The sequence below is a fragment of the Mobula hypostoma genome, chromosome 18 (assembly GCF_963921235.1).
Source record: "Mobula hypostoma chromosome 18, sMobHyp1.1, whole genome shotgun sequence".
NCBI classification, from domain to species: Eukaryota; Metazoa; Chordata; class Chondrichthyes; order Myliobatiformes; family Myliobatidae; genus Mobula; species Mobula hypostoma.
The window spans coordinates 8,579,454-8,867,811 of record NC_086114.1 but is presented as its reverse complement, the minus strand read 5'-3'; the positions used below and the strand labels follow the sequence as shown (position 1 = coordinate 8,867,811).

At 41.5% G+C, this 288,358-nt stretch overlaps 2 protein-coding genes across 5 annotated transcripts; one reads left to right on the top strand and one right to left on the bottom strand.

Moving 5' to 3' along the window:
* Window positions 1–64,854: 64,854 nt before the first annotated feature.
* Window positions 64,855–261,577, bottom strand: parga (poly (ADP-ribose) glycohydrolase a). 3 transcript variants are annotated; one of them, XM_063070415.1, is made up of 18 exons: window positions 261,098–261,577; window positions 256,830–256,896; window positions 248,859–249,899; window positions 234,911–235,085; window positions 234,180–234,299; window positions 224,622–224,705; window positions 223,158–223,232; window positions 163,847–163,939; window positions 145,239–145,396; window positions 125,050–125,129; window positions 119,111–119,171; window positions 114,386–114,461; window positions 107,761–107,908; window positions 94,416–94,494; window positions 92,576–92,684; window positions 68,338–68,443; window positions 65,946–66,074; window positions 64,855–65,668 (listed from the first exon to the last, which is right to left on the bottom strand). In XM_063070415.1, the coding sequence occupies exons 2-18, from the start codon at window positions 256,841–256,843 to the stop codon at window positions 65,526–65,528; spliced, it is 2,691 nt and encodes an 896-aa protein (XP_062926485.1). In that variant the 5' UTR covers window positions 256,844–256,896; window positions 261,098–261,577; the 3' UTR covers window positions 64,855–65,525. The 3 variants fall into 3 exon arrangements, with proteins under 3 accessions (XP_062926485.1, XP_062926482.1, XP_062926484.1); XM_063070412.1 differs by lacking the exon at window positions 261,098–261,577 and adding an exon at window positions 260,645–261,082; XM_063070414.1 differs by lacking the exon at window positions 261,098–261,577 and adding an exon at window positions 260,645–261,081 and having other exon boundaries at window positions 234,911–235,070.
* Window positions 261,578–264,583: 3,006 nt separating this feature from the next.
* Window positions 264,584–273,926, top strand: rps24 (ribosomal protein S24). 2 transcript variants are annotated; one of them, XM_063070410.1, is made up of 7 exons: window positions 264,584–264,654; window positions 267,651–267,716; window positions 268,205–268,414; window positions 268,497–268,607; window positions 271,070–271,089; window positions 273,615–273,648; window positions 273,855–273,926. In XM_063070410.1, exons 1-5 carry the CDS (start codon window positions 264,652–264,654, stop codon window positions 271,073–271,075), a joined length of 396 nt encoding a protein of 131 aa, XP_062926480.1. In that variant the 5' UTR covers window positions 264,584–264,651; the 3' UTR covers window positions 271,076–271,089; window positions 273,615–273,648; window positions 273,855–273,926. The 2 variants fall into 2 exon arrangements, with proteins under 2 accessions (XP_062926480.1, XP_062926481.1); XM_063070411.1 differs by lacking the exon at window positions 271,070–271,089.
* The last annotated feature ends 14,432 nt before the right edge of the window (window positions 273,927–288,358 follow it).

Below are 288,358 nucleotides of genomic sequence, written 5' to 3'. Positions count from 1 at the left end.
TCCACAACTTTCCTATAATGAGGCCACCAGAACTGAACACAATACTTAATATTTCATAGAAGGACTTGGGCCCTTAGCTTCCACTCTCCATCGTCCTCGGAAGTCGATGGTGCGGTTGGAGTTCATCTACGTTCCTGTAATCCATTCCAAGCACTGTACAGGGGATCAGTGGATACAGCTTCACCAGAACCCTGCTGGCTGGTGATACCCATTTCCTCCTCTCACAACAGAGACTTTAAGAAGTAATTTATAGTCGCCATTTCTCATATTTTACACAGGTGGCCATTCAGCCCTTCAAGTTGATACCAACTTGTGGAACAATCTCAGTACTCTCTCTCTCCCCCAGTTATTTCCCTGTAGCCTATTCACTGTCACTTGTTCATTGACACTGATTCAATTACCCCTACTTTCCACCTCCATCAGAGGTAATCTACTGGAGCCAATTAACAGCTAGTACTGCCTTGGGATGTGGGAGGAAACCAGAATATCTGGGGGAAACCCCTGTGGTTGCCGGGAGAACTTCACACCGACAGCATACAAGGTTCCTGAAATACTAACTCCTGCGCCACATAATCCCGCCGGAGTTGAGGCTTCTCAGCTGGCAAGAGGCCTCCGAACCCAACCTCATTGGGAGTTCCAAGTCCGGACTTTGGCAACTTGTCAATTTTTTTGCAAATTCTCAAATTGCTGGTGGAGCTCCAGCAGTCCATGCAAAAATGCCGCCCCGAGGCTAGCACAAACCTCTGAATCTGTCCTGTAGGGACTTTGTCATTTCTCTCCGACTTCTGGCAGAGTCTCGGATCAGCAGGGGGAGCATGTAACAATGGTGAGGTTACTGCCGCTCCTCTGAGAAGCTGACAGAAGCTTTAAGATTTGCTCCCTCGCTCTGTTTAATATTGAAGTCCCTTCAGAACCTTTCCAGCTGCTACTCTGTTGTAGCCTTTCACACTGACATCAACAGAAATCACTTTAACTAACAAAAACTTCAACTTTTCATCAACTAGAAAATAGCTCTGAAATGTTATACTTTATTTCAATATTTTATTTTGGGATACAGCATGGTAACAGGCCGTTCTGGCCCAGCAAGCCCAGACCACACAATTACACCCATGCCTTCGGAATATGGGAGGAAACCAGAGCACCCAGGGAAAACCTACATGGTCACAGGGAAAATGTACAAACTGCTTACAGACCGGGTCGGGAATGAACCCGTGTCACTGGTGCTATAATATCTCATCCAAGGATCATGCTGGAGAGGGTTGCGTGTTTCTGAGGTCCCAAGAATAGTGTCATCTGTGTCCAGTTCTGGTCGCCTCACTATAGGAAGGATGTGGAAGCATTGGAAAGGGTACAGAGGAGATTTACCAGGATGCTGCCTGGTTTAGAGAGTATGCATTATGATCAGAGATTAAGGGAACTAGGGCTTTACTCTTTGGAGAGAAGGAGGATGAGAGGAGACATGATAGAGGTGTACAGATAATAAGAGGAATAGATAGAGTGGACAGCCAGCGCCTCTTCCCCAGGGCACCACTGCTCAATACAAGAGGACATGGCTTTAAGGTAAGGGGTGGGAAGTTCAAGGTGGATATTAGAGGAAGGTTTTTTACTCAGAGAATGGTTGGTGCGTGGAATGCACTGCCTGAGTCAGTGGTGGAGGCAGATACACTAGTGAAGTTTAAGAGACTACTAGACAGGTATATGGAGGAATCTAAGGTGGGGGGTTATATGGGAGGCAGGGTTTGAGGGTTGGCACAACATTGTGGGCCGAAGGGCCTGTACTGTGCTGTACTATTCTATATGTTCTATGTTCTATCTGGAGCTTAACTATCCGGTGCTTAGTTCCTGGTCAGGTTACCCATCCAGGGGGAGGTTCCAGACAGAGTCCTGAACAGTGGAGCTGGTGGAAGATGATTGCACATCACAATGGAAGCGAAGGCGGAGGAAGCTTGCAGCAATGAAGGGTCCGCAGTCTGCCGTGTGGTAGTCCATGCATCAGCCTCCCCATGTTAAACAAAGTCATGCACAGGCGTTCTCCACTCAGGAAATATACCCTAACATCTCAGATAATATGAATCTCTGATTGGCCTCTGCAGCCACCCAGGGACCCACCAACAGACACCACTTTAGGAGAACATCATACTCGACTCGAGCGATTGCACTACTATTAACGTTACACTAACCACTATGCTGTAGCACATCTTTGGGGAATATTTTCAATTTCGCAAGGAACTGGTGGAAGTCTGAGCCAATACCCACTTTTATTGATCATTACAGTAGCTAATTCAATTTACTTTGAACCTTTCCAAACATTGTAGCATTGAACTTGGGTTGCTGGCACTGAATTAGCATTATACTGAACACTACGCTGCCATGCCATCTAATCTAAATTTCATGAGGTTTAATTGAGCTTTCAATGCCACGGTAAAGTTGAAATGTCTGAACAACACACACACAAAATTCTGGAGGAGATCAGCAAGTCAGAAAGCGTCTTTGGAGATGAATAAAAATTGGAAGTTTTGGACTAAATTTGTTTTCTACACCTTATTTTGTATCTTTCCATATTGAACCATTCATGTTTGACTGCATAATTGAAGAAAAGTTTCAGTTAAATGGTGAAAGTGATTTTCCTTTGCTGCTCAAACCTGACAACATTTTATCTCAAATCTTTCTATAGAGCTTTCTCTCTCTCCCTTGGTTATGCATATTGCAACTCAAATAAACCCCTGAATGAAAATTCCTCATGCAATATTTATAACTGGTATGAGTAATCAGGAACTACGATGTCCAGCCCTCTCCCCTGTACTCTATCCACAGTGTCTCCTTACAGGAATGATTCTCCTTCTCCATCCTGCTGCTGATGGTCTTAAACAGCTTGAATGAGACCCTTAGCACTTTCATCTCTCCTCACCACAGCTGCTACCTTCACCTCCGAGGATTCGAACAGTGACTTGTCTTTGATGAGGTAACATCATTAGGAGAAGTTAGAAACCATGTCATCTAACCTGATTAATTTGACTTGAGTTTCTCTGATGTGTATTTGTGTTCAAGGAATGCGTGCACGTGTGAGTCTGTGAGAGAGACGGTATGCATTTGTGTGTGTGTGTGTGTGTGTGTGTGTGTGTGTGTGTGTGCATACAGTATATGAGACAGGGTGTGTGTTTGTGTTTATTTTTGTTTCTGTATGTGTTTGCCACTCGTGTGTGTGTGTGTGTGTGAGAGAGAAAGAGAGTGTGTGTCTGTGCTTTTGCATGCGTTTGCCATGTTGTGTGTGTGTGTGGGGGGGGTGTATGTGGGTGGTTTTGTTTCTGTGTCTACTTGCTACTGTTTGTGTTTGTTGTTGTGCGTGTGTGTGTGTATATCTCCTGTGTGAAATTCAATCACGCAGATTATTCAGCGCTGTAATATTCTCATTACACGAATGAACAAGTACACAGAAACTAATCTCCTAACTCGTTGTGCTTCCCTTCCTCCACCATCAATGCTGCCCTCAACTGTATCTCTTCCATTCTGCGCACGCCTGCCCTCACCCCATCGTCCTACCACCCCACCAGATATAGGGTTCCTCTTGTCCTCACTTACCATCCACCATCCTCTGCATCCAGCACATAATTCTCCAAAACTTCCGGCACCTCCAACTGCATCCCACCACCAAGCACACCTTTCCCTCCCTCTCCCTCCCCAACTTTCTGCTTTCCGCAGGGATTGCTTCCTACACGACTCCCTTGTCCATTCATCCCTCCCCACTGATCTCCCTTCTGGCACATCCTTGCAAGTGGTACGTGCTACACCTGCCCCTACACCTCCTCCCTCACTACCATTCAGGCCCTAACCAGTCCTTCCAGGTGAAGCAACACTTCACCTGTGAGTCTGTTGAAGTCATATGCTGTGTCCGGTGTTCCTGGTGTGGCCTCCTGTATATCAGTGGGACCCGACGTAGATTAGGAGACCGCTTCACTGAACGCCTACGCTCTGTCTGCCAGAAAAGGCGGGATCTTCCAGTGGCCACCCATTTTAATTCCACTTCCCATTCCTATCCCAACTCCATCACATCAATCCATGGCCTCCTCTACTGTCACAATGAGGCCACCCTCAGGTTGGAGGAGCAACACCTTATATTCCATTTGGGTAGCCTCCAACTGGATGGTATGAACATTGACTTCTCAAACTTCCGGAAATGTCCCCTTCCCTTCACCATTCCCCATTCCTATTTCCCTCACTCACCCTATATCCTTACCTGCCCATCAACTCCCTCTGGTTCCCCCCCCCCCCAAAACCTTTCTTTCTTCCATGGCATTCTGCCCTCTCCTAACAGATTCCCCCTTCTCAGCCCTGTATCTCTTTCCCCAATCAACTTCCCAGCTCTTCACTTCACTCCTCCCCACCCTCTTCATTTCACCTGTCACCTTGTGTTTTTTCCTCCTCTCTCCCCACCTTCTTCCTCTGACTCCTCCTCTTTTTTCCCCAGTCCTGATGAAGAGTCTCGGCCTGAAACGTCGACTGTACTCTTTTCCACAGATGCTGCCTGGCCTGCTGAGTACCTCCAGCATTTTGTGTGTGTTGTGTAAATAACCGTCTTTTCTTCCATGCAGTATTTTGGCTGGAAATGTGTTGAACTTTGGGACTCTGTCAATACTGCTGATGTCAGTCTTGGGGATGGACGGTGTGCTCAGGGGTGAATAATCCCTCTATCTGCTGTGCTGGACAGCCTTCCTCTGACAGAATTTGAGCACAGGAACAAACAAAGGGACAATGCAGCATCCTGCACGACCTCAACAACACGTCCATGATGACTCATTCTGTTGTGTCTCCAGAAGGTGCCTTTTCTGCAACAGTGTAAAAATGAAATTCAAAATGGAATTGGAACTAAGTTGAGTCATAGACTCTTGGAAGAGCAAGAAAGTGCATTTCCATTATTACATTGTAGAAACACAAGCACTGCACATTGCTCTCCCTGCCACTCACCAGTCTAAAACCAAGAGCTTTACCTGGTAGCAGTATGATCACTTGAGTTGAGTTTGATGTTTTCCTACGTGGTTATCTATTGGTAGGTCCTCAGGTGGCTGACCTGGGATCCACATATTCTGGTGTAGTGTGGGCAAGGGTAATTGGTGACTGTGGTCAGAGGTTGGGTCTTTTGATTGACCAGTCTCTCCTTTCACAGCTGCCACTTGTTCCTTGTGGAGAAGCAGAAGATGTTCTTATGTGGCACAGCTCCCTCTTGAACAGATTTCCTCCGGGTTTATCTATTGAGTGTAATGTCTCCCAGTTTTTAGATGTAATGTTGAATGTCTTCAGGCTGATTTTGTTGTTATCTTTGAAGCATTTCCTTTGTCCACCAGGGGCTCACTGACCCTCCTTCAACTAGGAGCAAAGGATCTGTTTGGGGAGACGTGAGTTAGGCATCCTGGTTGATAACACTTATTCATTGGAGATGGTGTTGCTTTATCATGGTGGAGATGATGTTCATGTACACTGGTGTTAGTACATCTGTTCTTCCAGTTGATCATCATAATATTTTGGAGGATCTCAGGTAGTATTGTTCCAAGGCTTTCAGGTGCCTACTGTAGTGGTCTTTTAAAACTGTGAAAGCACCTTCACCAGAAAAACTGATCTGATTCAAGGAGCTGTTGAAGCTCAGGGGCAATTAGAAATGGGCATTAAATCTGAACTTCCCAACAATGTCTTGTTCCTGGAAATTAATGAAAAGTTACAATGGACTTTGTGTTTGTTCTAATTGCTTTTCTCCTGTATAATTTTGTATTGTTTGTGTTTAATATATGATTTTTTTGCAAATCTGTCTCCAATGCGATGTGCTTGCGAAAATGTTGCCAGAAAGTTTTTCATTGAGCCTGTCTGTATGACTTTGACTTTAGACACCAGAGTACCCAGATGAAACCCACACAGTCACAGGGAGAGCTTGCAACCTCCACATGGACATCACTGGAGATGAGGTTTGAACAAGGTCTCTGGAAAGGTGCTACTGTGCCACACCCTAATCACAAGAATTAATCTGGCATCTTGAGATGTTACAATTTCTTGGTCTTAGAATGGTCAATGGTACCTTGGAATGATCTCTCAATTTCTGTGTAAGCTCAGAGTTCCCTTTCTGTCACATCCTCAACCCAGCCCTCCCAACCTCACTCTCATCTAAGAAACAGTTTGCTATTGTAGCCCCCTGGTAAGCCTCAGGCTCGCTCAGCTCACTTTTGTCTAGGGGGAGCAGCCTTCAGCCCCACCAAACTGGGTAATCAAGTTTGTGTGGATGCTGTGTGATGTACCCCACCCCGCCAAATAACAGACAATACACCATATACGATTAACTGATTACATTTTATAGATCTTACTGGAACTATGTAATTAATAGAGATAAGATATAAAAGGAAAGTAAAAGGCGCCAAACTTATCAAAGTTCAACCACTTCGTGCACAACAGTTGGAGCTCAATTAACGGAGTCTTCTTTCCACCATTCGATCCCCTCCGACCTCCTCGACCCGCCGCCTAGGACCAACCACTGTGGTCGACCAGATGCTCCACACGAGTCTGTCTTCATCTTCTCTCCTCGCCGAAGACCCTGGGCCTCGGACTCCTGCTCGGGGTCCATTCCGTCACCCAGCTTACAGCATCGTGTCTCCTCACTCTGTCCCCATCCACCTTCTCCCCCAACACCCGCGAGAAACAATAGCTTACAGACACACAAGAAAGAATAACATCTATCCCAATTGGTTTGTTCCTCCTCTTATCAATAATATAACCCAAACAAGCAGAGAGAGAGAGAACTCCTTACGTTGCAGTTATTATTACAGAAAAGCCATATTTATTATAACATAACAAAGAAGCTATTTTGTCAGCCTTCGCAGTGACATAAAAGAAGAAACCCCTTACACTATAGAAATGGGAAGGATTAGTATTGTGGCGAGAATTTGGTCCGTAATGACAGACGAGGAAGCTTGTTAAACTCAACAACAGTTTTATTGTGATAAATACAAAACGGAGAGAGAACAGCTCAGTCTCGTACAGACGGGGGTGGTGGCCATCACACACCCCGGTTACAGTTAGGGGTGACCCACAAATACACAAGCGAATAACTGTATAACCCAAGCTAAAATGGAACAATAGATGAACTGGAACTTCCCACCATAATTCCACAAAAGCTTTTTAACACAAGAACCATAAACAGTGCTAGTCATTAGAAATGCAGGGATGGGCTGTTGGCCACGGCCCCCACCCCCGAGTGTCACACTGCCACCGCAATGTGGAGACGGAGAGAGCTGAACCAGGTCGAAACCGTGATACCGTCCAGGGCATCATCATTTTCCAGGCAACCAGAAGGTGTTACAAGAGCATAGGAAGCGAACCCAAGTGCAGGACACAGGTATGGAGATTGAGTTCAGATGCTTATACGGGCGTAAACGCCCAACAGCAAATGGGAGGATTCTTGACACAGAGCCTTGACTCAGAGAAACGGAGTCTCATAGGTAAACCTTGAAACAGGAGCTAGACTTAGAACAAATGGTTCTAAGCAGTCATGGAACATAGTTATCTCACAGGAAAAAAGACCAACGAACTGGCGACTAGTGGTTATAACGCCGGGGTTCTTATACTGCAGTTCTTGATGGCAACCAGGTGTGCTGTCATCAAAGCAAATTAGCAGTAAATGGGAAATTAACAATCGGAATCAAGGCATAATTACAGGAGATTAGGAGCAAAATGGGGGATTAATGATCAGGACCATGACAGAAGGAGTTCTTTTAGGTCACGGCATTGAGCCAGCCGTAGTCTACGCAGAACCGCCATGACCCTTCTTCCTTCCTGATCAACACTGCTTGGGCTGCCCATGGGCTGTCAGAGTACCTGATGATGCCAGTTGCTACCATCTCTTTGATCCGCTGCTTTGTGAGGGCCAGGCGACGGGGCCGCAAGCGGATGGGCTGGGCGTTCGCTGCGTTAATGTAGCTTTCGACCTGACTCGTGCATCTGCTCTCCTTGTCCCTGGCTGCGAAGATGTTGAGGTGCTGGTCCAGGAGATCTTTCAGCCTCCGTCGCTGCTCCTAATCCAACCCATCACTGCTCCACTCCCACAGCCCTCGCTCTGCCTGGATGGTCTCGTTGGAGGACACCGTTGTAGTGCTGCTAATGTTGTCGCGCTGCCCTGATGCGGTATAAGAGGGGCACGATGTGCTGTGCTAGGGTAACCGGTGGTGGATATCGTTGCGCCCGCCTGGTCTGCTTCCTGGAGCTGCCCTGCCGGAGAGCCACAGTTTCGCCGCCGAGGTAGTGTGTGGTCCCACCACATCCACACCCCCCCCCCCCACAACACCTCTAGCTGGACAGCAGGTCCAGCCCAATGATACAGGATTCCCAGATGTCCGCTGTACTTTTCCCCACTGCGATACACAGCCACCTCTTCCCTCTCATCGCCACACAGTCACCAGTGACCATAGCCAGCCGGACCACTGCTCTTGTCCACCCAGGCGGGGATGGCTGGTCCTTGTTGGAGAGGACACCCAGATGGATGATGGTGATGGTTGACCCCCTGTCCACCAACGTAGGGTACGCATTGCCCTCCACCATGCAGTGCACATATACCTGTAAGCCTTGTTCTTTGCCCAAGTGGACCATCCGGGGAGGCTGCAATGGAGCGATTCTGCTGGAGGTCTCAGGTGACGCTGGGAAACCTTGGGGTCTAAAATTGATTCTGCCCTCTCCGCCTCTTCCAGTGCCTCCGGCAGCGATGATGGTGATTTCAGGTGAACATTTCAGGTGAACAAGGTACTCCGGCATCAACACTTTACAAAGGCGTGGAGGGCAAAAGCTCTTCCTGGGCTACAAGAGAAAACTGGGGGTGGCTATGCCAAGCACAGTAGCAGAGATCTGCTGCAATCGCCGCCAAGTTTGCTCCCATACAGCGCCGTCTGCTGCCCAGTTCTTCCCTCATTGCTTCATCCACCGGCCTCTGCTCAAAACGCTGCTCCAGCGTCGCTACGAGGGCTCTGTAGTCGCGCTGCTCTGCCGGCGTTAAGTCGAGAAGGGTGTGCAGGGCTTCCCCCCCAGTGTCAGGGCAAGGTGTACCGTCGTCTCGGTGGGCTCCGTCCGTTATGCCATACGGCAAGTTTGACTTGCACCAGGTATGGCTCCAGGCGGGTGGTTCTGTTGTATCTGGGGAGCTTCAGGGTGGACCTTGAGGTGCAAATCGTCGCGGCCCGTTGGTCTTCCTCTTGTTCCGGAATCTGCCATAGTGCCCATCCTCCCATAGCTGCGGTGTCTTGCGTTACCCGGTTCAAGTCCCGAGGAAGGTGACTGATATGCTCCGTTTTGTTCCCTGGGTTGGGGAGCCTGGGTACACTTGCTCCGCCGGGGTTCCCTGGGAAGGCACGATTCTCGGTTCCCAGGTTTTCCTCCAGGTTCTGCCTTCATGAGCCCCGGGCCGGGAGTGCGGGTGTGGGGGAGGCATACTGCTCAATACCTCGACTTATTCCTCATGTCTTAAGGCACGCTTTCGGACATCGTAGTCCTAGCTCTTCAATCTCGTCAATTTCGGATCCCACGCCTGACACCAATATGGCGAGTGTTTGGTCCATAATGACATACGAGGAAGCTCGTTAAACTCAACATCAATTTTAATGCGATAAGCACAAAAACAGGCTGGACACCATAACTCAATGTCGTACAGACAGGGCTGGTGACCATCACACACCCCAGTTATAGTCATGGTGACCCACAAATACATAAATGAATAACTGCATAACCCAAGCTAAAATGGAACAATAAATGAACTGGAACTTCCCACCATAATTTCACAAAACCATTTTAATACCAGAACCTAAACAATGCTGGTCATTCGAAATGCTGGAATGGGCTGTCGACCACAATCCCACCCCCCACTCCCCCTGGAGCATCACAGTATTTTGGAACCCATCTCATCAACAATTTTAAGTTCAAGTTTAATTGTCATTCAACCATGCGTGAAAATCCATGAATAAACAAAAAGGAACAACGTCCCTGCACAGCCAAGGTGCATTACACGGTACCAACAATCATGCACAACACAAGCCATATATAGACATATATAAGATAACAAACACATATAAAATAGTCGTTAAAAAAAAGAAATAGTCCAAGACCCTGAGTCTATGAATGTTGCAGCAGTCTGCAAACACAAATCTGGCTTGTCTTCTGCTGAGCCAACACTGGGGGCAGCACCGACCCCAACTTGGATAACGCACAGTGCCACCTCTGGTGGAGTGCACTGACTCTGATGCCTCTCCCGGGGGGCTGTTGACAGGCGACACTGTGGCTTAAGGCCTAGTCCTCACAACAGCAAAGGCTATGCAGCTCCCCCGCCATTAACCCCTGCCGTCTGCCAATAAATCAGTGAATCGGACTTGCAGCGTTCCCTAATAACAATGTCCAACAGGAGCATGCAATTACAAGAAACATGACGAAGATGATCACTTGCTCTTAGACTGTACACCGCCTTCACGCACCAACTCCTCTGACGACTCTCTGGTACAGGCACAGCCGGTCCACACCACGTCCAGCTTCTTCAGTTTCTCCACCAACAAGCAACTCACTGATGGGCTAGACTTGCAGTAACTTAAGTTCTTAAGGTCCAGGCAGGGTCTTGCAAACGTAAAAAAAGAGCATTTGTAAAAGGACAATAACACATTTGGTTGACCCTGTTGAGGCTGTGGCAACCGAACGCACTGCCATCTTATGAGAAGTATAATATCTGGCTGTTAGCTAAAATATTAAATTATTCTATTTTTCACGTTGTCAATTGAACAATTGGACTGCAGTTATAAATAAAAACATAATTATTCTATTAGATATAAAATATTAACAAGCTACTTCCTTAAAGAGTATTTCTAAAAATCCATATCCGCCAAACTAGTTAATTGGGGCCTCAGGTAAATGCCTCTTACAAATGAGTAAAGCAGTATATGTTCAATAAATATTATTTTGTGGTTTTGAACTAACCAATCCTGTTAACATATAAAAAAGGCAGAGTTGCTGATGGCTGCAATGGAGACCAGTACAATCAATGTGCCTGTTATGTTCAAGCAATGTTTGATTGCTATGGAATGGGAGTAGTGGTCTATTTAATGCCTGCGACACACTCTTGCACCTGAAGTCAATTTGGTTAAAGTCAGGTAGGTTTCTTTAAAAGGCAAATGAACAACATGATCAGAGTTAACATGGAGAGGACAGTACGGGCAGGGAATGAATGCTAAAGATCACCGAGTTAGTGTGCCATTGAATAGTACCATCATCATTATGTGCCATTTGACAATCATAGTCTTCCTTCTGTCTTTAATCTGGATCTTATTTTTTTCTCTATCCATGACCATGTGATTGTTCTTTGGCAAATTTTTCGACTGAAGTGGTTGAATAGCATGTTCCAATTGGATAGCAGCTGCATCACGGGCACCAGCCTCCATAGTATCCAGGACATCTTCAGGGAGTGATGCCTCAAAAAGGCAGCGTCCATCATTAAGGATCCCTATTACAAAGGACAAGCCCTCTTTTCATTGTTACCATCAGGAAGGAAATTCAGAAGCCTGAAGGCACGCACTCTTAACCAGAAAACCACTATTTGTGCAGATTAGTGATAATATCTCCTCCTCGCTGACGACCGGCACAGGCGCACCTCAGGGGTGTGTGCTTAGCCCACTGCTCTACACCCTGTATACCCATGTCTGTGTGGCTAGGTATTGCTTAAGCACCATCTATAAATTTGCTGATGGTATAACCATATGAAGATGAGAGGGAGTGCGGGAGCGAGATATACCGGCTCATGGGGTGGTGTCGCATCAATAACCTTGTATTCAATGCCAGTAAAATGAAAGAGCTGATTGTGGAATTCAGAAAAGGCAAGATGAGGGAACAAAAACCAACTCCCATAGGAGAATCAGAAGTGGAGAGAGTGAGCAATTTCAAGTTCCTGATTGTCAAGATCTCTGAGGATTTAACCTGGTCCCAACACACGATGCAGCTATAAAGAAGGCAAGACAGCAGCTATATCTCATTAGGAGTTTGAAGAGGTTTTGTTTGTCACCCAAAATACTTGAAAACTTATATAGATGTACCATGGAAAGCAATTTGCCAGGTTGCGTCACTGTCTGGTATAAGTGGGGGGGGGAGTGGGGGCCACTGCACAGAACTGAAAGAGGCTACAGGAAGTTGTAAAATTAGTCAGCTCCATCCTGAGTTCTAGCCTCCATAGTATCAGAATCAGGTTTACTATTACCGGCATGTGATGTGAAATTTGTCAACTTAGCAGCAGCAGTTCAATGCAATACATAATCTAGCAGAGAGAAAAAAACATTAATAATAATAAATCAAATTTTAAAAATAATAATAATAAACAAGTAAATCAATTATGTATATTGAATAGATTTCTAAAAAGTGCAAAAACAGAAATACTGTATACTGTATTAAAAACAGTGAGGTAGTGTCCAAAGATTCAATGTCCATTTAGGAATCGAATGGCAGAGTGGAAGAAGCTGTTCCTGAATCACTGAGTGTGTGCCTTCAGGCTTCTGTACCTCCTACCTGAAGGTAACAGTGAGAAAAGAGCATGTCCAAGTGCTGGAGGTTCTTAATAATGGACGCTGCCTTTCTGAGACACCGCTTCCTAAAGATGTCCTGGGTACTTTGTAGGCTAGTACCCAAGATGGCGCTGACTAGATTTACAACCTTCTGCAGCTTCTTTCGGTCCTGTGCAGTAGCCCCTCCATACCAGACAGTGATGCAGCCTGTCAGAATGCTCTCCACAGTGCAACTATAGAAGTTTTTGAGTGTATTTGTTGACATGCCAAATCTCTTCAAACTCCTAATAAAGTATAGCCGCTGTCTTGCCTTCTTTATAACTACATTGATATGTTGGGACCAGGTAAGATCCTCAGAGATCTTGACAGCCAGGAACTTGAAGCTGCTCACTCTCTCCACTTCTGATCCCTCTATGAGGATTGGTATGTGTTCCTTCATCTTACCCTTCCTGAAGTCCACAATCAGCTCTTTCGTCTTACTGACGTTGAGTGCCAGGTTGTTGCTGTGGCACCACTCCACTAATTGGCATATCTCACTCCTGTACGCCCTCTCGTCACCACCTGAGATTCTACCAACAATGGCTGTATCATCAGCAAATTTATAGATGGTATTTGAGCTACGCCTAGCCACTCAGACATGTGTATATAGAGAGTAGAGCAGTGGGCTAAGAACATACCCCTGAGGTGTTCCCGTGTTGATTGTCAGCAAAGAGGATATGTTATCACCAATCTGCACAGATAGTGGTCTTCTGGTTAGGAAGTTGAGGATCCAATTGCGGAGGGAGGTACAGAGGCCCAGGTTCTGCAACTTCTCAAACAAGATTGTGGGAATGATGGCATTAAATGCTGAGCTATAGTCGATGAACAGCATCCTGATGTAGGTGTTTGTATTGTCCAGGTGGTCTAAAGCTGTGTGGAAAATCTTTGAGATTGCACCTGTCATTGACCTATTGTGACGATAGGCAAATTGCAATGGGTCCAGTTCCTTGCTGAGGCAGGAATTCAGTCTAGTCATGTCCAACCTCTCAAAGCATTTCATCACTGTCGATGTGAGTGCTACCGGGCGATAGTCATTAAGGCAGCCCACATTATTCTTCTTAGGCACTGGTATAATAGTTGCTTTTTTTGAAGCAAGTGGGAACTTCCGCCCGTAGCAGCAAGAGGTTGAAAATGTCCTTGAATACTCCCGCTAGTTGGTTGGCACAGGTTTTCAGAGCTTTACCAGGTACTCCATCAGGACCTTCTGCCATGTGAGGGTTCACTCTCTTTAAAGACAGACTTAACATTGGCCTCTGAGATGGAGATCACAGAGTCATCATATGCAGCAGGGATCTTCACAGTTGTAGTTGTGTTCTCCCTTTCAAAGCAAGCATAGAAGGCATTGAGTTCGTCTGGTAGTGAAGATTGCTGTCATTCATGCTATTGGGTTTCGCTTTGTAGGAAGTAATGGCTTGCATACCCTGCCAGAGTTGCCGTGCATCCGATGTCGCCTCCAGCCTCATTCAAAATTGTCTCTTCGCCTGTGAAGTAGCCCTCTGAAAATCATACCTGGTTTTCTGGTACAGGCCTGGGTTGCCAGACTTGAATGCCACAGATCTAGCCTTCAGCAGAGTTGATATCCAAAACATCTTCAAGGAATGGTGCTTCAGAAGAGCCACGTCCATCATTAAGGACCCCCATCACCCAGGTCATACCTTGTTCTCATTGTTATCATCAGGGAGGTGGTACAGGAGCCTGAAGGCACTCACTCAATGATTCAGGAACAGCTTCTCCCCCTCTGCCATCCGATTTCCGAATGGACATTGAACCCATGAACACTACTTCACTTTTTTAAATGTATATTATTTCTGTTTTTTGCACTTTTTAATCCATTCAATATACATATACTGCAATTTATTTACTTATTTTTTCTTAAAAATACTATCATGTATTGCATTGAACTGCTGCTGCTAAGTTAACAAACCTCACAACACATGCTGGTGATTCTGATTCAGTGATTCAGGAACAGCTTCTTCCCCTCTGCCATCCGATTTCTGATTGGACATTGAGCCCATGAACACCACCTCACTACTTTTTTATTTCTATTTTGGCACTACTTATTCAATTGAACTATTTTATATATATACAGTACTTACTGTAATTCACAGTTTTGGTTTCTGTTATTATGTATTGCATTGTATTGCTGTTGCAAAGTTAACAAATTTCATGACACACGCCAGTGATATTAAACCTGATTCTGATACTGATTTCTAAAAGTGAAATGCAAAAATTTATTCATGGAATGGAGTCACCCATGGAATAAAACAGGATATTCTAAAATCTCTGAAATAACCACTCATTTAGTGGCACCGTTGTGTCAATAACTGAGTTGGAAGGAGACTAAGATATGGGAGAGGAGGTGTGTTAATCAAAAGCAACACTTAGAAAATGCTGGAGGAACTCAACAGGTCAGGCAGCCTCTCTGGAAATGAACAGTCGATGTTTTGGACCAAGACTGAGAAGGAAGGGGAAAGACGCCAGAATAAAAAGGTGGGGGAAGGAGAAGGTGGCTAGCTGGAAGGTGACAGGTGAAGCCAGGTAGTTGGGAAAGTTCAAGGGTTGGAAAAGAAAGAATCTGATAGGAGAGGAGAGTAGACAATAAGAGAAAGGGAAGGAGGACAGAACCCAGGGGAAGTAATAGACAAAAGGGAAGTAAAACGTCAGTGTGGAAAATAGGGTGGGGGATATATTAATCAGTCTACTTGATACCAATGTTTGTTCTCTCAGCAAACAGTACAGTTAATTTAAGTGTATTGTATCTGTGAACCTCAGTAAACACAACTCAAAAATAAAGCAAAGTCACGGAGTCATAGAGTGTACAGCACATAACAGGCCGTTCAGCCCAACTGATTCATGAGGTCACCTCTCATTCTCCTGCCTGATCATTGATGACCCTGATAAAGTGACAACTCACTGCATACAACACCGATGGGAATCATCAAATATTCCCGTTCAGGCCTACCACAGCTGAAATCCTTAGGTCAGCCCTGGGTACTTCAGTAAACAACATCATTTTAAGACATTTTTAAAAATCTATCGATACTCAAAATCAATGGATTCTGGATTGCAGACTCAGGTTGTGAGTGCAGTTCCCCTTTACAAAAATGGAGGCTGCGACGACACACTGGCCTACAGGGTACAATTGAAACACAGAGGCTTTAGATCTTCACTCCTGACTGTCCTGCTGGTGAATATACGGTCTCTAGAAAATAAAACTGAAGACCTCAGAGCAAGATGGCTGTACCAGATGGACATCAGGGACTGCTGTGAACTTTGCTTCAGGGAAACATGGCTCACACCAGCAATTTTGGATGCAGCGCTGGAGTCCGATGGCTTCACCATTTTCCACAAAGACAGGGTAGCTCTTTTAGAGGTACAGGAGGTGAAGTATGCTTTATGATTAACTCATCAAGGTGCACAGGTGCGGTGGTTCTGTCTTAGTAGTCCTGCTCAGTAAACCTGGAACATCTAGCAGTCAAGTGACACCCTTTTTATCTGCCAAGGGAGTCTTCCACCATTGTCCTGGTAGTGGTGTACATTCTACCTCAGGTCAACGTCAGGGAGGCACTGGAAGAGTCGAGCACAGCGATCAGCAAACACAAACCAAGGCACCCTGATACCCTCCTGATCATTGCAGGAGATTTTTACCAGGCCAGCTTGACGAAGTCCCTGAACAACTACGATCAACACATCGTGTATAGAACCAGAAGAACCAACACACTTCACCACTGTTTTACCACCATCAAGAACACTTACCGAGCCATCCCATGTCCACACTTTAGAAAGTCCTATCACCTGGCTGTACTTCGACTGCAGGCATATAGACAGAGACTAAAAACCCTGTAGGCCGGTGTTCCATCACTGCCACCAAAGAACCAGTGGTGAGGACCAAGAAGCTATGGTCAAAAGAGGTGGTGGAGCACTTACAGCAGTGGTCCCCAACCTCTGGGCCGTGGACCGATACATTGCCGCAAAGAATGCAGTGGTACAGCGGTAGTCAGAACGCATCCAGCACATCTTTAAGAAAAAAGCCGAAATAAATAAGCTAATTAATTAGGTGCTGCCTGGGATGTGCTGGGTGCGTTCCGGCTACCACTGCACCACTGCATTCTTCACGGCTATGTATCAGTCCGCGGCCCGGAGGTTGGGGACCACTGACTTACAGGACTGCTTTGAGTCAATGGATTGGACCATATTCAGGGATTCACCATTGAATCTGAATATTCCACAGTTGTCAGATGTGGATGAGCCAGGAGATTCATAGTCTAGATCTATGGTATTCAAGACTGGTGATCCAGAACCATACAAGAAGTGCAGGTATGACCTATGGAAGGCTATTTAATGAGCAAAGAAATTAATTCCAGTTGAGGCTAGAGATGAAATTGGATGCACGTCAGCTCTAGCAGGGTTTGCAGGCCATCATTTCCCACAAAGTGAAACCTAACATCATGAAAGTCTGTAATGCTTCACTCCCAGATGAACGCAACACCTTTTATGATTGTTTTCAAAGGGAAGATGAAGCTACATCTGTGCAAATCCCTGCAGCATCTGGTGACCATGTGATCTATGTCTCAGAGGCGGACATCAAGAAATCTTTCAAGAGTGTGAAGCCTCGCGAAGTGATAGGCCCGGATGATGTACCTCGTAGAGCTCTGAACACTAGTGGGTGTGTTTAAAGACATTTTCAATCTGTAATTGCTACAGTCAGAGGCTTCCACCTGCTTCATAAGGATGACAATCATACACTGCCCAGGAAGAACAGAGTGAGCTACCTCAACAGCTGGTGCCCATTGGCACTCACATCTACTGTGAGGTTGGTCATGCCTAGAATCAGCTCCTGCCTCAGCAAGGACCTGGACCCACTGCAATTTGCCTGATGCCACAATAGATCTACAGTGGATGTGGTCTCATTGTCTCTCCACTCCACAATACCTACCTCAGGCTGCTATTTATTGATTACAGCTCAGCGTGCAATACCATCATACATTCAGTTCTAATCAATGAACTCCAAAACCTGGGCCTTTGAACCTCTATCTGCTACTGGATCCATGACTTCCTCACAGTCTGTGTGGATTGGAAATAACATCTCCTCCTTGCTGACAGTCAACACGGATGCACCTCAAGTATGTGTGCTTAGCTCACTGCTCTACTCTCTCTACACCACAAATGTGTGGCTAGGCACAGCACAAACGCCATCTATAAATTTGCTGATGAACAACTATTGTTGGCAGAATTTCGGATGGTGTTGAGGAGGCACACAGGAGCGAGATACATCAGCTGGTTGAGTGTGTCACAACTCTAATCATGCACTCAACATCAATAAGACCAAGGATTGTGGATTTCAGGAGGGGGAAGTCGAGGAAAGACACACCAGTCCTCGTCGAGGGATCAGCAGAGAAAAGGGTGAGAAGTTTCAAGTTCCTGGTGTCAACATCTCTGAAGATCTATCTTGGGCCCAACATACTGACGCAATTACAAAGAAGGCACAACTGTGGCTATATTTCATTAGGAGTTTGAGGAGACAGTATGACACCAAAGACACAAATTTCTACAGATTCGGAGAGCATCCTAACTGGATGCATCACCGTCTGGCATGGAGGGGCCTCTGCACAGGATCAAAAAAAGCTGCAGGAAGTTGTGAACTCTGACAGCTCCATCAGGAGCACTAGTCTCCCTGGCGTCCACAACACTTTCAAAAGGCGATGCCTCAGAAGGGTGGCATCCATGATCAAAGACCCTCATCACCTAGGACATACACTCTTCTCATTGCTACCATCAGGAAGGTGGTACAAGAGCCTGAAGAAGATACACACTCAACATTTCAGGAACAGCTTCCTCCTTTCCATCATCAGATTACTGAATGGACAATGAATCCATGAACACTACCTCACTATTCATCCTCTCTTTTTGCATTAATTTAATAGAAATTTTAAATATACTTCTCATGTAATTTATAGCTTTTTTATGATTATGTATTGCATTATACTGCAAAACAACAAATTTTGTGACATACTGTATGCCAGTGATATTAATGCCTGATTCTGATTCATTCCAGGGAATAAAGGTGCAATGTGGCCCAACTCTCCCTCTAACTCACGATTTCGCGTCCAGGCAGCATTCTCATAAATCCCTTCTGCACCCTCTCCAGCTTGATAATGCCTTTCCTAATATAGTTGACCAGAAACTTTGCACGATATTCCAAGTATAGCCTCACCAATGACTTATATAACTGCCTTGATGAAAGTAAATATTTCACCAGAAAAATGCAGTTTAGTGGATGATTGCTGCATGATGAAACTTATAAGAACAAAAATATGCTGGAAGATCTCACTGAGTCAAGCTGCAGCTGTGAATAGAGAAACAGAGTTAATGTTTCAAATTGAAGACCCTTTGTCAAAATGGGAGGGGGGGAATTATTATTCTAAAATTTATAAAACTGATACAATCTATTTTAACATAAAAATTCATCCCCAGAGTGAAGAGCTAATATTGGCAAGTGCATGAACTTCATTTCCAAAATCCATTTCATCAGCTTCAGTGGAAATGAATTTCAGAGTACAATCGAAAATGCGATCATACAGTGTCATTTACTGGTAGTGGTCAGGCATAGATTTCCAGATTACAGAGAGAAGCTAGAGTGGCTGGCAAAATGGTGCGAGCACAACAACTTCAGTCTTAACGTGAATAAGAATAAAGAGATGATTGTGGAATTTAGGATCGTGCAGGCTGGCCGCTCCTCACTGCATATACACAGCTTCTCCTAGGAGAGAGCTTGGAACATCAAGTTTCTGGGAGTAACTGTTATTGCGTGAATTACTGGTAGATACAAAGCAGCTTCTTTATTCGACAAAACAAGGTACAGCAGGCAACGTAGGGAGATGCTTTCAGTTGATATGTCTCACTGGCCCAACATGGAGCTCGATATTTTATGTGCCAAACATCAAAGGACAACTCCATATTTACAATATATGGACAATGCTTTCTTTGAAACTACATACAACCTTCACACCACCTGATTCATGTTCACACCACAGACATCCAAATGTATTTTAATCAGCATTTTCTGGACTGGGATTCACAGCTTTTAGGAACCCATTGTTCAGAGCTGCGCCCCAAATAAAATGCACAATACATTTTCAGATGTGAAGACTGGGAGCCAAAGTCAATTGTTAAATGTATATGTTTTAAACCCAAAAATCACTCGAGGAGTGCACATAATGGATGATCTCATGTGGTTCCTCAACACCACCTCTTTAGACAAGGAAGCCCAGCAACATCTCCATTTCCTAAGGAGATTGATGCAAATAGTGACCCCTCCACATTCCAACCTATTTTTGCAGGAGCACCATCAAGAATTGTCTGACCAGTTGCATCACTGTCTGGTATGGGAGTCACAATGCAGCTGACTAGGAGACCCTACAAAGGATTGTGGGGAGCACTGAGGGGATCGTTGGGATATCTCTTCCACCCATCCAAGATAATTACCAGGAGTACTGTGTATGTAGAGCCCTTAGCATTGTAGATGATCCCTCCCATCCGTCCAACAATCTCTTTGACCCCTACCATCAGTAGCCTTCAGATAAGGATTTTACGATGGGAAACAGCTTCTTCCCCCAGGCTGTGAGACTACTGAACTCCCTGTGACCACCAGGGTTTCACCACCCATGTAGTACCAGTAGTGTTATTCTGTTTACGTTTTAACTTGTGATGTAAATACACCTTATTATTCATTAATTTACTTGTTTATTCATATGTTGTATGTGAGTTATACATACTGAGTTGTGCACTTGGTCAGGAGAAACTTTGTTTTGTTTGGTGGTGTACATGTATACCGATGAAATGTCAATAAACTTGAATTTGAACTTGATTTCAGGCAATGTTGTTTTGGAGAGGGGAAACGGAACTTATCACCTCCTTTCTGGCTGTGATTATATGTATCAGTCCTGGATGTTCCAATGAACATTGAACTGGACCACCTCTCTAGCAGAAACTGAATCAACATCTATTTCAAGCCAAAAAGGACCAAAAATATCCCAAGAAGGAAGAAGACCTCTACAGGAGAAAAAAGAAAACGCAACAGAATCATTCAAGTGAAGCAAAGATCGAAACTTCAAATAATTAACTCCACTAATTATATTGTAAAAGAAGCCACTGCAGCCTAGAGGATAACTTTCCCCTGCACATCTTGCCTTTGAAACTGGTAATGCAAAAGCTTTAACCTTACTACTTGACATTGTAATTTTCCAATTTTTCTAAGTAATTGGAGAAGTAAAAACCATTTTCAAGTTAGTAATGAAGGATCATCATTCCATCATTGTGATTGGGGCGTTGGAATGAATTGTGTTCCTGCAATTGAGTGCTGGCTTGTCTCTGATGAAGACAAGTAATTTCTGCTGTCAACACTTGATTGCCACAAGTCAAAAGAGCTACAATTAGGATTGGACCTGGTCTAATCAATATTGGATTGAATCTCAAAGTTAAAAATCCCTCAGGCTCAGTTAATCAAGCATACAAGTACTCATGATTCAGATACTGTTCCCTCCCCCTCCCCTTTTCTTCTATTCCCCATTCTGGCCCCTTACCTATTCTCACTTATCTATCACCACCCCTGGATCACCTCCTCTCTCCTCTCTCACTTTCTCCTAAGGTCCACTCTGCTCTCCTATCAGACACCTTCCTCTTCAGCTCTTTATCTTTCCTGCCCGCCTGGTTTCACCTATCACCTTCAAGCTGTCCTTCTTACCTGCCCCCCACCATTTTATTCTGTCATCTTCCCCCTTACTTCTCCATCCTGATGAAGCATCTCAGCCTGAAACCTCGACTGTTTATTAATTTCTATAGATGTTGCCTGACCTGCTGAGTTCCTCCAGCATTTTGTGTGTGTTGCTCTGGATTTCCAGCATCTGCAGAATCTCTCATGTTTATGAATAATGGCCTGTTAGATTGGGGTGTAGAATTGTTATCTTCTTGTAGCTTAACTTGTTCGCATTTTTATAAAATACAATATCACCTACATTCTGTCCATCTAATTGTTCAGTGTGTTTTCCATTGGATATAGTTGCCTCTGTAATTTTCTGGAAACTTCTTGTTTTCAAAGGCGGGTGTCATATTATTTGACATGACTACTTTATTGGTTAATTGTTATCAAAGGAATTACTGTTATCAGCAACACGAGAAATTCTGCAGGTGCTGGAAATCTGGACAGTTCTGATGAAGAGTCTTGGCCTGAAACGTCGACTACTTACTCTTTTCCATAGATGCTGCCTGGCCTGCTGAGTTCCTCCAGCATTTGTATGTATTGCTACTGATGTCGTCAGTCTGGTATGAGAAGACCACACTACTTCTGATTTTGCTCTATTCTTTGTCTCATGGCATGCTTCTTCCTCTTCTTTGCTCTTGCAGCACTTAATAAAATGATTGTAAGCAACGCGTTTTCTGCCTCATTTTCGACTTCCAAATAACCTTTGGATCACAAAAGCATCAGGATCCAACAATAGTTTCTGACTGGGGGTGTTCATGGATTCTTTCAATCCGGTTAAAACATCTCTGAAGTTACCAGGATGGAGTCTAACAACGGAACAGTTTACTGTAAAATGCTGGAACAGTCACATGCAAAAGTCTTTACATTTCAAAACAATTTCACTGCTTCTAAATCCTTTTCTAAACTTTTTGTCTTATTGTTTATTCTGGAGACTTCAGCAACCTTTCCTGCACTCTCCATCCTTTTTATTTTATCCATACATTTACAAGGAGTTGAATCCACCTCCCTACTCTTTAGATTTTGAGTCCTATCTGCAGCCCAAGTTACGCAATTCACCAGGACCCTGGTCCCAGCAAGGTTCGAGTGGTGCCTGCCTGATGATCTGCACAAGTCCATGTATGCACGGGTGCAATGAAAAACTTATTTGCAACAGCATCACCATCACCTAGCATTAGGTACATAACGTTAGCAAGAAAATCATAAATTACACATAAAGCATACTAGAAAGAACACAATTAGAACAAAAAAAATTGCAAAATCCATTGTGGAGCAAAGTGGTCATAATGTTGCTGTACTGAAGCAGTCATTTGGTGGAGCTGACTGGCTGAAGGAAAGTAGCTGTTCTTGAACCTGGTGGTGTAGGACTTCAGGCTTCAGTACCCCTTGCCTGATGGTAGGTGTGGGAAGATGGCATGGTGGAGATCTTTGATGATAGATGTTGCTGTCTTGAGGCAGTACCTCATGTAGATGTAAAGTGTTAATGAATGAGAAACGTTTGATAGCTCTGGGCCTGTACTCACTGGATTTTAGAAGAATGGAGGAGGATCTCATTGAACCCTATCGAACATTGGAAGCCCTATATAGAGTGAACGTGGAGAGGATGTTTCCTGTAGTGGAGTACGGTTGCAGGATAGAATAAGGCCTTTAGAACAGAAATAAAGAGGAATTTCTTTTGCCAAAGGGCAGTGAATTTGTGGAATTCAGACAGCTGTAAAAACCAAATTATTGGTTGTATTTAAAGTGGAGGTTGATAGACTTTTGAATAGTGAGGATGTCAAAGGTTATGTGAGAAGAATGGGATTGAGAGGGATAATAAATCAGCAATGGTGGAGCAGACTCGATGGGCCGAGTGGCCTAACTTTGCCACCGTATCTTATGGTCTTAAATACATATTTTTGTTGGTGGGGAGAGATTGCCTGTGATCTATTGACTGATGTAACCTCCTGCCGTTGAACAGTTTTACCCATAGTCAGGGAAGCTCTGACTGTGCTCCCTCTCTGCTAAAAATCAATGGATGAAAATTCCAGGCAGCGTGCTCATTTCTTTCTGACATGGGTAATTGTGAGCTTTTGAAAAATTATCCTCATTTTCAACCTTTTGTGCATTGTTAAGTCTCCACAAGAAATGTCATTTCTCTGTGGAGAAGTATTTACGCCGTTAAACTGGGGGATAATTAATTTCTTTTATAAATAATTAAAATACCCAACCAAAATAAAATTCAATCAGACTTCTCAAGATGGAGCTTATTTCACTGAAATAGAACACGGGCAGGGAACCAGCACGGGGCTCTCAATGTTCAGAGCTTTTTAACAGATGAAGTTGCAATAATTTTTGGCAACAGTTTGCAGGAATATACTGATGATTGTAAGGAGGAGACATCTGCCCAATTTTGATGATGCAAAATCAAATGCAGAGCAGTTACTGAGATCAGTGGGCTGGAAGAAGAGACATATTTTGGTGCAGAACAAACAGCTTAGATAAAGGAGGATTGCCTAAGATTCATTTGCACTCAGCAGTGCTAAATGTGCCATAACAAAAATCACTTCAGCACGGTGTAGTCTGCCTCTGAAATAGAGAGAAGAACTTCGAATGGGAGCAGGGTCAGTCTTTCAGGAAAGGGGAAGCTGACTTCTTTGCAAAATCGGGTCTTTGCATCTGGATGATTAACTGGCAAGAATACACTGCCCCCTTCACATGAAGCTGTGCTTTCTGTTATAAGACCATAAGACACAAGAGTCGATGAAGGCTATTTGGCCCATTAAGACCATAAGACCATAAGACAAAGGAGCAGAAGTCGGCCATTCGGCCCATCGAGTCTACTCCACCATTTTATCATGAGCTGATCCATTCTCCCATTTAATCCCACTCCCCCGCCTTCTCACCATAACCTTTGATGCCCTGGCTACTCAGATACCTATCAATCTCTGCCTTAAATACACCCAATGACTTGGCCTCCACTGCTGCCCGTGGCAACAAATTCCATAGATTCACCACCCTCTGACTAAAAAAATTTCTTCGCATTTCTGTTCAGAATGGGCGCTCTTCAATCCTTAAGTCATGCCCTCTTGAACTAGATTCCCCTATCATGGGAAGCAACTTTGCCACATCCTCTCTGTCCATGCCTTTCAACATTTGAAATGTTCCTATGAGGTCTCCCCTCATTCTTCTAAACTCCAAGGAATACAGTCCAAGAGCGGACAAACGTTCCTCACATGTTAACCCTCTCATTCCCGGAATCATTCTAGTGAATCTTCTCTGTACCCTCTCCAACGTCAGCACATCCTTTCTTAAATAAGGAGACCAAAACTGCCCACAGTATTCCAAGTGAGGTCTCACCAGTGCCTTATAGAGCCTCAACATCACATCTCTGCTCCTATACTCTATTCCTCTAGAAATGAATGCCAACATTGCATTTGCCTTCTTCACCACCGACTCAACCTGGAGGTTAACCTTAAGGGTATCCTGTACGAGGACTCCCAAGTCCTGTTGCATCTCAGAACTTTGAATTCTTTCCCCATTTAAATAACAGTCTGCCCGTTTATTTCTTCTGCCAAAGTGCATAACCATACACTTTCCAACATTGTATTTCATTCGCCACTTCTTTGCCCATTTTTCCAATCTATCCAAGTCTCTCTGCAGACTCTCCGTTTCCCCAGCACTACCGGCCCCTCCATCTATCTTCGTATCGTCAGCAAACTTAGCCACAAAGCCATCTATTCCATAATCCAAATCATTGATGTACAACGTAAAAAGAAGCGGCCCGATGAAGCACTGCCTCTTAAGGGTTCCTTCACCTCAATCTCCCTAATCATCTCTGGTTCATTACACAATACCCAATCCAGTACAGCCGATCCCCTAGTGGGCTCAACAACAAGCTGTTCTAAAAAGCCATCTCGCAGACATTCTACAAATTCTCTCTCTTGAGATCCAGTGCCGACCTGATTTTCCCAATCCACTTGCATGTTAAAATCCCCCACAATTATCATAATACTGCCCTTCTGACAAGCCTTTTCTATTTCCTGTTGTAATTTGTAGTCCACATCACTGCAGCTGTTTGGAGGCCTGTATGTAACTGCCATCAGGGTCCTTTTACCCCTGCGATTTCTCAGCTCAACCCATAAAGATTCTGCACCTTCCGATCCTATGTCACCTCTTTCTAATGATTTATTATCATTTCTTACCAGTAAAGCCACGCCACCCCCTCTGCCTACCTTCCTATCCTTCCGATACATCGTGTATCCTTGGACGTTCAGCTCCCAGAGTCATGCATCCTTTAGCCAGGTCTCAGTGATGGCCACAATATTATACCTGCCAATCTGTAGCTGTACGACAAGATCATCCACCTTATTCCTTATGCTGCGTGCATTTAAGTATAACACCTTAAATCCAGTATTTGGTACTTTTCGCTTTGATTTCATTGCAACTTTATTGCACTTTATTGCCCCATCATGCTTTATTGCATGATGCGGCTACAGATCTGCCCCATCACCTGCCTATCTTTCCTGACATCTTTACTGCTCACTATCTTAGATTTATTTCTGTTTTCCCCTTCCTCCACTCTATCATTCCGATTCCCATCCCCCTGCCAAATTAGTTTAAACCCTCCCTAACAGCTCTATTAAACCTTCCCGCCAGGATATTGGTCCGCTTCAAGTTCAGGTGTAACCTGTCCTTTTTGAACAGGTCATACTTCCCCCAGAAGAGATCCCAATTATCCAAGAATCTGAAGCCCGCCCCCTGCACCAGTCTCTCAGCCACACATTCATCTGCCTAATCTGACTATTCTTGCCCTCGCTAGCACGTGGCACGGGTAGCAATCCCGAGATTACTACCCTGGAGGTCCTGCTTCTCAGCTTCCTTCCTAACTCCCAGAAATCTCTCTTCAGGACCTCCTCCTTTGTCCTGTCTATGTCATTGGTACCAACATGTACCAAGACAACTGGCTGCTCATCCTCCCCCTTTCAGAATATTCTGGACCCGATCCGAGACATCCTATACCCTGGCACCTGGGAGGCAACACACCATGCGGGTATCTCTAGCAGGCTCACAGAATCTCCTGTCTGTTCCCCTGACTATGGAATCCCCTATGACTACCGCATTCCTCTTCTCCCTCTTATTCCTGCACAACAGCCCCAGGCTCAGTGCCAGAGACCCGGTCACCGTGGGCGTCCCCTGTCAGGTCATCCCCCTCAACAGCATCCAGAACAAGATATTTGTTGCTGAGGGGGACGGCCACAGGGGTGCTCTCCACTATCCGGGCATTTTCCTTCCCTCTCCTGACAGTCACCCAGTTTTCTGACGCCTGTAGCCCCCGTTTATGGTGACTCTTCTTCTACCTCCATCTACAGGTAGGCCTCAGCCAAGTCCACTTTGCCGAACTGTTTCCCAGTGGAAAGGTTTGCAAAGGTATCCTCTATCCTAGGCAGAGTATCTTAATCTACTTTTAGTACTAGGTTCATGGTAACCTTAAAATCACCACAGATCCTTACAGACCCATTTTTCTTGGCTTCTGGGACCACTGGCATTGCCCATGGACTCCATTCAAACTTGGAAAGAATTCCTTCAGCGTCCATGCAATCTAAATCACTGGCTACCTTATCACAGATGGTATAAGATAACAGACAGGCTTTGTAAAGCTTGAGTGTGGCATTTTCATTTAACACTATTTTACCCTGGATATACTTGAGTTTTCCAGTGCCACCCATGAACACTGCTGTGGCATTATACAGTGCCTTTCTTAGTTCACTTTCAGTTGACTCTACGGCAGGGGATGAGGCATGCAAATGATTCAGAATCAGAATCAGGTTTATTATCACCAGCATGTGACATGAAATTTGTTAACTTAGCAGCAGCATTTCAATGCAATACATAATCTAGCAGAGAAAGAGAAAAATAATAATAATAGGTAACCAAGTAAATCAATTACGTATATTAAATAGATTTTAAAAATATATGCAAAAACAGAAGTACTGTGTATTAAAAAAAAGGTGAAGTAGTCCCCAAAGATTGAATATCCATTTAGGAATCGGATGGCAGAGGGGAAGAAGCTGTTCCTGAATCGCTGAGTGTGTGCCTTCAGGCTTCTGTACCTCCTACCTGATGGTAACAGTGAGAAAAGGACATGCCCTGGGTGCTGGAGGTCCTTAATAATGGACGCTGCCTTTCTGAGACACCGCTCCCTGAAGATATCCTGGATACTTTGTAGGCTAGTACCCAAGATGGAGCTGATTAGATTTACAACCTTCTGCAGCTTCTTTCAGTCCTATGCAGTAGCCCCTCCATACCAGACAGTGATGCAGCCTGTCAGAATGCTCTCCATGGTACAACTATAGAAGGTTTTGAGTGTATTTGTTGACATGCCAAATCTCTTCAAACTCCTAATAAAGTATAGCCGCTGTCTTGTCTTCTTTACAACTACGTCGATATGTTGGGACCAGGTAAGATCCTCAGAGATCTTGACACCCAGGAACTTGAAGCTGCTCACTCTCTCCACTTCTGGTCCCTCTATGAGGATTGGTATGTGTTCCTTTGTCTTACCCTTCCTGAAGTCCACAGTCAGCTCTTTCGTCTTACTGACATTGAGTGCCAGGTTGTTGCTGTGGCACCACTCCACTAGTTGGCATATCTCACTCCTGTACACCCTCTCGTCACCACCTGAGATTCTACCAACAATGTGTGTATTGTCAGCAAATTTATAGGTGGTATTTGAGCTATACCTATCTACACAGACTTCTGTATATAGAGAGTAGAGAAGACACCCCTGAGGTGCGCCAGTGTTGATTGTCAGCGAGGAGGATATGTTATCACCAATCCACATAGATTGTGGTCTTATAGTTAGGAAGTCGAGGACCCAATTGCAGAGGGAGGTTCAGAGGCCCAGGTTCTGCAACTTCTCAATCAGGATTGTGGGAATGATGGCATTAAATGCTGAGCTATAGTCAATGAACAGCATCCTGACGTAGGTGCTTGTGTTGTCCAGGTGGTCTAAAGCCCTGTGGAGAACCTTTGAGATTGCATCTGCCGTTGACCTAATCATTATCAGATTTTTCATCAACAGCATGCAGATTAGTGCTCTTTTTGAAACTGCAGTTTGCCTTTTTATCTTTATCTCTTCCCTGTGCAATCCATTTATTTACGTCTCTCTGACATGCTCTTTGCTTGTGTCTTACTTTGTTACATTTTATACAAGTTTCACCCTTAAACCTCCTTTGGCCTTGTGTATGTGAGCCCCTGCCACAACGATAACACGGTCTGTTTGGCCAGGCAGGTTTCTGTTTAGACATTATAATTTTGTCCATGCTCACCTTCTTTCCTGTCTGCAACTCAATTGTGCCTCTGGCTGCTACCTCCATTGATACAGTGAGTTCAACTGCTCTTTTAAATGTCAGTTGTGCTTCAGATAGGAGCCTATTCTGATTGATTTCTTGTAAGATTCCATAAACCAAGCAAATTCTACATGAAACACCGCCATAAGAAAGCAGTATCCGTCTTCAGAAATCCCCACCACCCAGGTTATGTTCTCTTCTCACTGCTGCCATCAGGTAGGATGTCCAAGAGCCTCAGGACTCACATCACCAGGTTCAAGAACAGTTACTATCCTTCAATTATCAGGGGATAACTACAGTCATGTGCCCCATTACTGAAATGTTTCTACAACCAATAATCTTACTTTAAGGACTCTATTGCATTATCTCAAGTTCTTGTTATTTATTGCTATTTATTTGAATTTGCATTTGCACAGTTGTTGTCTTCTGCACTCTGGTTGCCGTTTCATTAATCCCGTTACAGTTACTATTCTATAGATTTGTTGAGTGTGCCCAAAGGAAAATGAATCTCAGGGTTGTATATGATAACATTTACTTTGAATTTCTCAGTGCGTCATTAGGCCCATCACAGAACTAACATTGCTAGGACAATTTCTTCAATTTGGTCACGTATGCTGAAACAGAGTCCCCTTCCTTTTGATTCCACTTATGATACTAAGAGTGTTATGCAGTCAACAATAGTTTTGGATCTAAGTGTTCCTGTAGTATGTTCACAATGTTAGCAATGCTCATATCAGCTGCTTTGCTTGGAGCAGTTAAATGCCGAAGCAAACTGTATTCTTTTCCACCAATTGTACTCAGTAACACTGGAACTCGATCTTCACTGGCTATTTCATTTGCTTGAAAATTTGCTCAATTTATTTAGTATATAACAGCCAGTTATCTGTTGTGCAGTTCAGCACATCTATCTTTATGATGTAGCCAGCCATTTCTGTTTTTTTAAAGTTATTATTATTATTACCCGGTACATACTGCGTATGAACCCATGAATTTCATCAATTTTCGGCCTTTTTTTTAAACTCGACCGTCTGCTCCGTTCCAAAGAAACATGTGCTGCACTTCAACAGGCAAGTCCTCGTCTCGGGTTTGCTTTAAAACTTCCGTGTCACCTCTGTTATATTTTGCAATTCTGAAAACTAATTGAAAGGAAAACATGGGAGCTGGGATACATTGAAGCATAGAAACCCGACGCACAATACAGGCCCTTCAGCCCACAAAGCTGTGCTGAACATGTCCTTACCTTAGAAATTGCCTAGGGTTACCCTTCGCCCTCTATTTTTCTAAGCTCCATGTACCTATCCAGGAGTCTCTTAAAAGACACTATCATTTCCACCTCCATCATCGCCACCGGCAACCCATTCCACGCACTTACCACTCTCTGCATAAAAAACTTACCTCTGACGTCTCGTCTGTACCTACTTCCAAGCACCTTAAAACTGTGCCCTCTCATGCTAGCCATTTCAGCCCTGGGAAAAAGCCTCTGACTATCCACATGATCAATGCCTCTCATCATCTTATACACCTCTATCAGGTCACTTCTCATCCTCCATCGCTCCAAGGAGAAAAGTCTGATTTCACTCAACCTATTCTCATAAGGCATGCCTCCTAATCCAGGCAACATCCTTGTAAATCTCCTCTGCACCCTTTCTATGGTTTCCACATCCTTCCTGTAGTGAGGCAACCAGAACTGAGCACAGTACTCCAAGTGGGGTCTGACCAGGGTCCTATATAGCTGCAACATTACCTCTCGTCTCCTAAACTCAGCCCCACGATTGATGAAGGCCAATGCACCGTATGCCTTCTTAACCACAGAATCAACCTGCGCAACAGCTTTGAGTGTCCTATGGACTCAGACCCCAAGATCCCCCTGATCCTCCTCACTGCCAAGAATCTTACCATTAATACTATATTCTGCGATCATATTTGACCTACCAAAATGAACCACCTCATACTTATCTGGGTTGAACTCCACCTGCCACTTCTCAACCCAGTTTTGCATCCTATCAATGTCCCGCTGTAACCTCTGACAGTCCTCCACACGATCCACACCACCCCCAACCTTTGTGTCATCAGCAAATTTACTAACCCATCCCTCCACTTCCTCATCCAGGTCATTTATAAAAATCACGAAGAGTAGGGGTCCCAGAACAGATCCCTGAGGCACACCACTGGTCACCAGCCTCCATGCAGAATATCACCCATCTACAAACACTCTTTGCCTTCTGTGGGCAAGCCAATTCTGGATCCACTTGGATCCCATGCCTCCTTACTTTCTCAATTAGCCTTGCATGGGGTACCTTATCAAATGCCTTGCTAAAATCCATATACACTCCATCTACTGCGCTACCTCTATCAATGTGTTTAATCATATCCTCAAAAAATTCAATCAGGCTCGTAAGGCAAGACCTGCTTTTTACAGCCATGCTTACTATTCCTAATCACATTATGCCTCTCCAAATATTCATAAATTCTGCCTCTCAGGATCTTTTCTATCAAATTACCAACCACTGAAGTAAGACTCACTGGTCTATAATTTCCTGGGCTATCTCTACTCCCTTTCTTGAATAAGGGAACAACATCCACAACCCTCCAATCATCCAGAACCTCTCCTGTCCCCATTGATGATGCAAAGATCATCGTCAGAGGCTCAGCAATCTCCTCCCTCACCTCCCACAGTAGCCTGGGGTACATCTCGTCCGGTCCCGGTGACTTATCCAACTTGATGCTTTCCAAAAGCTCCAGCACATCCTCTTTCTTAATATCTATAAGTTTTTCAGTCCACTGTAAGTCATCCCTACAATTGCCAAGATCCTTTTCCGTAGTGAATACTGAAGCAAAGTACTCATTAAGTACCTCTGCTATCTCCTTTGGTTCCATACACACTTTTCCACTGTCACACTTGATTGGTCCTATTCTCTCATGTCTTATCCTCATGCTCTTCACATTCTTGTAGAATGCCTTGGGGTTCTACGTGTGTACTTAGTTTCTTTTCTTTAGGAAGAGGCCTATAACATGGTGGTATTATGATGTATGCAATTCACGCACTTTTACATATAACCCCTAATGAATTATGTAAACAACAAAGAATGCTTAATCAAACAGTACATTTACAATATTACTTAAATATTAATTACACTACAGGAGCTCATTTGATTTTCATTTTAGCATGTTGCTGATAGCTAGGCAATGTAGGAAATATCAGACAAGTCGTGGGGTGGCCAAGAGAGAAGATGGAAAGCAGAGCCAGATGATGAGTTCACATGGAACTACAACATCCAGCTACATCAAAGACAAAGATTAGTTTTATCTGTTGCATGTACAATGAAACATACAGTGAAATGCGTCACATCAGATCAGGAGGAATTGTGTTGGGGGTGGGGGGGGGGGAGCCCACAAGTGTTGCCACACTTCCAGTGCCAACATATAACCATATAACTATGTATAACCATATAACAATTACAGCACGGAAACAGGCCATCTCAGCCCTTCTAGTCCATGCTGAACGCTTACTCTCACCTAGTCCCACCGACCTGCACTCAGCCCATAACCCTCCATTCCTTTCCTGTCCATATAGCTATCCAATTTTACTTTAATTGACAATATAGAACCCGCCTCCACCACTTCTGCTGGAAGCTCGTTCCACACAGCTACCACTCTCTGAGTAAAGAAGTTCCCCCTCATGTTACCTCTAAACTTTTGTCCCCTAATTCTCAACTCATGTCTTCTTGTTTGAATCTCCCCGACTCTCAATGGAAAAAGCCTATCCACGTCAACTCTATCTATCCCCCTCATAATTTTAAATACCTCTATCAAGTCCCCCCTCAACCTTCTATGCTCCAAAGAATAAAGACCCAACTTGTTCAACCTTTCTCTGTAACTTAGGTACTGAAATCCAGGTAACATTCTAGTAAATCTTCTCTGTACTCCTCTATTTTGTTGACATCTTTCCTATAATTCAGTGACCAGAACTGTACACAATACTCCAAATTTGGCCTTACCAACGCCTTGTACAATTTCATCTCAACTCCTATACTCAATGCTCTGATTTATAAAGGCCAGCATAGCAAAAGCTTTCTTCACTACCCTATTCACATGAGATTCCACCTTCAGGGAACTATGCACCATTATTCCTAGATCCCTCTGTTCTACTGCATTCTTCAATGCCCTACCATTTACCATGTATGTCCTATTTTGATTAGTCCTACCAAAATGTAGCACCTCACACTCTACAGCATTAAACTGCATCTGCCATCTTTCAGCCCAGTCTTCTAACTGGCCTAAATCTCTCTGCAAGCTTTGAAAACCTACTTCATTATCCACAACACCACCTATCTTAGTATCATCTGCATACTTACTAATCCAATTTATCACCCCATCATCCTGATCATTAATGTATATGACAAACAACATTGGACCCAGTACAGATCCCTGAGGCACACCACTAGTCACCGGCCTCCAACCTGACAAACAGTTATCCACCACTACTCTCTGGCGTCTCCTATCCAGCCACTGCTGAATCCATTTTACTCCTTCAATATTAATACCTAACGATTGAACCTTCCTAACTAACCTTCCGTGCGGAACATTGTCAAAGGCCTTACTGAAGTCCATATAGACAACATCCAGCACTTTACCCTCGTCAACTTTCCTAGTAACCTCTTCAAAAAATTCAATAAGATTTGACAAACATGACCTTCCACGCACAAATCCATGTTGATCCAGATGATTATATATACCATCTCTAAGAATACTTTCCATCAATTTACCCACCACTGACGTCAAACTCACAGGCTGCTAATTGCTAGGTTTACTCTTAGAACACTTTTTAAACAATGGAACAACATGAGCAATACGCCAATCCTCCGGCACCATCCCCATTTCTGATGGCATTTGAAATATTCCTGTCAGAGCCCCTGCTATTTCTACACTAACTTCCCTCAAGGTGCTAGGGAATATGCTGTCAGGACCCGGACACTTATCTACTTTTATATTCCTTAAAAGCGCCAGTACTTCCTCTTCTTAAATCATCATAGTTTCCATAACTTCCCTACTTGTTTCCCTTACCTTACTTTATTCAATATCATTCTCCTTAGTGAATATCAAAGAAAAGAAATTGTTCAAAATCTCCCCCATCTCATTTGGTTCCACACATAGCTGTCCACTCTGATTCTCTAAGGGACCAATTTTATCCCTCACTATCCTTTTGCTATTAATATAACTGTAGAACTCTTAGGATTTATTTTCATCTTACTTGCCAAAGCAACCTCGTATCTTCTTTTAGCTTTTCTAATTTCTTTCTTAAGATTCTTTTTACATTCTTTATATTCCTCAAGCACCTCATTTACTCTATGCTGCCTATATTTATTGTAGATATCTCTCTTTTTCCGAACCAAGTTTCCAATATCCCTTGAAAACTATGGCTCTCTCAAACTTTTAACCTTTCCCTTCAACTTAACAGGAACATAAAGATTCTGTATCCTCAAAATTTCATCTTTAAATGACCTCCATTTCTCTATTACATCCTTCCCATAAAACAATTTGTCCCAATCCACTCCTCCTAAATCCTTTTGCATCTCCTCAAAGTTAGCCTTTCTCCAATCAAAAATCTCAACCCTGGGTCCAGACCTATCCTTCTCCATAATTATATTGAAACTAATGGCATTGTTATCACTGGACCCGAAGTGCTCCCCAACACATACCTTCATCACCTGACCTATCTCATTCCCTAACAGGAGATCCAACACTGCCCCTTCTCTAGTTGGTACCTCTATGTATTGCTGCAAAAAACTATCCTGCACACATTTTACAAACTCCAAACCATCCAGCCCTTTTACAGTATGGGCTTCCCAGTCTATGTGTGGAAAATTAAAATCTCCCACAATCACAACCTTGTGCTTACTACAAATATCTGCTATCTCCTTACAAATTTGCTCCTCCACTTCTTGCTCCCCATTAGGTGGTCTATAATACACCCCTATAAGTGTTACTACACCTTTCCCATTCCTCAATTCCACCCTAATAGCCTCCCCAGATGAGCCCTCTAATCTATCCTGCCAGAGCACCGCTGTAATATTTTCTCTGACAAGCAATGCAACACCTCCCCCTCTTGTCCCTCCGATTCTATCACACCTGAAGCAATGAAATCCAGGAATATTTAGTTGCCAATCACGCCCCTCCTGCAACCATGTTTCACTAATAGCTACAACATCATACTCCCAGGTATCAATCCATGCTCTAAACTCATCCACCTTTCTTATACTGCTCCTCGCATTAAAATAAATCCATTTAAGAAATTTGCCACCTCTTACTCTCTGTTTATCACTAACGGTGCAAACAACTTTACTATTTTCTTTCTCTTCCTTCTCCCCTACACCTGTTCCTACACTCTGGTTCCATGGCATGGCGTGCCCACAACTCAGTCACCTGAACTGTATGACTTTGGAGTGTGGGAAGAAACTGGAGTACCCAAAGGAAACCCACACATTCACAGGGTGAACGTATAAGCTCCTTACAGACAGTAGTGGGATTTGACCATAAGACCATGAGACATAGGAACAGAATTAGTCCATTCAGCCCATCAAGTCTGCCCCATCATTCCATATGACTGATTTATTGTCTCTCTCAGCCCCGTTCTCTCTCCTTCTCTCCGTGACCTTTGACACTCTGACAAATCAAGAACCTATCAACCTCTGCTTTACATATACCCAATGACTCGGCCTCCGCAGGTGTCTGCGACAATGAATTCCACAGATTCACCACCCTCTGGCTAAAGAAATTCCTCCTCATTTTGGTTCTAGAGCGACATCATTCCATACTGAGGCAGTGCCCTCTGGTCCTAAACTCCCCCTCGATAGGAAACATTCTCTACACATCCACCCTTAAGGGCAAATGCCAGGAGTTTTGCTAACATTACAGCAAAAACAATGACAATAAAGGAGAAACAAGGTTGCTAGAGGGCACTAGCTTCACCCCAGTGTTACTGTGTATTACCCTTGTGTTCACACAATGACCCAGAATTGTGTGGGGGTTGAGACAATTTTAATTGAAAATGACTTTTTCTTTGTTAAATTCTTATTTTTGACAAAGACGAAGTAAGAGCTTCTCATATTTGGCATCTTATTAATACTATTCATCTTAAATGCCCTGAAGCAAACATGAATGCAGTGATTTATGGAATTGGACATTTTACAATATAATTACTTTGCAATGTTAGATGTGAAAGTTAGCCCAGTGTTTCTTAATGTTTTTCTGCTTATTGTTTGTATGAAGCCCCTGGTAGGATACAATGTATTACCATGCCCCCAATTTCATCTCGAACACTCGTTTTGAGTGGGGAAATTGTCTGGACATAAACGGTACAAATTAATTTCGTTAAGGGATGCCGATAATGTAATCAGATTCCGACCATGCAATTAATTCCCTGATGGTTCATTTTGATGTTTTGCATCTTTTAATAGTAGGGACTTGGTAATCCATTACAGCCAGCTAAGCGTACACAGCAAGGGGAATAAGTTCTTATTTTTTTCAAAAAATAAAATGTACTTATAAAAAATACCTACATGAAATACAAAATAGTGCTTGACTTTCTTAGAGTAGTCAAGATAGTATTGTTGAATTAGAGTGTAGAATTACACACACAAAATTCTGGCAGATGAAAGATCTCAGCTGTTTATTCCTCTCCATAGATACCACCGGACCTGTTGGGTTCCTCCAGCATTTTGTGTGCTTTTCTCTGAATTTCCAGCATTTGCACAATCCATTGTGTTTAGGGTGAAGAATTTTTTTTTGTAGTTTAATTTTCCTATCCGTGCTTGTATTTTTATATAATCACCTATATATGTGATTGTTTAGTGAATTTTCCAGCAATTATGGCTTCTGTATTTTTCTAGCAGGTTCTTAGTTTTCTGTAACAGGTGCCACACCACTGGTTATTTTATAGATTAATAGTTATCACTGGAATTTTGTTTATCTCTCATGAGTGCAAGAAAAATATAACTGTGTTTTCCTTTGTTATTCCATTTCTTCCTTTGCCCGTCTTTTGTTCTTGCTACATTTAAAAAAAAACAACATAAGCGATGAGTTTTATGCCTCATTCTTGACTTTTGAAGAACCTTTGGATCACCAAGGTATCAGGATCTGACAGTACATTCTATGTACAAAGGACCAATGCCACTTGTTTGGCTTCTATGTACAGTGCACCCTTGAAATGTTTGCGAGACTTTGGCACGGGACGCAATCCCTCAGGGCCCAATGGTGGCAGGAATCTAGACTGCAGTCTTTCCCCACAACTTCTTCCATTGTCTGCACTTTTCCATGCATTCTTTAGCATGTCCTCCTGCAGCCTGGAATGTACAAATCAATGGCATTGATTTGCACACCATAGCATTGTACTGGTAGGCCAACATGTTTCGATCATAATGAAGCCTTCATCAAGCTGATGATCTTCCAGCAGCACCTGATGTCTGTGGATATGTTTCCCATAGGGCACAGAGTCCTCCGTTACGCTGCTACTCAGGATAAACCACAACACGGACCACTGCATCTTCTTCCAGATCTTCTTTGTGAAAGCACAGTCTACAGAATAATGGGTGAGCGTCTTGTCCTCATAGGAGCCTGAAGATCCACACTCTATGTTTTAGCAACAGTTTCTTCCCCTCTGCTATTAGATTTCTGAACAATCCATGAACCCATGAACAATATCTTGCTATTCCTCTTCTTAATTATCTAGCTACAGTACCTATAAAAAGTACTCACCTCCCTTGGAAATGTTCATGTTTAATTGTTTTACAACATTGAATCACAATGGATTTAAATGTGACTTTTTTGACACTGATCAACAGAAAAAGATTCTTTCGTGTCAAACTGAAAACAAATGTTTACAAATTGGTCTAAATTTACTACAATAAATTAAACACAAAATAATTGGTGCATGATTACTCACTCCCATAAAAGTCAGTATTTATTAGATGCACCTATGGCAGCAATTACAGCCTTGAGTCTGTGTGGATAGGTCTCTACCAGCTTTACACATCTGAACATAAGAACATAAGAAATACAAGCAGGCATAGGCCATCTGGCCCATCGAGCCTGCTCTGCTATTCAATAAGATCATGGCTGATCTGGCGATGGACTCATCTCCACCTACCTGCCTTTTCCCCATAACCCCAAATTCCCCTACTATGCAAAAATCTATCCAACCTTGTGGTCTTAAATATATTTACTGAGGTAGCCTCCACTACTTCATTGGGCAGAGAATTCCACAGATTCACCACTCTCTGGGAAAAGTAGTTCCTCATCTCTGTCCAAAATCTACTCCCCCCGAATCTTGAGGCTATGTCCCCTAGTTCTAGTCTCAACTACTAGTGGAAACAACTTTCCTGCCTCTATCTTATCTATTCCTTTCATAATTTTATATGTGTCAATAAGCTCTCTTCTCATTCTTCTGAATTCCAGTGGGCACAGTCCCAATCTCTCTTCATAGTCTAACCCCACATCTCTGGAATCAACCTGGTGAACTACCTCCAAAGGCAGTATATCCTTCCTCAAGTAAGAGGGCCAGAACTGCACGCAGTACTCCAGGTGTGGCCTCACCCGTACCCTGTACAGTTGCAGCATGACCTCCCTGCTCTTAAACTCAATCTCTCTAGCGATGCCTTCTTGATAGACTGCTGCACTTGCAAACCTACCTTTTGTGATTCATGCACAAGCACTGTCCCTCTGCAAAGCAGCATGCTGCTGTTTTTTAATCATTTAAATAATAATCTGTTCTTCCATTTTTCCTTCCAAAGTGGATGACCTCACATTTACCAACATTGTACTCCATCTGCCAGACCCTCTTAACCTATCTATATCTCTCTGCAGACTCTGTATCCTTTGCACAATTTACTTTTGCACTCAATTTAGTATCATCAACAAACTTAGATACACTACACTCGGTCCCCTCTTCCAGATTGTTAATGTATATTGTGCACAGTCGGGAGCCTAGCACCGACCCCTGTGGCACACTGCTCACCTCTGATTGCCGACCAGAGAAACATCCATGTATCCTAACTCCCTGCTTTCATTTTTAATTGGTTAACCAATTTTCGATCCATGCTAATACATCACCCCCAACTCTAAACATCCTTATCTTATAGATAAGTCTTTAATGTGGCACCTTATCAAACACCTTCAGGAAATCCAAGTAAATAACATCCATTTGTTTCCTTCTATCCATTGCGCTTGTTATATCCTCAAAGAACTCCAGTAGGTTTGTCAAACAGGACCTCTCTTTGCTGAATCCATGCTTTTTCCAACTATAAATGTTAAACTAACTGGCCTATAGTTACCTGCCTTTTGCCTACATCATTTTTTGAACAGTGGCATTATATTTGCTGTCTTCCAATCCACCGGGACCTGCCCAGAGTCCAGAGAATTTTGGTAAATTATCACCAAAGCCTTTAATATAACTTCGGCCATTTCTTCCAGTACCCTGTGATACATTCCATCAGGACCAGCGGACATCCATCTTCAGGCCCACAAGTTTGCTTAGCACTATTTCTTTAATGATAGCTATCGTATTGAGGTCCTCACCTTCCATTGCATCCTAACATCTTTCTTTGGCATGTTAGATTTTTCTTCCACCGTGAAGACTGACACAAAATAGTCATTCAAGGTCACGGCCATTTCCTCATTACCCAGTATCAATTTCCCCTTCTCGTCCTCCAAGGGACCTACGTTCACTTTAGCCACTCTTTTCTGCTTTATGTTATTATTATTAAAACTTTTACTATCTGTTTTTGTATTTTGTGCTAGTTTATTTTCATAATCTAGCCTCCGTTTCTTTACTGCTCGCTTTGTGGTTCTTATTGCTTTTTAAAGTTTTTCCAGTCTTCCAGTTTCCCACTATTCTTGGCAACTTTTGTATGCACGAGCTTTTAGTTTGATGCCTTCTTTTATTTCCTTAGTTATCCACTGCATGTTTCCCCATTCTTCTTTACAAAACTGCTCAAGCTCAGTCAAATTACATGGGGATCGTGAGTGAACAGCCCTTTTCAAGTCCAGCCACAAATTCTCAATTGGACTGAGGTTTGGACACTGACTTGGCCATCACAGCACATTAACTTTGTTTTTAACCCATTCCTGTGCAGCTTTGGCTTTATGCTTGGAGTCATTATCTTGCTGGAAAACAAATCTCCCAAGACACAATTCTCTTGCAGTCAGCACTAGGATTTCCCTGTACTTTGCAGCATTCATTTTGCCCTCTACCTTCACAAGCCTTCCAGGGCCTGCTGCAGTGAATCATGCCCACAGCATGATGCAGCTATCACCATGATTCACGGTAGGAATGGTCTGTTTTTGATGATGTGTGGTATTTGGCTTACGTCAAAAATATCATTTAGTCCGATGGCCAAAAAGCTCAATTTTGGTTTCATCAGACCATAGAACCTTCTTCCAGCTGACTTCAGAGTCTCCCACGTGCCTTCTGGCAAAGTCTAGCCAAGATTTCATGTGAGTTTTTTTTTCCAAATGGTGGCTTTTGCTTTGTCACTCTCCCATAAAGTTGGAAATGATGGAGCACCCAGGCAGGAGTTGTTGTATGTGCAGCCCCTCCCATCTCAGCCACTGACGCTTGTAACTCCTCCAGAGTTGACATAGATCTCTTGGTGACCTCCCTCACTAGTCATCGTCTTACAGGGTCGTTCAGTTTTTGAGGATGGCCTGCTTTAGGCAGATTTACAGCTGTGCCATGTTCATTCCATTTATTGTGATTGACTTAACTGTACTCCAAGGGATATTTAGTGACTTGGAAATGTTCTTGTATCCATCTCCTGACTTGTGATTTTCAATAACCTTTATGTGGAGTTGCTTGGAGTGTTCTTTTGTCTTCGTGGTGTAGTTTTTGCCAGTTTACTGACGCATCAGCAGTTGGGCCTTCCGGATACTGGTGTATTTTTACTACAGTCAATTGAAACACCTGGACTGCACACAGGTGATCTCCACTTAACTAATTATGTGACTTCCAAAACCAATTGGCTGCACCAGTGATGACTTGATGTGCCATATTAAAGGGGATAAGTACTTATGCAATCAATTGTTTTGTGTTTTATATTTGTAATTACGTTTGTAGAGATTTGTACAGATCACTTTGTAGAGATTTGTTTTCACTTTGTCACAAAAGAATCTCTTTTTTCTGTTAATCAGTGTCAAAAAAAGCCACATTAACTCCACTGTGATTCAATGTTGTAAAACAAAAAAAATCAAACTTCTAAAGGTGGTGAATACTTTATATAGGCAGTGCCTCTTTTTTTTTATTGTATCTTATAGTGATGTTTTACCTTGTGGTGTCCTGCAGCCACAAAATTACAAATTTTATGACAATTTTCTGATTCTTCTGTCATCAGATTTTTGAAAGGTTCCTGTACCCCTGAACATTACCTCACCTTTGTGCTCTTTTTGAACTACTTATTTATATTTTAAATATTTCTTTTTGAAGGTTAGTAATATTTTTATGTCTTGCAATGTACTGCTGCCACAAGACAACAAACTTTATGACAGGAAAACTCAATTCTGATTCTTGATGCCTGTGCGCATTGGGAATGAAGCTCAGACAGTGCAATGAGAGGGCATCCATCATCGCCAACCAAGCAAGGCTTTGGTCCTTGTTCTAGTTAAGACAAGAGGACTAGAATATAAAAGCAAGGATGTCAGGCTGAGGCCTCACATGGAGTATTGTGAGCAGTTTTGGGCCACTTATTTAAGAAAGGATTTGCTGACGTTGGAGAGGGTTCAGAGGAGGTTCATGAAGATTATTCTAGAAATGAAAGGGTTAATGTATGAGCAGTGATTGATGACTCTGGGTCTGTATTCACTGGAGTTTAGAAGAATGGTTGGGGGTGGTGTGGAATCTGAATGAAACCTACTGAATATTGAAAGGCCTCGACAGAGTGGATATGAAGAGGATGTTTTTTTTTGTAGGAGAGTCTAAGACCAGACACAGCTTCAGAATAGAAGGGCACCCTTTTAGAACAGAGATGAGGCGAAATTTCTTTATCCAGAGAGTGGCGAATCAGTGGAATTTGTTTCCACAGGCAGCTGAGGAGGCCAAGTCACTGGGTGCTTTTAAGGTGGAGGTTGATACTTTCTCGATTAGTCAGGGTGTGAAAGGTTTTGGGGAGAAGGCAGGAGATTGGGGCTGAGAGGGAAATGGATCAGCCATGATGAAATGGAGGTGCAGACTCGATGGGCCAAATGGCCTAATTCTGCTCCAACGTATTATGGTCTGACAAATATTTATGACAATCTGCTCAGGAAGCCATGGCACAGGATGCTTCACGCCACGCAGGGACTCAGCCTGAAATTCCAGCTTAAGCCTCCTGCCTCCATAGATGCTGTTTGACCCGCTGAGTTCTCCCAGAACGCTGCATTTTGTTCAGACAGTAAGTTGTTGCTTTAGGGAATTTTATAATGGAACACAACAGTCTAAGAAATAGTGTACTGTATTACTTGCCAGCAGTGACTGCAAGAGAACGGGCCCAATTAAAGCAGTTAATATTCAGTGCCCTGCTGAACTAACAGTTGTAATGATGGAGAAACTGGCCGCCTCCTCCCTTGTCACACTGTGGAACTGACATCCACTTTGGCAGTTCTGAATATGTGCAGTTTTAAACCAAAGCCTTTATCTTGTTGACAACTGTGGATTGTTCTGTTTTTACAGCCTCCTCCACTACATTCAAAGAAAATTAAAACTGGTAAATGGGTTTCTTACTGACACATGTAGAAAATAACAAATTTCATGACATAGGTCAGTGATAATAAACCTGATTCTGATTTACTGAGGTACAGTGAAAACTTTGTTTTTATGCCTTCAAAATAGATGATTTCAAAACATTGAAATGTTGACATTGTGCAAGGTGAAACAATAACAGAATACAGAATAAAGTGTTACAGTTACAGAGAAGGTTCAGTGCAGGCAGACAATGAGCTGCAAGGCCATAATAAAGCAGATTATAAGATTAAGAGTCAATTTTATTGTACTACGGAACTCTTTCACAGTCTAATAGTAGTGATAGCAGCCCAAATTTCAAAAAAGTTCCGTTTAAATTTATTACCAAGGTATGTATATGTCACCATAGTTGTTCTTGTGGCCTAATGGTTTGTGTTTCAAAGTTTCAAAGTACATTTATTATCAAAGAATGTATAAATTGTACAACCTTGAGATTTGTTTGCTTACAGGCAGTCGCAAAGCAAGGAAACCAAAAGAACCCAATTAAAAAATATAAGAGCAACCCCCCATGCCGACAGAGAAAGAGAAAAAAAACACCCACAAAACAAATCAATAACCAATTGAAGCAAACAATAACAACAGCATTCCGAACCAAACTGATCCAAATTCCCGGAGTAGTTCCAAAGCTTCAGTATTCAGTTCATCAAATTAGTGGAGCAGATCACCGCAAAGCTTGCAGACACAAAGCACACCCTTAGCGTCCTGGAGAGAGGAGCCCCCAGACCATCTGGGTTGGTGTTTAAATTGTCCAAACCTTCCACTAGGACCTGGCCCCGTGAGTCGCTCCGGACCTGGATTTCACTGCCAAAGGAGCAGTTCTCAACATCTCCAAACTGGCTCGGCACCCAGGCGATCCAGCCTCGCTCAATTCTTCTGACCAATGGGAGGGAGAAAGGGGGGAAGAAGGGACAATGTCCAGGGTGGGAGAGGCTTTACTGAGGGAGCGGGAGGCGTAGATTTTGGGTTTTCTGAAGCTTCAGGATGCATTCTATCTTTATAAACATTTATGTTTGACATACAAATTTTCAGAAAACTCATTGGTGAAATAACATTGGAGCATACTGTGTGCACAATAAAACGTGCACTTTACCATCCTGAACCATGATGCATCTGCCCTGTTAACAGACAACGGTGACAATGCCCTGGTTTGCTTTGATCGATATATGGGCCTTGGATTGTGCTTAAAGAGTAAGATTAATGTAGGGAAACCCCTCAGGGACAATGACCGTGGCATGCTACATTACTTGCACGGGGGCTTGCACCTGGTGTACAAATAGAGTGTGGCCTGCCACATCAAACCATTTAGCACATTCTTCCAGGTATCAAAGAATTTCTAGGTCAAAGTATTTATACATTAATTGCTGTCAAGCATTCTAAGCATTGAGCATATTTACCTGGAGCAGTGATGCAGGAAAGCAGCATCTATCATCAAGAATTCCTACCCATGCTGCCATGAGGAAGAAGGGACAGGAGCCTCAAACCTCACACTCCAGGTTCAGAACGGTTATTATCCCTGAACCATCAGGCTCTTGAACCAGCGTGGATAACTTCACTCACCCCAACCCTGAACTGATTTCACAACCTATGGACTCACTTTTAAGGATCCTACAACTCGTGTTCTGCATATTTATTGCTTATTTATTTATTCTTTTCTTTTCTTTTTGCACTTGCATAGTTTGTTATCTTTTGCACAGTGGCTGTTTGTCGTTCTCTGTCGTGCGAGGTCTTTCTTTGATTCTATTGTGTTTCTTTCTATTTACTGTGAATGCTCAAAAGAAAATAAATTCCAGGGTTGTATATGGTGACATATCTGTGCTTTGGTAATAGATTTACATTTAACTTTTGAACTTTGAAGAATATTACATTTGCTTGAGATTTCTATCAGCTTTTTAATTGCCTACTGAACTGTAATTCGTACTATAGAAAACTTCTAACCCTGTTATCAGTCCAGAGCTGGGATCTGGGTGAGAAACCAAAAGGTCCTGAACTTGTGATTCAACAACATTCTGTACAGGAAAGCCTTTGGACAAGTGTGATGCATGGTGTGTAGGCGGGTGCTGTTGTACACCTGAAGAGAAGTTGAAGTACCGTTACTACAGCTCGATGGAGACATGAGGGACGGCTGACGCTGGAATCAGAAGCAGAAAAACAAGTTCCTAGAGCTCAGCAGGTCAAGCAACATCTGTGGGGGGAGAGGATTTGTCAATCAGGCAGGGCGGAGATAGATGGCATGAAGAGAGGTGGTAGATGTACGGAGGGGTGAAGGGTGATAGGCAGAGATCTGCTCCAATTACAATGTCCCTTCTGTTCTCTCCATCCATCCTGCTAACAGCTGTTACTGACTCTGCCTGAACCCCCTGCTGCCCTGGGAAAACAGGCCGCATAATCAAAGACTCCTTCCAACCCAGTCATTCTCCCTTCTCCTGTCAGGCAGGAGATCCAGGGGGTCAGTGTGGACATGGTGGAGGATTACAAATACCTGGGGATACGAATTGACAATAAACTGGACTGGTCAAAGAACACTGAGGCTGTTTACAAGAAGGGTCAGAGCCGTCTCTATTTCCTGAGGAGACTGAGATCCTTTAACATCTGTCAGACGATGCTGAGGATGTTCTATGAGTCGGTGGTGGCTAGTGCGATCATGTTTGCTGTTGTGAGCTGGGGCAGCAGGCTGAGGGTTGCAGACACCAACAGAATCAACAAACTCGTTCGTAAGGTCAGTGATGTTGTGGGGATGGAACTGGACTCTCTGACGGTTGTGTCTGAAAAGAGGATGCTGTCCAAGTTGCATGCCATCTTGGACAATGTCTCCCATCCACTACATAATGTACTGGTTGGGCACAGGAGTACATTCAGCCAGAGACTCATTCCATCGAGATGCAACACAGAGCGTCATAGGAAGTCATTCCTGCCTGTGGCCATCAAACTTTACAACTCCTTCCTTGGAGGGTCAGACACCCTGAGCCAATAGGCTGGTCCTGGACTTATTTCCTGGCATAATTTACATATTACTATTTAATTATTTATGGTATTATATTGCTTTATTTATACTCTATTCTTGGTTTGTGCAACCGTAACAAAAACCAATTTCCCTCGGGATCAATAAAGTATGACTATGACTATGACTATACAAAAACCTCTGAAGGTGTACCACCACACCTACTGCTATCAGACTCTTAACAGACCTCCCACACTCGGAAGATAACTCTTGATTTCTCAAGCTGCCGTGCCTTGGCCCTTTCAGTTTATTCTTCTACCTGCACTGGATTTTCTCTGTAACTGTAAAGATAAAATTTTGCTCTATTTGTCACATGTACATCGAAACACACAGTGAAATGTGCCGTTTCGTGTCAATGACCAACACAGTCCAAGGAAGTGCTGGGCAGCCTGCAAGTGTCACCACGCTTCCGGCGCCAAATAACATGCCCCATGCCACGACTCACTAACCTTAACCCTTACGCCTTTGGAGTGAGAGGTGAAACCAGAGCACTTGGAGGAAACCCACATAGTCATGAGAAGAATGGACACAATCCTTACAGACAGCAGCGGGAATTGAACCCCAATCGGTGATTGCTGGCGCTGTAGAACGATGCGCTAAGCGCTATGCTACTGTGCCGCCTATATTTACTCACTGAGATAGACCACGGAACAGGCCCTACCTGCCCTTCTAGCCACGCCACACCGCTCAGCAACCCCCCGATTTAATCCCACGCGGTCACGGGGAGATCGTACAAAATATTCTGCATTCTGTGTTTCCCTCCTTGCCTGTACTTGTTTATGAAATGATCTGTCTAGGGATGACACGCAAGCAAAAGCTTTTCACTGCGCCTAGGTGCATGTGACAATCTTAAACCAACCTTCCATTTCTCTACATGGCAGCTTTCAAGGTCTGAGGGAAGATCTTAGCCTGAAACACCGGCTGTCTTTCTCCGCACGGATTCTGCTCGACCTGCTGAGTATTCCAACATCTGATTTGGTTTTAAATTTCCAGCATCTTTTTTTTCGCTCCAGTTACTAAAGTTTATTCTTCCACATGTAGAGAGAAATCAATACCTTGCTTCTAAATGGGGAGTAAATTCAGAAACAAGAGAAAATCTGCAGATTGCGGAAGTCCAAAGCAACACACACAAAATGCTGGAGGAACTCAGCAGGTCAGGCAGCATCTTTGGTTTTGTCCCGAGATCCTTCTTCAGGACTGGGAGGGAAGGGGTAGGGGGAAGGTGCCTGATTCAAAAGGTGGGGCGAGGGGAAGGAGGCTAGCTGGAAGGTGATGGGTGAAGCCAGGTGGGTGGGAAAGGTCAAGGGCTGGAGAAGAAAGGAGATAGGAGAGGAGAGTGGACAATAGGAAAAGGGGAAGGAGGAGGGGACAGCGGGAAGTCATAAGCAGGTAAGAAGAAGTACAAGGTCAGAGTGGGGAATGTGGGGGGTGAAATTTCAGAATTCAGAGATGCAAAGGGACTTGGGAGTCCTTAAACAACAGGAATTCTGCAGATGCTAGGAATTCTGCAGATGCTGGAAATTCAAGCAACACACATCAAAGTTGCTGGTGAACGCAGCAGGCCAAGCAGCATCTATAGGAAGAGGTGCAGTCGACGTTTCAGGCCGAGACCCTTCGTCAGGACTAACTGAAGGAAGAGTGAGTAAGGGATTTGAAAGCTGGAGGGGGAGGGGGAGATGCAAAATGATAGGAGAAGACAGGAGGGGGAGGGATAGAGCCGAGAGCTGGACAGGTGATTGGCAAAAGGGGATACGAGAGGATCATGGGACAGGAGGTCCGGGAAGAAAGACGGGGGGAGGGGGGTGACCCAGAGGATGGGCAAGAGGTATATTCAGAGGGACAGAGGGAGAAAAAGGAGAGTGAGAGAAAGAATGTGTGCATAAAAATGAGTAACAGATGGGGTACGAGGGGGAGGTGGGGCCTAGCGGAAGTTAGAGAAGTCAATGTTCATGCCATCAGGTTGGAGGCTACCCAGACGGAATATAAGGTGTTGTTCCTCCAACCTGAGTGTGGCTTCATCTTTACAGTAGAGGAGGCCGTGGATAGACATGTCAGAATGGGAATGGGATGTGGAATTAAAATGTGTGGCCACTGGGAGATCCTGCTTTCTCTGGCAGACAGAGCGTAGATGTTCAGCAAAGCGGTCTCCCAGTCTGCGTTGGGTCTCACCAATATATAAAAGGCCACATCGGGAGCACTGGACGCAGTATATCACCCCAGTCGACTCACAGGTGAAGTGATGCCTCACCTGGAAGGACTGTTTGGGGCCCTGAATGGTGGTAAGGGAGGAAGTGTAAGGGCATGTGTAGCACTTGTTCCGCTTACACGGATAAGTGCCAGGAGGGAGATCAGTGGGGAGGGATGGGGGGGACGAATGGACAAGGGAGTTGTGTAGGGAGCGATCCCTGCGGAATGCAGAGGGGGGGGAGGGAAAGATGTGCTTAGTGGTGGGATCCCGTTGGAGGTGGCGGAAGTTACGGAGAATAATATGTTGGACCCGGAGGCTGGTGGGGTGGCAGGTGAGGACCAGGGGAACCCTATTCCTAGTGGGGTGGTGGGAGGATGGAGTGAGAGCAGATGTACGTGAAATGGGGGAGATGCGTTTAAGAGCAGAGTTGATAGTGGAGGAAGGGAAGCCCCTTTCTTTAAAAAATGAAGACATCTCCCTCGTCCTAGAATGAAAAGCCTCATCCTGAGAGCAGATGCGGCGGAGACGGAGGAATTGCGAGAAGGGGATGGCGTTTTTGCAAGAGACAGGGTGAGAAGAGGAATAGTCCAGATAGCTGTGAGAGTCAGTAGGCTTATAGTAGACATCAGTGGATAAGTTGTCTCCAGAGACAGAGACAGAAAGATCTAGAAAGGGGAGGGAGGTGTCGGAAATGGACCAGGTAAACTTGAGGGCAGGGTGAAAGTTGGAGGCAAAGTTAATAAAGTCAACGAGTTCTGCATGCGTGAAGGAAGCAGCGCCAATGCAGTCGTCGATGTAGCGAAGGAAAAGTGGGGGACAGATCCAGAATAGGCACGGAACATAGATTGTTCCACAAACCCAACAAAAAGGCAGGCATAGCTAGGACCCATACGGGTGCCCATAGCTACACCTTTAGTTTGGAGGAAATGGGAGGAGCAAAAGGAGAAATTATTAAGAGTAAGGACTAATTCCGCTAGACGGAGCAGAGTGGTGGTAGAGGGGAACTGATTAGGTCTGGAATCCAAAAAGAAGCGTAGAGCTTTGAGACCTTCCTGATGGGGGATGGAAGTATATAAGGACTGGACATCCATGGTGAAAATAAAGCGGTGGGGGCCAGGGAACTTAAAATCATCGAAAAGTTTAAGAGCGTGAGAAGTGTCACGAACATAGGTCGGAAGGGATTGAACAAGGGGTGATAAAACTGTGTCGAGGTATGCAGAAACGAGTTCGGTGGGGCAGGAGCAAGCTGAGACAATAGGTCGGCCAGGACAGGCAGGTTTGTGGATCTTGGGTAGGAGGTAGAAACGGGAAGTGCGGGGTGTGGGAACTATAAGGTTGGTAGCAGTGGATGGGAGATCCCCTGAGCGGATAAAGTCGTTGATAGTGTGGGAGACAATGGCCTGGTGCTCCTTAGTGGGGTCACGATCGAGGGGTAGATAGGAGGAGGTATCCGCGAGTTGTCGCTGTGCCTCGGCAAGGTAGAGGTCAGTACGCCAGACTACAGCAGCACCCCCTTTATCAGCGGGTTTAATAATAATGTTAGGATTAGTGCGGAGGGAGTGGAGAGCAGAGCGTTCCGAAGGAGTGAGGTTGGAATGAGGACAAGGTGCGGTGAAGTCGAGACGGTTGATGTCCCGTCGGCAGTTGGCAATAAAGAGATCCAGAGCAGGCAGAAGACCAGAGTGGGGTGTTCATGAAGAAGAGGAGGGTTGAAGACGGGAGAAGGGGTCATCGGTGGGGGTGGAAGAGTCCTTGCCGAAGAAGTAGGCTCGGAGACGGAGACGGCGGAAGAAAAGTTCCGCAGGATTCCCTAAAGATCTCTTACGGATTGGTAAGAAAGGCAAATGCAATATTAGCTCTCATTTCAAGAGGACTAGAATATAAGAGCAAGGATGCATTGCTGTGGCTTTATGAAGCGTTGGTCAGACTGCTCTTGAAGAATTGTGAGCAGTTTTGGGCCCCTTATCTAACAAAGTATGTGCTGGTATTGGAGAGGGAGCAGGGGACATTTACAGAATGAAAGGTTGTAGCGATTGTAGTGGATCTGCGGAATTCATTGCCAGAGGTGGCTGTGGAGGCCAAATTATTGAGTATATTTAAAGCAGAGTTTGATAGTTCTTGATTAGTAAGGGCATCAAATGTTACGGGGATAAGGCAGCAGAATCTTCCCACAATCTATGGATCACTTTTAAGGACCATTATCTCACGTTATCGCTATTTATCGTTTATTTAATTATTATTATTATTATTTTCTATTTGCACAGTTTGTTGTCTTTTGCACATTGGTTGTTTGTTCATCTTGTGTGTGTTTTTCTTTGATTTTATTTATGTTTCTTTGTATTTACTCTGAATACCCTCCCTCGGAATGGAAAGAAAGTGGGCAGACACCAGAATAAAAAGGTGGGGAGAGGGGAAAGAGGCTAGTTGTAAGGTGATAGGTGAAGCCTAGTGGGTGGGAAAAGTCGTGGCTATCCCTCGAGGCCGAGGATGATGGTCTTCGTTCTGAAGAGGTGGCCCACAGAGTGAAGACGCCTGTGCGTGTATTTGTTTAACGTGTACTTGATGTTGCACTCCAAGAAGCACACGATACTTCACAAATCAACCAACTGTTTCCAATGGCATGGAAACCACGACGTTTGGAGATGATGAATTTGTTACGGCCTTCATCCGCCTTCACAGCACACAAGTTTGAAGTAACTTTGTCCGCCTGTTCCACCGTTGAGGTCTTGGTTGGATTGTTCTTTGTCAGGGACCTCACCCTCGACCTTACCGCCATGGGTGATCCTACCAGGAGCATAGCTCCAGATGGCATTGCTCTCGAGATCGCAGGACCACACAAGCTTCTCCACCACGACAAGGTGACAAGGTGGGAAAAGTAAAGCGTTGGAGAAGAAGAAACCTGATAGGAGAGGAGAGTGGACCACAGGAGAAAGGAAAGGAGGAGGGGATCCAGGGGGAAGTGGTAAAGCAGGTGAGAAGAGGTAAATGGCCGGAGTGGGGAATAGAAGAGGGGAGGTGGTGGTGGGACTTGTCTTATGGTCTTAGTGCCGTGAACAGGAGGCACCTGAAATGATCAGGATAAACCTAGCAGCTATCTCATATGTGTTTTAAGAGCCTGTCCATTGCAAAAATTTCATGTGCATACTTATGTTAACAAACCGGGCTAAGTGATAAGGATCTGATATTCTCCCTACGGTGATGTACACAGCTGATCAGGGTTTGCTTTCTATTTGATACAGAATCAGAATCAGATTTCATTTCACTTGAATAACTAGGAGTCTCTTAAAAGACCCTATCGTTTCCACCTCCACCGCAGCCGCCGGCAGCTCATTCCACGCACTCACCACTCTCTGCGTAAAAAACTTACTTAGAAACATAGAAAACATACAGCACAATACAGGCCCTTCGGCCCACAAAGCTGTGCCGAACATGTCCCTACCGTAGAACCACCTAGGCTTTACCCATAGCCCTCTATTTTTCGAAGCTCCAAGTAGCCATCCAGGAGTCTCTTAAAAGACCCTATCGTTTCTACCTCCACCACCGTTGCCAGCAGCCCATTCCACGCACTCACCACTCTCTGCGTAAAAAACTTACCCCCGACATCTCCTCTGTACCTACTTCCAAGCACCTTAAAAGTATGCCATCTTGTGCTAGCCAGTTCAGCCCTGGGGAAAAGCCTCTGACTATTCACATGATCAATGCCTCTCATCATCTTATACACCTCTATCAGGTCATCTCTCATCCTCCGTCGCTCCAAGGAGAAAAGGCCGAGTTCACTCAATCTATTCTCATAAGGCATGCTCCCCAATCCAGGCAACTTCCTTGTAAATCTCCTCTGCACCCTTTCTACAGTGTCCACGTCCTTCCTGTAGTGAGGCGACCAGAATTGAGCACAGTACTCCAGGTGGGGTCTGACCAGAGTCCTATATAGCTGCAACATTACCTCTCGGCTCCCAAACTTAATCCCACTATTGATGCAGGCCAATGCACCGTATGCCTTCTTAACCACAGAGTCAACCTGCGTAACAGCTTTGAGTGTCCTATGGACTGGGACCCCAAGGTCCCCCGATCCTCCTCACTGCCAAGAATCTTACCATATTCTGCCATCATATTTGACCTACCAAAATGAACCACCTCACACTTATCTGGGTTGAACTCCATCTGCCACTTCTCAGCCCAGTTTTGCATTCTATCAATGTCCCGTTGTAACCTCTGACAGCCCTCCACACTATCCACATCACCCCCAACCTTTGTGTCATCAGCAAATTTACTAATCCATCCCTCCAATTCCTCATCGAGGTCATTTATAAAAATCACAAAGAGTAGGGGTCCCAGAACAGATCCCTGAGGCACACCACTGGTCACCGGCCTCCATGCAGAATATGACCCATCTACAACCACTCTCTGCCTTCTGTAGGCAAGCCAGTTCTGGATCCACAAAGCAATGTCCCCCTGGATCCCATGCCTTCTTACTTTCTCAATAAGCCTTGCATGGGGTACCTTATCAGATGCCTTGCTGAAATCCATATACACTACATCTACTGCTCTACCTTCATCAACGTGTTTAGTCACATCCTCAAAAAATTCAATCAGACTCGTAAGGCACAACCTGACTTTGACAAAGCCATGCTGACTATTCCTAATCATATTATGCCTCTCCAAATGTTCATAAATCCTGCCTCTCAGGATGTTTTCCATCAACTTACTAACTACTAAAGTAAGACTCACTGACCTATAATATCCTGGGCTACCCCTACTCCCTTTCTTGAATAGAGGCATTGATCGGGTGGACAGCCAGAGGCTTTTTCCCAGGACTGAAATGGCTAACACGGGGTATGGGGGGGAAAGTATAGATTTAAGGTGCTTGGTAGTAGGTACAGAGGGGATGGCAGGGGTACGTTTTTCACACAGACACTGGTGCACTGCTGACGACTCTGGTGAAGGCGGGTGCAATAGGGTCTTTTACGAGACTCTCGGATCGGTACATGTACCTTAGGAAAATAGAGGGCTATGCGGTAGGGTAATTCCAGGCAGTTTCTAGAGGAAGTTACATGGTCGGCGCAACATCGTGGGCCGAAGGACCTTTAATGTGCTGTAGATTTCTATATTCGATGTAATCGCTAAGTGTGTGCCTTCAGGCTTCTGTACCCCCTTCCCGATGGTCACAATGAGAAGAAGGCATGTCTTGGGCGATGGGGGTCCTTAACGATGGACGCCTCCTTTCTGAGACACTGCTCCTTGAAGATGTCCTGGATACTACGGGGGCTCGTGCCCATAATGGAGCAAACTAATTTTGCAACTTTCTGCAGCTTACTTCGATCCTGTGCAGTAGCCGCCGCCCATAACCAGACGGTGTATGCAGAATGCTCTCCACGGTACACCTGTAGAAATTTGCCAGTACTTTAGGTGACAAACCGAATTTCCTCAAACTCGGGATGAAATGTAACCGCGGTCTTGCCTTCTTTAAAGCTGCATCAATATGTTGGGGCCATGTTTGGTCTTCAGGGACACTGACACCCAGGAACTTGAAACAAAAAGTCACAGGGAATTTTCACTGAGAGATAGCAGGAAAAGTGTGTAATGACAAGTCAGATGAAGAAATAAAACCACTGGGTGACGCCGTCCTTTTATTTCAATGACTTTGGTCTCTGTGTGTGCCGGGGATACGTTGCTCATTAGACTGTCTGTATAATTTACAAGATTGGATATGCATCGGTAACTGCGAGCCTTTGCAATGGGAGTGGGAATTTGTCAAGAATTTGCTATTTCTTGCTAGCCCTCGGGCTAACCAGCATCGCTCACACACGTGAATTGAGCCTATTAAAAATTTAAGTAATTTAAGTCTCCACATTAGTAAATATTGATGTAATTATAGTTTGATAAGAATCTATTCAGAAATGGAAAGGGGGAAATAATCACTTCATTTTAATATATTGATGGCATCCCGGGGAAGTTTAGCTCGGAGATACAAGCAGTGCAAATTTGCACTTGCTGGAGGAACATATTAATAAACAGAAATCGTTGCATGTCAGTGTGAAAAGTACTTTACAACTGATGTATTGATCCAGATTTCAGATGGAAGAACCATCACAATGGGATTTATTAGGACCTGCTGTAATAACAAGAAGGGTTGGAATTATCTTGGCTTTCCGAAAAGGGTAATCCTTTTCCCTCTGATGCTCCGTGCGAAAAATCGGCAAAATATTTCGTTCCTCTAAGGGAAGCTATGAACAATCGGAATTTGCGAGGATATTGCGAGGACTCGGGAGACTCCGTTATAGAGGTTCAGCAGGCGAGGACTTCATCCACTGGAGCGTAGGCGAGTGAGGGCTTACCGGCGACACGATAGTGTAGCAATTAGTGTAACGCTTTGCAGCGCCAGCAAACAGGTTGAATTCCCGCCGCCGTCTGTAAAGAGTTGATACGGTCTCCTCATGACTACATGGGTTTCCTCCGGGTTCTCCGGTTTCCTCGCATATTACTAACACTGATGGGTTAGGGTTAGTAAATTGTGGACATGCTGCGTTGGCACTGGACTGTTGCTCGTTGATGATAAGGACGCATTTCACTGTACGCTTGCGTGTACATGTGACAATTAAAGCTAATCTGTTTAGCAGTGTAGAAAATCATGAGGGACGTACAGTGCTGTGCAAAAGTCTTAGGCACATATACGTATTCTAATGATGCCCAAGACTTTTGTACAGTACTCTATGTATAAACATTATTGTGTAAAAAGAGAGCAACAATATTGAGGTAGTGTTCATGGGTTCATTGACTGTTCAGAACTTTAATGTTGAGTGTGCGTCTTCAGGCTCCTGCAGCTCCTCCCTGACGGTAGTTATGAAACGAGGGCATGTCCTGGGTGGTGGGGTCGGTAATGATGGGTGCCACATTTTTGAGGCATCACCTTTTTGAAGAAGTTGTCGAAGATGAGGAGGCTAGTGCCCATGATGGAGACGCTGAATTTACATCCTTCTGCAGAGCGTTCTGATCCCGTTCAGTAGGCCCTCCATATCAGAAGGCGATGCAACTAGTTAGAATGCTCTCCACGGTACATCCGATCTGAAGACTTTTGCTCAAGTCCTTGGCGATAGACAATCTCTCCAGTCTTAATGAAATACAGCCATTGGCATGTCTTCTTCATAAATTCATCAATATGTTGGGGCCAGGATGAACCTTCAGATACGTTGACACCCCGTAACTTGAAACTGCCCACCCTTTCCACCGCTGACCCCTCGATAAGGACTGGTGTGTGTTCCCTCGACTTTTCTGAAGCTTTATCAATGAACTGATCACCATTCTGCTCCCTGCCCCTTGTCTGATGACAAGCCCTCTGTCAATTGTTCTGATTACTGACCCTGTCTAGTTGGAGGTTCGGCGTCGAAAGCTGCTTCCAATCCTGCCTTGAATTCCAGACAGACTTCTCAGTCTCGCGTGCCGATTGAACTGCACACAATGGAAGGAATGTAGGAGTAACATTGACTTCTCAAACTTCCGCTAATGCCCCACCTCCCCCTCGTACCCCATCCGTTATTTATTTATATACACACATTCTATTTCTCTCTCTCCTTTTTCTCCCTCTGTCCCTCTGAATATACCCCTTGCCCATCCTCTGGGTCCCCCCTCCCCCCGCTTTTCCTTCTCCCTGGGCTCCTGTCCCATGATCCTCTCATATCCCTTTTGCCAATCACCTGTCCAGCTCTTGGCTCCATCCCTCCCCCTCCTGTCTTCTCCTATCATTTTGGATCTCCCCCTCCCCCTCCCACTTTCAAATCCCTTACTCACTCTTCCTTCAGTTAGTCCTGATGAAGGGTCTCGGCCTGAAAAGTCGACTGTATCTCTTCCTAGAGATGCTGCCTGGCCTGCTGCGTTCACCAGCAACTTTGATGTGTGTTGCTTGAATTTCCAGCATCTGCAGAATTCCTCGCGTTTGCGTAAAATACTTTAAGGTAGTTTAAATGCAGCACAAAATACAGCACTAATCAAAGGTACAATAAGTGAATAGAAAGCTCGCTGATTAAGTTGCCAGTTGCCTTATTCCTGAAGATATGGTTTTGCTCGCCCTCTGCGAGCAATTTGTCACATGTCATTAGCGGATCCCATTACATTTCACCTGCAGCCAAATGTCGCTCATCATGGACATGTCAAGAGTTCAAGTAATATCCCAACAGAAAATCGGCTGCTCAATTAACTAGAAATCGCCAGTGAGCTAAAGTGATGAAGCAATCTGAAATATCCCCCTGTCATCTGGCGTTCGCTCTTATTCCCTAATGGTTCCTGCCTTCTTTCATTCCAGTACTACACATTTTACTGATTTACTACCTTGTACATCCTCAGCATCAGATTTGCTACATGTCATTCTGCCTGACGCAGCGGTGATTCTAGTTCAATACATGAAGGCAATTCCCCCAGCCCCAGAGATCAATATCTCTGACCAGCTTTCTGTCCGTGTCTGCCAGGACATATTGAGCTAAATCTTTAATTAATTGCACACGGTGAACTATTTGTCTGAGGAAGAATCGAGTGACGTATGAGAGGGGTAATTTTGGCGGGACATAAAAATTCCCTGCCAAATGTTGTCATTTACATCCATTCCTGGATTTTTTAATGGTTCATTGCAAAATTATCGTGGAATACAGGGGGATCTTGATCAGTTGGTGAAGTGGGCAAATAAGTTTCAATACAGGTAAGTGTTAGTGATGCATTGTAGAAAGTCAAACCAGTTTACACTTTCTGTATACTATGAATGGCAAGGCGCTGGGGATTGAAATGGAAAAATGTGATAGAAGATCAAACTGATAACATTAACATCGATTTCTCAAACACCTGGTAATTATCCTCCCCCCCCCACCTCGCCATTCCCCATTCTTGTTTCCCTCTCACGCCTGCCCATCACCTCCCTCTGGTGCTCCTCCCCCTTCTCCTTCTTCCATGGTCTTCCGTCCTCTTCTTTCAGATTCCCCCTTTTCCAGCCCTTTTTCTCTTTCACCAATCAACTTCCAAGCACTTCACTTTAGTCCATCCCCCTCTCCCCATTCCACCTATCATCTACCACCTTGTACTTCTTCCCGCCCCCCCACCTTCTTATTCTGACCTCTCCCCTTCCTTTCCAGTCCTGATGAAGGTTCTCACCTTGGAACGTCGACTGTTAACTCTTTTCCTTAGATGCTGCCTGGCCTGGTGAGTTTCTCCAGCATTGTGTGTGTGTTGCTTTGGATTTCCAGCATCTGCAGATTTTCTTGTGTTTTTTAACGATTGGCTTTATTTGTCACACGTACAGTCAAATGTGTCATGTGTGTCAATGGCCAACACAGTCCAAGGATGCGTTGGGACCAGCCCGCTCGTGCCCAGCGCAAACATAGCATGCCCACAACTTACGAAACAAGTCATTGGCACGTGGGAGGGAATCCCAGCGGTGACGGAGAGAATATACACACACACTCAGCCCTGTAAGCCATTATGCTAACCACTACGCTACCGTACTGCCCTGAACAGAGGGAGCTAGGAAAATGCGTGTGGAGTTCGTTGAAAGCAGCCTCCCAGCTGGACAGAATGGTGAAAAGGGCGTTTAAGCATGCTGGGTTCAGCATGCGGGCAATAAGCATGGGATAAACACGAGAAAGTCTGCAACTGCAGCAAGTCCAAAGGAGCACACACAAAATGATGGAGGAACTCAGCAGCACAAGCTGCATCTATGGAAATGAATAGTCAGTCACTATGTTCAGGGCTGTGACCCTTCTTTCAGGACTCAGAGCACAGGAGTTGGGGCATTATGTATATAAGTCACTGGTGGGGCCTCACTTGGAATATGCGTACAGATTTGGTCACCCAGTTATAGGAAAGACGTGGTTAATCTAGAAGGAGTGCAGTGAATGTTTCTAAGGAACGTGCTGGGACCAGAGGACCAGGAGAGGACAAGGGAGAGGTTGGCCAGGCTGGGGCTTCAATGCAGAACGATGGGCAAACTTATAGAAATGTTAGTTATGAGAGGCTGAGATAAGGTGAGTAGTAACAGGGTAAGGGCATAGATTAAAGATTGATTTCAAAGGGGCCTGAGGGGCAACTTTTTTCACCCATTAGTTGGTGAGCATATGGAACAAACTGCCAATGGACGTGGTGAGGCAGGTACAATAGTTTTGTTTAAGAAGCACCTGGATAGGTACTTCTATAGGTACTTACAGGTATGTACTTACAGATAGGTACTTACAGGGATATGAGCCAAATGCAGGAAGTTGGAACTAGCTGGTAGGGTGCTGTAGTTAGCATAAGCTAGACGGGCTGAAGGGCCTGTAACTGTGTTGTGGTGTTCAATGAACCTATTTATGTTGAGGGCATCATTACAACTGTTCGCATCCCCTCGTTTCATGAACAAACTCATGTCCCAGAAACTATTTAAGTTGCTTTCATATAGCTTCAACAACATTGGGTACATTGTACTTATATTAAAAAATGTAATGTTGAAGATGAAATGCAGGGAAATTATTCAAAGCATATTTCTGGAAAGAAAATATTAGAAAAGTTATTTTATAATTGTATTTTAAAATATATTTAAGATATTTTGCATGTATATTTTGTCTTTTACAATATATGATTAATATATTTTCATGTATTTTAATATATTACAGTAATATAGACATTGCATTGGCCTTCATCAATCATGGGATTGTTTAAGAGCTGAGAGGTAATGTTGCAGCTATATAGGACCCTGGTCAGACCCCACTTGGAGTACTGTGTTCAATTCTGGTCGCCTCACTATACGAAGGACGTAGAAACCATAGAAAGGGTGCGGAGGAAATTTACAAGGATGTTGACGGGATTGAGGAGCATACCTTATCAGAATAGGTTGAGTGAATTTGACCTTTTCTCCTTGGAGCGACAGAGGATGAGAGGTGACCTGATAGAGGTGTACAAGATGATGAGAGGCATTGATCATGTGGATAGTCAGAGGCTTTTCCCCAGGGCTGAAATGGCTAGCACAAGAGGGCATAGTTGTAAGGTGCTTGGAAGTAGGTACAGAGGAGATGTCAGAGGTAATTTTTTTTTACGCAGGGAGTGGTGAGTGTGTGGAATGGGCTGCCGGCAGCGGTGGTGGAGGTGGAAATAATTTAGATTATGAAGACACGCAGTCCTCTTTTATTGTCATTTAGTAATGCATGCATTAAGAAAGTATACAATATTTCCCTCCGGTGTGATATCACAAAATACTGGACAGACCAAGACTGAAAAAACTGACAAAACCACATAATTATAACATATAGTTACAACACTGCAACAGTATCATAACTTGATGAAGAAGTCCATGAGCACAGTAAAAACAGACTCCTGGATGGGTACATGGAGCTTAGAAAAATAGAGGGCTATGGGTAAAGCCTAGTTAGTTCTAAGGTAGGGACATGTTCGGCACAGCTTTGTGGGCTGAAGGGCCTGTATTGTGCTGATGTTTTCTATGTCTCTATAATATTTTCTCATATAAAATTATTTTCTAATATTATTAGAAGCATATATCAGGAAAAAAAAATAATGTTCCCTGAAACGTAGATAATTTATTTCCTCCCCTCAGATGCTGCTCGACCTGCTGAGTTCCTCCTTGATGTTCTGTTTCTTAAGCATCTTTTCATTGGTATGCCTCAGACTATTTGCAATTAGTTTTGAAGTGTACCAAATCCCTACTAAGAGGCCTTACATGTTCAGTGGCTACTTTATTAGATACCTCCTGTACCTAATAAAGTGGTCACCGTATGTTCAACACCTCCTGCTTCTGTGGTCCATCCACTTCAAGGTACAGTCCAGGCTTCAAATGCAAGTGTTGTGCATTTAGAGATGCTCTTCTGCACATCACTGTTGTTTCACATGGTTACTTGAGTTACTGTCACCTTCCTGTCAGCTTGAACAGTCTGGCCATTCTCCTCTGACCTCTCTCATTAACACCCACCCACTGGATTTTTTTTGTTTTTTGTTTTTCATACCATTCTCTGTAAACTCTAGTGATTGTTGTGCCTGAAAATCCCAGATCAACAGTTTCTGAGGTACACAAACCATCTTGTCCGGTACCAACAATCATTCCATGGTCAAAGTCACTTACATCACATTCCTTCCCCATTCTGATGTTTGGTCTGAACAACAACTGAACTTCTTGACTGTCAGCATGTTTTAATGCATTGAATTGCTGCCACATGATTGTCTGATTAGATCTTTTCATTAATGAACTGGTGTATAGGTGTACCTAATAAACTGGCCACTGAGTTTTAATTTTGTGATAAGTACTACTAGGAATCTGACAGAGTTTCTCTTTATCAATGACACTGGGCAACAAAGATTTTACCTCCTGTATACTTTAGGGTGTATCTTATGGAATTTGGGCTGCTGATCATGAAAATCACCATAAAATTTCCCTTTCACGCACCGTTGTTGTGAAATTGCCTAGATTTGTTATTTCAATTCATAATTAAAATGTTGCCCACACTATAAGTTGAAATGTTTTCAGTCTTGTGCCGGTATGTCTGGTTATGCTTAGGCAGGGTGAATGCTGCATGGCAGGATGGGTTTTAGAAAAGGCTCTAAAGCATCGCACATGCACCATTCCATGCATTGCGTTTACATGTATATCAGGTAGCTGTGCTAAAGAACCTCATTACATTTTTAAAAATCCCCACTCTGTAAGCAGTTGGTTCCAAGTCAGAAACACGTGGCCCATAAGCCAATTGTACACCCCAAAAAAAAAAAATTTTGTCTCCTCTTCACATAAAACCAGGGCTTATGAAAAATTTTTTGAAAGCAATGAACCAGGAAGGTGAAGGACTTCGATATTTGAGACAGAAGTTTCCCCGAATAACAGATGCCAAGATTAAGAAAGGCATTTTGTTGGCCCACAAATCAAACAGATCATCAATGACAGACAATTTGAGGAACTAGTGGGACCGGAGAAAATCACACGGAAGACATTCAAGGATGTTGTTTAACATTTTCTTGTCAACTGCAGAGTACCAAACTATGTTCAGCAGATTGACAACATGCTTCAAGCATACAAACATGTCACTAAAGATTTGTTTTGTGCATTCCCATTTAGATTTCTTCCCTGCAGATCTTAGCACGGTCGGTGACGAACATGGTAAAAGGTTTCATCGGGACATTGCGGTCATGGAGAAACACTATCAAGGAACTGGAATCCATCAACACTGGTGATTGTTGTTGGACACTTGAGACAGAAGCCTCAGACTATAGAAAATCATCAGTAAAACATTTTTAGCTTAGTTAAGTACCATTATGCAATTAAAGGCATTATATTCAATAAAAGTTAATTTCTTCTTTCTCCATTGAGGAACAAGTAGTGAAACAGACTACTTGCACGTGATACAAGTAGTCTAAAATTATATTTGTGTTCAAGCAGTCTATCATAAACAAAAAAAATTCTGAGGAAGCAACACTTCCGAAAAAATTTGTTGTCCAGTGTAATACAACATTTAACCTGTGCACTACTCCTATGGTTGTGGCTAATGTTTTGTGGGTCCAACTGCTTTGCCGAGTTCACTGTTAAATATCACAATCACAACCAGAGCCTCTGTCAGTGCAGCACCCCCTCAATAGTGTACAAAACTAACAACAGATAATCTATTCGTTTTCCTGTGAACAGGTCTCAAACCCATTTTGCCAGACAGTACCCTACTTAATAACCTGATCAAAACTTAGAGCTCCACCAGCGTGTCAAATAATTTGGTTTTCCTTCAATACACTAGTGTAGAGCCAGGCTTTGGGCTGTGGCCAAGAAATAAAATCTCTGGTATTTTATCATGCACCAGTTAGTCAATTAGATTTTGATGCCTTTTTTGAAATGTACCTCTCGTATGCACGGGTCAAAAATCAGTATCTACATTACCATATAGTTTCCATGTCTTCAAGAAACTGTCAGGCTGTCTCATCGTTCAAGACTTCCTTTATTCCTTCACTGTGCAAAAACTGATAATTTCCTGGACAGAGTTTGTCCACAGCAAATAAACAGGCACTTAAACCAGTACTGGTGCTGAAATGTAGAATTTAACAAAATATATATATATATTTCAAATAAAAGTACTTCATTATATATTAAAAATATTTATGAAACTGTCCAGGCTCTGATGGTTATCAGGTATCAGTCACCAAACTTCAGTGGCTCTTGTCATTCATGAAAGCCCTTACACAAGAGTCTGTTGGAGATCATAACCTCAATTCTTTGGCCAATGTCCACACTACCAAAGTTAGTGCATTTCATATTGTCTGTGAAGAATTTTGAGGCAATTTTGAAATACAAGCCATTCAATAAACACTCGTCCATAACGTGAGGTGTTATTTTTCAGTTTATTCTTGTGAATACTTGTCACTATTTATTTAATAGGCTACCAATAGACATTGGCCAATGTCTACACTACCAAAGTTAGGGCACTTCACATAGTCTGCGAAGAGCTAAGACAATTTTGAAAGATAAGCCATTCAAAAAACACTCATCTGTAACATCGGCTGCTATTTTTAGTTCATTTGTGTGAATATCCGTCACTATTTACTTATTAAGTCAACCACAAAATTCTGCTTTATTGTGTTAAACTCTATGTGTAGTGCTTGTTACTAATTCCCTGTCTGTCTAGACCGTGTATACTTTGTCTGACAATTACTAGAACATGCATACAGCATAGGGATAGATTTATAAGACTTGCCTCTTTAGCTTACTGCAAAATTCTTTGTGCCTAAATATATATTAAAAACACTGTATTTAAATATTTAGCAGCAATATACAATTCAATTACAAATTTAACACGAGGGCTTTAGCACCATTTACCTCGGCAAGTTGAGCAAGGAAGGCTTCAGAACAATTCATATTCTACGAGGATTTTTTCCAGCATACCTATAACAGCTTGGGACTTTATATCTGCTCTGTCTAAGAAAACGTACAACTTCTTCAGAGAAACTTGCTTCTGATATTCCAGGTTTAATATCTGATGCATCATGTACAGCATTGAGGGCGTTTCAAAAGGCGATGCCCAAAAAGGCAGCATGTATCATTAAGGACCCCATCACACAGGACATGCCTCTTCTCATTGCTACCATCAGGGAGGAGGTTCAGGAGCCTGAAGACACACACTCAATGTCTCAGAAACAGCGTCTTCTCCTGGCTATCAGATTTCTGAATGGACAATGAACCCACAAAAAGATACATTTTTTGCACTATTTATTTCTTTTAAATAACTTATTGTAATTTAGTTTTATGTATTGCTGCTGCAAAACAACAAATCTTATGACATATGCCAGTGATATTAAATCTGATTCCGATTCTAATGAATTAACAAATTATCCCTATAATAATTTAGTTGTATTTTTTTAATAAAAGAAGTGGTATTTAAATTAATTTGCACAGATCAGTCCTAGAGAATGTTGGCATCATGAATTGGAAATAGAAGACTGATTAAGACACAGGATGTGGTCCATAAATGTGATGTGTGTCCAATTAATGCAGATCACGGATTAGATCTTTACATGACAAGGCATTCACAGATAGAGATGAAAGATGACACAGAGAAAAGGGATCATTACAATGCATTGGAGAACCTTACAAAAAACTGTCCAAGTGATTACTGATTTGGAAATATTGATTCTTACTATGTTTTGTTTCAGGGAAAGTAATTTTCAAAGCTTGTGACTTAAGTAACAAAGAATTGTTTTGATAAAACATGAATTATGAAAAGGGGTGTTATTTGCCAGGCAATTTAGCAGATTTGCTATCGTAGGTGGGCTTCTCAAAAGGTCACCGCAAGGAAAGAGCTGCCCTACTGTGCTTTCGTTATTGACCTCATACTGCCACACTCTGAACATAATTTATGGGATACACCTTTGATGTCAGCTAACTTTAAAGAGTTATATTTACTTCGCTCTGTGGGCAGATTTAAATGCACCCATACAAACTCAGCTTTAAAGTGCACTTAAAGAACAGGAGAGAACAAAAATCAAAGCAATTACAGGAGAAACTATTTTCTGATCTGCAGATGTTTTTAGATTATCTTGGCAACCAAAACATCTATCATATTGTAGAATAAAAGATTATTTGATCATAGAGCTACAACTAAGGAATTTTATATGAGAAATGTAGTTGGGGCTGTCTCAATCAGAGGATCTCATGAAAATAGAAAATTAGAATATTTACTGATTAATTTTGCTCAGTTATATTTTGATGTGTATTTACAAGCCCAGCACGCTATCAGAATCAGAATCAAGACTTCTTCCCCCTTTCTTTCCTGATGAAGGGTCTTGGTCCAAAATGTCGACTGTTTATTCCCATCCCTAGATGCTGCCTGACCTGCTGAACTCCTTCAGCACATTGTGTGTTTGCTTTAGATTTCCAGCATCTGCAGTACCTCTTGTGTCAAGTTTATGATCACTGACATATGTTGTGAAATATTTTGTGGTACAGGACAAGACAAAAAAAATTACACTGACCATTCTTTAAAAATATCACAAAGTCTTTTCTCAACCTGACTTAATTTCATTTGGCCCATTAGTTTGTATCAAGTATCTTTCCTGAAAACTTAACCAGCCGCATCTTCAGTCGCTTTCACAAATGCACGCAAACACATTCAGAAGTTATCTTCTTATCTATATTGAGAAAGATTAGACCAGGGGCTCCCATCTTTTTTTATGCCATGAACCCCTACCATCAACCAAGGGGTCTGTGGACCACAGATTGGGAACCCCTAGATTAGCTTTGTCACATGCACATCAGAACATAGCGAAATGTGTCACCTCCATCAACATCCAACACACAGTCAAAGGCTTTGCTGGGGCTAGCCTGCAAGTGCTGACATACATCCGGTGCCAACATACTGTTGCACGTCCACAACTTATTAACCCGTACATCTTAATGTGTGAGAAAGGGACTGACGGGATTGCAGGGAGAATGTACAAACTCCTTACAGACAGTGGCGGAAATTGAACCCTAGTCACTGACACTGGTTCAGAAACATCACCTTTCTTTTTCTTTTTTTGGGGGTCCAATGTCTAAAGATAGTTCTTACCCTGAAGCTCTAATTGGGATAATTTTCTGGTTGAGCTTATTCTGAAATTCAATCTAGCAGCATCATTAGTGCCATATTTCCCAAGGCTGATCAATTATTTGCAATAATGAGCAGGTTTATAGGTATACCTAATAAAGTGGCCGCTGAGCATATATGACCAATCCCAACACACAGTGACATAAAGAACCTTGTACTCAACAGAAGATTTTTATTCAGACAACTAAAAAAAATACCTTTTTACACATTGGCCTTTATGGCTGCCACTGATGAGTTAGACAGCAACAACATTCTAGAATATTTTCAGCATTGTGTTCCACAGTCTAAAAGAATACACAATTGGTATTTGAAATCTTAGGTATTTTTAAAATAAAATGAAGACGACCATTTTATTGTTTTGTTTCATGGTGCAAGCCTATGTGCCTGTTCCTTCAATTTACATCTGACATTCTCTGCGGCCAAGATTAACAAAAGCATGCTGGGATTTCAACTCTGACTTAAAGCAGAGATTTTTCCCCAAAGAAAAAAGATAATTTGTTTATTCCTTTAGAGTAATTACATTAATATTAATTTATTCAGTTGCTATTTTTTATAATAATTGCGTAATATGTAGTATATAGAATAAGTATATATTGCGCTGGTTAGCCCATGAGCTAACAGATTCAAACTGTTCTCTCCCTGAAGTTCCACTGTGGCTTTGACTGCTATCACTGACAAGCGCTCATACCAAAAATACTTCAGAAAATATTCACGTCAGAATACAGACCATGTTTTGCAAGACTTTTTTTAATATAAGAATGGGCCTCTAATATCAGGATCATGTGGCAGGATAATTGCGATGATGAGTTTAAAGACGGCATTTAAATTGTTGTCATTCATCATCCTCGTCCGTTGATTCCAAGTACAAAACTACTGAATCATAAATGAAGTTATAGAGTTTAATGTTTGGTCTTGAAAAAGAACAGGGCCTGCACACTTCACTCCAGTATCGTTCCAGAAGTTTGTATATTTGACCTGGAAAAAATAAAGAAAGTTAATAGTTAGATCAGAATTTCAAAGCTAAAGCAATTTTATCAGAATTTATTCTGCAAATTCCCTGTACAATGATGAGGAAACCAAGAGAGAGTTGCTCTGATTTAACACATATTGCACTTTTAACATGAGTCTTCAGAATTGAAACTTTTTGGATGCCAAGAAACTTTTATAATGAAACAGAAAAATTTTGCTGCAGTTACATGTCTGGGCTGTAAAGGCTGACAGTTAAACTATGTTACAAATGAGTTTGGCTTACCGACAGTCTGCTCTTTTTCAATTAGGAACTTGTGCATGTCGTGTATCTCGGTCATTAGTTCTCGGTCCCCGAAGGTGAAGTACACTACATCTCGCCCTGCTTCTGCTGCTGCCATCATCTGCAACAATGCTGCAACAAATTCATTCCACTTTAGTTATCTTCCTTTTGGACTGCAGTTGTAAAACAAGGGACCCATTCCCGATGAAGGATCTGCCCCCAAGCCATAACTTCATTCTTGCTTTCAAATGCTAACTTTTTATGTACCAGATGGTATTTTAAAGCATGAACATAAAATATTCTGCAGATGCTGGAAATCCAAATCTACACACACACACACACACACACAAAATGGTCAGGTGGCTTCTACTGAGAGGAATAATCAGTCGACATGTCGAGCCAAGACCCTTTATCAGGCCTGGAAAGGAAGGGGAGAAAGGAACTCAGCAGGTCAGGCAGTATCTATGGAGGAGAAAAAACAATTGACGTTTTGGGCTGAGTCCCTCAAAGAAGATTGTAAAGGAAGAAGGAAGAAGCCAGCTTGTGTAAAGGAGAACAAAATGGTTGTTACTGCAGATCTGATGCAGCATTAAAAACAAACAATAAGCATAAAGAATACGATACAAAAAAACAAAACCCACAATAACTACAAAAGCAGTTCTGTAAAATATATGTACAATTAAACCTATATACACTGATTGTATGTACATAAGGTGATGCCATGTGATATGCATGCTGCAGTACCTCAGTGCGCTGACGTGATGAAATAATCAGAATGAACAGCATCCAAAACTGTTTTTCGACTGCACTTCAGTACGTGATAATTATAAACTGATTTAAACCTATCTTCTGTCTGGCTTACAGTACGCCACAAAAGTCTTAGGCATATATCTAGGATGCCTAAGACTTTTTGTACAGTACTGCAGTAATTTTACATATTGCGCTGTACTGCTGCTGCCAAAAAAAAAATTCCATAACATATGTGAGTGATGATAAACCAGATTCTGATACAGGTCCCTACCGTGGACTGAGAGTAGGAAGGGGGCAGAGAGAGAGGAATTACATTTGGTAAAAGGGGGAGGGAGAGGGAAGGAGCGGGAGGCATCAGAGAGATATTCTGTAATAGTCAATAAACCAATTGCTTGAAATCAAATGACCTTGTCTCAGGGCTGGGTGCATCTGCACCTGCACCAACCCCTGCCCCGGCACACCTTCTCTGCCAAATGTCCCACACCGCTCCTGTAACACTCTACCCTTGCCATTCCCAACATCCTTTACTCCTGCCAGATTTACAAGTTCATTCTCCACGCCACATCGATAAACACAGTACTGTGCAAATGTCTTAGCCACCCTAGCTATATAGAAATGCCCAAGAATTCTGCACAGTACTGTATAATGTAATCCTTCAGTGCTTGCACTAAATGCACACTCAACGCTCTGGCTCTTTTCTAAAACTCAGCAGACGAGCAGCTAACACATGAGAACTGTTTGACTACAACATCACTATTGCTTAAATCAGCAATGAAAAACAACCCTCTTGGATACACTCATTATCAAGCATAGCTTAGTACTGTAATGAGACCCGTGGGACCAGAGATGAACTCTAAAATATCATCACTACTGTCAGACTGCACATATAATGAACACCATTTTTCTATGCTAGCAACTTGAGATATTCAGATGTTTGCTCGAAGTGGAGGTGATTTTTGCTTGACCTTCTCTACAGAAGTTGCCAAAGCTAAGTCTCTCACAAAGTAATTCACTGTTGTTATCAATATTAAGTCAATGAACCAAAGACAATATCCCTCCGCATGAATTTTCTTTAAAATCAAAACGAACTATATTAATCTGTAATTTCAATGGAACTATCATTTCCTTGCACAAGTCATTGTTGTAATATTTGTTCTCATGAAGAAGAATTGGGAATGTATTTGTAAAATGGGCAGTGTCCATATATACTTCGTGGCTACATTATTAGCTACCTCCTGTACCTAATTAAGTGGCCACTGAGTGTATGTTTGTGGTCTTCTGCTGCTGTAGCCCATCCATGCCAAGGTTTAACAAGTTTGTGTTTAGAGATGCTCTTCTGTTCCTCACTGTTGTAACACATTGTTATTTGAGTTACTGTCATCGTCCTGTCAGCTTGAACACTCTTGGCCATTGTCCTCTGACCTCTCTCATTAACCACACACTTTCACCCAAGAAACTGCTGCTCACTGGATGCTTTTTGTTTGACATACCATTCTTTGTAAAATCTAGAGACTGTTTTGCATGAAAATCCCTGGAGACATTTTTGAAGAACAATGTAAACTTCCACATAAAGGACTAGGATGTATCTCCAAAATATCAGTTTCATGGCAATCCATTTTAATAAAAATTACACTTGCTTACTTACATTTTAACCTGGCATCTCCTCCAAAAGCTCCACAACCCCAGTTCCCTGTGGCTACAGCTGAAAGATTTCGGGGATCAACTCCTGGCCGAAAAAACCCACAAAAAGCCTGGAAAATAGTAAAGAGCAAAGGCAATATTTAATCTACAGAATTGGCAAAAGAAGTACATCTGGTTTCTAACAGATTGATCGTTTATTAGTACGATCTCAAAGGTTACAGGGAGAAGGCAGGAGAATGAGGTTGAAAGGGGTAATATGTCAGCCATGATTGAATGGTGGAGAACCTCGACCGGTCGGATCACATATTCTGCTTCTATGTCTTAAGCTCTTATGCTGTTCGATTTGTAATGTAAATTTTTCATTACAGATGTTAACAACCACCAGTATTTCTGCAGTGCAACCAAAAGATGATTACATTGCTCTGAGTTTAGTCAGCTGATTGCAAATTTTTGTATTTGGTAGACTTGGCTCCTGAATGGCTATTTATTCCAGACCCATTCTTCCCTTGTTGTACTCTCAGAAAAAGACAGCAACTTTCTCGTTCCACTTACTGAACCCCTGTGGGGAGTATTTGGGATGATAGAAATCACAAGAGCAAGCATTTACACAGCAGCACAGCTGCATTTACAAGACTTGAATGCACACTGGCTTTATGGGCAGATTTTAACAGTCTCAAAGGGTTTCAGCTCTGCAGAAATCTCACTTTGGAAATATGCTTTACTTACTTAGAGTTTTAAATCCTTTTCTTGCTGTTTCATAAGTGTCAACAAAGTTATTCCACAGCAAGGTGACTAAAATATTGGCAAATTCATACCATGGGAGAAATTGTATCTAGCTTTTTTATGGAAGGGTGCTAAGATATGATTCTCAGGGCAGCTGCCTTCTTTACAAACTACCCAGATTATATTCACCATATATGGATTGAAAAACACGCCCTCTCCTTAGTTTTGCACAGGACACTATATAACGGTGACGAAAGGGTAACTGAATTCACAGATCGACACAGAAGCAGCTCATTCAATGTCAAATGGCACATTTATTCAAAAAAAAAATCAAACTAATCAAGCACTGGACAATCAATACATTCGTACTAAGAAACTTATTGATTTTTTTTGTAATGGCTATGTGGTCTTCTCTATATTTTGTCCTCAGTGTCATCATTAAACATCTACGGCCTTATACAACATAGAACAGTACAGCACAGCAGCAGCTCCTCTAAATCACAATGTTGTGCTGAATTAATTAAACTAGTAATTAAATGCCTAACTGAACTAGTCCCTACTGCCTACACAATCCTCTGAATATTGATCTGCCTTTCTTAAATGCCCCTTTCATATCTGCCTCCGCCACCACCCCTGGCAGCACGTTCCAGGCACCCCCCCCCCCCACTCCGTGTGTAAAAACTTGCCCCATGCACCTCCTTTGAACTTAGCCCCCTCTTGAAATTAAATGCGTACCCTGAAGTATTAGACACTTTGACCCTGGGAGAAAGATAAGGGCTATCTGCTCTATCTGTGCCTCCCATAATCTTAAATTGCTATCAGAATATTTCCACCTTGTTAGAGCCTCCTTCTTTAAAAATATAAATTTAATTAAAAATATGAGAAAATCTGCAAATGCTGGAAATTCAAAGCAACACACACATAAGATGCTGGAGGAACTCAGCAGGTCAGGCAGCATCTATGGAAATTAATAGACAGTCAACATTTCAACCTGAGACACATCTTCAGGGTTGTAGGGGGAGGGAGTGGGGGTAGGAGGCTAGCTGGGAGGTGATAGGTGAAGCCAGATGATTGGAAAAGGTAAATGGCTGGAGAAGAAAGAATTGAATAGGAGAGGAGAGTGGACCATAGGAGAAAGGGAAGGAGGTGGGGACCCGGGGGAAGGGATAGGCTGGTGACAAGAGGTAAAAGGACAGAGTTGGAATTTGTTTACCACAAGGAAAAATTGATATTCATGCCATCAGGTAGGAGGGTGCCAAGATGGAACATAAGGTGTTGTTCCTCCCCCTGGGGGCGGGGGGGGGGCTCATCTTGGCACAAGAAGAGGCCATGGACCAACACATTGGAACGGCAACTTTTTCCTTCTACTCTGGAGTTATTTTGGTAGCAGTATACCTCAGGCAAATGTCAATCAGGCTTCAGATGATCTGAGCAATGGGATCAACACGCACAAAACAGCACATCCTAATGCCTTCTCCATCATTTTGGGAGATTTTAACCAGGTCAGTCTGAAAAAACATCACTAAGCAATTACCATCAACAGATCACTTGCAATACCAGAGGAAACAACACCCCCTCACTTTGGGAAGTCTGATCATATGGCTGTACCTCTACTCCCTGAGTATAGGCAGAGACTGAAGACTGCAGCACCAGTAGTGAGGACTAAGAAGGTATGGACAAGGGAAGCACAGGAGCACCTACAGGACTGCTTTGAATTGGTGGACTGGCTCTATTCAGGGATTCATCTTTGAACCTGGATGAGTATCCTGCAGTTCTTACCGACTTCATTAAAACCTATGTGAATAAGTGTGCCTACAAAGACTTACTGTACATTCCCAAACCAAAAGCCATGGATGAACCAGGAGGTATGTCATCTACTGAAGGCTAGATCTGTGGTATTCAAGTCTGGTGACCCAGGCTTGTACCAGAAAACCAGGTATGATTTGTGAAAAGCTATTTCAAGGGCGAAAAGACAATTTTGAACAAGGCTGGAGACAACATCGGATGCACAATAACTCTGGCAAGATTTGCAGAGCATAAATGACAGCAATGTTTCACTACCAGATGAACGCAATGCCTTCTATGTCGGCCTTGAAAGGGAGAACACAACTACAGCTGTGAAGATCCCTGCTGCACCTGATGACTCTGTGATCTCTATCTCAGAGGCTGATGCTAGACTGTCTTTAAAGAGAGTGAACCCTCGCAAGGCGGAAGGTCCCGATGAAGTTTATGGTAAGGCTCTGAAAACTTGTGCCAACCAATTGCCGGGAGTATTCAAGGACATTTTCAACCTCTCACTGCTACGGGTGGAAGTTCCCACTTACTTCAAAAAAGCAACTATTACACCAGTGCCTAATATGAGCTGCCTTCATGACTTTAGCCTGGTAGCACTCACATCTACAGTGATGAAATGCTTTGAGAGGTTGGTCATGACTAAAATGAACTTCTGCCTCAGCTAGGACCTGGACCCATTGTAATTTGCCTATCACCACAATAGGTCAACGGCAGATGCAATCTCAATGGCTCGCAGACCACCTGGATAACACAAACACCTATGTCAGGATGCTGTTCAGCGACTATAGATCAGCATTTAATACCATTGTTCGCACAATCCTGATGGAGAAGTTGCAGAACCTGGGCCTCTGTACCTCCCTCTGCAATTGGATTTTTGAGTTCCTAACTGGAAGATCACAATCTGTGTGGATTGGTGATAACATATCCTCCTTGCTGACGATCAACACTGGCGCACCTCAGGGGTGTGTGCTTAGCCCACTGCTCTACTCTCTTTACACCCATGACTGTGTGGATAGGCATAGCTGAAATACCATCTATACATTTGCTGATGATACAACCATTGTTGGTAGAATCTCAGGTAGCGATGAGAGGGCGTACCGGAGTGAGATATGCCAACTGGTGGAGTAGTGTTGCAGCAACAACCTGGCACTCAACCTCAGTAAGACAAAAGTGCTGATTGTGGACTTCCAGAAGGGTAAGACAAAGGAACACATACCAATCCTTGCAGAAGGATTAGAAGTGGAGAGATTGAGCAGTTTCAAGTTCCTGGGTGTCAAGACCTCTGAGGTTCTAACCTGGTCCCAAAATATCAATGTAGTTATAAAGAAGGCAAGAGAGTGGCTATACTTTATTCGGAGTTTGAAGAGATTTGGTATGTCAACAAATACACTTAAAAACTTCTATAGATGTACCGTGGAGAGCATTCTGACAGGCTGCATCACTGTCTGGTGGGAGGGGGGGAGGGGCTACTACACAGGACTGAAAGAAGCTTCAGAGCATTGTAAATTTCGTCCGCTCCATCTTGGGTACTAGCTTATAAAGTACCCAGGACATCTTCAGGGAACGGTGTCTCAAAAGGTAGCATCCATTATTAAGGACCTCCAGCACACAGGGCATGCCCTTTTCTTGCTTTTGCCATCGGGTAGGAGGTACAGAAGCCTGAAGGCACACACTCAGAGATTCAGGAACAGCTTCTTCCCCTCTGCCATCTGATTCCTAAATGGACATTGAACCCTTGGACACTACCTCACTTTTTTAATATATAGTATTTCTGTTTTTTTGCACAATTTTTCAATCTATTCAATACACGTGTACTGTAATTGATTTAGTTATTTATTATTATTTAGTTTTTTTTCTTCTATATAATGTATTGCATAGTACTGCTGCTGCTAAGTTAACAAATTTCATGTCACATGATGAGGATAATAAACCTGATTCTGAATTAAAATGTTTGGCCACCGGAAAGTCCCGCTTGTGCTGGATGGTATGGAGGTGCTTGATTGTAGGTTTAATTTTCCTTCAACCTCACTGCTTAGACAGTATCACTGACATTTCACAAGAAAATGGACTGAAATAATTTTGCCATATCCCACTTATATTAAAATTAAATTTATAAATTGCCTTTCACGTGGGAAAGAAAATGCAAAATGCAATCTCCTCATTAATGATGGCCAGTTTCTGCAGAATCTGATTTATTATCACCAGCATATGTTGTGAAATTTGTTGTTATATCAAGGTTTGTGAACTGCAGAGATCTGTGTTGGTGAAACTAATTGAAGAATAAATACAGTATTTACAAGGAACTGTTCAGGTCTAATGCTACCTTTAATAACCCTCTTTTGGAGGGTCCCGAGGCAGCTCACAAGAATGATAGGAATGATGTACAAGGAGGGTTTGATGGCTCAGGGCATTTTTTTTTGTTTGTAGAACCTTTCTACTGGCTACTCCATTTGTCTATTTACTATTAGTTTATTGTCACATGTTCCAAGTTACTATGAAAAGCTTGTCTTGCATACTGTAAAACAGATCACATCATGACCAGTGAATTGAGCTAGAACAAGGTAAAACAGTAACATTGCAGAATAAAGTACGAAAGCTACTGAAAAAGTGCAGTGCAGGTACATGATAAAGTGCAAGATCATAATGAGATAGATTGTGAGGCCAAGAATCTATCCAGCTTCCAAAAAGATGGTAGCAAGTATGATCACAGCAGCCCCTCCAGTTCAGCAAATGATTCAAATTTTTGTCTTAAACTTATTTCCTGTGATTGTAAGACCCTGTTGAACATTGGCAATACAAAATACTGCAAGTTGGGTTGATCGGTTAATTGGTGAGACTGATGGCGGGGTTGCAAGACTTCGGTTGTTGCATGGACCAGGTCCACGTGCCAAGGCATCACCTGTTACAGCCTCCCCAGGGGAGGAGGTGCCAGAAGTGGCAAGGGGAAGAACAGAGATGCAAGAGGGTGCTGGGTTGGGGGGCAGACTCTCCCTATGGAGCTCTCTCCAGTATTCGCTCCCTGGAAGATAAGCTGATTTGCCTTTGTCTGCGGCTGATCCGGCATGGGATGAGGAACTGCTGCACGCTTGTTCTTACCGAAATATGGCTCCAGGACAAGATCCTGTGCACCATTGATCTTCAGGTCATGTCATGCCCCTCAGGGACGTGTGCTAATATAATTTTGTGACTGTACGTGCTATCAGAACTATACGTGCTGTGTGTAACCTTACGTACTGTGTTTTGCACCGTGGCCCCAGAAGAACAATGCTTCATTTCGCCGTGTACATGTGTACAGTTGAATTACAAACTTGAACTTGAACAAGAGGTCTATTCAAGAGTCTGATAATAGTTGGATCCAAACCGACAAACACAAAATGCTGGAGGAACTCAGCAGGCCAGGCAGCGTCTATGGAAAAGAGGAAACAGTCAACGTTTTGGGCCGAGACCCTTCCAGCATTTTGTGTGTGTTGCTTTGGATTTCCAGGATCTTCAGACTTCCTTGTGTTTGTGGATATGGACTGTCTTTGAGCCTGGTATGTGCTTTCAAGCTTTTGTATCCTCTGCCCAATGGGAGAAGGGAAAAGAGAGAATGTCTGGGGTGGATGGGGCCTTTGATTATATTGGCTGCTTACTGAGGCAGCAAGAAGTGCTGACAGAGTCCATAGAGGGGAGGCTAGTTTTTGTGATGTGCTGAGCTGTGTCCACAAATGTCTGCAGTTTCTTTTTGTCACATGTAGGACAATTGCCACACCAAGCTGATATGCATCCAACGGAATACTTCCTACAGTGCTGTGCAGCACCATTGAAAGCATTATTTGATAGCTGTGCAGTCCTTTATGGCATCTTGAAGCTCTCTAATATGTTGCATGTTTTTCTGAATTTTGTACGTTTTTTTTACCGAATTCGTAGAGGTAGAGAAGAACTTCAATGGGCATAGTTAGGGAATCCAATCAGTAGTGAGAAGAAAATGGTAGATCTCATGATGAGAAAAAGACCCTACCAGATCACCCAGCTTAGAACATTTACAATTTCCAAAGATGAGTTGAATACAAGTTCAATGTAAGTTTATCAATGTAAGTTTTACTGCATTGTATAAAAACAGACAAAAATTTATAATCTAAAACTGGATAATCTCTTTATTTACAAAGAGAAAGTATTGATGACAAGATCTACAGCAAAACAGACTCCATAAGTAGTAAGTTATTGCTTAATACCCCAAGAAATTACAACTGAACATGATGTCAGTAACTCACATGCTCTTAATTTTTAGTGCTGAAAAGTTCTTCAAATGTCTATAGAAGAACTAATTCTTTCATTTAGCAATGCACTCTCTACTGGTGGGATTTAGTCTGCTGAACCAGTGATATACATTTTGCTCATCTTATATAATTTAAATATCATGCGCTAACCACAGGTTGTTAAAACCGCACACAATCCAAGCCAATGAGAAAAACATCGGCAATAATAGATCATCTTCCAGTGGGAGCATCTTTTCATTGAGTAATGTAAGTATAATGCAATCTATTTTATGACCAAACTTATCTCTCACAGGAATTAGTTTGATATTTGTTTCCCTGCAACTGTACAATGTTATAATAGATTAGCATCAGTATGTGCTCCAGTCTGACTCAATTACTAAAGAGATATGTGTAAGTTAATAGCCATCTGAACACAGACAGAGCTTTGTGTGCTAATGCGATACTTCACAGAGTAATCAGATCCAGGTAAGCTCTTTGAAAGCATGTTGTTTTCTAAGCCTACACAAAATTAGGGTTTTGTGCAAAATTAAAAGCACAATGTTAAATACATAAAACTAACATTAACTCTAATTTTAACATTGGCAAAAGATTATAGAAATGAAAATATAAAACATTATGGCACAGCACAGGCCCTTCAGCCCATGATGTTATGCTGACCTTTTAACCTTCTCGCAGATCAATGTAACATTTCCCTCCCTTATAGCCCCCCATTTTGCTTTCATCCATGAGCGTATCTAAGGGTCTCTTAAATGTTGCTAATGTATCTGCCTCTACCACCACCCTTGGCAGCGCATTCCATGCACCTACCATTCTCTGTATAAAACATCGATATCACCTTATAACTTCCTCTAATCACCTTAAAATAATTCCCTCTCATATTAGCCATTTCTGCCCTGCTCCAAAGAGGAAAAAAAAATTTTTAAGAAATATTGTTAAAATAGAACAAGGAGAGGTGGAGAGAGGAAGGAGGAGAATACAAGCGAGGGGCTAGCAGGAGAGACAGACAGATATTTCGCAGCAAACAAAAAGACTATTGAGGCATTTTAATGTAAGAAATTATTAGAGACAGGTTTTAGTTTATTTATTAGGAGATACAGTGTAGAGCAGACCTCTCCAGCCCAACAAACCCCACAACCAGCAACCCACCTAATCACGGAACAATTTACAGTGACCAATTAATGCACTAACCGGCATGATGTTGAACCGTGGGAGGAAACCCACATGCTCATGGGAAGGACATACAGATTTCTTACAGACAGCGTTGGAATTGAACACTCATCTCTGTCACTCCAAGCTGTAATAGCAATGTGCTAAACCTTTAAGTTACCATAGTACCTAAGGTTGTTAAGTTCAAGTTATCAGTTACTTCTCAGCCGCTTCTCCTCCTCAGAAAGAAAGGTACTGAAACCAGATTTCAGGAAAGGCTGAAGAGAACTCCAAAGCTGTTTATAAGAAAAACCAAGAACTGCTAATGTGGAAAATCAGAAAATTCTGGAAACATCTCAGGAGAGAGAAATATAGTTAACATGTTAAGTTGATGATCATTGATTAAAATGATGATGCCTGTCCTACTGAGTACTCCAAGCATTTTCTGTTTTCATTTTGGTAACAATGAATATAAATTATTAAACTAATCAATATCCAGGAAATCTTTCTAATGTTGCAGACATTTTTAACCTCTCCCTGTGGCTCCCATCTGTTTTAAGACAACCACAAACATCCCAGTATGCAAGAAAAACAAGATAATGTGCCTTAATGACTACCACCCCCTCACCCCCAGTGGCTCTGACATCCACCATCATGAAGTGGTTTGAGAGGCTGGTTATGACACATATTAACTCCAGTTTTCCAGAGAACCTCACCCCAAAGCAATTTGCCTACAACTGAATCATATCTCCTGTGACTTACACTCATCTCTGGAGCATCTGGGCAGCAAACGTAACTACATCAGACTATCGTTTATTGACTAGTGCTATCATCCCAAGCAAACTCATCACCAAACTCCGGACCTTGGGAGTAAATACTTCCCTCTGCAACTGGATCCTCGATTTTTTCTGCTAAGAGACCACGATCAGCAGGGATAGGCAGCAACACCTCCACCAGGATTGTTCTAAACACTGGTGCTCCAACAAGGTTGTATTCACGGCCTCCTTCTCCCTGTACCCACACGACTGCATGGCCAGACTCTGCTCTAACTCCATCTACAAGCTGGCAGATGATACCACTGTAGTGGGCCGTATCATAAATAACAATCAGTCAAGAGTACAGCAAAGAGATAAAGAGCTTTATGACATGGTGTCATGACAACAAACTTTTCCTCGATGTCAACAAAAGAACTGGTCACTTACTTCGGGGTGGGGTGGAGGGGGTGGAGAAAGATAGTTTTATTATTAAATGGGTAGTCCATTAATGGCCACATCTCCGATGAAATGAAATTGCATTGTGTAAATAAGATTTGATTCCAACTCACTTGTTCAAAAGTCTCCAAAGGAAAACTTACTGTGACTGAAAATACCTGTAAACATAAAACATCAAGAATGCAAAAAAGGGATTTGGAAGAAACTGATGTTTTCGGTGACTAGGCCAAGACTAATGTGATTCAATATGAAAAGAAAAATAAATAGAACATTGAACAGTACAGCACAAACAAACCCTTCAGCCTATGATGTTGTGCCAACTGATATAAACTTACCCATGATCAATCTAACCTTGCCCTTCTACACAGCCCATAACACTCCATTTTCCTTTACATCCATGTGCCTATCTACACTCAGTGCCACTTTAAGTACCTCCTGTATCTAAAAAAATGGCCACTGAGTGTACATTTGTGGTCTTCTGCTGCTGTAGCCCATCCACATCAAGGTTCAATGTGTTGGGCATTCAAGGATGCTCTTCTGCACACCACTGTTGTAATGTGTGGTTATCCGAGTTACTATTGCCTTCCTGTCAGCTTGAACCAAGTCTGGCCAATTCTCCTCTGAAGTCTCTCATTAATGAGGCATTTTCAGGCACAGAACTGCTACTCACTGGATGTTTTTTGTTTTTCGCACCATTATCTATAAACTCGAGAGACTGTTGTGTGTGAAAATACCAGGAGATCAGCAGTTTCTGAGATACTCAAACTACTCTAACTGGCATCAATAGTTATTCCACATTCAAAGTCACTTATATCACATTTCTTCCACATTCTGATGTTTGGTCTGAACAATAACTGAACCTCTTGACAATGTCTGCATGCTTTAATGTAATGAGTTACTACCACACGCTTGGCTGATTAGATATTTGCATTAACGAGCAGATGTACAGATGTATCTAATAAATTGGCCACTGAGTGTGATAGTTTTTTTTAAATGCTCCTACTATATCAGCCTCTATCACCACCCAGGTACTTTGTTACAGACACTAATCACTCTCTGTGTGAAAAATCTACCTCTGACATCTCCCCTAAACTTTCCTCCAGTCACTTTAAATGTATTTGAAGGTATCTGGAGATGTAGAGAAAGTATTCAATTTTTACAACCACCTTACTACAATTCTTGGAAGTAATCTGGGATTTCACATCAAACATTGTATTGTATTTGGGTAAACTACACTACGGTGTCCATTTTGAACTAACCAGGTTTTCACTATGGCAAGACTTCTGTACCGTATATCGAGGGGTGACTGACTCACCAGACTCCCCAGCATTCAGCACATTTTCAAGGAGTGACGTCTCAAAAAGGTGACATCCATCATTAAGGACCCCCATCAGCAAGAACATGCTACAATCAGGGATGAGGTAAAGGAACCCGAGGGTGCACACATACACATATCTATATACACACACACACATATATATATATAAAATATGTATTAGCCTCTGATAACCGTCCAGCTCATGGCCTTCACGTGTGGCCTAGCTACTAAGCCTGGTGGATCTATTTCTATTGACAGGAGAAGGGGTCAAGGCGAGTTACTGGCACCTTAAGACCAGTCACTTGGGGCAGATGGGGCTTGTTAGTCATGATTGGCAGCTCATCTAGGAGAAGGAAAACTCTGATCTCAAACCTCCACTGCCATGCGGTCATACCCACTCATGGGGCAGGCTTTGGAAGTAAACCTTGAAGGAACAATCCGGAGCTGGAGTCCCTAAGGCAGTCCTACATTGAGTTCAATGCTGACTGGCAACTTCTGCGACACTGCTGGTACCAAACTGTATCGGTCTCTGCCATTCCTTTGGGTTCGTCAGATGTGTAGAGAGGGGAAGCTTGTTACATGGGCAACAGCTTGCTCTTCATATCGTACTGCCCAGGCTTGCGTATCTAGACAGCTAGGATGCAATATCCATGGTTAACTCTGAGTGTGGGTGTGTGCACACATTCACACACACATACATATACACATGCATACACATTCATACACACAGATGTGCACCCACACACACATATACACATACGTGCAAAGACACACATACACTTGCACCCCATATACATTCACACACACATATACATACATATGCACACATTCACACATCCATATACTGTACATACACACATACATACATCTATATACATACACACACCCATATACATTCACACACACACATCCACACATCACTATAATTCAGTTTTTATTATGTATCGCAACATACTGCTACTACATAACAACAAATATTAAACCTGATTCTTATTCTGAAGGCCATCATGGTCAAAGAATGATATGGGGGCTTTAATATGCACCTGATATGCTTTATTGAGGAAACAGGTTGCAGTTTTAATCCACAGGAAAGAAATTATTAGGTGATTGTCTTCCCAAAACATTTCCATGTGAGGTTACTTTGAAGCACACAAATTAAAAACAAAGGGCGACACGGTATACAAGGAACCCATCTCGCGGCAACCATATTCAACTAATTTATGTAGCAGTTATCAGACTAAATTTACAAAAAGAGAGATGACTGACAGTTCTTTGATCATTTCAACACAGGAACAGTTTGCTGGTGAGACAGTTGCGGGTATTTTCACAACATTCCCCTGCTAATTCAAATTAAGATATTAACTGATGCGTTAAATTGGGTAAAGTATTTCAGACAATACACATTTCATAATGATGTAAGACAAAGCATCACGTGATGATGAGCCAAAATCAGAAGAAATTTAGCACTGTTGATTTAGAGGTCTAAATGATTTGCATACAAGGGAAATAACAACTTACTGACAAACACACAGTGAGAAATTAAAAGCATTACTTTGAAACTACCAGACTCAGCACTGGTCTTTCTGACCAGTAGAGTTAGTGTTGAAATGAATTAATGGCTGCATATCAACCCAACAGAGACTGCTGAGCTCCAATGTTCTGAAAAATTGTCATGATTTACTGAACCCAGGTTTACATTAATGGAATGCAAAATCTACAGGCTCAGCACCTCACTAACCTGATGAAATATTGACAAATAATTTATAAAAACCCTGAACAAATCTTAGTTACATGTACCATTCATTTATTCACAAGTGAGACAGTAATTCATAAACCTATCTTGATACAGATGAAAGTACTCATTATATAACTGAATAATCTGTCAACAAAAAAATGCGATGGGGTGCTAATTTAGTTTTCCAATTAAAGTGCCACTAAGTTTTACTCCAATCATTTATTACGTGTTTGGACCTCAGGCATTTTCACCAAAAAGGGGTATGATATTTCTCTTTGTTACTTGGACCACCGCCAAATCTTTAGAAGCTCAGAATGAAATTAAGCATTTTTATTTTATAGCTCCCACATACCTGTATCTTCAATATTTCACTGTCTACACAGATGAAAGAGATTCAGCAATTTGTACCGTCAGGCACTTCTCATTCAGATAAACATCTACAATATGATCTCAATAAATTCAACAGGAGCACACTGTGGTATTATCTTTCTGATATGTCAAACAAATTGAGCATACTAGCAACATCTAAGCTATTACTAATGGTTAGCATTGCTGATTTTATCGTTCCAAATAGTTCCTATCAAGGTACATATACAATAGACAACCTTGAGATTCATTTTCTTGCAGACACCCACTGAAAAACAAAGAAATAAAATAGAATCCATGGAAATCCACACACAAAGGCAGGCAAACAAGCTAGTATTTTGTGTATATTAAAGACAGGCAAACGTCACTTCCACTTCCCAGACATCTACACTCACCCCATCTTCTCGATATCTTAACAGGAATAGAGTTCTTGTCCTCACCTAACACCCCATGAACCTTCACATCCAACACATCAATCTCCATAACTTCCCCCATCTTCAATGGGACCCTGCTATCACACACTTCTTTAACAACCCCGCTCCTGCCCACTCTCCGCTTTCTATAGGGATCCATGAAGTTTTCTTCTTCATTATCAACAATATGGCCAATTTTTGCATTATATGTAATCTTCGTCCTCCAAGAGGACCGCAACCTTGCTGTGGTTTGAAGGCTTGTGTGCCTCAATGATCTGGAGAGCTAGGTTGGCTGGCGTCAGGATAGCTCAGGATCACACATGCCAAACAGGTCAAAGAGCAGAGGCCTGTCTAAGAGTGGTCCACCAGTCCTCCAGGTTTGGGGGTTCAGCTCAGGGGCTAACAACCCTGACTGGTGAAACAGAATTGTTATGGAAACAGCAATGAAGAATCCTTTCACATCTAAGTGTAATGATATTCCTGAGTCTCCACCCGGAACTTGCACGACTGGCAGTTGTGAAAACCAAGAGGAAGCTACCAGCACAATGAAGGAAGTCCTGAACACCATCAGAGTGGAGGATCTTCACTGCTGCCCTAAGTGTCAGCGGTGTAAGGGCCAGCAGAGTGAAGAGCAATCTTCTTAACGTACCCCTACATTTAACCATTAACAGGGATCACGAAAAAAGAAAGAGCTTTGTGGAACCTCACGAGTGACAACTTCTGTGTCACAAAACTCCCACCAGCATGGTTTGCTGCCACTGTGCCAATTTTGGATGAAATTTGTTACCAATTCCATGTTTTTTTCCTTTTCTAACCAGCCTTTCACACGCAACCTTGATAAAAGCCTTACTAAAGTCTGTAGAACCCACTTCAAAAATGCACCCTCTTCACTATCTCCAAGAATTCAATCAACTTAATCAGACATGATTTTCCTATATCAATTCCATGCTGACTGTTCCTGATCAAATCAGTCTCTTTGCAAATGAAGGTTAATTCTGGAATCTATTTGGAGTCAATCTGCCCACCACTGAAATTAAATCAAATAGCCTGCATTATTTTTATAAACAGGAAGACATAAAAAAAATTGTTCATTGCTAATTGTCATCTAATATTCTGGCAGCATTCCTACAAACAGAGAGGAATGAAAATTGAAGTCAAAGCCTCTGCAATTTCTGCCTTTGTTTCTTTCAACCATTTGGAACACATCGTACTTGGTAACTCATCTATTTCCAAAAACTGAAATTCTCCATACTAAATTCTTCTTAAACTATGTTTCTCCCATGCCATATTTCACACTCATCCACCTGAATTACATTGGCATTCTCTCATTCTTGTCAAAAGATAATCTCAAAATATTCACCAAGAACCAGATCCACATCCTCCATCTTCTCAAAGGTCATCTTTAAGTCCTTAATATCAGAATCAGATTTATTATCACTGATATATGTCATGAACTTTGTTGATTTGCAGCAGCGGTACTGTGAAATACATATTTTTAATATATAAAAAATAAATAATGCAAAAATAGAATTTAAAACGTCAGGCAGTGCTCATGAGTTCATTGTCCGTTCAGAAATCTGATGACAGAGGGGAAGAAGCTGTTCCTAAAATGTTAAGTTTGTGTCTTCAGGCTCCTGTACCTCCTCCCTGATGTCAGTAATGAGAAGAGGGCATGGCCTGGATGGTGGGGGTCTTTAAGGATGGATGCTGTCTTTTTGAGGCATTGCCTTGTAAAGATGTCCTCAGTGGTGGGGAGGTCTAGTGCCCATGATAGAGCTGCCTGAGTTTACAATCCTCTGCAGATTTTTCCAATTCTGTGTAGTGGCTCCTCCATACTAGGCGGTGGTGCAATGAGTTAGAATGCTCTCCACAGTACATCTATAGAAACTTGCTACAGTCTTTGGTGACCTATCAAATCTCCTCAAACTCCTAATGAAATATAGATGCTGCATGCCTTCTTTGCAATTGCATCAGTATGTTGGGCCCAGGATGGATCTTCAGAGATGCTGATACCCACGAACTTAAAACTGCTCACACTTACCACCCTTACCAAGGTTGATGCACTCCTTAATAAGCCCTACTCTTTCCAGTCATTTTCTTATTCTTTATGCACTAGGGAAATAGCTTTGGATTTTTTTGCTACAGGTTCTGCAGTTATCATCCTGCAAAAAAAAATTCATAATTTGATTCTTTAGAGCATTGTATTGATTGACTGGAAGTACATGGGGGAAGATATGGTTCCAATTAAGAATAACAGCTTGTTACAGTAACAGCGGGAAGGGTAGGGAACAATTAAAATTCCAAAGGAACATTGGAGAATTTTGTTTAAAGAACAGTATGTTGGCAAGGGAAATAATTTACTATTCCAGGGAGCTCAAAACCTAATTTTCACTCCTGGGACTTTTTAATGTGTATCTATTGTTTTCATCAGAAATATTGCAGCACAAAGTCAAGAGATCTGCAGAACTAGAAATAAGCCAGGTAATGTATCCCAATAACAATTAATTTGCACCATGATGATTGCTTCAAGGATGACTCTTTTATGTTTTAAACCTGCTACCTTTTAAATATAACAGTGAGTTGAATATCTGTGGAATTCATTGCCATGGTCGTTGTGGAGACCAAGTGATTAGATATATTTAGAGCGGAGTTTGATAGGTTCTTGTTTAGTGAGGACATCAAGGTTATGGGAAGAAGGCAGGAGAATGGGGTCGAGCAGGATAATAAATCAACCATGATGGAATGGCAGAGCGGACTTGCTGGGCCAATGACCTAAATCTACTCCTATGTCTTATGGTCTTATAAAAGACAGTAGATCAATACAAACAAAATGGAACGAAGGACATGGAATGGAAAACAAAACCCGAGTGTTTGGTGTGGTACAACACTCCTCCATTAAATCCATGTAACTAGTAACTAATGATCTTGAAAAAGTTCTGGAAATCTAAATATAAAAATAATTCTACTATGAAATGTATGCATCACTTGCTACACTTATGGAAATCTGGTATTCAAGTAGCAACTTATACAATAGTATTCGTAAACTTAATCTTAGCTGTCATGAAAGCAGTCAGCAAGGTTATTATGAAATCTGTATGATCAGCCATCGTTAACAATCTTCAATTAAATGATAGTGATTGAATATCTTCAGTATCATTAAGGCTTCATTAAAAAAAAACTATTTACTTTCCATCCATTTTAAGTGCAAAACAAAAGTAATTTTTTATCCTCCTGCTGAGTAAAGACAAGAACACCACAGTACCACAGCGGATAGCACGACGCTATTACAGCTTGGACCTTGGAGCTCGGGAGTTCAATTCCAGCTGCTGCCTGTCAGGAGTTGTACATTCTCCCCGTGAACTGAGTGGATTTCCTCCAAGTGTCCCGCTTTCCTCCCACAGTCCTGAGACATACTGGTTAGTAGGTTAATTGGTCAATGTAAATTGTCCTATGATTAGTCTAGTGTTAAACAGGTGTGTTGCTGGGTGGTGCGGCCTGTTGGGCCAGAAGGGCCTGTTCTGTGCTGTACCTCTAAGTTAAAAAATTAATAATAAAAATTTTGGAAGATTGGTGTTCACAGGAATGCTGTTCTGAACACACAATTGGGAAAAGTGTACTACAGAGGTGAAATGAGAGCTACAGTTTTGTAGAATTGTTACTTTTCAGGTAAAGACCTGCCAACCAGAAACATTGCAGCAAAAAACATGTCAACACCCCCCTCTCTGGGAAAGAGTAGCTCCTTTTGGAACAGTGCTCACACAGTATATTTTCTACCTGTAGAGTTACAGCTAGTTAGATATGCAATTATATTTTTATCCTTGCATGTTCTTCTCTTACTTATTATGACTGTCAATCCACACTTCAGAGGAGCAAAACTCCCAAGGAATTTGAGAACCTTTGCAATTCACTAAGTTGTTTGAGAGGACAACAGAAAATCTGGCTGAATGGAGCCCGTATTTCATTAGCAATTGCTATGTATGGAAGGACTGGGTTATTTTAATTAAACATTTGGCAACAATTAGAAATGATATTTCCAATCAAATGCATCATATTGCATGGTATAGCTATGGGTAAGAAGAAATGGAACATTTTAAAGGAAGAAATTTAAGATAATTAAGAAAAATGTTATACTTTAATCCTACTTCAGAAGGTAATGTTACTGCATACAGGCTGTCATAAAAACTGAGAACAGGAGCTACAAATTAGAACTAATTATGAGATCTAGAACTAGTTTATTTTGCATTTCTTGCATTTTAACAGTAACTGCACTTCAAAGTAATGCATTCATTGTGATGCTTTGTAATTCATTGCAGTAGAGTAGCATAGTGGTTAACGTAACACTACAGCATCAGGTGTAAGTTTGGGATTCAATTGCTGTTGCTGTTTGTAAGCAGTTTGTACCTTCTCCCCGTGACCACGCGGGTTTTATCCCACATTCCAAAGACAAATGGGTTAGGGTTAGTAAGTTCTAAGCATGCTATATTGGCACCAGAAGCATGGCAACTCTTGCAAGCCCCCCACAGCACATCCTCAGACCACATTGATGAAGGGTCGCGGCCTGAAATGTCGACTGCACCTCTTCCTACAGATGCTACCCGGCCTGCTGCGTTCACCAGCAACTTTGATGTGTGTTGCTTGAATTTCCAGCATCTGCAGAATTCCTGTTGTTTGCGTTTAAATTCACTACTGCGAAGCCTCTTCCGGTGATGCCTACACCGAAGAAGTTTAGATCCTCTCTTCGACAGTCCTGACGAAGGGTCTCGGCCTGAAACGTCGACTGCACCTCTTCCTACAGATGCTGCCTGGCCTGCTGCGTTCACCAGCAACTTTGATGTGTGTTGCTCAGACCACACTGGTCATTGACACAAACAACACCGTACTTTTTGATGTACATGTGACAAATAAAGACAATCTTTACTATGAAGGACTTAAAACACCATTGCTTTGCCAGCTATCAATACACCGGGTGATCATTTATTTCCCTCCCCCTTCTTTTTGGAAACTCCTGATTAGTCCAGGACAGTTTTGGATCTTTACTTCTCGTACCTACAGCACAACAATTTTAGATATACACACTAGAAACATTCCCCATCTTTAAATCATTAGAATTGTTTTGCAGGAAAGGCTCAGATTGAATGGATGTGGAGAGGATGTTTTCCCTAGTGGGGGAGTCTGGGACCAGAGGACACAGTCTCAGAATAGAAGAGCCTCCCTTGAGGTGGAATTTCTTTAGACAGAGGGTGTGAACTTGTGGAATTTTTGCCACAGATATCTGTGGAAGTCAAGTCACTGGGTACATTTAAACTGGAGGTTGATAGGTTCTTGACTAGTAAGGACCTAAAAGGTTATGGGGAGATGGCAGGAGAATGGGATTGAGAGGGATAGTAAATGGTGGAGCAGACTCGATGGGCCAAATGGCCTAATCTGCTTCTAAGTCTTATGACCTTTTGATCATAAACTTCGTAGTGCTGCATTGATCATAAACTTCATAGTGCTGCATTTGGAGAAATATAGTAGGATGCTCTTCTCTGTGTCTTCTAACAATTCATGATAAAGAAACAAAGCACTCAACAGCAGAATGAGGTGAAACCTCATGTGGATATCACACATTATATATTCTGGGTAAATTTAACTAGAGTTGTACAAGTTAACATTACAGTAAAGCTCATTTGACATCTCCCTGACATTATTGTGACATCTGTAATATATTTATGAGAATGTAGCTTCAAATTTCCATTTTGATGGAAGAGGAAATTGAATTGAAGAGTGTACCTGATGTATTTTTTTCCAATCATTTCTGAATCAAGTGAAGCAGGCAGGCTAGTCCAGATTGTGCATCATAGAAAACAGAAAATGAAGCAACACTGCCTTCATAATTGCTAAAATATAACCTCTTTTTCCAGTGATGAGCAGAACATGCCGTTAAATACACATCTTCGTTTCTCTTGGCATGTAAGCAAATTACATGGAGAAATTGGAATAAGGAGGGCATGAAGCATTTGACTGTCCGATTGGGCAGATTATTGGAATGATGTAATTCTCCTATCTTAAAATCCCCAACATACGCAGGCATGGAGTAATGATGATACTCTTACTGGAAAGCTATTCCCAGACAAAAAAAAACTTTACTGGTGGTATCAAGTCCCCTCTTATTTAGTTTGCTACTTTATTTTTTGCTACTAGATCTCATTGCTTAATTGTAAGTTTACAGCTGTTGTTGATTACTTATTATTGCATTGTTAAGCAAGTAACCTTCATTATCAGGTCAGCTATTAAATAATTGTTTATATATTTATTCATTCAGTAGTCAAAGAAATTTTAATCAATATTTGAATTTATCTTTTGTGAGAACACCAAGTACTGGCCTTTTAATCAGCTCCATGTGTATTGTAACGCATTGGTGAACAATAAAAATCCAACTTTAACCTCCAATTACACCAGGGGACTGGAGTTTACCGATCTGCCCAGCTTAAGGAAACTGGGAAACTCCTGAGCGAGTGCAGAATCGGTAGAAAAGTCAATTTATTCTCTTAAGTGTCTGAAGCTAGAACTTGCCATTCTAATTCTTGCTTGCCACTTTATGTATGTAAAATTAGTCTCTGTATACAAGCTGGAGGAACTCAGAAGGTCAGGTAGCATCTATAGATAGGAACAAACTGTCAACGTTTCGGCCTGAAACATCGTCTGTTTATCCTTTTCCACAGATGCTGCCTGACCTTCTGAGTTCCTCTGGCATTTTGTACCAGTTACTCTGGATTTCCAACATCTACAGAATCTCTTGTGTTTATGTATATATGACCACAATCAATAGTTAATTGTATGTTGTGTTGTATTGTTTTATGCACACTGTATTTTTATACTGCATTGGATCAATTTGTTCCTCTTTTCACTTGTGTACCGTAGAATGACAATAAAATGACCTTTAATCTTGTATATAGCCAAGGCAGAGTGTCTGTATTTAAAGTAAAATAAGAAACTCAACAATTTTCTCTGTTTCCCTAAATTATTTTCCCCTTAAGTTGTCAAAAACTGCACCCTAAACACAACTGTAATGATAAAAGCCACAGTCATACAGGGGTACAAAGACTGAGGTTGATTGCTGTGACTTTGGTAGTTCCAATGAAAGGTGAATTGGAAAGCTTTGAACAAGACACTGTGCAAGTATAGATGAATGGCTCTACCTTTGCCAAGACCTGAGAAAGAATGTGACCTCAGTGATTAGAAAGGTTGGCCGTGTGGAGGATATGTTCAAATACACCCTGTTTCAATATTATTCAAAGTTAAGTCCACTTTAGAGATTTGATACTGATGCCTCCAGGGATACTTAAAATTACTGTATTGTCAGGAGTGTTCATGTCACCTTTCTTGGTTGAACTATTTAAAGAATCACTTGGGGGGGAGGTGGTTTACTAAAATTTATTCAGCTAAGATTATCAGACTGGCCGATCATTTGGTATTGGGACGTTGAGTTTGTTTTTGACCTTACATTATAGGAGAAGTTCTGCCCCAAAAAAGCAACTTCTTAGAGATCACAGACAATATTACACTAAAAGAGTCTCCCATTCCCAGACAATATTACACTAAAGGAGGGTCTCCCATTCCCATTTTTTTTTTATCTTACCAGGAGATTGAAGAGTGTTTTGAAAGAGTTAATACACAGCCAGAGGATGGAATGGGGTCAGAAGATAAGTAGTATAGGGTATTCTCCATGTAATTTAAAAGTTAAACATTTCCTTTTCATTTTAATAGAGAATGCAGGATCATCAAGCATGAATTTTCACACTACTCATTGTCCCACACTTCTAACAGACTGGTCCAAAGTAATAGTTACCTACAATAGGAGCTGTGGCACAGGTCTATCTCTGCTCTTCCAAAGTATATATTTTTTTAGGTCACCAAAGCCCAGTTGTCCGGTGTCGTGGGCGAACTGTGATCAGTTTAAGTGGCTCTACAGCAGTATGGCTACAAACCCTGAAAATTATTAATCTATACAAACAAAACTCCACCCATCCTTATGAGCAGCCAATATGAATTCATTCTTCTCTCCTGAAATATCCTGATTTTCAGAATTTTGTTGTGCGAACAATGACATGGAAAATAGAATGTAAAAGAGTACAGTGTAGGCACAAGCACACGGGCCCACCGTGATGTGCTGACCACCTAGATCAGGGGTCCCCAACCTGGAACCCCTGATCTAGATAATTTATAATCATTTTACTATCTCTGAACCGCTCCCACAACCAATATACTCATTTTCAAGGACTCATTTCATATTCCTGATATTTATTACACACTTATTATTATATTCTCTCTTTCATATTTGCACAGTTCGTTGTCCTTTGCACATTGGGTGTTTTTCCATCCTGTTGGGTGCAGTCTTTCATTGATTGTATTGTGTTTCTTGTATTTACTGTGTATGTACGCAAGAACATGAATCTGAGGGTTGTACAGTATATGGTGACATATATGTACTTTGATAATAAATTTACTTTGAACTTAATTTTATGTCTTTGCACTGTACTACTGCCCCAAAACAACAAATTTCACGTCATCTCAGTTACATAAATCTGATTCTTTATTTGTTTCACCAGCTCCCCAGTATTCAGCTAAACCGAGCTCACGCCATTCTACATGGAGTTGCTGCTGCTACTGGACAATCAAAATGCCACAAACATTTCAAGTGACAATTTACTTTCCTTACCCAATTTATACTCTATCACTATTTCCACTGTTGCTTCATTTTTCAGTGAGTGAGAGATTTAAAAGCCAAGTACCACTGAATTGAGAAATGCTCGATTGATTGGTATCAAATCTCCCTGATGTATGAGGGGCTCTAGTATCTCTCAGATGACTTATTCCAGTTTGATAGATTACAACCTAATAAACCTGCTTTGTAATATCAACAAATATGTGCTAGCCATTGGAAAACTTCTAACATATTGTTGATCCTGATGCTTAAAGCTGAAATTTGTTTCTACTTTACTGTATTGATCCTGAACCCAACTAGTTGAAGCAATCACCAAGAAGGCAAACCAGCAGCTATATTTTATGAGGACTTTGAAGAGATTTGGTATGTCACCAAAGACTAACAAATATCTATAGATGTGAGACAGAGAACATTCTGGCTGGTTGCAACACCGCAGTATGGATCCAATGCACTCAAGAAGGCAGCTTCTTCCATTAAGGATCCCCTAAAGGTCATACCCTTTCCTCATTATTACCAACAGGAGTCTGAAGACCCACGCTCAACATTTCCCCTCTGTCATCAGATTTCTGAATGGTCTGTGAACATAACTTTGCTTTTTCTCTTTTGCACTATTTAGTTTTTTTGTAACACAAGTAATTTTTGTCCACACTGTAATACTGCCACAAAACTGCTATGCTACTGTGGTGTGAGCGCTACAGCAGTGTAGCGGTTAGCGTGACGCTATTACAGCTGGGGACATTCCAAATCTGGAGTTCAATTCCAGTGCTAAACTGTAAGGGGTCTCCGTACGTCCTCCTGTGGAACTCCTGGGTTTTCCCGGCTGCTCCAGTTTCCTCCCACAGCCCAAAGACGCACCAGGTAGATTAATTAGTCATTATAAATTGTCCTGGGATTAGGTTATGGTTAATTAAGGTTATGGGATTGCTGGAGCGGTGTGGCTCGAAGGGCGGGAAGGGCCTACTTGGCGCTGCATTGCTAAGTAAGTAAAAGCAAATTTCAGGACACATCAGTGACAATAAATCTGAGTCTGATTCCAAAAAAGAAACATCTATATCGATGAAAGTATAAAAAAAATTCATAACCTTGAGTCAAATTGAACTCCTCTATATTATGTTTAGTGCCATCAAGTTGTTTCTAACAAGAATCAAGCTCAAGCTCAATATTTTGTAAAAACTATTTTATATACAAGCAACACACATCAAAGTTGCTGGTGAACGCAACAGGCCAGGCAACATCTCTAGGAAGAGGTACAGTCGACGTTTCGGGCCAAGACGAAGGGTCTCGGCCCAAAATGTCGACTGTACTTCTTCCTAGAGATGCTGCCTGGCCTGCTGCGTTCACCAGCAACTTTTATGTGTGTTGCCTGAAATTCCAGCATCTGCAGATTTCCTCCTGTTTGCGTATTTTATATACAAAGGGGTTTCCCACACTTGCGATGGGAACGCACACTCAAAGGTCACTTTATTAGCTACCTCCTATACTTAATGAAGTGACCACTAAGTGTACGTTTGTGGTCTTCAGCTGCTGTAGCCCATCCACTTCAAGGTTCGACATGTGTTTCGAGATGCTCTTCTGCACACCATTGTAACATCTAGTTATTTGAGTTACCGTCACCTTCCTGCCAGCTTGAACAGGTCTGGCCATTCTCCTCTGACTTCTCTCATTAACCACAGAATTGTTGCTCATTGGATTTTTTTTTTGTTTTTCGTACCATTCTCTATAAACTCTAGAGAGGGGTTTCCAACCTGGAGTCCACGGATCCCTTGCTTAATGGTATTGGTCCATGCATAAAAAAAGGTTGGGATTTCCTGCTATAGAGCCTGACGTGCACGAATATCCCAGGAGATCAGCATTTAGATCAGATACTCAAATCAGCCTGTCTTGGACCAGCATTCACTCCATGGTCAAAGTCACCGAAATCACATTACTTCCCCATTCTGATGTTTGGTCTGAACAACATCTGAACCTCTTGACCATGTCTGCATGTTTTTGTGCATTAAGTTGCTATCTGATTGGCTAATTAGATGCCTGCATTAATGAGGTGTACATGTATACCTAATAATGTGGCCACTGACTGTATATTTGCAAGATTAAAACACTCACGCGGTGACATACCTTTTTAATGCTAATCATATTCTGGTACCAAAAGTTCCCTTAGCCAGGAAGTTACACACACATTTACCATCCATCTCAGTTTTTCTGCATTCTTACATATAGTTGAATTCAGTGCCAATTTAAGCATTTATTCTTCTAACCGACATTGCAACGGTTTTTACGTAAAGGAAGTCCTGATGTAATTGATTTTACTGCTTTGACATTTTTTCTTATAAAAGCTTTGAATTAATTCTGAACAATACAAAGCTTCAGATTGAAGCAATAGTTAAACATAATTGCCGATATAATAAGAATTCATTTACAAAACTGAATTTTGATTTATTCTTTAAAAATGTTCTAATTTTAATTTCCCACATTAGGATGGATTATTCAAAAGTACGAAGGAGATACGAGATAAAAGAGGATTTAATTATCAAAGGAAAATAGACAGAAAATAATGAGATTTAAACACTCACCTTATTAATTTCTCTCTTTATATTATCAGGGGAAAATTGTTCTTGATAATATCTGAAAGGCAACGCATCTATGGCTACAATCTCTGTATGGTGCCTCTGCCAAGCATCCCTGAAGCAAATCAAGCAAAAAATAATTTTTAAAAGAACAATCTGAGTTTGTCTAAAAAACCTGAACTGGCCACTCATATGCACCTATATCTTGAATAAATATTGAGACCATTCCCCATAAAGCTATCAAAGTCAGTCGCTAAGAGCAAGGTAGGGAATAAGAAAGTCTTCTTTTCAATAAAGGTAAATTGAAAGAGTACATGGCTATTTATAAATTATACTCTCCTTACGTAATATAGAAATGAAACCAAATATAGTATATAAATCTGGACAATTTCAGTCTTTTAGAAGACGCATTTTTTCTCTACTCAAACCTTAAATACAACAACGAAACATTGCATGAATTCAGGAAATGACAACTCATTACAAAGGTTCTGAAAGATTTTTATTTCAATAATCAAAGCATATATAACAAACTAAGATGTTGTTTCAACATGGTGAAATAATTTTACAAATGAACCTGCATTTTTAACTCTGATGTAGATTAGATCATGCCTCTTGCTTAATCATGACACTAACAATTCAATTTTCTTTAATTTATGAAGGGTCCTGGTGAAGGATCTCAGCCCAGAACATCAGCTCCTTTTCCTCTCCATAGAGGCTGCCTGACCTGCTGAGCTCCCCCAGCATTTTGTGTGTGTTACTCTGGATTTCCAGCATCTGTAAAATCTTGTTTTTTTTTTTCTCTAATTTAGCTTGTGTAAAGCATCAAGGAATATTTCTCCATAGGGTCTCTTCACCATTTGGAGTGAACTTTGTGTGATTTAAATGAATCTTCCAGCCTGGGTCTCAAGGGAATGGAGTTTGTTTCATCTTCTCCACTTGGACCATGTCTCCCTTGCATTTGCCAAGGGAAAGAAGCCAAAGGTAATCTGGCTGGATGTTCAGTACTGAGACCTGAGCACAACAGAATGTAGTCTGGCACTTTACTTTCTTCAAGGAGGGAAGGCTATTGTCCAAGGGCAGCCACTTGCTGATAAAATTACACTTTGACCTGTTCCTGCATTCCTAACAACTAGGGCTTCTGAGTGTTTGAGCAAAGTGCAGAAGGCCTGAAAATGTATGTCAGATGACTGCAGATACACACCTGGAGACTGATCTCCGAGACCTGACAAAGTTACGGGTCTGAGAATAGCATTCCTCCCTGTTCCATTATTACTCGTCAATATATAGACCAGGTCTAATACATTCACTGCTCTGGTTGCAAAGTTGACATGCTGGTAGAACTTTGGCAGGACTGTTTTTAAGTTGGCATAATTGAAGTCACCAACAACAATGAAACCACCATCAGGGTGAGTGACTTCAAGGCTGCAGATTGAGCCGTACAGCTCCTGCAGCTCCTCCCCAGCACGAGCACAGGGGGGATCAGTTTGTTGTCTTTTGCCGATTGGCTGTTTGTTCATCCTGTCAGGTGCGGTCTTCATTGATTCTGTTATGTTTCTGGAACTTATTTGTGAATGCCTGCAAGAAAATGAATCTTAGGGTTGTATATGGTGACATTTATGCAGTTTGATAATAAATTTACTTTGAACATCTGAACTTTGAAATTCATCTCAGGGCCAATGGTCTGAAACTCCAGCTTCTAATTGAGTAGCTGCGATGTTACCTGGAAATGTACCCATTTAATACATCTCATTCCTCTATTATCTTGCACTCTAAAGAAAGCAAGATTCTGTTTTTGAAAAAGAGACATAATTTCTTCATTGCAAGCTAAATATTCTTCAAATAATACCTGGGAGTCGTATCATTGCAGCTCCTGACCCATCTGTATGTATCTGCATAGCCTTCATAGATGCTGTACTGCTCTGTGCCTAAAAAAATGGAAAGATTGGCTGTAACAAATTATAATTCTTTTAAAATCCAAGAAGATCAGCGATTTAATTTTGAAATATCAGAAATTTAAAGTCAGAGCAGAGTAGAATTATTCCATCACTTGTTGAAATAAGTCAACCTAGATACTGGAAATTCCTTTAAATAGAAAATCAAAATAAATGTATAAATACAAGGATAAAGGAATGAGAGCACATTGCCTTTATTGCCATGCAGCTAGAATTGGACGCTGCTAGAAAAAGTTTACGAAACAAAGATTTTCTTTGTTGTACAGTATTTTCATTCTACCCTTCAATTAATAAAAAATGACATTTTTCCTTCTAAATATTCATAGTATACATATTACAGAAACAAAACATTTAAAGTGCTGCATAGTTTTAAGGCTGCTTAAAAATTTCCTGTTCAGAGCAATGGTTGGTCCGCATAGCTATTAAAAAAATTAGAGGGAATGTTGGCTGCATTTTAAAATTAATGAACCACCTTAATGCTAGTTCAATTGATTAATAGTTTTTGCTTTTAACTGGTGAATGTTGATTATGATGCAAGATCGTCTAGAGACCATGGTTGCTAGAGCACAAGTGAAGACGAAGCAAATCGGCCATGATCACTGGGTGGAACAGACTCAATAGGTTGAATGATCTAATTCTGCTTCTACGTCTCATAGTCAAATCCAAGTAGGGTGGCTGGACGTTACTTACATCACTCACTTTCAGCAACTGATTCCCTCAAACATAAACGAAGAAGTGTCTCCCTTATTATAACCACCCCTTTTGCAAATCTGCAGATCAGTCCACTTTAACTAATTAACTAACTCAAATGTTACAAATAGGTACAAGTCTTGGATACATTGAACACTAGCTCGCTGTTCCTCTTTTGCACTTTTTTTTGTTAATTTATAGTACTCTAATTTTGTATGGTTGTCAAAAGCAATTTTCATGTGATATGTCAGAGATAATAAACCTAATTCTGATTAATACAGCAATATTGATAGAAGGATAGTAACAGTATTGATATTGATCATATCAACTGAAGCAAAATGGAAGAGACAAATACAAAATCATTTTAAGCTTTTGATCAGCACAAAATCCTAAACTGCACCAACTATCATTTTAGTTTTCTTTGATGCCACTTCCACTCAGTCAAATAACACAAATTTCTTCGCTTGATGCCATTTTATTAATGCCCATCTACAGTGACAATGCAGAATGAATAATGCCCTTGTCAATCAAGCTTGTTATCCTTATTGTGGTGAGAAAGATGGATTTATGTACAAAATTTATAACAACTGTCTTCCATTCACTATAATTTTATTTTTCAACAGAAGAATTATGATGTTGTTCACTGTATGCTGCATCTCATCTGGCCCTTCCCATACAGCTCAATAAATAATGTTAAATAATGGCCGGGATTTTCCAGGAAATAGTACAGGACAAGGACTGTATGAAACACCCTGGCTCCATGGTACAGGAGTTCCAATTAAACACTAGGACCAAGGAATCTGTATCATCAAAGTGATCTCATTAAACTGTCTAGGAACGAAAAGGCTGAGGAAATTTCATTGTTAACAAAATGGGAGTAAAAAGCTGATATTAATCTTTAAAATAAACATTTTTTATAAAAAAACATATAAAAGTTAGAAACATTGAATTTAATTTGAAATATCATTCAAAATTTTTTTTAAATTGTCTTGTATTTCAAACCACATAATTTACAAGATCTCCTGTAGACTTTATGATGGGAGACAGCTATATTGTGACTAAAAACCCTCTGAAGTCATCACCTCCAGAAACCACTAATTGTGGGTAAATGTTTACAATTAAGGGTCAATTGCAAGGATCAACTTTATTTTGTCATATTATTTTGTTTATTTTGTTACATTGTTAGGAATTTGCTGTGACGTGTTGGTGCGACATAGAACAATTACAAAGAATTATATAAAATTCTTTACAGGTTAAAGTATGGATAAGGAATAAATACCTGCAGGTATTACAATGTAAACAGCATTTTTTAAATGGTTTAAAGATACACTGCTGTCTAATTCAATTTTGCCCTGAATTCTCAGAAGTCCAGTCACCAGGATGAATCACCCTGACTGTGAATCCTTTATTAAATCACAAGAGATGCCAGCTATTCTCCACTTTATCTTTGAACTGACCTCAAATAAATGAATGCCATCAAAAATAGGTCTTTGCTGGAAAAACATTCAAAATCATGAAAAAAAATCATCGATGATTAGTATTAACAAGTGAAATTGATGTAATTTAATCCTGAGATTCTGATATTAACCACGAAATGTGGAGGTGTTATTGGTAGTCATCATCTAGTTTGAAGCTTGAGATTAGATTACAGTTTTGTAACCCTGTTAGTTTTGAGTTGCTCAAAACAATGTAAAACAATACAACTCCAAATGTAAACACCATCTGTCTGTAAAATGAAAGAGCTGCCGCTTTCTCTTAGAGCAGTTGATATCAAATTGTAATTTTCCCTCAGGATGTTCTCTAGTGATCCAACTATAAAATTTTCTTCAGTTTGAGCACTAAGGAAAAAAATAAAAACATAATTGGCAACCTCAATCATTCTGTGATAGTCTGCTTTTAAGTGAATGATAATAAGCAAATCAAATTAAAATGAAGCTCCATGCTGCAATCACAAAGTAGTCAAATTACTGACAACTACTGTACAATCTTCAACACTGCATCTGATTCCTGACCATCAAGATGAAATAGCAAGAGGCTTATGACAGTCAAAAAACACAGTATATTCAAAAGTCTGTGTGTTTAAAGCCATAATTATTTAGCCAAGCTTTTATGATTTAAGACTATTGAAAATAGACTACTGTTAGAAAATGCTTACTACAGCTCCCTCTACTGTTGAGTCAAAGTACTGCTGCCAACTACATGCAACTTTCCGAACAACGTGCATAAAATGCTGGAGAAACTCAGCTGGTCAGGCAGCATCTATTGGGGGGGGGATAAACAGTCGACATTTCATCATAGATGCTGCCTGACTTGGAGTTCCTCCAGCATTTTAGACCAGAATTAGACCATTTGGCCCATTGAGTCTGCTCTGCCATTCCATCATGGCTGATTTACATCCACTCTATCTAGGCCTTTAAATATTCAATAGGTTTCAATGAGACCCCCTTCCCAGTTTTTTAAATATCCAACAGGTTTCAATAAGATCTTGTGTGTGTTGCTCAAGATTTCCAGCATCTCCCGAATATCTTGTGTCCAAGATTGGCAAAGGGAACACTGAACTGTTTTTGTCACCTTTGCCAGTCATTAGTCAGATGTTGTGGTTAAGAAAGCCCTTAGTAACACAGTACACTGCTGCCAACAGGCTTGCCGTTTAGACAAAGCACCTCAGCACTGAAAAAGCCATCTCATTTGTGAAGGGGCAATTCCCAACCAAACCGGAATCACTGAAGGATGATCGACAGCTATGACAGGATCTGATTGTTATCACCTGCTTCGAAGTAAAACCAAGCAGTATACCGCATGAGGCAACAAGGATTCGCTCTCAGATGAACCCAATGCTTTTTATGTCTGACAAAACATGGAGGCACCTTCATGAGCTCTCACAGCCCCTGACGACTGTGTGATTTCAGTCTCTGAGACCGATGCGAGAGCAGCCTTCAGGAGAGTGAACTCATGGAAAGCATGTGGCCCAGACGGGGTAGCTGGCTGAGTACTGACCACTTGCACTGATCAATTGGCTGGAGTGTTCACTGATATCTTTAATCTCTCCTTTCAGCAGTCTGAGGTACTCAGCTGCTTCAAGCAGGCTTCAATTATACCGGTGCCCAAGAAGAACGTGGTAACCTGCCTTAATGACTATCGCCTAGTAGCACTTACATCCACAGTGATGGGGAATTTTGAGAGGCTGGTGTTGAACCGAATCCTGCCTGAGGAGTGACTTGGACCTGCTCCAATTTGCCTACTATCACAATAGATTGACAGCAGATGCCATTTTATTGCCTCTTCGCTCAACCCTGGTATATCAGGACAGTGAAGGTGCATCCATCAGGATGCTTTTCCTTGACCACAGCTTGACATTCAATACGATCATCTCAGAAAACTCAGAATCAGATTTATTATCACTGGCATGTGACGTGAAATTTGTTAACTTAGTAGCAGCAGTTCAATGCAATACCTAACATAGAAGTAAAAACAAATAAATCAATTACAGTATACATACATTGAATAGATTAAAAATAGTGCAAAAAACAGAAATAATAAATATTTAAAAAGTGAGGTAGTGTCCAAGGGTTCAATGTCCATTTAGGAATCGGATGGCAGAGGGGAAGAAGCTGTTCCTGAATCGCTGGGTGTGTGCCTTCAGGCTTCTGTACCTCCTACCTGATGGTAACAGTGAGAAAAGGGCATGCCCTGGGTGCTGGAGGTCCTTAATAATGGACGCTGCCTTTCTGAGACACCGCTCTCTAAAGATGTCCTGGGTACTTTGTAGGCTAGTGCCCAAGATGGAGCCGAATAAATATACAACCCTCTGCAATTTCTTTTGGTCCTGTACAGTAGCCCCTCCATACCAGACAGTGATGCAGCCTGTCAGAATGCTCTCCACAGTACATCTATAGAAGTTTTTGAGTGTAATTGTTGACAGATCAAATCTCTTCAAAATCCTAATGAGGTTAGCCACTGTCTTGCTTTCTTTATAACTGCATCGATATGTTGAGACCAGGTTAGATCTGCAGAGATCTTGACACCCAGGAACTTGAAACTGTTCACTTTTGATCCCTATACGAGGATTGGTATGTGTTCCTTTGTCTTACCTTTCCAGAAGTCCATAATTAGCTCTTTCGTCTTACTGACGTTGAGTGCCAGGTTGTTGCTGCGACACCACTCCACCAGTTGGCATATCCTGCTCCTGTACGCCCTCTCGTCACCTCCTGAGATTCTACCAACAATGGTTGTATCATCAGCAAATTTATAGATGGTATTTGAGCTATGCCTATCCACACAGTCATGAGTATAGAGAGAGTAGAGCAGTGGGCTAAGCACACACCCCTGAGGTGTACCAGTGTTGACAGTCAGCGAGGAGATGTTATCATCAATCCACACAGATTGTGGTCTTCCGGTTAGGAAGTCGAGGATCAAATTGCAGAGGGAGGAACAGAGGCCCAGGTTCTGTAACTTCTCAAACAGGACTGTGGGAATGATGGTATTAAATGCTGAGCTATAGTCGATGAACAGCATCCTGACATAGGTGTTTGTGTTGTCCAGGTGGTCTAAAGCCTTGTGAAGAGCCATTGAGATTGCGTCTGCCGTTGACTTGTTGTGACGATAGACAAATTGCAGTGGGTCCAGGTCCTTGCTGAGGCAGGAGTTCAGTCTAGTGATGACCAACCTCTCAAAGTATTTCATCACTGTAGATGTGAGTGCTACCGGTTGATAGTCATTAAGGCAGCTCACATTATTCTTCTTAGGCATAATTGTTGCCCTTTTGAGGCAAGTGGGAACTTCCGCCCGTAGCAGTGAGAGGTTGAAAATGTCCTTGAATACTCCCGCCAGTTGGTTGGCACAGGTTTACCGAGCCTTACCAAGTATTCCATTGGGACCTTCTGCCTTGCGAGGGTTCACTTTCTTTAAAGGCAGCCTAACATCGGCCTCTGAGACAGAAAGCACAGGGTCATCAGGTGCAGCAGGGATCTTCACAGCTGTAGTTATATTCTCCCTTTCAAAGCGTGTATAGAAGGAATTAAGCTCATCCGGTAGTGAAGCATCGCTGACATTCGTGCTATTGGGTTTCGCTTTGGAGGAAGTAATGTCTTGCAACCCCTGTCAGAGTTGTCGTACATCCATTGTTGTCTCCAACCTCATTTGGAAGTGTCTCTTCACCCTTGAAGCAGCCTTCCACAAATCATACCTGGTTTTCTGGCACAGGCCTGAGTCGCCAGACTTGAATGCCACAGATCTAACTTTCAGCAGAGGACGTACCTCCTGGTTCATCCACGGCTTTTGGTTTGGGAATGTACAGTAAGTCTTTGTAGGTACATACTCATCCACACAGGTTTTAATGAAGTCGGTAACAACTGCAGCATACTCATTCAGGTTCAAAGATGAAGCCTAGTCCACTTATTCAAAGCAGTCCTGTAGATGCTCCTGTGCTTCTCTTGTCCAAACCTTCTTGGTGCTCACCACTGGTGCTGCAGTCTTCAATCTCTGCCTATACTCAGGGAGTAGAAGTACAGCCAGGTGATCAGACTTTCCAAAGTGAGGGGTGGGATAGCACAACAGACATTCTTGATAGTGGTGTAACAGTAGTCCAGGGTGTCAGTAAGCTTCAAGACCTTGGCCTCAATACCTCATTGTGCAACTGAAACAACAGGAATTCTGCAGATGCTGGAAATTCAAGCAACACACATCAAAGTTGCTGGTGAACGCAGCAGGCCAGGCAGCATCTGTAGGAAGCGGTGCAGTCGACGTTTCAGGCCGAGACCCTTCGTCAGGACTTTGTCAAGGGTCTCGGCCCGAAATGTCAACTGCACCTCTTCCTACAGATGCTACCTGGCCTGCTATGTGCAACTGAAGCCTAGATTTCCTCACTGGCAGACTCCAGTCAGTTTGGATTGGCAACAACATCTCCACCACAATCACCATCTGCACAGGTAGATGACAAGACTGTGTGCTTAGTTCCCTGTTCGACTCACTTTATGCTTATAACTGTGAGGATAAGCACAGCTCCAATACCACATTTAAGCTCCTGTCAAAGGTAGTGATGAATCAGCATATAGCAGGGAGACTGAAAATCTGGCTGAGTGGTGCTACAACAACCACCTCTCACTTAACATCAGCAAAACCAAGAAAAGTGATTGTTGACTACAGGAATAGGAAACTAGAGGTCAATGAGCCAGTCCTCATCAGGGGATCAGAGGTGGAGAAGGTCAGCAACCTTAAATTCCTTAGCGTTATCATTTCAGAGGATCTGTCCAGGGTCGAGCATGTAACTGCCATTACAAAGAAAGCATGGTAGTGCCTCTACTCTCTGAGAAGTTTGCAAAGATTTGACATATCATCTAAAACTGAGAAACTTCTATAGATGCACAGTGGAGAATATATTGACTGGATGCCTCACGGCCTGGTATGAAAACACCAATATCCTTGAATGGAAAAGCTTACAAACAGCAGTGGGTACAGCTCAGCCCATCTCAGGTAAAGCCCTCCCTACCATTAAACAAATCTCCAAGGAGCACTTTTTCAGAAGAGCAGCATCTACCTTCAAGGACCCCAATGATCCAGACCACGCTCTCTTCTTGCTGCTGCCATCAGGAAGGAGGTAGACGAGCCTTACGAACCAAACCACCGGTTTCAGGAACTACCCCTCCACCATCAGGCTTTTGAACCAGAGGTGATAACTTCATTCAACCCAACACTGAACTGTTCCCACAAACTATGGACTCACTTTCAAGGACTCTTCATCTCATCTTCTTGATATTTATTACTTATTTATTTATTATTATTTTGTTTGTCTTTTGTTTTGAATTTGCATGCTGTTTGTTACTGTCTTGTCTATGGTTTTTCATCGATTCTACTGTTTCTTTGTAATTATTTTCAACGTGCACAAGACAATGAATCTCAGAATCAGTATATGGTGACATAGTTTGATAATAAATTTAATTTGGATTTTGTATGCTGCCATTCTGAGACTGGCATCTTTATCCCCACTTTACTCCAGAGAACTCTTAAAGTCAAACAGACAAATCTAGCTAGGGAAGCTTTACAGTCTAAGTTCTCCCTGCTGTCTATAAGGAGTTTGCATGCTCCCCAGTGACCACATGGGATCCTGGTTGCTCCAGTTTCCTCCCACAACCCAAAAGACATAGGCGTTAGGATCAGTAAGCTGTAGGCATACTACACTGGCATTGGAAGCCTGGCGACACTTGCAGGCTGAGCTCTGGAAGGTGTTGGGTGTTGATGCAAATAACCCATTTCAGTGTATGTGGCAAATAAAGCTCATCACATTTTAAAAGCTGCACACTGCTTAGGACAGTAATGTTATGGCAATATCCCAAATGCTCTTCAGGCTTTAGTTCTACCAAGCTGCATCTGACTCCCTGCACTTAATTATGTGCAATATATCTATGGATGGGTCTTCAGACAAAGAGTTTTCCAAATTAGATAAATAGAAATTCTGCATCCAGCATGATGCGGAAACTTAGTGAAGCAATTGATTTTCATTAACTTCAATTTTGGCTAACCAAAACAAAATAAACTTTATCAGTTGCATACATTATGTGACAAGCCATTCTTAGAAATTTATATCTTTGTTAAAAAAAAAAGTATATTAAAACCAGGAAGTAAGGTAATAAAATTGTTCTGTGAATAGGATTAAGTTTAATGCACTGAGCAATGATTTTCTCTTTAGTGACCCACTATCTTTTTTATTAAACCATTTAATGCAGATATATTACTTGTTTTCCATACCTAATATTCAAAATGACAGACAATCAGGGCAATGCCTGTTAGCTGACAGAACAAAAATAAAATGCATTTTAATCATGACAGAAAGAAACTGTTATCAACCTCATGTTTATTGACTGCTGTGGGCAGTGAACTTCAAACACCAGCAGCTCTTTACTGCTCAAGATTCTGACAAACTGACAAGCTAGAAAGGAATGTCTCTGTTAAGTGAATGGTAACAAAAGCAAGGAAAAAATGTGACCTTTTTGTCTACTCTCCAGGACAATCTTGAAATTAAAAAGCAATGAAATTTAAAAAGAACTTTGCAATAAATCAGCAAAACAATTTGTATTTTACTTCTGGTAAAACATTATTAAATACACAAATTAAAAATACTTAACATTTTCACACAATAAAATTTGCAGTAATTTAGGCCTAAAGTCAGATTTATGAAATTCTTTCCACGAAACCTCCTATTAACCAAGAGCAGTTGTATTAAAGACTGTTGCTATTTGTATTCAAATAAAATGTTGCTATTCATTAAAATCCAAGAATAATCTGGAGAGGTAGGAGGAAATATAATTCCTTTTGCAATACCAAAGAAATTATTCCCATCTCTTTCAAGCACAGTTTTAGCATAACTGTGTGCTTTTGAAATGTTAAGCTCCTTAACAGGTAGCACTTGATTACACCTATTAAGCCTTTGCCAAGATTTACCAGTTAAATATAATGGAAATATCAAGCAGACGTGACATTAAAGGGACTTGGTTAAAGTCAGATAGAGAAATAAAAATGCTGGACTTTGAATAAGAAGTGTGATGAAATATTCCTCTCTATTACGTGCCCACAAGTGTATTTGTTGATAAGTGTATAACTCTAAGTGGCCCTTAACTGTAAATCCCTGAAAATGTTAAGTCACATCACAAAAAGTGAGTCATCACAAACCATGGTCATTTGGCTTAAAACACAAACTGCTTGAAGGATGCTCAAGGTAATTTCAATATCGCTTCCAACTAGACTTTCAAGCAGAGTTTTACTCTCAGCCAGAAAGCCACATCCAAATTGTGCTCTTCTGTATACCTATTTTGCCAGAGCATTTAGATCTAAATTTTAAACTCATGAATGCATAAATTGTAAAAACAAACAGAAGGGATAAATTCAATCTATATAATCTCTTTATAAAAAGGAAAATTAAAACTTCAATCTATCCAACAATCATTCATTCCAGATAGGAACAGCACATTTACATACAAGGATTCTGAAGGGTCTCAGACCAAAACACTGGTTCTTTATTTCTCTCCAAAGATGCTGCCTGGCCTGCTGAGTTACTCCAGCACTTTTGTGTGTTGCATTTGTCATCCAGCTGTGAGTTTTTAAAAAAAATTTAATAACTACCTGTGTTAATGCTGGAGGAACACTGGAGGAACTCAGCAGCATCTATGGAAAAGAGTAAACGGTTGACATTTCAGGCTGAGACCGTTCTTCAGGACTGAGAAGGAAAGGGGAAGATGCCAGAATAAAGAAGTGGAAGGAGGGGAAGGAGGTTAGTTGGAAGGTGATGGGTGAAGCCAGTTGGGTGACAAAAGTCATGGGCTGGAGAAGAAAGAGGAGAGTGGACTTTAGGAGAAAGGGAAGGAAGAGGGGACCCAGGGGCAAGTAATAGGCAGGCGAGAAGAAGTGAAAGGTCAGAGTAGGGAACAGAGGAAAGGGGAGGGGGATTTGTTCACTGGAAGGAGAAATAGATATTCATGCCATCAGGTTGGAGGGTACCCAGATGGAATACAAGGTGTTGCTTCTCCATCCTGAGGGTGGCCTCATCTTGGCACAAGAAGTAGTCATGGATCGACCCGTCAGAAGGGGATTAGGAATTTAAATTTTGGCCACCGGGAAGTCATTGCAAGTTTTGGCAAGGGTAAGTTAAAATTAAAAACACAAAAGACTATAAAGTCGTAGAAAAATGTTGCGCCAAAATTATGTTCTTACAATTACAGCTGATTTGAGCTAAAGTACTTGCAGGAATTGTTTTTGTCTCATAAAAGAGGCAAACTGATGACTACATGCCTTTTGAGGGAATAGATCAATGAAGGAGAGTAAAATGAGGAAAAAAATGCATTTACTCTAGTGTTTCTTTAATATTTGTTTTGGTGATATCTGCTTTATGTCTCCATGTACATCTCTAGTGAGAATTGACAGTGGAAGGTTCCACTTCCCCAGTTGCATTTCACCTGCAGAAAGCAATGTACTTGCTGTCAATGTGATAATTTTAAGTAGAGCACAAGTACAAAATAGAAACATCTAAAAATGTTTTGTGTATCAACATTTTTGAATTAAAACTACATTTCTTCATGAAAAAAAAATCTCGGATATGCCTGGAAGATAATTTTCAACCTCCAAGTATGAAGGCCTAATGGCAGATCACACAAGGCAGCATAAAGTACTGAATTAAACAACGGTCCAAACTAAGTGAATATAATAATTTACTTTGGATCTGGCTGTAAAATTTTAGTTTTTAATTTTGTGTGGACATTGAAAGGTTCATAGGGGATGATGCAATAAAGGTGAATGCATTTAATAACACGTTGACATTCCAAATCCTGCAAATAGTAACTGTTTTGACTGCATTTCTCATACATTTCAACTTCCAACAATTACTTAGACTGCAAATAACATTATAAAATCAATTTAATTTTGAATGACATCCTGGATATGCCTTCTTCTTGTTAGTATCACTGGGAGGTGGAACCAGAGTTGGGCAACCCACACTCAATGACTCAGAAACAGATTCTTCCCCTCAGCCAGCAAATTTCTGAACAGTCCATGAACACTGCCTCATTATAACTACTTTTTTGCACTACTTATTTTTGTAATTTATAGTAATTTTATGTGTTTGGACTGTGCTGCTGCTGCAAAACAACAAATTTCACATCATACAAGTCAGTGATAATTTAACAGAATCTAATCAAGAAGTTTAATCAGTGGAGACAGAAGAGACGGTGGATGCTAGAAATCTGGTGTAATCAGTGGGATACCAATGATTGCTGGAAAATTTAACAAAACAAAGTTGGAGAAATACAAAGGTCATAACTGTTGCTTTTGTACATCCTCCTCACAAAGAGGGTTTTGTTGAATAATGAAGAAACAGTCGGGCAGGGTCAAATCATCCTGAAAATAAACCATAAGCTCCTCTCTGTACCCACCTTGCAACTGAAAGATGAGTGGCTGTATTTATTTGTTATTCTGATTATTTATTTATTGAAAGATACCATGTGGGCAGGCTCTTCCATCCCAACAACCCAACATTTTAATACTAGCTTAATAAATGGGCAATTTCCAAGGAAACAATCTACCAACTGTTATGTCTTTGGACTGTGGGAGGAAAGTGGAGCACCCGGAGGAAACCCATATGGTTCCTGAGGAGGACATACAAACTCCTTACAGACGGCGCCAGAATTGAACTCGAAACTCTGACGTCTCAAGCTGTAATAGTATTGCACTAACCTCTATGCTACCATGGCACCGTGTAGTTACAATTATTCATGAGGATCTGTGCACACCTGTTTGCACAGATAAAATGTCTGCTGCCTCCATGGAATGAACCTTACAAATCTGTTTTAATAACCAAACATGCACATGTACAGACACACCCGCATCACACGCTGTGAAAATAATTTTCAAGGTTTGACACCTCCTCAATAACAACGCAGCACAATTTGGGATTATTTTATAAAATGCATGAAATAATGACACTTCCCAATTTTATGACAAGTATTGTCACATGCGGCCATTTTCTGCCTATTATTTCATTTGTCTAAGTGTAAGTTGGCAGGTTGTCAGATGATAAAAGGCAAATAAGAAGTTACATATACTGCATAGCTGAATTTACGCAAGTTAGTGGTAAGCCTACTGTGTAACATTAACAACCTCTATTAGAAACATTCTTCCACAATGTAGAAATGCAAATGTTGAAAGGAAAAACTGTGGAAAGGATATTTCCTATGATGGGGGGGGGCGCGGCAGGAGGGGGTCTAGAACCAGAGGGCCCAGCCTCAGAATATAAGGACGTCCTTTTACAACAGAGACGAGGAAGAATTTCTTTAGCCAGAGGGTGGTGTTTCTGTGGAATTCATTGCCAAAGCTGTGGAGGCCAAGTTATTGGGTATATTTAAAGTAGAGGTTTCCTGATTGATCCCATCAATCAGCCATGATGGAATGGTAGGCAGACTCAATGGTTGAATGGCCTAATTCTGCTCCCATGATTAAACAATGAGGAAATTATTTCTGGCGAAGCAATTTACAGAATTACTTCATTAACTATATGAGGAAGGAGTCAAAAAGATATTGGAAGCTTTAAACTACACCAGAGCATTTCCAAAACCATCAACTAAACTAGATTTGTAGTGGAATTAATATTCAGAAATTTATCAGGTTCCAGCAGTATTAATTATACCTAAAAATTTCATTAGCTTTAAATAATACCTCTTTACATTTAGGTCGGCTGGTGGCGCAGTGAGATCAGCGCTGAGCTCGAGAACGGAGATTCCCAAGTTCGATCCAGTGACAGACCGCCCCCATGCGTGCTCTCCAATCGCGCCAGGTTGATGTCGAGCTCGCAACTCGGCCTCGTAAAATAATACTGCGAAATGTCTGTGGGAGGAGTAGCGCCCCACACAGCCTTACGAACTGCGCCTTGTAAGGCATGAAAATGACCAACGCTGGCCTCTCAGGTCTGAGCTGACGTCATCATGACCATCATTTTTACAGGATGTAACAAAATAATGAATTAACATTGATCATATGCTTTATCAACAATGCCTAACACAGAAAACATACCAGTAATGATGAGACATTCATTGTAGTCCAAGGCTTCTGTAAACAGTCGTGAAACAATGAGCTCGGGGTTGATCAAAAACCTTATTTCTTCCTGCACGAGGCCACCACGTGTGACGCCACCTCCAACAAATTTATTTGCAAAATCCACCTGAAAATAACAATAGATATCGTGTTTAATCTTCTGATTTTAGGGTTTGAAAACAATTACTACAACTTGAATGAGTATTTTTGGGGGCATCACCAGCTACCTACCTATAGTCATTGCAACCACTTCTTAAAGCAGGTGCCTGCTATCTACAAATCATATTGCACCATGGCACACAGGTGTGTTGTCTGGCTGAGGAATATCAGTTAGGGTTAGGATGAGATAGTATTGGCAGGTAAACTGGTACAAATGAGAATATGTGCTCGGATTGGGCATGGACATGAGAGTCAAGGATCACTGCACTGCAGGGTACTGAGGAGAAATAATTCAATTCCACTTCCTTGCTATTAAGTTTGATGTCATGATCTGCCCCCAAATGGACAAGTATTTATAATCCTTTATTTCAATTTATATTTTCAACTTCTCTTGCTTTATTATCTAACTAATGTCCAGTTATCAAGGAAGATGAAGCATTTTGTTCTCTGATCGCTTGCTTTAGTTATACAAGAACATGTGAAAATAGGGTCAGGAGCACGCCACTCAAATCCTCAACATATCCTGCCATTTAATGTGACTTTGGCCAATTTTTCTCAGGTTGCAACTTTTCTTCCATGCCAGTTTCCTATAGTCCATCATTTCCTCCTGAAATCTCAACAACCTAGCATTTACCATCCTTCAAGGTAGAGAATTACTGAGATTCTACTCAGCAGATGATGAGAGCATCTCAGTTTTAAGTTCTCTTATCTTCAAATGGAAACAGCTGAACAACTACGTCATTATATCTGCTCAGGGTCTTTTACCTCAATAAGATTATTTTTCAATCTTTCAAACTCCAATGAATATAGACCTTGTAAATGGAATAGGCACTTTGTAAGGAAGTTCTCTCATTAATGAATCACCTTAACTTTGCCCGAACTTCACTACTTCAGTACAGTCCATTTGATGAACCTTGCAACTAACCAATGTGAACAGAAGCAACGCATCACCCGACTGACTAATTGTCATGAGTCAACACAAGTCAGCCAAAACTGAGAGTTAATCAGTTTCCCAACATACTCTGCAGTGAGGCTAATTTATATTAATTTGCAACTTGCCCTATCTGCTGAATCTCTGTCTTACCAGGCACCTTTGCTCTGTAATGCAGCTAACTCTAATGGATACTTAAAAGTGATTTATTAAAGACCTACCAACGAGCCATTTCTACATGTAATATTAAGTCCAGAGGTGTTTCTCATCTGTTATGATAAAAAGCGCCATCATTAGGCCACACTTTCCTGAATACATTCTTCTAGCTAACACAACAACAACATTCACTAAACTCAAGGGCATAGTTATATAGTTTCTTCCCCTTTGTTTCCAGTCTTGATGAGGGATCTCAGCCTGAAATGTCGACTGCTTATTCCCCTACATAGATGATGCCTGACCTGGTGAGTTCCTCCAACATCTTGTGTGCATAGCTCTACAGATAGTCTTTGGGTTACCTAAGTGTTCCATTCTTGGGAACCATCCTTAACTGATTTCCCTACAAGTTAGAAACTCAAGCCACATATTAAGCCAATGGAATAAATACTGTCTCCAGTCATTAAGAGTATCATGAGACAATTTATTATTACTGTCTTGAAAAATGCTTTAAAATAGGTGAATTTCCATCGTCAGATTTATGTAAACTAGGTCATTTATAACACTGGACAACAAAGATTTTGCTTCCTAAATACTTTTGGGTGTGCCTTATAGATCTTGGGCTGCTGATTATGAAAATCACCATGAAATTTCCCTATCACGCTCCATTTTCTTTTGAAATTGCCTATATTTGTTATTTCAATTCAGAATACCTGATGCCAAGGTTAAGGAAGGCATTTTTGTTGGTCCACAAATAAAACAGGTCATCAATGATAGGCAATTCAAAGAACTTCTAGTGGGACCGGAGAAAATCGTATGGAAGGCATTCAAGGATGTTGTTGAAAAACTTCTTGGCAAATACAGAGCACCAAACTACAAATGTGTGTAGCTGGAATGCAACATGATTCAAGCATTCAAAACCATGAAGTGCAACATGTCATTAAAGATTCATTTTCTGCACTCCCATTTAGACTTTTTCCCTGCAAATCTTGATGCTGTTAGTGACGAGCACAGTGAAAGGTCTCACCAATACATTACGGTCATGGAGAAATGGCATCAGGGCAACTGGAATCCATCAATGCTGACTTAAGCAAGAAGCCTCAAATACAAAGTACAAACGAAAATTATCAACAAAAGATTTTTAGCTTGGTTGAACTATTGCAAAGTGACAGCACTGTTCTGCAATTAAACGCATTATATTTGATAAAAGTTAATTTCCTATTTCTCCAAATTCCTAAGCGATGCAAGTAGTCTGAAATTATATTTGTGTTTAGCTTCAACTGGTCTATCATGAACAAAAATAATTCTGAGGAAACAACATTTCTGAAAAAAAATTGTTGTTCAGTGTAATAGGAGACCTTGTGTTGATCTTTCTGCTCAAATGCAGATAGAAAGAAATTATAATCATAATGGAAACAGGTTTCAAACAAATACAGTACATTTATATTTTATATTGAAGGATTTCACACAAACTATCTGACATGAGCAGCAATATAAACTAAGCTGTCCAGTAATTTAAATGACTAATCAAAGGTTTCATTGACATTTACTGTATACTAATCAGAGCGGGCACTATTCTCAATATTGTACCTGAGTGTATTGATACAGAAATTAAGAAGGAGCGAAAATATCCATTTAACACAACTGAATTTAGCAACTTGTAGTGAAGGAAAGACTTCATGCACTTTGTGGCCACTGTTTCTGGTCTGACGTAGTTGAAGATCAAAGAGAAGATCAGTCTTCTGGTACTTAACACCAAATCAATAAAGCTTCCAGTTTAAGGCTGCAAGGGTTAATTGGCAAAATCACACTTCTGGGTTTCAGATTAAATCTGCACTTCAGTAGATCAGTTCTAATTCTGTGATGCTGAAAGCCACAGGATCCTTTAAAAGCTCTTTGTAAATTCAAGGCAAAACGAGGGAGAAAACTGATATGAGGCTGTGATCTCATCAGCACTTTGCTTTGGTCTCTGACTCACCAGATGACAGCTGCCATAGCAGTTCTCTTCAGGCATGCTAAAGTGAAGTGAAAAAATGATAGAAACTGCCATAGGGACAAAATTTTAAGTAGACTTTTTCCAATGACCAGCGGCATCTTCACTTTTGTTTTGTAACTCGTCCCAATTTGCAGCAAACAGAATGCACATAAAAAGGTATTTCATTATTCTGATTCTAATAGTTTCCCTCGGCAACTTCAGAAGCACCATTTATTCCTCAGCTCTAATCATGACATTAAATCAGACAAGCTAAAAAGTTGTACAAAACATTTGATTCTTACTAACCTACTTTCTATCTACTTCTTTAAATAATGTTTTATGCAAATAGGCAATCTGGAATGATAACAACAATGCATTAATTTCTTGTGAGCAGATTTGGGCCGCTTATCTAAAAGATGTAATGGAATTGGACAGTGCCCAAAGGAGGTTCATGAAAAGGATTCCAGGAATGAAAGGGTTAACACATGAGGAACATTTGACAGCTTTGGCCTGTATTCGCTGAAGTTTAGAAGAATAAGAGGGAATCTCAGTGAAACCTATCAAATATTGAAAGACCTAGACAGAGTGAACATGGAGAGGATGTTTCCTCTACTGGGTAAGCCTAGGACTGGAGGACACAGCCTCAGAGCAGAAAAGGGGTTCCCAACCTGGGGTCCACAGATCCCTTGATTAATGGTAAGGGCCCATGGCATAGAAAAAATTGGGAACTTCCGGAATAGAGGGACACCCATTTAGAACAGAGATGAGAAAGAATTTCTTCAGCCAGAGGGTGGTGAATCTGTGGAATTCATTGCCATGGAGAGCAGTGGAGGCCAAGTCATTGGCCTATTTAAAGCATTGGTTGAAAGGTTCTGTCTGATTATTCAGGGCATCAAAGGTTATGGGGAGAAAGACAGAAGAATAGGATTGAGAGGGATGATGTCATGATGGAATAGGCTCAATGGGCTGAATGGCTTAACTCTCCTCCCACGTCTTATGGACTTAACTTTTAAGAACTGAATTAAAGCTCTTCCTTTTTAATGCTACATAAGACAACTGGATATTGAACTACCTTGACTGCTTTTTTTAAAATAAGTTAATTCCCATGGTATACTGTGATTAAACATTCCCCACAGTAGTAGTTTATGGTTAAGCAGCCACTATTCTCTTAACTATATTTGGTTCAATTCCCTTGTGTTACATGTCTGTGTATTATCCAATTAGGCACATCTGATTGTTCAGTGAGAACCCAATACAATATATCCAGCTGTTTCCTATATCCAATCCATCTTTTCCCTCATCAGGAGTGAAAATAAGGCTTGAGATTTCAGCCACCTGGTGATGGAATGGCTGACACATGTCGACATGTCTTTAAGATTTGCCTCAGCGGATAGTGATCTCTGCAGAATAGCACAAACAGAACACTCATCACAGTTGTCGGTAGATCTATATACTAACCACAAGCAAAAATACATCACTCAAGCTGCACTAATAAGTCAACAGCATGATTGGCAAAAAGGACTTGAAAGCAGCACCTACATTTATAGATCCACTGCCTTTTCATAGGCAGAAATGGGTTACAAAAAAGACTTGGGAATCTGAGCTCAATTTAGATTTTAATTGCCCTCTACATGATACTTTAGATTAAGATCCACCAGTGGCACAACTTAGATTCAGATTTATTTAACATATGTGCAACAAAACATGCATTTACAACCAACATACCCAAAGATGTGTTGGGGACAGCCCACAAGTGTCGCCACACAATTTGGCGCCAACATAGTATGCCCACAATATTCGGCAAAACAACACAAGTAGCAACAACATCAGCTACACAGTAAAGCCCCTTTCCTACTGCTCCAGGCCTCCAGTTCTTGGTCCCAGACTCTCAGACATCGAGCCTCCAACCTCCAGTCCCTGGACTGGAGTCACATCCGGTCTCACCAACTTTGGTATTCAAGGTCTATAGAGTTCCATCTATATCTGCAGAGCTGCTGAATGTCTGAGAAATAACTGCATATGGATCACTGGAACTCAACAAGAGATACAATTGTATTGAAGTATGCTGCATCAATGCAGAACACACGAGAATACCAAATACCTCTACGATAGTGTTGGCACTACTTTTACAGCTCAGCGCATACTGGAGTTCAGAGTTCAATTCTGACACTGTCTGTAAGGAGTTTTCCGGTCTCCCTGTGAGCTGCATGGGTTTCCTCCGGGTACTCGGGTTTCCTCCCACAGTTCAAAGACACACCAGTTAGTAAGTTAATTGATCATTGTGAATTGCTCATTAGCCTGTCGGCTAATATTAAATAGGTGGGTTGCTGGGTGGTAAGGTTTGCTGGGCTGGAAGGGCATGTTCCACACTATATTTCTAAATAAGCAAGCAAATAAATAAATAAATATATTTACCAGGTGGAATATTAAGCTAGATCAGGGGCTGAGACCCTTCATCAGGACTGGAGAAAAGGGATGAGAAGTCAAAATAAGAAGATGAGGGGCTGGGAGGAAGAAATACAAGGTAGTAGGTGATAGGCGAAAGTAGGGGGAGGGGTGAAGCAAAGAGCTGGGGAGTTCAGTGGTGAAAGAGATAAAGGGCTGTACAAAGGGAAATCTGACAGGGGAGGACAGATGACCATGGAAGAAAGGGAAGGGACAGCAGCACCAGAGGAAGGTGATGGATAGGTAAGGAGAGAGATGAGAGGGGGAAATGGGAAAGAGGACTGGTGAAGGAGAGGTGAGGGGAGCCATTACCAGATGTTCGAGAAATCGATGTTTATGCCATCAGATTTGAGGCTACCCAGACGGAATACAAGGTGTTGCTCCTCCAACCTGAGTGTGGCCTCGTCGCAGCAGTAGAGGCAGCCATGGACTGACATGTCGGAATGGGAATGGGAAGTAGAATTAAAATGGGTGGCCAGTGGCAAAGTGGTCTCCCAATCTACCTTGGGTCTCACTGAAATACAGGAGGCCACACGGGGAGCACTGGATACAGAAAATGACCCCAACAGACTGAAGGGGTGAAGTGTCACCTTGCCAGGTAGGACTGTTTGGGGCCGAACAGTAGTGAGGGAGGAGGTGTAGGGGTATGTGTAGCACTTGTTCCACTTGCAAGGATAAGTGCCAGGAGGGACATCAGTGCAAGGGGACAAAAAGAAAAGGGATTTGCATAGGGAATGATCCCAGCGGAAAGCAGAAAGGGGGGAGGGGGGAGATGTGCTTGGTTGTGGGATCCCATTGGAGATGGCAGAAGTTATGGAGAATTATGTGCTATATTTCCTTTTACATATAGACCACTATTGCTTGTAAGAAGATGGTCAAACATCAATGCGTTCTTGATGATCAGTAATTTTCATGGCTTTCTTTAATTATTGTACTTTTACCTGTAACATCCCACGTCCATTGTCTTCAATTGTCCCTTCACACGTGATATGGAGCCGGGTCAACTTCTTTGTAGACCTGACAAAAATAAAAAGACATGATTCATTTAATCAGCTTGCATGATTGCTTAAATTTAAGGAAATAGATATTTGGCTATTCTTGATATTTAAGCATTTTGACAGTAATATTCGACTAATCGTATTGTCTGCACTCTGCCTTAACCTGCCATTCATCCCTGTCTGTTTTTTTTATTGATAGTGACGGCACAATTATTTATTTATTTAGCGCTACAGCGCGGTGAAGGCCCTGCAAGCAATGCCAGCCCAGCAACACCATAACCCCAATTAACTTTAACCTAATCAAGGGCCAATTTATAATGACCAACTAACCTACCCAGAATGTGTTCCGACCGTGGGAGAAAGCTGGTGGACCTGTAGAAAGTCTACACATTTCATGGAGAGCACACACAGACAGTCCTTACAGAATGGCACTGGAATTGAACGCGAAATATCCCGAGTTGTAGCAGTGTCATGCTAACTGAAATGCTACTGTGGTAAAAATAAATGAGCTTACTGTTGAATTCCAAGTCAGTTTCTTTGCTTATGTGTCAATATAATGATTTTTTTAATCTCAAGTATTATCTTTAAACGCCCTTCCACAGGTTAGACCGAAATAACCTCTTTCAAACATTACACAAAGGATATTAAAAGAAATTTTCAAATGACTAATTTAAAAAATTGGAGCAAACAGCTAATTATAGATTAGATTATGAGGACACTCAGTCCTCGTTTATTGTCATTGAGAAATGCATGCATGCATTAAGAAATGATGCAATGTTCCTCCAGAGTGATATCACAAAAAAAACAAGACAAACCAAAGACTAACACTGACAATACCACATAATTATAACATATAGTTACAGCAGTGCAACGCAATACCATAATTTGATAAAGAGCAGACCATGGGAACAGTAAAAAAAAGTCTCAAAGTTCCGATCGACTCCCGATAGTCCCGGATAGCAGGCGGCAGAAGGAGAAACTCTCTCTGCCATAAACCTCCAGGCACCGACAACTGTCGATGCATTGGAAGCACCCGACCACAGCTGACTCTGAGTCCGTCCGAAAACTTCGAGCCTCCAACCAGCCCTTCGACACCGAGCACCATCTCTGCTGAGCGCTTCAACCCCATCCCGGCTGCCGAGCAACAAGCAAAGCCGAGGATTTGGGGCCTTCCCCTCTGGAGATTCTGGATCACACAGTAACAGCAGCAGCGAGAAAGGCATTTCAGAAGTTTCTCCAGATGTTCCTCCGTTCTCTCACGTCTGTCTCCATCAAATCAGGATTGTGCATGGCACCCTACTTGACAGATTACAGATATCATTCACCGGAGCGGCCGCGCAAGCTGTGTCGCGCCACCATCTTCTCCTCCTCCACATACTCCATATAATCAGAGTAAACAGTAGCTTGGTTCTGAAACTCAGCAAAGCATTAAAATAATTTGCACAAATGAAAGCATAATGGTATTGCTGTTAATCTCATCATCTTTCCTGGGAACAAAATATGGAAAAATATCCAATTATATCCTTCCAAATCTCCATGTCCAAGTACTTAGATGGTCAGGTTGTATGCATTTGTGAATTGAAATAAAGCAATGGAATGATATATATGAAATTAAATATGGAGCAACATTTTTCTTTAAAGAAAAATTTAAGCTAGTTATATACTAAGTGAATTGAGAGTTCTGAGATCCTGAATCCATGTACATTACTCAGCAGGGTGTCATGTATTGACATCACACATAAAAATGCATTCAGTGCAATTCATTAAAGAATGAACTTTCAAGACCGAGCTATTGACCACCACCACCAAAAATAAATTTGCAGAGTTCAAATTAAAGGCAACGGCTGAATAATGCAAGGGAAGTACAAGCAATCATGAGAACCATACTATCTGCAGTGGAGAAGTGTGAACAAAATAGCCAACATTAGCTCGTCTCAGTAAATATTTTTATCTTAAAAAACAATAATTTATTTGGAAATGCTAATTTCTGCAAAAGGTTAATTACAATTAACATCCCAAAGTTAAAAAAAGCATCATAATCCACTTTTTGTAGTTCCTTTGCCCATGTTGTAAGTGAAATGTTCCCTCTTTTAAACTGGCACCTTTGCATTGTAACAAAGAATTAGGCCTCTGTCAAACTCTTAATATGTTGAACTAGGAAGGGTCTCAAACTGGGAAATTGAGATGAGTCCAATGAGATTATTCCACAATGTTTCAGGTCTTTATCAAGTTTTATACAAGAAAGCGGGTGATAGTCAGTTTATTCATTCAGAGGTACAGTGCAGAACAGTTCCTTCCAGCCCGCCAAGCCACACCACCCAAGCTCAAGGTATTTAATACTGAGATTGAAAAGATTTGTGAACTCACAGGGGGATTATTCAATATGTAAATCAGGCAAAAAATAAATAGGATAGAATATTAGCTATAATCTTTAATTTGTAGAACATGTTTGAGCAGCTACAAAGTTTCCCTTTTATAGAGGCAGAAAGCTTTAAGCGATTAACAGAAGTTGGTCCATGACTATCTTAGACCTGCTTAGATCCTCTCTTATACTAATCTAATAAGCATTAGATCTATTCACTTTTTTTTTCCAAAGCATGAACATGGTCAGACCAAAGACTTGCAAAACTGAAACCCCTAACTTAACATTAGGAATAGGATTACCACGATACATACTTTTACATAATTAAAATTTAGGTAGATTTAGTTGGGGGGGGGGGGAGACAACTTTTTAATGGAACTATGCCATACCATTGACCAAAGACAAATGAATTAAAGCACAGTCAGTGGCTACTTTATTAGGTACAGCTGCTGGTTTATGCAAATATCTAATCAGCCAATCATGTGCCAGCAACTTGATGCATAAAAGCACGCAGACATGGTCAACAGATTCTGTTGTTGTTCAGACCAAACACCAGAATGGGGAAGAAATGTGCTCTAAGTGACTTTAACTGTGGAATAATTGTTGGTGCCAGATGGGGTGGTTTGAGTACCTCAGACACCGCTGATCTCCTGGGATTTTTACGCATAACATTCCGTAGAGTTTTTAGAGAATGGTGTGAAAAATAACATTTAGTGATCAGCAATTCACTTGTTAAAGAAAGTGGTCAGAGGAGAATGGCCAGACTGGTTCAAGCTGACAGGAAGGTGACAGTAACTTAAGTAACCACGTGTTACAACAACGGAGTGCAGAAAAGCTACTCTGAGTGAACAACACATTGAACCTTGAAGTGGGTGAGCTACAGCAGTAGAAGAACACGAACACAGAGGCAAGTGCATCTACTGATCTCAGCGCTCTGATCTTAAAATACACAATTCTATTAACAAACTGCCCTGTAGTTAAAAATCAAAATGGACTCTGCATTAGCTATACTTTAAGGAATAGAATTTAAACACACATTCACAATAGAACTTCCATGCTAAATGTACAATAGCAATTTTACCTTGCCTGCTACTTAGCAATTCTATTCTTCACATATTCCTGTGAGACCTTTTAACTGATGTAAATGGTTGTGTTTCATAACTCATGCTTGCAACAGAACCCTGAAGGAATTTGTCTCTCTTGCACTTTAGTGAATTAAATGCACTGTCTAATAATGCTGGGGAACTGGGATATTGAGGCTCCACGCATCTTAAGTCACATTGCTCTCAAGTAAACTGCAGAACTACCTCCTTTAGGCCATCCATTTGTCAAGCACTAACAAAAACATAGTAATACAAATCATCAAGACTAAACAAATTCTTGCAACATTCTGATTTATGAGATTGGTTTTTAAGATCTCTACTTCAATGCCAAGGCACAGTAGGTGCTAGTCCAATAATCACATTTTTCTCATATGTTTTATTTTAGATTTATTAATCACATGTACATTGAAAGACACAGTGAAATGTGTCGTTTGCAATAACAGCCAACACAATCTGAAGATGTGCTGAGGGCTGCCCGCAGGTCTCGCTGCACATTCCAGCACCAACATAGCTCGGCAGTACAGCACAAAGCCAACATACAAGTTTAAGAAACTACTGTAGTATTTTATTCATGTCTAATCTATGCCACCATTATAATCTATTCAACAATACACATCCTGAGATTTAGAAAATGACCAGGGCAGTGTGGCGTGGCATCCAGCTTGGAGTCAGTGCTGTCCCCCACCCCCATCTTCGGTCAGCAGAAGATGAGCTGTTGTGGACATCTGCCGATTTCGGCGATGTTGTATGGCTTGAGTTTGATTGAGCGGCTGTATCTTTCTATCTTATATGTGCAATGTGTACTTTGTCTTGTGTGTGACTATTGGTATCGTATTTTGCACCTTGACCCGGAAGTGACGCTGTTTGGCTCTATTCATGTATGATTGGATAACAATTAAACTTGAATTGAATTGAATCGATTTGAAGTGTGGCTTTGTTGAATGCAAGCTGTGTCAAATTCACGTGAAAACAATGCTATATTACTGTCTTCCAAGATAAAGACTTGTAAGATTATCAATAATAAAAATTCTCCAAACTGACACTAACTCTGTCTGTAGGTTTCGTCTAAGTGGCACAAACACAAGAACTTTCTTCAACGGCGATAAAGCCAGTCACAGCCTTGCTAAATGTAATATTAAATAATGATCACTGAATCAAAGCTTTCTGGATAAAAATGCTAATATTGGCAAGAAGTTTTGTTACCGTTCCCATTCTGGAAAGTTCTGTAGACACTGTCTCTGAAAAGTTACCAGACCTGTAGGTTCTAAGAGAAAAAAAAATAATTAAAATGACAACTCAAAAATAATACATGAAAACAAGTATTCTAATAATTACATTACTTGAGTATGCACATTTTATACTTCTAACATTTATTCCACAGAAAAACTATATAATTGTTGGTCAAATTCCCTTTCATAAAGGTACTGGCCCAACGTGTGATTGAAATTTGAAACAATTCTGTAATTTTGGTTGCTTAACAAGCTGGCTATTCTCCTTTCTTCTATCTCAAGGAGGAGATATCGGAGCTTGATAGCACCCTCACTGCTATCGGACATATGAACCAATCATCTCTTTCAAGTCCTTCCCAGTATGCTGCCATGCTCTTGAACCCTTCAACTGGTAAATTGGTTTTATTATGTAATGATGTACAGTAGAAAACTTTGTTTTGTAGGCCATCCAATTTAATTCCTGGGTGTTACTATTTCAGAGGATCTGTCCTGGACCCAGCACATAAGTGCAATTGCGAAGAAACCACAACAGCACCTTTACTTCCTTAGGGGTCTGCAGAGATTCAACATAACATCTAAAACTTTGACAAACTTCTATAGATGCGCAGTGAAGAGTGTATTGACTGGCTGTATCACAGCCTGGTATGGAAACACTAGTGCCTTTGAATGGAAAATCCTACAATATGTAGAGGTTTCAGCCGAGTACATCATGGGTAAAGCCCTCCCAACCATTCTACATGAAATGCTGTCATAGAAAAGCAACATCCATCAGAGATCCCCACCACCCACTCATGCTCTTTTCTCGCTGCTGCCATCAGGTAGAAGATACAAGAGCCTCAGGACTCACACCACCAGGCTCAAGAACAACTACTATCCCTCAACCATCAGGGTCTTGAACAAAAGGAGATAACTACACTCACTTGCCCACCCACTGAGATGTCCTCACAATCAACCTCTCACTTTAAGGACTTCTTAATCTCATTATCTCATGTTCTCATTATTTATTGCAAATGCAAATATAAATAAATAGCATAGTTTGTTGTCTTCTACGCTCTACTTGATCTTTCATTGATCCGGTTATAGTTACTATTCTATAGATTTGCTGAGTACGCCTGCAGGAAAATTAATCTCAAGGCTGTATATGGTGATATATTTGTACTTTGATAATAAACTTACTGTTAACTTTGAACAACAGTACACAAGGGAAAAGCAATAACAGAATAAAGTTTTAAAGAGAAAGTGCAGTATTGGCAGACAATAAGGTGCAAGGCCATGATGAAGTGGATTGAAAGATCAAGAATCCATCTTATCGCACAAGAGATCCATTCAATAGACTTGATTAGATTATGAGGACACACAGTCCTCGTTTATTGTCATTTAGAAATGCATGCATTAAAAAAATGATACAACGTTCCTCCAGAATGATATCACAAGAAAACACAGGACAAACCAAGACTAAAACTGACAAAACCACATAATTATAACATATAGTTACAACAGTGCAAAGCAATACCATAATTTGATAAAGAGCAGACCATGGGCACGGTAAAAAAAAAGTCTCAAAGTCCCGATAGACTCATCATCTCACGCAGGCGGCAGAAGGGAGGAAGTCTCCCCGCCATGAACCTCCAAGCGTCACCAACTTGCTGATGCAGCACCATTGGAAGCACCTGACCGCAGTGGACTGAGTCCATCCGAAAACTTTGAGCCTCTGAACAGCCCCTCTCGACACAGCCTCTCCCAACACCATCCTCTGCCGAGTGCTTCAACCCCACCCCGGCTGCCGAGCAACAAGCAAAGCTGAGGACTTGGGGCCTTCTCCTCCGGAGATTCTGGACCACACAGTAGCAGCAGCAGCGAAGCAGGCATTTCAGAAGTTTCACCAGATGTTCCTCCTTGCTCTCACATCCGTCTCCATCAAATCGAGATTGTGCACGGCACCCTACTTGACAAATAACAGACATCACCACTGGAGTGGCGGCTGCGAGCTGCGTCGTGCCGCCATCTTCTCCTCCCAAATGACGGCAAGATCCTTACATTATTGCAGTTAGCATTTGTTTTTACACTACTTCACCTTTGCACTATTCTGTTTCTTTAACATTTATCATATTTATTGTTGAATTTATTGTATACTGTTTTATTCCGAAAGCTTCATGCAAGCAAGGAATCTTATTGCATCAGTGGTATGAAATTAAAAAATCCAAATTTTATAATGTGGTAATTTCCTTAGATAATTCAAAATTACCTTAGGAAATTACAGCCTACTTCATAATGTAATAGCAATAGATTGGAAGATCTACTCTCAGTAAGATCCTGTAATCACCATGGTCACGCACACACAAAATGCTGGAAGAGCTCAGCAGGTCAGACAGCATCTATGGAGAGGAATAAAGAGTCGACATTTCAGACGGAGAACCTTCATCAGGATAGTCTCGGTCTGAAATTTCAAGTCTATTCCTCTCTGCAGATGCCTCATGACCAGCTGAGTTCCTCCAGCATTTTGTGTATGTTACTCTGGATTTCCAGCAGCTGCAGAATCTCTTGTGTTTGTAATCACTGCAGTAAGCATTTCAGCATTTACCTGCCCTCTGATTGTTTCCCACTATCATGCTTATGTCCTTTTCTCAACCCATTAGTTTAAAAGGTCTTGCTAATACTCGACACCAGCCCATCACCTAAATTTGACTTAACAGATCTTATTACAGGCATTTGTCTTCCACCTCATTCTTCCCCACCTCCCACCCCCCCCCCCGACCCCAGCTCTGCATTAGAACACAGAACAATACAGCAGAGGAACAAGCTCTTTAGGTTGAACCAGATTTAACTAAGGCCACGTCCACACTAGACCAGGTAAATCCGTAACCGAAGCTTTTTCTCTTCGTTTTGACCCTCCGTCCACACTGAAACGGCATTTTCCTCCCTTGAAAACAGAGCTTTTACACCCTCCAGAGTGTGTAAATTTGAGAACGCCGATTGTGCAGAGCAGTGTGGACGGGATAATCGGAGATTTCTAAAAACGCTGTCATGACGTGCCGGAACAGATGGCGGCAGCGCTGCATTTCATTGTTTTCTTGAACACAACCTAACAATTTCAGAACAGACGGCAACGAGACTAAAGCCAGAAGAGTTAGAAATGTACTCACCAAATATTTTGACCCATAACTTACTGAATAAATAAGTATACTCACTCTGCCGTGTTCTCTGCCCTTGCTTGTATGAAGGTGGTTTACCTATTTATGCAAGTACTTCTCTGACAATAGATGTGTAACAGCCTAATGTAACATTGTATGGAAATACAAGATACCACTGATGCAGACATGTTTTATACATTTAACAAGGTGCTTCATTAATGCAACAGAGTCAGTCAGTGTTTCAATGTTCGTCATCAGCCGGGTCATACTGTCCGTGAACTCCCTGTCGGTTGCCTCCATATGCTCCAGTATTTGTTTTTTCAGTTTTAAGTCCTCCAGCGCGAGAGCCAACAGCTGTCCCTCGTTTGGCAATTTCCTTTTAAGTTTTTCTAGTCTGTAACCGCACAAACGCGCACTTTTACAGCGAGATTTGACACCAAACATGTCGGTGTTTTCTGTAGATGTGTCCTGTGCATGCCCAGTAGGAGGAGATTCGCCCAAATACCCATTTTAATGTGGACGGAGGTATTTTCAAAAATGCTTGGTGTGGACGCCTATCGTTTTTACGCAAAACTGGCGTTTTCAAAATTATCCAGTCTAGTGTGGACGTAGCCTAAATTTCTTCAGCCTGCACATGTACCTCCACTCCCTGCAAATTCATTGATCAATCTAAAGGCTGCTTAAATGCCACTATCATATCAGCTCCCCACACCTTCAGTGTTCAATAAACTTCTTTCAGGTTTCCCTTCAACTGCTCCAGAAATAACAACCCAAATTTGTCCAACTCTCCTTACAGCTCATAATCCTCTACTCCAGCGTGCTGGTACTATAAACACCTTGCTTTGAAAGCTGCAAACCTTCTACTACCCCCTTCTCCCCATCAAATTTGATGGAGGAAAGTTAGAGGGGGGCTATGCTAGAGGTAGGTTTTTTTTTAAAAAAAACACAAAGAATGGTCAGTGCCTGGAATGTGCTGCAGGGTTGGTGGTAGAAGCAGTAACATTAAGGACATTTCCAAGACTCTTAGATAGGTACATGGATGAAAGAAAAATGGGGGGCTATTTGTGAGGGAATGGTTATATTGACTTAAGAGTCAGTTAATGGGTCAGCACAACACTGTGGGCCAACAAGCCTGTACTATGCTGTAATGGTCTAAGTTCTGAATTATCTTTTGACTGCTAATTTCTCCCCAGAAATTTCATAAAACTTAATTGATAGAACTCACACCTACCTCACAAGTCCACATAACTACACTCAGATAGGTAACGCGTCTTAAGGAAAAGAATTCAGAATCCCTTCTAACTTCCTTCCTGGAGTGTCACACCAGTCAGCCATTCTTGTCTGGCACGTAGTGTCAGGATTGGTCTCCTTTCGGATTAACCGGGTCACGATATGAACGTTCCTGACTCGACCCTTTTTTTTTTAAAAATGAGGCCGAGTGGCTAGCTCGACACTTAACCCGGCACAGATGGAAAGTTTACTCGGGGGGGCTCGACTTGGATTCGAACTCAGGAGCCTTCGCTCCAAAGTCCGGCGCAGATGCCACTGCGCCACCAGCCGGCAACTGATCAAGAGATTTGAATACTCATCCCAACGTTTTGATCAATTTTAATCAAAATTCATTTTATAATTGGAAAATTAATAGTGAAATTACAATTTTTTAAAAATCTGACACATTTTGAAAGGATAGTTTCTTGCATAATTTTGGACTTCTTTTACAATACCAATCCTCAGAGGGATCAGAAGTGGAGAGAGTGAGCAATTTCAAGTTCCTGGGTGTCAAAATCTCTGAGGATCTAACCTGGTCTGAATATATTGATGCAGCTATATTTCACTAGGAGTTTGAGGAGATTTAGTTTGTCACCTAAAACACTCAAAAACTTCTACAGATCTACCATGGAGAGCATCTGGCAGGCTGATTCACTGTATGATATGGGGGGGGGCAGTGGGGGGTCTACTGCACAGGATTGAAAGAAGCTACAGGAAGTTCTAAAATTAGTCAGCTCCATCTTGGGTATTAGCCTCCATAACATCCAAGTCAAATTCAAGGAGCGGTGCCTCTGAACGGCGGCGTCCATTATTAAGGACACCCAGCACATGGCCTCTTCTCATTGTTACCATCAGGAAGGAGGTACTGAAGACTGAAGGCACACAATGAACAATTCAGAAACAGCTTCTTCCTCTCTGGCATCTGATTCCTAAATGGACATTGAACCCATGAACACTAGCTCTCTTTTCTTCACTTTTATATCATTTCTGTTTATGCACTGTTTTTAATTCAACTATTTAATAAATATATATTTACTGTAATTGACTTTATTTTCTCTATATTAATATGTATTGCATTGTACTGCTGCTGCTAAATCAACAAATTTCACGACACATACCAGTGTTATTAAAACAAATTCTGATTCAATACCTTCTCTCTGTTTGCTCTTACATGCTTCCAATATTGTTCTTCTCCAACCTGGTGGCCAGAAGCGTGATACAAGAGGAATAAGGTGTGTTTTCGGATTAGCGCTCACTATGGTGAAGATATTGATTTCTGTTTGCAACCTTAATGTAAAGGCTACGTCTAGAATTTCAAGCATGTAGACTCAAACGTATGAAACCATTTCATTACTGTAAGGCCCTAGAATTTGCTGTGCTTAAATGTTATTACCATACCATCATCGTATGATTTCAGATGGCTTGTCTATCAATGATTATATGCTTTGATCTTATTTTATTTGCATAAAATAATTACAAATGTTATTGGTTATTCGTAGTAACGTGAACTTACTTTTCTCTGTGACTTTTCTGAAATAGCAGAATAAGGTTTTAAGCTTTTCGACCTTCTTGAGTGAAGATCCTTCAAACAATCTGAGAAAATAATTAAGGAGATCTTTAATTAAAAAGTAAGTAGCTTACAGAATGAAAATAAATAAAGTAAAAAGACCCAACAACATTAATATACTAGATTCCAGTTAATTGGAACATACTGGGACCAGCACCTTTTGGCTCAACTAAATGGCTGCCCCAATTAGCCAAGGTTTCATGAAAATAGTTTAAAAGGTATAAAAAGACAAACTGCTGTTTAACTGCGTAACAAATTATGTATTTAAGTGAAATACACAAAAAATTTAAAACACTACCAATACAACTACAGTACTATAAACTTATGTATTAGTTCCTAATAGTTATCGACAGAGGAATTCATCCAGTGTATGCTGCCATGTTCTTTTGATTGTCTGTAAGTGAACAAGCTCAGTGCAAACACCTAGTGCATAAAGTTGACTGCCTTCATACAATGCTTTTGACGATTACATCTTCAAAATCTTCATTTTCATTGTAACTTTCAAGATGAATTGTCGATACCTTCAGATTCTTTGTAGTCCCAAACAAGTTGAAGTAGTGAAATCATTTCATTTTCATTCCCAGCCGTTTCTGGCATCTCCAGGTCTGAATGATTGAAACTGCAGTGAGCAAAGCAGTTTCGAGTTGTCTTGATGCTAATTTCTGGTTAACTATCAGTGACAAAAATCACTGCTTTTTGAACATAAACACACACAGATGACACTATTTAAAAAACTGATTTCTCTAAAGAGCATGGTGTAGTCAACAGCCACACAAGAATATGCAACTGACACTAGTTAGAAACTGTCCCACAATAGTATCCTGTCCCAAGTAAGTGGCATAGAACCCCAAATAAACTAAGGATCTCCTAACAATTTTCTTGATTAGTTTTTGTTCTTAAAGAGCTATCTGAAAGAAACAGTTGTCCCAATTAACCGAAAGCTTGGAATAGCTCAGTTCATATTGCCACCATCCAGCTGGTTAGATAAATGACATTTGCTGCAGCAACCTTGAATATTATAATGAAATGAAACAAGTGAACTGGAACTGTATCAAAAAACTGCACATCAATTATTTTATTTTGAAAAGTGTTTGAAACAAGAAAATTCTGAACGAATTTTGCACTTTCATACTTGTTTAAATTTTGTATTAACGCCTCACATAGTATTCAAAATAACCAAATGCATCATCCAAAACCCCTTGAATATCTTCTAAGGCAGAACCGAAGGAAATGCTAATCTAGCATATGACAAGCGATTCCTCCATCATTCGACTGCACAGCTTATTTAGTTGCTTTCTGCATCATGTCATTGTTCCTGGATATAAATATCACTCTCAGGACCTTTCAAATTACAAGGCTGGGAATTAAATTGCTAAATCTAGGCTGATGCAGTAAAAGCCCTTCAGGCTAGAGATATAATTTCCAAAAGCTGATTCCAATATACAACAGATTTCACTGCCAAACTAAAGTGACATGATGTTTTTCATCAGGAGAGTGAACTGCTGCATGCCTTATGGACAAACCATTTTCTCTGATAGAACATGGTCTTCAGGACATCTAGGCTTCCTGGTTAACCCTATTCCTATTACTGGTAGGTAACAGAGACAAAACTGTTAAAAACTGCTAACTGAATTTTACATCTTCCTTCTGAGTATTTAGTATGCATTATATTTTAAAAAGAATAAAATTATTTCCAATTTGCTTACCCACAAATATTTAAAATATCTTTGCTTCTCTCAAAACCCATATACTTCATTGTTCTTTCCATTAAATGTACTGTTGTCTTACAGAAGCCATTTTCTAAGAGTAGTTCAAGTAAATTTCACATTGCAGTTATTAATGGAGTTATATATTTATATTTAAAAATCTACTTGAAATATTTTAATGATGCTAATTTGTCAGATCTAACTTTCAATTTTACTATTCATCTATAATTCATGAGTAGGTTTCACAGATTGCACTTTGTAGCTCTTTTTCAATTGATCAATATTTTATAGTTTTAAGTTCCTCGATATATAACTATTAAAATTCCACTTTGGGGATGCAGCCTGTTGCCCACATCTATTTTTCTTCGCAGTAGCAAACATTTGGGAATGCAATTATACTGCCATTTCTCTGTCAACACAAAACAGTTTACATTTGAGTAAAGCAGGACACAAAAGTTAATCCAACTCCAAAATGCATTTCAAAAATTCCTGAGAGAATATTTCAATCATATTTCAATCTTTGTGAGATCTGACACTGTGAAACTGCAGCTGGGAGATTATTGTATTCACTTACACACAGGTCCTTCCATTTTGAGAGTGTACTTGCTTTCTGTGGTCTCTAGACTGAAATTCCTATGCAGCACAGAAGGTCTAGTTACAGTGCCGTATCTCTAAATAAAAATAAAATCCATTTTATAAAAACCTCTGATGGAAAACTGTGCTTTGTTTTTTGTCTTCCTCTCCTCTGCTTCTGAAGTTGCAGAATCTGAATGAAGTATTATTTGCAATGCAATGCATCTCCACGCCTCTTCCTTTGTTAATCTTGTACGTGTGCTCATTGGGTGCCCACCATGGGCAAACAATTATCATTTGCCCGAGAACACAGTGACTGATCCTGATAAGAAGTACTACCCCTGCAGAACCAAGATCACATCACAAAAAGACAAATTCAATGATTTGAAACATGATTCTTAAATATGATATTTTTCCTAGTTAAAGCAAAATCTCTGATGCATTTTCTTTCTTCTGAAAGTCTAGGAGATAACATTAAAACTAATTATGCATTGATACAAATAAAAGTAGCAAGGGACATTTTATTAAAACAAGCTCTTAATGCGATGTTATCAAAATAATACAGCAGGTTTTTATTGATTATTAAAAGAAAAGACTAGTTAGTATTAGTGGTCCAGCAGGTTGCTGTTCTACAACATATTTTGTAAGGCTTGGTTCTGACACTATTAACATAGTTTAGGATCTCAGCATGAGAAATCAGACAACGCTGAACTCTAGTTCTTGTTCATATTAAATGTTTTTGAAAACATATTACAACATCCTCCACCCTGACCAAGCAGAGTCCAAACACCTCTGTGAATGTTGCTCAGGTACCTGTGCTGCACAGCTTGTGTGGGCAGTCAAATTCACCAAGTCCTACCCACACCTCTTCAACATTCTGCCACATGCCTATAGATGCAGTACTCAAGCTGGGTTTCGGTACTTTTAGCCAGCTGCTAACTAAGTTTGCATGAACCATATTACATTGACAATGGTGTCTATTTAGTACATAAAAAATTACCCATTTAACAAAAAAAATCTTCATTTGAACATTCCGATGTAACCATTATCTGTTTGTGGTCATGCTCCTGTCTTCACTCCCACTGCAGGAAGTAGGAGACTAGTAGGACATAAGGAACTGCAATTTCACACCACTTACAATGAAGAATCTGTCTATTTGGCACACACATCATTAAAATTAAATAAATACTCAAAAAGATTTGTTTTTAAGACCATAAGACACAGGAGCAGAATTAGGCCATTTGGCCCACCGCGTCTGCTCTGCCATTCCATCATGGCTGATTTATTATCCATCTCAGCCCATTCTCTTCTCTCTGTAACCTTTGACACCCTTACTAATCAAGAACCTACCAACCTCTACTTTAAATATACTCAATGACTTGACCTCCACATTCGTATGTGGTAACAAAATGTGTAATTGTCATGTTCCAACTTCATGAAACATTAGTAAGACTGCATCTGAAGTACTGTGTGTAGTTCTGGTCAAGAGACTGTAGAATGGATGTGATTGCATCAGGGCGTATACAAGGAAATCTCATCAGGATGTTGCTCAGTCTGGGGTATTTCAGTTATGAAGGAACACTGGAGCCAATGATCTGACAGTAATATGAAAGGGATCAGAGTAGATGGTTCTTTTATCAGATGGGCGTGACTAAGGCAATACAGCATACAGTATCAATAAAAAGCATTTACCCTCTTGCAAGTTTTCATGTTTTACTGTTTTACAACATTGAATCACAGTGGATTTAACTTGTTTTTTTTGACACTGATCAACAGAAAAAGATGTGTGTCAAAGTAAAAACAGATCTCTATGAAGTGATCTAAATTAATTACAAATAGAAAACACAAAATAATTAATTGCATAGGTATTCACCCTCCCTTTAATAAAACTCACCAAATTATCACTGGTGCAGTCAAATGGTTTTAGAAGTCACATAATTAGTTAAATGGAGATCACCTGTGTGCAGTCAAGGTGTTCCAATTGATTGCAGTAAAAACCTATTGTCTCTGGAAGATCCAATGGCTGGGAGTCTGCATCCTGGCAAAAACTACATCATGAAGACAAAAGAACACTCCAAGCAACTCCGCAAAAAGGTTATTGAAAAGCACAAGTCAGGAGATGGATACAAGAACATTTCCAAGTCACCGAATATCCCTTGGTGTACAGTTAAGTCAATCATCAAGAAATGGAAGGAATATGACACAGCAGTATATCTGCCTAGAGCAGGCCATCTTCAAAAACTGTGGAAAAAGGGGACGAGTGAAGGAGGCCACCAAGAGATCTGTGACAACTATGGAGGAGTTACAAACTTCAGTGGCTGAAATGGGATAGACTGCAAATACAGCATCTGTTGCCCAGGTGCTTCACCAGTCGAAGCTTTATAGGAGAGTGGCAAAGAGAAAGACACCGTTGAAAAAAACTCACAAGAAATCTCAGCTACAACATGTCAGAAGGCACGTGGGAGTCTCTGAAGTCAGCTAGAAGATGATTCTATGGTCTGATAAACCAAAATTGAGCTTATTAGCTATCAGTCTAAATGCTATGTTTGGCATAAGCCAAACACCACACACCATCAGAAACCCACCATCCCTACTGTGAAGCATGATAGTGGCTGCATCATGTTGTGGTGCTGTTTCACTGCACAGGCCCTGGAAGGCTTGTGAAAGTAGAGGGAAAGATGAATGCAGCAAAATACAGGGAAATTCTGGAGGAAAACATGATGCAGTCTGCAAGAGGACTGTAACTTGAGAGATTTGTTTTCCTGCAAGATACTGAACCCAAGCATAAAGCCAAAGCTTCCAGGAATTACATAAAAACAACAAAGTTAATGTCAAAGAGTGGCCAGGTCAGAGTCCAGACCTCAATCCAATTGAGAATTTGTGGCTGGACTTGGAAAGGGCTGTTCACTCACAATTCCCATGCAATCTGACAGAGCTTGAGCAGCTTTGTAAAGAAGAATGAGGAAAAATTGCGGTATTCAGATATGCAAAGCTGATAGAGACCTATCCACACAGACTCAAGGCCGTAATTGCTGCCAATTGTGCATCTACTAAATACTGACTTGAAGGGGGTGAATACTTATGCAATCAATTCTTTTGTGTTTTACATCTGTAATTAATTTATATCTCTGTGACACAAAAGAGTCTTTCTCTGTTGATCAGTATCAAAAAAGCCAAATTAAATCCACTGTGATTCAATGTGGTAAAACAATAAAACATGAAAACTTCCGAGGGGAATGAAAACTTTTCATACGCACTGTACATTTAGAGTGGATTTGAGAGGAAATGCAGGGTGGCTAGAGTCGAGAATGCGTTGCCTGAGGAGCAGCATCTGCACAAGTACTTGAATCACTGAAGGCACAGAAGGCTATGGTGCCTAAACTGGTAAATGGGATTAGTGTAGAGGGGTAAAATAGGCAGCAGAGACATGGGAGGGCTGAAGACTGGTTTCTATGTGGTACAACTACAACTCTAGGAGAACTAACGTTTCACATTAACAACTTCTCAACACCTCTGCTTCTACCTCCCTGACTTACTTTAATTTAGTGACAAAGCATGAAGTAGGCCCATCCTGCCCTTTGAGCCATACTGCCCCAGAAACCTCTGACAAATCTGTTTAACCCTGACCACATCACGGGCAATTTACAACAATTAATTAATCTACCTGTTGTGTCTTTGGACTATACAGGAAATCGGAGGACCTGGACCGCATATTCCGTGGGGAGGACACATAAAGACTCCTTACAGAACGGTGACAGAGCTGAACTTCAAAATTCTCTGTGTTGTAATAGCTTCGTGATAACTGCTCTGCTACCATGGCGCCCAGCATTTCCAGCACTTGCTGGTTTCATTTCAAATTGCTAGAACCTGGCTAGAATATTTACTACAAAGACAAAAATTTGCTTAGTAAGTAATTAGGGTAACTGTTTAAATGTGAAAGCACTTAAACAATTACAAGGTTCATAAATCAAACATGTTATGCCTGACACATTCAAATCTGAGGGTTTCTTTTAAGAAATGCAGTTATTTTTGGAGACGCTAATGTCTTTCTGGCACTGCTTTGCATCAGAGTACTATACATCTAATTCCATTACCTCAAGAAACACACCATGAAGGCCACCACAGCTTGTCTCTGACCTTTTCACTGTCAGTGTGGAACAGCTGAATCAATGCTAATCAAATATATTCCTTTACTTGGATAATCAGAGTCTGAACTATCCTGATGCAGACAGGACAATGGCATAAAATATACAGCACTGTCAGTCATGACTATGAAAAGCAGAAGGTGACGAGAAAGAAACAATAAAATCATTACAATATTATCATGCAACAATATTTAAAAGATGACATTTGAATCTTTTAGTTATTACTTTTAGTTTAGAGCTTCATGCTTTAGTAAATGTAAGAAATAGACTAGGGTTTTTGTTCAAAATCATGAACTATATCAGATTATTTACTTAGAGATACAGCTTGAAGCAGGACCTTCTGGCCCAAAGAGCCACGCCGCCCAGCAACCCACACATGTACTCTCGCCTAATCCCAGGACAATTTACAATGACCAATTAATCTGCTAACCGATATAGCTTTGGACTGCTGGAAAAGACTAAGGGGACCTGAGGCCACTTTTCACGCACAAGAGGGTGGTGGTTACATGGAACAGATTGCCAGAGGAGGTGGTAGAGGTGAATACAATTACAACTTGGATAGGTAGATGGATAGGAGTGGTTTAGAGGAACATGTCCCAATTATAGGGAAATGAAACCAGTTCAGTTCATCACCTTGGTCGGCACGGATGAGTTGGGCTGAAAGTCCTAATTCTGTGCTGTATAACTCTCTGACTCCAACTCAGAATAGTCAGCCTAACACTACCTGTATTTAAACTCATAGGATATATACTGTATCCAGTCAGAAATGGATAGCATGAAACTTTTATTCAGTTAGCGAGGTATAGCACGGTAACAGGTCCTTTTAGCCCAATGAGCCCACTCCACCTAATTACATCCATGTGACCAACCAACCTGTATGTCTTTGGAATGTAGGAAGAAACTGGAGCACCCGGAGAAAACCCACTCAGTCAGAGGGAGAGAGTACAAACTCCTTACAGGCAGCTGTGCGAATTGAACCAGAGTCACTGGCACTGTAGAGTGCTATGCTAACCATTATGCTACCGTGCCACCCCAAGGAAATATCATTTTATAAAATAAAAATCAAGTTAACTTTATTATCTTGAAAAAAAATCTTTTAAAATATCCAGGAGAATTTACATAAAGTCAGGGAGTATTTTTAACTTCCTTCGGTTTTCAAGACTCCTCAGATGTTACAATAAAATTACCTTGTTCAGCACAAGTGCTGGCATGTCTTCATGGTACAATGTATTGATGTTAATTTTTTTCTGCATGCTCCCACTTAAAATTCATTCCTCTAAAGGGGAGGCCTGAATTTGTGTATAATTACACACGAGCACTTTCTTGGGCCATTAAATATAAACCACCTAGCAAAAAAAAAGTGTCTTGGTAGGCTCTGATGACAGCTACAGAATAATTGCACCCTTACAAGAAAGGTTTGTTCTCTGGCTGGAGCACATTTATGTATAAACGCGCAGGGAGCAGCTGCCTAATGAAAGCCAGGAAGCCAAGACGTCACAGTTTGGGGTCCTTCAGTAAGAATTATTTTAAAACATTACTCAGTTATATTATAACTACATTAGATTAATTGAATTGGTTAATTTACTCTTAAGAATCACCAGATGATTCTCATTACTGCCATAATTTATGTTGTTGACTGTAATGCGTCTTTTATAATCATTTTGTAATAGTATATTGAAAATCATTCTAAATACAACATGTTTAATTACCTTTCCTTCAGGCAAACATAAACGGAAATGTCTTATGAATGGAATACTCATACCCATCAGTGTCTCATTCATAACAGAAATGTCTCTTGTCTTTTCTTCAATACTACAAGTAAACTGCAAACCAAACTCACCTTGAACTATTTTTCATTTAGGTATTAATCGCATCACTAGTTTAATATATTAGAAATTTAAGCAACGAATGTTCTATGTGGTAAGGTGTGCTGGCTTTGTTGATGAACGTGTTCCAAAGTTCAAAGTAAATTTATTATCAAAGTACATATGTCACCATATACTATACTGAGAATCGTTTTGTTGCTTTCACAGTAGAACAAAGAAACAGAATAGAATATATGAAGAACTACAAAGACTGACAAGCAACCAATGTGAAAAAGAAACATGTGCAAATATAAAAGAAACAAATAAAAAAATACTGAGAACATGAGGTGTAAAGTCAAAAGGTCATAAAATATAGGAGCAGAATTAGGCCATTTTGCCCATTGAGTTCTCGCCACCATTTCATCATGGCTGATCCATTTTCCCTCTTAGCCTCAATCTTCTGCTGCTCTTCTGTTATCCACGCTGGCTCTAATAAAAACACTACTTACAGTTAGACTGCACCAAACAAAACAACAAACTATTCCACTGGACAATTTGCCAGTCCTTTTGCTCACTTCGCCTGCTGTATATGGTAACTGAAAATGAAATGATACTCTAGGAGGACCTCTTTCATGCAACTGCGAGATGCTGCAACTTCGCGAATGTCATCTTATTAAAAGTAGCCAGGCAGCCAAAAGTTTGTTGTTTTAGTTATCTTTACAGCTACAGTTTTAAACTGTAACAGATGATAGACCCAGTGAGATCTCATTAATGATATGCAGATATGAATTGTTCCACACCGAGGGTCAAGTAGAACTGATGGATATGGCCTCCTGCTGAAAATCCTTCTCCAGCTCCATTTTTTTTAATGAACTAGTTCTTTCAGTGTGTGGCTTTTATTTATTCTACTAGTCATACACCATTTCATGGGAATGCCCCTATTTGGAAACAGCTGGTTTATGTGCAAACATTTTAGACAGTGAAAAGTACTTCAATTCCCTAAGCAGCACTCTTGAGGACTTGTCAAATGACTAATGATAACACCAACAGTAAAGTGACAGCAACTAAATTAAAGTTAACACCATGAAACACAACCACAAGAATAAGAATACAAGAAACTAAATCTCTCGAGCCAATCAGCCTACTGTGTCTGTTCTGCCATTCAGTAAGGGTTCTTACCTGAGTGCTTAGCCTGTGTACTTAACCCATATCCCTCAATTGTCCTATTAACTAAAAATCTATGATTTTCTACTTAAATGTGCTCAGTTAAGTTACCACAGCTCTTTTAGGAACAGAATTTCCATAGAAATTACTTATTTCAGTTCTGAAACACCAATCCTTACTTGTGATAGTGATTCCTAGTCCCAGATATCTGAGCAAAAGAAAATATTCTGTAATTCACTGTCAGGTCCTTTTAAGATTACTATTTCATACCTCAGGTGGAACTTTGACAAAGGTCTTATGAAAGCTCAATTATATTACAAATATTGGTCTCCATTACCTATTCCACTAGTTAATGCCCCAGAAAACACTCAGATTTGTCAAATTGTTAAAGATTTCTCTTTCCTAAATCCCAAGCCCAATTCTATTTTCTTGAAAAACGATTTCCCTGCCACTGATGTCAGGCTAACAGCTACACAGTCCCATTACCTCTCTCCCTCATTGTTTAAGTAGCCAATTTATATTTGCAACCATCCAATCTGTGGGAATCATTAAAAAGTCTATGGTATTTCCCAAAATTCTTATCAGTGCATTCACCATCTCTTTAATCCATTCCTGAAAATCTTAGTCATTAACTCCAGGGTATTGATCACTTGTCAGTCCAATTAATTATTCCAGTGGTAATTATTCATTAATACTACTTTCTTTGAGCTCATCATTCACATTAAAACTGTGTTTTGCTACAATTTCCAGGTAGTTTCCTGTGATTTCTACGAAACAAAGTATTTAATTTCTTGGCTATTTCATAACTTCCCAATATAACTTCTCCCATCTGAGCTATCCCCATTAAGGTTTACTAATGTTTTTCTTTTCACATATCTGCAGAAATTTAAAAAAAATTGTTGCCAGAATACTTTCACATTTTTCTTTTCCTTCACCAATGATTTCTTGATCCTCTGCTGAACTCTGAAATGTCCCCATTGCCAGAATCAGAATCAGTGTTACGTCAGTATCACTGACATACAATATGTATTGAAATTCGTTGTTTTGTTGCAGCAGTAAAGTACTATAAATTACAATAAGGAATATATATATATATAAATAAATAAATTAGATTAAATAAATAGTGCGAAAGTGTGCAAAAATAGTGAGGTAGTGGTCATGAGTTGGTTTATTGTTCATTCAGAAATCTGATGGTGGAGGGGAAGAACCTGTTCCTAAAATGTTGAGTGTGTGTCTCTAGGCTCCTGTATCTTCTCCGTTATGGTAGCAATGAGGAGAGGGCATGTCCTGGGTGATGGAGATCCTTAATGATGGATGCTGCATTTTGTAGGCATCACCTCTTGAAGATGACCTTGATGGCAGGGAAGCTGACCAGGTTTGCAAACATCTGCAGCCTTTTCCAATCCTGTACAATGGCCTCTCCATACAAGACAGTGATGCAACCAGTACAAATACTCTCAAAATACTCTGTAGAAATTTGCTGGAGTCTTTGATGACATCCCAAATCTGCTCAAACTCTGAATGAAACAGTCAACGATTGTGTGTCTTGATAACATTATAAGCCTTTTCTTTTGGTCTAATCTTATTTTTAACTTCTCTTAATGACCATAGCCTGATCATTTTGCATTAAAAAGAGATACATACAACTAAGTTTCAATTCTTTAAATATTATCAATAGCTCATTACTGTCATACCTGTTAATGAAACTGCCCACTCTACCACAGCCAATGCACACCTCATGGCTTCTTCATCTGCTTTATTCAGATTTGTGACCCTAATTTGCTATTGAACTAATTAACTTTCAATTTCTACGTAAAATTCTATCAAATCATGTTCAGAGTTCCCTAAAGGTTTCTTAATTACCAGAACACCAATTAATTCTTTCTCATTGTGCAACACCAGATCCAAAATAGCCTGTTCCCTTGTCGATTCTGCAGCATATTGTTCTATAAAATCTATTATACTTTGTGATCAATATTACAATTAACACAAATTTTATTTCTGACATTAACAAGTATTTAAATAATGGTGATGCTAGCTGCTAAACAATGGACTGTCATCTACATGAGCTCGAAGGAGGACATAAGCAGGAGCACAGAACTTTGAAAGGACATCATGTTCTAATTCACCTATCAGCAGACAGCAACAACATAAATTGTGTGTGTAACAAGAACTTTAATGAGATGCAGTTTGGTATATGGTGTCAGGGTGGTGTGCACATGGCCCAAAAATGCAGCTGTAGTCCCTTTGTCCCTGAAAAACAATCCCCCAAAAGAAAACTAGTGCCAGTAAATCTAATTTCTCATTTATGTTTCCAGAATACTATTTTCACTCTTTTAGTATGATAGTCATAGTCATACTTTATTGATCCCAGGGAGAAATTGGTTTTCGTTACAGTTGCACCATAAATAATAAATAGTAATAGAACCATAAATAGTTAAATAGTAATATGTAAATTATGCCAGTAAATTATGAAATAAGTCCAGGACCAGCCTATCGGCACAGGGTGTCTAACCCTCCAAGGGAGGAGTTGTAAAGTTTGATGGCCACAGGCAGGAATGACTTCCTATGACGCTCTGTGCTACATCTTGGAGGAATGAGTCTCTGGCTGAATGTACTCCTGTGCCCACCCAGTACATTATGTAGTGGATGGGAGACATTGACCAAGATGGCATGCAACTTAGACAGCATCCTCTTTTCAGACACCGCCGTGAGAGAGTCCAGTTCCATCCCCACAACATCACTGGCCTTTTGAATAAGTTTGTTGATTCTGTTGGTGTCTACCACCCTCAGCCTGCTGCCCCAGCACACAACAGCAAACATGATAGCACTAGCCACCACAGACTCGTAGGACATCCTCAGCATTGTCCGGCAGATGTTATGATAAGAATTAAGTTGCATTTGTATATCATAATGCATCTACTAGGATAATCTCATAGCACAACTCATTGAGTATATTGACCATTAGTTGTGTTGGAAACTGTTTTTATTTAAATAATACTTTTTATATGCATTCTCCACACTAATTGCCAGAAAGCGGTATAGCAGCTAAACTAACAGTTTATCACCGTTCAAGCAACACACATCAAAGTTGCTGGTGAACGCTGCACAAGTCTGTTCCATCTGTCGCAATTGTGTGCCAGAGCCTGGGTCACCGCAAATGTTTTTCCTGTCCATTCTTTAATGTTGTCCATCCATCTTTTCCTCTGTCTGCCTCTCCTTCTTCTCCCCTCCACAGTTCCTTGTAGAACGGTCTTTGCAAGGCCACTGGATCTTGTTACATGGCCGTACCATCTCAGCTTTCTTTTCTTCACCATTGTGAGAAGGTCTTCATGGGGGCCAATATGGTGCTAGATGGTCTTGGGGACCTGTTCGTTTGTGATGTGGACCAAGTATGAGATGCCCAAGATGTTGCGATAGCATCTCATTTCCAGTGCCTGTATTTGTATGTATTCTGTAGCTGTACTGTGAGGGTCCATGTCTCATATGCATACAGGAAGATGGAGAATACCAATGCACGCAGGAGTCTGATCTTGTACTTCATGGTGATGTTGCTGTCCCTCCATATTGTCTTGAGTTTGGATAGTGCAGTCATTGTCTGTGCAGTTCTTGCCAGGACTTCTGGTCTTGATCCTTCATCACTGATGATTGCCCCCAGGTATTTAAACTGCTGCACTGTCTCAAGTTTCTGACCATGGACTGACATGTCTATTGTGATGGCACCGTTGGCATTTGCCATGAGCTTGGTTTTCTCGGCACTTACTTCCATTCCAAGTGCCTATCAACTCACTCAAAATATCAAAGTATACTCAGGATTTTTGAAGTTAACATGTAGGGCACCAGAAAGCGGATAGGTAGATTACATATTATTTGCAGAAGTGTATTTCACTGCATATTTGGAATAGTAGTGTGGCATTAATTTAGTTACTGTTCCTGCTATTATGCAATATTCATCATTTTAGTCATTTATTTTCCATTAGCAGTGAAGCTGGGGGAGATAGTTCCAAGCTTGACCTCGCATACTTCCTCTCAATCAGGGGTTCCAACCTGGGGTCCACAAAGCCCTCAGTTAATGGGAAGGGACTACAGCATAAAAAAAAGGTTGGGAGCCCCTGCTCATATGGGTTCAAATTATTTAATCCCTGGATGAAAGGATTTAAATAATAGATGAAACTCTACAGAGTTTCCCTACATTTAGAGAGTACACTGAAAACATGTTTTATGTGAAAGAACAATGGATCTTTTGGCTCAAAAATAATTTAAACATCCCTCTTCTCATTACAACCATACGGGAGCCTGAAGACACACACATACTTAACACTTTCTCCCATGATCCACTATCTTGTCCCATCAGATTTCTTCCTCCTCAGCCTTTTACTTCTTCCACCTATCACCTCCCAACTTATTACTTCATCCTCTCCTCCACCCACCCACCTTCCTCCTTACCTGGTCTCACCTATCACTTGTCAGCTTGTGTTCTATCCCCTCCCCCCCACCTTTTTATTCTCGGGATAAAGAGTCTTGGCCCAGAATAGCTTCTTCTCTTCGGACATCAGATTTGGTCCAAGAACACCACCTCACTATTTTATTCTCTTTTTGCACTATTGCAAGAAGAGAATAAAGAATTGCAAATGAACATGGTAAAAAATGTATTCCAGTAGATACCAGTTAATTGGACAACTGGACCTTGAACATTCTGACTAACAGACTCCAATCAGTTAAGTTAGACAACCTCTCCTCCTCCCCTCTCACCCTGAACACCAGCGTGCCTCAAGACTGTGTGCTGAGCCCTCTTCTGTACTCCCTTTTCACCTATGACTGCGTTCCTGTACATGGTTCTAACTCCATAATCAAGTTTGCAGATGACACCACGGTGGTTGGCTTGATCAGAGGGGACGACGAGATGGCCTACAAGGACGAGGTCCAGCACCTGGCCACGTGATGTGCTGACAACAACCTGGCCCTTAACACCCAGAAGACCAAGAAGATCATTGTGGACTTCAGGCATGCTAGGAGCCAGACTCATGTCCCCATTTACATCAACGGAGCTGTAGTGGAGCGTGTATCACGCTTCAAATTCCTTGGTGTCCACATTTCCGAGGATCTCACCTGGTCCCTGAACTCCTCCATCCTGATCAAAAAGGCGCAACAGTGCCTTTATTTCCTGCAGAGCATCAAGAAAGCTCACCTCTGTCCCAGGATACTGATGGACTTTTACCACTGTACCATTGAACATACTCACCAACTGCATCTCAGTGTAGTATGGCAAATGTCCCATATCGGACCGCAAAGCACTCCAGCATGTGGTGAAAACTGCCCAGTGGATTATCGGCACCCAATTGTCCACCATTGAGAACATCTACCATAAGTGCTGCCTGGGCAGGGCAAAAAGCACTATCAAGGATGCATCTCACCCTAACCATGGTTTTTTTTACTTTCCTCCCATCCGGTAGGTGCTACAGGAGCCTCTGCCCCCACACCAGCAGGCTCAGGAAGAGCTTCTTCCCTGAGGCTGTGACCCTGCTGAATCTCACATCACAGCACTAAGCAGTACTGCACCCACATTGTACTGTCTCAGTACTCTTATATTTGTGTGATGTAGCACTTACTTTTTATTCGCAGTTATTTTGTAAGTAACACTATTCTTTGCATTTCTAGTCAGATGCTAACTGCATTTCATTGGCTTTGTATCTTTACTCAGCACAATGACAATAAAGTTGAATCTAATCTAATCTAATTGGGCCATCAGTTAATTGGGGCAGTGACTTATTTGGGATAACCCTAAAAGAATAAAAACTAATCAAGAAAACAGCAACGATTTCCTTCATTTATTTGGGATACTACGCTGCATAATTGGGGCAGAGGACTGTTGCTGAACAGTTCTAACTAGCGTCAGTCATGCACACTTGCGTGCCATTAGACACAACACCATGCTTAGAGGGAACAGTTTTTAAATAGTATCAGTTGCATGAACTTGTGTTCAAAAAATAGAAAATTTGTCACTTAATGTTGACGATTAAGTAAGACAATTCAGAATTGTTTTGCTCACTGCAGTTTTATGCATTCAGGCTTGAAGATGCCAGAGTCGACCAGGAGTGAAAATGAAACAATTGTACTACTTCAACAGATTATAAACTATGAAGAGTTTGAAGGTTTTGACAATCATCTTGAACATTACAATGAAAATGAAGATTTGGAGGATACAGTAGGTGTCTGTGCTGATTTTGTTCATTTATAGTCAAAAGGACATGGCACGGATTAATTCTTCCATCGATAAATATTAGGAACTAATACACAGTTCTATAGTATCGTATTAGTATTGGTAATGTCTGAATTTGTTCTCTATTTTGTTTAAATACATAATTTGTTACTCAGTTTGTCTTCTGTATACCTCTAACTATTTCCATTAAACTTTAGCTAATTGGAGCAGCTATTTAATTAGGCCAAAATGTACTGGTCCTGTTGTCTCCTAATTAACTGGAATCCACTGTATTTTCAATAAGGCCAATCATGCTGGATGAACTGAGTTTTACTGTAAGGAGAAATTAATCCCATTGTAATCAAGATTTATAGGAGAGCAAATCTGCATCAGACTGTTTAGATTTTTTTTTTTAGCAGTTTTTGCATGAGATCCTTGGCAGTATTACACTGAGGTACACTGCCCATAGTGCAGCTCAGATGTTGAAGGTAGGTGGATGAGAAGAGAAATCTTGCGTTTACCCAATCAAGGCTCTCTGTGGGCCAAGCTTGGAAGTAGACTGAAGCCAACTAGTAACTATTTAATGTGATTCCTGATTTATTAAAATTTTAAGACATGCTACGTTTACCTATAGGGCTTCCATATATACCCAGCTGCAACCAGATGCTTTTGTTTTTAAATGAGCGTCATAGCTGTGCTAATTAGTTTCAAAACATGGACATACATGGTTACTTTTTAACCACTAGGAAAGGGGTCTTATAAAGGTACACAAGACATGAACACATAGCAAAATATACAGAAAGGATTTAGAGCAATAGGCCCCTCGACTCAATAAGGCCATGCCGAACTATTAATCTGCCCAAGTCTAGTTCCATGTATCTGTACAATAGTCCACCATATCCCTCCCCTCCATGTACTTAGAAACATGGAAAACCTACAGCACAATACAGGCTCTTCGGCCCACAAAGCTGTGCCGAACATGTCCTTACCTTAGAAATTACCTAGGGTTACCCATAGTCCTTTATTTTTCTAAGCTCCATGTACCTATCTAGGAGTCTCTTAGAAGACCCTATCACATCCGCCTCCACCACCGTCGCCAGCGGCCCATTCTACGCAGAGGGATTTGGGAGTGCTTGTGCATGAACTGCAAAAAGTTGGTTTGCAGGTACAATGGGATATCAAGAAGGCAAATGGAAGGCCTTCTGGCCTTCATTGTCATGAAAGAGCAGGGTACTGGTGAGGCCACAACTGGAGTACTTCATGTAGTTCTGGTCTCTTTACTTGAAGCTTGGCAGGCAATATAAAGGGATTTCACTAGGTTGATTCTGGAGGTGAGGGGGTTAATCTATGATAATTGATTGAGTTGTCTGGGACTAAATTATGAGGTGTATAGATGGGATAAAGCAAGCAGGATTTTTCCACAGAGGCTGGGGGGGGGGGGTTTACAACCAGAGGTAATGGGTTAAGGGTAAAAGGTGAAAAGTTTAAGGGGAAACTTCTTCTCTCATGAGTTTGTGGAAATAGCCATTAGCACAAGTGGTGCATGCAAGCTCGATTTCAATACTTAAGAGAAGTTTGGATAGGAACATGGATGGTAAGGTTATGGAGAGCTATGGTTCGGTGCAGGTCAATGGGAGTAGGCAGTTTAAATATTTCAGCATGGACTAGGTGGGCCGAAGGGCCTGTCTCTATGCTGTACTTTTTTATGACTCTATACTTGCTGGAATTCAGAAAATGAGGGATCTTATAGAAACACAGAATTATGAAAAGGGACAGATAAGATAGAGACAGGAAAGTTATTTCCACTGATGAGTGAGACTGGAACAAGGGGACATAGCCTCAAGATTAGGAGGAATAAGATTTAGGATGAAAATGGAGAAAAACTTTTTTCCAGAGAGCAGTGAATGTGTTGTAATAGAGACCTCATTAAATATATTTAAGATGTAATAAGATAGACTTTTGCATGACAGGAGAATTAAGGGTTATGGTGGAAAGGCAGGTAGGTAGAGGTGAATCCACGGCCAGGTCAGCAATGATCTCATGAAATGGTGGAGCAGGCTCGATGGGCCAGACAGCCTACACTTGCTCCTATTTCTAATGTTATATTCTTAACTGGTCACTGAGGGCTCAGTGACGCTTACTTGGCTCTGTGCTGAATTGAGGCTGAGATTGCAGCCTGCTCCGGCTGCTCTGGGCTCACTGTCTATGAATTCACTTTTGTCCTGAATGCTATTTGCTTACTTTTATTGTTTTCATGAATTGTTCTTTTTTTCTCTCTACACATCGGGTGTTTGACAGTCTTACTTTGTTTTTTAAATGGCTACTTTCAGCTTTCTTAGTTTCTGTGGCTTCCTGTAAGGAGATGAATCTCAAGGTTGTATAATACATACATACTTTGATAATAAATGTACTTTGAAATTATCTCAAATGTGCAGTAGAACCTGGGGGTTAGAGGAATGGTATTGATTGAAATGTGAAGTAAATGAAAAGGGATGAATGTAGGTCAGTGTAAATGGGCAGTAAGGTAAACTCAGTGGTTGTACACCCTGCACCTGTGTTGTACACACGATGAATCTAATAATGATCCAAGTCATTTGTGGCCACACATTGCCAAGACAATGTTAAGCTTGTGGTGATTAAATGTGTGCTGTTTAATACTTCAATACATGGCCCTGCATCACGTGCAAAAACATGGACAACAAAGAAGCAGTCCAGTGTTAGATACAACTTGTGCAGTAATGCAAACATGGTTTCTGACAGAACTGCATTAAAGAGAAAGGTTATGCTGTGTAATCAAATCTCTAAACTCTTGACTATATGCAAATAGAATATTCAACTAAGATCGTTCAAAGAACTCAGACGTACAAAACTTACACAAATGGTGCCTGGAAAACAGAAATGAGTTCTCTTTAGAACTTTATTCTTCCCCAAGCATGAAAGATCCCTCCAATGATCTTCTCACATATACATGCCTTATAAAAATATAATCTGCCTAATATACTTCTGTCTCTTGGTAATACATCAATGTCAATTGCCCATCTGAGCTGCTCAGCTAACAGATCACAACAGTGTGTATCAGACTAATACCTCCATCTTTATCATCAAACTCAATAATGATTAAATACCCAGACAAGCAGGTTAAATTACACCGCATCCCATTATGGTCTAATAGGCTGTCAAAAGCAAAATCCCCAGGGCCCTACTTAATCCTTTTCCATTTACACTTAGTGGCCACTTTATTAGGTACCTCCGGCATGTAATTTAAGTAGCTATTGAGTGTATGCTTGTGGTCTTCTGCTGCCACTTCAAGGTTCAAGATGCTGTGCATTCAGAGATGCTCTTCTGCACACCACTGTTTTAATCCATGGTTATTTCAGTTATTGTTGTCTTCCTGCCAGTTTGAACTAATCTGGGCATTCTCCTCTGACCTCGCTCATTAACAACACACACAAAATGCTGGAGGAACTCAGCAGACCAGGCAACATCTATGGAAAAAAGTACAATCAACGTTTTGGGCTGAAACATTTCTCTCATTAACAAGGCATTTTTGCCCACAGAACTGCCGCACACTGGATGCTTTTTGTTTTGCGCGCCATTCTCTGTAAACTCTAGAGACTTGTGCATGAAAATCCCAGGAGATCAGCAGATTCTCAGATACAATCATTCCACGGTCAAAGTCACTTAAGTCACATTTCTTCCCCATTCTGATGTTTGGGCTGAAAAACAACTGAACCTCTTGACCATGTCTGCATGCTTTTATGCATTGAGTTGCTGGCACATGCTTGGCTGATTAGAAATTTACCTCAACCAGCAGGTGTACAAGCGTACCTAATAAAGTGGCCATTGAGTGTATAATCACTCATTCTCAACACACCATTACCACAGGTTATATTCTTTCCTGATTCCTCACATTGTCCCTCTATAATATACCAGAAGCTAAGCAATGAGCTCAAAATCATTTTCTTGGACTTGATTATTACTATCATTTACCTACTCATGCTACCAGCCATCAAAACACCTCACATTTCCAGCCTTCCTACAAAAAAAGAACACGAAGTTTCTTCACTGCACGGCTTTAAAGGAGAGCACTGGGCAGACTGATATGTAAACTTTTTTTATTTAGATATACAGCTCCGAATGGGCCCTTCCAGCTCAAGGAATTGCACCGCCCATCTCTAGCCTAATCACAGGACAATTTATTTTTACCAATTAACCTACTAACCGGTACAAATTGGACTGTGGAAATAAACCAGAGCACCCGCAGGAAGCGCACAAATTCATGGTAAGGCCATGCAAACTCCTTACAGACTATACCAGAATTGAACTCCAACCTCTGATTCCTCCAACTGTAATAGCGTTGCACTAACTGCTACGTTACCATGGTGCCCCCACGTATATGTAAATAAAGACTGAAGCACAGTTCTCTATCTGTGTAAAGCAATCGAAAATCCTAGTAGTGAGATAATAATGTTAACACCTTCTATAAAATGCTTTATAATAATTGTATATCAAGCTGTATGCAGGAAAGAAACTTTATACTTACTTCTTGAAGTTTATGTCCGGGAAATTAGAGTATTCGGGTTTTGCTTTATTACTCCGTCGTGGAAATGTACAAAAAAAGGCATTGGCCAGAAGGCAGGCTATTTGTTCTTGTGACATTGTGATGGAGTGATTCATCTTCTGCTTAAGCAATGGTATCGGCTGGCACGGAAGGAGGCAAGGTAGAGGTAATTAGTTTATTAATTTGGCAAACAGAAGCAAAATTACATTTACCAAATTATAGTACATATGGCAATTTAGTAACACTGCTGCGATCTACAAACAGTACTGTGGTAGCAATTTCATTCATCTCATTCGATTGGAAAATTTTCTTATTTGAGGTACTACTGATTTCCAGTGGTTTAGAAATCCTCAAGTAGCCTTGTTATAAATTGAAAAGGACCACAATATAGTCCAGATGCTTTTGGTCTCTTTTTCATTGTTTATATAATTTAGAACTTGATTAAGCTTATAAGGATAGGTTGCTGTACTGTTCTATGTTCTGACCGAAGAGAGTATAAGATTTTAATGTGTGCTGCAATGTTGGCCTAGGGGATAGCTGCACTACAATGTTATATGAACTTCTATGATATAGATGTGTGGGCACGTGGCCAAGTGGTTAAGGCATTGGACCAGCGAGCCCCAGCCGAGGCAACGTGTTGTGTCCTTGAGCAAGGCACTTAATCACACATTGCTCGGCGACGACACTGGTGCCAAACTGCATGGGTCCTAATGCCCTTCCCTTGGACAACATTGGTGTCGTGGAGAGGGGAGACTTACAGCATGGGCAACTGCTGGATTTCCATACAACCTTGCCCAGGCCTGCGCCCTGGAGAGTGAAGACTTTCCAGGCGCAGATCCATGGTCTCCCAAGACTAACGGATGCCTTTTATGATATAGAATCTGAAATGCACCAACAACCATATCCACCTCATTGTTACCTCCGGACTTCCCTGTTGCTTCCAAATTGTCAAATTACTTTCCAGACATGCAGCACCACAAGAGTGGAAATTTCATTCAACCAAGGAAAGTAACTCCACGCAACTCCCACTTCATGAATTCTGTCTGAAACTCAACCACACTATTCACAATCTTGGCACCATATCACACACTCTCAGATGAGCTTTGGACTATATCCATGCCATTGGTAAGACTGCCTTTTCTGATCTCTGTTGTTTAGTCCAGATCCACCACTGTCAGTTTGTCCACAGCTAAGACCTTACTGATGCCTTAATCACCACCAGGTCCCTCACCACTAGGTCCAAGGTATTACCCTTCAACCATAAGACTCCTGAACCAGCATGAATAATCTCAACTCTGAACTCATCCCACAACCTACAAACTCACTTTCAATGACTCTACAGCTCATGGTCTTGGTATTATTTACAGTATTTATTTTTACATTTGTATAGTTTGTCCTCTTTTGCACATTGGCTGCTTGTCAGTCTTTGTGTGTAGTTTTTCATTGATCGTATTGTATTTCTTTGTTCCACTGTGAATGCTTGCAATGAAATGAATCTCAAGATGACATATATGTAATTTCATAATAAACTTACTATGAACTGATCATTTCCAAGCCTATTTCAGGGCGCTCTTAGCTGTTTGCTTTTTCCTCTACCCATGAATTGATGCAAAACTTTCTGCACTATTTTAATTTGCAGTATTCAATTAATTGCATGTACGGGGTCTTTCTTTTTTTGTATGTTAAATTTAAAATGGCTTTGTTATGTTATATTGGGGAATGCTTCTTTGTTATGTTAAATGCTGAGAAAGTCTCTAGCGAGACAGTTGCTTGGGTTAATACAGAGCAGGGTGCTATTAGCCAATGGATGATCGTGTATCGTTTTGTTTTCGGGTGATAATGCTGTCTCATATGACTGGGGACGGGGTTTTGGCGGGGAGTCGGAGGAGAGACGGGGAGGACGGTGGAGAGACGGGGAGTCGGAGGAGAGACGGGGTGGACAGTGGAGAGACGGGGAGGATAGTGGAGAGACGGGGAGGACAGTGGAGAGACGGGGAGTCGGAGGAGAGACAGGGAGGACGGCGGACGTGTGGAAAGGCTCCAGTCAATCACTTCGGGTGGTCCCGAGCCGTGAGCCGACAGGATTCGGGTGGTCGTCAGGAATCGATTGAGCTCCAACGGTTGCGCGCGAAGAACTTGGACTTTGATAAGTCTTGACACCTTTTTTTTTTCATTACTTCCTTTTCTGTATCGAATTTATATTAATGTCATAGAATTAGTAATATCTATAATGTGTACTTGGTAAAACGTACTGGGTGTGCTGGCTGATAATTGATGTTTGGGATTGATTTGGGCGGCAAACGACTCCGTGGGAAGCGTTGAGGCAGGTGCTGGGTGGGATTTCCCCTAGACATAGACGAGCCAATATAACTGAGTGTTGCATGCAAAATATTGTGTTTTCTGACTTACAGTTGAGGAAAGCCATAAATCTCGTTACCATATCCATCCACTGCCTCTTCCATATCTCTGATTTTCCTCAATCCTGCAATGGCCCAAGTTCAAATTCTCTCCATCCCTCAAAATCCTCACTTCTGGTATCTCCACGAAAGCTCTCTTGCCTATTTTCCCTCCTTTGAATTTTCTTAATACCTCTCTCTGACCAAATAAATCCTAATATTTCCCTGTGTTCTGATAACATGTCTATGAAACACATTTGGACACTCTACTGCATTAAAGGCAAAATACAAATATAAGTGATTGCTGCAGAAGCAATGAAAGCAAAACAAAACACTTTGGGCAGAATTTCAACATTTCAATTTGAAATATGAGTTCATAACGTTGACTTAAAGTTAAAGTACATGTAAAGTCTAAACGTAAAGAATAAAATGGTAGCTACATATTTGTGATTAATGCTCAAAGTAAATTTATTATCAAAGTACTGTACTGTACGTAAGTAGGGCCAAGAGACCCTTTTTCAGGACTGAGAAGGAAGGGGAAAGCCACCAGAATGAAAAGGTAAGGGGAAGAGACGGAGGACTAGCTGGAAAGTGATAGGTGAAGTCAGGTGGGTGGGAAAGGTCAAGGGCTGGAGTAGAAGGAATCTGATAGGAGAGGAGAGTGGACCATAGGAGAAAGAGAAGGGGGAGGGGGCTCGAGGGAGAGATGATAGATAGGTGAGGAGAAGAGACAAGAGGCCTTTCCAGTCCTGAAAAAGGTCTTGGCCCAAAATGTCGACTGTTTATTCAATTCCATAGATGATGCATGACATGCTGAGTTCCTCCAGCACCAAATACTCAGGAGGAACCAATCTTTTGTCACATTTTTGTTTCCAGCTTCCAAATGGATTGGAACTATTGTAGCACGGTCTACACCCAACTTCTACTGACCAATTTCCTGATTAGGTTTGTGAGACACTGACATTTTCAGCATGCTGAGACGGGGGGAGGATTCATTCATGACACTACAGCACCAGTGATTTGCACACAAATGATTTTTACAATTATTTGAATTTATAGACCCTTGATAAGAAAGTTGCATTTTTCTGGCTCTAAATAAAAGTAATATTCGTCTATCCAAAATATATACATGGGTTTTAATTCCTGGAAAAAAAATGGATTTCACTGGGCCCAGGTTTCTGTTTCCTTCCACTTGCTGGGCTTTGGTTCCGAGCGAAACTTCAACACTTCCTCCCCACACACCCCCACCAATATTTGCTGCTAAATTCCTCCAGCTGATTGTTTGATGTCCCAGATTCCAATATCTGCAATCTCGTGTCTCCATGATTCCTGCATCCCTTTGCACTAATGAGCCTCATTTCCTGCACTTATTAGGATACTAGTTTCATGCTCCCCTCCTCTTGCTGGGACCACTATTCTTGCAGGCCCCTTCTGGTTCGGCTGGCCACACTCTTCCAAAACTTACTGGTAAGCTCCTGGGCAACATCTCTTTAAAAAAGTAAATGCAATGTTTATCAGAATATTAATAGCCCAGATAATCTGCTAATAACACGAGCTTCCGAAAGATCCTCTGTATTTTCTGACCAAGAAAGATCTCCAACCACATCCTAGTTATTCGGTGTCATCAAATAAACATGGCCACAATCATCATGAGGAAACATTGGAGATGGGTTGGGCATGTGATGAGAAGAAAGGCCAAATGCATCATCAAGTCAGCACTTCACTGGATCCCTGGAAGTTGGAGGAAATGCAGGAGACCAAAGACAACTTGCAGAAATGAGGACCTTGAATCACATCTGGAGCACAATACAGAAGATAGCCAAAGACTGACAGAGATGGAGGATCTCTATTGCTGCCCTAAATGCCAATGGCATAAATAGCAACAAGTAATCTGTTAATTCAGTGTTAAACCATTGAAGTCCCAAGTGTGTTGGATTAAGAGTATTTGTGACGTTTACCCAGCAATCTTATATGAACCTTTGATAACTGCATGTCACAGAAACATGAATTACCACATATATTGGATATAACATACAAAATCCATTAGCAGTATATATAAAATACTAATCATATATTTTGATTTGTTAATTATCAAATGACAGTTTACTGAATCCAAAATTTCAAACATACATATAAATTATAATTAATTGGAACTATCTAAATCTTACAAGAACACAAACACAAAGCAATTTATTTTCTTGCTAATATCTATTTTGCATTAAAAGTATATCATGCACAAGGTAGCTCATTAATCTCTCCAAATTTATGCACCATATACAAATGAAACATATGTTGCCAATGGAAAATGAGGAAGCGTGATCACATGAAAGTATTTGGGTAATATTTTTGGAGTGATTAATGTGTGGAGTTAATGTTACCTCATTTCTAGCAGCACTGTGGGAGTATTTTCATATCAGAATCCAGTTTTATTATTATTGATATATATCCTGAAATTTGTTGTTTTGTGACAGAAGTACAATGAAAGACAAAAATTACTCTAAGTTACAAAAAGAAGTGCAAAAGATGAATAATGAGTTAGTATATGGGCGAAGGCAGAAGACCAGAGTGAGGTGTCCAAATAGATGAGGAGGACTGAATATGGGAGAAAGGATCACTGGTGTGGGCAGGATCGAGGTAGTATTCATGGGTTGATAGACCATTCTTAAATCTAATAGCGGAGGGGAAGAAGCTGTTCTTGGATTGGGGGCAGCAGTTATCACATGGGCAAGAGTACATCAAGGAGCAAACTCACTATCATTTTACCAAATGCAGTGGATAATGAACAAGGTATAATCATCTTGTCAGTCATAGCTACATCCTGTGAATGAGCATAAAAACTCCACTCAACATGGCATCAGTGTCACTCAAAATTATGAGCTCTAATATTTACACACCCACCTGAGCAAGAGATAAAACTGCTGGTTCTCTCAGGTGATGGTATGTCTTCGTTTGGAGAAAATCAGAAGTCGAACTTTTAATCCTCGATTTGATTTTGAGAAAAGGTGGAGTTCATTACCTGCTACTATCAACTGATTTGAGTTAATTAATATGGTTTCCTTTTGATTTTTGTTTAAATGGATTTGAGTTGGCGGATTGATGTTTTTCTTTTATGGAGTCTTGTATGACATATAGCTCCAGGGTTGTGCTCCCAATGGGTTATTTTTCTTTTTTTTTTAGTTAGTAGGGTTTTTTTTTCTCTTAGTTAGTAGGGTTTTTTCCTTTTTTTCTTTCAAAAAAAATTCACTTTATTTTCTCTTCTTATTATTGATATATTGCTTAGCTTTGTCAATCAGTTATGTGCTTATTTAATTCTTCATTGTACATATTGACTTGATTACCATAATGTATTTTTGTTGATCATTAATAATAATAAAAAAGATTTTAAAAATGAAAAATGAAAACTGTTTATTATCTAAACCCATTTACTTTATTTGAACACATACACTGGTTGGACTCTTTATTAGGTACAGCTGTACACCACATTATTAATGCAAATATGTAATCACCCAATATGTGGCAGCAACTCAATTCAGAAAAGCATTCAGAAATGGTCAAGAGGTTCAGTTGTTCAGACCAAATATTAGAATGAGGAAGAAATGTAATCTAAGTAGCTTTGACTGTAGAATGATTGTTGGTGCCAAATGGGCTGGTTTGAGCATCACAAAAACTGCTGATTGCCTGTGATTTTCACACAACAGTCTTTGGAGTTTACAGGGAATAGCTTGAGAAACAACAAAAAAAAACACCAGTGAGTGGCAGTTCTGTGGGCAAAAATGCCTTGTTAATGAGAGGTCATATGAGAACGAGCAGATTGGGTCAAGCTGACAGGAAGGCAACATTAACTCAAACAACCACGTGTTAAAATGGTGATATGCAGAAGAGGATCACCCAAGATGTTGGACCTTGAAGTGGATGGGTGAAATACACTTTATTACATCCAGAGGAGGACTTTATTACATCCACTCTTGTAAGTAATAAAGTGGCCACTGGGTGCAATTCACAAGAAGGTGGTATATATAAAATAGATCACAATCCAGTGGCTTGCACAGTATGTCATTGATGAATAGATGCACTCCAGGCATCATTATCCTTGAACTTCCGGACTCCCAGGTAGAGACACTTATTTTTGTCTGAACACCAGTACCTGCACGTAACACCTAAAGAAAGCTGCAGAACCACCCTAGTGCAAGTCTATGTCTACAGACGTACACAGATATTCCTTGCCAAAAGAGAAACAAGACACATTATCTGCAAATCTACAGTACAAAATGTTAAAAGGTTAAAGGCAAAAAATAACAGAAGAAAATAAAAGCTGTGGAGGGCGATTAGTAAGATGCACTCACAAGCAAATAATTGATTTAAATTTATAAGACATCAGATTTAATCTGGACCAAATACTCGTCTATTTAGAATGGAAATGAGGAGGAGTTTCTTTAGCCAGAGAGTGGTGAATCTGCTGAATTTGTTGCCACAAGTGGCTGTGGAGGCCAAGTCATTGGGAATATTTAATACAACGGTTGATAAATTCTTGATTATTCATGGCATGAAGAGATACAGGGAGAAGGCAGGAGAGTGGGGCTGAGAGGAAAATGGATCAGCCATGAGGAAAAGACAGAGCAGACCAAATGGCCTAATTCTGCTCCTATATCTTATGGTATTATAAATGCACCAAGCATTTAGAGATACAGCATGGGCCACAGAGTCAAATCACCCAGCAACGCACTGATTTAACCCTAGCCTAATCACAGGACAATTTAAAATGACCAATTAACCTACTAGACAGTACATTTTTGGACTGTGGAAAGAAACTGGAGCACCCAGAGGAAACCCATGCTGTTCACAGGGAGAACTTACAAATGGTGTCTGAATTCCTCTGGGGCATTCCTCTGTCGTCGTGGATGTTTGCGAAGAAAAAGAATTTCAGGATTCATATTGTAAACATTTCTCTGACATTAAATGTACCCATTGAAACCTATTGAACTCAAGAGATTTAATTAAGCCGATAAAAATATCATCTTCTTTCTTATACATTACCAAACAAAAAAAATTGTGATTGGCTAGAAATAATTATTATTCCACAGAATCAATAGGTTGCTTTTGCACAGAACTGTAAATCAAAGTACAAAAGAGTATTTGATATATGCTTATCATTAATCTCCGCATTAAATTCTTGGCAATCACCAATTGATTCCAATCAGAACTAAAGAGTAAACAACATCTTTATTGATCCACTTGTGGCCACTCAACTTTCTGCCCCATTAAATCTGTGGTAGGCCACACGCATAAAGAAACCACTTCCGCAACCTTGTTACTACAAAACTGCATTCTGCTCTGTCATGTGAGGAGATTCATCATCATGTTAAGTTAGTGCAAGCAAGCTCTATTAAAAACATTAAAGTTAATGCAGCAGCAGTCCTGTTCATTAATGTAAACATATCAGCTAGACCACTGTCTCTTGAAAGCAGCTTGAGGGGCATTAGTGCGTACTGATTTTCTCTTTTACACCACAATTAATAATGAATATTATATTCAATATTAATCTAATATTAGAACCAAATAACCATCTGAACTTAAGGGCAAATAAAATGCCTATGCTAGATTGAACCGAACTGCTATTAACATGCATGTGAGGGCACAAAATACTGATCTTTGTTTTTACTTCTGATATCTACTAACACAGTTGGGTACCGGGGCGGAGATACGTCTCTATCAAAGGAGGTGTAAGGCACTTCTTCCCTCCACTAGCCGGCAGGTCACCCTTGGGCAAGGTGTAGCACCTGCTTAGTACCCCCCCCACCCCCGATCAGAGTCACGTGAAGCCACGGCAACAGGTGGTGGATGGTCGTATGAGCAGCTGGTGCATATCACAAGTCCTGGTCATGCGACCTCTAATGCCAGACAATCTCTGAAGAGTATTGATAATGGCTGGGGTCACCCGTTTTGCAAAGATGCTGCCCAGAAGGCAGCAATGGCAAACCAGTTCTGTAGAAAAATTTGCCAAGAACAACCACTGTCACGAACAATGATCACCCACATCATACGACATGGCACTAAATGATGATGACGATGACTAACAACAGGAATTCTGCAGATGCTGGAAATTCAAGCAACATACATCAAAGTTGCTGGTGAACGCAGCAGGCCAGGCAGCATCTATAGGAAGAGGCGCAGTCGATGTTTCAGGCCGAGACCCTTCGTCAGGACTAACGATGACTAACCCAAATGAATGTAAACATCACTACAAAACAGAAGGTTTTCGCACTTTCTATATGAAGTAAGTTGCACAGTTGAATGACAAATAGGTCCAAGAACTAAAGGAGTTTTGATGAACTTAATCCATGACGTAATTTAGAAACAAAATATATACTGTAATTTAAATGTCAAACTCCATTTCTTGGTACTATCATATTGCTTGAAAACCTAGGACCAAGTGAAACTTCATTCCAATCAGATTGCTTTGATCTGAATACAAGAGCGTCATCTAACCAACATCTACAACAGGGGTTCACACATGAAATGCTGGAAGAACTCAGCTAGGGGTTTCCAACCTTTTTTATGCTATGTGAACCCCAGATTCTAATACAAAATAAGCTGCAAGAACTCTACCCAAGGCCTTCAAATGAACACTACATATATTTCACATTTATTGTACGTTTGTAGTAATTTTAGCACATACAGAAAATTGGCAAACTGGAAGAAGGCAAAGAGTGGAAATCAAGAGACCTTTTCTGGTTGGCTTTCGGTGACTAGCGTTCTACTGGGGTCGGTGTAAGGACCGCTACTTTTCACGTTATATGTCAATGATATGGATGACAGAATTGATGGCTTTGTAGCCAAGTCTGCAGACATTACCAAGACCTTGGCCAGATTAGGACACTGGGCAAAGAAGTGGCAGACAGAATACTGTATAGAGAAGAGTATGGTCATGCACACTGTTAGAAAGAATAAAGGTGTAGACCATTTTCAGAAATTGGAGGTGCAAAGGGAGTCCAAGTGCAGGATTTCCTAAAGGTTAACTTGCAGGTCGAGTCGGTAGTAAAGAAGGCAAATGCAATGTTAGCATTCGTTTCAAGAACCCTAGTAAATAAAAGCAATAATACAATGCTGAGGTTTTATAAGGCATTAGTCAGAATATATTTGTAGTATTGTGAGCAGTTTGGACCCCGTATCTCAGAAAGGATGAGCTGGCATTAGAATCCAAAGGAGGTTTATGAGAATGATGCTGGGAATGAAAGGATTAACTTATGAGGAACGTTTGATGGCTCTGGGGCTGTACTCTCTGGAGTTTAGAATGAGGGGATATCTCATTAAAACCTACCAAATACTGAAAGGCCAAGATAGAGTAGATGTGGAGAAGATGCCTCCTATAGTGGGGGAGTCTAGGACCAAAGGGCACAGTTTCAGAATATAAGGATGTTCATTTAGAACAGAGATGAGGAGGAATTTCTTTAGCCAGAGGGTAGTGAACTGTGGAATTCATTGCCACAGATGGCTGTGGAAGCCAAGTCATTGAGTATATTCAGAGCAGAAATTGTATTAGTCAGGACATAAAAGGTTCTCAATTAGTCAGGACATAAAAGGTTATGGGGAGAAGGCAGGAGAATGAAGTTGAGAGGGAAAATGTATCAGGCATGATAGGATGATGGAAGAGACTTGATGGACCTAATTCTGCCCTTGTGTCTTATGGTCTAATGACCTGAGCCATGTCAACATATTATAATTCAAATGGCTGTACTTGGCTTATATGTTCGTCTCGGGAATTACACTTCATGTACTTATGTATTGAGACACAGCATAGGATAAGCCTTTCCAGACTTACAAGCTGTGCTGCCCAGCAACCCCCAATTTAACCATAGCCTAATCACAGGACAATTTACAATGACCAATTAACCCAACAACCAGTATATTGTTGGACTGTGGGAGGAAACTGGAGCACCTGGAGGAACTCACATGGTCACAGGGAGAACGTACAAACTCGTGACAGGCAGCAGCAGGAATTGAACCTGGGTGGCTGGTACTGTAAAGTATTGTGCTAACCTCTACGCTAACTGTACCAATACTTAAAGAATTTGCAACTTCCCCAACTACAGCTTTAAATCCTTCACTCCTTCTCCAACTTGACAATCTCAGTCCAAGGTTAATTTGTGACACCTCAGTCATTAAATCAAACTGATTGAAATACCTGAACTCTTGATACATTTCTTTCCTGGAGGAACAAAGAGACACCGTTATCCTTGCATCCATTTTCCTTTCTGTCCACTTTCCTAACATTTATGTTTTATATTCCACATTAAGATTTTAAAAAAATATTTATCATCTTCCTGTTTCTTTCAACTTTATTATCTGTGAAGACACAGGTTCAAACATTGCCATTTCATACTCTCAGTCCCAAGTTATAATTGCATTGCATTTTATATTGGACATACTGGTGATTATACCACACCCCAGAAAAAGCTCACAATATAAAATTGGATTAAATTTCTACCACTCAACACAATTATTGTTAGGGAAACCAGAAAGGTCCCATTGAAGGCACGCCAGCAGCTTGAATGTCACCAAAGACTCTGGAAACATAACACTCCAAGTGGTTGCATCACTGTCAGGAATGGAGGCCCCAATGCACAGAATAGAAGCGCTGCAAAGGCTTGTAAATACAGCCGGTTCCATCATGGGCACTAGCCTCCCCACCATCAAGGACATCTTCAAAAGGTGGTGCCTCAGGAAGGTGACATCAATCATTTAGGACCCTCACCATCCGTGATGTGCCCTCTTCTTCTTCCTACCATCAGGGAAGCACAGGAGCCTGAAGCCATACACTGAATATTTAGAAACAGCTTCTTCCCCTCTGCCATCAGATTTCTGAATGGTCCATCAACACTACCTCACTATTCTGCTCTCTTTTTGCACTAGTTATTTAATTTTATATTTAATTATTGCAACATACAGTAATAGCTTATGTACTGCTGTCACAAATTTTATGACTGATGTCAGTGATAATAAACCTGATTATGAATCCGACATATCTGGTGATCTACAGCATTGTATTTGGTAAATACAACTGGAGTTCACCCAACTAGCTTTACTGAATTTACAGTACACCACGTCTTAGAATGATTATTGTGTAGAAAATCATTATGTCCATCAAGTCTGCACTAGCTCAATGCAAAAATATTCCATCGTGCCCTTCCCATCACAGCCTTGCTGACAACGTGGAAATCATACCAAAGCTGTATTGAGAAAATCTTTCCGTTTCCAAAATTGATATTCTACACTGGATATTTAATACTCACCTATTTCAAAAAGAGAATTATATTTCAACATCTCAGTCTTTGCCCTGGAAGTACTGTAGCTTACTTAACTGAGGCATTTCATTATTTCTGAAGTATCTGAAATGTGATAGGTTGCAACATACAGTTGGTCAAAAGTTTACATACACCTTAGCCAAATACATTTAAACTCAGTTTTTCACAATTCCTGATATTTGATCCTAGAAAACATTCCCTGTCTTAGGTCAGTTAGGATCACTACTTTATTTTAAGAATGTAAAATGTCAGAATAATGGTAGAGAGAATGATTTATTTCAGTGTTTCTTTCTTTCATCACATTCCCAGTGGGTTAGAAGTTTACATACACTTTGTTAGTATTTGGTAGCATTGCCTTTAAATTGTTTAACTTGGGTCAAACGTTTTGCGTGGCCTTCCACAAAATTCTCACAGTAAGCTGCTGGAATTTTGTTCCATTCCTCCAGACAGAACTGGTGTAACTGAGTCAGGGTTGTAGGCCTCCTTGCTCACACACGCTTTTTCAGTTCTGCCCACAAATTTTCCATTGGATTGAGGTCAGGGCTTTGTGATGGCCACTCCAATACTTTGACTTTGTTGACCTTAAGCAATTTTGCCACAACTTTGGAGGTATGCTTGGGGTTATCGTCCATTTGGAAGACCCATTTGCGACCAAGCTTTAACTTCCTGGCTGATGTCTTGAGATGTTGCTTCAATATATCCACATAATTTTCCTTCCTCATGATGCCATCTATTTTGTGAAGTGCATCAGTCCCTCCTGCAGCAAAGCACCCCCACAATATGATGCTGCCACCCCATGCTTCATGGTTGGGATGGCATTCTTGGACTTGCAAGCATCACCCTTTTCCCTCCAAACATAACGATGGTCATTATGGCAAAAGAGTTCAATTTTTGTTTCATCAGACCAGAGGACATTTCTCCAAAAAGTAAGATCTTTGTCCCCATGTGCACTTGCAAACTGTAGTCTGGCTTTTTTATGGTGGTTTTGGAGCAGTGACTTCTTCCTTGCTGAGCAGCCTTTCAGGTTATGTCGATATAGGACTCGTTTTACTGTGGATATAAATACTTGTCTACCTGTTTCCTCCAGCATCTTCACAAGGTCCTTTGCCATTGTTCTGGGATTGATTTGCACTTTTCACACCAAAGTCCGTTCATCACTAGGAGACAGAATGCGTCCACTTCCTGAGTGGTATGACGGCTGTGTGGTCCCATAGTGTTTATACTTGCATACAAATATTTGTACAGATGAACGTGGTACCTTCAGGCGTTTGGAAATTGCTCCCAAGGATGAACCAGACTTGTGGAGGTCCACAATTTCTTTTCTGAGGTCTTGGCTGATTTCTTTTGATTTTGTTTGTAAACTTCTGACCCACTGGAATTGTGATATAGTCAATTAAAAGTGAAATAATCTGTCAGTAAACAATTGTTGGAAAAAATACTCATGTCGTGCACAAAGTAGATGTCCTCAACATCTTGCCAAAGCTATAATTTGCTAATATGAAATCTGAGTGGTTAAACAATGAGTTTTAATGACCTCAACCCGAGTGTATGTAAACTTCTGACTTCCAACTGTAAATACAAATCATTATCTGAAAATATGACTTGCTATTTCCTGCAACTAATAAACTATTATGAAGTAGTTTTATTCATGAATAACAGAGTACATTCGCTTTTACTCCCCATGCTGGCAATGATGTAAAAGATGAATACGACTTGTATCCATAACACTGTTGCATCAACACAGAAAGCTGACCACTCAAATAATTCAAAGCTGGCAACTCAGTCAACCTAACATGCTGGTAGTAATTAATCCAGAGTAATTTCATAGTTCCACATTTCCGCTTCTCAAAGGCCAAAGATAAAGATGCATTTGGTTAGCTGCAAACTCAATCATTATTGATATGCCTTGTAAACATACATCAGATAGCTGTTGTCAATTACAGCCTGCTGTTCGATACCATCATGCCGTAAGTATTAATACAGGTGCTCCTCAAGGATGTATGCTTTTAGACCACTGCTCACCTCCCTCTACACTCATGACTGTGTCGGCATGTCTCTTCTCACTGCTGCCATCAGGCAGGAGATTCAGTCATTTTAGGTCCCACAACATCAGATCAGGAACAGTTATTACCCTACAACCATCAGGCTCTTGAACCAGCGTGATAACTTCACTCATCTCAACACTAATCTGATTCCACAACTTATGAACTCACTTTTAAGGACACTACAACTCATGTTTTCAATATTATTTATTAAATATTATTATTTTGTATTTGCACAATTTGTCTTATTTTGCATATTGGTTGATTGTCAGTCTGTGTGTGTAGTTTTTTAATAATTCTATTGTATTTCTTTGTTCTACTGCAAATTCCAGCAAGAAAATGAATCTCAGGTAAGTACATGGTGACGTATACGTACTTTGATAATAAATTTACTTTGAACTTAAATGCTGTTTATAAATTTGCAGATGACACCACTGTCGTTAGTAAACTTTCAGATGGGGACGAGGAGAGTACACGTGTGAGAATGATCACCTGGCTGAGTGATGTCACAACAATAATCTTGCACCCAATGTCAGTAAGACCAAGGAAATGATTGTGGACTTCAGGAGGGTGACGTTGGGAGAACTGCATCAGTCCCCATTGAGGGGTCAGGAGTGGAAAGTGTGAGCAATTTTAAGTGTGTCAACATCTCTGAGGATCTATCCTGGGTCCAACATACTGATGTAATCATGAAAGCGGCACCCAGCAGCTCTACATTATTGGGAGTCTAAGAGTACTTTTGCAAATGTCTATAGATATACAGTAGAGAGCAGTATGATAGGTATACCACCAACTGGTATGAAGCCTCCGATGCATAGGATTGTGAGATACTCAGCTAGCTCCATCATGGTCACAACCTTCCCACCACCAAGGACATCTTCAAAAGGCGGTGCTATTAGGGAGCAGTGTCCATCATTAAGGTTTCTCACCGCCCAGGAAATGCTCTCTCCTCATTTCTTCCATCAGGAAGGAGGTACAGGAGCCTGAAGACCTACACTCAATGAAACAACTTCTCCTCCTCTGCCATCAGGTTTCTCAACAGTCCATGAACACTGCTTCGCTATTCCTTTCTCTCTGTACTATCTATTTTGTAATTTATAGAAATTTTCTATCTTTGCCTTGTACTGCTGCCACAAAGCAACAAATTTCAGGTAATATACAACAGGTGACATGGTAGCATGGTGGCTAGCGCAATTGCTTTACAGTGCCAGTAACACTGATCAGGTTCGATTCCCACCGCTGTCTGAAAGGAGCTTCCCAGTGCTCCGATTGTCTCGCACATTCCAAAGATGTGCAGTTAGGATTAAGGCTGATTTATACCTCTGCGTCAAATCGATGCCATAGTACAGCGTAGCCGCAAACCCTACGCAGTGCCTACGTGAATCCCTACGCCATAGCCTGACACGCACCTCTCCAAAAATGTAACTACGCGTCGCGGCAATACAGACTGCAACAACCGTGATTGGTCCGCTTGGTAGCATCACATTTCCTCCTATGCTGCAATAGCTTCCCATTGGGCGACTGAAGGGTAGGGAAGGAACTCTAGCTGCAATGCACAGCTTTACAGACCTCCGAAATGATGGAGGACACATTTCGCTTTTAGGAAAAAAGACACTCGCTTCAAACTTGTTTACCCCGAGAAAGACTACCATGACCATGAAGCCTTGCACGGGCAGGAGTGTGCGCATGCGTGATGTGCGCGAATTGCAGAGCAACGCAGACACACCAACGCACAAGTATAAATGCTCACAACGGCGCAGCCCACTTGCGTGGGCTATGGCGCAAGCTTGACGCACAAGTATAAATCAGCCTTTAGACTTACAAGTTGTGTCCATGATAGGTTGGTGCCGGAAATGTGACACTTGCAGGTTGCCCCCAGCCCAATTCTTGGACTATGTTGGCCGTTGATACAAAGCAATGCATTTCACTGCACGTTTTGGTGTATACATGACAAATAAAGCTAATCTTTCTTTCTTTCAGTGATAATAAACTTGATGCTGATTCAATGAAGTAGAATCAGAAAGCTTCCGGTCCTCGAGAAAAGAGATAGTCAGCCAAAGAGGAAAAGGTCAGCAACTAGCATAAAGGTTAGCACAACACTGTTACAGCTCGGGGGCATCGGAGTTCAGAGTTCAATTCTGGCGCACTCTGTGAGAAAGTTTGGCCATTCTTCCTGTGTGTGTGTGTGTGTGTGTGTGTGTGTGTTTCCTCCGGGTGCATCTATTTCCTTCCACAGTCCAAAGACGTACTAGTTAGTAGGTTATTTGGTCTTTGTAAATTGTCCTGTAATCAGGTTGAGGTTTAATAGATGGGTTGCTGGACAGTGCAGCATACTGGACTGGAAGGGCTTGTTCGTGTTGTATTTCTAAAGAAACAAATTGTGACTGGACAGTAATTTTCAAGGACACGTGAGTACTTATCAAACACAGCTTTTGGGAATTAATGTCCACTAAGGAAAGCACTACATCTTCAAAATCCACATTCAATTATTCTCCAGATCATATGAAAGTATTCGCATTAAGTAAGCTACAAAAGCTACCATATCACAATAAAATTGATAACACCGTAACAGTGCTTAGGTTCAAATCAGACTACAGTACTTCATGCAAATAACTGCACACCACATCAAGCTAATCCTTAACTTTCAAACAGATATTTAAAACTGATTATCAACCGAATGTACAGACAGGTTTCTGTGTTAATTTAAACAAGTGAATCAGACTATATGGAACACAATAGTGGTTACAGCTGTTGGAAGCCACTCTGATGGAACAACAAATTGTTAAAAGTGCTATTACTAAATGTGTGCCAAAGACAAGATTGATGTGCCTGATGCTTAATTCCATCTCTCTATTCTCGAGAGACCCCATCATACCAGAAGCCAGTTTTCAACCGTTTTGAAGCATTTCAAATGATTAAAAAAAAAAGTGGCTGTGGACACCAGATGTAGCAAAGGTAAAGGGGGAAACAAAGTCGAAGCTTCAGTGTTGAAGGTCTGAATTCTGGAACTAATTGCCTCTAACTAAACTAATCAGTACAGTCACAACAATACATTTATTTGACAATTATCCTGGTATGCTTTGCAATTAAATCCAATATGCTTAATTACCAACTAAAGTCTATTTTTGATCATCTGCAAAGTAATGGAAGATGCCATCAACAGTGCTATTAAGGCACTTACTCACAAATAAGCCAGTCCCTGATGGCCGTTTTAGCATTTTTCAGGACTAATTTTTTCTCAATTTTATTATCATTTTTGTTTAACTGTGGCAAAAGGCGAAGCAAAGACAATTGTCCTTGTACTCCATCACAAGGACAGAAATGGAGAGATTTGCTAAAGACTACACAATATTCAATTTCATTGCCAGCTCTCAGAAATCAAAGCAGTCTTTATTCACATCCATCAAGCAGAACAGACAGGCTAATAAATGGCAAATAATATTGATGTCACACATATTAGCCAATAACCATCAGCAAGTCTTGGAATTTATAATCCATCGCTATAAACAATATGGGGATATTGAAGACAAAAGAGATTACAGACATTATAATGTGATGCAAGTCTTGACCTGAAATATAAGCCATCTCTCTGCCACCACAGATGCTACCTGACCCGCTGAGTTCCACTAGTAGTTTGTTTCAACTGGGGAGATAACTACTGTGCCATATAAATACAATGGCTGTACCTGTACGAGGGTAAAGGCCAAGCAACCCACACTATGTAACTTACCTCCCGATTCCTAAGGTCTTTCCACCATCCAAATGATCACAAACCTTTATTACCTACAAGTCACAAGTCAGGAATATGATGAACTAATCTCCAACTGCAACCACTTGATTTAACATCCCATCGACCATCTTAAGTATTCATTCTGATAGATACTGTGTGCTTTGTCTCCAATGTATCATCATTATCATTATCTGCCGTGTCGTAAGATGTGGGTGATCTTGGTCTACGACCATGATTGTTCTTGGCAAATCTTTCTGCAGAACTGGTTTGTCATTGCCGTCTTTTAGGCAGTGTCTTTACAAGACGGATAACCCCAGCCATTATCAATATTCTTCAGAGACTGTCTGCCTGGTGTCAGTGGTCACACTGACCAGAATTTGTGATATGCACCAGCTGCTCATACGACCATCTTACCACCTGCTTCTACTGCTTCTTATGACCCGAACCGGGGAGGGTGGGGGCTAAGCAGGTGCTACACCTTGCCGAAGGGTGACCTGCAGGTAGTGGAGGGAAGGATACTGTTTCTAAAATGCCTTATAGTTAACCCCCAAGGCTATTTCGGAAGAGCCTCCCAAATTCACAATCCCTACATCAAGTACAGCAAAGAATGCCATTACCTGTCGCTCCCCTTCCATAGGTAAACTATCCTAATTTAGGGGAATATGTTGCTCTATTTTTGCTGCTGGGTTAATCCCAGAACTTCTTGTTTATGAGCACTATAGGGCTACCTTCACCAGATGTACTGCTGCGTCCAAGATTGCTGCACACCATCATGTCCTTTGACTGAATTAAAGTTATGAAAAATACTGCCTTACATCATATAAATTAACAAAAAAAGCAATAATTTTTGTGCATAATAGCCGGTCTTTTACTGAACATAGTTCCAACCATCGGGCACAATAACACACGCTGAGAGAACAGATTGTTGAAGACTATCTATGAAGACTCATTCTATCGACAGGTTGCCTCAATTTAATGTGCATCGTCCTTATTTTTAAGTAACAAAAGGTGAAATAATAATTATTTATAAGAAAAAAAGTACTAGCCTAGGTCTGTAACTCAGAACTTAAGTGAATTTTGTTAAGACTTCAAGAAAGTCTTACTAATTTTTATTACCTACCTGCGTACAAACTGTAGGTAGCCGTAGTGCTAGTTGAGCCATCTCCGGCAAAATGGACTGTAGAAGATGCTGTGTTTCCACATCATCTAAAACCTAAAAAATAATGAAACTTTATCAGTATTGCAGTAATTAAACACAGGGTGCTGCAACGCAATTTGTATTACTACACAAGTACAATTAAAGGAGTTTTTAAAACTAAGAGCTTGTGCACATGGTATCACACAATTCATTATACAATATACTATTAGGCAGATTACAGCCACAGAATTACACTAATACTCCGTGATCTAATTTATGTCTTAAAGAACATAAGTGGGAAGTTAGCTATTTAATCTTTAAAATATCATCCTCATTAAAACATGGTTTTATAAAACTATTAGTAATTTGTATTCAATACTCACTTCAGTTTCACATAGGTTTTCAAAGTAAGGATATATCTCAGCAATTATTTCTAAACATGTATTAAAATATTTCTGAAATCAAAATTAAAAGCAGGTTGCAGGAATCATGGACACAAGAGCTTCTGCAGATGCAGGTGGTATGTTGTAGGAATCACAGCAGCAAATGAGATGAGCAGATCAAAAAGTTGATGTCAAAGACGTGTTTTCCAGTAAAGACTTGCCACTGAAATCACTTAAACCATTATCCCCATCATGATACCCCTAACTATCATGTTCCTAAAGTTCCTAAGGCAGCACCTTCCAGACCCACAACCACTACCATCTAGAAGGACAAGAACAGCAGATACTTGGGAACACCACCACTTGGAAATCCCACTCCAAGTTACTCACCATCCTGACTTAGAAACATATCACCGTTCCTTCATGGTTGCTGGGTTAAAGTCATGGAATTCCCACCCTAACAGCACTGTGGGCGTACCTACACCTCAGGGACTGCAGCAGTTCAAGAAGGCAACTCATCACCACCTTCTCAAGGGCAACTAGGGATGGGCAATAAATGCTGGCTTAGCTGGTGACACCTACATCCTGTAAATGATTACATTAAAAAAAAATGTGTGCTGTATTGCACAGATCCTGGTCTTCCATCTGTCTTTGACTATAATTGTTCTTGGCAATTTTTTCTACACAAGTGATTTGCCATTGCCTTCTTCTGGCAGTGTTTTTACAAGACGGGTGAGCCCAGCCGTTATCAATACTGTTCAGAGATTGTCTTGTCTGGCATCAGTGGGTGTATAACCGAGACTTGTGATATGCATCAATTGCTCATATGTCCATCCACCACTTGCTTCCATGGCTTCACATGACCCTGATCTTCGGGGGGCGGGGGGGGGGTAAGCAGGTGCTACACCTTGCCCAAGGGTGACCTGCAGGTTAGAAGAGGGAAGGAGCACCTTATACCTCCTATGGTAGAGACAGCTCCACCCACCACCCATGAAAGGTATACTCACTCATTAAACCTCCAAAACTCAGCAAAAAAGGAGAACAGGTTGCTTACTGGAGCTGAACAACATGATTTTAAAGATTAGCTTTGTCACATGTACATCAAAATAGGCAGTGAAATGCATCATTTGTTCCAACAATCGCATAATCTGAGGATGTGCTGTGGGTCGCTGGCAAGTGTCACCACACTTCAGGTGCCAACATAGCACGGCCACAACTCACTAACACTAACCTGTGCTTTTTCTGGAATGTGGGAGGAAACCAGAGCACCAGGAGGAAACTCATTTGGTCATACAGAGTCTAATTTCTGCAAAAGCAAACTATTCTGTAAAAATAATTAATGCCCTGCTTGCTGTAGGATAAACACAGAACAGTGGAGCCCACAATAATATATAAACCTACTCCACTATCAGTCTAACCCTACTCTCCTACACAGGCCATAACACTCCATTTTTCCATGTTCAAAGGTTCATTTATTATCAAAGTATGCAACTCTGAAATTCTTCTTCTCCTGATAGCCACAAAACCAAGAAAGCAAAGAACAACAGTACGATCTTCAACCCCCAAATCCCCCTCCCCCACACAAAAAAATGATCAGGTGAAAAACAAAGAATATAAAAAAACTATAAGACTGAAAAGAATCTATAGTCCAAGCCCATATCCAAAACGCAGAAAACCTGAGAAACATTCTCCAGGCACAGCAGCAGGCCTTTCCCTTTCCGGCAGTACAGCAATCCCACCAGCAATCAAAAGGCAGTCTTCCCTCTCCAGTAGCAGAGCAATCCCACTGGTATGCGAAAGGCAGTCTCCCCTCTTGGGCTTCAGTGCAATCCCACCGGCGATCAAAAGGCAGTCTTCCCTTTGAGAACCCCGCCAGTATTCAAAAGGCAGTCTTCCCTCTCCAGTAGCAGAGCAATCCCACCGGCATGTGAAAGGCAGTCTCCCCTCCCGGGCTTCAGTGCAATCCCACTGGCGATCAAAAGGCAGTCTTCCCTCTCCAGTAGCAGAGCAATCCCGCCGGTATGCGAAAGGCAGTCTCCCCTCCCGGGCTTCAGTGCAATCCCACTGGCAATCAAAAGGCAGGCAGGCAGGCAGCCGGTGCTCACCTATTGCATTCACCTTGATGTTTCAATTTCCTCGTTGCTTTAATCGGTGAAATGATGTGTCTCTAATGCCTTTTAAACGTACTATATCTACTGTAACAGCCTCTACCACTGCCACTGACAGAGCATTCCAGGCTCCCGCCAGTCTGTGTTTAAATAAAATCCTACCTCTGACATCCTTCCTAAACTTTCCACTCACCTTAAATGGATGTGCTGTGATTTTGGCCATTGCCACCCTAGAAAAATGGTGCCGGCTGTCTGCTCAATAAATGTTCTCATGATTTGATATCCCCCTATTACGTCACCTCTCCTATCCCTCTAAAGAGATAAGCCCTAGCTTGCTCAAACTTTCCTCATAAGGTATGCCCTCTAATTCAGGCAGTATTCTGGTAAATCTCCTCTGCACCTTCTCCTCTGACATCCCCCTATACTTTCCCCCAATCACCTTATGTCCTCTTGTATTAGCCATTTCTGCCCTGGGTAAAATTTTGTCTGTCCACTCTATCTATGCCTCTTATCATCTTGTACATCTCTATCAAATCATCTCTCATCTTTCTTTGCTTCAAAGAAAAAAGCCCTAGCTCGCTCAACATAATCTCCTAAGACATGCTCTCTAACCCAGGCAGCATTCTAGTAAATCTCCTTTGCACCCTCTCTAAAGCTTCCATAGCCTTTCTATAATGAAGCGACCAGAAATGAACACAATACTCCAAGTGTGGTCTATCTAGAGTTTTATAGAGCTGCAACAATACCTCATGTCTCTTGAACTCAATCCTCCAACTAATGAAAGCCAACACACCATTCGCCTTCTTAACCACCCTATCAACTTGTGAGCCAACTTGAGCAATCTATAGACATGGATGCCAAGTTCCCTCTGTTCCTCCAAACTGATAAGTATTCTGCCATTAACCCTGTACTCTGGCTTCAAATTCAATCTTCCAAAGTGAACCACTGCCCACTTTTCCAGATTGAACTCCCTCTGCCACATCATTGCCCAACACTGCATCCTGTCGATATCCCAATGAAACCTACAACTTTCTACACGATTCACAACACCTACAATCTTGTGTCATCTGTAAACTGACCAACACACTCCTCCAGTTCCTCATCCAAGACCAGCTGAGTTTTCACCAAGTTTATCTCTGCACAAAACTGAGATTTTCCCCCCCAAGAACTTGGAAATCAACAAAAATCTGGACTGCCTCTTGGAGAAACATGGACAAATTCCAGCATCAACTATGATGCTGGGGTACAAGTTTGATCCTTATACAGCTGATAGGTTATCCACTCACTCATCACAACACTGAACACCAGCGGTCCCCAACCACCGGGCCGCAGAGCATGCGCTACCAGGCCACGAGGAAGCGATATAATTTGGTCAGCAGCACCTGTCTTCATTCCCTGTCACGGCCACTGATCAGCTATTACGCATGCGAGGTCATGACCCGCGCGACATCCGTGTCAGGGCGGGAAGGCGATCAACTCCTCGAGTCGACGGGCTGAAAAGTATGTTTGACATAACATCTCTGTTGGCATTTTGGATCAAAGTCAAGGCTAAATATCCTGAGATAGCCACGAAAGCAATGAAAACGTTGCTTTCATTTCCAACATTTTTCTGCGAAGCGGAGTTTTCTGCGATGAATGCAACGAAAACTAAACTGCGGAATAGACTGGACATAAGGAACCCCCTTCGAGTATCGCTGTCTCCCATCACCCCTCGATAGGACCGTGTTGTTGCAGGGAAACAAGCCCAGGGCTCCCACTGATTCAGCGATATTGGTGTGTTGCAATGATTTTATATGTTCATACGGGGAAAATATGTGCTGTGCGTTTAATATCCAAATATTACTTAAAATGTTATGATGCTACTGACTTATAAGTGACCTATATAACCATATAACAATTACAGCACGGAAACAGGCCATCTCGGCCCTTCTAGTCCGTGCCGAACGCTTACTCTCAGCTAGTCCCACAGACCTGCACTCAGCCCATAACCCTCCATTCCTTTCCTGTCCATATACCTATCCAATTTTTCTTTAAATGATCATATCGAACCTGCTTCTGCCACTTCTACTGGAAGTTCGTTCAACACTTCAAGCTCCCCTGATAATTGACTTATCATTATATCCATGCGAGAAAAATATGCGCTGTGTGGTTAATATTAAATTCGTTAGATAAACCCTTTTAGAAACAAAATTGAGTGTATTACCAACGTATCACCTATATATCGGTAGTGATTAACACCCACCCCCACGAACAGAATCGCCAAAAAGGATTTGCTTGGCGGTGGGGGGGTGGAATCGGCAGGTCACGATGCGCATGCGTATTGGTGCCCGCGCAAGGCTTCATGGTCATTGTAGTCTTATGGGTAAACAACGTATTTGACTGCTACTCTTGTTCGTTGGCCACCCCCCACCCCCCCACCGGCCGGTCCGCAAGAATATTGTCAATATTAAACCGGTCCACAGTGCAAGAAAGGTTGGGGACCCCTGCTGAACACAACCTGTGGACTCACTTTCAAAGATTTACCAACTCATGTTCTCAGTATTACTTATTTACATATTTATCTATTTATTACTTGTTTAGTTTTTGTATTTGCACAGTTCGTCTTCCTTTTCACATTGGTTGCTTGTCAGTCTTTGTATGTACTTTATACTTCATTGTTGCCAAACAATTGATACTAGAACATACAATCATCACAGCGATATTTGACTCTGCACTTTCTGCTCCCTGGATTACAAATACTATTAAAAGATTTAAATTATAAATCATAAATAGAAAATAGAAAACTGGAAAGTAAGGTAGTGCATAAAAACCAAGAGGCAGGTCCGGATATTTGGAGGGTACAGCCCAGATCTGGGTCAGGATCTGTTCAGCAGTCTTATCACAGTTGGAAAGAAGCTGTTCCCAAATCCGGCTGTACGAGTCTTCAAGCTCCTGAGCCTTCTCCCAGAAGGAAGAGGGACGATGGGTCATGTCCTTGATTATCCTGGCAGCACTGCTCCGACAGCGTGCGGTGTAAAGTGAGCCCAAGGATGGAAGATTGGTTTGAGTGATGTGCTGCGCCGTGTTCACGATCTTCTGCAGCTTCTTTCAGTCTTGGACAGGACAGCTTCCATACCAGGTTGTGATGCACCCTAGAAGAATGCTTTCTACGGTGCATCTATAAAAATTAGTGAGGGTTTTAGGGGACAGGCCAAATTTCTTTAGTTTTCTCAGGAAGTAAAGGCGCTAGTGGGCCTTCTTGGCAGTGAATTCTGCTTGGTTGGACCAAGTCAGGTCATTTGTGATATTGACCCCGAGGAACTTAAAGCTTTTGACCTGTTCCACTTGCGCACCACCGATGTAAATTGGGTCGTGCGGTCCACTGCTCCTTCTGAAGTCAACAACCAATTCCTTCGTCTTGCTGACGTTGAGGGATAGGTTATTGTCTTCGCACCGTGCCACCAGGTTCTTAATTTCCTCTTGTAGTTCTTCATTTATTCTGTTATATTTCTTTGCTCTATTGTGAATGCAACAAAATGAATCTCAGGGTAGTGTACGGTGACATATGTACTTGGATAATAAATTTACTTTGAACTTCGGAACGTGTTCATCAATATAATTAACACGCCTTACCACATAGAACATTTGTTGCTTGTAATCTTGCTTAAGTTTCTAATATATGAAACTAGTGATGCGATTAATACCTAAATGAAATATAGTTCAAAGTGAGTTTGATTTGCAGTTTACTTGTAATATTCAAGAAAGAGACATTTCTGTTATGAATGAGAAACTAGTTTTCATTGATTCTATTACATTTCTTTGTTCTACTATGAATACCTACAAGCAAATGAATCACACCTAAGTATTTGGTGACATATATATCCTTTCACAATAAATTTACTTTCAACTTTTGTTTGAATGCTATTATTCTCACCAGTGATTTCAGTCAAAACCTTGTCATTTTTTTTTAGTTATTCATACCTAACAATCTTAAATCAAGGAAACAAAGTTCGACACAACCAGAGCTTTACAACCATGGCCATGAGACCATAGTGAATGACATTTTGTAATAGCTAGACTATTTAAACACTGACAACTCCTGAGAAATGCCATACAAGAAAAGGCAATCAGCCTTCAGCATGTGACCAAAGGATGCAGCCTTTTTATTGTCCAGCTGATATCTGGCACCTGTCAACAGCTTCTATACACAGCACAGCTTTACCATCCAGATTAATCAAAGGCCCTTTGAATACGAAATTCCCATGCTTCACAGCACATCTCTGGAATACACAAAACAGCAACAGGCTCATCAACACAACCTTAATGTTCATATTTCATCAGGAAGAATGGTCATTTGCAGTGTCAAAGGGTAAAAGACTTTGTCTTACTCGAACTGAAAGATACTTCACGTATTCTGCATATCAGTATTATGTAGATACTGACTTTTCTTTTATATATGATTAACAAATTATAAAGTCAGAAGTTTAAAAAATTCTTGCCAAAACCTCTGGATTATTAATAAAGAGAATGATAACAGGAGTGGCCACCTTTGCATTAAATCTGAAACAAAAATATTCAGAAACCTGACCTGCACAAGTATTGATTTACAGAGATATTGGCTAGAGCATGTCAGCACAATCAATCACTCAGTAATTTTATCATGGTTGGTTTGCAGAATGTTGATTAAATGGAGGCAATGCAAATGGTTTGATTTAGTTGGAGGTTGGCAACTTCCTGGGCAGACAGCCTTGACTAGCAATTTAGTAAAGTGAACATTTATATTGGTACAAAGAGACTTGACTAAATACTGTCATAACTAATGACTGCTTGTCACTGTAAAACTGTTCTGCTGTGGGTAATGAATGAGTACCCCGACGGGACGAGATGAGAAAGCGCTGAGGCAGCAGGCCTAGTGGGCTTAAATCAAAACTTGACAATGCATCAAATCAAGTAAACTGCAATCTGTCACATGACCACAGGCATTTCCATACATCACGAAGGAGAAGCAGTAATCAAGGAAAAAGGGCAGGTTTAATGCCCTTGTGTACATAAAAGTGGAGATTTATAGTATTTTATTTAGTCATGTCAATAAGATAACTTACTTGATTTACTTTGACAGACATTGACAATAGGAAGAATGAACTCTTTGAATTGCTATATTCTACACATTTCAAGTCAAATTCGTGATCAAGCATGGGCCAAATAAATGTAATTTCAAAAGACCAAGTCCACTAAAAATAAACTTATCCATGAGGCTTTCATTTTGTAATCTCACCCACTATAAATCCACATCTGTATTTCAACTGAACCACCTCTTTCCTCTTGCTCAAAAGCAAAGGCTGACAAGCATAGCTTTTTTTTAAAAAAAAGTTATTATTCATGCTTCTCTGCTGAGAGCCAAAGGCATCAGTAAATAGACAGCGTTCCTTTGTTACAACTCCCTAGACTGTTCTGTATTTCAATGTCATCAAAATCTGAGACTGTCGCTAGACTTTTCATTCAGAAGAGGCATTTTTGAATGAAAAGTAAACTTATAGTTTGCAATTTATATTCAAAAACAAGCAGTAACTACTTAAGGAATTTAATAACTACCAGTGGATACCATCGTGCTTTGACCAATACACACATTTACTTCTTTAATTTCAAACAATTTGGTGTAAATTCACAATATTTCTGGTTTTCTTTTCACAATAAAACTCCAAGATGTTGCCTAGATTAGAGGGCATGAGAGTTTGGATAAACTTGGGTTGTTTTATCGGGAGCGCCCAAGCCTGGAGGAAGATCTGATAGAAGTATATAAGATTGTGAAAGGCATAGAGTAGATAGGCAGTATCCTTTTTCCAGGGTTGAAGTGTCTAATGCCAGAGGACATGCATTTAAGGTAAGTGGGGGTAATGTACAACACCACCCCCCCCACCTTGTGACTGAGTGGGTTTCCTCAGGGCACCTCAGTTTCCACCCACCTTCCAAAGACATATGGGTTAACAAGGTTAATCGGTCACATGCAATTGGGCAGCGTTGGCTCATTGGACCAGAAGGGCCTGCTCCTGTTCTGTACCACAAAACAAAACTGCTACTTCAGAGATTTGAAAACTTAATTTGTTGTGATTGAATATTTTCCATCAAAGCTTTACAACTTACAGAATTGCAGCCCGTTAATTTGAAAAAGAAATGATTGTGTTCAAATCGAAAATCACATTCATCACTGGGAATTAGAATGTACCAGAAAAATCAAAGGAAAAAAAAGACTGTAGTATCCGAAATCTGAAATAAAATATGGAAAGCAGGGATTCATTCAGCAGATCTGACGGCAAATATGGAGAGAAATGGTGCTTGACCTGTTGAGTGGCTTCAGTGGATGCAGTGCATTTGGATTTCTACAAGGTTAGTGCACAAGAAGAGCATATCAGAATCAGTTTTAATATCAGCTTCTGTTGTGAAATTTGTTAACTTAGCTGCAACAGTATAATGCAATGCATGATCATGTAGAACTGAATACAGTAAGTATATACATGTTTAATAAATCATTAAATTAAGTAGTGCAAAAACAGAAATAACAAAAAAGTAGTGAGGTAGTGTTCATGGGTTCAATGTCCATTTAGGAATCGGGTGGGGGTGGCAGAGGGGAGGAAACGGTTCCTCAATCGCTGAGTGTGTGCCTCCTGGCTTCTCTACCTTCTTCCACATGGCGACAATGAAAAGAGGGCATGTTCTGGGTTGGGGGTAATGCATTAACATGAACAGAGGGTTAGCTAACTAACAGAAAGGGTCAGGTTTGGATTGGCAATGAATACCTAGAGGAGTGCCACAGGAATTGGTGCTGAGTCTGTATTGATGACTTTAAAGAAGGCCAAATACGCCGATGATATACCAGAATGGATGGGTTGGAAAATTACAGTGTATATAAAAATCCTGCAAAGGGATATAGATATGGCAAAAGGCTGGTAAATGAGCAAAGTGCAAGGTTTGAAATAATGAAAAAAATAATTGACTGACAATATAAAATGCCATAGTACAAAGGAATCTAGTAATCCTTAATACATAAAATGTGGAAAATTAGCAGGTAGGTACAGCAAGGAAATATGTAGGGTAATGGAATGTTGGACCTTATTGCAACAAGCATGTAGAATAAAATTAAGGAAGTTTTGATGTAATTGCACAGAGTATTTTTTATATTTTATTTACAGATAAAGTATTGTAATAGGCCCTTCCAACCCAGTAAGTCCATGCCACCACTTACAACCATGTGACCAATTAAACTACTAATCCGTACATCTTTGGAATGCGGGAAGAAACTGGAGCACCTGGAGGAAACCCATGTGGTCACAGGGAGAATGTACAAACTCCTTACAGGCAGCGGTGGAAACGAACCCGGGTTTCTAGTGTTATAATAGCATTACATTACCCATACAAGAACACATTGGAGTAATGTGTAGAATTTAAGTATCTGTATTTGGATAAGAATATGCTTTCATGCAAAGTAAAGAAGGTTCATTAGGTTAACTCCTGAGATGAAGGGGTGGGCTTATGCAGAGAGGCTAAGCAGGTTGGGGTAATATTAACTTACTGGAGTTTAGAAGAGTAAAGTGAATCTATTTAAACATGCGATTGAGGGGTAAAATAAACGGGGTGGACGCTGAGAGAATGTTTAATACTGGGGTCTGTGGGGGCAAAGTTTCGAAGAGGTTGCCCATTTAAGGCACATATTAAGGGGAATTTCTTCTTGGAGGGACGTAACTCTGAAATTTTCAAATTCAGAGAGTTGAAAGCAGAGAAATTGAAGATTTCCAAGGCAGGTATATTGAATTCTAAACAGAGTCAAGGTGTTTGGGGAGAGCATAGGAACGTGGCATTGAGGCCATGATCCGACTGAAAGGTGGAGCTAGCCCAAGGGGTCATTAGGCCTACGTCCGCTCCCATTTCTTATGTTTAAAATTTAATCATGTACTTATTTAATGCATTGACCAGTTATTTCACCTTTCCCCATCACCGACTCATCAGCCACTGTAAAATGTTCCCAACTGTTCCCCTATAAGCAAGGTGTTATTGACTAATCACATGCTTACAAAAATGACGTGTCAAACACTAGAGGTTGACAAGACTATTTTTTTTAAATTTGTCAATCCAGATCAAGACAGCCACTATTTTAATCCTAGCTTGTGCAACATCACCCAGGCAACATTTTATAGTTCCACAACTAATATTGTGTGGGCACGTGGCCAAGTGGTTAAGGCATTCGACTAGCGATCTGAAGGTCGTGAGTTCGAGCCCCAGCTGAGGCAGCATGTTGTGTCCTTGAGCAAGGCACTTAACCACACAGTGCTCTGCCACGACGCTGGTGCCAAGCTGTATCGATCCTTGCCCTTCCCTTGGACAACATCGGTGTCGTGGAGAGGGAAGACTTGCAGCATAGGCAACTGCCGGTCTTCCATACAACCTTGCCCAGGCCTGCCCGCAGATCCATGGTCTCGCAAGACTAACGGATGCCTTTAACAATTAATATCTTAATGGAAGAGGGCAGGTCTTCTAAAGAATCAAACGCTAGCAATTTAGAGGTTCTTATGTGTCGTGTTAAGTGTCTCAGGGCAGAGATGTATCTCTCCCATTGGAGGTATAAGGTGCCCCTTCACTCCTCTGCAGGTCACCCTCGGACAAGGTGTAGCACCTGTTTAGTGCCCTCCCCACCCCCAAGATAAGCTTCACGTGAAGCCACAGGAGTGGGTGGTGGATGGTCACATGAACAGGTGGTGCATATCACAGGTCCTGGTTATGCGACCACTGATGCCAGGCAGACAATCTCTGAAGAGGACTGATAATGGCTTGGGTCATGCATTTTGTAAAGACACTACTAGAAGTCTTCAATGGCAAACCATTTCTGTAGAAAAATTTGCCAAAAACAACCATGGTCAATGTTAGAGTGACTTTTGGGTTTAGGACATATGCATTTAGCTTTGGCTCCCAGTCTTCACATCTGAAAATGCATTTAATTTGGAGTGCAGCTCTGAACAATAGGTTCCTAAAAGCTGTGAATCCCAGTACAGAGAACGCTGATTAAAATTCATTTGGATGTCTATGACGTGGATGTGAATCAGGAGATGTGAAGGTTGTATATAGTTTCAAAAAAAGCATTGTCCATACATTGTAAATATGGAGTTGTCCTTTGATGTTTGGCACATAAAATACAGAGCCCCACGTCGGGCCAGCAGGAAGTGTTTCCATATGAAGCCTGCTGTACCTTGTTTTGTAAAATAAAGCAACTGCTTTGTTTCTACCAGTAATTTTTTCTGGTGATTTCATTCACACAACAGTCAAGACCATGATCACCCATGTCGTATGACACGATGATGATGATGATATATAGTGCAAGGCAATTAATTATACAACAGGTCCAAAAGTAGGCTGATGGAAAATTAATGTACAAGAGAACTAAAACTAAGAGTTCTGGGGTAGCTGTAACACTGATGGAAGGCACAAATATAGATCTTTCCCTTTTCACTGAACAAAAACCTAGAATGCTATCATTTTTTAAACAAGACATTCTGCAGATGCTAGAAATCCAGAGTAACACCTACAAAATGCTGGAGGAACTCAGCATCTACGGAAAGGAATAAACAGTTGATGTTTCAGGCCAAGACCTTCATCAGGGCTATGGTGTCACTTTATTGCAGGGGTTCCCAACCTGGGGTCCACAGACCCTCTCGGTTAATGGTAGGGGTCCATGATGTAAAAGGGTTGGGAACCCAACTTTGGTGGGATTATTTAAACATCAGACTGACGGCACGGAAGATAAAATTTTGATTTACAACATTATACATTTCCAGACTGGTTTTTGTTGCTTACCTGATAGATATCAGGCTCCAGAGGAATGCAAAATTAGATATATTCATTGATTTTAGAGATCTTTAGAAGATAGATTTCATTTGTAACAAAACTGACAATATTAGAGTTGCCATTTATACAAACTGTCATTCTCAATACCACTCAAACCTCCCTCACCTGCAGGCTCAACCTTGAGAGGCTCAGCAGAAAATAATTAACTGGATTTTCTCGTCTTCATTTACTTGCAGGGTAATAAACTCAATTGTATTCATGTGACGCAAAATGCCCACAAATGTCAGCCATGCTCCTCAATTACTCTGCTTTCTGATTAGAAGCAAGAAGAATGTAAAATAATTCTGAACAAAAGTGTATCTATCATTCCTACATTTAATTAGACCACCAAATTATGCAGCTTTAAACCCACTCCATAAAAAGGGTTTTCTGCCACATGAAAACTCAACTGGCAATTTAATTTCAAAAGAAAATTGTCAAACATGACAGGCTGTATTAATTAAATCATTCTATTAAAATACTGACACATTGCTCCCAATTATATTTGGTATTTACTGTTTGTGAACATCTTGTTCAAATCCAAAGGATACCTTTATAATTAATTCAAGTTCCAATGTTTTCTTTTTAAATGCAACTTTATTTTCTTCCCAAATGCAAATTTAAAACAACTGGCAATTCAAGTTTTCTAACAATGGAATAACAAGATAAACTTAATTGAGCATTTTTTAAAATGTAATGTTATCATTATATGATAACCAACTTTAAAATACAATCTTATTATTTTGAATTTCAATTGGACCCTGTCAAAAAATGTATGTAACGTGCATTACTAAAGTATAAAACTAAGTCATTCTGGTTGGGGTTAGGAATTAACTGAGAACCCAGGGAGTAATTTTCAAGTGCTGTATTCTTCACACTTTTCAGTTCACACAGTGGCCAAGACTATAAGACATGAGAGCAGAATTAGGCCAATTGGCCCATCGGGTCTGCTCACCATTCCATCATGGCATATTCACTATCCCTCTCAATCCCATTCTCCTGCCTTCTCCTTTAACCTTTGACGATAGTACCAATAGCTTTTGTTCATGACAAAGATACATAGCCAAGGGCTGCAAGGGGAATGATACTATTCAGAGACAGAAAATTATTAAGTGAATGAGCCAAGGTGAAGTGGAGAGATTTTAATTTAAGGAAATCCACAGGAAGTTAAATCCAAAGTTATGACTCGGCAACAAGAATTAATGCTTGTGAGATTTGAAGTAACTGTGGAAAGAAATATATCACTTCCAAACGGCAACTGATTTACAAACAGACTGCTTCATAACCTGCCCAATTCAGTATTTGTAATATATCTGAAAGTTGACAAAAAGGTGGAGATTACAAAGAATTCAATGATTTCAAAAGGACATTTACCCAGCATTTTAGGCAATTCAGATCTGATAAATAAAGTAAAATACAGAAAATTAAGACACATCCCATGTTAGCAGGAAATTCAGGCCCGAGGAAATTCTACTTTTTGAAATGAAGCAGAGGTGCTTGACAAAGTGGTTCCCCAATTTATGTCAGGTCTCACTAGTGAAGGGGAGGCTGCATCGGGAGCTCTGGATACAATAGCTGACCCTCAGATTCGCAGGTGAAGTGTTGCCTCACCTGTAAGGACTGTTTAGGGCCCTGCTTTCAGGTGAGAGAAGAGGTGAATGGGCAGGTGCAACATTTCTGTCACTTGCAGGGATACTTGCGAGGAGAGAGATGAATGGACAAAAGGGGATTATGGAGGGAGCGATCCCTGCAGAAAGTGGAGTGGTAGAGAGATAAAGATGTGTTTGGTGGTAGGATCCCATTGAAGATAGTGGAAGTTGCTCATAATGATGTATTGCATGAGGAGGCTCATGGGGTGGTAGGTAAGGCCAAGAGAAACACTATTCCTGTTAAGATGGCAGGAAGATGGGGTGAGAGGCACTGTTTGGGAAATGGATAAGATGCAGGTAAGGGGAACGATACACTTCTATCCCCCATCAAAGAGGCTTTAAAACTGTTCACTTCTTTCTCAACAACAGATCCAACTGGTTTCCCTGCACCATCTGCAAGAACTGGTCTTCACAGTCAATTTCTCCTTCCGCTCCTCCCATTTTCTCCAAATTTAAAGGATAGCCATGGGCCCCTGCTATGTCTGCCTTTTAGATATTACCAGACAATGGGGCGACCCGTTGGGGCACCCTTTGAGAGAAGGGTGGTGAAGTCTGATGTGACCAGAATGAACATTAAATTTTCCTGAATGCTATTGGTATCATTTTGCTTTGGAAACTGAAGTAGAAAACCTCAGTTTATTAAAGAAGAATGACACGTAGCAAAGCAAATATAGCTGCTCCTCATTTAATGAAGGACACTTTTGATGGCATCATTTCTGGTTTATCTGCCACCCTTGTGCCTCTCGTTGTCATTCTGGAGACGTGCAGTCCTTTCATCCCCTGTCTCTTCATCTCTTCTGCTGTTTGTTGTTTGTCTCTGATCCTGGAGACGTGCATGCCTCTCCTCCTCTGTCTCTTCTTCTCTCATCTTTTTTTGTCCTGACTCTTTGATCCTGGAGTCATGCGGCCCTGGCCTCATCCGCTTCTTGTTCTCTCCCTCTCCTTGCCGCTTCGCGACGATGTCTGGCGTCATCTCTTGACCACGTGGCATAATTAGGCTGACCACTTGTTTTACCCTAATGCTGGATAGAAGATACGAAGCAGTAACACCAAAGGACGCTGATTATTGTTGATGATGTGGTTGGCACTCTCCTAAATGGATGTGATATAGTCACCGCTGTCCTTTGACTGCAGCAAAGGGTTTTATGGGTGTCTTGAAGTACGTCATTACAATAAGATTTAATTATCTCTTATTGATGGGTGGCAGTTAGATCTGTCCCAATTCTGCACATGCTGATGGTGATTAGCAGAATGTGACCACTCGATATAGAGCTGCCCTGCCCTTTTGCTCCAGTAGGTGTCGCTGCTGAGGCTGGGCGTGCGCATGCGTGAGGCTGTCGTGTCCCGATTTCTATGATGGCGGATCGGCTCTCGGGTTGAAAGTGAGCCTGTTGATTTTTGTGAATGAGCAATTTTATATGAATATATAACCCTGAATTTTGCCTGCATTCTGTAAGTTAGCACATTTTAATTCGATTTAGCCAAAAACAGTGCCGCTGTAATGCACCGTTTGCGCTAATTGGAGGTCACAAACAGACAGACAGACAGAGCATGAGAGTTTTAGTATTATATAGATGTAGAACAGTCTGTGTTCCATGCTTTCCCTGGTAATATTCCCCAATTCTTTCTATGCTACATTTTTGTTTCATGTGCCCATACTGAGCTCATCAATTTTATCAACTTTGCTTCAAAATTCTACTCTGCCCTTAAATTCATTTGGTCTATTTCTGACACATCTCTCTCCTTTTTTGATATCTCTGTCTCCATCTCTGGAGACAAACTGTCCACAAACATTTTTATAAACCTACTGATACCCATGATATCTTGACTATACATCTTCCCAGATTGTCTCCTGTAAAAAATGCTATTCCCTTTTCTCAATTCCTTCATCTCTACCGCATCTGTTCCCAGGATGAGGCTTTTCTTTCCAGGACATCAGAGATGTCTTCATTTTTCAAAGAACAGGGTTTCCCTTACTCCACCATTGATACTGCCTGCACCCACATCTCCTCCACTTCCTGAACGCCTGTTCTCATCCCATCTTCCTGCCTTCTTTACAGGGATAGAGTTCCACAAGAATTGCTCCTTCCATGATTCCCTTATCCAGTTATCCCTCCACACTAACTTCCCTCCTGGCACATAACCCTACAAGTGGCCAAAGTGCTACACCTGTCCTTCTTCCCTCACCCCCATTCAAGACCCCAAGCAGTCAATCCAGGTGAGGTAACACTTCACCAGTGTATCTGGGGAGTTGTCCATTGTATCGGGTGTTCCTGATGCGGCTTCCTCTGCATGGGAGAGACCTGTCGGAAATTGGGAGGCTTTTTTGTCAAGTAATTCCACTCTATCGCAAAAAGTGGAATTTCCTGGTGCCCAACCATTTCAATTCCTATCCACATTCCTGGTCCAACATGTCCATCCATGGCCTCCTCTTGTGCCACGATGAGGCCACTCTCAGGGTGGAGGAGCAACATCTTGTATTCCGTCTAGGTAGCCTCCACCTTGATGGCATGAACATTGATGTCTCTATTTTGTTTTTTTTCTTCTCTTCCCCTTTCCCTCTTTTTTTCTATTCCCCACTCTGGCCTCTTCTCCTCAACTGCCTATCACCTCCCACTGGTGCCCCTTCTTTTTCACTTTCTCCCATTATTCGCCCTCCTTTTCTATCAGATTCCTTCTTTCTCCAATCTTTTACCTTTCCTACCCACCTGGGTTCACCTATCACCTTCTAGCTTGTACTCCTTCATCTCCCATCACCTTTTTATTCTGGCGTCTTCCCCTTTCCAGTCCAGAAGAAGGGTCTTGGCTCAAAATGTCGACTATTTGTCGTTTTTACAGATGCTGCCTGACCTGCTGTGTTCCTGCAGCATTCTGTGTGTGCTGCTCTAAATAAATAGGTTTTGGGCTGGTGTTTAAAAGTGTCAAATCAGTTTGCATCCCCAATGGGTGTTAGCTATTAAACTCCACACATTATAAACAAGTTTCAATTCTCACTTCTTTGTCTTCTCAGTCCTGACTGCTAAGCCGTGTAGTTAACTGAAAGAGAGTTTGAAATAGACAGTAAATGCAGACTAGATTCTTCCCCCATCATTATTTAAAAGGTGAAAGATTGAAGCATGCTGCTGAGCAGAGGGACTTGTACATGAATTGCAGAAGGTTGGTTTGCAGAAGCAACGGGTTATTAAGAAGGCAAATGGAATGCTAGCTTTCATCCCCAACATGAATTTAAGAGAAGGGAGGTTACGCTGCAGCTGTACAGGGGTACTGGCAAGGATGCATTTGGAGTTCTGGTCTCTTTTCTTGAATGCTCCTTACACATTAACGCTTACAATCCCAGGATCATTCTCATTAACATCCTCTGAACCCTCTCCAATGCCAACATCTCTTTTAGTAGATAACGGCAAACCCCCTCTTCAATTCTATAGTGTTCTTGGTTAAGGAATTCAGGTTTTAAACTGGCAAGAACACAGAAATATAACACTTAAGTCAGGCTGGTGCATTACTGCAGGAAACGGCTCCTTATCTGCCACTTGTCAATGGTGGACAATGAGTCTGGGTGTTATCAAATAAACTTCGGCATCTGGCACAGAACATTTGATGAATACTTCTCATTGCACGCATAGTGCAGGGAGGTAGTGAATATTTAGTGCAGAGGATTAGTTGATGCCGCATTCAGTTTTATGGCCACCCCATTCAAACCAAGCATGATATCACTATTGAATTTGACTGGGACCAAGGTACTGCCCAAGAAACTCCTACAGCAAGGGTCTCCAAAGGCAAGGGTCCACAGCATTAAAAAAAGGCGGGGAACCCTTGTCCTACAGGAATGTACAAAACCGAGATGATCAAAGACTCATTTTCTTTTTAAATCTCAGGTAGTGGGATGCTTCCTCCTAGGTTACCATTGACGTCAATTCGACCTTAACTGAATGATGCCATACTTGGTCAAAATGCTGCCCTGAGGCAGTAACACTTCACCTCAACTCTAATTCTGACCAAGATGGGAAAATACTATAAACCACTCTGCCATGAAGTTCTATACTTCCTGGTTGTAAATTGGATTTTCTTTTTCAAACTTAAAAAACTGGCTATAGGAATCTATTTACTCAAAACATTTAAAATGACATTGGAATAATTTGCTAAGATATCCAGATATTTACAGTGTACTTAACATACTAAATTCAACTTCACAATGGATGTTTAATTTACAAATGTCATGCCACATGCAATGATCTATGTAGCTTGGGGCATGGATCTGCTCAAATCTTACTCAAATTGTGCTCCAGTTTTTATGCTTTTGCTTGTAGTCCAGGAACTAGGCAATTCCACTAAGCTCCAACTTAAACAAAAGTTCCAATTTAAATTAATGCACAGATTTTGTCGAGGAATTAAAGTACATTTAGTATGTCCAGCTCCTGGCTCCATCCCCCCCCCCCCCGTCTTCTCCTATCATTTTGGATCTCCACCTCCCCCTCCAACTTTCAAATCCCTTACTCACTCTTCCTTCAGTTAGTCCTGACAAAGGGTCTCGGCCTGAAACGTCGACTGTACCTCTTCCTAGAGATGCTGCCTGGCCTGCTGCGTTCACCAGCAACTTTCATGTGTGTTGTCTGAATTGGAGTGCTTTTTTTTTTAACTTTACACTTCTGAAAATCAGAGTTATTTTTCTAAAATCAAAAGTGAATCTGCCACGATTTCCTCCTACATGTTCATTTTAGTCTCCAGAAAGATTGTTAATATGAACACAGGGCTCCTACTGTTCGTATCAAAGACATGCTTGGACAACTCACTTTAATTCTTTTTAAAGCAAGAATTAGAGGCAATGACACTTCCTCTATCACTGTAGTCATTGTGTGATGACTCAGGATAATCAAATTTTCATGGAATTCCTTTATTAAATTTCCATTGATAAGAAAAGGTTTTAAGCTATTAGCTTTCTCTAATTTGATTACCCACAGGGTCTCTTTACTGTAAAGATCTGGTTTTGACCAAGCAGTTCTTAAATAACTAGAAATTTACTTAAGTGTTTTTGACAGCAGCTCAACTGACAAATGACCTGCAAAATCAACGGCATATATTTACATATTTTGCAAAAAGTCAAAATAAATCTGAAACAGTAACATTACCAGAATGAACGAAACTTTAATCACATTAAAATTTCTTAAAATGCTTCACAATAAATTACAATTCCAGTGGTAAAATTTCCATTAAGTGACAGCAATTTCAGCAATCAAGTTCAAAGTTCAAATTTATTTTTTAAGTATGTATATGATATATAACCTTGAGATTCACCTTGCAGGCACTCACAAAACAAAGAAACACAATAGAGTTCTCTAAAAAAAAGTCACACACAAAATCACCAGGAACAATTATGTTGGGTCACCTGAGGGAGAGGAAAATGGAGACTTTATTGAGAAAGTGAACTTTGCTGCTTCTACCTATCACTTCCCAGACTTCGTCACTATTTCCAATCTTCCATCCGTCTGTCTGCCACCTTTCCTCACCTGGATCCACCTATCGCTTGCCAACCCTGGTGCCATATTTTCCCCTCACCTCTTTTTTACTCATCATCTCCCCTCTACCCTTCAGTCCAAGCGAAGGGTCTTGACCCAAAACAGCGACTGTCCCAATTCCCTCCACTGACCCAATGAATTCCTCCGGCATTCTCTTTCTTCCAGGTTCTAGCGTCTGTAGTCTCCTGTTTCAGATTCACCAGAACCCCAAGAGAAACTAATTTTTCCCCAATACTAAACTTCACTCCAAAACCAACACTTGCCTTCCTTAAGCTATGAAGGCAAATAGTCATCATCATCTATACTGATAATATTAGTAAGCTAGATACGTAGTCACAAAGCTGGATGTTGATATGAGTATATTACTTCAAGACTATTAAATGGCAGGCAGATCTCAGTTGCATTTGAGCATCACATCCCTTAGAAATGCATTACAGAATCAGCCAAACCAATCTGCTCAGTAAATCTAGGTAAAAGGTTTGAAAGATGTCTCAGTTTCCTAACCAAGACAAAAGTCCAAGAATCATATGAAATCTACAGATATGAGAAAGACACATTTTCATGGATATGATACATTTGATGTACATTTATGGTGGCACAGACAGTCACAGCAGCTTACAGCTTTCCAGTCTAACGAAACTCTTTCCTCAATTAAACGATACAACCAACAGGAGCTCCTTAGGATATGTACGCCTTACCTATTTCAAACATTTACAACATCTGCTGTTTGAGATCATGAGAACACTACCAACCAAGATCATTACAACTTCACCACGAGGTGAGGCACCAGCCAGAAGATACTGACAATGCCACTATAGGAAGGCAGAAGAGCAGCAAGAGAGCTGGTATACGAACCAAACAAGAGACTCGCCCTTCAATCCCCCACTGGCAAGTGCCCTCCTAGCAAATGCACAGTCGATCACTAACAAAATGGACAAAATTCAATTAAGACTCACCTTGCAGAAGAACCTACTGGACTGCTGCTGTGCTATGATCTTCACAGAAACCTGGCTGGATCACGAGGTACCTGACACAGATATTGGGCTAGCAGACCAAACGGCCTTCAGAGCAGACAGAACGCACAGTTCTGGTAAGAGATCAGTTGGTGGTTTGTGTATTTACATTGACACTGCCTGGTGTACTAATTTAGTTATTACTGTAAACTACAACTGTCCCAATCTGGAATACCTAATGATAAAGTGCAGGCCCTTTCAGCACAAAGAGAAATCACTGTTGTTTATATGACAGTTTATTTACCTCTGCAGACCAACACCAAGTCATGACGACGACGACTAGCTCAACTGCGTAATGCTATTGTTAAGCACTGGCTGCTCACGCTGATGGTGCCTTCATTGTAGCTGGCAATTTTAATCAGGCTAACCTTAAAACTGTATTCCCTAAATTCCATTGGAATGTGAATTGCCATCCAAGGGGTAATAACACACTGGACTGGGTGGACACCAACATCACAGGTGCATATAGGGCCTTTCCCATGCCCTCACCTGGGACTGTCTGATCATCCATCTTTGCATCTGACCCCAGTGTATAAATAAGTGGTAAAAAAGGAGAAGCCAACCTCCCAGACAGGCCTGAAGGAACCAGCTCCAGTTATGATTGTTTTGAGAGTACTGATTGGAGTCTGTTTGCACGCCAGACTATCAACTTGGGCATTGATTTAAAGGAATACACAACCACAGTTATGCATGACATCAAATTCTATTATAGACAATGTCATCACAAGCAAAAACACACAGGTATTCCTGAACCAGAAGCCATGGATGAACAAGGTACAGAACCTGCTTAAAGCTCCTAACACTGCTTGCAGATCCAGTGACGTCAAGGCACGCAGCGAGGCCACAGCGAATCTTAAGAGAGGATTCAAGACCAGCAAGCATAGATAGACATAAAGGACAGATTAAGACATACTTCTGTAACAGTATCAATCACTGGCATGTTTGGGAAGGCATCAGATCCATCTCACATTACAAAGGAAAGCTCTCCTTTTCTGCTCATGGTGATGACATATTAGTTGAAGAGCTAAACAACTTCTTTGCTCACTTTGATAAGAACAATAAGGAACCAGTAATGAGGGCCTTAACATTGGATGGAGGAACTGCGCTCACACTGAACATATGAGGTGAGGCATGTACTCCGTCATGATGACGCATGCAGAGCAGTGGGACCAGAAGGTGTGCCCAGACAGGTCCTCAGGGACTCCGCCGACCAGCGGACGGAAGTTCTGACTGGTATTTGCAATCTCTCGCTATCCCAGGCTACCGTTCCGGCATGCTTCAAAGCAGCAACCATCATATCCTTTCTAATGTTGAAAGGCCTAGAGAGAGTAGATGTGGAAAGGATATTTCCTATGGTGGGAGAGTTTAGGACAAGAGGGCACAGCCTCACGATAGAGGGGTGCCCTTTCAAAACAGAAACGTGGAGTAATTTCTTTAGCCAAAGGGTGGTGAATTTGTGGAATTTGTTGCCACATGCAGCTGTGGAGGCCAGGTCGTTGGGTGTATTTAAGGCAGAGATTGATAGGTTCTTGATTGGATAGGGCATCAAAGGTTATGGGGAGAAGGCCGGGAACTGGGATTGAGGAGAAGGAAGAAAAAAGGATCAGCCATGATTGAATGGCGGAGCCGATTCGAAGGGCTAGATGGCCTAATTATGCTCCTATGTTTTATGGTCTTTTATCAATCCCCAGAATGTCAATGGCAACATGTCTTAATATCTGCAGACCAGTGGCACTCACTCCCATAGCTGCCAAGTACTTGGAAAGAATGGTTATGTCCCACATCAAGGATGTCATCTCAGCTACCTTGGACCAGAAACAACAGGAATTCTGCAGATGCTGGAAATTCAAGCAACATACATCAAAGTTGCTGGTGAACGCAGCAGGCCAAGCAGCATCTATAGGAAGAGGCGCAGTCGACGTTTCAGGCCGAGACCCTTCGTCAGGACTTCCTGACGAAGGGTCTCGGCCTGAAACGTCGACTGCGCCTCTTCCTATAGATGCTGCTTGGCCTGCTGCGTTCACCAGCAACTTTGATGTATGTACCTTGGACCAGCACCAGTTTGTCTACAAAGCAAATAGATTAACTGAAGATCCCATATTGTCTTGGAGCATAAAGACACCTACGTCAGGATGCTTTTCATTCATTACAGCTCGGCCTTTAACATTATATTACCGAACAAGCTGACTGTCAAGCTCCACAAAAAGCAAGAGAAAATCTGCAGATGCTGGAAATCCAAACAACACACACAGGATGCTGGAGAAACTCAGATCAGGCTACATCTATGGGGAAAAAAAAAAGAGTACAATCAATATTTTGGGCTGAGACCCTTCAGCATCTTTTCCATAGATGCTGCCTGGCCTGCTGCGTTCACCAGCAACTTTCATGTGTGTTGTCTGAATTGGAGTGCTTTTTTTTAAACTTTACACTTCTAAAAATCAGAGTTATTTTTCTACAATCAAAAGTGAATCTGCCACGATTTCCTCCTACATGTTCATTTTAGTTTCCAGAAAGATTGTTAATATGAACACAGGGCTCCTACTGTTCGTATCAAAGACATGCTTGGACAACTCACTTTAATTCTTTTTAAAGCAAGAATTAGAGGCAATGACACTTCCTCTATCACTGTAGTCATTGTGTGATGACTCAGGATAATCAAATTTTCATGGAATTCCTTTATTAAATTTCCATTGATAAGAAAAGGTTTTAAGCTATTAGCTTTCTCTAATTTGATTACCCACAGGGTCTCTTTACTGTAAAGATCTGGTTTTGACCAAGCAGTTCTTAAATAACTAGAAATTTACTTAAGTGTTTTTGACAGCAGCTCAACTGACAAATGACCTGCAAAATCAACGGCATATATTTACATATTTTGCAAAAAGTCAAAATAAATCTGAAACAGTAACATTACCAGAATGAACGAAACTTTAATCACATTAAAATTTCTTAAAATGCTTCACAATAAATTACAATTCCAGTGGTAAAATTTCCATTAAGTGACAGCAATTTCAGCAATCAAGTTCAAAGTTCAAATTTATTTTTTAAGTATGTATATGATATATAACCTTGAGATTCACCTTGCAGGCACTCACAAAACAAAGAAACACAATAGAGTTCTCTAAAAAAAAGTCACACACAAAATCACCAGGAACAATTATGTTGGGTCACCTGAGGGAGAGGAAAATGGAGACTTTATTGAGAAAGTGAACTTTGCTGCTTCTACCTATCACTTCCCAGACTTCGTCACTATTTCCAATCTTCCATCCGTCTGTCTGCCACCTTTCCTCACCTGGATCCACCTATCGCTTGCCAACCCTGGTGCCATATTTTCCCCTCACCTCTTTTTTACTCATCATCTCCCCTCTACCCTTCAGTCCAAGCGAAGGGTCTTGACCCAAAACAGCGACTGTCCCAATTCCCTCCACTGACCCAATGAATTCCTCCGGCATTCTCTTTCTTCCAGGTTCTAGCGTCTGTAGTCTCCTGTTTCAGATTCACCAGAACCCCAAGAGAAACTAATTTTTCCCCAATACTAAACTTCACTCCAAAACCAACACTTGCCTTCCTTAAGCTATGAAGGCAAATAGTCATCATCATCTATACTGATAATATTAGTAAGCTAGATACGTAGTCACAAAGCTGGATGTTGATATGAGTATATTACTTCAAGACTATTAAATGGCAGGCAGATCTCAGTTGCATTTGAGCATCACATCCCTTAGAAATGCATTACAGAATCAGCCAAACCAATCTGCTCAGTAAATCTAGGTAAAAGGTTTGAAAGATGTCTCAGTTTCCTAACCAAGACAAAAGTCCAAGAATCATATGAAATCTACAGATATGAGAAAGACACATTTTCATGGATATGATACATTTGATGTACATTTATGGTGGCACAGACAGTCACAGCAGCTTACAGCTTTCCAGTCTAACGAAACTCTTTCCTCAATTAAACGATACAACCAACAGGAGCTCCTTAGGATATGTACGCCTTACCTATTTCAAACATTTACAACATCTGCTGTTTGAGATCATGAGAACACTACCAACCAAGATCATTACAACTTCACCACGAGGTGAGGCACCAGCCAGAAGATACTGACAATGCCACTATAGGAAGGCAGAAGAGCAGCAAGAGAGCTGGTATACGAACCAAACAAGAGACTCGCCCTTCAATCCCCCACTGGCAAGTGCCCTCCTAGCAAATGCACAGTCGATCACTAACAAAATGGACAAAATTCAATTAAGACTCACCTTGCAGAAGAACCTACTGGACTGCTGCTGTGCTATGATCTTCACAGAAACCTGGCTGGATCACGAGGTACCTGACACAGATATTGGGCTAGCAGACCAAACGGCCTTCAGAGCAGACAGAACGCACAGTTCTGGTAAGAGATCAGTTGGTGGTTTGTGTATTTACGTTGACACTGCCTGGTGTACTAATTTAGTTATTACTGTAAACTACAACTGTCCCAATCTGAAATACCTAATGATAAAGTGCAGGCCCTTTCAGCACAAAGAGAAATCACTGTTGTTTATATGACAGTTTATTTACCTCCGCAGACCAACACCAAGTCATGACGACGATGACTAGCTCAACTGCGTGATGCTATTGTTAAGCACTGGCTGCTCACGCTGATGGTGCCTTCATTGTAGGTGGCAATTTTAATCAGGCCAACCTTAAAACTGTATTCCCTAAATTCCATTGGAATGTGAATTGCCATCCAAGGGGTAATAACACACTGGACTGGGCGGACACCAACATCACAGGTGCATAATAGGGCCTTTCCCATGCCCTCACCTGGGACTGTCTGATCATCCATCTTTGCATCTGACCCCAGTGTATAAATAAGTGGTAAAAAAGGAGAAACCAACCTCCCAGACAGGCCTGAAGGAACCAGCTCCAGTTATGATTGTTTTGAGAGTACTGATTGGAGTCTGTTTGCACGCCAGACTATCAACTTGGGCATTGATTTAAAGGAATACACAACCACAGTTATGCATGACATCAAATTCTATTATAGACAATGTCATCACAAGCAAAAACACACAGGTATTCCTGAACCAGAAGCCATGGATGAACAAGGTACAGAACCTGCTTAAAGCTCCTAACACTGCTTGCAGATCCAGTGACGTCAAGGCACGCAGCGAGGCCACAGCGAATCTTAAGAGAGGATTCAAGACCAGCAAGCATAGATAGACATAAAGGACAGATTAAGACATACTTCTGTAACAGTATCAATCACTGGCATGTTTGGGAAGGCATCAGATCCATCTCACATTACAAAGGAAAGCTCTCCTTTTCTGCTCATGGTGATGACATATTAGTTGAAGAGCTAAACAACTTCTTTGCTCACTTTGATAAGAACAATAAGGAACCAGTAATGAGGGCCTTAACATTGGATGGAGGAACTGCGCTCACACTGAACATATGAGGTGAGGCATGTACTCCGTCATGATGACGCATGCAGAGCAGTGGGACCAGAAGGTGTGCCCGCGGACGGAAGTTCTGACTGGTATTTGCAATCTCTCGCTATCCCAGGCTACCGTTCCGGCATGCTTCAAAGCAGCAACCATCATATCCTTTCTAATGTTGAAAGGCCTAGAGAGAGTAGATGTGGAAAGGATGTTTCCTATGGTGGGAGAGTTTAGGACAAGAGGGCACAGCCTCACGATAGAGGGGTGCCCTTTCAAAACAGAAACGTGGAGTAATTTCTTTAGCCAAAGGGTGGTGAATTTGTGGAATTTGTTGCCACATGCAGCTGTGGAGGCCAGGTCGTTGGGTGTATTTAAGGCAGAGATTGATAGGTTCTTGATTGGATAGGGCATCAAAGGTTATGGGGAGAAGGCCGGGAACTGGGGTTGAGGAGAAGGAAAAAAAAGGATCAGACATGATTGAATGGCGGAGCCGATTCGAAGGGCTAGATGGCCTAATTATGCTCCTATGTTTTATGGTCTTTTATCAATCCCCGGAATGTCAATGGCAACATGTCTTAATATCTGCAGACCAGTGGCACTCACTCCCATAGCTGCCAAGTACTTGGAAAGAATGGTTATGTCCCACATCAAGGATGTCATCTCAGCTACCTTGGACCAGCACCAGTTTGTCTACAAAGCAAATAGATTAACTGAAGATCCCATATTGTCTTGGAGCATAAAGACACCTACGTCAGGATGCTTTTCATTCATTACAGCTCGGCCTTTAACATTATATTACCGAACAAGCTGACTGTCAAGCTCCACAAAAAGCAAGAGAAAATCTGCAGATGCTGGAAATCCAAACAACACACACAGGATGCTGGAGAAACTCAGATCAGGCTACATCTATGGGGAAAAAAAAAAAGAGTACAATCAATATTTTGGGCTGAGACCCTTCAGCATCTTTTCCATAGATGCTGCCTGGCCTGCGTGTGTTGTCAAATTCCACAATCTAGGTCTCAGCACATCAATCTGTAACTGGATCTTTGAAATTAGGAAAGTGCACATCAACACCCCCCCCCCACCAACTGACACTGATCATTAACCCATCCCTTCCCAGACACTGTCTGTTCAACCTCTTGCCATCTGGTAGGAGATACAGAAACATCTAAACCAAGACAGCAAGACTGAAAACAGCTTCTTCTCGAGGGTTGTGTGCAGCTGACCAGTTCGACACACCGGCTTGCCAATGGCCTTTGAAGTGTTATGAACTTGTCACTTGTTGCATGCAAATAGGAATTTTTTTTTAAATTAAGCTGTACTACAAGCATTGTGAATATCAATTTTGCACAAACTGGAGTTGCAGTGCAATCTCGTTGCCTTGGGCAATGACAATAAAGCTCCATTCTATCTTCTAATCATTCTAATACCATTAAATGCAATTAATCAATTATGTAAATATCAGTGACATACATAAATATACTATAGAGGTAATTCTTTGGCATTGAAGCGCACATATTCACAAACCATAATTGCCAAAAAACAACAAATTTCACGACACAAATCAATGACAATAAACTTAATTCTGACATCCAGAGGATAAATGTAAAATGATTAAACAGCGCCATCTGTTGGCAGCTACGCATACTGTAACAAAAAAAATCTATGATGTCCATACCAGAGAATTCTTTTACTCATTGATGTCAGTTTTTGTCCTGTGAAGTGAATATTATGAATATCACAGAAGGCAATTATTAATGAATCAGACTACAAACAAATTTGAACCAAAATAGCTCTAACAAGTACAACGAGGTTGCCAAGTTCTCATTTTGTAAGCAAAGGCAATTTCCACTGAAAGTCTCAATGATATTTTGATCTCAATTACCCGTACCCATATGAAGCATCACCATCTCCACTATTTGAAATAAATTTCAAATCTTGTAATGGTAATTTTCTCAGCTGAGATCTGTTCTGGATGGATAAACATCTTTACTCCTTTTGCTTATTGGAGGGAATCAATTCCGACCAAGTTCATGGCACTTGACCAATGCTGAGTTGTGCTGTTTCTGTAGTAAACAGAATGACCATCCACCCTCGACTCACTGGACTTACTTAATGCATTTAAACCTACTATCACCCTACACGTTTCCCACAGTAGGGGAGTCTAGGACCAAAAGACACAGATTCAGATTAGGACATTCCTTTAGAACAGAGATGAGGAGGAATTTCTTCAGCCAAAGGGTGCTGAATCTGTGGAATTCATTGCCATGGACAGCTGTGGATGCCAAGTCATTGGATATATTTAAAGCGGAGATGGATCATCGTCATCATTATGTGCTGTATTGTTTTGCATAGGCGATCATGATAGTTCTTAGCAAGCTTTTCTGCAGAAGGGATTTCCATTGCCTTCTTCTGGACCATGACTTTACAAGACAGGTGACCTCAGCCATTATCAATACTCTTCAGAGATTGGCTGGTGTCAGTGGTTGCATAACCAGGACTTGTGATATTGACTAGCTGCTCATATGACCATGCACCACCTGCTCCCATGGCCTCATGGGATCCTCATCCGGGGGGGCAGGGTGCGGGGAAGTTGGGCTACACTTTGCCCAAGGGTGATCTGCAGGTTAGCAGAGGGAAGGAGTGCCTTACAGCTCCTTTGGTAGAGACGTATCTTCACCCTGCCACCCAAGAAGGTTGATAGGCTCTTGATTAGTAAGGTTGTCAAGGGTTATGAGAAGAAGGCAGGAGAATATGTTTGAGAGAGGTAATAAATCAGGCATGATGGAATGGCGGAGCAGACTCTATGGAACGAATGACCTAATTCTGCTCCCAGGTCTTATGGTCTTGCATAATGTTTTAGGACCACAGTGCAAGAAAGTGATTGCGAGAGCATAAAAATTACATGACAGCAACCAAAGTATTTCTTCTTGCTTTCTGTTCAGTTTTTTAAAAAATGAGAAGCAGCTGGAAAAAAATTCAGTTTTGAACCAGCTAGAAACAACCAGTCGTGGGATGGCAGAGGGACATCAAGAACTGTATTTTAAACTAAATGCCAGTAGAATCACAAGGTCACAGGCTCAAAGTGGTCAAAGTACATCTATAAATGACAGCAAGCTTTTCTTCATATAGAGTATGAATACACTTGGCAAAAGCACTGACAGAAAAAGTCTTTTAAAAATAGGTGATGTCTGATACTCAGATGAATTACAAGCTGAAATGGCCTTACTCATGCTTATAACCTTGCCTATAACTTTACCATCCCTTTACCAAAATGCATTTATATCTAAATACTGGGTTTGATTTTATGTGCAACTTCAGAAGTAGATTGCACAGTACTCTGGATTGATAAATAATTTCAGATAGAACATGAGTAAGTTGGAAAACCTTTCTTCTACTTTTCATCTTCATTTGCCTCCCATTTACTTAGTTCTCAAACTGGCAATAAAATTATGATAATAGCAATCTGATACACTAGGCTGTGGAGACTTGGGGACTTGTGCTAATGTTTTTGCGACAATATGTGCTATTGTAAATTTATGTGCCAAGTGTTGTGTATGACTATGTGTACTGTGTTATGCACCTTCGCCCCAAAGGAATGTTGTTTCATTTAGCTGTATACATTTGCAAGGCTGAACTAACTTGAATTTAAACCAATGAACTCACTTTCAAGGATTCTTCATCTTGTGTTGCCCATATTTATTTATCTATCCCTTTCTTTTTGTATTTGCACAATTCTTCTTTTTTTGCACATTACTTGCTTGTCCTTCCTGTTGGGGGCAATCTTTCACAGTTGTTATTAGCCAGCCCCACCATGGACACTAGCTTCTGTAGTATCCAAGACATCTTCAAGGAATAGTGCTTCAAAAAGGCAGCATCCCATTATTAAGGACCCCCACCACCAAGGACATGCCCCCTTCTCATTGTTACTATTAGGAATGAGGTACAGAAGCCTGAAGGCACACAGTCAAGTGATTCAGGAACAGCTTCTTCCCCTCTGTCATCCGATCTGTGAATGGACATTGAACCTATGAACATTACCGCATTATCCATCCCTGTTGAAGACAGCAAAGTTTACCATCAAAACTTCTGTTGAAATCGATACCTGTATCTAGCTGCAAGCCCGAGAAGAGTTTATTTGACTACCTTCACTATTTTTTTTCTGTTTTGCACAATTTTATATATATACACACACACACACACACAGAAATTCATCTCAGGGTTAAGTATGGTGACATGCATGTACTTTGATACCAAATTTATTTTGAACTTTCTTCAAATAAAGCTTCATTATTCTCTTTCCAACTAGAGGGCACGGCACCCTAATTACAGCACCAACTCTGATTAGTGTTTCAAACTACCAACATATTTAAACAGATGACTATTACAAATTTTATTACAGCAAATTTTTCCTTGGAGAGACAGATGTCAAACAGAACAGTAGTTTAAAATTTCCACATAGTCATGGTGCGGCTGGCCATTTTAGTCACAGAACTGTTACAGACATGTAGAAAAACATTGCGGGGTGGGGGAGGGAGAGAAAGAATTTACATACAATGAAAATGAATGATCCCAAGATTCTAAGTGCGAATGGCTATTAACGACATGGTAAGTATATTCCTTTGAATTAAATGCATATTTCTTTTAAAGTGTAGAGCTGATTGTTGTTTAACACTTAATTCCATTTGCGTGTGTGTGTGTGTGTGTGTGTGTGTGTGTGTGTGTGTGTGTGTGTGTGTGTGTGTATATACGCATGTGTTTAAACATCTCATCCCAGAAATACTACCGACAAAAAAATCTACTAATATAGTTGTCATATCTACAAGCAAGCGACATCCAACATTCCCAAAATAGAAAACACAAAGATAGCTCAAAGAACATTATGCATACAAGGAGGAAAGAAATAAACTAAAAACTGGCTCATATAATTATAGAAGTTTACCTTATAACATACGCACAAAACCAGATTCCAATATCCAACATTCCACTTTGGAATATTTTCTCTACTGGAATAAAACCTACTTTCAGTTATCTAGTTAAGATTGTTAGGTTTATTGATTAAGTCTGCCTCTCAACCATTTACTAAAACCAACCAAGTACTTCTCTTCCTTCTCAGTCCTGATGAAGGGCCTCAGCCTGAAATGTCAACGGTTTATTCATTTCCATAGATGCTACCTGGCCTGCTGAGTTCCTCCAGCATTTTGAGTGTTGCTACAGTTAGAGAATCTGAATTAAATCTATGATTGTCATTCACAAGTTGCGTCAAAATGCTTCCAACATTCTTGTGAGAGAGTAACAGATGCTGATTTCATGCTCCATTTCTGCACTTTGCCTAATTAGTTGTCAGTGTACTTAAATCTTAAAACCTTCAAAATTATACTTTAGTTGATAGTGTGCTCAGATCCATCAACATTATGATAAGCTCTACTGCAGGCTGCACAATTTCCTTCACCTCACATCTCAGACACAATGAAGCAAAACAGGATACTCAATGGCCACTTTATTAGGTACACCTGTTCTCGTTAATGCAAATACCTAATCAGCCAATCATGTGGCAGCAACTCAATGCATAAAAGCATACAGACATGGCCACGCTGTTCAGACCAAACATCAGAATGGGGAAGAAATGCAATCTGAATGACTTTGACTGTGGAAAGATTGTTGGTGCCAGATGGGATGGTTTGAGTATCTAAGAAACTGCTGCGCTACTGGGATTTTCATACACAACACTCTCCAGAGTTTATAAAGAATGGTGCGATAAACAAAAAAAAATCCAACGTCTTGTAATTGAGAGAGGTCAGAGAGAATGGCCAGACTAGCTTAAGCTGACAGGAAGGTGACAGTAACTCAAATAACCACAGTGGTGTGCAGAAGAGCATCACTGAAATCACAAACACATCAAACCTTTAACTGGATGGGCTACAGCAAACGAGGAGGAACATTCAGAAATATACTCAGTGGCCACTGAGCAATGGTTTGTGCCTACAAACAATATTAATCGCATTGACAGCGTACTTGCATGTCATGCCTACAAGCTAATAAAATGGTTGACTTATGTCAGGTCCAATGCGTTTAGAAAAACATCATGCCGTTCTCTTATTTGCAATTAACCTACCACTCACTCCTCCTGTTAAATCTTACCATAAGACCACATTACACAAGAGCAGAATTAGGCCATTCAGCCTATTGAGTTTGCTCCACCATTTCATAATGGCTGACCCGGGATCCCACTCAACCCCATACACCTGCCTTTTCGTCATATCCTTTGATGTCCTGACCGATCAGGAAACGATCAACTACCACCTTAAGTATACCCACGGACTTGGTCTCCATCGCAGTCTGTGGCAGAGTATTCCACAGATGCACTACTCTCTGGCTAAAAAAATTCACCTTACCTCTATTCTAAATGATTGCCTCTCAATTTTGAGGCCGTGCCCTCTCGTTTTAGATACCCCACCATAGGAAACATCCTCTCCACATCTACCGTATTTAGTCCTTTTGACATTTAGCAGGTTTCAATGAGATCCCCCTCGCATTCTTCTAAATTCCAATGAGTGCAGGCCCAAAGCTGCCAAATGCTCCTCAAACTTTAACCCCTTCATTCCCAAAATCTCCTCTGGGCTCTCTCCAATGACAACACATCCATTCTGAGAAATGGGGCCCGAGACTTCAAGTGTGGCCTGACTAGTGTCGTACGAAGGCTCGGCATTATCTCCTTGCTTTTATATTCCCCTTGAAATAAACGCCAACATTACATTTGCCTTCTTTACCACAGACTCAACCTGTAAATTAACCTTCTGAGTCTTGCATGAGGACTCCCAAGTCCCTCTGCACCTCTGATGTTTGAACCTTCTCCCCATTTACATAATAGTCTGCACTATTGTTCCTTTTACCAAAATGTATTATCATACATTACCCAACACTGTATTCCATTTACCACTCTTCTTCCATTTTGTCCAAGTCCTTCTGCAATCGCATTGCTTCCTCAGCACTATCTACCCCTCCACCTATTTTCGTATCATCCACAAACTTTGTCATAAAGCTATCATTTCCATTATATAAATCATTGACAAACAATGTGAAAAGTAGCAGTCCCAATACTGACCCCTGAAAAACACCACTAGTCACTGGCAGCCAAGCAGTAAAGATCCCTTTTATTCCCACTCGCTGCCTCCTGCCTGTCCTCTATCCATGCTGGTACCTTTTCTATGATGCCATAGGAATTTATCTTGTTCAACAGCCTCATGTGTGGCACCTTATCAACCGCCTTCTGAAAATCCAAGTAAATGACATCCACTGCCTTTCCTTCGTCCACCCTGCTTGTTAATCCCGCGAAGAACCTTCCTTCCTTCTTAAAGAGTGAAGTGACATTTTCAATCTTTCAGTCCTCCAGGACCATGTCAGAATCAAGTGATTCTTGAAAGATCATAACCAATGCACCTGCTATCTCTTCAGCAACCTCTCTCAAGACTCGGATATATCCATATGGCCCAGTTGACTTATCCACCTTAAGACTTTTGAGTTTGCCTTGCACTTTTTCCTTTGTAGTCGCATTAGCACTTACTCATGGTCCCTGAAACTCAGACCTCTGACACATTGTTACTGTCTTCCACAGTGAAGATGGATGCAAAGTACCCATTCAGTTCATCTGCCATTTCTTTGTCCCCCATTACTACCTCACCAGCATTATTTTCCAGTAGTCCAATATCAACTCTCATCTCCCTTTTACTCTTCACATAACTGGAAAAAAAAATTTGCTATCCTGTTTTATACTGTCTAGTCTGCCCTCATATTTCATCTTTTCCCTTCTTATAGATTTTTAAGTCGCTTTTTGTTGGATTTTAAAAGCTTCCCAATCATCCGACTTCCTATTCACTTTTGCTACCTTATATGCCCTTTCCTTGGCTTTTATGCAGTCCTTAACTTCATCAGCCACAGTTGCCTACCCCTATCATTTAAGAACTTCTTCCTCTGTGGGACATGTCTATCCTGTGCCTTGTGAACTATTCCCAGAAACTTCAGCCATCCCCTGTTGTCATCCCCACCAGTATCCTCTTCCAATCCACTTGGGACTTGGCCAAGCTCCTCTCTCAAGCCTCTGTAATTCCCCTTATTCCACTGCAATACTGATATAAGTGACTTGTGCTTCTCCCTCTCAAATTTCAGTACGAATTCAATCATATTATGATCTCTGCCTCCTGAGGGTTTCTTTATGTTACACTGCCGAATAAGATCTGGGTCATCATACAACACCCAATCTCAAGTAGCCTTTCCCCAAGTAGGCTCAAGCACAAGCTGCTCTAAAAAGCCATTCAAAGGCATTCAAAAAATTCCCTTTTGCAATCCAACACCAACCTGATTTTCCCAATTCCCCTTGCATATTGAAGTCCCTAATTACAATCGCGTCATTACCCTTATTACGTGTCTTTTCCAGCTCCCTTTGCAATCTTAACCCCACACCTTAGATTCTATTTGGAGACCTATATATGATTCCCTTAATGGTTTTTTTAGCCTTACAATTTTTTTACTCCGCCCACAAAGATTCAACATTCTCTGACCCTGTCACCTCTTTCTAAAGATGTACTTCCATCTCTTACCAACAGAGTCACACCTCTGCCTGTGTCTTTCTGCCTGTTCTTTCGATACAAACTATACCCTTTGATGTTAAGCTCCCAACTACAGTCTTCTTTTAGCCACGACTCGGTGATGCCCACAATGTCATACTGACCAATCTTTAATTGTGCCACGAATTCGTCCACTTTATTCCAAATGCTATGTGTATTTAAATACAGTATCTTCAGTCCTCGTTCTTCACCCTTTTGAATTTTGCCTCTGTGGTATAATTTAACTCTTTGCTGTGTCTGCATTTATACCCAATCATTGGCTTGTTCTTCCTTACAATCATGTTATAGCCATCATCTAATTGTCAATCTGCTGGATCATGCTCAGCACTATCATCCTGGTTCCCAGCACCCTGCCATATTAGCTTAAACCACTCCCAACAGCTCTTACATGTCTGACCTATCAATAAATTATTATTGGCATCTCTCAGAATAAATGTTCGTGCATTGAAAACATTTTTGCCCCAAAACCATGGGGAACACATGAATAAACAAGTGACAATTCTTTCTCAATGGTATAAATTTATTATCACCCAATCAATTCAATATGAAAGTTTTACTGTAGTTGCAACCCTTTCACGGGGCTCATACACAGATTTAGCTCATTAAGCTAACTATGCCAACAGCCACTTGACTCAGCCACTTTCCATAGGGCTGGTATAACTTGGGATGCTCCGGGGAGGGATGTGAATTGTAGTGAATGCTCTGTAAATGCTGCCCATGCAAAGTTATCGTTTACCAGAAAAGGTCGTACATCAGCATAAAATTACAAAGGAAATATATTTACCAATACTTCAACTTTAATAAACAGTTAACATTGAAATGGGACCTTTGGGCCAGAATATCTGTGCCTACCATCAATACCAATTCCACTTGTACAGAATTGATCTGTATAAACAACTTGCAAGACCAGCTTCCCCCACACCCTCCTCACAAAACATATGACAATCTGAAATAAACCTACCTACATTAATTCCACATCCCTCAATGACCTGCTCATTCAAGTTCTTCTCCAGATGTCCCTTAGTAACACCCACAAAATACCGTGGAGAGCATTGTAACTGGCTGCAATGCTGTCTGGTATGGGGTGGTGGGGTGGTGGGGTGGTGGGGGGTGGGGAGCTACTGCACAGGATTGAAGGAAGCTGCAGAGTTGTAAAGTTAGTCATCTCCATCATGGGTATTAGCCCCTATAGTATCCAAGATATCTTCAAGGAACAGTGCTTCAAGAAGGCAGCTTCCATCATCAAGGACCTCCCACCACTCAAGACACACCCTTTTCTCACTGCTATCATCAGGGAGGAGGTACAGAAGCCTGAAGGTACACACTCAATGATTCAGGAACAGCTTCTTCTCCTCTGCCATCTGATTTCTAAATGGACATTGAACCCACGAACACTACCTCACTATTTTATTAAAAAACTCTGTTTTCGCTCTACTTATCTTAGCTATTTAACATACATGCATACTTACTGTAATTCAGTTGTCTCTCTCTATTTATCAGGTATTGCATTGTATTGTTGCCACAAAGTTAACACATTTCACAACATATGCTGATGATATTAAACCCGATTCTGATTCTGAAAATGCTGGAGGAACTCAGCAGGTCAGGCAGTATCTATGGCAGTGAATAGGGTCAATGTTTCGGGCTAAGACCATTAATAGTCCTGATGAAGGGTCTCAGCCCAAAGCGTCAACTCTTTATTCCTTTTCATAGATGCTGCCTGACCCGAGTTCCTCCAGCGTGTTGTGTGTCTTACTTTAGACTTCCAGAATCTTCAGAATCTCTCGTGTTCAGAGGTCTCTAAAATGTTGTTACTGTTCTGCCTGCATTCACTAAATTAAGACACCAACTAAATTGCAGATTTAAGGAGATTTGTGTTAGAAGCCAAATATGAAATGCACAGCTTTTGGACCAGGTCAGAGCCAAGCACCCCCATGCTCACAGAACACCCATTACAGGAAACAAGAAAGATGGCACAGATGCAGCTGCAGCAGTACAAGAGGAGAGACTGGAGTACAACAAAAATAAAAACACAGGATTAGGATGATATACTGGCACATATTGAAACTAATTGACAAGGAAGTGGTAGGAACAAATAAACACAAGATACTCTGCAGAGCCCGTAAATCCAGAGCAATATACATAAAAATACTGGAGGAACTCAGCAAGTCAGACAGCATCTATGATGGGAAATAAACAGTTATCATTTCGGGCCAAGACTCTTCATTAGACTGGAAAAGAAGGAGCAAGAATAAGGTGGGGGGGGTGGGGGAAGAAAGAGTACAGGCCAGCAGATGATAGGCGAACACACATAAAATGCAGGAGGAACTCAGCGGGTCAGGCAGCATCTATGGAAAACAGCACAGTTGACTCTTCCAGCTGAGAACCCTCATCAGGACTACAGTCTTGGTGAGGTGTCTCAGCCCGAAACATCAACTACACTGTTTTCCATAGATGCTGCCTGGTCTGCTGAGTTCCTCCAGCATTTTGTGTGTTGCTTGGATTTCCAGCATTTGCAGATTTTCTCTTGTAGGCGATAGGTGAAATCAGGTGAGGGGAAAGGAGAATGGGTTAGAGAGGGTGAGAAACTGGGAGGTGATGGATGGAAAAGGTAAAGGGTTGAAGAAGAAATCTGATAGGAGACGACAGTGAACTATGGAATAAAGAGAAGGAGGGTGATAGACAGGTCACGGGGGTGAGAAAGGAGTCAGGTACTTGCCTTCAAAAATTTCCCTTTTAGCTCTTCCCATGTTGTACAACCAAAGGTGCATGGGCCTCAGCTATGCCTGCCTTTTCATCAGCTACCTGGAACAGCCCATGCTCCATGCCTACAGTGATAACGCCTCCCAACCCATTCTCAGCTACATTGATGAATGCCTTGTTGCTGCTTCTTGAACCCATATTAAATGAGTCAACTCAATTCCATCCTACACTCAAATTTACTTGGCCCATCTCTGACAACTCTCTTCCCATTCTTGATCTCTGGATACAGATTATTTAAACATCCTTAACACTCTGTCTCTCACTATTGCCTTGAGTACACCTATATCACTTGTGTAAATGCTATTCCCTTCTCTCAGATAATCTGCCTCATCTATGTCTATTCTCAGGATGGGACTTTCCAATGAACATTCAAGATGTCCTCTGTTCAGAAAATGAGACTTACATTCCACCACCAAAGACGCTGCCCTCACTGACATCATCTCCATTCCCCACACGACTATTCTCACATCTCCCCTCTCCCCGAATGGCCTACTCCTGCACCTATTTTCTATGTTTCTATAACAGGGATGGAGTTCCCCTTGTCCTACTACCACACAAGCCTCCATATCCAGCATGTCATTCTTGACAACTTCTGGCATCTCCAATGGGATCCTACCGCTATGCACATCTTTCGCTCACTGACCCACCTCTCTGCTTTCTGCAAGGATTGCTTTCTACAAGACTCCCTTGTACATTTGTCCCTCCCCACTGATCTCTCTATGGCACTTATCCCTGTGACAAATGCCACACCTGCCCCCTACAACTCACCGCTCAACACCACCCAGGGTCCCAAACAGCCCTTCCAGGTGTGGGAAGACTGCGTCTGGGACTGTCAGGGTCATTCATTGTATCTGGTACATCCTGAACAGCCTTCTCTATATCAGTGAGACCCAATGTAAATTAAGGGACTGCTTTGTCAAGCACCTTCGCTCCGCCTGCTGCAAGAACCAGAATCTCCCAGTGGCCATCCATATCAATTCAACTTCCCATCCCCACACCAATGTGCCTATCTATGGCTGCCTCTAATGCCACAATGAGGCCAAACTCAGGTTGGAGGAGCAACACCTCATATTCCACCTGGGTGACATGAACATTAACTTACTTCACGCTTCCCCCAACTTTCTTTTCGTTTTCTCACCTATCAACCACCAGTATGTACTCGTCCTCTCCCTCCACCGTCTCCTTCTGGCTTATTCCCCCTTTCCAGTCCTGATAAGGGTCTCAGCCCAGAATATCAACTGTTTATTTCCCTGAGATTACCCTGGCTTTTTGTGTTGTTCAAGATTTCCAGTATCCACAGAATCTCTTGTGAAAATGATAAAAACTAATGATATAAAAAAATTAAAACAATGTTTAAAAACACATAAATACAGACCTAAAAAGTGAATTGTGCAATATTTATTTTTCTGTGTGGAAACAGATGCAATCATTTCACCCCATTAACCTGATGTGGGTTCAGCAACAGATTCCTGAGCTAAGGCTGGGAAACTTCAAAAGTTTACACTCTTTCACTGAGTGAGTTCAACGGTGAAGTATTGTCATCAAACCAAAGTGAGCATCTACCAGAAGCTTGAGTTCAGTATTCACATCCAGTCATGCTGAACCCCCACTATCAGGCTCCCTCCTCAGGCTGCCATCAAGAAAGAGCACACATCGGGTTCAGAAATAGTTATTATGCGACAACCATCAGGTTCCTAACAGCGTGATAACTTCACTCACCTTCAAGGATGCTACAGGTCAGGTTTTCAGTGTTATTAAGTTACTATTATAATCAAGGTTTTTTGTATTGTGACAAGAATACACATAGATTAAGATGTAGCTGGCCTGGGCTGGCACCAGTGGAATCAGCAGTTGGTCTGCCACCTGTCTTCAGGGGAGAGAGAGATAAGGAAAACAATGGAGCAGCATTTGGAGATGATAACGAAGGAAGGAGAGCTGTCAAGATCGGCTCCCCCTTTGAACCCTGAACTGTTTGAAGTGATGGACAGGCGATACCCCAGCAGGGGGATAAAAAGGGACAGGTTCGCTAAGGCAGGACACACACACGACACCCGGGGTAACAAGACCCTGGAACCAGTGCGTCTTTCACAAGTCGGTGGGAAGTACCGGGCCATAGACGCACAGGGTGGAAAGGCACGATCGGTGGGAACCTGGTGTGTGTCCACCCTTGCCTGGGTGCCAGGTTCACCGCAGGGAAACGATCGCATCTGGAAACGGAGGGGTCACGGTCGGTGACCTCAGATGACATCACAAAGGACTCGCCCGAAAGCTGACTGCGAAGGTCTGTGTGGAAGCTGTGTTGAATATTCATTCGTTTTGCTCTCTCTCTCCTTCCCCCCACTGTCCATTGTCACGGCAGCGATTACTGCGAACTGAACTGAACTAAATTGAACTGAACTTTGCGTCACTTTGAAACTGGTCATTTACCCCTAGACAACGATAGAGCTTGATTGATCCTGTTATCTGAATTCTGTGTACAGGTGTGTTTATCTTTGCTGAACTGTTGCATTCATCATCCTTTTGATTAGAGTGCTGTGTTGCTTGTTTCTTTAATAAAACTTTCTTAGTTCTAGTAATCCAGACTCCAACTGAGTGATCCATTTCTGCTGGTTTGGCAACCCAGTTACGGGGTACGTAACAGTATTTACACAATTTCTCCTCTTTCATACACTGGTTGTTTGTCAATCTTTGTGCGTAGCTTTTCATTGAGTCTGCTGTATTTCACTGTTCTACTGCGAATGCCTGCAAGAAAGCGAATCTCAGGGTAGAATATGGTGACATATGCGCACTATGATAATAAATTTACTTTGAACTTGTACTTGTATGGAATTGAGAGATGGGGAATGATTGGTAATTCCATGAGGCCTTCATTCTAACAACGCCATAATGCTGTTTTATGTATGGCTGCACCTTTTGCTAGGACATGTTCACAAGCAATGCGATGAAAAGTTAGAAGTCATTTAGAGAATAACATTAAGTGACCAAGATCAGCACCCACCATTTCCCCCACTAGGGACATGAATCTGAAAGAGCTCAAAACTTTGGGTTGGGGCATCCCAATCTGGTAGCTGTCCAGCCATCCCAACTGGTTGTTGACACAGCAGGTTCGGTATGCCCACATTCCATACTAGACCCGCCCTGCAAGGTAAAGGGCAACTACGATCCCTCTGACCCAACCCCAATCACTCCAAAAACATTACGATACCACTGCTCCAAGAATCATGTTCAATTCTGGTTTTTGGGTGCTGTGGAGTGTGAAATTACTCTCCATTGATCAAATGCCTTTTCAATCAGTGCTCTGGTTTCCTCCTGGATCCCAAAAGGCATGCTGGTAGACCCTGCCTTCAAGTTTACCTGGTCCTTTTCCGACACCTCCCTCCCCTTTTTGGATCTTTCTGGCTCTATCTTTGGAGACAGCTTATCTACTGATGTCTACTATAAGCCTACGGACTCTCACAGCTACCTCGACTATTCCTCTTCTCACCCTGTCTCTTGCAAAAATGCCATCCCCTTCTCGCAATTCCTCCGTCTCCGCCGCATCTGCTCTCAGGATGAGGCTTTTCATTCCAGGACAAAGGAGATGTCCTCCTCTTTTAAAGAAAGGGGCTTCCCTTCCTCCACCCTCAACTCGGCTCTCAAACTCATCTCTCCCATTTCACGCACATCTGCTCTCACCCCATCCTCCCGCCACCCCACTAGGAATAGGGTTCCCCTTGTCCTCACCTGCCACCCCACCAGCCTCCGGGTCCAACATATAATTCTCCGTAACTTCCGCCACCTCCAAAGGGACCCCACCACTAAGCACATCTTTCCCTCCCCCCACCCCTCTGCTTTCCGCAGGGATCACTCCCTACGCAACTCCCTTCTCCATTCGTTCCCCCCATCCCTTCCCACCGATCCCCCTCCCGGCAGTTATCCTTGTAAGCAGAACAAGTGCTACACATGCCCTTACACTTCCTCCCTCACCACCATTCAGGGCCCCAGACAGTCCTTCCAGGTGAGGTGACACTTCACCTGCGAGTCAGCTGTGGTGATGTATTGCGTCCGGTGCTCCCGATGCGGGCTTCTACATACTGGCAAGACCCGACGCAGACTGGGACATCGTTTCGCTGAACACCTACCCTCTGTCCGCCAGAGAAAGCAGGATCTCCCAGTGGCCACACATTTCAATTCCACGTCCTATTCTCATTCTGATATGTCTATCCACGGCCTCCTCTACTGTAAAGAAGAAGCCACACTCAGGTTGGAGGAACAACACCTTATATTCCGTCTGAGTAGCCTCCAACCTGATGGCATGAACATTGACTTCTCTAACTTCCGTTAATACCCCACCTCCCCTTTGTACCCCAACTGTTATTTATTAATTATTATTTTTTTCCTCTCTACTTTTTCACCCTCTGTCCCTCTTACTATACTCCTTGCCCATCCTCTGGGTTCCCCCCCCCTTCTTTCTCCCTGGACCTCCTGTCCCATGATCCTCTCATATCCCTTTTGCCAATCATCTGTCCAGCTCTTGGCTCCATCCCTCCCCCTCCTGTCTTCTCCTATCATTTTGGATCGCCCCCTCCCCCTCCCACTTTCAAATCTCTTACCACCTCTTCTTTCAGTTAGTCCTGACAAATGGTCTCAGCTCGAAAAGTCGACTGTACCTCTTCCTATAGATGCTGCCTGACCTGCTGCGTTCACCAGCAATTTTTAATGTGTGTTGATGGTAGATTGACTGGCTGCTGCAAGTTACCCTGTAATGTAGGTAGGCAGCAAAACAATCAAGGAGGAGATTGATGGGTGTGGTAGCAGTTAAGTTAGTGGGCTACAGAGATACTGGGAGTTGGGAGGGGGACTAATGGGTTTAGCTGTGTTGGGAGCCAGTGTGTACCTACTAGGTCAGACAGTCTTCCATGAGTCGTCATAAAAAAGTTATTCAGCAAGTTGAAATTACTTTAAATCAATGAAATTTCTTTTAGAAGGTACTAGAAATTAAAACCAAAGTAAACCTGAAGTTTAAAAAATTCAGACTTTACCTTTTATAAAAATAGATCTATGTCAGCAATTCATGCCAACCGTATTTGGCACAAAGCAAAGAAGCCAGATGTACTTCACATCTGGCCATCTTCTTCCATGCAGTGAGAAATCAAATGCAATGGCATTAAAGCTCGACTTTGCCTCTGGCTTTCTGGACTGCCAGCTTACAGCATGCTACACCTTAATATCATCATTCTGCGATTTTCATTCACAAAACCTCCCGACAAATATTTTGTTTCTTTACTTGTCCAGATACTTGCCTTGCACCATCATGCTTTTCTAACTAACCATACCAGCCTTTTGGCCCATCACATATCATCCATTTTGTTCTCTGCTTCCCTTCCTACCTTTCACTGCATCTTACGAACTGCTCATGAAATATTAACCCAACTCTTCTTCAAAGATGCATGCAGACAATAAGTCTTCCAAGCATCTTCTTGTTTAAACATTTAAAGGTTTGTGCTCCCGTTGAATTGTAATATCACACAACTGTAGAACTTAATTGTTCTACAATACCATCTACAACTTTAAAAAAGAACTTCACAGAACAGTTTTTCTATCTGTGTCCCACTGAAATTCACCAAAGATACATCTTGTCCTCTGAGAAATAGCACGAGTTATGCACCCACATACAGAACAACTTGTAGATCTAGTAAAACAAATTACAAAAAGCAGTCAAAGTTCAAATTAAAATGGGTGACAGTGTGCTTACAAACCCTGCATCTCTGGAATATCATGTGAATTTGTTTTCTTTGGCACATTCAGATTGTTAATTAACCTTTCCAGCTGCAATGTTAATGGACTGTTGCTGTTAAAGTGCTCTGATAAGTATTCCTCTCAAATCCCTTTTAGTTGAATTTGTTAGCATCGACATATTTTATTCCATGCATGGTGTCTGAGCTTTCAAATTGGCAGAAATGTCAGGTAGTTTAGTAGAGTTTGGTACCTTGATATATTGTCACATCTATAGTTGTTTAGATTTTTAGCAAAACTACTTGGCAAATGTTTAGTAAATAAAAAAGCAGATACAATGTTTAGAAAACTGAAATCAGACATTTTATGGCCCTTGAGGAATACAGCACAGCAGGAAATAAATAAGAAATTAGCAAGGCTAAAATAAAGAGGCCGTTAATTGTCCTTGGTAAGTAGGATTAAAGAGAATCCTGAGGCATTCTGTATGTTTATCAAGAGCAAGATGGTATCCAGAGAAGGATTATTTTGACTACTAAGACCACAGCAAATAAAACATTTCTTACGTTTTGAAGGTATCAAGGCTAAATGACAGAGGTAGTAGATTAAAACACAAAATTACGCGATCTTATCTTTCTCTCTGGATATACAGCTAGACAAATTGTGACTCTTTTGCTTCCACAAGCCTGTTACACTATTCAATAAGTGATTGCATTTTAAGCTCACAATTTTGGCCAACCCATGGTACCCATCACTCCCTTGCTTCTCAAGAATCTATTAACCTCTTGCCTTAAACTCCACCTCACTGCTCCTTAAGAATTTCAAAAACATACATCTTTGAGGGGAAAAATCCCTCAGTCATCAATAGGTAGCTCTATATTGTTGAAGTAGCAATACCCTAGTTCTAGGTTCTTCCACAAAAGGAAACATCCGCCACATGCAACCTGCAAAGATCCCCCAAGATCTTTCATTTCTTTGAGAACAGATCAAAAGAACCTAAATCAAACTACCAAAGTAAGTAATACTAAAAATTGTATCTTGCTTTATTTTTTTAAAAAAAAGTTTCTTCAACAGTATTGGTTTATCATCAAATGAACCATGGTAAATCCTATGTTCACATGCAAAATAGCTTCTGTTCGCATGCCGACCAGGCAGATCATGCCATACTCAAATACATAAAGGTAGCAAAAAGAAAAACAGTTGCATCCACAGAGAAAAGTTCAATAGGTACATAAACAAAGTGCAAGGTTCTCAATGAGATAGGCTGGCAGCTCAAGAGTTTAGAGTTAGTTGGAACTTTCAAAGCAAAAGATTATTTTAGTGGGCACTATCCTGCTCCAGTGCATTTCAGATAGAATGCTGTAGTAATTTTAGTACGATAACTGTAATGACTTCTGTTTTCTCTCTATCACTACTGTTGTGCCTGACCTACTGAGGATTCTAGCATTATTAGAGATAACTGTAATTTAGATTGGGCAATTCACTCATAGGTAGCTCAACTGAAGCTCAAAATTGAAAAGAAAGCAATGCCAAACCAAAAACATGAAACACTTTGTTGAGTCTGAGAAAGAACCATCTACAATTACTGGTCATTCCGCCCAAAAGTAACAGTCTATAAAAAAGCTGGTCCCCTGGACTGACACTCAAAATTAAAGGGTTATGGGCATATTTGCCAAAGAGAAAACTTTGAAAGGTTTACCTTGTTACAATAAATAGCACTGTTTCAAAATAATCTGTATATATATTTGCAAGTCACAATTCATCTCCTCCCACCCCCCCACCCATTCCAATGGAGTTGGTATCTCCTTCTGCAGCTGAAAAATAGAAAAATCTCTTTTAGTGTTAAATAAAAAGGATTTCCAACCACTGGAAATCATTCCCAATTGCACAAGCCTTCAGGGTGACAGAAAGTTAAAATAAATCAAAGATGATCTTTTCTTCAAGCCAGTGCAGATCAATAGATGACATGCTAGGTCTTGCCACAGTTCATTGTGGAGACTAAACAGAACAGAAGTTAGTTTTAACAGAGAAAAAAAATTAGACTGCGGGCAATAAAGATATGAAGCACAATTAAAGTCAGATTTTATTACCCATTTTCAAAAGGATTTCATTAGGATGCAGTTCCATGCTTTCACTTCTCAGTGCACAAGAACAGAAGAAGAAACTGTAGAAATCTTCAGAGAAAGCAAGTTTACAGGTTTTTTTTTACCATGTCTACTATTATGTACAACTTCTGCCTGGTTCATGCACCTCCACTTATATATAAAAAAAATACGTCCCACACGCACCTCCTTGATCTGGATAAGCACCAATAGGATTCTATAAATTGATAATGCTATCATGTAACATACACATTGATATTATGTAAGTGATTTCAGTGGAGCTACTTCTCCGGCTAACTTGAAGCAAGCTTCATTAACTGATGCACCATCTCAAAGATAAATGAAATATTTAAATGGAAATTGAAAAAAATAACTTTAATGATCCTAATGAACAATATACTCTTTAGACACTGAATGGACGTAATCTACATCAGAATTTTTTAGTATTGATTCACTTTAAATTAGATAAGTATTTATTTTTCTATTCATTTACTGTTGTTTATATATTCATTTATTTATTGAGTTACAATGTGGAGCAGGCCCTTACGGCTGCGCTGCCCAGCAACGCCCTAACCACCGGACAATTTATAATGACTAATTAACCTGCCAACCAGCATGTCTTTGGACTGAGAATGAAGAAACTGGAGCACCCTCAGGAAACCCACGCATTCATAGGGAAAATGTACAAACTCCTTACAGACAGCGACAGAAATTTAACCTGGATCGCTGATAACGTAAAGTGTTCTACTAACCACTATGCTACCATGCCGCCCTGATAAGAGTGGACAGTTTCACATGAACACAATTTTGAATGGTGGTCCCCAGCTGATGACCCTGCAGTTATGCAAGGGCACTGTTGGAGGTGTAGCAGGCAGTAATGCCAAGCAGGAAACATCTTCCTGTAAATTTCATTGTTCTTATGAACAATATCTCTTAATTACTCTGATTTACCCTCCCCACTTCATACTGAAACTAATCTCCACTTTCTCTCTTTTAACTCTGTTACGAGAATACACATAAAGTTAAGATGTTTGCTGGCCTGGGCTAGCATCAGTGGCATCAGCAGTTGGTCTGCCACCTGCCCTCAGGGGAAGGAGAGATAAGGAACAATGGAGCAGCGTCTGGAGATGTGTAATGAAGGGATGTGGGAGAGAGAGAGCTGTCTGGAGCGGCTCCCCCCCTTTGAACCCTGAACTGTTTGAAGTGATGGACAGGCGATACCCCAGCAGGGGGATAAAAAGGGACAGGTTCGCTAAGACAGACACACACGCCACCCGAGGTAACGAGACCCTGGAAGCGGTGCGCCTCTCACGAGTGGGTGAGAAGTGCCAGACAACGACAAGGGTGGAAAGGTACGATCAGCGGGAACCCAGTGTGTGTCCGCCCTTGCCTGGGTGCCGGGTTCACTGCAGAGGATCGACCGCATCTGGAGGAGGGGTCACAGTCGGTGACCTCAGGTGACATCACCAAGGACCCGCCCAAATGCTGTTTGTGAGCCATCTCGCTGGTCTGTGAGTGAAGCCGTTCTGAATGATCAGTTGTTCCTATTCTATGTCTCTCTTCCCCCACCTTGTCCATCGCCATGGCAACGATTACTGCGAACTGAACTACTAACTGGACTGAACTTTGAGTCATTTTGAAATTGGTCATTTACCCCTAGACAACGATAGAGCTTGATTGATGCTGTTATCTTAATTCTGTGCACATGTGTGGTTATCATTGTTGAATTGTTGCATTTATTATCCTTTCGATTACTGTGTTGCTTGTTTCTTTAATAAAACTTTCTTAGTTCTAGTACTCCAGACTCCAACTGAGTGATCCATTTCTGCTGGTTTGGCAACCCAGTTACGGGGTACGTAACATAAGTGGGGTTCTCGTCCGCGATTTTGAACGCTAAATTTGGGACGGAGTAAATTGATTGGGTTAAAATTCCCGAAAGAAAGAAAAGACAAACAGCAGAAATGGAGGTTGAGGAATTTATAAAGGCGCCGACCTTGGAGGCATTAGAGGATGCCAGGAAATCAGAATTGATAGCTGTGGCCAAACAGGTGAATCTTGCCAAGGTGAAGTCGACAATGAGGAGAGAGGAGATACACAGAGCTATTGTAGAGCACTATGTATCTAAAGGTGTGTTTCCCCAAGGTGAGCTGGGGGTGGTGTCTATTGAAAAACCTGCTGGAGACGCGGTACAGGTACAGCTTGAAAAACTGAGACTCGAGCACGAGTTCCGGGTACGGCAGTTAGAACACGAAGAGAAGCAGTTAGAAAGGCAGGAGAAAGAGAGAGAGTTAGAAAGGCAGGAGAAAGAGAGAGAGTTAGAAAGGCAGGAGAAAGAGAGAGAGTTAGAAAGGCGGGAGAGAGAGAAAGAGTTAGAAAGGCGGGAGAGAGAGAAAGAGGTAGAAAGGCAAGAGAGAGAAAGACAGTTGGAGAGAGAAGAGAGAGAGAGGGACAGACAGTTGGAGAGAGAGGAGAAACAGAGGGAAAGGGAATTTGAGCTGGAGAAGTTAAAGATAAGGGCCGAGCAGGGGCTCGTGCCGAACCAAGGTGGAGGGTTCCGGGCGACCCAGGAGGTTAGGCTGGTTCCCCCATTTGACGATACCGATGTGGATCGGTACTTTCTCCACTTCGAAAAGGTGGCTATAAGTCAGGAATGGCCGAGGGATAAGTGGGTTGTTTTACTTCAGAGTGTACTGAAAGGGAAGGCCCAACAAGCTTACTCAGCTTTATCCGCGGAAGATGCCCAGAGGTATGAGGTGGTGAAAGAGGCCATCCTCAGGATTTATGAGTTGGTCCCGGAGGCATACCGGCAGAGGTTCCGGAATGCGAGGAAGCGGTGGGACCGCACGTATTTGGAGTTTGCTCGTGAGATGCAAACATATTGTGAGCGTTGGTGCGCCTCGAAAGGGGTAGAGGGGGATTATGACAGACTGCTGCAACTGATTCTGATTGAGCAGTTTAAAGGTTGTGTCCCTGAGGGTATGAGACCCTACCTCGATGAGAAAGAGGCAGCCACGTTAGCCGCAACTGCTAAGTTAGCGGATGAGTATGCGTTGACGCATAAAATGAAGGTTGCCCCGAGTAAAGGCTACCAGAAGGGTAGTCAGGACAGCGGGGAGAGTCCACCGGAAAAGTCAGAAAGTAAGCCGGGGACTAGTGAAAAGGATAAGGTAGACCGGGAGCAGTCTGGTAGGAAGTCTCCTGGGGTCGTCTGTTATAATTGTGGGAAAGTCGGACACTTTGCGTCCAGGTGCTTTGCCCCAAGGAAGGAGATGGGGAAAGGAAAAGCGGAAATTTTGAATGGCTGTATTGAGCTGTTAAGCGAACCGCTAGGGAAGGACAGGTCTGAAAAAGTCCAGGAAGGGCACGAGAGGTTTATCTCGGCCGGACTGGTGTCAGTGAAGGAGGGGTTAAAACCAGTTCCAGTGCGGATCTGGAGAGACACGGGAGCGTGTCAGTCACTAATACTGAAGAGTGTATTAGAGTTTAGCTCAGAGACCCAGACTGGGGAGGTAGAGGTCAAAGGTGTTGGGGAAGGGACAGAGTCGGTCCCTTTGCACCAGATACATTTACAGAGCAACCTGGTCTCTGGACTAGTCACGATCGGGGTGAGGTCCGAATTACCGATGAAAGACGTGGAAGTCTTGCTCGGTAATGACATCGCCGGAGGAATCGTGTTCCCAGTCGTGAGATTGACGGGTCAGCCTGCCAGCATGGAGGCCCCGCCCGCGATGGTGAATTTGGCTGAAACATTTCTGCCAACCTTGTATGAGACAGGGTGTAGTGAGATAAGAGGTAGTGAGGGAGCTGGGACGGACGTAGCAGTAGCCAGGAAAGAATTTGTGCAGACGCAGGAGCGAGACGAGGGGCTGATGGTTTTTGCTGAGACCGCTCTCTCTGACACAGCCTTGACAAGCTATTGTGCGGAGGAGGAAGTGCTAAGGAAGAAAGGGAAATCAAGTACAGTACCCGCAGATGAGGAATGGGGGGTGGTGCAAAAGAGTTATGGGGATGAGGTTTTTAACATGGCCCACGAGGTACCCCCCGGTGGACATTTTGCGGTGCTGGAGGAAACAGTTGGTGGAATCATGAAAGAGATTTACCGGCTGCCCAGGGGGAAAAATGTTATTGATCATGACCGACGCGAACTGAGACGGTCACCGGCTTTTGATATGCTAACAAACCTAGTCGGTGTTAGCGTGGAAATCAATGAAGCTAGGGGCCCCCTGCTAAGAGAAAAAAACCATTTTGAAAAGATTAGGATGGGATCGGTCAGATGGGAGAAGGCTATTGTTTTGGCCAGGTCTACTGATAAGGTCTCTCCCTTAATCCCCGAAGGAGTAATTAAACGACTCGCACCCATGTGTTTGATTGTCCCGAGGAAATGCAAAGAACTGGGACGTTGGGTGATTGTGGTTACCATAGGGCAGCCAAGTAAACAACACCCATATTTTTTGAGTAATTCAGTGACTAAAGGGCTGATGAACACAGAGGTGTGTATTGGCAATTTAATACGGCTGTCTGAAGCCAGTTTGATAGTGAACCTTGAAAAAAATGAATTCGGCCACACGAGGGTCACTTACCTGGGAATTGTGGTGACACAGGGGCAGCTGGCAGTGATGCAAGCTACAGTGCAGGCTATCGCTGACCTCCCAACCCCGACAGACAAGAGGGCCCTCAGAAGGCTTTTGGAGATGGTGGGGTACTGCAGGAAGTTTTGCAATAACTCTGCGGTCAATACCCGTCCCCCTCCTACTAAGCCCTTGCGAGAGAAAATTGAGTCGGAATGGGACGACCCTTGTTGTTGTGGTCCGGGACAAAACCAAATGAGAGGTTACATTGGTCGCAATTCATCAGTGTTTTTGGCCACTATGAAGTTTGCTGAGTTGGAGCCTGGTCTAAGGGATTATTAATAACACGTGTAAAAGGAACAGAAAATGTGATGACTGTCTGTCAAGGTGTTGACAGCTTCAAATTCTCTGTATTAGCTAAATAACTGTTAAAGATGTATATTGTGTATGTATCCGATAATGTAGTCATGTTTGTAATTTTTACCTCCCGGTAAAAATCCTTAAAGGGGGGAAGTGTTACGAGAATACACATAAAGTTAAGATGTTTGCTGGCCTGGGCTAGCATCAGTGGCATCAACAGTTGGTCTGCCACCTGCCCTCAGGGGAAGGAGAGATAAGGAACAATGGAGCAGCGTCTGGAGATGTGTAATGAAGGGATGTGGGAGAGAGAGAGCTGTCTGGAGCAGCTCCCCCCCTTTGAACCCTGAACTGTTTAAAGTGATGGACAGGCGATACCCCAGCAGGGGGATAAAAAGGGACAGGTTCGCTAAGACAGACACACACGCCACCCGAGGTAACGAGACCCTGGAAGCGGTGCGCCTCTCACGAGTGGGTGAGAAGTGCCAGACAACGACAAAGGTGGAAAGGTACGATCAGCGGGAACCCGGTGTGTGTCCGCCCTTGCCTGGGTGCCGGGTTCACTGCAGAGGATCGACCGCATCTGGAGGAGGGGTCACAGTCGGTGACCTCAGGTGACATCACCAAGGACCCGCCCAAATGCTGTTTGTGAGCCATCTCGCTGGTCTGTGAGTGAAGCCGTTCTGAATGATCAGTTGTTCCTATTCTATGTCTCTCTTCCCCCACCTTGTCCATCGCCATGGCAACGATTACTGCGAACTGAACTACTAACTGGACTGAACTTTGAGTCATTTTGAAATTGGTCATTTACCCCTAGACAACGATAGAGCTTGATTGATGCTGTTATCTTAATTCTGTGCACATGTGTGGTTATCATTGTTGAATTGTTGCATTTATTATCCTTTCGATTACTGTGTTGCTTGTTTCTTTAATAAAACTTTCTTAGTTCTAGTACTCCAGACTCCAACTGAGTGATCCATTTCTGCTGGTTTGGCAACCCAGTTACGGGGTACGTAACAACTCATACAAACTCTATTCCTCCCCATTCCTCCCTTTATCCCTACCCATTGCTCTACAGGAAATTAAACCTTACTGCACGCTGCTGCTGACAATAGACCAGGAAATTCTGTACACAACATTCAGCCGATTCTCGATTCATCGAGAGTGCCATCAAAACTTGGAAGGGAAAGAGAAAAGAGATCCAGTAACTTTAATCCCAAATACAAAGTCTGAAACACACGCAAAAATGCTGGAGGAACTCAGCAGGCCAGGCAGCTTCTATGAAAAAGAGTAAAAAAGTCAACGTTTTGCGCTGAGACCCTACATCAGGATGAAGATGCTTGGATTTCCAGCATATGCAGATTTTGTCTGGGAAATCTGAAGCATGGGCAGCTGCAATGCGCAAATAGGGGATGTCAGTGATTCTTTGGTTGTGCACCACTATCAAATGTGTATCAACATATATCATTGATGAGGAAATACAGAACTTTAATGGTACTTTCAGACTTCATAGAACCCAAATCACAAACAAGAGAAAATCCGCAGATGCTGCAAGTTTAAGGAACTCACACAAAATGCTAGAGAAACTCAGTAGGCCAGGCAATATCGATGGAAAAGAGTGAACAGTCGAGGTTTCTGGCTGAGACACTACATCAGGGCTGATGAAGGGACTCGGCCCAAAAATTGACTGTTTGCTCTTTTCCATAGATGCTGTTTGGCCTGCTGAGTTCCTCCAGCATTTTGTGTGTGTTGATTAAAGCTTCCCATGTGCAAAAGGCCATATTATTAACGAGAAACTACTTAATTTGAAGACACAGTTCTGCATTTTGTTTACCTTAATGAGGTAATTAATTAAACAAAGCTCTTTTTGTGCAAATTAACTACAGCACAGGAAATAAAAATAATACAGGAATTTTTTAAACTGTTATTGCACAAAAATGATTTTAAAAGGACCACCTTTGTTATGAATGCAATCAATGTGAAATAAAACAGCTAAGATTGTGTAAACATTTAAAATGTGATTAGATTTTATCAAAACAAATATCATTTGATTTTTCCCATTTTGTCTTACTGTGAGCAAATAAATTTTTATTCTCATGAATGACCTTCCCAGGAAACTGCATCCAGATGCCGTAAAACACGACCATTTTCATATTATTAATGTACTTGGAGGGAAGGTTATCTTGAATCCAGTTTCCATGGCTAATTAGCCTTGAAATAAAATTACATTAAACTTATTCAATAAATTAACCATTTAATTACATTTTTAACAGTAATTTTGCAAACCCTGGCTCTTTTTACCATTTTCAAATTAAGACAGATTTTGAATTAATTTTACATAACTATTTGATACAAATCTTAAAGTAACCGATTATACAGTAATATCTCAAAATCCCTTTAGGCAAAAGTGGTGCTTTAAGCACATTCTGCTACAACAATTCAGGACATTTTTTTTAAAGTGCGAAAAATGCCAGCCAAAATTAAACATGAACATCAAAAACTCTAATTTAATGGCACATAACATTTAAAATAGAGAAATATTCTAGAAAGATATAAACTGGAAACCCTGCAGAGGAAGTTTACAAAGTTGCTGCCAAGGTTTGAGGACCCGAGTTATAGTGAACAGTTGAATAGGTTAGCACTTCCCTCTCATTCTCCTGTGCTTCCCTGGATTATGAGATTAAATAGTGAATGCATGCAGGCTCCCTCCCCTCCATCCCAGGTTGGGTGAGACTAGGATCAGAGATTATAGGTTAAGCGTGAAAGGGCAATCTGAGGGGAATCTTTTCACTCAAAAGGTGGTACAAGTGTGAAACAAGCTGTCAGTTCAAATTGTAACACTTAAAACAGGGTTCCCCAACCTTTTTTATGCCACAGGCCCCTACCATTAACCGAGGGGTCCGTTTGGATAGCTACATGGAGGGATTTTGAAGGATATGGTCCAAGTTCAGCTAAATAGGCCAAAGGAACTGTTTCTATGCTCTGGTGCTCTGTGACTTTAACTTGAAGTGGTAAATATTGTGAAAAGATTTTACCTCCATTCGCCACCTGTCAACATCAGCATAAAGAAAATGTTTGAACCGTGTCCCAAATTTTCATTATGACAGACTTGTGCTTAATTTAATTTGGGATGATGATACAACTGCATAATAAGTACAAGCCTGTCATAAAGAAAAATTGAGACACAGCTCAAACATTTCCTTTACACGTGAAGAATTCTTGCTCATATTTTTTTAAGCAACTGGAGTAAACACAAAAACAATTGGCAAGTAGCATTAAAGATTTTGCTTCCGTAATTATAATTTTAAAAATTCATTATTTCCATTTGCCTTCCCTCCTCTGCTGGCCTTTAAAAGATTTATACACTTGCAGTAAAGATGAAAACCAAGTGGCAGCAATTAAATTGAATGAACCCAATTTCATCATCAGAAAAAAAAAATCACCTTCTGAAAAATGGAAATTTACTGAAAGGTACATTATGCTAATCCATTACATGGTGTTGATTTTATAGACAAATACAGTACACTAAAGTTTTTCAAATGTTTCTGCTGCAAAATACATAATAGAGTTTGCAGTGACGATGCTTATAAAAGTGTTATCAGATGACCAGTTGTATGTCAATTTCGCCCCTGACTTGGATTATACCTTCGATTCTATATTGTAGTTCACAGTTTAGTAACTGTAAAGTACATAAAAAATATGAAATCCCTAGGTGCAGTACAGCAGGGAGAATATATCCGGAAACAACTGTATATCTTGATCATAATATAGAAGTCAATGGTCAATTAAAGAGAATATTCAATTAAAAGGAGAATGGAAGACAAATATATTGAGAAGATTAGAAAACAAAAGAGGTGGTTCAAATGGAGTATAAAGAGCAGGACACAACAGTTGGGCAAGTAACCAGTTCAGTGTGGTAACTTACATTTTAACCATTCACTGGCTGCTTATAGTTCAGCTTTCATTTCTGAAACCTGCTGAGAGTTTTCAGTATTGTTTTTCCTATCTTATTTTTGGCATTTGCATGATTTTGATCTTAGACTATTATTTTAACTCAGTAAGTAATACGGGGGGGGGGGGGGGCAGGGAAGCTCTCTAACAGATGAACAACTGAAGGTTAACCAAATATCTAACATACAAAGGATCACTTTAAACTAAAATTTCTAGTTCACTTCCCTGATAAGTCCAATTTTGCACGCACAAACATGCAATTAATGTTTTCCACGCTTAGAGAGACTTGAGAGTTGTCCATCTATAATCCAGTTACATAGTTAACAGGTTGAAGATGTTTCTTTTAAAAAAAATAACAGATTGAGGAAATTAAATCATCATCTTAAATTTATGCTGGGAGAACTATAAAATGATAATGTACCATCTGCCTTTAATGGGGATTTTGAAAATTTTAATAACAAGCTATGGAGATCAGTTTCTCTGGGGTTTGTGCACCTTATGTTGCCTGACCTCCCTTTGCACTGAATTGCTATACAACTACAATACAATCTTGATAAACGTTAAGTGAAGTGAAAATGAATTATTGTATGCTTGGATTAAAAAGAGAACGGTAATTGGATTTAGTACCAAGTTCTACAGCACAGAAGAGCAATGTTGTACTTTCTGAAACAAGGCAGCAACTGAAAGCCTAACTGAAATGCATCTGCACTGCAATATTTAGTTTAGGCAGAAGAACACAGTAAAAACACAACCATAATTGTGTTTCCCACCTCCCCCCCGACAAGAAACCAAACAGGTTCAAACATTCATTTTAATATCAGAGAATGTATACAGTATACAACCTGAAATTCTTACTCTGCAGACACAGACATCCATGAAATAAGACTATAAGACAAAGGAGCAGAAGTAGGCCATTCGGCCCATCGAGTCTGCCCCACCATTTTATCATGAGCTGATCCATTCTCCTATTTAGTCCCACTCCCCCGCCTTCTCACCATAACCTTTGATGCCCTGGCTACTCAGATACCTATCAATCTCTGCCTTAAATACACCCAATGTCTTGGCCTCCACTGCTGCCTGTGGCAACAAATTCCATAGATTCACCACCCTCTGACTAAAAAAATTTCTTCGCATTTCTGTTCTGAAAGGGCGCCCTTCAATCCTTAAATCATGCCATCTTGTACTAGACTCCCCCATCATGGGAAACAACTTTGCCACATCCACTCTGTCCATGCCTTTTAACATTCGAAATGTTTCTATGAGGTCTCCCCTCATTCTTCTAAACTCCAAGGAGTACAGAAATAAGAACCCCACAAAATGAAAGTCATCATTCATTTAGATTATGACTGCTCTTTTATTTTAGAACTACATTCCTGGACTATCCCCTTTTGTCTTGATATCCTTACTGTCTAATAATCCATCAGCCCTGAATATATCTGGCAACCCAACCTCCACCACTCCCTTGGATAGTAGAGAATTCCACACATTCACCACTCTCCAGTGAAACTAGCCATCTCTTTCCTGAATTTCTGAGGCCACCAGAGGCAAACATTGCTGCATCTATTCTAACAAGTCCTGGAAGAATTTTCTGTTTCAATCATTTCCCTTCATTTTTTTTTAAACTATAGAGAGTGCAAGTTAACTGCTTCGCATAACAAAATCACACCAGCTCAAGAAACAAATCACTGCATTTCCTCTACGGAATGCACATCCTTTCTCAGGGAGGGAAGCAAGACATATACACAATACTTCATGCATGGTCTCACCAAGGCACTATATAATTTCAAGAATTCTTTACCCTTGAAACACCCCCCTGTAATGAAAGTCAATGCGCAATATAAAGTGTCTATAAAAAGTAATCACCACCTTTAGAAGTTTTCATGTTTCATTGTTTCACAACATTGAATCACTATGGATTGAATTTGGCTTTTTTGACCCTTACCAACAGAAATTTTAAAAAATTACTTCATATCGAGGTGAAAACAGATTTCTACAAAATCATCCAAACTAATTACAAATAGAAAACACAAAATAATTGACTGTATAAATATTTGCCCCTTCAAGTCAGTGTTTAGTAGATGCACTCCTGGAAGCAATTACAGCCTTGAGTCTGTGTGGATAAATCTCTATCAGCTTTGCACATCTGAACACTGCAATTTTTCTTCATTCTTCTTTACAAAACTGCTCAAGTTCTGTTCAAGATTGCATGGGGATCGTGAGTGAACAGCCCCGTTCAAATCCAGCCACAAGTTCTCAACTGAATTGAGGTCTGGACTCTGACTTGGCCACTCTAGGACATTTACTTTATTCTTGTTAAGCCATTCCTCTGTAGCTTTGGCTTTATGCTTAGGGTAGGGTCATTGTCTTGCTGGAAAACAAATCTTCTCCAAAGTCACAGTCCTCTTGCAGACTGCATCAGGTTTTCCTCCAATATTTCCCTGTATTTTGCAGCATTCATTTTATCCTCTACCTACACAAGCCTTCTAGAGCCTACTGCAGTGAAGCATCCGCATAGCATGATGTAGCCACCACACTTCATGGTGGGGAAGGTGTGTTTTTGATGATGTGTGGTGTTCTGCTCACGCCAAACATAGTGCTTAGTCTGATAGCCAAAAAGCTTAATTTTGGTTTCATCACACCATAGAACCCTCTTCCATCCAGCTGACTTCTCCCACGTGCCTTCTGACAAACTCTAGCTGAGGTTCCATGTGAGTTTTTGTATGCGCTCTCTCTCCCATCTCAGCCACTGAAGCTTCTAACTCTTCCAGAGTTGTCATAGGTCTCTTGGTGGCCTCCCTCACTAGTCTCCTTCTTGCACCGTCACTCAGTTTTTGAGGACGGCCTGCTCTAGGCATATTTACAGCTGTGCCATATTCTTTCTATTTCTTAATGATTGACTTAACCGTACTCCAAGGGAAATTCAGTGACTTGGTAATATTCATGTATCCACCTCCTGACTTTTCAATAACTTTTTTGTGGAGTTGCTTGGAGTGTTCTCTTGTCTTCATGGTGTAGTTTTTGCCAGGATACTGACCAACAGTAGTTGGCCCTTCCAGATACAGGTGTATTTTTACTACAATTAATTGAAACACCTTGACTGCACACAGGTGATCTCCATTTAACTAATTATATGACTTTGAAAACCAATTGCCTGCACCAGTGATGATTTTGTGTGTCATATTAAAGGGGGTGAATACTTATGCAATCAGTGTATTTTCTATTTGTAATTAATTCAGATCACTTTGTAGCAATCTGTTTTTACTTTGACACAAAAGTGTCTTTTTCTGTTGATTAGTGTTTTAAAAAAGCCAAATTAAATCCACTGGTGATTCAATGTTGTCAAACTATGAAATGTGAATACTTTGGGGGGGGGGTGTGAATACTTTTATAGGCATTGTATATCTTTGTATTGTTTACCACTGGGAGAACAACCTAGCGTGAACTGGCTACTAGAAATGAAGTATCTGGAATTCTCTATTCGTTCACATCTCAAATGATCTACATAAAGATCTTCAACTATAAAGTTCTTAAAATGGTATAATCCTGAATTCTGAAAGGTGTCTATTAGAGATATGTTTGCAAAGCTTCTACTAATTCTATCATTTTAATTAACAGAACCCAAAAAAACTTAATCTAAAACTACATTAAAACTACTGAAATTCTAACTACCTCCTGTGATTTTACAAAGCAAAAATAACAATTGAAACAAAAACAAAAACTGTACAGCTACTGTACCACTCCTTTTGTAGGGGAAGCATTACAAAAACAAATTCCCCTTCGATTAAAGAATCACAAAGACATTTTTAAAAATAATAAACATATTGAATTATCCAATAATGTGAACTGACAAACCAAAGCAAACAAGGTTTGATTATACGATCTGAATTGAGTAAGTAGTACAACATCTCATTAACAGGTCCCTAACACATTGGTCTTTTATGCGCTCAGAGGGGTCAATTGTAAAATCAGTATTCTACAGTTTACTTCACGACAACAGGATACATTCCTTGGCCAAGGGAGGAAGGAAGCCACAGCCAAAAAGTTTAGAAATCCCAGTTTTCAACGTCATCTTTCAGATTTAAAACCTGTAATTCATGATGCCTGATATGCTGAGTTCCTTCAGCATTTTGTGTGTGTTGGTACAGTATAACATGAACACAAGTGATTCTGCAGATGCTGAAAATCCAGACCAACACACACAAAACGCTAGAGAAACTCAGGTCAGACAGCATCCATAGATGGGAATAAATAGTTGATATTTCCGGACAAGAGCCATCTGAAACATCATCGTTTATTTCCGTCCATGGATGCTGCCTGATCTGCTGAGTTCCTTCAGCATTTCGTGTGGGTAATTCAACTGCCTACATCTGATGTCTTATAAGACATGCTGAGTGTTGGCGAGATGAGGTTGGGGTGGTCCATAATCTTGTCTCTTTCTTCACCTTCCTATTACCCAAAGATCATGAAACACAATATAAAATTCATTGAATTTTCAACGTTTGTGGAAAAGTACTCTGGAGCTACATTTTTTAAAAAAATATTAAAAAACACTAAAATCCAAGTGATCTTGATGATGTTATGACAAAAGATCAATTGAAATTATTGACCTCTTTGTTTAAAGAATAGAGCCATCATTTGGATCAGCCATTGCCAAAAGAAAAACGATTACAATTATTTTTTTAAAATTGTAAGGGGGCTTCTCATATTCCCCTTAATACACAACTTACATTGTGTACGTTCCATTACTTGCTGCATTACGCTAACTCATTATTTCAAAACTGTTTCATCTCCTTACAAGCATATCAACTAAGTGAATCAGGACTCGGATAATCTTGGCAATTCAGGACAATGTTTCTCACCCCTCTGCATGCTATCCTGGCTGAACAGAGAAGCATTTTTAGTAATAGACTTAAGACAACTGTGCTGAGCGCTATATGAAGTCATTCTTATCCTCAGCTATTAGGCTCGACAATGAGTCAACCAGAGAAGTGATGACCCCCTCCTGTTAGACTGTTATTAACCTAGGTGTACCAGAGCTCTGTTTGCTCTGCTTACCACACCCTGCTATAACAGACACCCTGTACAATACTACCATCACTTCTTATCTGGATGCTGTGAATGTGTACCATTACTGTATAATATTACAATAATTCATACACTACCATCTTATCAGTGTGAACTTACAAATCTTGATTTGTAATCTGTGCAGTTGTAATGCAACTGTGACACTGCAATTTCCTTTGGGATCAATAAATTATCCTTCTATCCATCTAATGGTCTTACCTCAGTGCAAAGGTAATTCAGGACAGTGAAGTCCCATTTTTTTGCATATCCTGCATTGTACTTCAGTATTGCATCCTGTAAAAAAAAAAGTACAAGGAATAGTTATTTAACTGGCTTCATTTGAAGAACACTATTACCAATTGGAGACAATGGCCCAAAACATTCTGAGAAAACTATTAAGACAGGGGCTTGCTAATATCAATATGACCAAAATAACAACGTAAAAACTGAGACAAATCTGCCTTTTAGTTAAAATAATAAGGAACCAGGGTAAACAGGCAGCATAGGAAACTTATAAATTAAGGGTAGAGTTCTAAAATATCCTGAAAAATCTGGAGTTGATCAGGAAGAGAGAACATGGATTTTAGAGACTAGGAGGTAACAAAAGAACCAAATTGAATTCTGCTCCCCACAAAATGATGGCAATTAAATTGATATCTTCTGGTTAACCAATCATATTTATACATTCTTCCATAGGCTATTTGCTAAAAATTCCAAACAAAACTTTGGTGGCTTAAAGTAATCCTCATGGGATTAAAAGCTCTCAGAAGTCCAACCCTACATCACCATCGCGAGAGGTGGAAATGGGTAAGGCTGGCCAAAAGGGCTCTGGTGAAACTGTATAGACAGTGGGATACAATGGATTACAAAAACTTTGATGAACTCCAATCATAACATCGACTTTGAACAATGGAGACGAGTGTTCATCAATGGCCAATGCTCCTATGGGAGCCAATGCCCGAGAAGATTAAGAGAAAACACTGTGGTTTCACTGATATGATAAATTACAACAAGACATCAGAATACTAGCTTTGTATTCCCAGGAATTTTGGAAGGGTTAATTTAACCGAATCTTCAAATATTGTGGGGAACCAAGAGTAGATCGAGAAATCTATCTAGCTGTGACGAATTTAAGAATAAGAGAAAATGGCTAAAAATTAGAATCATCCCTTTCAGAAGTGAAGGCACGAAACCTTTCTACATGCAGGTGGTGGTAGAAATTTTGAACTCTTTCGTTATTTGCAATTCACTCATGTCAATCTATTAAACTTTTAGTTTTAATTGGAGGTATTAGGGGAAGCAGGCAGACGGGTAAGGCTGCAGATCAGCTTTGATCTTACAGAATAAATTAAGGGCTAAAATGGCTTCCCGCTCTTTCCTGTCATGCCAGTAAAACTACTTGCTAACTGGAAGCAAGTGCTCAAAAAGAGCAAAAGCCAACTACCAAGTAGATTAACGTTGACGTAAAACACTTGCTCAACATACAAGCTAATAATAATCAAAAGAACTTACTAAAATTGCATTTCAAATTAACTGAATGAAATCCCTCAAGGCCTGCAACACATTACTGCATATTGAATCTTATTTCACACAAAGGGTCTTGGCCCAAAACATCGATTCTTTATTGCTTTCCATAGATGCTGCCTGACCTATTAAGCTCCTCCACCATTTTGTGTATATTACCTTAACGTCCAGTGAATTGCCAAACTTTCTTGACAATGCTGTTTGAATCAATTCCCATCGACTGCTCACACGCTTGCTTCCGTTCTAAAAGAAAAAATGTATTCATACTGTAGTGTAGTTTACGTTGACAAGAATTACACAACATAATCAAGATCATTAAAAATTTCATCCTATAATACTCAATGTTTCCTTGGAAACCAAACACCAGCTGAATAAATTTATCATAAAAGTAACTCCCCAATTGTGAAAATGAATGCAATTATTTCAAATACAAATATTCACTGAGTTCATAACATCACGAAAGACAGAAGGTATCGTTGAATACATTTAAATAGATGGATTTCTAATGAGAAAGAGAACCAAGAGTTTAACAGACTCAACAAGATAATATTGACCTAGATGATCAGCCACAATGGTACTGATATGCAGAGCATGGCCTACTTGTACTTTCTATGTAAATAAGCATTCACATGAATAATGTTTACAGCCAAAGGAACTTTTATTTCTACCTAAACGTTAAAACTACATTTCTTGCTCTAATAACCAGAAGTCATAGGAGCAGAAGTAGGTCATTCAACCCATCGAGTCTGTTCTTCCATTCCATCGTGGCTTCTCCCTGTAACATCTGATACCCTTAATAATCAAGATCCTCTCAACCTTCTTGGGTGGCAAGGCCTGCACAGGTCACCTTCGGGCAGGATGTAGCATCGCTTGATTTCCCTGATCAGGGGCATCTGAAGCCATGGGAACAGATAATGGGTGGTCCTACGAGCAGCTAGTGAATATCACAAGTCCTGCTTATGCAACCACTGACATTAGGCAGACAATTTCTGAAGCGTATTGATAGTGGCTGGGGTCTTGTAAAGACACTGCCCACAAAAAACTCAAGCAGTCTAGTAAAAGATGTTCCACTAAAAACATCCCATTCTCCTTGTAGACATGCCAGTCCTGTTTCTCCTCAGAACGCTGATACAGAGTGAAGTAGGGATACAATGGGGAAAAAAAATCAAAGATTGATAATAAATCAAGATATTGATATTACTTCAAGGAACTTAAAATTGAATACATATCCAGCATGTCATTCACCTAACAGCCCAAAGACCAAAAAGTCAAAACAATTGGTCTAGGAGATAAAGCTCATTTTATACTGATCTCAAAGAGACATCTGCTGACAAAAGTTAAGAATTGCAGTTGCAAAAACTGCTACCCAATTCCTAAGGTAACAGTCGGAGTACCCCTATCCGAAAGGCTTGGAATCAGAATCAGGTTTATTATCACCAGCATGTGACGTGAAATTTGTTAACTGAGCAGCAGCGGTTCAATGCAATACATAATCTAGCAGAGAGAAAAATAATAATAAATAAAATAAAAAAATAAACAAGTAAATCAATTACGTATATTGAATAGATTTTAAAAAGTGCAAAAACAGAAATACAGTCGGCCCTCCTTATCCGCGAGGGATTGGTTCCGGGACCCCTCGCAGATACCAAAAAATCCGGATGCTCAAGTCCCTTATTCAACCTGTCTCAATACGGTGGACCTTAGGACCCAGCAGAACCCGTTTACTGTTTACCCGTTAACCTGTTTAAGTGCGGTGGGCATTAGGACCCGGCAGCAGAGCTCTGAATCCGCAGTGTTTCTGTTCACGAAAATAATCACGATCATGATTGAAAATAAAGTGGAAATAATAAAGCGATCAGAAAGAGGTGAAACGCCATTGGTCATTGGAAAAGTGTTAGGCTAGTCGGTCAACAATCGGAACAATTTTAAAGGATAAAATGAGAAAGGCCCTGCCTGATTAAAGCTACAATTATTACTAAGCAACACAGTGGTTTAACTATTGGGTTTTGGGTTTTTGATCCTTCACATCAACCTGGCACGGATGGAGAGCACGCTCAGGAGCGATCTGTCACTGGATCGAACTCGAGAACTTCCATTCCTGAGCCCGGCGCTGAAACATACGTTTCTTAAGTATTTTATATGCATAGAAAGGTAAAATATATACTATATACTAACACAAACGTTTGATTAACGGATGCTAAATAATACCGGATGTACCTGTTCCGACTTACTAAGTAAGAGAACTTGAGTTTTTTTTTATCCTGATCCACGATAACCTACGCACATCCTCCCATATACTTTAAACCATCTCTAGATTACTTATAATACCTAATACAATGTAAATGCTATGTAAATAGTTGTTATACTGCATTGTTTAGGGAATAGTGACAAGAAAAAAAAGTCTGCACGTGCTCGATCAGCAAGTGCTGGAAGAGCACTTCTGGGTTTCCTCGATTCGCAGTTGGATGAATTTGCGCATGCGGAACTCGCGGATAAGGAGGGCCAACTGTACTGTATATTTTTAAAAAAGTGAGGTAGTGTTGAAAGATTCAATGTCCATTCAGGAATTGGATGGCAGAGGGGAAGAAGCTGTTCCTGAATCACTGAGTGTGTGCCTTCAGGCTTCTGTACCTCCTACCTGATGGTAACAGTGAGAAAAGGGCATGCCTTGGGTGCTGGAGGTCCTTAATAATGAACGATGCCTTTCTGAGACACCACTCCCTAAAGATGTCCTGGTACTTTGTAGGTTAGTGCCCAAGCTGGAACTGACTAGATTTACAACCTTCTGCAGCTTCTTTTGGTCCTGTGCAGTAGCCCCTCCATACCAGACAGTGATGTAGCCTGTCAGAATGCTCTCCACAGTACAACTATAGAAGTTTTTGAGTGTATTTGTTGACATGCCAAATCTCTTCAAACTCCTAATAAAGTATAGCCGCTGTCTTGCCTTCTTTATGACTACATCAGTATGTTGGGATTCAGGTTAGATCCCCAGAGATCCTGACAACCAGGAACTTGAAGCTGCTCACTCTCTCCACCTGATCCCTCTATGAGGATTGATATGTGTTCCTTCATCTTACCCTTCCTGAAGTCCACAATCAGCTCTTTCGTCTTACTGAAGTTGAGTGCCAGGTTGTTGCTGTGGCACCACTCCACTAGTTGGCATATCTCACTCCTGTACACCCTCTCATGAGATTCTACCAACAACGGTTGTATCGTCAGCAAATTTATAGATGGTATTTGAGCTATGCCTAGCCACACAGTCATGTGCATATAGAGAGCAGAGCAGTGGGCTAAGCACACACCCCTGAGGTGCACCAGTGTTGATCGTCAGCGAGGAGGAGATGTTATCACCAATCTGAACAGACTGTGGTCTTCCGGTTAGGAGGTCGAGGATCCATTTGCAAGGGGAGTGTACAGAGGCCCAGGTTCTGCAACTTCTCAATCAGGATTGTGGGAATGATGGCATAAATGCTGAAATTTAGTCGATGAACAGCATCCTGATGTAGGTGTTTGTGTTGTCCAGGTGGTCTAAAGCCATATGGAGAGCCATTGAGGTTGCATCTGCCGTTGACCTATTGTGGTGATAGGCAAATTGCAATGGGTCCAGGTCCTTGCTGAGGCAGGAGTTCAGTCCAGTCATAACCAACCTCTCAAAGCATTTCATCACTGTCAATGTGAGTGCTACCAGGCGATAGTCATTAAGGAAGCTCACGTTATTCTTCTTTGGCACTGGTATAATTGTTGCCTTTTTGAAGTGGGAACTTCCGCCCGTAGTAGTGAGAGGTTGAAAATGTCCTTGAATACTCCCGCCAGTTGGTTGGCACAGGTTTTCAGAGCCTTACCAGGTACTCCATCAGGTCCTTCCACCTTGCGAGGGTTCACTCTCTTTAAAGACAGCCTAACATCAGCCTCTGAGACAGTGATCACAGGGTCATCAGGTACAGCAGGGATCTTCACAGCTGTAGTTGTGTTCTCCCTTTCAAAGCGTGCACAGAAGGTGTTAAATTCATCTGGTAGTGAAGCATTGCTGCCATTCAGTCTATTGGATTTCACCTTGTAGCAAGTAATTGCCAGAGTTGCCGTGCATCTGATGTCGCCTCCAACCTCGTTCAAAATTCTCTCTTCGTCCTTGAAGTAACCCACTGCAAATCATACCTGGTTTTCTGGTACAGGCCTGGGTTGCCAGACTTGAACGCCACAGGTCTAGCCTTCAGCAGACGACGTACCTCCTGGTTCATCCATGGCTTTGTTTTGGGAATGTACAGCAACTCTTTCCTGGGCACACACTCATCCACACAAGCAGTATACTCATCCAGGTTTGAAGATGAACCCCTGAATACAGTCCAGTCCACCAATTCAAAGAAGTCCTGTAGGCACTCCTGTGCTTCCCTTGTCCATACCTTCTTGGTCCTCACTGCTGGTGCTGCAGTCTTCAGTCTCTGCCTGTTCTCAGGGAGTAGAAGTACAGCTAGGTGATCAGACATCTTGAAGTGAGGGCATGGAATAGCACGGTAGGCGTTCTTGATGGTGGTGTAGCAATGGTCCAGTGTGTTGTTTCTTCTGGTATTGCAAGTGATCTGTTGATGGTAGTTGCTTAGTGATTTTTTTCAGACTGGCCTGGTTAAAATCTCCCAAAACGACTGTGAAGGCATTAGGGTGCGCTGTTTGTGCATGTTGATCCCATTACTAAAGCCTGGTTGACATTGGCCTGAGGTGGAATGTAAACTGCTACCAAAATGACCTCAGAGAACTCCCGTGGTAGGTAAAAAGGATGGCACTTCACTGCTAGATGGCACTTTACTAGTGAGCAGAATTGGGACAGCACTGATATATTTGTGCACCAAGAAGAGTTGATCATGAGGCATATTCCTCCACCTCTGCTTTTGAGGACTCTATAGATCTATCCTGACGGTGTATAGTAAACCCAACAATCTAGATTGCTGCATCCAGTACAGAAGGGGTTAACCAGGATTCTGTGAGACAAAGGACACACACGCTCCTAATGTCCCTCTGATTCAGCACTCTGGCTCTGAAATCATCAATTTTAATCATCAGAGATTGCATGTTCACCAGCAAGATAGTCGGTATAGGGAGTTTAAAACCCTGTTTCCTTAAACGCATTTGCAACCCTGATCTACACCCTTGCATCCTCTGAGGTGTCCTCCATGGGCACTTCTGGCCACAATCGGTGTTGTTTCCGTTGGTTTTAAGCAGCAAATGCTTGTTTACACAAACATTCCCAGTGCATACCGGGCGAAGCCCCGCCCCCACCTTGGCTACTCAGACCACATCTCTGTTACGTTAATCCCAGCATACAGACCGCTCATCAGGCGCTCCGGACCAGTTCTGAAGCAGGTGAAAACCTGGCCAGCTGGAGCCATCTCCGCTCTTCAAGACTGCTTTGAGCACACTGGCTGGCACATGTTCAGGGAGGCTGCAACCGATGACGACTCTATCAACTTAGAGGAGTACATGGCATCATGACTAACTACATCAGCAAGTGCATCGATGATGTCACTGTGGCCAACAGCATCACTATACGCGCTAACCAGAAGCCACGGATGACCGCGGAGGTGCGTGCGCTGCTGAGGACCCGTGACTCCACCTTCAGAGCAGGCGACAAGGCAGCCCTAACAACAGCGAGGGCCAAACTGTTCCAGGTCATCAGAGAGGCAAAGCACGCACACGCCCAGCGAACCCACAGCCACTTCCAGGACAGCGGCGACACGCAGCACATGTGGAAGGGCATTTAGGGCATCACCAACTACAAGACAACATCACCTGCCTGTGCTGGTGATTCCTCCCTCCTAGATGCGTTGAACAACTTGTACGCTTGTTTTGAGGTGGAAAATGACATGGTGGTGAGGAAGACCACCTCTCCTCCGAATGACCAGGTGCTGTGTCTTACCATGGCCAATGTGAGGAGAACCCTGTGCAGGGTCAACCCACAGAAGGCTGCTGGATCACACAATATTCCTGGCAGAGTGCTCAGAGGATGTGCAGACCAGCTAGCAGAGAATCTCACTGACTTCCTCAACATCTCCCTGAGCAGTGCCATCGTTCCTATGTGCTTCAAGGCCACCAACATCGTTCCATGCCGAAGAAGTCTTCAGTGTCCTGCCTCAACGACTACCGTTGCACTCACATCCATCATCATGAAGTGTTTTGAGAGGCTTGTCATAAGGCACATCAAGACCCTGCTGCCCCCTTCACTGGACCCCCTGCAGTTCGCGTACCGTCCCAACCATTCAACAGATGACGCCATTGCCATCACCCTCCAACTAGCCCTAACCCACCTGGACAAAACAGACACATACATTCGAATGCTGTTCATAGACTTCAGTTCAGCATTCAACACAATCATTCCTCAGAAACTGATTGGAAAGCTGAGCCTACTGGGCCTGAACACCTCCCTCTGCAACTGGATCCTAGACTTCCTGACTGGGAGACTTCAGTCAGTCTGGATTGGAAGCAGCATCTCCAACACCACCACACTGAGCACGGGGGCCCCCCAGGGTTGTGTGCTCAGTCCGCTGCTGTTCACTCTGCTGACCATGACTGTGCTGCAACACACAGCTAGAACCACATCATCAAGTTCGCCGATGACACGACCGTGGTGGGTCTCATCAGCAAGAACGATGAGTCAGCATACAGAGAGGAGGTGCTGCAGCTAACGGACTGGTGCAGAGCCAACAACCTGTCTCTGAATGTGAACAAAACAAAAGAGATGGTTGTTGACTTTAGGAGGACATGGAGCGACCACTCTCCACTGAACATCGACGACTCCTCCATAGAGATTGTTAAGAGCACCAAATTTCTTGGTGTTCACCTGGCAGAGAATCTCACCTGGTCCCTCAATACCAGCTCCATAGCAAAGAAAGCCCAGCAGCGTCTCTACTTTCTGCGAAGGCTGAGGAAAGTCCATCTCTCACCCCCCCCATCCTCACCACATTCTATAGAGGTTGTATTGAGAGCATCCTGAGCAGCTGCATCACTGCCTGGTTCGGAAATTGCCCCATCTCGGATCGCAAGACCCTGCAACGGATAGTGAGGTCAGCTGAGAAGATCTCCCTCCTGCTATCTGGCAAAAGGCACCGAAGCATTCGGGCTCTCACGACCAGACTATGTAACAGTTTCTTCCCCCAAGCAATCAGACTCCTCAATACCCAGAGCCTGGACTGACACCAACCTACTGCCCTCTACTGTGCCTATTGTCTTGTTTATTATTTGTTGTAATGCCTGCACTGTTTTGTGCACTTTATGCAGTCCTGGGTAGGTCTGTAGACTAGTGTAATTTTTGTGTTGTTTTACTTAGTTCAGTGTTGTTTTTGGATTGTTTCATGTAGCACCATGGTCCTGAAAAACATCGTCTCACTTTTATTGTGTACAGTACCAGCAGTTATGGTCGAAATGACATTAAAAAGTGACTTGACTTGAATAGTTCATTTAAACGCATTAAGACTGACCTTGGAAGCAGTTGTGTTTTTTAGCTGTATCAGGCTGAAACGGGAATATTTAATCGTATGCATTGAGAGTACTGCTGCTACTCAAGTCCCGCCAAGGCGCCCCAGAAGTATTTCAGATTTTGGAATTAATATTGAGATAGTAGGATGGGATCACCATCATTTCCAACTCTGAATTTATGTGCTACTGGTAAGCAGTCTTTGTCTTATACTTGTTATCTCACACATACATACCTAACAGTAAAAATGATTACATACCATCAATAATTAAAACACAATGTAACAAAAGCAGCATCACCAGAATACCTGAATCAGATGTTAAACGGCAAGCTTTCAGTCTCCACCTATGATGCCATGTTTTGATTAAAATATTACAGTACACTATTTATACTCTGCCTTATTTTAGGTATAAAAATCAATCAGTATTGTAGACTTGTTCTGGTGTTACATTTTCATCAGCAATGATCTTGGCAAGCTTATCCATGAATTTCTCTGCTGCTTCGTGATCAGATGCTTCATCTTGAAAATGTTTTAAATCATTAAAAAATTTAATGCTGCGCCTTTTCTTAAATTTCTGCAACCAGGCTGCTGAATATTCACAATCATCTTCAATTTTCAGTTCGCCATGTTAGCTTGTTTCATGATCAGCATACCATTAAGTGGCATATGTTCACTCCATGCTAACGAATCCCTTCTTTCAATACAGGTTCGAGATCTTAATTTATCGTTTTATACAGTTTTTTTTTCTATTTTTCATTAACTTCTGTTCATTACATACAGTATGTGAGGTCATTTCTCAGAATGTCTGTGATACACAGAGACCTGTGCATCGCCTGGGAACCTTCCCAGCACCTTGTAGAATTTTCCATTTATGATGTCATGTCAGGTTTTTGGAATTTCGGATAAGGGGCACTCAACCTGTATTTTTTTTTCTATATTTAGAGATGCAGCACGGTAACAGGCCCTTCCAGCACAAGAAGCCCACGCCTTAATTCTTTATTTTCTTCTTACATTTCCTATCATTTTTAATAACAAGGTACCCCACTTTCTTTAAAATAACCTTTCAAGGTTTTAAGCAATCAGAAGCCCTGTATGAACAGTGAAATCCAGAATCTGCTGAGAGCCAGATCAGAGACATTCAAGTCTAGTGATCAAGAATGCTACAAGAGGTATAGGTATGACATCTGGAAAGTCATCTCTCTGGCGAAGTAGAAATTCCTGACTAGACTGGAGTCAACGAGGGATGCTCGACTGCAGGGGCAGGATTTGAATGCCATAACCTCCTACAAAGTTAAACCTTGCGACGTAGGGGACAGCAGAGCTTCGCTTCCAGATGAGCTCAATGCCTTCTACGCTCGCTTTGATCACCAGAACAGGGAGGAACCACTGCACATCTGTATATCTTCTGATGATCCTTAGTCTCAGTATCTGACAGTGATGTGCAGTCTGCCTTCAAGAAAGTGCACATCACTCCGGTCTGGATGGAGTACCTGGTTGAGTACCGAAGACTTGCGCCGACCAACTGGCTCGTGTACTCGCAGATATCTTCAATCTCTTGCTCTGGCAGCGTGTGATACCCACTTGCTTCAAGCGGGCTTCAAACACACTTGTGCCCAAAAAGAATGTGGTAACCTGTCTAAATGACTACCATCAAGAGGCACTTAGATCCACAGCAATGAATTGTTTTGAGAGGCTGGTGTTGAAGCTTATCAGCTCCTGTCTGAGAGATGACTTAGATCTGCTCTAATTTGCCTTCCAAAGCAACAGGTCTACAGCAGATGCTATCTTGTTGACTCTTCACACAACCCTGGAACATCTGAACAGCAAAGATGCATACATCAGGATGCAGAAGGGGAGCAGGTTGAAAAAATAAGGCAACAGATGATCATTTTCAAACCATATTTGGTCTATACAATGCAGGAATGTTTGCAAATATACTTCAGCACAAATTGTCTGCCAAAATCTTTCAGACACTACTCTGAAAACAATTCAGTTCCAGGTTATTGCATCTATTCCTAGACAGAAAGCTACATTCTAACACATAAAATAAATACTTTTCACACATTTAAACTTGCTAAATTAACCATTTCCCAATTCAGGAAGATGGTATTATAAATACTGCAAAGCCTGTTAAGATGTGGGATTCTGGTCTGGATTGGAGGTTGGCAACTGAAACTACTACTATTTTGGTTGGAGCAAATATTTTTAACATGGAAATAGGTATATTAGTATTTAAAGTCTGGGCATTCTTTACCTCATTTTCAACAGGAAAAAGATTTTGATCAGAGCAAGGCATTTTCACATGATCTTCATCCCAGGCATCTTTGTAGTATGTGGGAAAAGGTCGAGGAACATCACCGCTTTTCAAGTCTGTCTGCAGTACAAACATGAAGGTAACAATTATAATTATAGGAAAAAAAATCATAAAAAGTAACTTTGCACACTCAATCTACAGAAATGCAGAATTATTTATTCTGTCTCATATCTTTTAAACATTAGGAGGAAATAGCACATGTATCCAATTTGAAAACAGGCTTTAAAACAAAAATTTCAGGAAATGTCATTTCACATCCCACCCATCCGTCCAGCATCTTCTGACAAGAGACTCCATTGCATAAAAACAAGAAGAGTCAGGATGGGAAATAGTTTCATCCTTCAGGCCATCAGACTTCTGAATGCCCTGCCATATCGCATTCAAAGTTAATCTGCTCTGTACCTGACAACATTTAATATATGCACTTTATTTATTTATGCATAATTATCTGTGGATTTTATCCTTACTTTCTTAAATTATTGGGTGTTACATGTGTGTTCTGTGTACTACTATGCTTTACACCCAGGTTTGGAGAAACATCATTTCATTTGACAGTATACATTTATATAGTTAAATGACAATAAACTTGACTTGAAATGAAAATAACTTCATCCATTTTCAAAACAAAAATCAGTACACTGCTTGGAAAAAGACAAAGGATTTTAACTTACTTGAATGGTTACTAAATGGTTGTTAGATGCTCTTAAAACTGGCAAAGTGCCACTGCATTCTGGCATTCTTCTCATCTCACTGATTGGAGTTCCAAGCCATTTGACGTCTCCAGTATGCCTTCCTCGAAAAGGCTTCTTATCTTCCATGCAATTCCCTCTTCTAAAAGTCAAACATCTGTTAGCATAACAAAGCTACTAACTACAGTACTCTGAAATTCAGTTAATTTATTGTTCGTATATTCTAACCATTCTGTATACTTCAGTAGGTAAAAACTTAAGTATTTTTTGCATTAATTCTTAATTTCAAAATGAACTGGTAAAACCTTCCAGGTGAGCTAAACAAAAACACTTAATCCATCCAATGCATACAAAATGCTGGAGCAACTAAGCAGGTCAGGCAGCGTCTATGGAAATGAATAAACAGCCAAGACCCTCCTTCAGGACCGGAAAGTGGAAGTTGCCAGAATAAAGAGGTGAGGGGGGGGAGGAGAGAGGGGGAAGACAATAAGACAATATCTAGGTGACAGGTGAAGCCAGGTGGGTAGGAAAGGTAAAGGGTTGGAGAGGAAGGAATCTGATAGAAGAGGAAAGTGGACCATTGGAGAAACGGAAGGAGGGGATCCAGGAGGGAGTGATAGGCAGATGAGTAGTAGTAAGAGGCCAGAGTAGGGAATAGAAGAGGGAGGGGGAAGGGAAAATTAGCAGGAGAAATTGAGGTTCATGCAATCAGGTTGGAGGCTACCCAGACAGAATATAAGTTGTTGCTGTTCCACTCGGAGTGTGACCTCATCATGGCATAAGAGTACGCCATGGACGGACATGTTAGAACAGGAATGGGAGTGGGAATTAAAATGTTTGGCCACCGGTGAGTTCCGCTTCTAGTGAATGGAGCGAAAGTGCTCGACAAAGCAGTACTCTGAATTACGATGGGTCTCACCAACGCAGAAGAGGCTGCATCGGGAGCACCGGATACAATAGAGGACCCCAGCAGATTTTTTACGTGAACTGTTGCCTTATCTAGAAGGATTGTTCGGGACCATGAATGGAGGTCAGGAAGGTGTCAGGACAGGTGAAGCACTTTGGCCTCTTGCAGGGTTAAGTGCCGGGAAGGAAATTCGTGGGGATGGATGAATGGATGAGGGAACCGTGGTGTTGAGGTAAAGATGTGTTTGGTGTCAGGATCCCTATGGAGATGGTGGAGTTATGGAAAATAATGCATTGGATGCAGAGGCTCATGCGGTGATAAGTAATCACAAGATGAACTCTATCCCTGTAAAGGCAGCAGGAACATGGGGTGAGCATGGATGTTCAGGAAATTAAGGAGATGCGGGTGAGAGTAGTATCAATGATGGAGGAAGGAAAACTCCATTCTTTGAAGGAGGACATCGCTGATGTCCTGGGAAAGGAATCTCCTGCTTTTCAGGTTAAATTAAAAATTTAGACTAGTCTCATGGGGAAAACTTTAAAGACACTGATCAATATTTGTGGTATATTATTTTAACATTGTTATGCAAAGTTGACAATGCTTTATTTAAAAACACACTTTCTTGCCCTTTGTGAGGTAATACACAAAGGACTGGTCTCTAGTTAAACCTGAATGTTGATTGTCCCTACAGACTATTAAGAAATTAGATGAAAAAGGTAAACAATTATAATTCTGTCTAAACTGTATTAATATAGTGCAGACATCTTGGTTATGAAAAAATGGCATGGTCAACTCAATATACTGTTGTTTTGATCCTTACAAATGCTGCAGCCAGCATAATTACTAAATTACTTTCCAAACACTCATCTCCTTTGGAACTATACTGGTTAAAATCCAGTAGGTGCCTTGCCCAAAGAAAAATTCTCTCATTGGTAAGCATAGTCTCTCCATATCTCCTATGAGCAACGGCAGTGTAATGTAGCCTTTAAAGACAATGGGGGTAAAACAAGTGAGATAATGTCAAAATACTGCCCACAAAAAGTTCAAATCAATATTTGAAAGTTAAAAAAAATAGAATACTTTCTTCCCATCGCCTATATAATCTCAGCTCAGAATTATGTCAGCACATGCTCGTTCATGTTGCAGGCTATATAGGCAATGATATAACATTCCCAACTTTGACACATAAACATGGAGGCTTCTCAGAAATGTGTCAATTGTACCATAGTTTAAGATCAGGTGATTACAGAATATGCACAATGTAGCCAATGTATTGGGGATGTTAAACATTCACTTACAGGTTGTTCCATTTTTGGCGGCACCAGTAGAACAGCCCAGAAGCAGAAGAGTGTTCCTGATTCCTAGTCTTTCCATTGCTGGCCATACACATTACTGCAGCACCTCTACAGATGTAGTAGTTTACTGTCTGTCAATTACACAACATGCTGCATTCAATGCAAATATACCCCGCAATGACAAGCTACACTGTGCAGAAACCTGTAACCTTACGATATCTACTGTACAAGCTTATTTTAATGACATTAGTAGCAAACGGCATGTTGCTTCAATGACATTTAAAAATGCTCTGAATAACCAAGAGTTTCCAGAAAAATTAGAGCTAAGTAAAAGATTAAATTGAAACACAAACAATATTGTTTCAAAATATGCCGTACAAAAATAGTTTAAAATTTAACTCCATTAATCACTCGTGAAAGATAAAATTTTAAATTTGGGTGCTATGTGCAATAACTCCTGGCTACATCAATGTAAGCATGCTTAAGTTCTAATGCCACACAGACCAACACTTCTACTGAAGCACGTCTTGCTTTCACATCAAACCAATTATAAGCATTGACGCAAGGCCTGTATCACACAGACAAATGGATAAATAATTTAATCTGTCACATGCACCTTGAAAAATACAGTGAAATGTGTCATTTGCGTCAACCACGAACACAATCTGATGACATACTTGCAGCAGCCCTCAAGTATCACCAGGCTTCCAGCACCAACATAGCATGCCTGCAACTTACTAACCCTAAACCAGGTAATCCTTTGGAATGTGGGAGGAAAACTACATGGTCAAATCGAGAATGTACAAACTCCTTACATAGAGCAGTGAGAGTTGAACCCCAACCTTCCAATCGTTGGTGTCAACTACCATCTACATTATCATGCTGTCTGAAATTAATGGGAGCTCAGCACTGATGATATTCCCAATAGGTTTTGGATTATGATCTGCAGCTGATGTACTAAGCATTAAGTATGTGAATCAAGAATGAAATAAAATCATTTTATGTTTGCTGATTCCAAGTTGACTTTAAAAAATGAGTTCATTCATGTTTCATTTGTTTATAAGCTTTCGATTCAAGAATAATTAAACTAATTTCAGAAATCCTGTGATATATTCTGCCGAGGTACAGGAGCCTGAGGTCCCACACGGCAATGTTCAGGAACAGTTATTACTGAACAATCATCAGACTCCTGAACCACTCACCTCAATACTGAACTGACTCCACAACCCCAGACTTGCTTTCAAGGATTCAACAATACATGTTCTCAGCATTATTTTTAAAAATTTATAATTTGTAAAATTTCTCCTCTTTTGCACATTGGATGTGTGTCAGTCATTGCTTATATATGGGTTTTCATAAATTCTATTTTTTTAAATTTTCTTGTAAATGCCTACATGAAAATGAATCTCAAGGTCATGGTGACATTAAAAGTACTTTGATAATAAATTTACTTCAACCTTTGACTTTAAATTTACTTCCTTTTGTTCTTAAATGAATGAACTCCTGCAAAGGTATACAGTGGATTCCAGTTAATTGGGACACATTGCTACCAGTTCATCTTGGCCTTATTAAGCAGTTTCTCCAATTCACCAAGGTTTCATGGAAATTGTTAAAAAGGTATAAAAAAGACAAACCACCATTTAATTGAGTAAAAAATAAACTATTTAAATGAAATACAAAATTAGGACACTAATAGTACTACTACTGTATGATAAAACTGTGTTAGTTGCTCCTAATAGTTATCGGAGGAATTCATCCATTGTATGCCAACACGTCCTTTTGATTGAATGTAATGAAGAAAATTAGCACAGACACCTAGCAACACATGCAAAAAATGCTGGTGAACGCAGCAGGCCAGGAAGAGGTACAGTCGACGTTTCGGGCCGAGACCCTTCGTCAGGACTAACTGAAAGAAGAGATAGTAAGAGATTTGAAAGTGGGAGGGGGAGGGGGAGATCAGAAAGAGCAGATAATGGACTGCCTTCATACAATGTTTTCAATGAATGCATCCTCTAAATCTTCTTTTCCATTGTAACAGTCAAGATGATTGCAAATACCTTCAAATCCTTCGTTGTTCCTAACTTTATGAAGTAGTAAAACTATTTCATTTTCATTCCTGAATGTTTGAAACCCCAGTGAGCAAAATAGTGCTGAATTGTCTTACTGCCAGCGTCTCGGCAAAAACAAAATCACTGCTTTCTGAACACAAACACACGCAACTGACACTATTTGAAAAATGTTCCCTCTAAACATGGTGTAGTGTCTAATGGCCCTGCATATGCCTGCAAATGACCCTAGTTAGAAACCTCAGCAAGTCTCCTGTCCCAATTAAGTGGCACAATGTCCCAAATAAATGAAGGGAATTTCAGCTATTTTCTCGATTAGTCTCTGTTCTTTAAGAGCTCTCCCAAATAAGTAGCTGCCCCAATTAACCAATGGTGCAATTAAATGGAATGCACTGTTACTCCAAAGGCAACTCAAAGTCTCTTTCCAAATGACATTTTTGTAAGAACAGAACGAGGAGCAACAGGATATTCAAGTGCAGAGAGCATAGCAGAGTTAAACTCAGCATACATACGCACTTTCAGCATAGGTGCTGCACAGCAATTCCTACCTAGTTGGCAAGGACTGCTGGGGAAACTCAGCAGGTCAGGTAGTATCAGTAGAAGGAAATGGAGAGTTAACAATTTGGGTCAAGATCCTTCCTTTGGGCTAGCAGGCTGAGGGGAGATCTTTCAGTCCAGGGGAATAGCCTTCCTCTGTAGGTGCTGCCTGACTGGCCAAATTCCTCAAGTTGCTTTTTCTTTCCCCACCTCTGGGTTCAGTATATGCAGTAATGTGTCTCTTTGCCTAATCTATCCTGATCCTATTAAGACACGACATTATCCCCAAATAAGTTGGCAAGACAAGCAAATAGCCACAAGGGATCAGATAACAAAGATAGCCATCAGCAAAGTTTATCATATGACGTGCAGAGCGGCAAGCAAAAACCACAACAGACAGGTATTACTGTATTCATTTTCATTTTGTACGACATAAGTATTATTTACAGTGGAATATGATGAAATAGATAATGCACTTGGTACATGAAAACATACACTGAAAAGCATCATTTGCATCACAGTCAGAGGATGTGCTGGGCAGCCTGCAAGTGTTGCTGTGCTTCCTGCACAAATACAGCATGCCCACAACTCACTAACTGTAAACCAGGTGTCTTTTTGGAATGAGGGAGGAAACTAGAGCACCCAGAGGGCACTCAGTGATCACGGGGATAACGTACAAACTCACTGGCAGCACCAGAGATTTTTTCTTGCTGGTGCTACAGTGGGGCTGAATTATTCAGTGATGGTGCTGAGGGATGTACCCTATGGTAATATGTATTTGCAAGGCCAGATGCATGGCGTACAAAAGTCAGTTTCAAACATTATGTGCCTACTATAAATGCCTCTGTTGATTCACAAGCAACAGCAATTGATAGATCTAATATAGAAGTGAACTGTGACAGTGTCAACAGCATCAGAGACAACCCGGGCTACACGGCGCATAAACAAAACAAACCAACAGAGCATCTGACCCACAGCGCACAACGTGAATCACACATCAATCCCACAATCAGCGTCAAATGCGTGCTTTTCAACTGAAAAACACAACACTAACCCACATGTCCATTGCTACTCGCATTACATAGACAGACAATGCCAAAAGATACATCGTTATTAAAGTCAAATAAGGCAAACAACAGATGCAAGGCTTTACTAGGAGTTGAACAAATCGTACTCTGACCATGCAATACCTCAATAAATTTGGCTACTGAATTTAAAACAAAAATCAACAGAATCATTGCTTGGAAGTCTAAGCAAAACCAGTAGGCTTAATAGTAGTAAATGTAATATTTTAGAATTTTCAGGAAACATAAGGACTATAGGGTATCCACCACAAAATAATAATTATAATCAGCATTAGTCTAGTCCCAAATTTTCAAAAAATCAACTGCGCTCACCATTGATGTTTTCAGAGAAGCACAATCTGTCTGTTGTGATTGGTGGCGGAAGCATTAGTGATTTTCTGGATGTCAAGTGCCTTGGTCCTCCGGCTGTTTATGGCCAACGGGGCCAAGTTGCTGTTCCGAGCATCGCCGCTGCTATTCCTCAGGTAGTTTTTGAGGCGTCTGAGGCAAGAGAACCTCCGTTCGCATGAGGCAGATGTCACAGGCAGAGTCAGTGATATGCAGATTAGTTTGTATAAATCTATAAATGCATCGCGGTAGGGTCTCATTAGAGCTAGAAATTCCACTGTCATTCACTGTCTGTCCTTGCTCTGGTTTTGTTTCCAGCAGATGCTGAACCTCATGTAGCTCTGCAGTCAGGTTCACTTCAGTCACTTCATAGTATTGGGCCATTGGCCAAAGACAATTCTTGTCTCGGAAGAGCTTGTGTTTGGGACTCAATGCTGAGACTCCAGTCAGAACACTCCCAGTCTCAATTGAGAACTGTCTTTTCATTTCAGTCAGAAGTCTGTCTATAACCGGATAGAAACAGTGCTTGCAAAGGTCATCAGAGGATGTGACAGGTGTGCGTTCAGTTTGGGCCTCAACAACAAAATCATTTAGGCACTGGGTGGCTGGGCCTCTTTCCTTTCATGTGGTCTGCTCCGTATACCGGCCTTGACACACAGGTCCCTAGCTCTTGCCTGAATTTCACTCCACGATTCCTCTCCCCGTTTATCGATAACAGACTGAGCCAAGTCCACAGCGGATGAAAGCTCCAAACTGGGAGATTTTAGCTGGTCTGACTTGGAATAAATCCTCAAACAGAGTGAGAAGTAAAGCAAACTGCTCGTCAATCAGTCCATTTACAGCTCTGGCCTCCGTTTTCCTCCATGCATCTGGTTGACCCATAATGTCCTGTAGTGTAGCTAGAATGGCAGGGAGTGATTTCCTTATAGCCCACAAAGCTGTATACTGCCATGCCCAGCGTGTATCTGACAATTTCTTCAACTCCACGGGCTGTGCAGTTGATTCCAGCTCTCTGTTTCTTCATAAAAAGATCGTGGGCAAGAGTTTGAAAAGAAGTTGTAAAGCAGCTGCACAGTTTCAAAAAACTCACCCGCTTGTTGTACATTGCTCACAACATCCACTAAAACAAGGTTAAGTCTGTGAGCATGGCAGTGTGTATATATAATGCCTGCGGAACCTCTTTCCTGAACCTCTCTTGTACCCTGTTATTGCACCCGGACATCACTGCCGCCCCATCATAACACTGACCTATACACGTGTTCTTATCAATAACACACTGGGCGAGTGTCTGTTCAATGCTTTTAAGAAGCAACTCTGTGTCCAGCCCTTCTGTTGGAGTGAAGTGCAAGAACTCTTCAAGCACTGTTTCGTTATTCAAATACCACACCACCATTGATATTTGCTCCTTTTTACTCAAGTCTTTACTTCCATCCACTATGATGGCAAAATGTCCAACCTCCTTGATTTCTGCACTTATCTGACATCTGACCATATCTGCCATAATACCCATAATTTCATTTTGGATATGATGGGTGTTTTTTGCATTTCCAGAATTGTCCTTTTTTTTTAGCTATAGTCTTAAACTGCCCAATTACAGTGAGCAACTTAAAGTTCCCCTATTGCCAGATCCATCATCCTCCCAGTGTCCTCGCTGGGCAATGCCTTGGCACGCAGTATAGCGTAGAGACTCAACCACTGCGCTCATATACTCACGATTTTCTTGGGCAATCTTTGTATGTCCTTTATCAAGCATATTTCCCAATCTTGAACCGTCTTGTTTTCTCAATCTGCATTCGGCCCATGCCTCCATAGCAAACATATAAGCTGCACTTGTTGGTGGGTTTTGAAAGCCGTTGTAGCCTTCCGCAGGTTGTGGTAACCAGTGACAGTGAAGGTAGACTCAGAATGGAACCCATGTCCTCCACACAGGAAATGCCTGCATGCGAAGCAGAACGTAGTATCTTTTGAGATTGAATATTCCAGCCAGGAGTACAGGTCAAACCAGCCACGAATAAAACTCCTTTGCTGATTGCCATACTGTTGCGAAGGGTACTTTTTCAACGCTGGCCGACGGGGTCCTTCCTCAGGCTGCTGGCTAACATCGCTAACAGTATTCCTACTAGCACTAAGAGCAGCTTCATCCACATTCTCTTCCGAATCCCACTCCATTTCTTGTTCCTCTACTTTGCCCTCACATTCCTTCGATGAACTGCTGTCGTCCTCATCCCCACTTACTTCTTTCTGCATGTCACTTTCAATTAAGACAGGCTCAGGCTGAGACACCACTGATTCCCCTGGATGAGGTCGTTCTCTCACTAAAAATCGATCCATTTTTCACACCAGCCAAAATAATGCACGTGCCAGGTCCACGCTAGCTTGTAAAAGCACAATGTACGTACACCATCAATCTCTCGCGTGAGTGAGAGTGAGTGACATCACCACCTTAAGTGATCTTAGATCAGCTTAACTGATCTGAGGACAGCAATGGCAAGACATTGACAACGAACGAATAAGCCGAAGTGTAGAGTGGATCTGACCTTAGACCAGCACAGAGTTTAATAACTTTATTGCTGTGTGGGTGCTATGGTAACTGGGGGTGCTGTTTCACTAGATCAGCTGGAGAAATAAGCTGTATTCAGAACTATACAGAGAAAGCAGCTGCATTTCTTGGCGGTGCTATTGTAATTTCTGCTGGTGCTATAGAGCACCAGCAAGTACCACTCAACACCGCCACTGTACAAACTCCCTACAGAGCGCGTCGGGAATTGAAAACCAATCATTTCCACCCACGATCTCCAGTTAAGCAATTTCATGATCAATGAGATCAAAGCTTTTCAAGAAGAATGGTGGAAGACAATTATATGACTAAGAAAAGTAAAGGGGTCTATGAACCTCCCCATCGTCGGTATTGAGAGAGCTCAAAAGACTGCAAAAGACAGATCAGAAATATTCCCGGTTATCTTCAGGCAAATCAACTAAGTCAATAATTTCCCGATCTTCTTCCAAGGTCTGCAATAGTCACACAGAAACCAGCTTTCAATTTGACCAAGTCCACATGACATCAGTTCCAGCTGAGAGGCTGTAAACAGCGCAAGTAAAAATACCTGCCCCAAATTAACCATAGAAAACTATAGAAACTACAGCACAGAAACAGGCCTTTTGGCCCTTCTTGGCTGTGCCAAACCATTTTCTGCCTAGTCCCACTGACCTGCACACGGACCATATCCCTCCATACACCTTAAAAGAATGTTTACTCAAGTGCAGCACCAAAGATCCCTAGCAAAACTGAAAGGCTGCTTGTAGGAAACCAGTATCCTGTGTCCATGAATATCTTGAGCCATTTTGATTGCCTGCTTGTCCAGTTACACCAGCAAACCCGCCTGACCACCACAGCTTCAGCACAAGGTTGGAGCTGGGCTAATTACCAGGAGCTACAGTTTTCATTTTTATTGAAAATTGTACCCATAATAGAAGATACAACATTACAGCACAGTGCAAACCCTTCGGCGAACGATGTTGTGCGACCTTTAAACTACATTAAGATTAATCTAACCAAACCCTCCTAACACGGACCTCCATTTTTCTATCATCCATGTGCCTATCTGAGAACTTCTTAAATGTACCTAATACATCTACCTCTAGCACCACCTTTGGCAGTGTGTCCTCTGGAATCCCTCCTATACTTTCCTCCAATCATCTTAAAATTATGCCATCCTTGTATTAGCCACTTCTGCATTGGGAAAAAAAATCTCCAGCTGTCCACTCGACCTATGCCTCTTATCATCCTGTACAACTCTATCGAGTCACCTCTCGTCCTCCTTCGCTCGAAAGAGAAAAGTTCCAAAAAATAAAACCATCCATTCTTAAAAGCAAGAAATCTTGGACTGATACAGTGGCAAGTAGCTGCCATAGCAGGAAAAATATATCTGTAATAAATAGTTGAGAAAATGGAGTAAGCCATTATGGTCCCATGCATTCCTCTGCTATCTTGTACCCAGAGTCACTTTGTAACCCTGATCTCCTTACCCCTTCCTTTCCTAACATCAAAATGCCAGAGTTAAACAATGTCTGAGTAGCCAGAGACATCTGAAATAAGAGGATTCTTGAGATTTCCAACTGATGACACTCACTACCATCCTAACCTGCTAGCCTGAGGAAGCAGCCTTTCATAAATCACCCTTCCAATCTTCCTCAAGCTTAAAATATCTAACTCCTCAAGATATTCTAAACACCAATTACAACAAGGAAATCTTCCTTCCAAAGTATAACATCTTGAAAACAGGAATTAATTTGGTGATATTATGTAGAGCATTTTCTTTGCAGGTATATTGTTCTTTTAGTACAAACCAAAACTACACAAATGGAAAATGAAACCAAAAGCGTGCAATAAAGGGGTGCTCCAGCAGATCTGTAATATTCACCATCCTAATGGTATTAAATTATCAGCTTAAAGTGGTTTTGCAGATTTGGTAACCAGGAACACATTCAATTTTGCAAATATGACAGTCACTTCTACAGCACAGAAACCTCACTTGGAGTATTGTGTGCAGTTCTGCTCGTCATATATAGGACGGATGTGGTTGTACCAGAGACAGCACAGAGGAGATTCACAGGGATGTTGTCTGGATTGGAGAATTTTAGTTATGTGGAGAGATGAGATTGGTTACAATTGTTTTCTCTGGAGTATAGCAGCCTGTGCGGTAACCTCAAAGGGGTATATATAATAGAGAGGTATAAGACACATAGGGGTAAGTCCATAAAACATAGGAGCAGAATTAGGCCATTGAGTCAGCTCTGCCATTCCGCCTGGCTGATCCCGGATCCCAAACAACCCCATACACCAACCTTCTCATCATATCCTTTGATGCCCTGACCGAGCAGGAAACAATGAACTTCCACCTTAGATATACCCACGGACTTGGTCTCCACCACAGTTTGTGGCAGAGCATTTCACAGATTTACTACCCCTGTTCTAAAGGGTCGCCCCTCAATTTTGAGGCTGTACCCTCTAGTTCCCGATACCCTACCACAGGAAACATCCTCTCCACATCCATTCTATCTAGTCCTTTCAACATCCGTAGGTTTCATTGAGATCCCTCCCCCACAGTATTCTAAATTCCAGTGAGTACAGGCCAAAAGCTGCCAAACGCTCCTCATATGTTAACCCCTTCATTCCCAGAATCACCCTCGTGAACCTTCTCTGGACTCTCTCCAGTAACAACACATTTCGGAGACAAGGAGCCCAGAACTGTTGACAATACTCTAACTGCCGCCTGACTAGTGTCTTGTAAAGGCTCAGTATTATCTCCTTGCTTTCATCTTCTATTCCTCTTGAAATAAATGCCAACATTGCATTTGGAAAAGTGGGAGTGGAAAAGTGTTCAAATAAATGTAAGTGACATCTGAAACTCACTGTTAGAGGATGAAGTAGAGTTAGATACAACAAGAATTTCAATAAGGCATAGAAAGTTACAAATAGGTTCATTCCAAAGTAATCGCTTTAAGTGCTGCACACATTAATTACGCTTTACAATTGTTCGGTAGTAGTTCAAAATAAATAAAACTAAATCCAGTTAGGAGTCAACATCTCTACAATTTAGCAGTTTCTTTGTCTCAGAAAGCAGCTGTGTTTACTCTAGAGTCTGTGCTGAAAATACCAATTCTTAATAGATAAAATATCCGTACATGTTGATGTTCACATGTAAATCAATATTGGCTGTGCCAAATGGACAAAGGTATTTCAAGTCTATCAGTGTCCTCTATACACCTCACAGTGAAACATCTGCCACAATTTAGGAAATAGAAGCAAATTTACTCTGATAAAAATATAGTAACAACAAGATTAAAATTTTGAGTTCTCATTAAGTTAATTTAAAACAAAGGTTCCCAAACTTTTTACGCTATGGACCCCTAGCATTAACCAAGGGGTCCGTGGACCCCAGGTTTGGAACCCGACTACCATGCACCGGAAATATCATACACAGGATTTTGTCAATCAGCTTCCAAGTGAAACAGGCTGCACTTTTATCCTAATCCCCTGGATGAACAATGGATTTCACCAGAAACCAGTGATTGAAACTATTAACGAATTACACCATCTCATCTATTGGATGTGACTCAACCCCTACATACCAAATACAAATATTAAGACAAACCTCAAGCAAAACGTCTAATAGAGATTCAGACATAAATGAAGATATTCTACTAGAGGCGAATCTGTGCTTATTGTACCACTAGTTTGGAGATAACTTTACCTATGCCACAATAAATGGTATTATACATGATTTTGAGTTCCATAGATTTGTACATACAACCCCGATCACAAAGGGAGCATCAGTGTTCAAACAATGTACATACATTACAATGCCAATGTGCTTACTTGACTGCTTGAACACAGAGTAAGAATTGCATGCTTTATGTATTTAAACCCACAAAATACAATTCACCTAGAATAGTATTAAATTTCCTCTTAATGCCGAGTAAAATGATGGAACTTGTCTGGGCCTTTACCTATAGAATCTATCACTGAGTACAGATCTTATTCATTGCTAAAATTAATAACATTCATTAACATGTCCCTTTATCTTTGGCCTACTAGGAACAATGCCACGAAGATGTAGGATCAACCATTTTTGGATCTCACTAAGCTTGCAAGATAATTTAAGTAAAGATGAATACTGCTATTTTAGTTTCGTTTTCATTTACAGATCAAGTCTGGAAAGAATGAGCCTTAAATAATTTCACAGCTGCTGTGGGTTCAGATTTCAAATTTAGCTTCTGTAACACTTAACTGGAGAAAAGTTTACTTTCATGGATACTGACCCAGGTGGCTCCATTTAGAAAGCAGAAGGATTTGTGCTGTGTACCAATGCTGGAAATAATTCCTTTCCAGTACAACTTTATCAGAACTTTATGTAATATGAGACAGTTTGAGCAAAAATGTTACAGCTAAAAGGCACCTCAAGCATTTAGAACACAATTCTTTTCAAGAAAGCACTCTAAACCCTTCCAGTTAAACTGATGGCCCCACAGACAAGTAGAATATTACCATACATCACAATTACTATTACTATATGTAACTATTACTATTAATTGCTGTACACCCTTTGAAATGCAGTACACTACAGTTTCACCAACTCTTTGCAACTACCTGCTAAGCTAGCAAATTCAACAAAATTAAAGTGCCTTTCACAACCACATTTGCTACAAACCTTCATGATTGCAAAACACAAAAACAACTACAGTGCAGCAGCATGCATGAAATTATTCTATCCAACAATACTTTCATCAGGTGTCCAATTTACAGCAAGTTTAGCTAACTCATTCTGCTGCAGTGCAGGTTTCAGGCCTCTGTACTGTGCTGAACTCCTGCAATTTGTTCAGCAAATCAACTTCAGGCAGGCACAGGAACCACCGCCCACTCTTTACTTCCTGCTTCCAAATCAGACCCAACCAACCAATCAAGATGTCACTAGATAACTATTAACACACAGGCACCTTTGTGTTCCTAATTTGTAATCTTAGAAATTTTAAAACAAGAGCTTTATATCATTTTAAAACAAAGAGAATATTAAATATGTAGAATGTTATCTGCATAACACTTCTCATCTTATATACGTCAGTAACACAGCTCCCCTGGGTAGTCTAGTACTCACTGCTTTCTTTGTACATTTAGATTACTGGAACACAGAAACGTTAATGAAGGAATCATACCTCTTATCATATATCCTTTGCGGTTTTCTGGTCAGGTACTCGAAATGATCAGTGATTTTTGTAGGTACCTTTGTTGGGCCTTTTGAACTTCCCAGCTGTGAAGGGGAACTTGTTGACGGGTACACTTTTTGCTCTGGCTTCAGCACCCCCTCCTTTAAACCATGAACTGTTTTCTTCTTTACTTTTGAGAACGAATCCTCGTATTCACGTTGTACAGCCCTGTCCACCTCCATCATATCTTCCTCATTTTTATTACCAGAATAAGTCCTAACACAATTAACTTTGTGGCAAAGGGAAGGGTCCTCAAGATTTTCTGACATTTTGGCCGTGAAGCATGCAAGGTCAGCGTCTGATTCATGAGGGTTATTACCTGCACAGACTAACTGCACAGGAAAAATAGACTCACTCTCTTTCTTAGCAGTAAGCCAGTCTCCTGGATTTCCCTTCCCACTTTCTTGTTTCTCAGTTCCAGTTGTGCCAGGGATACATTCTTCACAGCCAAAATCAGAGAGTGGACTCTCAGGAACAATGTAAGTCTCCTCAAGTGGATCTTCAGTTGAGTTCATGGTCTCAAGGGCTCTCAACTCATGATCCTCTTTAATAGTGCTTTTTTCACCAGCCTGAGTGACTACTGTATCTCTTGGATCTTTGAAACCAGGTTTTATTAACCATCCCTCCAGTGTCTTGCACTTCTTTTTATCTGGAATAATGCCCTTAACTTTGTCTATAGAATCAGAACTTTCCAAGTTGGACTTTGGCGGTTTTTGGTGACCTCCCTCACTTTCGCAAGTGTGTCTGTCCACACTTTTGATGATCTTTTCAGGTCTCCGAGCCTCTAAGACGAGTGGATTTTTCCATTTTGATTTTTGAGTCTTCTCTTCAGACTCACAACATTCTGCTGATTTTCCCTTGCTCGATTTATTTTCTGAAGTAATAAGCACATTTTCTTTTTGCATAAACTGGTCCGTCCACATGTTCTTGCTTACTCTTTCATCAGGTGATTCTTCTAATCTTCCTTCTTTGACTTGCAGCTTTTCTGTGCTACACAATGTAAAAAAATGATTAAATACTTAAAAATATAATAAACTCTAATTTGATAAAAGACAACCATTTAAATTGAACTACATTTTCAATATTTTTCCTTTTTAGCTTCTTCACTATTCTGTGAACAAGCAGTCTCATAACTTGGTTACAGATAAACTTCATTCAATCACGAGCTCACTTTAATTTTAAATAAAGTCATTGACTCTGGGTAAGTCATCCAGCTAAGTTTCTGTTAAGTCTTCCTTTTTCCCTACTGTGTCAGGGGTATTTCATCTAGTTTAAATGGCCGTTGTGTTCTCCATGTCAGATGCTGGAGTCCTGGGAGACCCAGTGTCTCCCAGAGGACTACGTCAGCGTGGTGCATCCAACTGCATCTCTGTGAAGACTATGTTAGGGCTTTGGAGCAGCAGCTGGATGACCTTCGGCTTGTGCAGGAATATGAGGAGATCATTGATCGGAGCTACAGGGAAGTAGTCACACCTAGGTTGCAGGAGGCGGGTAGCCAGGTGATTTGTCAAGACGAGGAATGTGAAGATGAAAAGGCAGTTAGTGCAGAGCACCCCTGTGGCCATTCTCCTTAATAATGTATACCGTTTTGGATACAGTTGTTGGAAATGACCTCCCAGGGAAATGGCACGGAGACCAGTTTACTGGCACTGAGTGTGGGTCCATGGTACGGAATGGAAAGAGGGAGAAGAGGGGGGCAGTAGTGACAGGGGACTCAATAGCCAGAGGAACAGACAGGAGATGCTGTGGATGTGAAGGGACACCCGGATGGTTTATTGTCTTCCGGGTGCCAGTGTCCCGCAGAGCAGAGACACCTGAAGTTTCAAGGAATAATTCACAAGGCAGAAGATAGACATGTCCCACAGAGAAACAAATTCTTAAGTGGCGGGGTAGGCAACCATGGCTGACAAAGGAAGCTAAAGATTTCATAAAAGCCAAGGAAAGGGCATATAAGGTAGCAAAAGCGAGTGGGAAGTTGGATGATTGGGAAACTTTTAAAATCCAACAAAAGGTAACTAAAAAAGCTATAAGAAGGAAAAAGCTGAAATAGGAGGGCAAACTCGTCAATAATATAAAGCAGGATACTAGAAGGTTTTTCAGTTATATGAAGAGTGAAAGGGAGGTGCAAGTTGATATTGGACCACTGGAAAACAATGCTGGTGAGGTAGTAATGGGGGACAAAGAAATGGTTACTGTACTTTGCATCAGGCTTCACTGTGGAAAACACTAGCAATGTACCAGAGATCCGTGAGTATCATGGAGCAGGAGTGATTGCCATTGCTATTACAAAGGAAAAAGTGCTAGGCAAACTGAGAGGTCTTAGACCAGATGGACAACATCTCATCTGAAAGAGGTTGCTAAAGAGATAGCAGGTGTATTGGTTCAAGAATCTTTCAAGAATCACTGGTCCTGGCATGGTTCTGGGGGTCTAGAAAATTGCAAATGTCACTCCACTCTTTAAGGGAGCAAGGCAACAGAAAGGAAATTATAGGCCAGTTAGCCTAACCTCAGTGGTTGGGAAAGTGTTGGAATCTATTACTAAGTATGAGGTTTCAAGGTACTTGGAGACTAGTGATAAAATAAGTCAAAGTCAGCATGGTTACTGTAAATGGAAATGTTGCCTGACAAATCCATTAGAGTTCTTCAAGGAAATAACAAGCAGGGTGGACAAAGGAGAGGCAGTGGATGTCATTTACCTGGATTTTCAGAAGGCTTTTCATAAAGTGCCACACATGAGGCCACTTAATAAGATAAAATCCTATGGCGTTATAGGAAAGATACTGGCATGGATGGCTGACAGGCAGGAGGCAGCAAGTGGGAATAAAAGGGGCCTTTTCTTGTTTGCTGTCAGAGACTAGTAGTATTCCTCAGAGGTCAGTATTGGGACTGCTACTTTTCACATTGCTTGTCAGTGATTTAGATAATGGAATTGATGGCTTAGTGGCAAAGTTTGCAGATGATACAAAGATAGGTGGAGGGGTAGGTAGTGCTGGGGAAGCAATGCCATTACAGCAGGACTTCAACGTGGATTCAAAAAGGACGGGCAAAAAAGTGGCGGATAGAATACTGTGTTGGGAAACATATGATAATGCATTTTGGTAAAAGGAACAATACTGCGGACTATTATCTAAATGTGGAGAAGGTTCAAACATCAGAGTTGCAGAGGAACTTGGGAGTCCTCATGCAAGACTCCCAGAAAGGTTAATTTACAGGTTCAGTCTGTGGTGAAGGCGGCAAATGCATTTATTTCTAGGGGAACAGAACATAACAACGAGGAGATAATGCTGAGCCTTTATAAGACACTTGTCAGGCCTCACGTGGAGTATTGGTGACAGTTTTGGGCCCCATATCTCCAAAAGGATGTGTTGTCATTGGATAGAGTCCAGAGGAGGTTCAGGAGGATGATTCCGGGAATGAAGGGGTTAACATATGAGCAGCGTTTGGCAGCTTTGGGCCTGTACTCTCTGGAATTTAGGAGACTGCGGGGGGGGGGGAATCTCATTGAGACCTACGGAACGTTGAAAGGACTGGATAGGGTGGATGTGGGGAGAATGTTTCCTATGGTGCGGGTATCCATAACTGCAGGGCACAGCCTCAAAATTGAGGGACACTGGTGAGGCATCACCTTGAGTATTGTGAACAGTTTTGGGCTCCTTATCTAAAAAAAAGATGTACTGGTATTGGAGAGAGTTCAGAGGAAGTTCACAAGGAAGATTCCAGGAACGAAAGGCTTATCATATAAGGAACATTTGATGGCTTGGGGCCTGTACTAGTTGGAATTTAGGATGAATGGGGAACTCATTAAAACCTTTTGAATGTTGAAAGGCCTAGAGTAGATGTGGAAAGGATGCTTCCCATGGTGGGGGAGTCTAGGACAAGCAGACACAGCCTCAAGATAGAGGGGCATCCATTTAAAAGAGATGCGGAGAAGTTTCTATAGCCAGATGGTGGTGAACTTGTGGAATTTGTTACCACAGGCATCTGTGGAGGCCAGGTTGTTGGGTGTATTTAAGGTGGAGATTGATAGGTTCTTGATTGGCCACAACATCAAAGGTTACGGGGAGAAGGTCAGGGAGTGGGCTGAGGAGGGGAAAAAAGGATCAACTGTGATTGAATGGTGGAGCAGACCTGACAGATCAAATGGCCTAATTCTGCTCCTATGTCCTATGCCATGGTCTTATTGTCTAAATTTCAGTTAGTTAAATCAATCAAACTGATTTCAATTGGCACAGTAGTGTAGTGGTTAGCGCAATGCTTTACAGCGTTGGTGCCGATACGCACCACCGGGGGCAGTATGGCTCAGCATCCAGGCTGGAGGTGTCCACAGTGTTCACTTGACAGACGACAAACTGTACTGTGGTCGACTGCAGATTTCTGTGGCATTCATGGACTCAAGAGTCTCGACTTTTTTTTAGCATGGCTGTATTTTACTGATATCCTGTACATGCTATGTGTGCTTTGTGCTGCGTGTGACTGTTGGTACTGTGCTTTACACCTTGGCCCGGGAGTAACAGAGTCTCTTTTGGCTGTATTCATGGGTATTAATGGTACTTTGATTTTCTACCAGCAACTTACTCTGTAGCCCATTCTACCAAATCAGCATAGCTTGGGGATATTGAAGGAAGTCAAAGGACTGTGCATTGTATATTATGTCTTTCCAGTTACCAAATAACACATAAGATTACTGAACTAACACAAAGCTAAGTATTCCCATTTCTGTTTCCCAACCACCTTCCTATCTTAACCAAAATGAAGTATACACACATGTACACGTACGCATATTTCTATATTACTTGAAACTTTTGCACAGTACACCCAGACCCCGCTTTACACTGAGGATGTGTTCCTCAGGTGGAGCACTATGTAAATCAGCGCTATACGCGGTCATTATCTCATTAAGTAAATGTACATGTGGGCCTGATTTTAAAAAAACAAGATATATATAGTTGTATGCATACACAGTAATTTGTGGAGTAACAAACACGCAAATAGGCCTAACTTGTACATCAGTGGAGGGAAGCGAGTGATGGTTACATCGTAGAGTGACCAGGCTGTGTGTCTTCCTCTAATTTTGGCGGCTTCCTCAAGTGAGCGTCAAGATTTGATTGCCTTTTAAGTTTCCTCTTATGAAGCAGTTCTCGGTAGCAGGAAATCATGTCAAGAACACCCCTCTTTGAAATATTGCTTCACTGCCAGTCAGGGTCACTGTCGATGAACTGGTCCGTGATTTGTGTGATTGTGGTGGTGCCAGTGCTGAGGAATTTTGCGGTGAGGTTTCTTGATGCTGCTCCCTCTTCTCCATCTGTGTCTTCAGATTCACCCAGGATGTGTTGCTCTGCCAATTCTCAAAGCTCTTGCTGCCTGAACTAGCTGCTTCACCAGAGATAGGCATGCTATGGAGGTTACTGCGCTGTTTAAATCTATCAAACCATACTCTGTTATTTATCATTTGTCTCTGACTGCTGGTTTTCAGGCTCCCTAATGTCCCTGGTTGGGCTTTTTCCATCGCAAACACCGATTTTGCCCCTTCTCACACATTTTATTTTTTATTTACTCTGGACCCTTGGTTCTCCAGTGTTTTTGTGCCATTTTCTCTGCAAAGATAATTCTTCAGCTATTACTCTGTTCTACATTATAATTTCTTGCTTGTAAAAGAGTGCATTTGCCGTCACTTGTCCTTTTTCCCTTTTACATATCTATGAAAATACTTATAGACTGGTTTACTCACACCTTTCATTAACGTTTTATTTTATACCTAGTGGAAAATAATGAGATCTGGCATTTTAGAAAGTGCCCAAGAATGATTGAAACTCAATCACTAGTGCCTTTGAAACATCACAATCAGAATCAGGTTTATTATCACCAGCATGTGACGTGAAATTTGTTAACTTAGCAGCAGTTCAATGCAATACATAATCTCGCAACAGAGAGAAAAAAATAATAAAACATAAAAATAAACAAATCAATTACGTATATTGAATTGATTTTTAAAATGTGCAAAAACAGAAATACTGTATATTTTAAAAAGTGAGACGCTGTTCCTGAATCGCTGAGTGTGTGCCTTCAGGTTTCTGTATCTCCTACCTGATGGCAACAGTGAGAAAAGGGCATGCCCTGAGTGCTGGAGGTCCTTAATAATGGATGCTGCCTTTCTGAGACACCGCTCCCTAAAGATGTCCTGGGTACTTTGTAGGCTAGTACCCAAGATGGAGCTGACTAGATTTACAACCTCCTGCAGCTTCTTTCAGTCCTGTGCAGTAGCCCCTCCATACCAGACAGTGATGCAGCCTGTCAGAATGCTCTCCACAGCACAACTATAAAAGTTTTTGAATGTATTTGTTGACATACCAAATCTCTTCAAACTCCTAATGAAGTATAGCTGCCCTCTTGCATTCTTTATAACTACATCAATATGTTGGGACCAGGTTAGATTCTCAAGAGATTTTGACACCCAGGAACTTGAAGCTGCTCACTCTCTCCACTTCTGATCCCTCTATGAGGATTGGTATGTGTTCCTTCGTCTTACCCTTCCTAAAGTCCACAATCAGCTCTCTCGTCTTACTGACGTTGAGTGCCAGGTTGTTGCTGCGGCACCACTCCACTAGTTGACATATCTCACTCCTGTACGCCCTCTCGTCACCACCTGAGATTCTACCAACAATGGTTCTATCGTCAGTAAATTTATAGATGGTATTTGAGCTATGCCTAGTCACACAGTTATGTGTATACAGAGAGCAGAGCAGTGGGCTAAGCACACACCCCTGAGGTGCGCCAGTGTTGATTGTCAGCGATGAGGAGATGTTATCACTAATCCACACAGACTGAGGTCTTCCGGTTAGGAAGTTGAGGAACCAATTGCAGAGGGAGGTACAACTTCTCAATCAAGTTTGTGGGAATGATGGTATTAAATGCTGAGCTATAGTCAATGAACAGCATCCTGACATAGGTGTTTGTGTTGTCTAGGTGGTCTGAAGCCGTGTGGAGAGCCATTGAGATTGCATCTGCCATTGACCTATTGTGGCAAAAGGCAAATTGCAATGGGTCCAGGTCCTTGCTGAGGCAGGAGTTCAGTCTAGTCATAACCAACCTTTCAAAGCATTTCATCACTGTCGATGTGATTGCTACCGGGCGATAGTCATTAAGGCAGCCCACATTATTCTTCTTAGGCACTGGAATAATTGTTGCCTTTTTGAAGCAAGTGGGAACTTCTGCCCATAGCAGTGAGAGGTTGAAAATGTCCTTGAATACTTCCGCTAGTCGGTTGGCACAGGTTTTCAGAGCCTTACCAGGTACTCTATCAGGATCTTCTGCCTTGTGAGGGTTCACTCTCTTTAAAGACAGTCTAACATTGGCCTCTGAGGCAGAGATCACAGGGTCCTCAGGTGCAGCAGGGATCTTCACAGCTGTAGTTGTGTTCTCCCTTTCAAAGCGTGCATAGAAGGTGCTGAGGAAACATTGTACCCATGGCACTGTCCAAAATAAAAACTTCATCAACCCAGTTAAGTTCTTTCCTTTCATTTTTACAGACACCACCCTGTGACAATATTTTCAGATATTTTGAAAATCAATACAGCAGCAAGATCAAGTTATAGTTGGGAACAGGAGCAGTAAACTTTCACCTCCTGGCCTGCTCTGTGACTTCACTGCAGACTCAGACCTGGTCAGTACTTGGGTGGGAGATCATCTGAGAACGCCTGGTTTAGTTGGCTTGTTGCCTGGGAAAACCATTTTATCCAAATCAGGAGGCAACATCCTTGTTGAAAAAGGAGTCTCAGTCCAACTGCAAAAACTAAAACTAAAGTCACTGAGAAGATGGGCAGTGAGCCATCATTATTGGTAGATTGTAGAACTTAAAGCACATTCATTATTTGGAATGCTTTTAAGTAACTACTCCACAAGCAAGACACAATAAGATTATACCTGGTTTGGTCCATCCTTAAATCTTTACTTTCGTCCGTGGTTAAATCTGCCCACTCTTCTTCGTGATCTGCAAGATTTCAAAATATTAACACACATCTCAGAAGTAATACACAAAATGCCCTAACCCTAATTTTGAATAAAGTTTTAATACCATGCCTAAGGAATGGTCATAATTTTGAAACAAGGATTACTTAGTAAATAAGCTAGAATCTTCAGACCGCAAATTATACCTCTATTTTCAATTAACTGGCTATTTCCTTTAGTAACCTTTCACTGACCCTGCTGCACAAAACAACAAATTTCATGACGTTTGCCAGTGATAATAAACCTGATTCTGGTAACTGCATCAGCAACATTTAAAGTAAAGAACACATGAGAAACTTGGATCTTACTCTTTAGGCTCACCGGTGGAGTCATCAGAGCAGGTAAGACTCTTGACCAACAGAACATGCAGCAACGTGGCACCTGCACAGGTTTGTTCCGATGAGAAGTAACTGCAAGGGCAAACTTGTACATCCTTTCAAAGCAATGGATCTAAAATATCTGACTGGCTTGCATCAGTTCATCAGTAGCACAGGAAGCAACCTGTATCCAGTCAAATTAACATGAGGGACATTAAACAATCAAGAAATGTCAAAAATAATAGATCACCTTGCATGGTTGAACTTGGATAGGTGGAAAAGAGACCAAATGATAGAAAGAAAGAAATAGTAAGATTTATATTAGGCACTCTCGATTAGGCTCAGCCCATTAAAACTCCAAATGCCTCTGGAGTAGTTAGTGGTAGATTCTCCCGTGAATATATGAACCAACTGCCCTGTTAGCATTCCATAACGAGCTTAGCGAGTGACAAAATTTGATGTTCAAGCATCTTTCATGAACCTTCTGCATGCTAAAAGAGCCGGGGAAAAAATGGTTACAAACAAACCTCTGTTCCGTAACATGGATGTTTAATACTCAAGACAGAGGCGTTGAGACATTTAGTCATGATTCGTAACATTTGTTTCACCTGGGAGAACTGCAGATCTGGAACTTGATCCATAAGTCATTTATTGACTGTCCCTAAGTAAGAAATATATTCTGTTTATACAGATGTCCAAATATTTGATTTGGCCCGTAGGAATACACACAAAATAAAAATTACCTAGTATGGTAACCATACCTTCACAGTACAGTAATGAAAGGCATCAAAAGCACAAAAGACTGATAGAAAAGAACAATTACTAGAAGAGAAAGGAAACTAGTTCTACAGTTCATAAGAATGATTGTAGGTATGTACATTAGAGTTCTGAATATACTGTATTATGAGAGCTCATTTATGTTTAGAGGTGGTCATATGTAGAGCATTTATAACCCAAGGGCAGCCTGTAGTGTGTAATATGTACAATTATTAAGAATATCAAGTCACTTAAGTACAATGGAATGCCATGTGTCTGATCCCTAGCCTGTGAATTAGATTCAGCAACCATTTCTTTGGAGAGTTCTACAAATTGACCAAAGTTTCTATCCTCATCACTATTCAGTATGTCTCAGTAGAAATACGTGAGGTGGAAAGCACAGAAAACTGTTTGGATGAAATAGCCCATGGTTAAATACCCTTTCAAAGATTTGCTTTACATCTGGGAAATAGGCTTGCATTTATGAGGGGTCACAAAGTGTCTGCAGAACCTCAAACCTCAAAAATAGACAAGTATCATTAAGAGAGAATGAGGGAAAAGTACCTTTTAAAGAGTCTGCTCCACAATTCCTTTATGGCTGATGTATTCTCTCTCTCAACCTCATTCTCCAGCCTTCTTCCTCTATTCTTTGACGCCCTTATTAATCAACAACCCATCGACCTCCACTTCAAATATACCCAATGACTTGGCCACCATAGCTGTCCGTGGCCATGAATTCCACAGATTCACCACCCTCTGGCTGAAGAAATTTCTCCTTACCTTTGTTCTAAAGGGTTCACTTTATTCTGAGGTTGTACCCTCCGGTTCTAGACTCTCACAATATCAGAAACATCCTCTATCACTATTCCATAGGTTTCAGTGAGATCCCACCTCAAAAGTTACCGCTTTATTCTATGCAATTCGTGAAAAAATTACTTCCAGAAAAAGTAGTCAGGACAAGCAAAATACGTGACTGTAGACCAAAGTGCACAACCTTCATATGAATACTTGGGAAGAATGACTCCTGATAAGCACACGTTCAACTTGCACTATTGTACATCATTTAATCTTCTCAACAGCAACACCATTATCTTCAATGATACACCAGCCATTCAGAATCACTTTTACATCATGACTGGCATATGTCATGAAATTTGTTGTTTTGCGGCAGCAACACATAATAAAAAACTATAAATTGCAATAAGATATACAAAAAATAAGTACGTAGGTTTGTTGACCATTCAGAAATCTGATAGCAAAGAGGAAGAAGCTGTTCCTGAAATGTTGAGTTTGTGTCATCAAGGAGTACCCTCTCCTTGATGGTAGTAATGAAATTCAGGGAAATGCTATTTAGTGCAAGGGATTCATAGAAAACAGGAAAACAACTTAGCACGGAAATGGTTTTGTCCTTGGGCCAACTTGGAGCAGTTTCACACACATGAAAAATCCATTCAAGGATTATAAGGAAAATGACAGCAATGTTAAGAGTACTTCCCACATATTTTATCTCTTTGGGTGTTGCTGATAACCAGATCTTAAAAATCGGGATAAACAGATCCATTATGGAGGAAGTTAATGGAAAATAGTACCATGAATTTAAATCTGAAACCACCAACGAAGGAAGAGTTGGAAAGTGGCAAATGCAATAGGGATCAGTTAAACTAACCATGAGGTAAATTTGCCCTGTCACATGCAACAAGAGCTTGCCAGTTCTCCAGAGTTATTCACAGCAGCCTCAGAATTTGACCAAATGCAAAAATAAAGGGAAAATTGATTGTAGACCCTATTTGAGTGTAAACTGAAAATCCTGGCATGTGGACAGAAGACTGCAGCCAAAGCTATTTCATAGCAATAGCTTCTGCAGATTAATCCCATGCAATGTTTCATGGAAATGATCTGCAGTGACTACTGCCAGGTTTAACTCAGGAAGTCAGGCAGCATCGATGGAGAAGGATGAACAGTCAAGTTTCAGGGTGATTAGTGATCTTGTGTGTTGCTGCTACGTACTACTTATTGCGTGGCATACACTGCCACAAATGCTGTCCCATTGCATGAAAATGATCAGCAGAACAATGCTACCTTGTTGCATGGAAGCAACTTGCAGGAAATGCAGTATTACTGAGGCAGCACTGTAACATGGTGGTTTGCACAATGCTTTACCAGTGACCTGGGTTCAATTCCCACCACTGGCTGTAAGGAGTTTGTACATTCTCCCTGTGACTGCGTGGGTTTCCTCCAGATCCTCTGGTTTCCTCTCAGAGTCCAAATACAGTACTGGTTGATGAGTGAATTGGTCAATGTGAATTGTCCCGTGATTAGGCTAGGACTAAACCAGTGTATTGCTGGGCAGCGCGGCTGACAGAGTCGGAAAGGCCTATTCCGTGGGATATCTCAATCATAAAAATATATGCATAGAAACAATGACAGCAAATATCTTGACACGCCAATTGTACACAAGCTTCTCCTCTCCCCCATCCCCTGTAAATGCTGAGGAATGCGTGGGAATAACTTGAAGACTACCGTGTGGCTGTGAAATAATGTGTGCATAGAAACACTGAAAGCACATGAAAGGGTGCAACATCTGATAGGCTGCATGGTAATAACCTATAGCGAACGGTGCCGCTCTGTGCACCAAGCCGGCACTGCCTGGTTACAGACCTTTGCTGCAGCCTGCAATACCAGAGCTGCTCCCCTCTGGCCGGGCCTCGCTGGGAGAGGAGAGCTGCTGCGGGCAAGTCTCCAGCCTGAACTTTTTCCTCGCCGGTGCTGCGCTCATGTTACTTTGGAAGTAAAGGTTACAATTTAGAGTGATGGGTGGTCCGAGTTCCTGCCCGGAGCCGCTACTACGGCGGGAGCTCAGGCCACCGTGACCCACGCCGGGCGCTGACCTTCTCAAGATGGCGGCGGGGGAATGAGATCTAGCAAGTCTCGCGTTAGCTGGCTGTGCGCAAAAGGCCTGCGGCCGAACTTTGCAGAGACCACTCAGTTCAGGCGGCCGCTGATGAGGGGAGAGAAAAAGAAAAGGGGGACCCCTCCCCCACTCCAGCGGGTGTCGGCCCGAATAGATTCGACGCTCGTCAGCAGTTCACTCCACCGTCGATCTAATTTTACCTGACACGTCCGCTTTGCGGCGTCTTTCACTTCCTCCCCGTCCTCGAGCGCTGTAGTTTCCTATCTGTGAGGCGGAGCTGAGTCCCAATTACGGATGACGAGGAGTAGGACTACAAATCCCGGCATGCCTTGCTACCTTGTGCGTCATGACTGACAGCTGAAGGCACTAAACAGCGAAGGACGTGGCTTCCATATTACGTCAGCAATTGTTGCAATGGTAGCAGCAACGCTGCGGTTTACCTGACCGACTCAAACTCTCAATCCTTTAGGGCAATGCACGTTTAGATAAATTAACGTAATTAATTCTTCCGATATATTTTCACTTCCGACATCTTCCTCAATTATCAATCTATCATTTATTCCATTAGCTAATGGAGCAATTAAAATGACTTAAAGATTCAAGATCGTTTATTGATATTCTTCGGTACAAGAGCGTAAAGGAAAACAAAATGATTGTTACTCTGGATCAGATACAGCATAAAAAACGTAAGCATAAGAAACGATAAATATAAGTATAAAAGCAACATTTTAAGACACAATGTTGAGAGTGGTCGTATATGCACAGGATTAGTTAGATGCTTAGATTGTATGTATGTAAAGTGACACCAGGTGCTGGAGTAGCTGAACTGAGTAGCTGAGTAGGTAAAGTTACAAGGCAACTCGTGGTAAGAAGAATTCGAGATAGCAGCAGGCCATATGAAAACACAAGACAGTGATTGTGTCTGTATTTGGTGTGGAGGACAGATAGATACTTTATGATCACAAAGGAAATTACTGTATCACAGTAGTATTACAAGTGCACAGATATACAAATGTATAAATATTAGAAGAGAAGTAAAAAATAAGTTACCTCTTAACAGTCCAACAGGAGGGCGGGGAGTCATCACTTCCCCGGCTATAGGTTGACTTAGTCTAATGGGCGAGGGTAAGAACGACCTCCTATCGCGCACCTTGGAGCAGCACAGTCGTCTTTGTCTATTACTAAAAATGCTCCTCTGTTCAGCCAAGGTGGCATGCAGAGGGTAAGAAATGTTGTCCAGAATTGCCACGATTTTCCTTTGTTCTACCACGGCCTCCGGTGTGACCAGTTTGACTCTTATAACAGAGCCAGTCTTTCTAATCAGTTTACTGAGCATGTTGATGCTATTGCCCCAGCACACCACCGCATAGAAGATTGTACCGGCAACAACAGATTGGTAGAATATGTGGAGGAGAGGCCTGCATACTTAGTCCCCTCAGGAAGTAGAGGTGACTCTGGTCCTTCTTGTACACAGCCTCTGTGTTGGTGCTCCACTCAAATCTGTCATCCAGGTGCACCCCCCAGGTACTTGTAGGTCCTCACCACATCCACGTCCACATCCTCACCATCAATAGTAACAGGGAGCAGTGTAGGCTTTGTCTTCCTAAAGTCCATGAGCATCTCCTTTGTCTTACTGATGTTGAGCTGCAGATGATTCAGCTTGCACCGTTTGACAAAGTCCTCCATCGGGCCGTGTATTCATCCTTCTGTGTCTCCTGTGTTGTTTACACCCAACTATTGCTGAGACATCAGAGAGTTTCTGCAGATGACATGGCTCAGTGTTGTATCTAAAGTCTGAGGTATGCAGGGTCAACAGGAAGGGAGACAATACAGTCCCCTGTGGGCCCTGCTGCTGCTTACAACCATGTCTGACACACAACTCTGAAGCTGTGATCTGCCAGTCAGGTAGTCCATTATCCAGGAAACAATGGCAGTGTCAACCTGCACTGAACAGAGCTTTCCCCCCAGCAATGAGGGCTGTGTGGTGTTAAAGATACTTGAAAAATCAAAAAACATGATCCTCACAGTGCTGTCCTGCTTATCCAAATGGGAGTAGGCTCTGTTCAGCAGGTAGATGACAGCATCATCAACTCCAATGCGGTCCTGGAAGGCAAACTGCAGGGGATCGAGGGCTGATCTGACTGGGGTCAGAGGTGAGCCAGGACCAGCCTCTCTGGGGTCTTCATGATGTGTGAGGTCAGGACCACTGGACGGTAGTCATTCAAGACTTTTGGTTGGCCCTTCTTGGGTGCTGGGACTACACATGACATTTTCCACCCAGTCAGGACCCCTTCCAGGCTGAGACTCAGACTGGAAATGTGCTGGAGAGCTCCACACAGCTGCTCAGCACACTCCTTCATCACCATTTGTGTCTGAGTCTGAGGTGAAGATGGCGATGATAGCAGTTGGTGTGTGGAGGTGTGGATGGTAGGTGCAGGGCAAGGAGGGGATGTAGACAGTGGTAGCCTGTGTTGTTTGTCCACATGATGAACTGGAGGGGAAGGGTTGGTGCTGAGGGAGCATTGGGTGCCCTGACATGATGGAGCTGACTGAGATCACAACTTCCTGCAGCTTCCTTCGATACTGTGTAGTAGTTCTCCACCCCCACCCCCGCCCCCGCCATACAGATGGTAGTGCAGCCGATTGGAATGGTCTCCACAGTAGAAATTTGCAAGTGACTTTGGTGATATTCCAAATCTCCTCAGACTCCTAATGAAACATAGTAGCTGTCATGTCTTCTTTGTAACTGCATCAATATGTTGGGCCCAGGAGAGGGTTGACACCCAGAAACTTGAAACTACTCATTCATTCCACTGCTGACCCCTCCATGAGGACTAGTGAGGGTTCCCTTGTCTCACCCTTTCTGAAGTCCACCATCAGCTCTTTGGTATTACTGATGTTGAGTGCAATGTCGTTGCTGTAACGTCACCCAGCTATCTGACATATCTTGCTCCTGCATGCGGATGCATTGCTTCCAAGCTTGGAATATAGAATCCACTTCCTGAGTGTTTGTGGATGGAGGCACTAACACAACACTCGAGGTGAATTCATCGTCATAGGTGTAAGTACGATGAGTACAGGTACAATGAAAATCTTACTTGCATCACAGGTATGGTGGTGGACAACATATATAAAATATATAAGACAGTGAAGAGAGTGCACAATTTAATCTTGCTCACTCATTCCAATCCTGACCCCTCCATGATAACTGGTGTGTATTCCCTTGTCTTACCCTTTCTGAAGTCCGCAATGAGCACTTAAATTGTCATCACTGTGACTCAGTGCTGGTAAATTGGATGGGTACTTACTTGATAACTGGTATGGATATGATTGCCCAAATTGCTTATTTTCAGTATTTTATGACCCTGAAAACTATATCTCACCTAGTATTTTCAGTATTATGGTTTTATTTCAAAAGTTATACTGCAGTTTCATAACAAACATAATATTTCCCTATTGTTGTGGACGCCAATAAATGGTAATATTTCCAGCATTTTTAACCTTCAATAGTCATGTTTGTTTTCAAATAATTTAAAAAATATATACCGTCATTGATTTCAAATAGATCTGTACATTCTGAAGCAGCCGAATGCATATTTTAGCCAAAGGGGTTTGAGTTTCAAGGATTGAGACAAATGAAAGTTTCTAAGCAGGCAGTGGAATAGACGTCCCTCCCCGAAACCTGAGCTGATTTGATTGACAGGCGCGGGGTCCTTCTCTCTTTCCCAAGCCCTGTACTGAAGCGGCGGCGAAGATGGTGAGCGACAGCGATCTAATCCGATCTAAATCTCCGGCATCCACCGCCGACCCGGCTTGTTCCCGTTACCAATGGCAGGCAGAGGCTCCCCCGAGCTGAATAACCGGTGTATTTTATGCTTGTTCGCGCGCGTTGATGTGCCCGGCGGCGCGGGCCTGCTCTTACTGGAGCCCCGCGCCGGGGACTGGGGTTGGTGCAGCCCCGGTGCCCAGTGGCTGTGGGATGGGGATGAGTATCGACTGCTTGGTTGTAAATGCCCGGCTCAGGCCGAACGTAAGCCAGTCTAGGATCTAGTGTATAAAGTTGGTAAACTTTACTCTCAGGCGTACACACAGACCAGCCCAGGCTCTGGTAGTGCATCAGCTGCTCTCCTGCATTTAGAGTAAGAGTACCTAACTTATTTAAGTAGTGTGATTTAATCTGTTAAATTTTAAGTCTCTGGGCATTGTAGGGTATTACTGTAAAATTATGGGGATTACGATGTTCGAATAAATTTTATTGCATTGTCTGAGAACCTGCATGAATAAAAGCAGACTGCAAGAATACACTGTACGAACTCGGGGCCGTAGATTTAAGGGGAGAGGTTCAATAAGAACCTGAGAGGACAGCTTTTTCACCCAGAGTGGTCAGAATTTGTAATTTACTGATGAATTTTATTTCATTTCTTTTGAAAACTGAAATAATGTAAACTATATAACTATCTCAGAACTAAAGGGTGTTTTTAAGGTAAAAAGGGAGAAGTTTAATAAGAATTTGGGGCAACTTTTTTCAACCGAAGAGGGGTCAGTATATGGAATGAGCCTGCAACAGAGGTAGTTGAAGCAGGTATGTATAGAAACATTTGAATGGTGCATGGGCACTTATCTGGATAGGAAAGCTTTGGAGGGTTATCGACCCAATGGCAGGTAAATAGGACTAGCTTGGTTGGCATAGATTGAAGAGCCTGGCTCCATGCTGTGTAACAACATATTGGAGAACTCTGGGTTGTGAGGGAATGTTGCAGCTCTGGTTCAGCCACTGGAATATTCAGATCAGTTTGGTCACCTCATAGGAAGGAGGTGGAAGTTTAGTGAGACTGCAGAGGTTTGCCCTGCTGCCTGGACTAGAGGGCATGTCTTATGAGGATAGGTAGAATGAGCTAAAGCTTTCCTTTTGGAGCAAAGGAAGATTAGAAGTGTACAAGATTATATTGATAGAGTGGACAGCCAGACCTTTTCCAAGGGTGGGAATGGCTAATATGAGGGGGCATAGTTTTGACATAATTGGAGGAAAGTATGGAGCGATGCAAGGATAAGGTTCTTTTACACGAAGTGGCGAGTGTGTGGAATGTGCTGTCCGGTGATGATAGAGGCAGATGCATTAGGGACTTTTAAGTGACTTTGGCACTTAGATGAAAGAAAATTGGAGGGCTACGTGGGAGGGAGCAATTAAATTGATCTAAGAGTAGGTTAGAAGTTTCTCTCACTATCATGGGCCAAAGGACCTGGACTGTTCTATGTTAAGTAGCAGCTATGGTAAGGGTTCCCAACCTTTTTGATGTCGTGGACCAATACCATTAAGCAAGGGGTCTGTGGATGCCAGGTTGGGAACCCCCAATCTACAGGGAAAATGGACTTTTTGGTCAGGACTGTTCATCTGGACTCACCACATCTACAAATGCTGTTTGACCCTCATTTCTCCAGCATTGTTTATTGCTCCAGATTCCAGCATCTCTGGTCTCTTGTCTCCATGCAGACTGTAAGAGTTTGGAGAAACGACCCAAAAAAAAAGCTGCCAATAATAGATTCTGAAAGCTGACCAGGAGCATCATTCTGATTCAGAAGGAAATTTTTGTTTCTCAAAAGGCATTTGAAGTGAAATGGCTGTGGGACAGTGGGCGGACTGGGCTGATGGGGCTGCTCTACCAGAAGCGTGGAACTTGACAGGTTGAATGTTCTGAGAAGAACCCCTTAAATGAGAGAACTATTGTAAAGGAATGAGAACTTACCCAGATGTTGTGACCAAGGCAACTTGAACTTTCTGCTGTGGTTTTATTCTACAAGGAATAATGTGGTGGCAGAGAGGTTACTCAGAGACGATGCAGAGAGTGCGGAAATATATCACTGTGAACTGGCAATAATTGTATGTTTGTTTTTGGGATCTGGATTTGATTTTGGTGCTGGGCAGATAATATGCATGTTGATGCAGACTGAGCAAGTTTCTTAAAATGGATATAGTTCAGACAGTTGAGGATAATTTTTAGGCAGATTTTTATTTGTCTTCTATCAACTCCTCTGGCAGCACATTCCAGGCACCCACCACTCGCTAAATCTCATGCAAATCTCTTGTAATTTCTCTGTCTCATCTTGAATATATGCCTTCTAGTCTGGTATTTCCACTCTGGGAAAACGACTTCCTATCCTACATGCCTCTCATAATTTTGTATAGTTTTATCAGGTTGCTATCAGGATATGACCGGATAAGAAGGAATTTCTTCATTCTGAGGGTGGTTATCCTATAGATATCTTCAGTATAGAAGGCTAAAGATTGAGTTGCTGAAGAACTTGAGTTGATGTAAGGCATCAAATATAGGGGATTGCATGGGGTGAGGCATTGTGATACAGAATCAGCCATGATTCTGTTGAAAAGTGAAGCATGCTTTAAGGATTGACTGGTCTACTTCCAGTCCTATTCTTTGTCTATTTTCAGCTTGACAAGTGATGGAAAAGCTCTGGAGAACGAGGAGATGAGTCAGCACATCAGATGGCTGAACAACCTCCCGCTTCATTCCAAGTGTTAGAAAAGTTAGTACCTGATCAGCTCTGACAGTGACAGTATTTAGTTTTGAGTTGAGTTTCTGATCAGTATTTACTTTGGGCTTAATGGTGTAGAGAGCTCAGCAGTGCCTATGCTATTCAATGTCAACAGAAATTAGTTGGATTGGGGTGTGATTGTTCTCCACATCTCAGTTCTCTGAATAAATGTGCACCGTATGTTAGTTACTTTTTATTTTACAGAACGACACAGTGACGATCAGAACCAGAAAGTTCATGACAAACCGCTTGCTCCAACGCAAGCAGATGGTGAGTAGGAATGTTTTGTTGTTTTCCTTCAGTGTGATTATTTGCAGAAGGTTGTGATTGATATGATTTTTTTTTACCCCTTTTGTAGAAATACTGTGAGCTCTTGTGCTGCTTAATCCTTCAATACTGCAAGCTTGAGGCTCACAAAGTGCTGGAAGAACTCAGCAAGCACAGCATCTATAGAGGGGAATAAGTCTTTCCTATAGCCTTTTGTGTGTGTTTCTTATTTTCTCCAGTATTTTGAGTGTAAATCAAGCTGAAGGATCTGGGCCTGAAAACATTGCCTGTTTATTCCCCTCCATAGATGCTGCCTGACCTGCTTCAGCATTTTTGTGTGTGTTGCTCAAGATTTCCAACATCTGCAGAATCACTTGTTTTAATGCTTAAGAGCTGCTTTGAGATTATTCTCTTCAATTTCTAGTATGTTCTTGAAAGTTCCTGGTAGGAATTTCAATTCTGTTCTCATGCACATTTTCGTTTCAATATAGGTTGTCGATGTCCTGCACCCTGGCAAACCTACAGTTCCCAAAACAGAAATCAGGGAAAAGCTGGCAAAGATGTACAAAACAACGCCAGATGTTGTGTTCGTTTTTGGGTTCAGGACGCAGTTCGGTGGTGGCAAAACAACAGGATTTGCCATGGTCTATGATTCCTTAGATTACGCCAAGAAGAATGAACCAAAGCACAGGCTAGCAAGGGTGAGAAGACAAGTTGTGTACCGCTGAGATTTTAGGGATACTCTGCCCTTTTTTATACTAATCTGTATCCATTCTGTTTCAGCATGGTCTATTGGAGAGGAAAAAGGTTTCTAGGAAACAGCGAAAGGAACGAAAGAACAGAATGAAGAAAGTTCGCGGTACAGCTAAAGCTAACGTTGGTGCTGGCAAAAAGGTGTGAGAATTCTTGGCAAGGAAAATATCTTATTGCATTCTTTATCATTAGATTCCTCTTGGAATATTTTACTTTCAACTCTGATCATGTACCTTCCTCCTGCCCCTCAACTAGGCCCTGAACTCCCTCTCCTGCCTCCCTCCCTCAAACAACATGTTCCTTAAAACCTGGTTCCTTAATGGAGCTATCGGTCACCTGTCCTTGTGTCTTGTGGCTCAATTTCAAGTTTAGATTTGTCTTGCTTTTGTGAGGTATTATGATGTTTTAAAGAATCTATTGATTAAATTAAAATTTGTTTTCTCTACTGTTTCCATTTGAGAACTTTGGTTTTCAGTTTTGTCTTTTTTTTGTTCATGTTTGCTATCTTTTTTGTTCCTCCGGACCACAGAAGGTAATACTGTTATTTTGCATGTAGTGTTGTGTTCACTAATTAGTTTTTCTACGGCTTAGTTTCTCTGCAGCTAAGTAGAATCTCATACAAATGTGTGATTTTACAAATGATTGTTATAGCATATTGCAATGTGAACTTTTCTTCCACTGACTAAGCTTAAAAAAAGTAGCATGTTTTTACAATGAGCTTACAATAGCCATCAAAGTAATGGAACGTAGAATAAAACAACACAGTACAAGCCCTTTGACCCACATTATTGTGTTGACCTTTTAACCTACTCCAAAATCAATCTAATCCTTCTCTCCTACAGAGTCCTGCAATTTTCTGCATCCATATGCCTTTCTGAGTCTCTTGTGATCCTAATGTATCTGCCTCTACCTCCATCCGTGGCAGTGCGTTCCGTGCACTTAGCATTCAGTGTTTCTTTTTTAAAAAACTACCTCTGACATTCCCCCTATACTTTGCTCCAATCACCTTAAAATTTTGCCCTCTTGTATTAGCCATTGCTACCTTGGAAAATCTCGCTCAACCTATCCTTATAAGACAATCTCAAATCCAGACAGCATGGAGTAAATCTCTGCACCCTCTCTAAAGCTTCTACATAATTTCTAGATTGAGGCATCCAGAACTGAACACAATACTCCAAGTGTGGTCTAACCAGAGTTTTATAGAGCTGCAGCATTATCTCATGGCTTTGGAACTCAACCCCCCCCCCCCCCCCACAAACGAAGGCTAACACACCATTTGCCTTTTTAACCATCTTAACTTGCATGGCAACTTTGAGGGATCTGTGGATGTGGACCCCAAGATCCTTCTGTAAAAATTCTACTTACCTTGTACTCGTCCTTCAAGTTCAACTTTTCAGTGTATATTATTCCATATTTTTCTGGATTGAACTCAATCTGTGATATCGACGACCCAGCTGTGCATCTTATCAATGTCCCTATTTCAGCCTCCTCTATCCCCAACACCACAAACCTTTGTAATCTGCAGGCTCACTAACTCACATTTTCACCTCCTCATCCAAGTCAATTATAAAAAATCACAGAGCAAACATCCCAGCACATATCCCTGTGGAAAACCAATAATCATGGACCCCAGCAGAATATGCTCCATTTATTACCACCCTCTATCTTCTCCAAGCAAGCCAATTCTCAATCCACAGTCAAGATTCTGTGCATCCTCACTTTCTGAATGAGCCTATCATATCACATTACTAAAATCCATGTACATCATATCCACTGCTCTATCTCCATCAATTTATTTTGTCACTTTCTGGAAGAATTCAGTCACGCTTGTGAGGGATCATCTGCCTTCACAAAACCATACAGATTACCAGATTATGGTATGATAGGCTCATTCAGAAAGTGAGGATGCACAGAATCTTGACTGTGGATTGAGATTATGCTTCTTCAAATGCTTGTAAATACTTCATGAATCCTCTTCAATAATTTGCCTGCTAGTGATGTAAGACTCACTAGTCTGTAATTCCCAGGATTATCCCTATTACCTTGAACAATCTATTGGGAGATATTAGGTGGTGCAGTTTGGGGGTTGCTCCTCTGCCTCGGAGCCAGTCACAAAACTCCTCTTGGTTTCACACACCAAATCAATTTCACCTTTTCAGTTTCAGGGCCATATCACTGGCAGGTCACTAATGTCACTGGTCTTTGAAGTGTAAAAATCACTTGTTGAAATTGCAAATGTTCTGTCTTTCCGGGCATTCTTTAGTTCTCTTGTGTATGGAAGGGTGGACTTTTTATTTTGTTCTTGATTTTTTCCAGAGAAGCTTACATTTTGATTCTGTCTATCTCTGCAAATGGCCGTTAGAGAGTGGACATCATTGTATTAATGTCTTACTATTTCTTTTGCCCTTAAAAGAATTTGGCAGCAAGCTAAGTGTGTGACTGGTGTAACATTCTCACAATAAACTGGTTGCTCTTGAGTTTTGATGTTTCTAGCTGTTAGCCAAAATCTGTTTTTAAGACTTGTAAGTTTGATTTGTTTTTTGATATCAGTCAATAACTTTGTTTTGCCTTTCTTTATTGCTCTTATGGAATATGTCCTTCAGAAATGAAGCAACAGTGGCAGGTACTGAAGTCTATGCATGAGTGTGCTAGCATGCACTGCACGTGACTGATTTACCCTGGTCTTGCTCAATGTTGCTCTGTTCTATAGTTTGCAAGTTACTTTTCACATGGGATCGGTGCTAGTCCTAATTAAAACTAACTGAAAATTTCTATGCAGATTTTTCTTGGGTGAAATCTTAAATAGTATTAATAACATGCACGATAACATTTAGAAAGATCTATGTTTGGATTCACTAATAAATCAAGTTCAAGAAAAGGACATAGCTCCCCTGCTGGTAGGAATTATGAAGATTGATCTGTACAGGTGTCCACGTCCAAAGATAACCTATCAGAATTTCATGTCAATGCCCTGCTGGTATTGAGATGAAAAAGCCCATGTTTGGATTCCCTAACAAAAGAAGTTGCAAGAAAAGGGTGTAGCTCACCTACTGGTAGGAATTATGAAAATTGATCTGTACAGGTGTCCATATTGTCCAAAGATAACCTATCCAAATTTCATGCCATTGCCCTGCTGGTTTTGAGATGATGTGAATGTTTCTGATTGAGCTGTAGCCCGGCTCCAGTATCTATGAGATGCTAGAAATATAAATGATACACCTTAGCATAGTGGGTAGAACAATGCTTTACAGTATCAATGACCGGAGTTCAGTTCCCACCACTGTCTGGAAAGAGCTTGTACATTCTCCCCGTGACCATGTAGGTTTCCTCCCACATCCCAAAGACATACCGGTTAGTAGGTTAACTGATCATTGTAAGTCGTCAGGTTTAGGCTGGGGGTTGCTGGGCAGCAGGGCTTAAAGGGCCGGAAGGATTTAGTCTGAGCTGTCTCAATAAGTAAACAAACTTTTCACAGTTGTTATGCCACAATTAAAGTTATGCTCAAGAACGTAATGAAATTGAAGCAAATGTGTTTTATTCTTCATTCTTTTGAAGTCTTGAAGCTGAAAAGTTTTTTAAATTCAAATAAAGCAGTTGTGATAGATGTAAATAGAAATGAGGAAACTGGACTTGCATATATCCACATGTTTTCTTCTGTGAAAGTAAATATCACTACCAAGAAATTAATCTTGTGAGTGGTGCAAAATGATGAGTTGCCAGCAGGATAAGATGAGATTGAAAAAACTCTAGATTTGTATATTGAGCTAATTGTTACTAATCTAAATACATTAAATTGGGAATAAAAGCTATTCTAAGTTGTATTAAAATAGTAGGCCATATAGTTAAATGAAGCCTGACCCTCCATTTCATTTAAGAGGGTATAATTTTGTAAATAGAGGTATATTCTCTAACTAAGTGCATGTTTTATTTCAAGGGTGTCTTAATCATGGCATGCAATCATATTCAGTGCTTTAACCTTTCACTTTTTTGAATGTTTAGAGGCTGTCCATTTTACTAAAATTTGTGCGGTCAATAACTCTTGTGGAGCTCTTGATCTTTTGAGAATGCCTTTTTCTCCTTTGCAGCATGCTTTCAATTGCACTTGTAAAATTTTCAATGCCATAATTTGTCATACTGGTCATAATTTCTGATTGCATGTGATAGAGTACATTAGAGATTTAACTTCTGTAGTTTAGATTGTGATTTGGTCTAATCCTTTCATTCGCATTTTGTGTACAGACGACCCCTGCATTACAGAAGGGTTGCATTCCTAGAGAAAACTCCATATTTCAATTTTTGTAAAACGAAATCCCATTTCCCATGGAATCCCTTCATAAGTGGAAGTGCATTCATATAGTGGTAGTACTGTGGTTGCTCAAGAGGTTGCCTCGTCCGCTTCTAGTGCCAAGCGGTTGCATTTGGAGACAAGTAACTGCAGATGCTGTAACTTGCTGCTCCACTTTGATATATCCAATCCTAAACAAGCCCCCCCCCCCACCCCATCACAAGCCTCCAGCCCTGGTGACCCCAACTTGCGTACACAAACGTACCTAGTACCACCTCCACTTAGTAAGATCAATGATTAATAAAGATGGGTTCCAAGCAGAGCTGAACCAAATTCATGATGACGTGAGCTATTCCAAAGTGGCAGGGTCCAGTGACACTGAATCTCGAGAGACGAACAGGAGAGATCGTTTTTTTTTTAAACTATCTGCACACTGACACCCTAGGCAAAAAAAACAGACTGAAGGCCAGAAGTTGCTGGTGTACAGACGAATTAAGAATTCACAATCTGCTCATCAGCTTCTAGGTTCAGTTGTTGGTCCTGTTTTAGACATCTAAATAACATGGAAACCTCTTGGAAGGCAGGGTTTTAGCGACTGCGAGACAACAAAATGAGCTTGCTGCATTAAAATAAAAGCCTGCCGCAATAGTCAAGAAATGCAAGTTGAAAGAAAAAAAAGACATTTCACATTTTGTCTCTAGCTATTTCATTTCCCCGCCCTTCCTCCACACATTTTGTACGGTTGAATTACTGTAATGCAGCCGTCGACTGTGGTTAGTGTATATGTTTTCTCAAATGTGTTTGAAATATGAAGTCATACAAATTTAGGTAATTTTATTTCGCTCTATTTTGTTTCCATACAGTAATATGGCAGTACACATGAAGATCTCTTAAAATGTGAGTATTTAACTTACTGATGCCAGATTGTCTTTTGAGATGGTATATGTTTAAGAATTATTATTAAATGATGTGTGGAACTTTGTTTCAAAATGTAATTAAAAGTTGGTAAATTAATGATTGAATATTGTCAATTTTTGAATCTGCAGTTCTCATTACAGATGTATAAGGTGCAGATTTTAATTATTTTTTTTCTCCACCAACAGGCTGAATTGACCATGGATCACCATCTCTGATTTCTTCCCTCGTGCTCAAATAAACCTTATAAAAATTGGAAAGTTGTCTTCTCTTGTTATACAGTACTGTTTTTTTTTACTTGTATAGGTTAGAGCTGTTGAGGATGTACATAAAAGACAATTAACTTATGATTTCAAAACCGGTTGTGGCATTATTTTGACCAGACACTTGTTCTGTCCTTTATGAATACTGTAGCAGTGGTAAACTTATGGGTTGAGTGTGTACATTGGAACATTTATTGAGGTACAGGGCAGAATAGGCCCTTAAGGTCCTTCAAGCCACACCACCCACCATTCCCTCAATTTAATCTTGGCCTAATCACAGGACAATTCACAATGATCAAATAACCTGCCAACCAGTACATCTTTGGCCTGTGGATGGCATTGTCCAAGGTTGCAAGTTGCATGCCACCTTGGACAATGTCTCCCATCCACTACATAATGGACTGGTTGGGCACAGGAGTACATTCAGCCAGAGACTCATTCCACAGTGATGCAGCACTGAACATCATAGGAAATCATTCCTGCCTGTGGCCATCAAACTTTACAACTCCTCCCTTGGAGGGTCAGACACCCTTAGCCAATAGGCTGGTCCTGGACTTATTTCCTGGCATAATTTACATATTACTATTTAATTATGGTGCAACTGTAACGAAAACCTGTTTCCCTGGAGATCAATAAAATATGACTATAACTATAGGAAGAAAACCAGAGCACCTGGAGGAAACTCCATGTGGTCACAAGGAAAACATGTAAGCTCACAGGCAGTGGCGGGGTACCGTCTTGCCCGGGATTTAGTTTCTACAGCTGTCTTTGAGTTTGTATGTTCTTCCCATGACCGTATACTCTGGTTACTTCCCACAATCCAAAGATATAATGAGTTAATAATTTGTGACAATGTTATGTTAGCTCCAGAAGCATGGTGACATTTGTGGATTCCCCCCCACCACCACCACCAGCATATCTTTGGATTGTATTGGCCATTAACATGAATGATATGTTTCACTGCGTATTTTGATGTGCATGTGACAAAAAGCTCATTTTTAATCAATTAGTCCACAGTGGACCCAAGCTCGGCACAAACTGGCATCAAGCTTATTAATTTTTATCTCACCAAATACTTTGTCTCAACCAGTGTTTCTGCAATGCAGTGCTTTATCTTCAAGTACAGGTTGAGCACCACTTATCCGAAATGGTTGGCTGGAAGTATTTTGGATTTTGGAATATAGTTACAGTGCTTTATAAAACTATTCAGCCCCAGACCTTTGTTTAAATAAATGAGTATTACAACCAGAGATTTTGATCACTTTTACTGAGAATCTTTATTTGTGAATCGCATGTTCCTTTTTTACATTAGAGCCCAAAAAATGGAAAATTATAAAGGGTGGAAAACTAAAAATTCAAAAACTGAAATGTCAGCAGTTCAAAAGTATTCACCCACCTTTGTTCCATATTAAATTGAGCCACCTCTCAGCTATTATGGCCAGTAGTCAGTTTGCATAAGTCTCTATTAGCTTTGCACAATGTGATGGAACAAGATTTGCCTGTTGGTCCTTGCAAAATTGTTCAAACTGTGCCAGGTTGGTTGGAGAGCGGCAGTGGACAGCAAAGTTGAGGTTTTGCCAGAGCTCTTCGGTTGGTTTAAAGTTGGAACTCGATACCACTCCAGGATATGAATTTTTCTTCATTAGAAGCCACTTCATGGTTGCTCGAGCAGTATGGTTTGTACTTTTGTCTTGCTGAAAGATGTGCTTCCTCCCCAGTTTAAGCTTTCTGGCAAAGGCAAGTTCTTATCTAGCATCTCTCTGTATTCAGTAGCATTCATCTTACCAATCCAGATCTGGTTTCCATTCCTTGCTACCTCCACTAGACTTTGCAGTGGGGTGGGTGTTCCCTGGTTGATACACAGTATTAGATTTGCGTCGTGAGTACTGCTTAGTGTTGAGGCCAAAGATTCAGTATTATCCGACCACAAGACCTTCCATATCTTTACAGTATCTTTTATGTGAAGCTTTGCAAAGGTTTTTACAGGTAAAGATAAGTTTTTTAAGCCAGGGCTTCTTAGAAACCATAGAAACATTACAGCACAGAAACAGGCCTTTTGGCCCTTCTTGGCTGTCCGGAATCATTTTTCTGCCTAGTCCCACTGACCTGCACCTGGATCATATCCCTCCATATACCTCCCATCCATGTACCTGTCCAAGTTTTTTTTTAAATGTTAAAAGTGAGCCCGCATTAACCACTTTATCTGGCAGTTCATTCCACTCTCTGTGTGAAGAAGCCCCACCCCCCCGCTGGCCAATGTTCCCTTTAAACTTTTCCCCCTTTGCCCTTAACCCATGTCCTCTGTTTTTTTTTCTCCCCTAGCCTCAGTGGAAAAAGCCTGCTTGCATTCACCATCTATACCCATCATAATTTTATATACCTCTATCAAATCTCCTCTCATCCTTCTACGCTCCAGGGAATAAAGTCCTAACCTATTCAACCTTTCTCTGTAACTTGGTTTCTCAAGTCCCGGCAACATCCTTGTAAACCTCTGCACTCTTTCAACCTTATCAAATACCCTTCCTGTAATTTGGTGACCAAAACTGAACACAATACTCCAGATTCAGCCTCACCAATGCCTTATACAACCTCACCATAACATTCCAACTCCTATACTCAGTACTTTGATTTATAAAGGCCAATGTACCAAAAGCTCTCTTTACGACCCTATCTACCTGTGATGCCACTTTTAGGGAATTTTGTATCCGGATTCCCAGATCCCTCTGTTCTACTGCATTCCTCAGTGCCCTACCATTTACCTTGTATGTTCTACCTTGGTTTGTCTTTCCAAAGTGCAATATCTCACACTTCCTTTCCACTCTTCCATAAATACCTTTTTTCTGCAAGGCCTTAGAGATTGTGGCCATTGATTTCTGCAGCTCACTCAGTGAGTTGGCATCACAGCAACTTCTCTCACAAGTGTCATTCATCTCCAACAATTAAGTTTCGAGGGGCAGTCTGGCCTAGGCAGCATAGGTGTGGTTTCTTTTTCTGCCTCTTCATGAAAGCCTGCACTGAGTTTTAAGGCATGTTCAGTGCCAATGAGACGATCTTGTACTCTTCCCCAGATTTGTTTGTTTTTAATTATTATTTCTCTGACTTGAATGCTCTTTTGTCGTTTTGATTTGGTCTTGAAAATCAGGTGAACCTCCCAATTTTCTACATCAACAAATTTGGTGAACTGGTAAGGTAATATATTGCATCTGAGGAGTGTTAGCATTGTAACTACAAAGGGAATAAATACTTTTAAGCCTCAATTTTTGGTAAATTGACAGATTTTGGAAATTTTCGTTTTATTTAATATACTGCAGTGTTTTGTGGATCCACGCAAAAAAATCCTTCAATATATTTAAAATTTAGAAACGGACAGTAAAATGTGAAAATAGTTGACCATTATGGAAAACAGTTGAGGGGCTGGAATACTTTTTCAAGGTACTATGTATAATGAGGTACCTTGGAATGGGTTCCAAGTCTAAACACAATCCATTCACATTACACATACAGCTTGTATGTATATCCTGAAGGTAATTTAATATTTTTAATAATTATGTGCATGAAGCAATGTGCATTGACCATCAGAATGGTAAGCAATCGCTACCTCTGATGGTGGACATCACCATCATTCCCAACTCTGAACTTGTGTGTTACTGGTAAGTAGTCTTTGTCTTACACTTGTTCATCTCATATTACTGATGCAGCTGTTCAGCATGTTAGATTTTCAACAGTGATCTTGACAAGTTCATCAATGAGTTTCTTTGCTGCTTTGTGATCAACAGATGATTTATCACCATAAATCTTTGAAAGTTTAATGCTGCATCTTTCTGCAACCAGCCTGTGGAATATTTGAAATTACCTTCAATTTTCGGTTTGTCATGATATGTCTTGGCTTATTTCATGATCAGCAAACCATTAAGTAGTGTATGTTTACATCTACCACTGATTAATTCACCCAATACACAATCAAGATCTTCATTTTTCACTTTATGTAATTTTCTTTGTTTCAATGACCTACTCATTACATATGAGGTCACTTTTCAACTGTCTGGTGTGCAGGCTGACAGAACTTCTTTATTCATTCTTCATCTGTTACAGTATAGAGCAGTATAGTGACTCGGGTGGTGCTGTTTTTTGTGTAAGAAGTAGGAATTCTGCAAGACCTGTAGCTTGATGACATTTGGCTTGTATGGGAAACCGAGGAAATGGTAGATGGGCAACAGGGAGGTAGTCACCCCTAGGATGCAGTAGGCAAGTAACTCAGGGACTTGTCAAGAGAAGGAAGGGAAATGGGCAGCCAGTGTAGAGTACCCCTGTGGCCATTCCCCTCAAAAAGCATACTAGTTTGGATACTGTTGAGGGGGAGCCACAGCAGCTGGGTCTCCTGCAGTAGTGAAAGTTTTCATAGAGAAATAGAGACGAAATTCCAGTGGACACGATAGACACTCGAGTGGTATATCGGATGTCTTGGATTTGGTCTGTGACATTCTAAAGGAGGTGGGTGAGCAGCCTGAATTCTTGGCACATATAGCACCAAAGGTGAGGAGGTCCTGAAAGATTTTAGGGAATTAGGTAGAAAGCTGAAAAGCAGGCCTGCCAGGGTAGCCACCTCTGAATTTCTGCCTGTGCTATGTGCTAGTGAGGGTAACAATAGAAGCAACTGGCTGGCAAATGCATGGCTGAGGAACTGGTGATGGGGCAGGGTTACAGATTTCTGATTCATTAGGATCTTCCGGAGGAGGTATGTCCTGTACAAAAGGGACAGTTTACACTTGGACCCCAGGGGGACCAATGTCCTTGCAAGCAGGTTTGCTAGAGCTGTTTGGGAGGGTGGCCTGTTCAGACACTCTGGCAAAACTAATTTGGCACGGGTGTCTGAACAGGAGTGGTAGAGCTAGTGGTTTACAAGTAGAAACAGTGTGGTGTGAGACTGTCAGGAAGGATAGGCAGATGACAGTGCAAAATTGAATGAGATGCAATGTAGAAGGGAGGACAAAATCAAAAAACGTATTGGATACAGGACTGAAAAAGTTGAGATTTGAATGCATGCAGTATATGGAATGAAGTAGATGTTCTTGTAGCGCAGTTAGAAATTTTCAGGTATAATGTAGGCATCAGTGAGTCAGTCATGACTGAAAGAAGATAATAGCTGGGAACTTAACATCCAATGATGCACATTGTGTGCTGGGGCAGCAGGCTGAGGGTAGCAGTCACCAAGAGAATCAACAAACTCATTCATAAGGCCAGTGATGTTGTGGGGATGGAACCGGACTCTCTCACGGTGGTGTCTGAAAAGAGGATGCTGTCCAAGTTGCATGCCATCTTGGACAATGTCTCCCATCCACTACATAATGTACTGGTTGGGCTCAGGAATACATTCAGCCAGAGACTCATTCCATCGAGATGCAACACAGAGCATCATAGGAAGTCATTCCTGCCTGTGGCCATCAAACTTTACAACTCCTCCCTTGGAGGGTCAGACACCCTGAGCCAATAGGCTGGACCTGGACTTATTTCCTGGCATATTTTACATATTACTATCTAACTATTTATGGTTTTATTACTATTTAATTATTTATGGTGCAACTGTAATGAAAACCAATTTCCCCCGGGATCAATAAAATATGACTACAACTATGACTATTGTATCAAAAGGACAGGCAGGTAGGCAGATGGTAGCGTGGTTCTGTTGGTAAAAAATGAAATCAAATCCTTAGAGGTGACGTGGGATCATGGGTAGAGCTAAGAAAATGCGAGTGTACAAAGACCTGATGGGAGTTATATACCAGCCTCCAAACTATAGCAAAGATGTTGGCTACAAATTACAATAAGTAGAAGAAAAGGCATGTCAAAAGAGTAATGATAATCATGGTTTCAATATGCAGGTAGATCGGGGAAAGTCAGGTTAGTGCTAGATCCCAAGAGGGGGAATTTGTAGAATGCCTACAAGATGATTTTAATAGCATCTTGTGGTTGAGTCTATTAGGGGATGTTATTCTGGATTGGATGTTGTGCAAAAAAACTGAAAATGATTAGAGAGCTTAAGGTAAAAGAACCCTTAAAGGCCGGTGATCTTTTTACTTTATATGTCAATGATTTGGATGATGGAATTGATGGCTTTATGGTCAAGTTTGCAGGTGATATGAAGATTGGTGGAGGGACAGGTAGTGTTAAGGAAGCAGGAAGGCTGCAGAAGGACTTGGACAGATTAGGAAAATGGGAAAAGAAGTGGCAAATGGAATATGGTGTGAGGAAGTGATGGTCATACACTTGGGAAGAAGAAATAAAAGTGGAGACTATTTTCTAAATGTAGAGAAAATTCACAAATCCTAGGTGCAAAAGGACTTGAGAAGTAATTTGTATGTTGAGTCAGTGGTGAGGAAGACAAATACAATGTTAGTATTCAAGAGAACTAGAATGGGATGTAATGTTGAGGCTTTATAAGGTGCTGGTAAAGCCTCACTTGGAGTATTGTGAGCAGTTTTGGGCTCCTTAGCTAAGAAAGGATGTGCTGACATAGAGTGTTCAGAGAAGGTGTATGAGAATGATTCTGGGATTTAAAGGGTTACTGTATCAAGACCGATTGATGGCTCTGGCCTATACTCACTGCAATTCAGAAGAATGAGGGGGTCTCATTGAAGCATATGGAATGTTGAAAGGACATTGGAGAGAATGTTTCCTGTGGTGGAGGTGTTCATGAACAGAGGGCACAGACTCCAAGCAGAGAGATGTCCATTTAGAACTGAGATGAGAAGGATTTGTTTAGCCAGAAGGTGGTGAATCTGTGGAATTCATTGCTTCAGGTGGCTGTGGAGCCCAAGTCATTGGTTATATTTAAGGCAGAGTTTGACAGATTATTGGTTTGTCAGAGCATGAAGGGTTATGTGGAGAAGGTGGGAAATTGGGGTTGAGAGAAATGGATCAGCCATAATAAAACGGTGGAGCAGACTTGATGGGCCAAATAGCCTAACCTGTTACTATATCTTATGTTCTTATAAGACATTGGAGCAGAATTAGGCCATTCAGCCCATTGAGTCTACTTCACCATTGCATTGTGACTGATCCTAGATTCCACTCAACCCCACACACCTGCCTTCTCGCCATATCCATTGATGCTCTGACCAATCAGAAAACTTATCAATTTTCACTTTAAATATATCCACAGTCTTGGCCTCCACTGCTGTCCATGGCAAAGCATTCTGCAGATTCACTACTCTCAGGCTAAAAATATTCTTCCTTACCTCTGTTCTAAAGGGCCACCCCTGAATTTTGAGGCTGTGCCCTTTAATTCTGGACACCCACCATAGGAGACATCCTCTCCACATCCACCTGATCTAGTCCTTTCACCCCTCAGTAGGTTTCAATGAGATGACCCGTATTCTTCTAAATTCCAGTGAGTACAGGCCCAAAGCAGCCAAATGCTCCTCATATGTTAAATCCTTCATCTCCGAAATCATCCTCATGAACCTCTTCTGAACTTTCTTCAATAACAACATATCCTTTTCTGAGATATGCGGCCCAGAACTGTTGACAATACTCCCAAGTGTGGCCTGACTAGTGTCTTATAAAACCTCAGCATTATCTTCTTGTTTTATATTCTATTCTTGAAATAAATGCCAACATTTGCCTTTTACCACGGTCTCCACCTGTAAATTAACTTTCTGGGGCACACGAAGGGCTACGCCAAAGTGAGTCACCCCTTGAACCATATTCTGCATGGTTACTCACCCCTGGGGCAGAAGAGAAAAAGGGGACGGGAGACCGGAGACTACCTCAACCCGTCAGAGCCTTTCAGACAGAGGTGGGATGCAAAATGTGAGGAGGCTTTTAAATCGCTGAAAGAGTTGCTGACCCAGGCACGGGTGCTGGCTCTTGTGGACCCCCGGTTACCCTAGGTACTACACACCGATGCCAGCCGAGAGGGATTAGGGGCTGTCTTGTATCAAGATCAGGGTGCCGGGTTGAGACCTGTAGCGTTTGTCAGCCGGAGTTTGTCGCCCTCCGAGAGAAACTATACCACCCACATGTTGGAGTTCCTGGCCTTGAAATGAGTGGTGGTGGATAAGCTGAGTAACTATCTCTACAGGGCCAAGCTTGGGGTGAGGATGGACAACCCGCTTACTTATATCCTGACGTCGGTGAAACTGGATGCTACAGGCCATCGGTGGTTGGCGGCCTTGTCGTCGTATGATTTCATCCTATAGTACCAGCCGGGGAGCCGGAACGTCGATGCGGACACTTTGTCCGGACGGGTGCATGAGGAACTGGGGAGGAACCAGGAGTGGGAGAGCGTTCCTGCCTCTGGGGTGAAGGCCATGTGTCAGTTTGCTATTACTGTGAAGGCTGAGGAAAAGGAGATGCGGTATCGTGCAGTGGACCCACTGGGGACTTCTGACGACGCCCTACCCCCAGTTTCCTGTGACGACTGCTCTGAAGATCAAGCAGCTGCTGGAATTGAGTCTGGGGGAAGTGGCAGCTGCTCAGTGAGATGACCCGGGAATTGGCACCGTTTGGTACGCGGTGGAAAAGGGGGATATGGCGCGGGTGGAGAAGACGAAAGCTGTTTCGGTGCCTCCGTTACTGAGGGAGTGGCCTCGGTCGAAGTTGAGGAAACAAATTTTATACTGGGTCACGTCACCCCCGACCGACCTCAGTGTTGGCAGTTGGTCCTGTCTGATAAGTATCGGAAGATTGCGTTGAAGTCACTGCACGATGGGACTGGACATTTGGGGGTGGAGAAGACCTATGGATTGCTCAAAGACAGGTTTTACTGACCTCGAATGAAGTCGGACGTTGAAGAGTACTGCAAGTCATGTATTTGTTGCATATGCCGGAAGACACTGCCTATGCAGGCCGCTCCTTTGTGGTACTTGCAGAGTGCAAGGCCCCTGGACTTGGTGTGTATGGATTTCCTGTCTATAGCACCTAATGCCAGCAACACAGCGAAGTCATCGCGGACCACTACACTAGATACGCTCAGGCTTTTCCGACCAAGGATCAGAGGGCGACTACGGTGGCAGAAGTGTTATGGGAGAAGTATTTTGTGCATTAGGGCCTTCCCCGGCGGATACATAGTGATCAGGGACGGGACTTCGAGAGTAAACTCATCTATGAGTTACTGGGCATGCTGGGGGTTGAGAAATCGAGGACCATGCCCTATCACCCGCAGGGCGATCCATAGCCAGAGAGGTTTAATCGGACCTTGCTATAGACATGCACGGAACACTGGAGATCAGCAAATAGAGCAGATGGGGCCAACATATTGGGCATCTGGTTCACTGCTACAACTGTACACGCAATGAAGCTACTGGGTACAATATTCGCCCTATTATCTGATGTTTGGGCGTGAGGCGAGGTTGCCCATTGACCTCTGTTTCGGGACTGACGTGGGTGACGTACAGCCGAAACCTTATTTGAAATGTGTGTCTGATATGAGGAGAGAGCTGAGAAGGGCTTACAAATTGGCAGGGGTGGCGACCGCCAAGCAGATTCGGGGAAATAAGAGGAGGTATGACCAGAAAGTGAAGTTCTCCCAGAGTTCTGCCGGGAGACCGAGTTCTCATAAGGAATTTGGGATTACCTGGAGAGCACAAATTGGCTGACTGCTGGGCGGCCACACCCTATGTGGTGGAAAGTCAGATGCCCAACCTACCGGTTTTCCGGATGAGGCCAGAGGACGGGAAGGGGGCTGTCAAGATACTCCATCGGAACCACCTATTGCCCCTGGGCCAAGAGGTGCAGGTAGACCAAGAGCCCGAATTGGAGTTTCCGCTTAGTACGAGGACTCTGTGGAGGCGCGGAGCGAGGGAAGAGCCCACTGCAAAAGAGGGATACGGATTCGAAAGTGTGGTACATGCTGCTGTTCGCTAACTCCCCCGTGATGGAGGAAGAGACTCCAGGCCCTTCTCCCACTGCGTCAGGGGAGGTGAGGGGAGCTATTGGTGTGCAACAGGGAGTGCATCTGGACTCTGAAGGAGAGGGAGGGAGGCCTGAACCCAAGGCAGGGGGATCCGAGTTGCAGAGGGGCTTGAGTGACAGATCACGGGAGATTTTTCCAGGTAGCCCCAAAGCGTCCCCAGTAGTGACTGAGCCGGAAGAGCTAGAAGAGGGGGTACGGAGGTCTCAGACGATTAGGAACCCCCCCCCCACCGGAGAGGTTGGTCTATGTAGCGCCTGGGGAGCAGGATGTGATCTCTACTGTTTTGGGGAGTTATGTCACTGCTTTCTGCACTTGGATTGGGCTGTGTGTTCTGCAGGAAGCTTTGGCGAATTATCTGAACATCATGAGGGCATGACTAAATTCCGTGAGGGAAAAATGTAGGGTTCTCAGTAAGATTAACTGTAATGTTAACTGTTAACTGCTAATTATAAAATGGCTTCTCTGAAGTGTTATACTGAAATGGCTTCTTTGTAATGTTAACTATGAGGTAATGTTCTCTGTAGCTGAAATGTTTGGGTTATAGTTATAGATAACGGAGGAACTAACCAATGGAAGCTATGTTATTCTATCTGTGTGTGTGGGAACCTGAGTCAGTGCTGGATGTGCTCTGGTCGACCACCGCGGTTAGTCCCAGGCGGTGGGTCGAGGAGGTCGGAGGGGATCGAATGGTGGAAAGAAGACCCTGTTAATTGAGCTCCAATGGTTGTGCACGAAGTGGTTGAACTTTGATAAATTTGGTGCCTTTTATTTTCCTTTTATATTGTATCTCTATTAATTACATAGTTCCAGTAAGATTTATAAAGTGTAATCTGTAAATCGTACATTGTGTGCTGCCTGATATTTTATGTGTGAGTTTGTACCAGGGTGCATTACATAAACTACGCAAACGTGAGGCATGGTTTGGCGGGCGGACGGGGTTTCCCCTAGAGGAACACGAGCTGATAGCCCTGTGCGTTGCTCTTGCATGAGAACTCCTAATTCCCTTTGCACCCCGATGTTTGCATTTTCTCCCCATTTAGATAAACTTTTGTTCCTTTTACCAAAATCTATTATCATACATTTCCCAACACTAAGCCATTTGCTACTTTTTTTGCCCATTCTTCCAAATTGTCTAAGTCCTGCAGTTGCGTACCTTCCCCAGCAGTACCTACCCCTCCACCTATCTTCGCAACAGTCGCAAACTTTGCCACAAGGCTATCAATTCCAGTATCTAAATCACTAACAAACAATGTAAGAAGTAGTGGTCCCAATATTGATCTCTGAGGAACACCACTAGTCACCGGCTGTCAACCAGAAAAGACCCTCTTTATTCCCACTCACTGCCTCCTGTCTGTCAGCTATTCCTGTATCCATGTCAATATCGTTCCTGTAATGCCATGGGATTTTATCTTGTTAAGCAGCCTCATGTGTGGCACCTTATCAAATGCCTTCTGAAAATGCAAGTAAGTGACGCACACTGCCTCTCCCCTGTCCATCCTGCTTGTTACTTCCTTAAAGAACTCTTAACAGATTTGTCAGGCAAGATTTCCCTTTACAGAAGCCATGCTGACATTGACTTAGTTTATCATTTGTCTCCAAGTACCCCGAAACCCTATCCTTAATAATGGACTCCAACACTTTCCCAACCACTGACGTTAGGCAACTGACCTGTAATTTTCTTTCTTTTGCCATGCTCCTTCTTAAAGAGTGGAGTGATATTTGCAATCTTCCAGTCCTCCAGGACCATGCTAGGATCAAGTGATTCTTGAAAGATGATGATCAATGCATCCATTATTTCTTCAGCAACCTCTTTCAGAACTCTGAGATGCAGTCCATCTAGTCCAGGGACTTATCCACCTTAAGACTTCTCAGTATGCCTAGCACTTTTTCCTTTAATAGCAATGGCACTCACCACTGTTACCTGACACTCAGGGACTTCTGGCACACTGCTAGTGTCTTCCACAGTAAAGACTGATGCAAAATACCCATTCAGTTAATCTGCCATTTCTTTGTCCCCCATTACTACCTCACCAGCATCATTTTGCAGTGGTCCAATATTAACTCTCACCTCCCTTTTACTCTTCATATAACTGGAAAAACTTTTAGTATCCTGATTTATGTTATTGGCTAGTTTGCCCTTGTATTCCATCTTTTCCCTTATGGCTTTTTAGTTGTCTTTAGTTGGATTTTAAAAACATCCCAATCATCCAACTTGCCATGCGCTTTTACTATCTTATATGCCCTTTCCTTGGCTTTTATGTAGTCTTTAACTTCCCTGGTCAACCACAGTTGCCTTCTCCTGCCATCTGAGAACAACTGCTTCTGTGGAACATACGAGGGGTGATTGATAAGTTTGTGGCCTAAGATAGGAGGAGTCAATTTTAGAAAACCTAGCACATTTATTTTTCAACATAGTCCCCTCCTACATTTACACACGTAATCCAGTGGTTCTTCTTTGTAGAAGTGGTCCACAGCACAGGTGATTGATGAGTTCGTGGCCTGAGGTAGAAGGAGATGAGTTATACAGCTCTCGTTACATGCACGTGCAGTTCAACTCTTTGAGTGAAAATGCAGAAAGTTTGAAGTTAATAACTCATCTCCTTCTACCGTAGGCCACAAACTTATCAATCACCCCTGCTGTGGACCACTTCTGGAGGTCCAAGTCACCGACTTCTACAGAGAAGGGATCCGTATGCTCCACGACCGCTGTGTAAATGTAGGAAAAATAAATGTGCTAGGTTTTCTAAAATTGAGTCCTACCTTTGGCCATGAACTTATCAATCACCCCTCCTATCTATCCCAGAAACTTCAACCATCTCTGCTCTGTTGTCATCCCCACCAGTCCACCAGGGCAAGTTCCTCTCTCATGCCTCTGTAATTCCCTTTATTCCATTGTGATATGTGACTTATGCTTCTCCCTCTCAAATTGCAATATGAATTCAATCATGTGATCATTTTCTCCTAAAGGTTTCTCTACCTTTAGCTCCCTAATAAAATATCAATTATTACAGAACACCCAATCTAAGAAAGTCATTCCCTAAGTAGACTCAAGCACAAGCTGCTCTGAAAAGTCATCTCATAGGCACTCAACAAATTTCCTCTCTTGCGATCTGACTCCAAACTGATTTTCCCAATTCCCTTGAATACTGTACCCCTATTACATGTTCTTTCCACCTCCCTTTGCAATCTCAACCCCACATCTTGGCTACTATTTGGAAGCCTATGTATGACTCCCACCATTTTTTTTTACCCTTGCAGTTTCTTAAATCCACCCACAAAGATTCAACGTTCTCTGACATGATGTCTCTTCTTTCTATGAGGGGTGATTGATAAGTTCATGGCCTAAGGTAGAAAGAGTCAATTTTAGAAAACCTAGCACACTTCATAGTCCCCTTCTACATGTACACACTTAGTCCAGCGGTCGTGGAGCATACGGATCCCTTCTCTGTAGAAGTGGTCCACAGCAGGGATGATTGATAAGTTCGTGACCTAAGACAGAAGGAAATGAGTTATTAACTTCAAACTTTCTGCATTATCACCCAAAAGAGTTGAACTACACGTGCATGTAACAAGGGCGTCTTGGACCTGCAGGTGGTCCACAGCAGGGGTGATTGATAAGTTCATGGCCTAGCATAGAAGGAGATGAGTTATACAGCTCTCATTACATGCAGGTGCAGTTCAACTCTGAGTGAAAATGCAGAAAGTTTGAAGTTAATAACTCATTTCCTTCTACAGTAGGCCATGAACTTATCAATCACCCCTGCTGTGGACCACTTCCGGCAGTCTAAGACGCCAACCTCTGCAAAGGAGGGATCAATATGCTCCACGACCGCTGGACTAAGTGTGTAAATGTAGGAAAAATAAATGTGACTCCCTCTACCTTAGGCCACAAACTTATCAATCACCTCTTGTAAAGATGTAATTCCATTTCTTACCAACAGAGCCACATCACTGCTTATGTCTTCCTGGCTGCCCTTTTGATACAACGTTAGTCCTTTGATATTAAGCTCCCAACTATGACCTTCTTTCAGTCATGACTCAGTGATACCCACAGCATCATATTGACCAACTTCTAATTGCACCACGTTCATCCACCTTATTCCAAATACTTTGTGCATTTAAATACAGCACCTTCAGTCCTGCATTCTTTGCCCTTTTGAATTTTACCTCTGTGGTACAATTTAACTCTTTGCTCTGTTTGCATTTGTACCCAATCATCGGCTTGTCCTTCCTTACACTCATGTTACACCCATCATCTACTTGTAAACCTTCTAGCTCATCGTCAGCGCATTCATACTGACTCCCTTTCCCCTGCCATATTAGTTTAAACCACTCCCAACAGTTCTAGCAAATGTGCCTGCAAGGATATTGGTCCTCCTTGGATTCAAGTGCAACCTGTCCCTTTTTTACAGGTCACACCTGCCCCCCGCTCCAGTTCTTCAGCCACACATTTATATGCCCCTCATTCTATTGCTATCCTCACTGTCATGTGGCACAGGCAGCAATCCAGAGATTA

Excerpts from the sequence above, each read along its gene's own strand:
- rps24 (XM_063070410.1), top strand. Across the intron at positions 267,717-268,204 it reads TGCTCCAACGCAAGCAGATG|GTTGTCGATGTCCTGCACCC; the intron begins GTGAGTAGGAAT and ends GTTTCAATATAG. Across the intron at positions 268,415-268,496 it reads CAAAGCACAGGCTAGCAAGG|CATGGTCTATTGGAGAGGAA; the intron begins GTGAGAAGACAA and ends ATTCTGTTTCAG.
- parga (XM_063070412.1), bottom strand. The coding sequence starts at position 260,762 with ATGAGCGCAGCACCGGCGAGGAAAAAGTTCAGGCTGGAGACTTGCCCG. Across the intron at positions 235,086-248,858 it reads CAAAGGATATATGATAAGAG|ATGTTTGACTTTTAGAAGAG; the intron begins GTATGATTCCTT and ends TTATGCTAACAG. Across the intron at positions 234,300-234,910 it reads ACCATTTAGTAACCATTCAA|ACAGACTTGAAAAGCGGTGA; the intron begins GTAAGTTAAAAT and ends TTTGTACTGCAG.